We start from the raw sequence: 288,358 nt of genomic DNA, 5'->3' as shown, positions 1-288,358 counted from the left end.
GGCCAGCGGTCCCCCCGCGGGGGCTCGGTGGCAGCACCCCTGAAGCTAAAAACAGATGTAAAGTTGCTTTGTACAAGTATAGTAATTTCTAGTCAATCTGGGTCGTTAATTAGGCGAATGATCTGACAATAAAACTTATGTTTAGTTTAGAGTTTTTTTCCCTAGAAGGCAACCCCTCTCTTTGTATGAGGGCATTGTATTTGAGGTTGTGTAATAGATGTGTATTCTGTGAGTGAGAAACAAAGAGGTGAGACTGTGAGAGAAAACAGAGGATATTAGAGCGGATCTGTTGTAGGTTGTGTCTCTTCATTTTGCTGGATAATAGAAAGGAAGGACTAGCTGTTTGAGGTGGACGTAGCCCAAACTGGGTGAACCACGTATATCTGTGTCTCTCTTGTTTTATGTGTTTTCTGTGTTTATATTTCTGCAATATTTTATGTGTTCCATTGCTCCGTAATATATATTTTCTAACAGTTAAGCCTTTTACGAATGTTTCCATGTAGCCCAATTATGTCCTGTCACTGTGTTCCCTTTGATTGCTTATGAGTGCATCCAAATCTTTGGAACTATTTGCAAAGTTATGTTGAACATTTCTTCTGTGTGCTTCCTTTTGTAGAGAGACTATGTTTGCTTCTAGATCTTCCCTTGCTTTGTTGCTTTCCTCCAATTATTTCCTAAGTGATTCTCCAATTTTTCTAGCTTCTTCCAACTGTACTTTAAGGTTGATGATGGTTTCATTTGATTATTCATGCTTCATGTTGAGGCTTCTAGCATGCTCTTTTACTTCTTTTAATTCATCTTCCATAGATTTGATGTTTCCTCTTTCAACCTTGAGATCCTTTATAACTCTAACCATATCGTTTTGAAATTTGATCTCGTCCATTTTTTCTTCATCTCCTTATTATTCTTCAAGTACTTCCTTTCATGTTTTCCCTAGCCATAAATAACACTCTTCATGTGTCGTTTCCTTCATCACTGTCACTTTCTTCTTTAGATGAGGAGTTGTCTTCTTTAGAGAAAAATCTTTTCTTAAAGCCTTTCCTTTTACTTTGTTTATTGAATCTTCTTTGACCCCTCTTGCCTTTTGTGGGAGCTTCATCATCATCACCATAATTCTTATGAGGACATTTAGATTCAAAGTGACCAATCCCACCACAACTGAAACATATTAATGGAATTTTACCTTTGAACATACATATTCTTCTTTTTAAATTTCTCACAAAGTTAGCAATTTCTTCATCTAAGTATTCTTCTTCGCGGTAACTAGAGATCGATATTGGTTCATGTCAGTTCATCTCGGTCTTCTTGGATGTCATAAATGTTGCTTCTCAGTAAGGAATTTCTTATTATTTCCTCTTTTCCTATGTCATAAGTATTCCATGCAACTTGCCTATGCTGATATTTTCCAAATCATCTCTTTCTTCTAGCACAGAGACTTTAGCATTGAATCTCTTTGGAAGAGATCTTAGAACAATTGTCTTGCTTGATATTGATTCTCCCAATGCTTCTAGAGCATTCATTATTTCAACTACTCAAATTCACCTCGGTGGGTCTGAAGCTTGGCATCCTTTACCTTCTTGTCTCCTTAATATGTATTTTGAAGCTTGTCCTAGATTTCTTTTGTTGATTTGTAGTGCATTATTTTTTAAATTTATATAATCTCTCATGCCAGTCACGAAGGAATTTTTAGCTTTACCATGGCTTTCGTAAATCCTTTTGGGCATTTTCATCTTAAGGAGGAGTTGTATTTTCCTTGTATTTGGTCAACACAACATCCCAAACATCAAAGACTTATGCTTGAAGATATCCCTTCATCTTTCTAGTCCAAAAAGAATAGTTGTTCCCATTGAATACTAGATTCTCATCTTATTCCACTTCACGATCCCCTTCCAGTTGTTAAATTGCTAGTGAAGGAACTTACTCTAATACCAATTGTTCAAAATATTGGAGGGGGAGGGGTGAATCAGTATTTCTTAGCAATTACTAACTTATTAATCTTTTCAGAGCATTAATTAATCTTCAACATAAATTCAAAACATAGATGAGAAATAGACAGTAGACACAAGAAATTTTAGGTGGAAACCCCGTCTGGAACAAAAACTTCCAAACGCTTCATAATAATTTATGAGTACAATAATGCTTCAGCTCCAACTAAAATGGAAGACCCATATCCCTAGTACTCTAGAGAAGTGTTCAATGTTTTAGCTCCAACTGGAAGGACACTCCAATGTCCTAGTTTTATCAGCAATTGTTGAAAGGATGTTCCAACACCATAGGAAGCCCCAACTATCCCTAGAACCACCCTGATGTGTTTTCAGGCTCCAACTTGAAGGCGGATTCAACCAACAATGTAGCACCACCCAACCACCCTTAAAATGAAAATGAATTTTGATAAATGATTGATGACTCATCAAATTTTGCTACTTGAAAAATCAATTTGGAAGAGATCTTGGATGAGAATGATGTCTTGTAATATGTGGAAGGAAAAGTACCTGAACCTTTGGAGAATTACTTTGTTTCTATCAAGGCCAAGTACAAGAAAGGTGAGATCAAAGCAAAGAAAATAGTTATTAATTCTTTAAGAGATCATTTTTTTTACTTATATTTCTAAGTTGAAGAAGTCCAAGGATATCTATGATAAGTTGGTTGGGATGTATAAGGTCAATAATTTGAACCATATTCTATCCTTGAAAAATTAACTCAAGGACATCAAAATGAACAAGGGAGAGATTTTGCAGTCATACTTCATGAGGATATCCCAACTAAAGGATCAATTACTAATTGTTGGAGAACTTATGTCTGATAGAGAGTTGGTGCTCGTTGCATTTGGAGGCCTTCCTCCAATTTGGGAGAAATTCATGACAACTATTATCAACAATGACAAGTTTCCAACATTTAATGAACTAGTTGGCAAGTGCACTCAAGAAGAGACGAAGATGATTTCTAAAGGGAGGATTCAAAAGCATGAAGAAAGATAACTCTCTACATTTGTTGCTCAAGTTAAGAAGAAGGAAGAAGAGTACCATCTAGTCCTAGAAATCTTTCTCCAGAATTCCAGGAGTATAATAGAAGATTTAAAAGGGGACTAACAAAAATTGAACCTCTACCACAAGCATGGTCACTATACCCAAGATTGTCTAGCGAAGAGAAATTTTGTTAAGCCCTACAACAACAATCGTGCATCAACAACAACTGGTATGACTATACAAGAATAAGAGATGCTCCTAATGATTGTGGTGAAGACCATGATCCTCAAAATAGATTAAGAAACTCAAGGTGTGGAAATAATGCAATTGCTACTCAATCTGAATATTTTATTATTTATGCTCTTTCTAGTTCCTCTCCCGATTCATTTGATAGTTGATTAGTATATATTGAGGCCTCTAGACACTTCATTGGGTATCATGAAGTCCTCTCAACCCTGGTTGAGAGGGAGACAAAATTTAAAATCATTCTTGGGGACAATTCTAATTATCATGTGAAGGGTTTTAGTTTTGTTTCATTTTGTTTGGACTATGGTGAAATCATACACCTACATGATGTTATGTACATACCGAGATTGAATAAGAATCTTGTATCTATATCTTTCTTGGAAGACAAAGGGATGAGAGTTGCCTTCATAAGAGGAAAGGTCCTCACTCAGCCTATGGAATCTCGCATGAGGGATGCATTCAATTTGGGATCAAGAATTGAACGACTCTATAGAGTCAATGGAAAACCAATTCGAACATTGGTGTATGACAACAATCATCAAAGTGAGTTATGGCACCGAAGGTTTGCTCATATTCACTATGATGCTCTTCCTAAAGTGAGAAGTTTGGTTGTAGGAATGCCTGAGGTTCAAGCAAATCATAATCGGGTATATCCAAGATGTGCCAGTGGAAAGAAATTGAAGGAACCATTCCCTTCTAGCAGGAGCAGGACCAATGGTATTCTACAACTCATACATTTTGATTTATGTGGACCCATGCCAGTGAAATCTCTTGGTGGCTATCTATAGTATGTAATCTTTGCAGATGACTTATCCCATAAGACATGGATATTCTTCTTAAATCACAAATACGAGGCATTGGATATGATCAAGGACTTCAAGGCACTAATAGAGAATTAAACTGGGAAGAGAATAAAAATCTTCAGGTCTGATAATGGTGGATAATTCACTTCGAACTAGTTCATTAAATTTTGCGAGAAAGTTGGGATCAAGAAAGAGGCCATCGTACCTTACACCCCTCAACAAATTGGAGTGGTTGAGAGAAAGAATGGGATCATCATGGAAGCTACCTGAGCCATGTTGTATGATCAAAAGTTACTTAAGTTTTTGTGGAGTGAAGTTGCAAATGTTGCAGTCTATGTTCAAAACAGGACTCCTAATCAAGCCTTGGGTGATAAGACTCCTAAAGAAGCTTCACAGGTGTGAAGCCCAATGTTGGACACTTAAGGATTTTTTGTTGTCCCGTATACTTTCATGTGTCAAAGGACAAGAGGAAAAAGTTGGAAGCTTCAAGGAAGAAAGGCATATTTGTTGGATATTGTGAAAAATTTAAAGCTTTTATAATATATGTGACTAGTCAAAGGAATATCAAGTTTAGCAGGGATGTAACATTCAATGAATTTGTTTCCCTTGGAAAATAAAGGGACACTCCTCCTCCAACCAATGTTGAGAATAAGGATGATGATCTTTTGGAAGGTCCTCTTGGATCTGAGACAGATGTTGTTGATTATCTTTTGGAACCCATAGACCCCTTCGATCCTCCTCCATGTGATCCTCTTGCCAAGAAGAGACCACTTTGGCTTCATGACACCTTACAAGATGTTGAAAGACATGTCGCTACAAAAGAAACCTTTAGAGAAATTAAGGAGTCATGTCAATACCAAGGCTATGTTGTAGCTATGAACACCATCATATAGGTTGAACCTCCCACCTTTGAAGAAGAAATGAAAAAGTAGGTTTGGAAGGCTGTTATGGCTGAAGAATATGAATCTGTAATGAAGAATGATGTGTGGGAAGTAGTTCTGAGGTTTGAAGGAAAGTTTGTTGTGACTTCCAAATGGATGTACAAGATCAAGCATGGATCAGATGGAAGTATTGAGAAATATAAGGAAAGGTTCATGGATAGAGGTTTCTCCCAAAATAAAGGAGAAGATTATGATGATATTTTTGCACTGGTTTCCCGCTACACAACCATTAGATCTATTGTTTCTCAAGTTGCTAGTCAGGGATGGACTCATCACCATATGGATGTGAAGACCGCATTTCTTCATGGCATTCTACATGAAGAAGTATATGTTGAGCAACCAGATGGATTTGAAGTACAATACAAGAAAACTCATGTGTGTCAGTTGAAGAAGGCACTCTATGGATTGAAGCAAGCCCTAAAGGTTGGGTATGCTCACATTGATGGCTACCTGATGAAGCTTGGACTCATGAGAAGCAATGTCGACTTGAACCTCCACTTCAAAGTTGTATAAAGTATGCCCTTGATTTTGGTTTTTTAAATGTTTATGACTTATTCTTAACAGGTGGTCAGCCTCTGATTCTCGAGTGCAAGAAGGAGCTAGCCTTTGAATTTGAGATGAAAGACCTTGGATTGATGCACTACTTCATGGGCTTATAGGTGTGGCAAAGGCCTGGTGAGATTTTCCTTTCTCAAGGGAAATACGTTGTGAACTTGCTGGAAAGATTTGGAACAACAAAATGCAATTCCATGGCCACTTCGATGGAGATGAACTTCAGGAAGCTATGTGAAGAAGTTGTTGGACCTGATTTGAAAAATCCCTCTGATTATCGACAATTGATTGAGGCATTGATGTTCCTTGTGAAGACGCATCCAGGCAGTTAATACTCTGAGTCAATTTATAACTGAGCCTCTTCATGCACACTGGGTCGATGCTAAGCATGTGCTGAGATATTTACATGGGACAATTCATCTTAGACTCAGATATATTATTCGAGATATGAGGCTACATGGATACACTGATCTTGATTAAGCCATAAATATTGTCAACAGAAAGAGCACTTCAAGATGTTGTTTTAAATTATCTTCCGAATACATCACATAAGGATTCTTTTTCATCGACGTTTCGAACCAGCAACGGTGGTTCATCTTCAGGATGTGAGAGAATATTGAAAGATTGGTCTTATTTTTCCACTTATATATATGGAGATGCTTAGCCGACATATATAATTGATTTAATTATTCTTTTTCCTTTAGGTTTATGGTTAATTATATTTGTTTTAATTATCTAATTATATATTCCTTTTTAATTTAATTTTGATTAATTATTTTTATTTTAATTAATTATCTCTACTATTCTAATTATTATTATAATTATATTTAATAATTAATTATCTCTACTATTATAATTATATAATTATTCTAATTATAATTATATTAATTATTAAATATAATTATAATAATAATTAGAATAGTAGAGATAATTAATTAAAAGTAAATTAAATTAATTAAAATAAAAATAATTAACCAAAATTAAATTAAAAAAGAATTAGATAATTAAAACAAATATAATTAACCATAAACCTAAAGGAAAAAAATAATTAAATCAATTATATATGTCGGCTAAGCATCTCCATATATATAAGTGGAAAAATAAGACCAGTCTTTCAATATTCTCTCACATCCTGAAGATGAACCATCGTTGCTGGTTCGAAACGTCGATGAAAAAGAATCCTTATGCGATGTATCCAGAAGATAATCTGAACAATAATGAAACTCGCAGAAACATCAAAGACAAGATGTTGTTTTAGCCTGGGATCTACCATGATATATTGGATGAGAAGGAAGCAAAAGTTTGTTTCCCTTAGTATAGTTGAGGCTGAATATATTATCACTAGCATGGCTAACTGCAAGGAAATATGGTTGGGGAATCTCTTTGGAGAGTTGTTTGAGTAGGTTCTAGATACAATATTTATATATTGCGACAATAAGAGTGGGATCTGACTGGCAGAGAATCTTGTGTTCCATGACAAGTCCAAGCATATTGAGATCATGTATCAATATATTTGAGACATGGTGTAGAGAGGAGCTATAAGACTCCATCACATTTCAACTGATAAGAAAATAGCAAATATTCTTACCAAGGCTTTGTCGAAAGGGAAGTTCTTGTTCTTCAGATAGCAGCTTGGACTGATAGATGTGACCCTCCCTGGTAAGGGTCATGCTTGATCGAGGAGACTGAGTTATGCTCTTCCCCCCTGTTTGAGCTCCTAGGGACAAGAATTGAGTTGGAGAACTCCTGGGGTTAAAGTAACTCTAAAAAATAGGATAGTTGTTCTCCTTACCTCTCATGGTAAGTAGTATCCTACCTATTGTCTAACAATAGGATAGTTGTGGTCCATACCTCTCATGGTTGTTGAGAAATCTAGGGCATAGAGATTAAGTGATTTCTCTTCTATTAGAAACTTGTTGTGAGTGATTTTTACTTATTTATATTAGGATCTTCTTTTACTTAGGTTATTAGTGTTATTATTCATCAAACAACTACCAATTCATAAACCATAAATATACAAGAGACATATAATATAGGCTATAAACCAGGGAAAAAACCTCTCACTCTTTGAGAGGAAAACCCGACCAAATTCTTCTTATATAGATTCCAATTGATGAATACTAAGACCAAGACCCTTGACCTATTCGCCACTCCAATACCAAGACACAAGATCCTTAGTTAATGATAGTCAACCTTCTGCTCCTTCCTCCTTCTCGACTTCTTCTTCAACCGTGGCTTTGTTTTGCTTTAGACCTTCGACCTTATTTTACTTTGGCCCCTCGGAGAACTACACTTCTCCTTGGCTTCCACTGCCGCGATAGACTTCGGTCTTCACTGCTGCAATATACTTTTCCTCTTCTTGGCCTTTACTGCTTCAATAGACTTCACCTTTCCTCGACCTTCTTTTCTCCAATATACAGGTCTGCAATTTTGTGTGTATGGAGGTAAGTTGGCCCACAGAACAGTCCCAAATCAACACAAAACACCTCGCTACTCTTTCTTTCTTCCTCGTTGGTAATTTAGCTCCCTTGATGACCCTCACACTTTAAATCTTGACCGAACTGTATTGCTGAAATTTTTTACCTCTGAACTTAGCCTGAGCTACCTATTTATAGTGGTTTTCCTCTGTAATTAGCCAACATGAGTGTATGTGAGCTGACATGCCCTTTGGATGATTTATATTATTTCTTTTTGAACTCAACTTGAGGAGGAGACTTTGCTTGGATTTCGAGGGCTAATTATACTTATCTAATGACTCATAAAAAATTTAATATGCCCAAGAAGAGTCCTTCATACATGAAATCGACTCAAATTGACTTTATGACCAATCCTAAGGACTCACAATGGGAGTCATACTAAAAATAATATTCCTTGCTCTTGAAACCCATGATACAAGAATTACAATAATAATTTTATTTTTCTTCTTTTCATCAATTTCATAAAATCACAATTTCACATGTCATTATGAAGACCGAACCTAGTTACATTTTCAACACTCCCTCTTAACTAGGGAGGTATTCATAATGGTAATTGGTCATTATCAATCTGAAGAATTTCTCATAAGAAGAGTTGGATTGGTAACCCATCTGTATAACATCATACCAACGAACATTGTCACATAACAAGGCCTTGCCTAACAACTCTATCTCTCCATGAGATCTGGGCACAATGTTGGCGAGACCATTGATGTATAGACACACTCATCATTGTCTCTCTCATAACATACTCCACCTGGGTTCTCAGGGTGTGTTCCACTAGGACTATTCTTATCTTGGATTCCTAGTCCTCAAATAATATCGGTCTTCTACAACTACTCTTATCTTGGATGCCCTAATACATCCTCAAAGAGCATCGGATTTCAGATTCTTACTCAATCCTCCATTCTGTCTTCCCAACTAAAGACAAGAATGATGTGTCTATCTCTCCCTCTTAATTAGGGAGGTAGTATCTATTCCAATAAAGGAATGTACTCATTCCTACGGAAGTGTTGCACTATAAATTGTCACCTTGACATTCTGCTATCTGTGTGAGTTAATTACCACTCATACTTTCCTCCTCTGTAAGTATATAACATCAGTTCCTCATATCAAGCCTGAAAAATAAGAGGAAAGCTCTCAAAAGTCTTTAAAACTCTGGTTCCGCACTTTCGCTTTGTCTTACCTGCGGTCCCACACCTAATGGTCATGTCTCCTGCGCACCTGACCGCACTGTCTCTATGTTAAAGGTGTAGACCCCTGTAAAAGTTAAAAAGGTGCAAGTATACTCTGAAAAACTCACTTTCAGTCATTTCTAGAAGCTTCTGGAAGGAATCTTGAGGTGGCAAGTTCGCTCTCTTAAGGTTCATGCACTCCATAGCTTAAAGAGCTAACCCCTTGATGTGAGGAGCTTATCCCTTTGAAGGAGGATTCTATCCCTTCATAGGTGGACCTGTAACCTCCTTCTCTGCACTATAAAAAGAAGCATTGGGTTGGTTACTTAGGAGGCTAGAAGCTGAATATTTTTGAGGTGAAATGCTACTGGAACTTAGTCTTCTTTAGTTGAGTTTTTATGAGGAAAGATTACATACCTCTAAGATCTCATTTGGAAGAGTGCAAGGCTTGTCAAAGTAAAGAAAATTCATGTTTCGGACCCCAGGAAGAGCTTGTTCAACATCAAGGCTGAAAAGGTTGTAAGGTTCTTCTACTATTCAAAGTTAATACAAATAAATTTGTTTTTCTCAATAAGTTGTTGATTCATGGTTTATTTTATGGATTCCTTGATCACCATAATAGGCATGATTTATAATATTTACTATGCAGGTTCTATTTAATGTTTGCTTGTTTGTGATTGTAGGTCCTCAAAGGTAACTCTTTCGAATGACCAGGGGATGACTACTACGAACAAGCATTGGATCTAAGGTAGGATCTTAACACCTTTGTAGTATTTATTTATAAATCGCATATGTCTAGAGAAAGATAGGTTTGTTTGTCCATTTGTTGCTAGACTATCTTCTGATACTAGGGAGATCGGCCTTGTCCGCAAGATCGATTTATCCGGCCAACAAATTGGCGACTCCACTGGGAATGGTATTTGATTTTTGGTTTTCCTTTGTTTTGACTTGAGAAAATTGTTTTGTTTTCTGGTTTTCCTTTGTTTTGACTTGAGAAAATTGTTTTGTTTTCTGGTTTTTTATTGATGTATACTGGCTTTGGTAGCTTTCTGGAAGTATTTTTTGTTTTTCTCGAAGTTTTCTGGGGACCGCACTTTATCTTTATATACAGTGCGGGCATCTCCGCACTTTTCCTTTTGTAAATAGTGCGGGACTACACTTGTTGCTTCTGGAGCCTGCGGACCCTGTTAAAAAATTTTGAAAAACCTAAAATATCTTCTTCTAGTTAAGTTTAGATTTGATTTAGGATTTTTAGTGTCTACCCAGATCTGTATTTTTCCTGTCAAAAATATCTTGTGAGTGAGTTCCGATAGTATTTTCGTTTTGGATGATTTTCTAGAAGTTTTGCATGCTTGGAGTGGTTTTCACTTTGTCTCTGTAGTGACTCAAAGATCAGAAGCTTGAGAAACCTTAGATAACCCTGGTGTCTTTTAGTCTTCTTGATGAGTCTAAATTGGTTGTGAAATCTATCCTTTGTGAGAAATAAATTTAGTTTTCTTGTTGCAAATATTTGAACAAACTTTGTTATAAGTTCTGAATTTCATTTTTACAAAAGAAAACATATCTGGATGTTTTTGATTGATTTGCTATTCTGAGAAAATGAATCCTTATTTTACTGAACAACTAAGCAAAATGTCCTCAAAAAAAATTGAAGCTTTTATTCAATTAGATTTTTGAAGTTTTTAGATCTCAAAATTAGTTTTTGTAGTTTTGAGTGTTTTCCTAGAACTTGTAGATCTCTTTTGAATCAAATTGTTTTTTTTGTGGTTTCGAGTTTTGAAAAGGAAAAGGGATTTATTGTGAGCATTAGTTATTTTTCTCATTTTGAGTTCTTATTAAAAATACAAAAGTATTTTCTTTCCATTTCCATGTTGAAAGAAAGAATTGTTTCTTAAAGAATTGCATTCTCTAACTCTTTCTTTTAGCTAGAATTTCATTGAAAGAAAAACGAATTGTTTATCATTTTAGGTGCATTTTTTAGTGCTTTTGGAGTCGAGTCTTCACACCATCAAAGTTTCATTTCCATACCTATTGACTTAAAGAACAACCCATAAAAGCAACGCTTAATTAAAATTGATCTAGTAATCTTTTTTATTTCTAGGGCTCTTATCACCAATATAGCTTAGGCTAGTATCTTGGAGTAGGGAGTAATTAACTCCCCAAGATAGTTAAAACAAACAAGTAGCTACATCTTGCGGTAGGAAATAAATCCAATTGTAATTGATACATTTTGGAAAGCTTCTCTTAAAGGAGTCAATCACGAGATCATGTCCGAACCTTTGAGACAATCAATTCTGTTTCATTGGGAAAGATAGAAGCTTTGTGCGTATTATAAACGGTAAACCTCGGATTAACCATTGTCGAGGAGCCTGGGGTCACTTGTTGGTAAAACTCGAATTGACCATGTCGAGGAGCCTTCAAGGGGATTGAGCTTTGTTACTCGGCCCTTGTGCATAGATCGGATCGTAGACTGTTCCCCCAATTGTATTTGTTGTTGTTGATAACCTTAGTGTCCATAAAATTAAGATTATTTCCTAAGGTGATGGTGAAGGAAGGATCTCATTGTACTTGGAGTAGACGTCAACTAAACTCACTTGGACTCTCTGGGGGGTTCTCTTCACTCGAGATGGTTCTGTGAAGAAACTTGTGCCAGTCTATTTCATTAAGCAGGTTGTCAGGGTAACTATTCCAACCGCTCTTTCTGTATTAAACTTCTACTAAGTTGGATTTCATCACCAACTAGTGTTTTTAGTACGGGAAGTTACTGTTTGTGTGTGGTTTGAACTCTTAGATTTTTTAGGCTTGTGATTTAGCTATTTGTTTCTTTAGAGACTTTAGGTGTTTTTATTGAAATTTTCTTTGTTTGCATGTGATTAATTAATATTTAATCGTGGCTGAATTACTGAGACAATCTCATAGACTTCAGGGGAAACCTCCTGAGTATACACCAAGCCAGCTTGAAGGGCTACGAGCTCTCGTATCTCCTAGTGGTAGCAGAGTTGGATCATCAAAAGTCGGAGAGTCATCTTTAATTATTCATCATGATTATCAAATACAAACAATAGAGCATATTCAAGATCCAATTTCATATTCTGAAGTTACTAGTAGTATTTCTCCTTCCAGTGAATTAGCTAAAGAACCTGAAATTTCTGAGCCTGACACTGAACCTCCTATTACTCCAACTTCAGGATTTTCTACTCCAACTTCTAGTGATCCTAGTTCACCTAGGGTAAAACATATCATTATTCAAAATCTTCCTTTTGGCCTCATTTCTATTGAAGAACTTGTTAGTCCAGACGAAGACGTAACTATTCATGAAAACCAACAGATTTTAAATCTTAGGGAGTGTGAATCAATATTCTACAGTCCTTTTAGGAGTAACGCTTGGTATTTATCATTGACAATTTTTTTAGAAAACCCGGGTCTTAGTTTTTCACCACCTCGAATTCCTTTTCATCCTACACTAAGAGGTTAGTATCCTTCATCGATCATATCAAGACAATCATCTATGTTTTCCCAATTATCGGAAACATTTTTGTCCAGCAGCCCTTTTGTTCCTTCTGGGTACCAGTCACTTTCTGGTACTTTTTCAGGAGCAACTCCTCGACCGACTGAACATGAGTTATCATTTGGTAGTAATGGAACTCAAACGTTGAATGCAGAGCAAATAATTATGATGTCTGGTAATATTCCAAATCCTCAACCTCAAGGTAGTCAGTTACCGCCTGGGGGGAAACCTCAAGGTAGTCAGTTACCGCCTGGGAGGCAACCCCAAGGTAGTCAGTTACCACCTGGGGGCCAACCCCAAGGTAGTCAGTTACCACCTGGGGGGAAACCTCAAGGTAGTCAGTTACCACCTGGAGGTCTACCTCAAGGTTTTCAACCTTTAGGACAATACATACCCCAAGGTCAACCCCAGACTTAGCACATACCTCAAGGTCTACCCCAGACTCAATACATACCTCAAGGTCAACCCTAGACTCAGTACCTGCCTCAGGGTTATCAACCTCAAAGTCAGTACCCAACTCAAGGTTTCCAACCACCTTCTAGTCAATCATTTTTACAAGGAGTTGGAAATGTACCGCTTAATTATCAGCCCTATGTTCAACTAGGTTATGGTCCTCCATATGCACAACCTTTTATGGGTCCATACTCCGGAATGAACATGGTGTGGATCCGTCTCAAACTCAACAGACTTTGTAACCTAATGTGCAGTTACATAATCAATCTAGATAGCCTTTGGTTTCTGGTCCAACCCAGCAACCTGTCCAACCTACTGTTCAAATCCTTGCATCTGGTACAGTTCAGCAGCCTAGGCCTAGCTCACCTCGTACTCCGCCTCAAACTGCAACTACTGCAACTTCTATTCAACCTACAACACTTGTTTCTGGAGTATCTGCAGCTCCGGTTTCTAATACCCCTGCATTAGGGCAAAGTCCTCAAGTCTCTGTGCCACAGTCAGGACCTACGGTTCAAACTTCGATTCAGATGCCTGCAGGACAAGCTAGTATGATTGCTAAAATTGCCACAAGTCAACCACAGTTCACATATCAACTATACCAGGGACAGTATCAATTTGGTCCTACTATACAAAATCTAGTTTAACAGTATCAACCGTATCCTGGCTATACTTATCAACAGCCTCAACAACCCCAGTTTGGTTCGGTTAATCCTAGTTTTCCAAGACGTTATAACATTCCTAATGAAAATCCGATTCCAGGTTATCCTGGATATCCTCCTCCTGGAACTGGTCTCATTACTCAAGGTTTTCGTGACCCTAACTGTCAGTTACCATTTATTGCAACTTTGGATTTACCTAATTTGTCGTGACTTATGAACGATCCGATTTACTATCTTCCGTATTAGCTGACAATGCCCAGTAAGTTGCCTAGTGATATCCTGAAATTCGAGGGTAAGTCAGGAGAGGATCCGTCAAATCATGTTATGACTTATCACCTCTGGTGTGCATCTAATTCAATCATTGATGATTCAATTCGATTGCGTCTTTTTCAACGAACTCTTATTGGTCTTGCCGCCAAATGGTACATTGAGTTACCACAAGCCTCATTTAATAACTTTAATCAATTAGCCACTGCTTTATTAACTCATTTTCAGTTTCCTGTCAGATATGACAATGGCACGGAATTTTTAACTTCACTGAAACAATCCACGTCCACATATATTTCTGATCATATTCATGAATGGCGACGTAGAAGGCATTTAGTGAAAGTTTTCATTCCGGATCAAATTTTAGCGGAATGGTTCATTAAATCATTGCTACCCAAAATCACCGAAGATGTAGCTAAGGGAGGAGTTGTTACTGAAGAGCAAGTCATTGCTCAGGCTTAGTACCTTGACCTCGTCTATACGCCGTCAGGTACTTTACATGAAAAAATCCCTGATCTTCCAAAACATGGTCAAATGACTACAGCTCCTTCAGGGTCTCATGCCGCTGATGGTATGATTGGTTCAGTTAGTAATAAAAGTAAGAAGAAATCTTCAAAGAATTCTTCTCCTATAATAACTTTACCTGATTCTCCGACAGGAGATTCTTCCGCTGAAATTTTTGCCGACATCCATGTCGTAGAATCATCTACGACCAAATCAAAATCCGATAGTAAAAAGAAATGGAAGAAGAAAACAAACAAAATTCAAAAGATAAAATGGATAAAAATGAATCTACTGACGGAAAATGGAAACCTCGCTATCCTTGTTTCATTTGCGACAAGGATCATTTTACCAAAGACTACCCACATCGAGCAGAGGTTTCGAAATTCGTTAAAGGTTCTCAAATGCCTGTTGTCTTGAAGGATCCTTTTCCTACTCAAGATACTAAGATGATTGGTTCTTCCTCGAATGCCTTAGAAGAACCCATTATGATGATGTATCATGTCAGGATTGTGACGCGATCGTAAGATTATGGTAGTAAAAATCGTATTGGTGGTAGAGAAGCAGAATCTTCTAATTCAAACACATCAACTACACCTCCTCCTGGTTCCGGTCCACTACAGATCGAGAAACCCAACCCTGACTTAGTAATCGAACCGCCTGCTAAAGGTGTACTTCAGAAATTAGCTTTCAATCCACATGCGAGAGTTGCTCAGAATTACAACATTCTTGAAGACTTAGCTATTTCCCCTTCAGCAATGTCGGCTTTGGAAGTGCTGCAATCGTGCCCAGCACAACGTAAATTACTATTGTCTGCTATAGGGGCTGTCTATATTTAGGATTCGAATCTAATAATCTTCGATTTAGAGAATAGTACACCTCTCCTACCTCATCAAATGGCTTTGCAGATTCCAGTTTTAGTCAAAAATAGACCTTGCTTTTGGACTGTGATTGATTAAGGGGCTTCTACATGTATTATGTCGATCCAGTGTTGGAAATCGCTTGGTTCTTCCAAACTCAATCAGTCTCCGACAATTCTAAAGGCTTTTGATGGCGATGGTTCCATCGTTTTGGTATTTTGCAGGATTTACCTATAGGGGTCAAAGGCAAAACCGTAAATCTAGATGTGGAAGTGGTTGATGCCCCTCTAGATTACAACCTTCTCTTGGGTCGTAGTTGGTCTTATGCTATGACTGCTATTGTTTCATCGGTATTTCATCTTATCAAGTTTCCTTATAACGGAAAGATCGTTATGATAGACCAGCTGACTTATTTCTCATCCGACCCAACCTCTACAGATAGTATTCAGCACATCGATAAAATGACTATTCCTTACAAGGATGTTGGCGTAGGTTTGATTAAAGATTCTGGTTTACTAAGAACTTTTTCCTTCCCTCCTCCTAACGTATCGCCTTCTATTGCAACTATTCATATGATTTCATCGAATACTGTTAATTTTGATGATCCTTGGATCGTACCTTCCAATTCTGAGGTGGATTCATTTGGTGACGCGATGCCTCTAAGTCCCTTTGAAATTACATATCAAGCTTTATAGTCATTTTCTGATTCCTATTTAACTGCAACTAATCTTCACCCTATAATTAATGTCGTTCCTTTCGCAAAGTGGGGTATTGACTTTATTACATGTAACCCTCACTCAGCCGGGGGGCATGCATATATTATTCTAGCGGTAGATTATTTTACTAAGTGGGCCGAGGCGATGCCTACATTTTCGGCAGACGACAAGACTGCTGCAACTTTCGTATTCAATCATATAATTGCTAGATCCGGTGTTCCTCAAGCTATTATTACTGATCATGGAAGTCACTTTCGAAACATCATGATGACTGAACTAACAGATCAACTTGGCCTACACCACGATAGTTCTACTCCGTATTACCTACAGACTAATGGTCTGGTTGAAGCTATCAATAAATTTTTAGTCACTATGATCAAACGAATCATTAGTATTCATAAGTCGAATTGGAAAACAATGCTATTTTTAGCACTTTGGGCATATCAGACCTCAGTAAAAACATCGACTGGTTTCACTCCTTTTCAACTGGTCTATGGTTTGAAAGCAGTGTTATCTATTGAATGTAAAATTCCATCATTACAATTAGCCATAGAATTACTCCCAGCTACTTCTGAAGAAGAGAAACATTTTTTGTACTTAGCTCAACTAGATGAGAATTGACGCACTGCTGTAATAGAAAACTAAACTCATGTGAAATGAATGAAAGCCCAATACAACAGAAGTGTTACACCTTGTAATTTTTCAAAAGGAGACCTAGTTTTGCTACATGATCAAGTGAACGATAAGCTAGGGGCTGGAAAATTTTTACCTATGTGGCATGGTCCTTACATTATTAAGCGAAAGCTGGCAAAAGGGGCTTATGAATTGATATATTTTGATGGTGTCTCTTTGGGTAAACCCAAAAATGGACTTTATCTGAAGAGATATTATGCTTAAATTCTGTGTGGAGATTTTTTGTTAGATTAGTTTCTTTACAACTGGTGTGTTTTAGATTAGAAAAGTGTGCCTAGTTTAGAGAGTGCTCTTATCATTATTCCTGCGTATCTTGATTTTACTCTTGATATTGCAGATGTCGATGTCTTTTCAAACATACATTGGTTTTGCTGATGGTGCTTGTCGCAGTACACGGAACATTTCTTCCACGGCTTGGGTTATCTATTCACCCTCTGATGAGTTAGTTTCTATGCATGGGGTAAGCCTCGGTCAAACAACGAATAACATTGCAGAGTATAGTGCAGTGATTGAGTTATTATCTGAATCCATCTCATTTGGGATTCGGAGTTTGATTGTTAGGTTGGATTCTGAACTCGTTGTATTACAGCTTAATAGGGTTTATGCCATTAGAAATCTAGTGTTATTAAGGTTATTTTTGAGAGTTTGTCTCTTGGAACGTGAATTTGATTACATTGAATATCAGCATATTTCAAGACATATAAATACATTAGCAGATGCAGTTGCTTCTAGTATGATAAATAGACATTTGCAATAATCAAAACAGTAAATTTAATAACATTCAATAACATGTTGCACGAGATAGCCGGTAATAATGATATATCATAGCATAGAAGTGTGTTTCAAAATATACATCGTCTTCGATCATAGGTTGAAAAACACCTTATGATCAGCAAAAATGATAATACAAAAAGACAAAAATGTCATGAGTCTACAAAATCGATCATCCTATCCCTCACGATGATCATGATAAGAAACCACTGCTCGGGCCACGCTACATAGGAACCTCCTAAAAGGTCCTGGGACCCAATCATATATCTCTATAACCTAAGTGGAATATCATCTATATCAGTCTCTGGAATATCTAGTGTCAAGCGCTCTAGATGATGCTCCAAGTCGGTCAAGATCTCTACTGATTGGTCCTATGGGGCCGGTGTTGCTGCAGCTGGTTGTCTCCTCTCGTAAGGCTGGAGAGCAACCGGTTGACGTGGACCCACATTTGCATTTAAACTTTTGATTGCAATTTTAGAAAATTTAAAAATAAAAAATATTTAAACTTAGAAAGTGTTGAAAATGGTTTTTACTTGAATCATCCCATTGCTCTCCTGGTGGAAGAATCATGTCTGGGTTGCCGTGGTAATCCATCACAGCATATGGAAAGTCCTAAATCACAAAAAGTTGGTTGTTCAACCAACGAAAGTATTTAGGTGTAAATTGGACAACCTCTATGCCCTCCTCAGGGTGGCAGGCCATCAAAGAAACCCAACGAACCATCCTAGGTTCTCGAAGAAGACCAGAATCAACAAGAATATGCTGCAGGGCTAACATGGGGATCCTCTCTAGAGCACATTTGACTACGATAAATCCATATCCAAAGTTCTTCAGCTTTCCATTCTTTGCTCTGGTTAGTTGGCCTTTCACATTTGCCAACACAGCCTCGCACCAGTTGAATATGGTGCCTTAAAAACAGTCTACAACCATCTGCATCTGGGATCTAGTAGGCACGTGCAATGCTGCACTCCCTCATAGTCTAGTAACAGTGAATTCAATACCCTTAAGTTTAGGATGGCTGATAGTTTTAATATCAATCCTTTTATCCTTTGATTGATCATCACAAAACTCCAATCAGAGACTAGCGACAGACTGGCCACCTGCCCTAGTCCCGAAAAGAGATAATTGTTCACCCCTCTTGGACAAACCAGTCAAAAAGTATATGTCTGCCAGCTTGATTTCGAGCCGGTGGCCACCAATCACGAAGCACTAGTCCTGTGTGTTCCATCTGTCTACCAGCCATTGCAAGAGGTCTACTTGGCCCTCATGCCCTGTATGCCCCAGAACTTAAGCAATCCACATGCTCTCAATGCCTGCAATGTGGGCATATGATTTAGTGTGGCAAAATCTACATCCTCGTGCTCGCGTTGTGACCAAATAAGAATTTTGAATGTCCTACAATGCATAAAAAGACATATTAGAACAAGCTAGTTTGAAATTTTTTGGGAAAAAATGGAGAAATATAAGTTTTTAAAATTCATTTCGTGGGGTCCGCACCCGCTGCTTACAAACAGTGCGTAGGTCCACATGGGTTGTGAGAAATAGGTGCGGACCCACGACTTTTTCCTTTATAGTAAAAAGTCGGGGTCCGCAGGGGCCACATGTTGCACCTGCGGACCCCCTCGAGCGACTTTCTAAACCTATTTTTCCTTCAAAAATCAAATTTAAAGCCTAAAAATGAAATATAAACGGATGAAATGCAAGTTGAGGACGTGGATTACTTCAAGCTGACGGTTTTCGATTCCGATGGACGGATTTTCCAGAATCTTCACAGGAACTTTCTTACCCAAAAGCTCTCACTTCTCACTCTAAACTCAAATGGTAAAAATGAAGTTAGAAAAGCCCTTTTTATAATTTTTTTCAAATGAATGAATTTTTTATTTATTTATTTTTCACTTTAAAAAGGTAAATTTTTAAATCATTTTTATTTATCTTAAACAAGTATGTGTAATGTTTTGAGTTTTTGTGCAGAATATTGCATTTTTCAAGGAAATTGATCATTTTTCAACAAAAAGCATACTTTTATCACTTTTTCGGACTATCTCAAAAATTTATGAAAAAGCGAAACATTGGAGTCCTCTTTAAGCCCTTTTTAGACTCTTGAAAATTAAAAAGATTGTCGAGCACTTGATTGTTTGAACTCGTTAAAATAAATGAATAATCGTCCCTTCAGTATAAGTTTACCCCTTTTATGAACTGAAATGGGCTATTTACGAAAAAGGTATGCGTTGACTAATTATAGTCAATAGAGTCCTCCTTAAACCCTTTTCAGACTCGTTAAATATGAAAAGATTTTCGAGCACTTGTCTTTTCCAGCTCGTTAAAGTATTGGAAATGTCATCCCTCCTGTATTATTTTATCATTTTTCGGACCTGAGGGATTATTTTACGAAAAAGTATCCCCATGGAGTTTTATTAAGTTTTTATTTTGACTCCCTAAAATTGAGAGTTAAAATTTAACAGTAAAGGACCTGTTCAATTTTAAATAGGAACGAAACACTCCTTCTTAGGGTTCGAATTTTAAACTAAGTTGGACTCATCCGAAGGATGAGCTTATAAACAAGCAAATGTTATCCTCCTCAAGCTTGTAAAAAATAAAGAATTATTTGCCAGAAATGGTGGGGGAAAAGAGAGAAAAATGAACCTATTTGTTCCACTTTTTTTTGAAGAAGTTGTCAACTCTTAAACATGAACTTTTTTTTCACCTGGGTTGGGAAAATCCTTCGCCTAACAGTTAATCAAACCACATTGAAAGTCTTCAGCCGGTTTCTGGGTATTAGCTTTGGGTCAATTGTCACCAAGCCATCTACAGTGTTGTTATGTGTTCAAGAGAACAGTTCAAACAAACCAATCATCTGCGAGATATTTGTCATCCATTTTGACCATCCCTGAGTTAGTCCTTGCCAATATATTTCTTCAAAACTTGATCTATGATTTCGTGTTGTGGGAGTGCCTACGACGAATAGCTTTCTATCGACTTCAGCTCATTATCTAAGAAGTTGATCTAGAAATCGTCAGTACCTTGAAAACTACATGCCCTAATGGCAGTTTTCTCGCCTTCGATGATAGGTTGCATCATTTACCTTCAATCGAATGATTCTATGACATGTTCGACTTCAGCTCATTTATTCACATTTCATGGATTGTACTGAGTACTTTGAGATCCATTAACATTAATGGTGGTTTTTCTCACACTTGTTAACAATTCACATCATTGACTGGTAATCAAGTGGTTTCTACCATGTTCGACTTCAACACATTCATTCACATGGATAGAATCGTACTAGTTTGGGAAGCCAAAATCAAGACCCTGGATCTAGTTTCTACCATCCAGGCTGCGAGGAATTTTGTTATTCATTATACAGTGGACTATTCATAAACAAATGGTTGCGTCCATACTGTGTCTACACATGTCTATACTCTTGATGTATTACAAAATCATTCCTATATCAAAACAGTTTAGTTAGTTTCTAGTCAATTTTGATCTGAGTATGGGAATGCCTACCTCAGCGATGATATGTCTACATATATATATTTTGCATTGAATGTTTTTACAGGTTCTGACTGAGGTGTCCACAAGATGATCCTTGAAATGATAAAGTACTTCACTCTTCATAAATGACAGACTCTATCTTCATCTATTACAAACTTCGCACTTTAGGGGGCAATCTGTTGCACTAAAAATTGTCACCTTGACATTCTGCTATCTGTGTGAGTTCATTACCATTCATACTTCCCCCTCTGCAAGTCTAAAACATCAGTTCCTCATATCAAGCCTGAAAAATAAGAGGAAAGCTCTCAAAAGTCTTTAAAACGTTGGTTCCACACTTTCTCTTTGTCTTACCTGTGGTCCCGCACCTAATGGTCATATCTCCTGCGCACCTGACCGCACTGTCTCTGTGTTAAAGGTGCGGACCCCAATAAAAGTTAAAAAGGCGTGAGTATACTCTAAAAAAATCACTTTCAGTCATTTCTAGAAGCTTCTGGAAGGAATCTTGAGGTGGCAAGTTTGCTCTCTTAAGGTTCATGAACTCCATACCTTAAGGAGCTAACCCCTTGATGTGAGGAGCTTATCCCTTTGAAGGAGGATTCTATTCCTTCGTAGGTGGACCTGTAACCTCCTTCTCTGCACTATAAAAAGAAGCATTGGGCTAGTTACTTAGGAGGTTAGAAGCTAAATATTTTTGAGGTGAAATGCTGCTGGAACTTAGTCTTCTTTAGTTGAGTTTTTATGAGGAAAGATTACATACCTCTAAGATCTCATTTGGAAGAGTGCAAGGCTTGTCAAAGTAAAGGAAATTCCTGTTTCGGACCCCAGGAAGAGCTTATTCAACATCAAGGCTGAAAAGGTTGTAAGGTTCTTCTACTATTCAAAGTTAATACAAATAAATTTGTTTTTCTCAATAAGCTGTTGATTCATGGTTTATTTTATGGATTCCTTGATCACCATAATAGGCATGATTTATAATATTTACTATGCAGGTGCTATTTAATGTTTGCTTGTTTGTGATTGCAGGTCCTCAAAGATAACTCTTTCGAACGACCAGGGGACGACTTCTACGAACAAGCATTGAATCTAAGGTAGGATCTTAACACCTTTGTAGTATTTATTTATAAATCGCATATGTCTAGAGAAAGATAGGTTTGTTTGTCCGTTTGTTGCTAGACTATCTTCTGATACTAGGGAGATTAGCCTTGTCCGTAAGATCGATTTATCTAGCCAAAAGGAAGGAATGTACCTAAGGTCCCTCTTGGCTTAGGAATTTCCAAGTTTCTTCCAAGTAATAAACTTGTTTCCAAGCTTCCTCTTAATTAGGGACCTACAACAGCTTCTCAGGTGGAGATGATGGGACAACCAGCTTCTTGAAGAACTCCTCTTCACGATGTCATGAACTTATTTTCATCATCTACGAGTCTTCATGTTTGGAATTTCTACATAGGGCATTGATCATCCATCACTTCCATCCACGAGTCAGACATGTCATCATCAAATAGTGATCCATCAGTCCAAATCTGGCCTTCCTTCATGACACACTACTTTCTTCATGCCATGTTCACTTAAGGATCTTTCATCCTACTTCATGTGCATCAATGGTGGAAGATATCCATAGATCTTCCCTTGGAAGCCCTACATAAACCCATATAGATATTCAAAAATAAAGGAATGAACATTAAAATCAACATTACTTTTGTGATGGTCTTTCATCATGAAATATTTTAGTTTGCATCAACATCCAACATACATAGTGACACGTCTTCCAAAGATATATATTGTGAAGGGTCTCTTTCTTTTTCAGACTCCATTAGAGTCTTCATATGGAGATATCCTAGTCAAAACTTCTTGGTCTTTTAGATGTTGATTTCCTTTACCATGGTTGCATTTTCCACGATCTCTTCCTTCGTTTCTTCACACCTTGCATTCCCAGGAGATTCCAACTAGAGTTGCTCAATTGTTTTCAACCACCTCATACTTCATATGAGGACATATTATGTTGATTTCATCTAGTGAATGTATGACCCATGCATTCCTGCATTCCTTTAAGGGAGGAGATCCTTCCTTTTGATTATGCTTCTCAAGATAGAGCATTGGTCCTTGTTACCTACAACCATATGACATGACTTCCACAATATCAAATGTAAGCATACATACCTCATTTTTCATTTGGGTCATATAGACTTCCTGTAACAGCTTTCTTGATTGAAAGAGATTCAATCCCTTGATCCGATTTACTTTTATGTCATCATACCATCATTCGATGAATTCCGCAAGTTTGGAATTCTTGATGAAACACTTGTTTTTCCTTATGATCGGTGAACCTTTCAATGAAGATTCCATCAAATAATCTTGAGGATCTAAAGTATCCCCATCAGCATATGTTTCTTTTGACAGATGTATGATGAACCTTGTACTAGAAGACCTTGTCACTTATGTTCCAAATGAGATTCCTAAGGGCTAAATGCTTGAATTTCATAGATTCAAACCATCTTTCACGCTTCTCTATGATGATGTCTCGCTTCTATGATGCCTTGATGCATCCCATTTAGTGTATCATGATAGACATATCTTACAACATAAGACTTAGGAATTTGATAAGAACTTAGGTGAGGAAGATTATCTCAGTAATAGAGATCACCTTAAAGTCTTTATGACAACGCCTATAGCTTCCTTTGGATGAATAAACTTCAAAACATTTCAACTTGATTTGTAGATCCTTTCAACTTGAGTAGATTTAGGGTTTTGTCCTTTTCCTTCTTCATGATGATCCCAATACTTCTTTATAGACTTCTTTGATCTAGGGTTATGATTCTTCAAGATGATATTTGATTTGATGCCATCCTTAAGATTTGATCCTTGAGTATCCCCTCATAATATTCCCTTCCTTGACTTAGTCACCCTAGCTCTAATACCATGTTGAGAAATCTAGGGCATAGAGATTAGGTGATTTCTCTTCAATTAGTGACAGCTTGTGAGTGATTTTTACTTCTTTATATTAGGATCTTCTTTTACTTAGGTTATTAGTTTTTTCCTTCATTAAATAACTAACAATGCATAAACCATAAAGATTCAAGAGACACAAAATATAGGCTATCAATCAGGGCCAAAACCTCTCACTCTTTGAGAGGAAAACTCGAACAAATTCTTCTTATAGAGATTCCAATTGATGAATGCCAAGATCAAGACCCTTGACCTATCTTCCACTCCAAGACCAAGACACAAGATCCTTAGTCAATGATGGTCAACCTTCTTCTCCTTCCTCCTTCTCAACTTCTTCTTCAACTATGGCTTTCTTCTGCTTTAAACCTTTGACGTTATTCCACTTCGGCTCCCTCAGAGGACTGCACTTCTCCTCAGCTTCCACTGTTGCAACAGACTTCGCTTTTCACTGTTGAAATATACTTCTCCTCTTCTCGTCCTTTACTACTTCAATAGACTTCACCTTTCCTCGGTCTTCACTATTGCAATATACAAGTCTGCAATTTCGTGTGTGGAGGTAAGTTGACCCACAGAACAGTCCCAAATCAACACGAAATACCTCGCTTCTCTTTCTTTCTTCCTCGTTGGTAATTCAGCTCCCTTGATGACCCTCGCACTTCAGATCTTGACTGAACTATATCGCTGAAATTGTTTTCCTCTAAACTTAGGCCGAGTTGCCTATTTGTAGTAGTTTTCCTCTATAATTAGCCGACATGAGTGTATGTGAACCGACATGTCCTTTGGAGGGTTTATATTATTTATTTTTCAAGTTGACTTGAGGAGACTTTGATTGGTGTCGGAGGGATAATTATACTTATCTAATGACTCATACAAAATGCAATATGCCCAAGAAGGGTCCTTCATACATAACATCGACTCAATTTGACTTTATGACCAATCCTAAGGACTCACAATGGGAGTCATACTAAAACTAAAATTCCTTGCTCATGAAACCCATGAGACAAGCATTACAATAATAATTTTATTTTTCTTCTTTTCATCAATTACAAATAATGACACTTACACATGTCATTATGAAGACCGAACCTAGTTGCATTTTCAACACTCCCTCTTAACTAGGGAGGTATTCATAATGGTACTTGGTCATTATCAATCTGAATAATTTCTCATAAGAAGATTCAGATTGGTAACCCATATTTATAGCATCATATCAACCAATATTGTCACATAACAAGGCCTTGACTAACAACTCTATCTATCCATGATATTTGAGCACAATGTTGGCAAGACCATTGATGTATAGACACCCTCATCATTGTCTCTCTCAGAACATACTCCACCCAGGTTCTCAGGGTGTGTTCCACCAGGACTATTCTTATCTTGGATTCCCAATCCTCAAAGAATATCGGTCCTCTACGACTACTCTTATCTTGGATGCCCTAATACATTCTCAAAGAGCATCAAATGCCATACTCTTACCAAATCCTCCATTTCGTTTTCCCAAGTGAAGACAAGAATGATGTGTCTATCTCTCCCCCTTAATTAGGGAGGTCATATCTATTCCAATAAGGGAATGTACTCATTCCTACAAAAGGAATGTACCTAAGCTCCCTCTTGGCTTAGGCATTTCCAAGTTTCTTCCAAGTAAGAAATTTGTTTCCAGGCTCCCTCTTAATTAGGGACCTACAACAACTTCTCGGGTGGAGATGATGGGACAACCAACTTCTTGAATAACTCCTCTTCACGATGTCATGAACTTATTTTCGTCATCTAGGAGTCTTCATGTTTGGAATTTCTACATAGGGCATCGACCATCCATCACTTTCATCCATGATTCAGTCATGTCATCATCAAAAAGTGATCCATCAGTCCATATCTGGCCTTCCTTCATGTCATGTTTACTTAAGGATATTTCATCCTATTTCATGTGCATCAGTGGTGGAAGATATCCATAGATCTTCCCTTGGAAACCCTGCATAAACCCATCCAGATATTCAAAAATAAAGGAATGAACATTAAAATCATCATTACCTTTGTTATGGTTTTTCACCATGACATCTTTTAGTTTGCATCAGCATCATACATACATATCGACATGTATTCCAAAGATATATCTTTTCAAGGGTCTCTTTCTTTTTCATACTCCATTATATTCTTCATATCTTCCATGGAGATATCCTAGTCAAAACTTCTTGGTCTTTCAGATGTTGATTTTTATTAAAATTGGAAACTAGGGCCAAACTCCATGTGGGTCATCTTATTTATGGCAAATGATATTTTTCTTGGATTCCTCTCATCGAGAGGTGTAGGATTGATCTAACGATCATCCGATTCTGACATGTATTCATGGAATATGAATTTATTTGTATTTCTTGACAATTTGTCAAGGTCAGTGAGCAAGTTAAGTTTTGTTGCATACCCTCAACTAACCTCAACGTTTCATATAAAAGGAGGAGACATTGTGTCCCATTTCACTCAATCTCATCCTCACATCTCTTCTCTCTCTTTGTCTCTTGGGTATACGAAGGAGAAAGAAGACTCTCTCACACGTGGGAAAAGAGGACACAGTTAGGGAATCATTGTGAGGACTCAGCTAGGGCAGCGAGGAAACAGGAAAGTATATCAATATTGTTTGGGGTGATCTAAGCATACTTTCACCAGCGTCTTACCTTCTTTCACTGCACCTTTGCATGGGCAGTCTCTCATAGGCTAGACAAAGTGTTGCGTTGAATTTTGGAGAGCTGACTTGGGACAACGTTGGCTGGTTAGGGTTGGCTGCAATTTGCTATAGCATTCATTGCTGATTTGACCATCTTTCTTTGATTGTTTTGGGTTACACATACTTGTTGTTGGAGGTCAAGTTCTCCTATGATATCTTAAGGTAATTGGTGAGTTGTATGACTAGATTTGACCTTGTTGATTTGATTTATGTTGTTGGTGTTATAAATCACAGATTTGTGATATTGTTTTATCTCTCTCTTTCTGTTGAATTATTGAAGAATATAGAAGAATTGATCAAAGGATTTCCCCGCATTGGGGTTTTTCCCTGGCTAGCCGCCACATCTTGTGTCTCTTGTCTTGGCTTGTCTTCTGTCAATTTTATTTATGTTCTATCAACATTTTACTTATATGTTAATGTGATTTCTATACTCAAAATTGACATTGGGCTAATAAGAAGAATTGAGGTAAATTTCCCTAAGCATAGAACATACCATAATTTAACATGGTATCGGAGTTGAGGTGAAGACAAAGCCCAAGCAAGAGCAAGAGAAATCACCGAAGATAATTGGAAAAATTAAAAAGGCTTCATGGGTTCCTCATCACACTTCCCCACCGAAGACAAGCTCCATGAGAAGTTTGACTATCACGAATGGACGATTGCTCTTGATCTGACATTAAAAGAGCAGGAAGTATTGGATTATGTGAGAGGTAGAATTATGGAGCCTCCATCAAATGCATTGGTTGCTACAAGGAACAAGTACACTAAGGGTGAATTCAAAGCAAAGAAGATCATCTGAGACTCTATTGACAAGCATCTAGTGGCCTACGTTTATGATATGAACACCTCCAAGGAGATCTACGATAGAATGGTAAGCTTGTTTAAAGTTATTGATGCAAATCAAGTTTTGTTCCTAAAAAATAAGCTGAAGGATATTAAGAAGTGAAAAGATGAGGATATTCAATCCTACTTCTTAAGGATCACTAAGATCAAAAATGACTTCTTATTGATTGGAGAATTCATTGCTGACATGGAACTAACTATCACTACTCTTGGAGGACTCCCATCTTAATGGTATGTATTTAGAACCACTCTTCTCAACAACGATCGAATTCTGGGATTTGAGGAATTGATGGCAAGATGCATTCAAGAAGATACAAGGATGGTGGAGCAAGAAATGCCTTCAAGCAAAGGCAACCCTAGTGCTTTCTCCTTTCAAGCTAAAAGGAGAAATAATTATGGGTCTAAATTCAAAGGAAAGGTCAGATCGAAGGTTGGAAGGAAGGGAAGATGCTTCGCTTGCAATAAATTTGGCCACTATGTGAGGGAGTGTCCAAATAGGAAGGACACATCTCATGACGATGATAAAAATTACTCTCGGGGAAACTCCAACCAAAATCAAAGGAATGGCAGGTTCAATGGCAAAGGAAAGAGGAATGTCAGAAATCAAGGAAGTGTTCAACCCTCCAAGAAAGCAAGGAACTCTTGGTACGAATCAAATGTTGTTAACAATAAGAAATATGAATATCTGATATCGACCCTCTCCACTACCTCTCCTCCAGACTCATTGGGCAATTGACTTATTAATAGTGGTGCCTCAAGGCACTTCACTTCTTACAAGGAATCTCTCTCTAATCCGATAGAGAAGGAGAAAAACTTGGAGATTATTCTTGGAGAAAATTCCATCTATCCCATAAAGGGTGTAGTGAATGTTACTCTTCAATTAAATCAGGGTAAAACAATTCATTTGCAAGAAGTCCTATATGTACCTGATCTCAAGAAGAACATGTTGTCCATTTCGGAAATTGAAGACAAAGGCTACAAGGTGGCCTTCATCGATGGCAAGGTACATGTGCGGAAAAATAGTTTTAAATATGCTTTCACTCTTGGGTTTCAAGTTGACTATTTATATCAAGTTGGAGGAAGTCCATTGGGAGTCATGTCTTGTGACACATCTCTTCAGTCTAAACTATGGCACCGGAGGTTTGCCCACCTTCATTACAAAGCTCTACCTCATGTGAGACAAATGGTGACAGGGATGCCTGAGTTCAAAATAGAGCATGAAGGTGTATGTCCAGGATGTACCGAAGGAAAGCTCAAAAGGGGACCATACCCCTCAAGCCATAGCAAGACCTCTGATATTTCGCAGTTGGTTCACTTCGACATATTTGGTATGATGCCCATGAACTCGTTAAGAGGATAATTATATTATCTCACTTTTATAGGTGACTATTCTCACAAGACTTGGATATACTTCTTGAAAAAGAAGGATGAAGTGTTCTCCTGGTTCTGTCACTTCAAAGCCTTGATGGAGAATCAAACCAAGAAGAGGATCAAGTTCTTAAGGGCTAATAATGGGACCAAGTATGAATCCAATGAGTTCCATGACTTTTACAAAGAGGTTGACATTAAGGGGGATACCACAACACCATACACTCCTAAGCAGAATTCTGTGGCAGAAAGGATGAATTGTACGATTGTGGAAGTTGTTCATGCAATGCTTCATGTTCAAAGGCTTCCAAAGTTTCTATGGGTTGAATCTGTGAATACCACTGTATATGTTCAACACTGATATCCTCATCAAGCATTGGATTCCAAGATTCCCAAAGACATGTTCACTAGTAAAAAACCTGATTTCTCCCATTTTAGAATTTTTGGAAGTCCCGTATATTTTCATGTGTCGAAAGAGAAAAGGAGAAAATTGGGTGCATCTGGAAAGAAGGGAATCTTCGTGGGCTATAGCGAAAATTCTAAGGGTTATAGAATCTATGTGGTTGGTCAAAGGGAAGTGGAGATTAGTCATGATGTCACCTTTGATGAAGATATGGCTCTTAGCAAGGTTGACAATCTTCCTATTCTAAGGAAAACTAAAGAAGCTGACACCAGGAAATCGGATGAAAAGGAAGATGAGATGATGCCCGATGTAGAAGAACCTATGGATCCTATTGATCGCCCTCCGCAAGAGCCTTCCTCTTCTAGGAAGAGGCCCTTATGGCTTAGGGGGACACTTATGATGCCAAAGGACATATTGCACCCACAGGGACTTTCCATGAAAGTAAGAAGCCGAGCAGGTATCAGGGATACTTGACCATTATGAGCACCATCATTCAAAATGAGCCTTCATCATTCGAAGAATACGTGAAGCATCAAGTATGGAAGGATGCTATGAATGAGGAATACGAATCTATCATGAAGAACAATGTCTGGGATGTGGTTCCTAGACCCCATGACAAAATAGTTGTCACCTCGAAGTGGCTTTGTAAAAATAAAGCATGGAGCTGATGGGAGTGCTGAAAAATATAAGGCTCGCTTTGTTCCTCGATACTTCTCTCAAAAGGAAGGTGTAGATTATGACGAGATATTTGCACCTGTTTCTCAATACACCACCATCCGTTCGATCATAGCCCTTGCTGCTTTGCAAGGATGGAACCTACATCAGATGGATGTCAAGACCACGTTCTTTCATGGTTCGATTAAATAGGAAGTATATGTGGAACAACCCAAGGGGTTTGAGATTCATAATCAGGAATCTCACGTATGCAGGTTGAAGAAAGCACCCTATGGGCTGAAGCAAGCACCCCGAGCTTGGTATGAGGGATCGACAGCTACTTGATGAAGCTGGGATTCACTAGGAGTGAAGTCGATCCAAACCTTTACTTTAAGGTTGAGGATGATAAGCCTATCATACTAGTGTTGTATGTTGATGACCTCTTCCTCACAAGTGCAGACCCTCTCATTCACAAATGTAAGAGGGAGTTGGCTTCCGAATTTGAGATGAAGGACCTAGGACTCATGCACTATTTCCTAGGACTGGAGGTCTAGTAGAAGCCAGGAGAGATTTTCCTATCTCAAGGAAAATACATGGTGAAGATATTGGAGAGATTCAGTATGGTGCACTGCAAGCCCGTGACTACCTCGATGGAGCTTAACTTCAAGAAGTTATGTGGTAGTGCTACCAGACCTGCTTTGGGAAATGCTTCTGAGTATTTTCAACTCATAGGAGCATTGATTTTCTTGGTGAACTCCCGTCTGGATATATGTTTTGCAGTCAATACGTTGAGCCAATATATGGTTGAGCTTCATCACTCACATTGGATTGGTGCCAAGAATCTTCTGAGATATCTTTGGGGCACAATCACTCATGGGTTGAGATACACTGCCAGAAATGTGAGGCCACATGGATTTCCAATGTTGATTGGGCAGGAAGTGTGGTGGACCGAAAGAGCACTTCTGCGTGTTGTTTCTCTTTGGGTTCTGCCTCAATATCCTAGATGAGTAGGAAGTAGAAGTCAGTGGCTTTGATCACCGCTAAGGCAAAGTACATTACTGCGTGTATGGCCTCCTGTGAGACTGTCTGGTTGAGGAAGCTCTTCAGTGAGTTGTATGGACATACATTGGATACTATCGTGATCCTCTACGACAACCAGAGTGGGAGTCGTTTATCCGAGAATCCTGTATTTCATGATCGCTCCAAGCACATCAATATCAGGTACCACTTTATCCAAGATATGGTACAACGAGGAGAAATAAGGCTTCATCATATTGGGACAGATGAGCAGGTCCCTGACATTTTGATGAAGCCCCTGGGAAAGGTAAATTCTTGACTTTCCAAGAACGACTAGGAGTTTTTGAGATACCCTCTTATGAGGGTCCTGTATGATGCATACATTGAGCTCTGGGAGCTCCGAGGGTCTTGGGGTACTTCTTGGAGCGATGAGCAACCATGGGGTGACTCACTGTTACAGGTCTATTTGGGCACATCACTCCCGATGATCAGATCAATATAATTAGGGCTCATCAAACCCTAATTCAGTTGCTACATGCCTTAGACAAGTCATCAAATTGAATGCTTTAATCCATGAAAGTTTCCTAGCTTGAAAACCTGCTTAAATGCCTCCTTGGGACACCAGTGTAGCCTTGGTCAGTGGTAACTGCGTTGCAGGGCAGGTAGGCCTATTCAGACCTGCACTACAGTGCACTTAGGCCCACTTTGACCTGCGCTGAGCAAGAATGAGCGAAATTGGCATAGGATTATGGGAATATTCCTTGATTCTAGAGAATTCTAGAAGGATTCCCAGCTCTTATCTCATCCTATGAGCTCAAATTTGGATAGGCTATGGATCAATTATCCCTCTATCCTCTCATCCCTTTCTCCATGGAAACTAACTCCAATTTTGGAAAACCATTCAATGTCCAATTTATGACAAAACCACTTGCATTTCCCTATATATTGACCACTCATCATAGTGATCAGGGGTTGGAATTGGAAGATTGTAGAGAAATATTGTTGGTTTGAGACTTGAGTTCATTGTCAAGTAATGTTATGCTTCTGGATTGATGTGCTATTGGTGTGATGAGGGTTTGGACTAAGTTAGATGAGTGACACGGGATTGAACCGCATTGGGTGTAACTCCTCCTTCTATAATCAATAAAGTTGTTTGTTCCTTTTCCCATATTCTTATTCATATCTATGATGCATATATGTTTCAATGTTGTCGATTCCATTTGTTTGTAGTAGATAGATCATATGCTTTGATCATTTTCGTCTTCTGTTTCTGTTGACAAGTACCAATTGAGTGAATTCAGTTCGAGCGGGAGCGATAAGAGAAATTCAAAGGAGATCAAAGGAAGCGAAAGATCACAGGTAGGTTCCTTCATCTCATCTATCTATTGTAGGAAAATCATAAACCACTTTCCTTCTATTGTTCTAAGTGTAACTACCCACTTAGGGAAGATGTACTTATCTGTAGGTATAAATTCCATATAACAAATTGGCAACCATACTAGGGAATGGCCATCATTCCTGGTAGTTTACCCTTATCATATTACATCCTAGTAGACTTTACTTGACTTCATTGATCTCTTTTCAGTCATCTTGAACTGTTTTTTGGTAAAAAAGTGTGATTAAATGTCTCCTGATTGGACTCTCTGGCACCAGCACAGTGTTGGTCTTGAAACAGTGTGCTGCAGAGCAGCCTTATCTTAGAGATAGTGCACTACAATGTATTGTCTCCCACTCAGGGCTGTGCTGATACCTGTCAAGCCAAAAACTCATATTTTGCTTGTTTTATTCCAAATTTTCTTCTGATGTTGTTTGCTGAAATATTAATGTTTTCTATGGCTCTGAAATCAATTTGCATCTCTTCTCCTAGCGCTACTTTGGCCTTTATTGTTTAGTGTTTCTTAAGAGATTTATTTATCATTATCAATTCATTGTCAAAGTTAGCTTACATCGATTAGTCTTTTCTGAAAAATAATTGTCGTAAAGTCTTCATTTCTTTGAAAAAAGGAGCTGTTGTAAAGTCTTCGTTTCTTGTGAAAAGCATTGATTGATCATTTGTGCATTTAGTTTCCTTATGTTCATATAAACATTAAAGGAATGAAAAGAAAAACATGCATGATGCATTTAGAAGTTTGTGTGTTCTTGTAGGAATAATATAGGGAAAGTTGCATTAGATGTGCTATACGCTCTTTGTTTAAAGATTCTGATTACTTTATCCCTTTTAGTTACGGTTTTCATTGTTTAAATCAAATGAAAAGAATGTTTCTCATCATAGTTGCATTCTAGGAGTTTTAGAAACATCACGCGGTGAACCTGAAAGGAAAACTTTTAAACAAGATCAACTAAAATTTATCTCAATTAACCTAATGGAGCATTGTAACTTAACGCATAACATTTAGAGGTCTAGGCTAGAGATGTGTTCCAATGTCGTTAAACATAGCAGTTGTTTCTAATTGTCTGTGATACATTCCGAGTGTGACACCTCATTCCAGGTATGTAAGTATATCGTAGCTCATCCACATACTTTCGGGTATATAGGGCGTGTGTTATAGTATGAAAAGTATAAAGGAATGCTCTCACTGTGTGGTTTTGCATTAGACGGCACTAACACGGAATGGCCCTCCATGTACTTTCAGGTATATATGGGAGGAATAAATTAGGTTGTTATCCATCCATAGGTAACTGAGTCGGCTACATTGTATACTGTGATACACCGAAAACAACATTCGGGGAGATTTCTTGCACGTATGTTAAGTCCTTGGTTTACTGAGGCAGTATATTGCAGTTCACAGTTACTTGGTAATCCTTTTGCCTAGATTACCCTCTTTTTGTTTATTTATTTTTGTAATAAAATCAATTAGCAATCGTGGAGGAAAATCAACCTTTACCGCATCGTTCATGGAGGACAGCGAGTAAACCTCCTTTACCACTTGAAGCTACACCTAGTTGGCAAAAGTGGTCTCGCTTAACTGAGTCCATTACATCACAAACTTATGGTTCTTCATCTGATTTACCAGAGTCACCTATACCGGTAAGTACTGTAATCCCAGTTACTCCTACTATTACTGGTTTATCTACTACTGAAGTGGAACCTTTACAATTACCTGAGGACACTAAAAGTGAACTTAGTGAAACGGTAACTAAAGTTGTCCAACAAGAAGTTGATATTCAACCCAAAGTTGTTCAACAAGAAATTACTTCTGAACGTGAATCTGTTTAACCAGAAGTTGATCCCGAACCTATCACAGTTCAACTAGAAGTTACTTCTGAACCAGAAGTCGTTCAAGAAATTCATCATGAACCCATTATTCTTTTACCAAAACACTTGGATATCGAAGTTGAACAATCAGAAGTTGTTCCCGTACCGGAAGACAATTGACCGGTTTATCCTCAGACATTTGTAACTGTTGAGACTTCTCCTTTACCGCAGAGTCAAACACCAGAAATTTATTACAGACCTGACGGTGAAATCCTTCCACCTGGTTTGATTGCTATTGAAGAGGAATATGAAGAAGAAACTTCACCCAGAACTCCAACTTGTTTTGGACCAGGGCTTTATCTTTATTCGTCTTATCCTCAGTTAACTTCTCCTTTTGATCCTGTTTACTTTCAAACTCTCGTAGATTCATTAGGACATTTATTGGGTCATTTGACTATGGCTGAAAAGACATCCTAGATTGTATCCTTTGTTATAGCTGCGACCGCATCTACTGTCGTTATTTCTTCAATGTTTACCACAACACTTGAGTCACATCTGTATGGTGTTCCGTCCATCCCACCAGGTTATCAATGATTATCTAGAAATCACTCTGGTGTTGCTTCTAGTCCATAGTCTTCACCCATGTCATCCACAGGAATTTTACCTGGTTCTTCACTTACGGATACTGAACAGTTTGATCCATCAAGTCAATATCAAGTTGTTCCATCTAGTTACCGTCAAATGTATCCACTTTACACTGGATTACCTCCATATGGAGAACAATATGCCCAATTTTCTTATCCTCCATTTTCTAGGGGGAAATCATATGGTAGAATACCATCATATTTAGGTCCAACTTATTTTGGAATGATTATTTGTCAATGGAAGCCTACAATTCCTGTTCAACCAAGGCTTGTGTATCCATCACAACCAATGCAATCTGTTTCATCCATACCTACTACACCTGTCATTACGACTTTACCACAGTCGCAAGCTTAGTTAATTGTATCTCAACCTTTGCAAGTTGGTCCTTCAACCTTTGACCCTCAAGTTTCAGGTCTACAAACTCAGTCTTCTCAAGCCATTTTACAACAATCATTTGTGTCTGGAATCCAACAACCTCAGGCCAGTTTACCATTAACTGGGATGACTCAGACTTATACTGGTCTAATTTATTCACAACCTGGTCAAACTTACATTGGTGGGAAACAACTGTTACATCAACAACCGTGGCAGCCACAATATCAACAACAGCAATTCCAACAGTACCAAACTTATCCTAGACTTGGTCAACAAGCCTATGTTGGGTTTGGTCAACACCAAGTTTACCCAGGTCCTAGTCAACAATCCTATGTTTGGTTTGGAAAACAACAAATTTATCCTGGTTCCCAACAACTACCTTATATTGGATATGCTCAACAAACCTACCCCTATCAAGGTTACCAACAATATATTCCTTATGCTGGTATGCAAAGGCCTATTGCCCAAGAAATTCCATCTTACCCTGGTTACACTCAACCCGACCTAAATCGACAATTGCCTTTTGTTGCAACACTTGAATTACTGGATTTAAATCGGCTTACCAATGATCCCATTCTTTATGCACCTTGGTGGTCGGTGATTCCACACAAATTGCCTTCTGATATTCCTAAGTTCAATGGAAACCCTGGAGAAGATCCATCCAATCACATTATGACTTTTCATTTATGATGTTCATCCAACTCCCTAAATGATGATTCAGTAAGACTACGTCTTTTCTAGCGAATGCTTACTAGTCCGGCTACAAAGTGGTATATTTAATTACCATGAGCTTCCTTTGACAACTTCACAACCTTAGCCACTACCCTTTTAAACCACTTCCAGTTACCCATCAAATATGAAACTGGAACAGAACTGTTGACCAACTTTAAACAGACCACTACTGCTCACATTTCTGATCATATTCATGAGTGTCGTCGTCATTGTCGAATGGTCAAAACTTTTGTTCTTCATCAGCTTTTAGCTAAGAGGTTTATCAAATCCTTGTTTCCATCTATCACCAAGGATGTGGCTAAAGGAGGAGTTGTTACTGAAGAGCAAATAATTGCTCGTGCCAAATACTTAGACTTGATTTACACCCAATCTGGCACGCTCTATGATAAGATTCCAAATGCACCTAGACCAGCTTTTATTGTTCCACCACCTCCATCCAGTAAGGACTCTCATGCCGGTACGATGTGATAGGTTCTTCTAGCACTCAAACAGCAAGTAGACCATCTATTCAAACACTTTCTATTTCCAATCAAACTTCTAATGCACCTAATAATACACTTGCTTCCGAAATAAATGTTGTGTCATCTAACAAAGGTAAAAATGAAAATCAACCTGGAATCAAGAAAAATGGGAAAACCAAAAAGAAACAAAATCCCCCCCCCCCTCAAGATAAATCATCTGATTCCTCCTCTCCGGCTAGGAAACCTCATTACCCATGTTTAATTTGTAATGAGAAGCACTTTACGCGAGACTGTCCTCACTACTCGGAAGTCTCAAAACTTCTTAAGACTTCTAGTACATCCGTTGTGTTGATAGACCCTTTTCCAAACCCAAAGACTCATTTGGTTGCTACAAATCATGCTTCCACTTCACAAGTGCTTATGCTATTCGCCACTAAGCCTAAGACTAGTGTTTTGGTGACTACACGAAGTAAAGATTATGGTAATTTATCGTCATCGTCGAATAACTAGGCTACTGATCAACCCAATACTTTGACTTCGACTTCATCTTATTCCATTCCATCACCCATTGCACCAGAGTTAACAATAAAACCACCTAAGGGAGTTGTTCATAAATCTACATTCAACCCTCGAGCTCGAGCAACACAAAATTATAACATAGTAGAAGATTTGGCTCAGTTACCTTCTTTTAAGTTATGGTGTGTTCTATGCTTATAACAATTTACTTCTTTTCCTTATTATATTCCACTAATAGAAATCACATGTACATAAAGTAAAGTGCAGATAGAACATTAAACAATCGACAGAAAACAAGCCAAGACAAGAGACATAAGATGTGGCGGCTAGCCAGGGACAAACCCCACAATGTGTGCGGAAACCCTTTGATCAAATCTTCTTTTATCTTCAATAATTCAACAGAGAGAAATAGTACAATAAATCTTATTCATATCAGCAGTAGCAAACCCTAGATCAGCAGCATTAGCATTAGCGGCTTCATCATCAAACTAGGGCAGACGATATCTCACAAACTGACTGTCGAATTGGCTTGATTCCACCACCAAAAGTTGCGGCTTCGAGAGGAGGTTCAGATGAACCTATAGCACAGTTCAGATGAGGAGATATTCTAGTCCACACAGGTCAAACTTTACTTTTGCAGTTGCAGTTTTAGTTTCGGCACCTTCGGCTTCAAACTAGGGCAGTCGATATCTTGCAAACTGTCCGTCGGATTGACTTGATTCCACCACCAAAAGTTGCGGCTTTCAGAGGAGGTTTAGATGAACCTACAACATAGTTCAAATGACAAGATCTTCTAGTCCACACAGGTCAATATTTACTTCTGTAGTTGCAGCTTCAGTTTCAGCAGCTTCCAGCTTCAAACTAGGGTAGTTGATATCTTGCAAACCGTCCGTCGGATTGACTTGATTCCACCACCAAAAGTTGCGGCTTTCAGAGGAGGTTCATAGGAACCTACAACACAGTTCATATGAGGAGATCTTCTAGTCCATGCAGTTCAATCTTTACTTCTGCAGTTGCAGCTTCAGTTTCAGCAGCTTCCGGCTTCACATGTGTGAGGGAGAGATCATTTTCTGCACAGTAGAGAAGAGACTCTTTTCTGCGTAGTAGAGAGAGAGAAATGTGATGAGATGAGTGAGTCCAAATGAGGAAAAGTCCTCCTGTATTTACACACAATGTTGGTGTTTGAATAGATGCGACTGTTGGGCTTCTGAGCCTACATGAGTTGTAGGTCGGCTTGATAATAATTCCATAATCAAAATAAATTCATATCTCCATCAATACTTATCGGAATCAGATGATATTTATATCAATCCTACACCTCTCGACAAGAGGAATCTAATAAAAATATTATCAGCCATGAATAAGATGACCCACATGAAGTTTTTCCCTAGTTTCCAATTTTAACACCTTCTGTTATGTCGACGCTTGAGGTGCTTCAAAATTGTCCCTCCCAAAAGTAGGCTTTATTTTCAGTAATTGGTGGAATTGATCCAATGGATTCCAATCTCGTGGTTTTTAACCATGTGGGTTATATGCCACAATTACCAACACAATTAGCATTCTTGATCCAAGTAAATTCTTTGAATAAACTTGTTCATCGAACCACTATTGACAAGGGTGCATCTACTTGTATCATGTCAATGAATCACTGGAAAACACTTGGCTCACTGCCTTTGTCACGATCACCTACGATCTTAAAAGCTTTTGACAGTCGCACTTATACACCTTGTGGGATTTTAAGTAACCTGCAGATAGAACAAGGGGGAAAATTTGTAACTGTTGAAGTTGAGGTCATTGATGAACCCCTTAACTACAATATTTTACTAGGAAGACTGTGGGTTTACGCTATGGCTGTTGTGGTTTCGACGTACTTTCATATGATCGCTTTCCCTCATAAAGGCGGAATCACAGTAATTGATCAACTCGCCTTCTTTGCCTCTAGTTCACAGGCAACTGGAAGCATTCTGTTAGTTCACGGATCCCCGTTCTCTCTTCAGAATGTTGGAGTAGGTCTCTTCAAATATTCTTCCCTACTGGGCACTTTTTCGCTACCGTCACCATCACAAATGGTGGAAATTGCAAAAGTTGATACCAGTAACATGATATCTTCCACTTCATCTGACTCATGGAAGATTTCCAATAATTCCAAAGTTGATATGCGTAATGAAACCATTCCGATAAGCCCCATTGAGCTTGCATAGCAATCAATCTTTTTGGCTTGCGCGGCAATCCAAATCCATCATCACCAATTGTATGGGTTGATCGTTCATTAGAATATGGTACTTCCTCTGATCCTTTTTCACGTACATTTTCTACTGATGAAGGAATCATCCAATCAATGATGACAGAAGAAGAACCATGGGAAGATTATCATCATCGATCCCATCTTCCAGATCAAATAGAAGATATTCCAAATGAACTAAATCACCCTTCAATTGTTGATTTCCTTTCGAATTTTGTATTTATAGACACAATCGATTCCGAATGAAACTTATCAAATATCGAAGAAACCATTTCTATCGATATTTCGACCAAACCTGGAATTGTAGAAAACATCCATGTTGGAAAATCTTGTTCTCCATTGGAACTTGAAGCTTACATTGCTATTTTTCATGAATTCCATGATATATTTGCTTGGTCATATGAGGAAATGTCAGGTATTGATTCTAGTATAGTTGAAGACGAGATTAAAATGTATCATGATGTCAAGCCGGTACGACAGTGCCTCCGCCTTGTTCATCTGAAGAAGGCTATTACCATAAAAGCATAAATTGAAAAACTTTTGCATGTTGGTTTCATTTACCCCGTTCCTCTTACCGATTGGGTTTCCAATCTTGTTCCTGTCATGAAGAAACAAGGAACAATACGAGTGTGTGTTGATTATAGGGATGTTAATCATGCTTGTCCAAAAGACAACTATCCCACTCCCTTTATCGACCAGATAATTGATGATTGTGTCAGATTTGAAATATTTTCATTTATGGATGGCTTTTCTGACTATAATCAGATCAATACCCACCCAGAAGACCAATATAAAACTGCCTTTATTGCCCCTGGAGCACATTCACATATAGGAAACTCCCTTTTGGTTGAAGAATGCTAGGGCAAGTTTTCAAAGGGCAATGAATTATGCCTTCCACGACATCAAACACATTGTTCAACCCTAGCTAGATGATTTACCTGCTCATTCACGAAAATAAGTTGATCACCCGCAACATTTGAGAGCCATCTTTTTACGGTGCCGACACTACAAAATTCGACTCAATCCACATAAATGTGTTTTATGTTGGTTATGGTCATTTTCTTGGTTTCGTAGAGTCTAAAGAAAGAATTCGACTCGATCCCATGAAGATTAAGGCAATTCTTGATCTGCCTTCACCTTCCAACTTACTTCAGTCACAGAGACTCCAAGGGAAGGCTAACTTTCTAAGGAGATTCATTCCCAACTATGCCGAAATGGCTAAAGGATTTAATCGTCTTTTGAATAAGGGAATTCCCTTCCATTGGGGCCAAGTTGTGCAAGCTTCCTTTGATGCTCTCAAAGATACCTTGATTCGAGCATCATTAATGTATGCCCCTAATTATCAAAATGACTATTTCATGTATCTCGCCACTGCAGATACAACCATTGCTATGGTTTTAGTCCAAGAAGAAGATGGGATTGAACATCTGATATATTATTTGAGTCATAATCTCAATGACACAGAAGTTAAGTATTCTTACATTGAGAAGCTAGATTTTGCTACCATTCAAGATGTACAGAGATTTCACCATTATATCCTGCTCTGAAAGACCACTGTCATTTCAGATTGCAACCCTATGACATACATCTTGTCACATCAATTGCTGGGGGAAAATATTCAAAATGGATCATCATTTTGCAGGAATTTGATTTGGAATTCATCAAATCCAAGTCAAAGAAATCTCTAGTTTTTGTCGAGCTTCTTTGCGACCTTCCCTCTACCGCCATCGACTCAATAATGGAACCATCAATTCCAGATGAGTCTTTGTTTCTGATCTTGTCATCTGACCCTTGGTATGGAGATATACTGATCTATCTCCAAACCCAAATTTTTCGGCCCAATACCTCTCGCTCACAACAACGACATATTCGATATCAAGCCAAATATCATCTGATCTTTGGCGACATCCTTTACCATCACGGTATCGATATGATTTTACGGAGGTGCCTCACACATGAGGAAGTCAAGAAATTTCTAAATTATTTCCATTCTGGTGCTTGTGGTGGATATTTATCTGGTTATTCTACCACACAAAATATTCTCCGTGCTGGTTACTTTTGGCTTACCATATTCAACGATTGCATTATTGTTGTCAAAGTTGTCATGCATGTCAGATTTTTGACTGAAAAACTCGATTACCACCTGCACCACTACATCATGTCGTCGTTGTTGGATCATTTGCAAAATGAGGCATTGATTTCATGACATGTAACCCTCCCTCGGCCGAGGGACATGTGTATATTATTGTCGTCGTTGACTATTTCATGAAATGGGCCGAGGCTATGCCTACATTAAACAACAATGGTGAGACAGCTGCATTTTTTTCTTTAGCCATGTGGTTGCATGGTTTGGTGTACCACAAGCTATAGTTACAAATCATGGTTCGCATTTTCGCAATCACATGATGACTGAATTAACTGCCAAGTTAGGACTTTCACATGATAGTTCTACTCCTTATTATCCACAGGCTAATGGACAAGTTGAAGCCATCAACAAAATCCTTAAGTGAATGCTTCAATGTATGATAGGAGTTCACAAAAGAAACTAGCATTTGATCATATACTCAACTTTGTGGGCTTACCGAACCTCGGTAAGAAACGCAACTGGATTCACACCTTTCTAAATTGGTGTATGGTCTGGAAGCAATCTTGCCAATACAATGTGAAATTTTGTCACTAACACTTGCAATTGACTTGTTACCTGACACTTGTTATGAGAAAGCACGTTTCTTAGAACTCATCCATCTAGATGAAACACGTCATGAAGCCGCATTGGCCAATGAGGCACATAAGAAACGAATTAAGGCACAATATGACAGCAATGTCAAGCCTCACATATTCTCAGAAGGAGACCTAGTCTTGCTTTATGATCAGGAAGTTGATAAATTAGGAGCAGGAAAATTTGAACCACTATGGATGGGCCCCTATATTTTCAAGCGTGTTTTGGCAAAAGGCGCTTACAAGTCAATTGATTATGATGGAATTCCATTGTCGCAGCCCTGAAACGGGTTGTATCTTAAACGTTACTATGCTTGATTGTGCGTAGTAAAATAAAAACATTGTGTATATGCTTTGATTGTGTGTGTGTGTCACAGTGTGACTTTTAGAGTTTTTATGTGGTTAAGTAATCCACTTTGCATTTGTTGCAGATGTCAGAATATTTGGAACCATTTGTTGGTTATGCCGATGGTGCTAGTCATAGTACGCAGAACCTATCTTTTGTAGCATGGGCCATATTCGCTCCAAGTGGCGAGTTAGTGAGTTTTCAAGGGATTTGTATTGGTCGTTCTACGAACAATATCGTTGACATTTATCGAACTCCTCTCTGATGCCATTTCGCTTGGCATTTGCCGAATCATCATTAGGCTAGACTCACAACTTGTCGTACTACAACTTACAAATGTTTATACCGTCCGAAATCCAACTATTTATTGTATGTTCCTTAGAGTTCGTCTCTTGGAAATACATTTTGATTACATTCAATATCAACACATTTCCATGAACTTTAACACATTGATTGATTCTTTAGCAAACTATGGGTTAAACAAACATTTACAACATAAGTAAAAAGTAAATTTTCAATTCACATCAACAGTTGAATAGGATTACACATAACCATATAAAAACACTGAAAATAAAATAGATAAATGTTTAAAGTTTTTACAAAAATTTGTGTCCAAGACATTTTGGTCATCTGACCTCAAAACTCAAAATGCATACAGCAAATCAATCGAAGTAGATCTAATGATGCTCACGATAATAGGTCATTGCCTGAGCTATCATGAGCAATAGCCTCATCCAATGGCTAGGTACACCAATAGTATGGCGCTATAGTCTCATCGGTAATTCCTTGATTCAGACATCCGGTATACCAAGGGTTAACCCCTCTATATGATCTTGCAACTCCGCATGTGTGTCGGTCAGATCCAAATCTTAGAGAACTGCTCTTCTGACATTTCTCTGCGCTGGTTCACCCGCCTCTTGTTGATGACCCATTAATCGAACAATGCCAACATCTGTATGCATCAGAACATTTTTAGTTTAGTCTTGGAAACATCAAAAACACAAAAACATGTAAAAACTTAAAAAATCAAAACACATGGTCAAAACAATTTACCTATAACACCCCATTGAGCACCCACTGGTAATCTCAAATCTGGATCTCCACGAAAATCCATCCCTGCATATGGATGCTCCTCGATGAAAATGTGTTGTCGATAGAGCCAACTGAAGAATGCAGTAGGAAATGAGATTGATGACTGACCAGCATGTCTAGCCATCAACTTGACCCATCTCTACATCCGTGGATCTCTAGGACCAGTTAAACTCAGTGACACATGCTGAGGTTGCATCAATGGAATTCTCTCCAAAGTAAAATCAATCAAGATCGAACCATAGCCAAAAAATTGTGTCTTACCATTCTTTACTTTGGTCATTTGCTCTTTCATCGAAGAGAGTACTACCTCACACCAGTTGAATATAGTTGGCTCAAGACACTCGAGCGCATACTGCATGTATGATTTATTTTCCAGATGAAGTGTCGCACTACCTGCCAACTTTGCGATAGTAAAGAGGATTGTTCGCAAATTCAAATCATGAACATCCCTGATGTTTATATTCCCATCTTTGCTAGGCTGTGTACCGAGCCCACAGAATTTTCGAATGTAGTCCCTCACTGATTCACCCCCACGTGCAAAACCTGAAAGAGAAATGGGGGCACCACGTCTCGACAATCCTATGAGAAAGTAAATGTCATCGATCAATATAGGAAGCACTTTGTACCTATGTGAAAATCATGTTCCGCTGGATCCCATGAATGAACCAAGAACTGCAATAGTTCTAACTGTTGCCTCATCCCTAATAATCTTAAATATTTGAGTAATCCACAATCTCTGAGGGCCTCAACAGTACCAAGATCATTTAGGGCAACCATATCCTGTTCTTCATGTTCTCTTTCACGCCAAGTAATAGCCATTCTGATCTAATCAATTTTTGAAATCACACCATAGTCTTAGTTAGGATCCATTTCATGCAAAAAATTGGAGAGATTTTGGGTAAAATTGATGAAACAAATTTCTAAATTGCACCCAGCATAGCCCTGGTCTTGAGACAGTGCGTTGCAGAGCAGGTACCCTTCTGCTTGACTACACTGCAATGCAGTTTTCGATGCATTGGGTTGCACTGATCCCAGGGTGAGGTATATTTTCCCTAGGGATCCCAAAACCATAAAAAAAATTCCCTGAAACTGAAAATGAATGACCTTAAATGAAAGAGAAGAAGTCGATCTCCTACCTGGTCCTAACGGCACGAAGAATGATCCACATAATCTCCTGCAATCAGCTACTGAAGTTTGAGGTAAAACCTAGTTCAGAGCACAAAATTGAATGATAAATATCAAATGGTAAAAATGACTTGGTAAATTCTTGTTTTATGGTTATTTCATGTTCATTAAATGAATAAAATATAGTTTTTACCTATTTTTACCAATGAAACATGTATGTTTAATCCAATTGGTGGTTCTTTGAGTAGGTTCACAACTGACATAATGAATTTGACCACAGACTTTTATCTCTTTTTCGAGCTTTGTTAAACATCGAAAAAGGAACCCCCTGGAGTTCCCTTTAAGCTCTTTTTCAGACTCTCAAAATATGAAAATATTGCCGAGCGCTTGTCCTTTTCAGCTCATAAATGGATTGGAAAAGACATCTACTCAGTATGAGTTTAACCCTGTGTTGGATTGAGATAGATTACTTACGAAAAAGGAATACGTTGATCGAACATGGTCAATAGGTTCTCTCTTGTATTATTTTACGCTTTTTCGAACTCGAGAGACAAATTTACGAAAAAGAACTTGTGGAATTTTATTTTTGTCCCTTTTCAAACTCTCTAAACATGAAAATGGCTGAGTTCTCATTGTCGTTAAACTTGTTAAACCATCAAATAGCAACAAACTTGTCGATCATGACAAGTCCGAGTTTCACCTTCACTAGACTCGTTAAAACATCACATAGCGATGGATTCACTCGAAGGGTGGAAGTATACTACAAGCATATGTTATCCTCCTCAAACTTGTTAAAAAATAAAGAGGTACTGGTCAGCAATGACTTGGGAAAATGGAAAAAGGGATAAATCACATTATGGTAGCAAGTCACTCTTGAACATGACACTTTCGCTTCATCTCTGTGACTATTTGGGTTGGGTTATCTGCTTGATGGTTATCATACCTATGGTCTATCACACCATCCATCACTTTGGTTTTGGGTCAATGCTACCAATTCATTCAGTGTCGCCGACATGTTCAAGAGAAGTCACTCAGTAAACTTCATCCTTTGCAATACTCATAAACCTTCATTTTCATGACCTCCATTCCTGAACATTGTGTCGTTAGTCACATTTTGTCTTCAAAATCATTACACTCATTTCGTGTCATTGATGGGGGATACATCAAGGCCCTCCTGTGACAAGACGCTTCTTGTCGACATCAACATATTATCCAAGAAGTTGACTTAGAAACACCCTTCCAGTACTTTGAGGCTTGCATACATCAATGGCAAGTTTCTCGCTTATGGCAAAAAGTTGACATCACAGGCCTTCGACCGAAAGACTTTGTATGGTGTTTGACATCAAAACATCCATTCACACCATGTAGAATGTACCGTAGTACCTTGAGAGTCATTATCATTATCGGTGATTTCTCTCACATCTGTTAATAAATTACATCATTGGCAAGTAATCAGACGGTGTCTTCCCATGTTCAACTTCATATCACATTTTCATATGGTTAGACTCGTACTTGAGTGAATGATTGGACGAGTGAGAAGACCCTGGATCTAGTTTCATCCATCCGGGCTATGATTTTAGGAGAGTACAAAATCATCTGTACGATGGCTTTACACAGAAGGTCATCCTATCATGGGTCTATATCTGTAGACAACTATCTGATTTATGTACATGTAATGAAAAGTTTATATGTTGAGTATGGGTATGCCTTCCCTCAGCAATTCATGAAACATTCAAAGATATCATGATATCATGTATTGTAATCGATGCAGGTCTACGTCCACTTCATATCCTCCTCATCACATCATAAAGCATATCACTCAACATTATCATTTTCGACTTCATGCTTTAGGGGGAAACTATTACAGGTTTATTTGGACACATCACTCCCGATGATTAGATCAGTACAATTAGGGCTCATCAAACCCTAATTCAGTTGCTACATGCCTTAAACAAGTCATAAAATTGAATGATTTCATCCATGAAAGTTTCCTAGCTTGAAACCTTGCTGAAATGCCTCCTTGGGACACCAGCGCAGCCTTGGTCAGGGGTAACTGCGCTGCAGAGCAGGTAGGCCCATTCAGACTTGCACTGCAGTGCACTTAGGCCCACTTTGACCTGTGTTGGGTGAGAATGAGCGAAATTGGCATAAGATTCTATGAATATTCCTTTATTCTAGAGCATTCTAGAAGGATGCCCAGCTCTTATCTCATCCTATGAGCTCGACTTTGGATAGGCTACGGATATATTAGCCCTCTATCCTCTCATCCCTTTCTCCATGGAAACTAACTCCAATTTTTGAAAACCATTCAATGCCCAATTTATGACAAAACCACTTGCATTTCCCTATAAATTGACCACTCATCATAGTGATTAGGGGCTGGAATTATAAGATTGTAGAGAAATATTGTTGGTTTGAGACTTGAGTTCATTGTCAAGTAATGTTATGCTGTTGGATTGATGTGTTATTGGTGTGATGAGGGTTTGGACTAAGTTGGATGAGTGAAACGAGATCGAACCGCATTGGGTGTAACTCCTTCTACAATCAATAAAGTTGTTTGTTCCTTTTCGCATATTCTTGTTTATATATGTGATGCATATATGTTTCAATGTTGTTGATTCCATTTGTTTATAGTAGATAGATCATATGCTTTGATCGTTGTCGTCTTTTGTTTCTGTTGACAGGTACCAATTGAGTGAATTCAGTTTGAGCAGGAGCGACGGAAGCAATTCAAAGGAGATCAAAGGAAGCGAAAGATCACAAGTTAGGTTCCTTCATCTCATCTATCTATTGTAGGAAAAGGATAAACCACTTTCCTTCTATTTTTCTAAGTGTAACTACCCACTTAGGGAAGATGTACTTATCTGTAGGTATAAATTCCATATAACACTCACCCTCCCGTAGTGGTGTGTTGTGTACAGGGTGAATGGTTCAGCCTTTCCTTGTGATACCCCATGGCGACATGCAGGCAGGATTAGTCGTTCATCCTTCTCTTGTCAAGACATCCTACCCATGCACTCTGAGACTCATGGTAAGTACCTCTCATTGGCCAATGAATAGGGAAATGAGGATAGGGACCATAGTAGTACCGATGGACGCATTGTGTATCTACGGTACTCCGTATGCTAGGATGACATTGATCTGGGATCAATTGGAACTGACTTCGGGTCAGTAAGAATGATTTCACTCACTCTTTTTTGGAATTGATATGGGATTAGTAAGAGTGGTATGACACACTCTCTTCATTGGGACTGACTTCGAGTCAGTAAGAGCACTATTGGGCACTCTCTTTTATCTGGGATTGACTCCAGGTCAGTAGAGGATGGTATGATACATTCTCGATTATTTCTTCTTCTTCATAGTTCAGCAGAGCAGATCCGAGCAGTGCAGGGCAGTGCATTTGATGGCAGAGATAGCACTGACAGTCAGATGGATTAGCAGATGGAGTTCTTCCTAGTTGAGAGTGGGTGTTAAAATTGGAAACTAGGACCAAACTCCATGTGGGTCATCTTATTTATGGAAGCAAATATTTTTCTTGGATTCCTCTCGTCGAGAGGTGTAGGATTGATCTAACAATCATCCGTTTTCGAAATGTATTCATGGAGATATGAATTTATTTGTATTTCTTGACAATTTGTCAAGGTCGGCGATCACGTTAAGTTGTGTGGCACACCCCCAACTAACCTCAACATTGCATATAAAAGGAGGAGACATTGTGTCTCATTTCACTCACTCTCATCCTCACATCTCTTCTCCCTCCTTGTCTCTTAGGTATACGAAGGAGAAAGAAGACTCTCTCACACGTGGGAAAAGAGGACGCAATTAGGGCATCATTATGAGGACATAGCTAGGGCAGCGAGGATGCAGGAAAGTACATCCATCTTGTTTGGGTGATTTAGCCCTGCTTTGACCAATGTCTTACCTTCTTTGACTGCAGCTTTGCATGGGCAGCCTTTCCTAGGCTAGACAAAGTGTTGCATTGACTTTTAGAGAGCTGATTTGGGACAACATTGACTGGTTAGGGCTGGCTACAGTTTGTTGTAGCATTCATTGATGATTTGACCATCTTTCTTTGACTGTTTTGGGCTGCACATACTTGCTATTGGAGGCCGAGTTCTCCTAAGATATCTTAAGGTCATTGGTGAGTTGTTTGACCAGCTTTGACCTTGCTGACTTGATTTATGTTGTTGTTGTTATAAATCACATATTTGTGATATTGCACTATCTCTCTCTTTGTTGAATTATTTAAGAACATAGAAGAATTGATCAAAGGGTTTCCCCGCATTGGGTTTGTCCCTGGCTAGCCGCCACATCTTGTGTCTCTTGTCTTGGCTTGTCTTCTGTCAATTTCATTTATGTTCTATCAGCATTTTACTTATATGTTAATGTGATTGATATACGGAGAATTGACATTGGGCTAATAAGAAGAATTGAAGTAAATTTCTCTAAGCATAGAACATACCATAATTTGACAATTTCCTTTACCATGGTTGCATATTCCATGATCTCTTCCTTCCTTTCTTCACACATTGCATTCCCAGGAGCTTCCAATTAGAGTTCCTCAATTGTTGTCAACCACCTCATACTTCATATGAGGACATATTATGTTGATTTCATCTAGTGAATGTATGACCCATGCATTCTTGCATTCCTTCGAGGGAGGAGATCCTTCCTTTTGATTATGCTTCTCAACATAGAGCATTGGTCCTTGTTATCTGCAACCATATGACATGACTTCCACAATATCAAATGTAAGCATACATAACTCATTTTTCCTCTGGGTCATCTAGACTTCCTATAACAGCTTTCTTGATTGAAAGAGCTTCAATCCCTTGATCTGATTTACTTTTTATGTCATCATACCATCATCCCATGAATTCCACAAGTTTGGAATTCTTGATGAAATGCTTGTTTTTCCTCATGATCAGTGAACCTTTCAATGAAGACTCCATCAGAGAATCTTGAGGATCTAAAGTATCCCCATTAGCATATGTTTCCTTTTGACAGATGTATGATGAACCTTGTATTAGATGACCTTGCCACTTATGTTCCCAATGAGATTCCTAAGGGCTATATCCTTGACTTTCATAGATTCTAACCATCCTTCATGCTTCTCTATGATGATGTCCTGAGCTCTTGCTTTTAATGCTTCTATGACGCCTTGATGCATTCCATTTAGTGAATCATGATAGCAATATCTTACAACAGAAGACTTAGGAATTTGAAAAGAACTTAGGTGAGGAAGAATATCTCAGTAATAGAGATCGCCTTAGAGTCTTTATGACAAGGCCTCTAGCTTCCTTTGGATGAATAGACTTCAAAACATTTCAACCTGATTTGTAGATAATTTCAACTTGAGTGGATGTAGGGTTTTGGCCTTTTCCTTCGTGATGATGATCCCAATACTTCTTTGTAGAATTCTTTGATCTAGGGTTATGATGCTTCAAGATATTCATTTTGATTCCATCCTTAAGATTTGATCCTTGAGTGTCCCTTTATAAGATGCCCTTATTTGACTTAGTCGCCTTGGCTCTGATACCATGTTGAGAAATCTAGGGCATAGAGATTAAGTGATTTCTCTTCTATTAGTAACGTCTTGTGAGTGCTTTGTACTTATTTAGATTAGGATCTTCTTTTACTTAAGTTATTAGTGCTCTTCTTCATCAAACAACTACCAATACATAAACCATAAAGAGACAAAAGACACATAATATAGGCTATCAACCAAGGCCAAAACCTCTCTCTTTGAGAGAAAAACATGAACAAATTATTCTTATAGAGATTCCAATTGATGAATACCAAGACCAAGACCCTTGACCTATCTTCCACTGCAAGACCAAGATACAAGATCCTTAGTCGACGATAGTCAACCTTCTGCTCCTTCCTCCTTCTCGACTTCTTCTTTAACCATGGCTTTCTTCTGCTTTAGACCTTCGACCTTATTCCACTTCAGCTCCCTTGGAGGATTGCACTTCTCCTTAGCATCCACTGCCGCAACAAACTTTGGTCTTCACTGCTGCAATATACTTCATCCTTTCTATGCCTTTACTGCTTCAATAGACTTCACCTTTCCTCAGCCTTCATTGCTGCAATATACAAGTTTGCAATTTTGTGTGTGTGGAGATAAGTTGGCCCATAGAACAAACCAACGCAAAATACCTTGTTGCTCTTTCTTTCTTCCTCATTGGTAATTCAACTCTCTTGATGACCCTCGCACTTCAGATCTTGACCTAACTGTATCAGTGAAATTTTTGTCCTCTGAACTTAGGTCGAGTTGCCTATTTATAGTGGTTTGCCTTTGTAATTAACCGAAATGAGTGGATGTGAACTGGCATGTCCTTTGGAGGGTTTATGTTATTTCCTTTTGAAGTCGACTAGAGGAGGAGACTTTGTTTGGTCTTGGAGGGCTAATTATACTTATCTAATGACTCATACAAAATGTAATGTGCCCAAGAAGGATCTTTCATACATAACATCGACTCAATTTGACTTTATGACCAATCCTAAAGACTCACAATGGGAGTCATACTAAACTAAAATTCTTTGCTTATGAAACCCATGAGACAAGCATTACAATAATAATTTTATTTTTCCTTTTCATCAATTACATAAAATCACAATTACACATGTCATTATGAAGACTGAACCTAGTTACATTTTCAACAATGGTAAGTAGTATCATGCCTATTGTCACTTCTAGGACTTGATAGAGTATATGCTAGTTGGCATTCTATCTACAAGCTAGGCTTGTTGAGATTGTCCCTCCCCATCTGGCCAATGGGTGAGGACACTTGGGTGTATGTGATCCTTACCACTAGTATGTCAGGTATCTCCCCTAATTTAGAGAGGATGCAAGTGTTCTACACTTGACTCTTGAGGGTCAAGGTGGGAAGATCAATGGACAATAGGATAGTTGGTATCCTTACTTCAAGGTAAGTAGTATCTTGCCTATTGTCCTTGGATATAGGATGGTAGTCGAAGCTCCCCTATGATGATTCTTCTTCAGATTCGAGAGTGTTCAAAATATGAACATAGACAAGTAGAGACGAGACATGATACAGCAATGACGATGACAAAACATTTGTTATGCATGTATGATACATTTAGATATTGCTCCCTAACTGAGAGATAGTGTTGAAATTCGGCAGCTCAAGGAGAAATTCCGTCCATTGGGAAGGCTTCCTCATCTAGAGAAGCCTCTCCTAGCCCTTGGAAGAATTTAATTTGGTCAAGGAAAATTATTATTTTTAATATAAACCCCACATGTGCATAAAAGTAAAAGTCGACTTGGGCAAAGAAAAGCCACCTCATCAACCACATATAAATACACATCATGTCACATCACTTGTATGGCATCATCACACATCATAATCTTCTCTTTCTTGATTTGATTGGTTTGTATAGCTCTGAAAATTGCAAGTCCAAGGCCACATGTGCGAAGGAGAGAGAAGGGAATTTGTTGACCAGTGTTGACTTCTATTTGGGATCTATTTGACTAACCTTTTACTTGGATTTGACTTGGAGATTTTGACTTGGATTCACCAAATTTTTGGTCTATCTGAGAGGCCAAGTTGACTCTTGATTTGACTAAGTTTTCTAGGCATTTTGACCTATGTTGACTTCATATTTCAGGGCTAGGGTTTTCACAAGTCAAAGTTTGACTTTGACCAAATTTGCAGACACTATTTTGGTATTGTTTTTTGTTGACTTAGACCAGCTAAGGAGGCCACATTTTTTACTAATGACCGAGTTGTTTGGAGGTGTTTTGACCATTGACCGTTCACTGGTTAAGGCTTCTTTTGTTGTTGTTGACTTTGACTAGAATTGACAGATTTGACTTTGGATCATATTTGACTTTGGGCTCATCATTTGATTGGATATTGGATTGGAATTTGTATTAGTCAAAGCTTTGACTTTGACTCGTTATTGATGACCTTGGACATTGTATCTCTCTGTTGAACATTTGATGACAATCTAATAGAAGAGTTTTGAAAAGATTTTCCCCCTTGTGGGGTTTTTCCCTGGTCTTTGACCAAATCTCATGTCTCTATTGTTCTTAGTTGTCTTCTATTATGCATTGGTTTATTATTCTATTTACAATTGCTTATTGTTGCTAGAAGATTGAATTTATATTGCATAAATTGATTGCTAACTGAAGAAGAATTGTAATAAGTGAATGTGTTAAGCATATAACTCTGAAAAATTAACTCCCCCAAGTCATTTGGCTTGTTTGGATAGTGAAGACAAACTTGGATATCATGAGTTTGACTCATGAGTCTATAAATAAAGCTTTACAGATGAGATTTTTTTAAGCCAACAACTAATTTGGACTATACTAATTCAAGTATTTTGCCATCTTGCACTAGTACTACGTACCTACTCACTTTTCTTATATAGATTTTGGTTTTTTAAATTGTTGTGTGGAATAATTAATGGTATGTATGATGTATCAACTTCTTAAGATTCCCAGATGGTCTTTTTTGGGATTTTTTATTTGAAACATTACTTACATCATACAGAAAATTCATATATGTACAAAAGATAATAATGGCTACCTTATTGCAGTTAGAATATGCATAAACAGACAAATTTCCGCATCCCTAACTAATAAGCACCCCTAGGATGTAGTTTGGGCAGCGAATTCATTATTAGCTATGCTTGGAAGGCAGATTCAACAATAACTATTTGATTATAAAAAATGAGCTTACACGAAATCTTCCAGATTGTATACAATTCTGAAGCACAGAGGCTATGTTTAAAATCACAAGAATGGCTGAGCAATAGCGATTTGCAATCCCCTAGCAAAGCTGCACACTAGTGTATAGCTCTCTGTAAAGCAGAGGCATATCTGATATGTATTTTACTCCAGCAGTCTTGTAAGCATACACTCCCAAAAATTGTGCTCGATTGTTTTAGTTTCCCCATAATAGGGGCATTTCTGCTCAGCTGCACTGGATTGTTTTTATTAAAATAATAATAATCATAATAATAACTATTATAATTATAATTATCATTGCCATTCACTTTTTTGGTCGCCGCTAGAATTTCAGGGCCAACTTTCAACCACCACTGAAACTTGTTCCCTGTCCCCCATCCCCCTTGTTCTCTTGCCTGTCCCAGAAACTCGTGCAATATAGTTGTTTCCTGCATTGTAGACAACATAATATCTTCCATCAAATTTGTTAGAAACTATCTTCAATCCGCTTACCCAAAATTTCACAGATACAAAAAAAAAAAATCGATTAAAAAGTCATCGTTCATTATTTCGCACATCAGACTGTTTAAATGCAGTCTTTGTGATCAGGTGCACATCTGCCTATAAATCAATATGTTGCATTAGTGCTCCATTAGTTTCATCTATCCTACTCACAAAGACATTTGAATTTTTTACTCAGTTTGTGACGTGACAATAATTCCAAATTTGTGGGTTTAGTGTGTTGCATATTGCTAGCATGTATTAATTTTTTTCATGTATTAGATTTTATTAGAATAAAGGAACAGACTGCTCTCCTTACAGTGGCAATTACCCTTGGCTACTTTTGGAGGCAAACTTCTTACTATGACAATAGAAATACATGATATTTCTCTCCAACTCTGCAGATATTTAACTTTTCTAAATAAAAATTAGCAACGTCAATCTACATTTTCCAATAGATATATGATGATGAAAAGCTATCTTATCTCAGATGGAGGCATTATCAAAGCCCAGAAACTTAAGAAGGCACTAAATTAAGAATCAGTTTTAGGGAAGAAGATAAATGGAAGATGGCTCCAATATGGGCCAGTTGACTGTCAAAGTGGATTTTGGAGGATGGACTGGCAGAAGCAATCAGGTAAAGCAGATGCTCTTCCTGTTTTTAAATCGTTCTTGTGTGTTTTCCACATAAACTCTGTTAGCTTCTGTCCATGAAGATCATGATAAACAGCTTCTGCAAATACCCGCCTATTTAGAAGCAATGTTTTTGGTAGTCCCCTCAGAGCTCTCATTGCAAAGACCATTTTGTCCATGTTTCCAAAATATGTAGCGATGTAAGCATCACTGTTGATTGAAACATAATAATCTAATGCAGCTCTGCTATTGCCACGCATTCCCATCAAGCTGGTTTCATTCAAAAGTAACGATTTGGTGTAGCTGTTGATGTAAACACTAGTGAATCCCTCTCCTTCCAGCAGGCCATCACCAGAAGCCAAATATACATTTGTTTCAACAGGTATCTGAAGGGCCTGCAACATAAAAGCTGTCTCTTTTGGAGTAAGAGGACACTTGCCTCGTTTCCTCCATGATAATGCAGCATTCCCTGCCCAGGGTTTCCTCCCATCTCGAGCTGCTTCTATTGCATCTATGGAGTTCTGGGAAAGATTTGTATACTGGCATTGGCTGTATGCTATCATGTCAGGCTCAAACCTCAAATGTAATGATAAAAACGGTTGAGGAATCATTTTCAGAAGTTGTGAACCCTTTTGGTCAAGGTGCTTCACAAGGTGTAGAGCCTCAAAGCATGCATGACAGCGGGCTGCCTTGGCATAAATTGGGTACCTGCAATGTGCAACAGCATCAAGAAGCATTATCGATCCAATTAACAAGTTCCAAAAATTAGCTACAAAGAGTGCTAAAGATAGGATAAGATAATTTTATTAATGCCCAACAAATGACCACAAATATGTCAAATGGGACTGTTAAGTACATCAGTGTGAAGTAAATTTATCAAAAAAATTCAATCTATTACATGAATAGTCAAAACAGTCCTTTTGATCGATAAGATAAAACTAAATTGAGAAGCCTATTTTTCTCGCTACTTCAGGATTTCCATTACATGAAATACATCCGAAACTTACATCTAACTAAGAATCAAGATCAATATTCTTTGCATTAACCTGTTGAAGAATGTAACTAGGTTCGGTCTTCATAACTGTATTTGTCATAATGAAATGTATTTATCAAAAGAAAGAAAAAAGAATTATTATTAGTACTATTATGACTTATTAAAGCATGGGTTTCATGCTTGGGTCATCATGTTTTAGGTCAAAGTCCCCATTGAGGACTTCTAGGTTTTATACTAAGTCATTAGAGTCATTGTCCATTTAATGAGACCTAAATCGTGTAAAAAGAATTATTATTGAGTAAAATAAGTCATTTGTCACCTCCACACCAAGCCAGCCTACATGAGGGTAATTTGAACTTCAGAAAAGTGTATATATTCAGTGCAGTTCGATTCATTTGGAAGACACGTCGCAAAAGTTCGATATACAAGCAGAAGAAGCATAAAAAGTGTGAAATTCCTAGAGAAGAAGAATTGTTGGAGAAGGCCTAAAGTAGCTTTGGGATATCTCTCTCTCTCTCTCATTCGTACGAAGTTACTGGGTTGCTATTGGGGTCAAAGGTCTGTTGCTGGAGAGATTGAAATTCTGCTGGAAAGGGTTGAAGTTTCTACTTCTGTTGTTTGGCTTTTGTTGCTGCTTCTAGGTCGAAGTGTTGCTTCTAAGTCGAAGTGTTGCTTCTAGGTCGAAGTTCAGTTGCTACTGCCAGTTGTTGCTGCAAGGTCGAAGTTGTTACTGGAAGGTTATCATCTGCAAAAGAAGGGAAGGGTTGACTTGGTGATCGGAGAAAGTTTGTGTCTAGGTCAGGAGTCTTGGATCATCTCGTGAAACTATTAAAGGAAGATTTGTTCACTGGGTTTTCCCTTAGATAGGGTTTTTGCCTTGGTTGTCCGCCTACATTCGGTGTCTTTGATCTTCGTGTTATGGTTATTGGTAATTGCTTGATGAACTAAGATAAAAGAAGAACACAAGAAAGTTAATAAGAACATAAGAATATCACAAGTAATTATCAACATGAAGAAAATATTTTTGCCTTTATGATTTTCCAACATGGTATCAGAGGTAAGGTGAAGAAGAAGGAAAAAGGCAACCTAAAGATCTATTAAAAGGAGAATAAGGATTGTTTTGAAGAAAGGCCATCGAGGAAAAGGATCATCTAAAAATTCAAGCCTACCATCTTCAAGAACAATGTCTAACTCAATGAAGGGAGAAAACAAATTAAAAGGAGCATTCAATTACAGGGCATGGAAAAAGAGGATAGATCTCTTCCTTGAGAAGAATAGGATTTAGTCAAAGGAAAAGTAAAGAAGCCTACAAATCAATCAAGTGATGTAGAAAAAGAAAAGTTCAGAGAAACAAAAATATTGGCCATGACCCTAATGGTGGATGGAATAAAGATAACCTCATCCCATATATATCCAACATAGATTTCACTCAATAGATGTATGAGGCCTAGTTGATGGAATAAAGGATAACCTCATCCCATATATATCCAACATAGGTTTCGATCAAGATATGTATGAGGCCTTATCCAAATTATTCACAATCAAGAATCTTGGTCAAATTGCAAGTCTCAAGAATGAACTAAAAACTATAAAGATGACAAAGGATGACACTGTGGCATCCTTCTTTGTAAGGATAGCTAGAATCAGAGATGAACTCTAGGCAATAGATGAGATAGTACCTAAAAAGGAGCTTGTAATCACTGCACTTCTAGGATTACCAACACCTTGGAGTGCCTTTTCATTAGGTTTCAACAGTTGGAAGGAAACTCCTACATTCGAACAATTATGGAATGCATGTAGTCAAGAACAAGTCAGAATTTCATTAGTAAGCAAAAAAGAGAATGAAGAGGAGAAAGTTTCAAATGCCTATTCCGCTCATCACAAGAACAAATGAACCTTCAAGAAGTCTAAAGGGTCTAGAAGAAAGGTAGACCTATCCAAGATTGAATGCTACAATTATCACAAGATGGGTCACTATAGAAGCAATTGTCCTAAGAATCGAGAAATAAGAAGAGAGAAAGGGAACATCCAAATGTTGTTGATGAAGGATCACCAAAGAAGAACAAGAAGAAAGAATTTGAAGTCAAAGACTTATTTGCTAGGGACTCTATCCTTCTACTCTAAAGTTTTGAATTATTTACCTTTATGCTTTGATTTCTAATATTTGTAGGTTTAACATGATTTGGAAAAATATTTTTGAATTCTTAAAAGTTATAGGTATCCCTAGAGATTGGATTGAGAGGGAGCCCTCACCATTTTTCAAAGATAAGTATCTTATTCCTTGTATTATCCTTTTATATTTGGTTTCCTTCTTTTATCTAGATGTGTTGATATTAGATGCTAATAACATTTCTTTTAATATTTTCCTTGTTTAGGAACAACTTGTTGATATGCTCAAGGGCTATGGAGAAGATCTCACAAGACAAAGCATGATAGAATTTCTATTGATGTCCTATAAGGTTTGTCTAGAAAATAACTTAAAGGTATGTTTTAGACCATAAGCCTTGTTCTCTTCATGATAAAGGTATATTCATTCATTCAAATAAATTTGCTTTACATTACTAACGAGTGTTATGTCTACTTTTGAATCTTAAAGATTCTTATTTGGGAGATTAATCATTAGATTAAATCTACTCTCACTAAAATCATCATGTTTGTGGAACACGAAAAGTTTCTCTGTAAAACCCTAACCTAAGGGTATGCTAATGTGAAAAACCCTAGTCTACTTAGGATTACTGATGAAATCTAGAAAATACTATTCTTTTGATGTACGGGGTTTTGATGATAATGCCATGTTTGGAGTCTTAGTATTGTTATGGAAACCCTATTCCTTCAGGGTTGTGTATTCCTAGACCTTGAGGTTTTGGTAAATTAGGGTTTATGAACAAAACCCTTATATATTAAGAGTAAAAAGTGTGAAATTCCTAGAGAAAAAGAATTGTTGGAGAAGGCTAAAAGTCGAAGTTTTGGGCTATCTCTCCCTCTCTCTCATTCGTACGAAGTTACTGGGTTGCTACTAGGGTCAAAGGTCTGTTGCTGGAGAGATTGAAATTCTGTTGGAAAGGGTCGAAGTTCCTACTTCTGTTGTTGGGTTTTTGTTGTTGCTTCTAGGTCGAAGTGTTGCTTCTAGGTCGAAGTTCAGTTGCTACTACCAATTGTTGCTGCAAGGTCGAAGTTGTCACTAGAAGGTTATCATCTGCAAAAGAAGGGAAGGGTTGAGTTGGTGATTGAAGAAATTTTGTGTCTAGGTCAGGAGTCTTGGATCATCTCATGAAACTATTAAAGGAAGAGTTGTTCACTGGGTTTTCCCCGAGATAGGGGTTTTGCCTTGGTCGTCCACCTACATCTTGTGTCTTTGATCTTCGTGTTATGGTTATTGGTAATTGCTTGATGAATTAAGATAAAAGAAGAACACAAGAAAGTTAATAAGAACATAAGAATATCACAAGTTATTATCAACATAAAGAAAATATTTTTGCCTTTATGATTTTCCAACATGGTATCAGAGGTAAGGTGAAGAAGAAGGAAAAAGGCAGCGTGAAGATCTATTGAAAGGAGAATAAGGATATTTTTGAAGAAAGGTCATCGAGGAAAAGGATCATATAAAAATTCAAGCCTACCATCTTCAAGAACAATGTCTAACTCAATGAAGGGAGAAAACAAATTAAAAGGAGCATCCAATTACAGGGCATGGAAAAAGAGGATAGATCTCATCCTCGAGAAGAATAAAGTCTTGGATTTAGTCAAAGGAAAAGTAAAGAAGCCTACAAATGAATCAAGTGATGTAGAAAAAGAAAAGTTCTGAGAAACATAAATATTGGCCATGACCCTAATGGTGGATGGAATAAAGATAACCTCATCCCATATATATCCAACATGGATTTCACTCAACAGATGTATGAAGCCTAGTGGATGGAATAAAGGATAATCTCATCCCATATATATCCAACATAGGTTTCGCTCAAGATATGTATGAGGCCTTATCCAAATTATTCACAATCAAGAATCTTGGTCAAATTGCAAGTCTTAAGAATGAACTAAAAACTATAAAGATGACAAAGGACGACACTATGGCATCCTTCTTTGTAAGGATAGCTAGAATCAAAGATGAAGTCTAGGCAATAGATGAGATAGTACCTAAAAAGGAGCTTGTAATCACTGCACTTCTAGGATTACCAACATCTTGGAGTGCCTTTTCATCAGGTTTCAACAGTTGGAAGGAAACTCCTACATTCAAACAATTATGGAAAGCATGTAGTCAAGAACAAGTCAGAATTTCATTAGTAAGCAACAAAGAGAACGAAGAGGAGAAAGTTTCAAATGCCTATTCTGCTCATCACAAGAACAAACGAACCTTCAAGAAGTCTAAAGGGTCTAGAAGGAAGGTAGACCTATCCAAGATTGAATGCTACAATTATCACAAGATGGGTCACTATAGAAGCGATTGTCCTAAGAATCGAGAAATAAGAAGAGAGAAAGGGAACATGCAAATGTTGTTGATGAAGGATCACCAAAGCAGAACAAGAAGAAAGAATTTGAAGTCAAAGACTTATTTGCTAGGGACTCTATCCTTCAACTCTAAAGTTTTGAATTATTTACCTTTATGCTTTGATTTCTAATATTTGTAGGTTTAACATGCTTTGGAAAAATATTTTTGAATTCTTAAAAGTTATAGGTATCCCTAGAGATTGGATTGAGAGGGAGCCCTCACCATTTTTCAAAGATAAGTATCTTATTCCTTGTATTATTCCTTTATTTTTGGTTTCCTTCTCTTATCTAAATGTGTTGATATTAGATGCTAATAACATTTCTTTTAATATTTTCCTTGTTTAGGAAAAACTTGTTGATGTGCTTAAGGGCTATGGAGAAGATCTCACAAGACAAAGCATGATAGAATTTCTATTGATGTCCTATAAGGTTTGTCTAGAAAATAACTTAAAGGTATGTTTTAGACCATAAGCCTTGTTCTCTTCGTGATAAAGGTATATTCATTCATTCAAATAAATTTGCTTTACATTACTAACGAGTGTTATGTCTACTTTTGAATCTTAAAGATTCTTATTTGGGAGATTAATCATTAGATTAAATCTACTCTCACTAAAATCATCATGTTTGTGGAACCTTAAAAGTTTCTCTGTAAAACCCTAACCTAAGGGTATGCTAATGTGAAAAACCCTAGTCTACTTAGGATTACTGATGAAATCTAGAAAATACTATCGTTTTGATGTTCGGGGTTTTGATCATAATGCCATGTTTGGAGTCTTAGTATTATTATGGAAACCCTAGTCCTTTAGGGTTGTGTATTCCTAGACCTTGAGGTTTTGGTAAATAGGGTTTATGAACAAAATATCGAGAGTAAAAAGTGTGAAATTCCTAGAGAAGAAGAATTGTTGGAGAAGGCGAAAAGTCGAAGTTTTGGGCTATCTCTCTCTCTCCCATTCGTACGAAGTTACTGGGTTGCTACTGGGGTCAAAGGTCTGTTGCTGGAGAGATTGAAATTCTGTTGGAAAGGGTCGAAGTTCCTACTTCTGTTGTTGGGTTTTTGTTGTCGCTTCTAGGTCGAAGTGTTGCTTCTAAGTCGAAGTGTTGCTTCTAGGTCGAAGTTCAATGGCTACTGCCAGCTGTTGCTGCAAGGTCGAAGTTGTTACTGGAAGGTTATCATCTGCAAAAGAAGGGAAGGGTTGACTTGGTGATTGAAGAAAGTTTGTGTCTAGGTCAGGGGTCTTGGATCATCTCGTGAAACTATTAAAGGAAGAGTTGTTCACTGGGTTTTCCCCTAGATAGGGGTTTTGCCTTGGTTTTCCGCCTACATCTGGTGTCTTTGATCTTCATGTTATGGTTATTGGTAATTGCTTGATGAACTAAGATAAAAGAAGAACACAAGAAAGTTAATAAGAACATAAGAATATCACTAGTAATTATCAACATAAAGAAGATATTTTTGCCTTTATGATTTTCCAACATGGTATCAGAGTTAAGGTGAATAAGAAGGAAAAAAGGCAACTTGAAGATCTATTGAAAGGAGAATAAGGATTTTTTTGAATAAAAGTCATCGAGGAAAAGGATCATATAAAGATTCAAGCCTACCATCTTCAAGAACAATGTCTAACTCAATGAAGGGAGAAAACAAGAGCATCCAATTACAGAGCATGGAAAAAGAGAATAGATCTCTTCCTCGAGAAGAATAAAGTCTTGGATTTAGTCAAAGGAAAAGTAAAGAAGCCTACAAATGAATCAAGTGATGTAGAAAAAGAAAAGTTCAGAGAAAAAGAAATATTGGCCATGACCCTAATGGTGGATGGAATAAAGATAACCTCATCCCATATATATCCAACATAGATTTCACTCAACAGATGTATGAGGCCTAGTGGATGGAATAAAGGATAATCTCATCCCATATATATCCAACATAGGTTTCGCTCAAGATATGTATGAGGCCTTATCCAAATTATTCACAATCAAGAATCTTGGTCAAATTGCAAGTCTTAAGAATGAACTAAAAACTATAAAGATGACAAAGGATGACACTATGGCATCCTTCTTTGTAAGGATAGCTAGAATCAAAGATGAACTCTAGGCAATAGATGAGATAGTACCTAAAAAGGAGCTTGTAATCACTGCACTTCTAGGATTACCAACATCTTGGAGTGCCTTTTCATCAGGTCTCAACAGTTGGAAGGAAACTCCTACATTCGAACAATTATGGAATGCATGTAGTCAAGAAGAAGTTAGAATTTCATTAGTAAGCAACAAAGAGAATGAAGAGGAGAAAGTTTCAAATGCCTATTCCGCTCATCACAAGAACAAAGGAACCTTCAAGAAGTCTAAAGGGTCTAGAACGAAGGTAGACGTATCCAAGATTGAATGCTACAATTATCACAAGATGGGTCACTATAGAAGCGATTGTCCTAAGAATCGAGAAATAAGAAGAGAGAAATGGAACATGCAAATGTTGTTGACGAAGGATCACCAGAGAAGAATAAGAAGAAAGAATTTGAAGTCAAAGACTTATTTGCTAAGGACTCTTAGGGATTCTATCCTTCTACTCTAAAGTTTTGAATTATTTACCTTTATGCTTTGCTTTCTAATATTTGTAGGTTTAACATGCTTTGGAAAAATATTTTTGAATTCTTAAAAGTTATAGGTATCCCAAGAGATTGGATTGAGAGGGAGACCTCACCATTTTTCAAAGATAAGTATCTTATTCCTTGTATTATCCTTTTATATTTGGTTTCCTTCTCTTATCTAGATGTGTTGATATTAGATGCTAATAACATTTCTTTTTATATTTTCCTTGTTTAGGAAAAACTTGTTGATATGCTCAAGGGATATGGAGAAGATCTCACAAGACAAAGCATGATAGAATTTCTATTGATGTCCTATAAGGTTTGTCTAGAAAATAACTTAAAGGTATGTTTTAGACCATAAGCCTTGTTCTTTTCATGATAAAGGTATATTCATTCATTCAAATAAATTTGCTTTACATTACTAACGAGTGTTATGTCTACTTTTGAATCTTAAAGATTCTTATTTGGGAGATTAATCATTAGATTAAATCTACTCTCACTAAAATCATCATGTTTGTGGAACCCGAAAAGGTTCTCTATAAAACCCTAACCTAAGGGTATGCTAATGTGAAAAACCCTAGTCTACTTAGGATTACTGATGAAATCTAGAAAAAACTATTATTTTGATGTTTGGGGTTTTGATGATAATGCCATGTTTGGAGTCTTAGTATTGTTATGGAAACCCTAGTCCTTTAGGGTTGTGTATTCCTAGACCTTAAGGTTTTGGTAAATTAGGGTTTATGAACAAAACCCATGAACAAAACCCTTATATATCAGGAGTAAAAAGTGTGAAATTCTTAGAGAAGAAGAATTGTTGGAGAAGGCTAAAAGTCGAAGTTTTGGGCTATCTCTCTCTCTCTCATTTGTACGAAGTTACTGGGTTGCTACTAGGGTCAAAGGTTTGTTGCTGGAGAGATTGAAATTCTGCTGGAAAGGGTTGAAGTTTCTACTTCTGTTGTTGGGTTTTTGTTGCTACTTCTAGGTCGAAGTGTTGCTTCTAGGTCGAAGTTCAGTTGCTACTGCCAGTTGTTGCTGCAAGGTTGAAGTTGTTACTGGAAGTTTATCATCTGCAGAAGAAGGGAAGGATTGACTTGGTGATTGGAGAAAGTTTGTTTCTAGGTCAGGAGTCTTGGATCATCTCGTGAAACTATTAAAGGAAGAGTTGTTCACTGGGTTTTCCCCTAGATAAGGGTTTTGCCTTGGTTGTCCACCTGCATCTGGTGTCTTTGATCTTCGTATTATGGTTATTGGTAATTACTTGATGAACTAAGATAAAATAAGAACACAAGAAAGTTAATAAAAACATAAGAATATCACAAGTAATTATCAACATAAAGAAAATATTTTTGCCTTTATGATTTTCCAACATGGTATCAGAGGTAAGGTGAAGAAGAAGGAAAAACGCAGCCTGAAAATCTATTCAAAGGAGAATAAGGATTTTTTTGAAGAAAGGTCATCGAGGAAAAGGATCATACAAAAATTCAAGCCTACCATCTTCAAGAACAATGTCTAACTCAATGAAGGGAGAAAACAAATTAAAAGGATCATCCAATTACAGGGCATGGAAAAAGAGGATAGATCTCTTCCTCGAGAAGAATAAAGTCTTGGATTTAGTCAAAGGAAAAGTAAAGAAGCCTACAAATCAATCAAGTGATGTAGAAAAAGAAAAGTTCAGAGAAACAAAAATATTGGCCATGACCCTAATGGTGGATGGAATAAAGATAACCTCATCCCATATATATCCAACATAGATTTCACTCAACAGATGTATGAGGCCTAGTGGATGGAATAAAGGATAAACTCATCCCATATATATCCAACATTGGTTTCGCTCAAGATATGTATGAGGCCTTATCCATATTATTCACAATCAAGAATCTTGGTCAAATTGCAAGTCTTAAGAATGAACTAAAACTATAAAGATGACAAAGGATGACGCTATGGCATCCTTCTTTGTAAGGATAGCTAGAATCAGAGATGAACTCTAGGCAATAGATGAGATAGTACCTAAAAAGGAGCTTGTAATCACTGCACTTCTAGGATTACCAACATCTTGGAGTGCCTTTTCATCTAGTTTCAACAGTTGGAAGGAAACTCCTACATTCGAACAATTATGGAATGCATGTAGTCAAGAACAAGTCAGAGTTTCATTAGTAAGCAACAAAAAGAATGAAGAGGAGAAAGTTTCAAATGCCTATTCTGCTCGTCACAAGAACAAAGGAACCTTTAAGAAGTCTAAAGGGTCTAGAAGGAAGGTAGACCTATCCAAGATTGAATGCTACAATTATCACAAGATGGGTCACTATAGAAGCGATTGTCCTAGGAATCGAGAAGTAAGAAGAGAGAAAGGGAACATGCAAATGTTGTTGATGAAGGATCACCAAAGAAGAACAAGAACAAATAATTTGAAGTCAAAGACTTATTTGCTAGGGACTCTATCCTTCTACTCTAAAGTTTTGAATTATTTACCTTTATGCTTTGATTTCTAATATTTGTACGTTTAACATGCTTTGGAAAAATATTTTTGAATTCTTAAAAGTTATAGGTATCCCTAGAGATTGGATTGAGAGGGAGCCCTCACCATTTTTCAAAGATAAGTATCTTATTCCTTGTATTATCCTTTTATATTTGGTTTCCTTCTCTTATCTAGATGTGTTGATATTAGATGTTAATAACATTTCTTTTTATATTTTCCTTGTTTAGGAAAAACTTATTGATATGCTCAAGGGCTATGGAGAAGATCTCACAAGGCAAAGCATGATAGAATTTCTATTGATGTCCTATAAGGTTTGTCTAGAAAATAACTTAAAGGTATGTTTTAGACCATAAGCCTTGTTCTCTTCGTGATAAAGGTATATTCACTCATTCAAATAAATTTGCTTTACATTACTAACGAGTGCTATGTCTACTTTTGAATCTTAAAGATTCTTATTTGGGAGATTAATCATTAGATTAAATCTACTCTCACTAAAATCATCATGTTTGTGGAACCCGAAAAGGTTCTCTGTAAAACCCTAACCTAAGGGTATGCTAATGTGAAAAACCCTAGTCTACTTAGGATTACTGATGAAATCTAGAAAATACTATTCTTTTGATGTTTGGGGTTTTGATGATAATGCCATGTTTGGAGTCTTAGTATTGTTATGCAAACCCTAGTCCTTTAGGGTTGTGTATTCCTAGACCTTGAGGTTTTGGTAAATTAGGGTTTATGAACAAAACCCTTATATATCGAGAGTAAGCTCATAGGAATAAAACCCTAGGTGTATGTTTGTCCATCTAATCAAAACCCTAGCCTAATCAAGATCATTATATGTCTAACTTTAAATGTATTGATATTTGTGCCTTGGGTTTGTCCAATATATAATATGCTTGTGCATGATTATCCTAGATATGTATATGTGCTAACCTGTTTGTTGATAAGTTCTAGGGTTTACAACAAACCCTAATAGAAGTTGGTCATTTAGTTGAAACCTTATATTTTGTTGTGATTGGTTTTGATTGTTGACATCTAAGGCTTAGTAGATGGAATCTAGGGTTTGCATCAAAATCCTAGTAGAAGTCTAACATATGAATTATAAAGTTGGTGGATGCATTGTAAGTGTACTTGTTTGAATTGCTTTCAGGGTTTGCAATATAATATAATAGAGGATGTCATATCTCTGTAAGAAATATTGAGGCCCTAGATATAATGAGACTAATATCTTGATTGAGTTACTGATGTGATCTAGGGGTTATAACCTAAACCAAGCAAAAAGTTGAAGTTTAAAAGTATGTGTCTCTTGCCATGAACCTAACTAAGTCTAGGTATTTGATATCTAAAGTTTAATACTTCCATGATTATGATATAGTTAAGTTCATGCTTCTATATATGTATTTGGTTGTACTTGTTGTCTAAGTTGTGCTTCAAGATGCTGAAGATATTTGTAAGTAAAGTTGATTTGATTGATAAGCATGATGAAGGAAGTTATATGAATGATGATGATCAAGATGACTCTGATAAGAAGGATGGAAGCCATGAAAGATTCTCCGATGTCATAGAAAGAAGTTGATCTCCCTAAGTTAAGAGGGAGCTTGGATAAAAGAAAGGGAATATCTCCCAAGTTGAGAGGGATGGCATATTATAGTCATGATGGATACCTTGAAGAAGAAATTGGAGAATGTATATTGAGATACTGCTGAAAGAAGGAAAGCAAGATCTAGTTGTAGAATATGTTGATGCATGTGAAGTAGGAAAGGAAGTTGTATGATTGTGAAATCTTCTGTCAAGATCTATTTGGGAAGCCTCTAAATTGTGAAGCAACATCAAGATGACTGAAAACCCCGAAAATATGTGTTTACTTATGTATATTTGAAAGTTTGTTACTGATTGGGGTTGTGATTGTTCAGATAAATCTCTCAAAGTTTTGGGAGCATGCTCGATGTTACCAATCTATTTGATCGGGAGAGATTTGATGTGTTGAGGCATTGTGTATGCCTGGGAGGACATTTGGTCGGCCTGTGTGTTGATGTCTAGTTCTCGAAGTAAGGAGGGTGGCATTGGTCATAGAGCTCTGACCTTGCATTACGCACCTAGTTCCCTGGGTTGATGGTTAGCAAGACTAATGGTACCTAGAGAGGTTGAAAGCTTTAGTCCATCTTAATCCCACCCAGATAGATTGCCCTGATCAAGAATCTAGTTCGTGGCACCGCGAGTGCCTAAACTCTTCATGGTTCATGTGTTTTGAGATCTTCCATGTACTACGTATGTATGAAGACCTCCCTAGTTAAGAGGGAGTGTTAAAGAATGTAACTAGGTCCGCTCTTCGTAATTGTATTTGAGTCATAACGAAATGTATTTATAAAAAAAAAGGGAAAGGAATTTATTATTATTATTATTATTATTATTATTATTATTATTATGACTTATTAAAGCATAGGTTTCATGCTTGGGTCATCATGATTTATGTCAAAGTCCCCATTAAGGCCTTCTAGGTTTTATACTAAGTCATTACAGTCATTGTCCATTTAATGAGACCCTTCTTGGGCTTTTGAATCATGTAAAAAGAATTATTATTGAGTAAAATAAGCCATTTGTCACCTCCACACCAAGTCGGCTCGTACGTGGTCAAGTCGGCCTACATGAAGGTAATTCGAACTCCAGAAAAGGGTATATATTCAGTGCAGTTTGATTCATTTGGAATACACATCACACAAGTTTGATATACAAGCAGAAGAAGCAAAAAACGTGTGAAATTCCTAGAGAATAAGGAGAACGAAAAAAGTCGAAGTTTTGGGCTATCTCTCTCTCTGATTCGTATGAAGTTACTGGATTGCTACTGGGGTCAAAAATCTGTTGCTAGAGAGATCAAAATTCTGCTGGAAAGGATCGAAGTTTACACCGTTGTTGTTGGGTTTTTGTTGCTTCTTTTAGGTCGAAGTGTTTCTTCTAGGTCGAAGTGTTGCTTCAGAATCGAAGTGTTGCATCTAGGTCGAAGTTTTAGGTCAAAGTTGTTACTGGAAGGTTATCATTTGCAGAAGAAGGGAAGGGTTCACTTGGTGATTGGAGGAAGTCTGTGTCTAGGTCAGGAGTCTTGGATCATCTCGTGAAACTATTAAAGGAAGAGTTGTTGACTGGCTTTTCCCCTAGATAGGGGTTTTGCCTTGGATGTCCGCCTACATCTGGTGTCTTTGATCTTCGTGTTATGGTTATTGGTAATTGCTTGATGAACTAAGATAAAAGAAGAACACAAGAAAGTTAATAAGAACATAAGAATATCACAAGTATTAATCAACATAAAGAAAATATTTCTACCTTTCTGATTTTCCAACATAACCTTGACTCATCAGAGAGAATATCAAAAATCTGTTGCTAGAGAGATCAAAATTCTGCTGGAAAGGATCCAAGTTTCCATTGTTGTTGTTGGGTTTTTGTTGCTTCTTTGAGGTCGAAGTGTTTCTTCTAGGTCGAAGTGTTGCTTCAAAATCGAAGTGTTGCATCTAGGTCGAAGTTCAGTTGTCGCTGCAAAGTCGAAGTTTTAGGTCAAAGTTGTTACTGGAAGGTTATCATCTGCAGAAGAAGGGAAAGGTTGAATTGGTGATTGGAGGAAGTCTATGTCTAGGTCAGGAGTCTTGGATCATCTTGTGAAACTATTAAAGGAAGAGTTGTTGACTGGCTTTTCCCCTAGATAAGGGTTTTGCCTTGGCTGTCCGCCTACATCTGGTGTCTTTGATCTTCGTGTTAAGGTTATTGGTAATTGCTTGATGAACTAAGATCAAATAAGAACACAAGAAAGTTAATAAGAACATAAGAATATCACAAGTATTAATCAACATAAAGAAAATCTTTCTACCTTTATGATTTTCCAACATAACCTTGACTCATAAGAGAGAATATCAAAAAACATGCATGAAATAATTAGCCCAAACTCATACCCTAAAGTGACATATGAAGGAGATTTTAATGACCCAAACAAAGATTAATAATTGACCATTGAGGGTTGCGTACAATAGTATATGGCTTTAAAATTAACCATACAGATATATGAAAATGACATCTTATCATGAAATAGATTAAGTCTCCCAGTGAGATAGATTTGTTGAGGCTTAGATGACTTCTTGCAAACAAAATTTAGCAGGGATGTAGAATCAAGGTTTTAAAATTCGGTCAATTCAAAATAGGCTGAGTCTAACCTACAGTCCTATGACACGGATTTTGAGGGTAAACTAAAGTTGTAAAATAAAAATAAAAAATACACCCCTATTGTCACACAAAGTGTCTAGGCACTACGACAACGCTCAGAGTAAGGGTTGTCACTCTTATCCTTACTAACTCTGTTTAAACTCTCTCTTAGACAAGTCAAGGGGGGTAGTCCTTCAGGTGAATGAATGAGGACAGTCTGTGGAACACAGGCTCTAAGAGACTTAAAGATGGCAATTTGATGAATGTAAACGAGTCCTAGTTAACCAAAATGGATAGATCTAATTAAATAAGACACAACCACAAGATAAAAATGATTTTAGACCAGTGCCTTTATATTCAATTAACCATAAACTAAATAAAAACAAGTTATCCAAAGCAATTTATAAATGTGATGAAAGTGGCGATCATGAACGATTAAATGCAAATGCCCAAAACTTTATCATGCAATATATTCTACCAATTAAATATCGTGAAGAATTATGAAAATTAACTACTAAGCAATGGTTCTAGATTTAAAATGATTTTCTTCAATAACCCAAATCTAGAATTTAACTTTTTCCTATAGCCAATCTTTAGATGCACTTGACAATAGATAAATCACTACCACAAAATTTAAAATTTTACACCTAACACACAAAAAGACACTAAGGAACTTTAGATTAGAATTTAATTATCCCTTAGGTAAATTTTTAATGTGCTAAGCTTATGAAGCAAAGTTTAATGTGGCAAATGTTTAATAAAAAAAAAATTATGTGACCAAAAATAAAAATCAAAATAACATAATTAAATTTAAAAATTTTATGGATCGTAAACCACATAAAAATTTAATTTTTTAAATGTGAAAGCTTAAATTCTTCTTTTGATTTATTTCATCCGCAATTTCAAAGTCACCAAATGAAAAAAATAAATAAATAAATAATCTTTTTAAATCTTTTTTAAATGAAATCAAAAATAAAAATTAAAACGCAACTCTAAGTCATAAGTAAAACTAAAATTTTAACTTTTGGATTTTTTTTAAATCAAAAAAATCAAAAAATCAAAAAATTAAAACCAAAGTTAAAATGAAAAGTAAAACAAATTGAAAACGCATGCATAACAATATGTATAAACACATATGGAAGATCCTTTAATGGAGCCGAATGTGGATTACGGAAGAAGGTCGGGAGGAAAGGGTCAAAGAGCTAGGGTTTTCAGGGATCTGCAGGGGTTGAACTCCATGGAAGGGCGCAAAGGAGGGAGCTCCACTCCCTCCTACAGGCAGGCAATGGCTAGCTAAGGTAAGGAACCAATAGAGAGTGTCAGAGGTCCTTCAAGTGAAGGGATAAGGAACACGGAAGAGGAGCAAGAATTAAACAAGTCAAGGGAGAATAATAGCAATAAAGAAAATGAGGAAGAAGACAAGGAACAGGGAGCGGAAAACAAAGCACAAAAGGGGCCATGTAAACCCAAAGCTGAGGTCACACTCAGGGTAGTTTTAAATGATCCTGCTTTGCAGGCGCATATGGACCACATGTGGACATATGCTATCATTTGCAAATTCATGGGATTATGGCCCACTGAAAAGGCTTTACAGACATGGATTAAATACAACTGGAAACCAAAAGGAAGCATTGACCTACATCTGGGATCAAAGGGTTTCTTCACTGCGGTTTTTACAAATATTGAGGATAAAGACAGGGTGTTTGAAGGAGGGCCCTACTTTTATGCAGCAGCAGGCCTCTACATGCGACCATGGATGATGAATTTTGTCCCGGAGCGAGAAACTTTCACTTCGGTCCCGGTCTGGGTAAGACTCTACTCTCTACCTCTTGATTACTAGCAAACGGAATCGTTATCTGCCATAGGAAACAAATTAGGGCGTTTTGTCAAAGCTTTTGAGGCCACCAAAAGGGGAAAGTACACTTCCTTCGCACGAATATGTGTGGAGATGGATCTCTCTGGAGCTCTACCGGATGAGGTCATCTTGGAAGTATTTGATGAAGAATGGGTGCAAACAGTAGACTATGAACATATTCCTTTCAGATGTCGGAGGTGCCATGAGCATGGGCACCTATTTAGAGATTGCCCTCTCAATAAAATAGAGAACAGAAGTAAAGCGACCACAATGAAAGATACTGAAGGCTTTCACAAAGTGGTACATAGAGGAAAAGGGGGCAAGAGGGGGCCAAAGAAACATCAAACAGAAGGGCATCAGGCTAATCTGAATAGGTTCCAAGTACTCGAAGAAGAAGAAGAGATAACAAAAGTAGATCAGGTAATGGAAGGAAGCCCAGTGGAGAAGGAGAAAGAAGAAGACAGAGTACAAACACAGGATATTAACAAACAGAAAGAGACTATGCTAAGCGATGCAGAACTAGAGATGGACCAAGAAATGACCCAGAGTGAGATGGAAATGGAGGATCATGAACTGCAGGAGATTCTTGATAGGGAACACCTAGATCTGGAAGGGTTCTTGAAACAGGGGACCATGAGTGGGGTAGAGTCGTTACCACAAGAGGAGTTCAATAGAGTACAACAGCTGTTCCTATGGAAAACTCAGGCTAAAGGGCTGGAAAGGCAAAGAAAAAATGAAAGGCAGGGCAACGAAGGTGTGAAAACTATGAAAATCACACCTGGATTAGCACCCAGAAACCCAGGAAAGAAAAGAGGCAGGAAAAAGCAGAACGAGTTATTGATGGAATGTGGAAAGCTAATGATAGATTCAGGTAAGATGAAAGATCTAACTAGCTACTCCTTTACAAATCTTTAATAATGAAGTTCACATCTTGGAATATCAAAGGTCTAGGTAGTAAAAGAAAACAAAGAATACTTAGTAATAGAATGAAACAAGAAGCTCCGGATATGATCTTTATCCAGGAAACTAAATGTTCCATTCAAAAAATAAAAGAAATTCACAGCAAATGGCTCAACAAATTCGAGTTTCTAGAAGTCAAAGCAGATAACACAGCAGGGGGCATACTCACTCTTTGGAACCCCCAAAGATTCGCATAATAGATGTTGAGGCATCTAGAAATTATTTATCAGTGGTTATTCAACCAGTGGGAGATAGGGAGACCTATCTGGTCACGAATGTTTATGGCCCTCAAAGAATGGATGATAAACTCAAGTTTCTAGATTCTCTTATGGAGCTTAGAGACAAACATGTAGATGTACCATGGATCTTGTGTGGGGACTTCAACATGATCAAATCACTTTCAGAGAAAAAAGGGGGAACCAGAACTTTAAGCAGAGACTCTTCAGCATTTCAAACTTTTATAGATAATATGAAGCTTGTTGATACTGACATGAGTAATGGTCTCTTTACTTGGAACAATAAAAGAGGAGGAGAGTCTCAAGTAGCCTCAAAGTTAGACAGATTCATAATCTCAGAGGACCTTATGCTCACCAACAAGGAAATAATAGCGAGAATTCTCCCCTTTGGAGGCTCGGACCATTGGCCTATTCAACTTGAGGTTCAAGGCATTGGTACCCCCAAGAACAGACCTTTCAGATTTGAGAATATCTGGCTCACCCACCCAGACTTCATCAGCAACATTACAAAATGGTGGACAGAAGATCTGCCTATTCAGGGTACAAGAATGTTCCAGCTACACAAAAGACTAAAGCACATCAAGCTCAGACTTAAAGATTGGAACAAGAATGAATTTGGCAATATTTTTGCAGCGAAAAAAGCTGTTGAAGATAAAATGCGGGAACTCAATCAAACCCTTATCACGGATGGCTTTGATAAAGTTAGAAATGATCAAGTCACCAAACACCATCAAGACTAGGAGAATTTATGTAAACAAGAGGAAATATTTTGGAGACAAAAATCCAAAGTTCAATGGCTAAAAGAAGGGGAGCGTAACACTAGATTTTTCCACAAATCGACCATAGCTAACAGATCTCATAATAGGATCTCTTCGATTAAGGACAAGGGAGCTCATCTTCTTAATTCCCATGAAGATATAGAAGATGTGTTAGTTTCAGCACTTTCATGGGATAGCACAGGAAACCATTTCAGACAGAGAGTATTTTATTAGGAATTTAACAGGGCATATTCCTAGACTGGTTACTAGAGAGGATAATTTCAATCTCAATAGGCCAGTGATAGAAGAGGAGGTTAGTGAGGTCATCAAAGAAATGCAGAATGGTAAAGCGCCAGGCCTTGATGGTTTCAATGTGGATTTCTTTAAAGCTTGTTGGAATATTGTTAAACAAGATATTTTGAACATAGTGGAAGATTCCAGGTTGAATAAAACTATTTTGAAGGTGCTCAATACTTCCTTCATCTCCCTGATCCCCAAATAGGACAATGCTCAGACTCCAGACAGGTTTAGACCCATAGCCTTGTGCAATGTGATATATAAGATAATATCCAAGATTGTTGCTAACAGACTCAAACCACTTCTTCATACTCTAGTTTCTGTGGAGCAATCTGGTTATGTGGAGGGCAAACAAATTCTCAATAACATCATTCAAGCACATGAGGTGGTGCACTCATTGACAAGTAATCGGAAGGCAGGTATGATTATGCAATTGGACATAGCCAAAGCTTATGATAAGTTGAATTGGACCTATATAAGGAGGGTCCTTATTGCTTTTGAGTTTGATCATAACTGGGTAAGATGGGTCATGGTCTTGGTTACTTCTTCCAGCTTTTCAATTCTGGTTAATGGTTCTCCTTCCAAGATTTTTACTCCTTCCAGAGGCCTCAGGCAGGGTGATCCGCTCTCTCCCTTTCTCTTCATCCTCATGATGGAAGGACTTGGTCGGTCTATCAAGCATGTGAAAGAAGTTGGTAATATCAAAGGCCTCCAACTTTCAGAGACTGGTCAGGCTTTGACCCATCAACAATTTGTTGATGATACTATGTTGCAGGGAATCCCCACGGTCAAAGAAGCTCTAGCGTACAAACATATCCTGTCTGACTTTGCCATGGCTACAGGTTTGGAAGTTAATCTCTCCAAATCTAAGATTTTTTTCTTTAATACCAATATTGCTATTCAGAAAAATATCTCCAGAATTCTAGGCTTTCAAAGGGATGTCCTTCCCTCCAAATATTTGGGAGTTCCTCTTACTGATAAACCTTTGCACAAGAGCATTTGGGAGCTGGTGATTAATAAGATGCAGGATAAAATCAGGAAATGGACCTTTAGATATTTAAACTTGGCTGGTCGGTTAGTGCTAACAAAAGTTGTTCTCCAATCAATCCCCGTCTTCATGCTATCAGCCCTTCCAGCTCCAAAAGGAGTTTTGCAACTTTTTAGAACCATTCAGAGAGACTTTCTGTTGGGTAAGGGGGGGGGGGGGGGGGAGAAAGAAATGGGCCTTGGTAGCCTGGGAGAAGATTTGCAAACCTAAAAAACATGGGGGTCTTGGACTGGATGATCCAGAAGCACTAAGTAAAGTTTTAGGGGCGAAATTATGGTGGCGTTGGGTAAAAGACCGAAAGGAGCAATGGGCTAGTATCTGGAAAGAAAAATATGCCAGCACTTGGCAAGAAAATGATCACATAAGGATGTCTGGCATCATAAAGGGCTCACACATCTGGAATAAGGCCTAGGGGAATAGAGGATTAGTACAAAAAAACAGCTTCTGGGAGATCAGAGATGGTGATCTTGCATTGTTTTGGGAGGACAAATGGCAACAAGAACCTACACTGTTAAGAGAGGACCTTCTGGACCTCAAGAAAGAAACAAATACCAAAGGGTTATTTAAGGTAAAAGATTTTTGGGATCAAACCAATAGTGAAGGAAAATGGAGAACCTGGAAGAATATGGATCACAGGGAAGACAGCCCACTGAAAGCCAAAGCAGAGGCACTTCTGACAATGTTGGAACAAAGGAAAATATTAGTGACAGGGGGGCATGACCAACTTAGATGGGGCAACAATAATGCAAGCACCTTCAATCTTAAGGAGGCAAAATGCATACTCCTTGAGCTGGATTCCAATGTACCGAACAGGGTTTGGCAGAACATATGGAGACATCAAGGATGGATGAAGATTAAACTCTTCATGTGGTTGGTTCATCATAAGAAAATTCTGACTTGGGATAACATTCGGAAGAGGGGTGTTCTGGGCCCTTCTAGATGCCAACTCTGTGAAGCCCAAGAGGAAACAATGGAGCACCTTCTCAATAATTGCATGTTCACCTCTTGGTTGTGGGATACTTTTGCCACTATTTTCCAGCAGACAGACAGAGACAAAGGAAGCATTATCAATACCCTAAACAATTGGAGATGCAACTTCTCTGATTATGAACTTCTAGGCTCAGCCTGGGCTTTAACGCCAAGCTTCATAATATGGATTATCTGGAAAGAAAGGAACAACAGAATCTCTAAGAATGAAAAAGGTTCCTCCCAACGCCTTTTTGAGCAAATCTTAAGACAACTCAAGGGGACGGTAAGTACCATTGTGCGAACTTCCCCTAAGAATCCACCTTTAGAAGCTGAAACGCAGATTATTCTTAAGTTGGGTATGCAGGGGCTTATTCCATAGGGCCTGGACAGGAAGGTTTTGGAACTGGATACTAAGCAGGATTATTGGCATCCTCCCCCTCAGGGTTTTTTGGAATACAACATTGATGGGGCTTCCAAAGATAACCCGGGTATTGCTGGCTTTGGAGGGGTGTTGAGAGATGAAAACGGCAGTCTCCTTTTCATTTTCCATTGCCATTTGGGAACAGCCACTAACAATATGGCAGAATTAATGGCTCTCGAGCAATGTTTAGAATTCCTAAAGCAGGATAATCTCCAAAACGTTATTGTCGAAGCTGATTCGGAGTTAATCATAAACTCGGTCAAGAGAATCAACTATGGCACGGAGCCGGAAAAAGCCTCAAAGCAATGGAGGCTGCTCCAAGTCTTTCAAAAGATTCAGCTTCATCTCCGAGGCTTACGTATAGTGAGTTTTATTGTTTTAACCATGTGCGAAGGATAGCAAATAAATTGGCAGACATCTTGGCCAATCAAGGAGTGCTCTGCACCAAAAGCACGGTCGCGCTGAGTTGGTCTGAGGTGCCTCTAAATAGATTAAAGACGCAATGTCATGACCAGGAAGATGAGGACATAATGGTGTTTCGAAACAAAGACACAGAGGCGGGGTCTAGTTGATTTGGATTCTTTATGCAGTGTTTTTTCCAAAGAACATTCTGGGGATGCAGGTCATTGTCGGCCTCCCCAACCCTCGATAGTACAAACACAGAAGTTTCAAATGGAATTTGCTGAGCAGACACTGTTCTATGGATGGTCAACCGAACAAATGGATTTTCATATTACACTGGTTCATGCGCCCACGAACATAGGATGATGCGTGGGGCCGGAAGTCTGGCTTTCCCGGTAGCCTTAAAACCCCTGTTTTCCTTTCTGTGGTAGAAATACCGCTCACGGGGTGGTTTATTGTCCATCGCATGCCCTTCACGCAGGAAGCGGTTTTGCGGAATTGGGAGTGATTCCACTCACCAAACAACACGTGGCATAGGAAGGGAAAGGAATACCGCCCTCATCGCGCGGTAGTTATCGGTGCGTTAGGCTCGTGCGATATGCTCCTCAGCTGTCGGATCATGCAAGACAGATCTACGGTCAGGAACAAGCAAGCAGGTTGGTGGGTCCAGGATGGTTATTGCGTGGTTAATCACCGGGCTACTAGGTATTGCGATATTATCCTCCGTCGTTGGATCTGGCGAGGAGGATCGACGGTTAAGGAAAATGGGGCTGATCCAGGGAAGAATATCTTTCGGGCTTGTTTCGAGTCATGGTGGGAATCGGTGGCTTTCGTGCGCTCTACATGCTCGAGGGTTATCCCCCCATTCGGACCCAAAATCCTTTTAGTTGGGTCCCTAATTCCTCATCGAATCCAATTCTAAATTTTAATTGTGTGAATGTTTCTGGCCCAAATTGAGCCTCGTCTGTCCGATCTCTGAGGGGAGATCAAACGGTCTCGGCATTGTCTGTATTTTGTGGATATTGTAGTTTTTTCTTTTAGGGACCGTGGCTCAGTGTTTAAGCCTTTAGCTCGGTGCCCTCGGCAGTAAGCGGATGTTTTTCTTTGGCCCACAGTTCCTTTGGGACTGTTGTATTTTATGTAAGTTGTTTTTAGATTTAATGAAATAGAAGGTACGACTCTTGCTTCAGCAAAAAAAAAGTAAAACAAATTGAAAAAGAAACAAGTAAAACAAAAATCGAATTTGTTTGTAAAACACCCAACTCTTAACCAAAATTAAAAAAAAAACAAAATGAAATCAGATTCTATTAAAAAAGGAACTAACCCTAATGCATACCCAACAATAAAGGAATTTATAAAAAAAGGAAGTTGAATGTTTGTGTTTGGTTGTGTATGCAAGCTCTAGTAGCGGAGAGAGCTCGAGCGAGGGTCAAGAAGGAGATTGTGCAGGTTTCGACTAGCAATAGTGACGACAGAGGCAGTGTTTGGAGCCACAAATGTGCAACGAGCAGGGAGCAACGAGGGATGGAAGGTTGCAGATGGAGGGAGGGACTTGATTGCGAACAAGATGAGAGAGGAGGAGCGACGCGGGCAACGGCGGGTGATGAAGACAATGCTGGTTATGGCAGTCGCGAGCAGGAGGAGAGGACGCGATTCGAAGCGCAAATGAGAGGGATGCGTCTGCAGGTTTGAAGGGATACGCTGGTTTGGACGTAGGGCCTGGATGAGGATCAATGGCAGTGTTTTACAGGCAGCGTTTGGGGAAAAGGGAGGAGTTGCGAGCAGCAAAGAAAGACAGGGAGAACACAGACGGAAATGGCAGTGAATCAATGGAGGAGAGCAAGCAAAGGAGAATGGAGGAATAAGGGTTTTCTAAATAAATAAAAAATTGAAATTTGCAGCAGATGGAAAACACCAAGCAACAGAGAAAAGAGAGGTTTCCAAGCAGAAAATGGTAGCCTCAAAAACTCTAGAACAAATCCAAAAAAAATATAAATAAATAAATAAAAAATAAAATAAAATTTCAAACCAATATATATATTTTTTTGCTTCAGATTTGCTTCCATGAGAAACTTATAACAACCACAGATTTAAATTTTTCGAACCCTCGAACTATAAAAAGAATAGTGTCCCTGCAAGATGAAATTGAGGCCAGATCTTACCCTCTAGTGCCTAGATCTAGCTTCAAATAAAAATTTCTCCTTCAAATATGTACCTGCAATGACAAAAACAAAACACCCAAAAACAATATATACAATAATGAAATTAAAAACCTCAAAAACCCAGTTAAATAATTGCAATAATTACAAATTGAAGGCTCTAAGTAGCCAGATCTATCATTATGCCACACAGAAATTAAAGAAAAAAAGGTAGGTGCTAACTTGAAACCGTCATGCATCAATAAAACAAAAAATCTTATGATAAGCTCGGGATTAATTTAGTCGGGCTCTTCAGGAAACACAGATTGGGAGTTAGCTGGTCCAATTGAAAACTTCCCCTAACGCCCAAGGATCTAAATCAAAATTTCCCTACAAAACTCGATCCAGCCATTAAAAATAGAGCGAGAAAATAATAATAAAACTTACACAAATAGAGATATGTGCTATTACGTTCAAAATTTAAATTATTATTCAAACCCCAGCGAATTATCAAAATACCTGTACTCAAATCACTCTTCAGAAGCTATCATCAATGGCTTTGGAAAAAATTATGCATGAAAATGAAACATCTTACGGCATTCCCATGAAGAGTAAGAACAGCAAAAGTTTAACCCCAAAGTCTTTCTTTATTATCCAGAAAAAAGATTCCACCAAAGCTTCTTTTTAAGCACACGACTCAGAGATCGGATAAATCGACTGACAAATGACTTCTTATATAAATATAAATTCTCCAACGGCTAGTTCGAGTGATCCTCATCAAAGTAATCTCGACCGTTGATGAACATAAAAATTTCTTTTAATCTCATCCGTCGAAATATTTAATTTTTGAGGAAATTCGAAATTTTCATTTAAGCGCATTTCATTTAACTCAAAAATTAAATTTGAGTTAATTTCCCCAAAAAATTGACTTTGACTTAACTCTAGGGATCAAATGTTTAAAATTTATCAAAATAATTAATTTGCCTTAGTCCCTGGACCTTTTAAAATTTAGTTTTTTTAGGATCGACAACTTTTGCCTTTGGAGAATTTAAATTTACCTAAGACCTAGAATTAATTAAATTTATGGCTTAGGATTTTCATTAATTTTTTGCCACAAAATTTAATTAATTAACCTATGAAGGGATAAATTATTTTTCCAACCCTCAAGGCACTTCACATCATGATTTTCATACTTTTTTACATCATAAAGGGGAAAACCCATTTTTAATAGACCCTCACAGACTACCCATTTCCGCAACACAAATATAATCCAACAGAGCAAGCAATTTGTAATAAAATAACCTAACCAAATAGTTAGGATTATTCCCAAATCACTTTTACATAGACTTGATCTAGAACACTAGGACTCGCCTAAGATCCTGGCAACAAAATCCATTCCAGCTTTGGGGTAAGACTGGAGGGAAAAACTCTGTCGATTATTCGAAAATGACTCAGTGAGACAAAAAACCTCCTAGAATGGAGATAGTCACTAGAAAGGTAGGTTTACCCAGGTCATTACATACATGACACGGGTCTGCTGAGATTATTAACATTATAGACGTGCAGAATGGGTTTACATAACATTTTAAAAGCCAGGCTGATAATGATAGCTGGACGGCACAGACACATCAATCAGGGATTATCCCTTTTGCGAAAAAAACGGGGTGTACTGCTATGGGTCATTGACACGTAGTGGTCAACACACCCTAAACCCCCATTACAAATAGACCTGAGCCAAGCCATTCTCCCCCCGCCACGCCCCCACAAATACCTACAAAACCCCTATTTACCTCACACTTCACTCATTGAGCACTTGTGAACAGTTGGAGTGGCAAGCAATGGCACTAGCTGATGTAACCATGCAACTTGTGCTTCTACTAGTACTACTGTTACAGTCACAAATGTCCCTGAGTCCAAGCCAAATTCTGATGCCAAGGATCCCATTTCCAGCAGTGGTGATGAATTTGATTATTGATCATTGATCATGTAATCAGTGATATGCAGTAGGCCGCTAGCTTCTAGCTCCTTGTTTTTTGGACTCTAGAGGCCATTTAGAGCCTCATTGATTATGGATTTGTTTCAAATATGTATTGAACCGATGCCATTTTGACATATTCACCTTTACATGGTATATACATGAACAGACCTTGCAAATTTTGTCTCTAATGGTTTGGAATCATGGATTGGAATCTTTAGAATACTTGTTTCATTAATATTTTTTACTTGATGTATTTTTTAGTAAACCAAGTCATAAAATTTAAACCAGTCAGAGTCCAAGTTGACCTCAGCCAATTCCAAGTGGAGTCCAAGTTTTAAAACATTGGGTAGAATCCAGATCATCCATTGCTATTCAATAGTTTCAAAAGCAAACAGGTCTTCCTGTGGGATAACTGCACAGGATTTGTATGTAATCACAAGTGTTAGGCCGTTTGAGCAGGTAAAATATGAGAACCAATTGCAGATCATAAGAATTGAAATATGAAGCAAGGTTGCATTCAATTATTTTCTTGTCTAATTGACTTCGGGCTGATTTCATCTTTTCCTCAGGGATGCATTTAGTTGCTTTATAATTACTCTACAGCTCCTTTTACCCTAGTGTAGAACTGCTGCAGTTTGGCCCACTGAATTATTAAAACCTGATTGCCATTGCATTTACTCTCATTTTAGCTTTTTGAGCAGGTGTAGGGTCGGTGCTCTAATAATTCAATATCCCTATCAAAGGAAGTTCAACTATTTGATTTTGGTGTGTGATAGTTGAGGCTATGGATGTATGGAATAATATGTGAATATTTTAAATCTACTGATAATAAAACCACTGGCTGGATTGCCCTAGGACCATTGCATGTAAAAACTAGTGGTAACAGATACCGTGGTTACCATACCCATACTCACCAACTCAAGATAATTCACCATACTCATACTTCGGATACTTGGTAGTATTAAGAAAAAAGAAAATATTATCAGTTTTGATGCAGGAGAAAAAATTACACGTGCATGGTGAGTGTTGTCGCGCGGATTGACACGACAACGCTCAGACCGAGGGGTGTCACTCTGATCCCCGGTCTCTCCGTTTAAGCCTGTCTCCCGCGGCTAAGGGGGGTAGTCCCTGTGAGATGATGAGACCAATTGTCGACCAGTTGGTTGGGAGACACGAGACACGATATGAAAAGCACTAGATGGATTCGATTAACTTAGTAGACCAGTGCCTTAAAAGATGATTACTTGTTAAATGATATAAAAATATGGACCATGAACAGCAATCATTTATCATTAAAAGCAAGATATCTGTTAAAACCACAAAGCCTTGTAATGACAAAAACGATATCCAGCAATTGAAAATTTTAAAAAAGAATGAATACTTTAAACCACCACGAATCATTAACCAGATATCATATTCATATCTCGACTTGAAAAATTAGATCTCAGCATGAAAGATAATAACATGAAAACCACTGAGACTAGTAAAAATAATTTTCCACGAAAATTATATATATATATATATATATATATTTTTTTTAACTTTTTTCAATTTTTTATTTTTCAATATTTGAAAAATGAAAATTAAAAAATTAAAATCTAAAAAAATTAAAATATAAAATCTATTTTAAGACTAAACTATATTAAAACTAAACTATAAAAAAAAAAAAAACAAAACCTAAATTTTTAAATAAAAACTTTTTATATTTTTTATTTTAAAAACAAAAATAAAACAAAAATTAAAATCTAATTAAAGTCAAATCTAAAAAAACCTAATTATATAAAAATGAAACTAAATCTAAAATTTTTTTTATTTTTTTTATAAAACAAAATCAAATTTAAAATCTAACTACAAATAAAACTAACACTAACACATTAAAAATTAAAGAAATCTAAACTAAACAAAATAAAATCTAAAAAAAATCTAAAACATAACAAACTATATGAAACTTACATCTACGCTAACATATTACCCTAGACCTACGAATTTGGAATACGACCTGCAATAAAAATAAGTCACGGGCGGAGACTTTACAATGGACGGAATTATAGAACAGCACCTACTCTAGCAACGAAACTACTCTTATCAAAAAACTCAGAAACGAAACTACACTAACCCGCAGACTACGCAACCACACAAAAGTCATTCAAATATGTGCAGATTGAAACGATACCTCTGGCGATGACCGAATCTGGAAACGTCAATGACTAGCTGCATAAATATAAGGTGACAGCGTGAACCGGTTCGAAAATTACCCGATCTAATAGTACGCAGACGGCTGGACGCGTGGGTAATCAATCCTTCATTGCAGGAGCCGGTGACGGTGGTAGAAATTGAAATCGATTCGAAGCTTGCTGAAGGGGACCAAAATTTCAACTGAGCTTGGGTTTTGTTTTGTTACCTGGCGTTCGATGCAGAGAAAGTTGAACGCTCATTTCATGAATCAGCTTACCAAAACTTGTAAATCATTTGGCCTGTGTGACCCCCTTTTTTTTTAATTTTAGCGGAGGTGATCAGGATGGATTGACGAAGGCAGATAATCTTTTTAGAGCCTGCAGCTTCCAGACTCAAACAGCTAGCCACGAATCTTAGCGAATGATGATCGATAATGGTCCAAACTTAAAATCGTGAACCAGCTTCGAAGCTTACCTGACGCGTCCCGATTTATACCTTTTTCAATTTGCAGGTGCGTGGATCTGGAATAAAATGCAACGTTTCCTTTTGATCTGCTTTACTGCTTCGATGCACAAAGATTGACGGAAATAGCAGCGTATGGACTAGGCTGGTGATACTGAATTGCAAGTCTTTGATTGCAATCGATTTTTACCAGGGTTTTGCTTAAGTCCCAGCAACCAAAGAATGCATCACGTTGAAATCTGCTGGTTATGCACAGTGTGTCGGCGTGTCAACCTCGATGGCGATCCTGCAATTGTAAAAACAAAGACAAAACCCTAATGAAAACTGTACAAAGCAAACTCTTGAAACCCTAGATCAAAAATTTGAAACCCTGAAACAACTGATTAATGTACAGATTTGGCCCCTTAACAGCCAGATTCAGCAGTAAGCACGGAAAACATTTTAAAGAACAGAAATTTCAGATCGTCACTGTGAAGAACTTCAGAAAATCTCTCATGCAAACTTAGAAAAATAAACCGAATGATAAACCCAGGATCAAATCCAACTGGGCTCAGCAAAAAATGCTTGCGGGAGTTGGCTGGTTCAGCCGAGAACTTCCCCGAACGCCCACAAAATTTCCTTCAATGATGTTTTCTGCACAGCTCAAAACAACTGTCAATAAAGAGGGCAAAAATGTTGTTAGATCTCAGGAAGTAATGGAGATACCTGCCATTACTTCAGAAACCCTAACAGCACCCAAACCCCAGCAAGTGAACAAGATACCTGTGCTCACAATACTCTTCAAAAAGCTATTATTAACGGCTGAAAATAACATATGCAAAAAATGAAACAATCTCACAGCATTTTAAGAGAGTAACACCAGCAAGATATGGACCCCAAAGTCTTCTTTTATTAACCAGAAACAGATTTACAAGAGAGCTTCTTCAGTCTTAGACTCCACAGATCCAATGAATCTGAAATGACCACCTAAGACTCTATATAAAGGAAATGATCCCAACGGCTAGTTCGAATGATCCATGTAGAAATGATCTCGACCGTTGATGAGGATCAAGACATCTCTTGATCTCATCCGTCGATTTATTCAATTAATTTTTATTATTATTTTTTAAATTTTTTTTAAAAAAATTATTATTTATTATTTTATTATTATTTTTTAAATTTTTAAATTTTTTATTATTTATTATTTTATTATTATTATTATTATTTTTATTTTTTTTTAATTTTTTAAATTTCTTAGTTTTTATTTATTTTATTATTTTATTTCATTTTTTTAAATGGATCATCGAACTAAGCCTTTGGAAACATCACCTAGGACCTAGGACTTAGGACTCACGAGGGGATTTAAAACATTTTCAACCCTCAAGACACATTTCATGATGACTTTTTACAATTTACATCTCAAGGGGACAAACCCACTTAATACAGACCCTCACAAAACACCCAGTTCTGCGACACAACTATAATCTAGCAGATCAACACACTAGGATTCTCCTAAAGTTCTAATGACAAAATCCATCCCGGCTTTGGGGTCAGGTTTGAAGGAAAACTCTGCCGATCCATGGATCGGTGAGACGAAAAACCTTCCGGAACGTAGATTACCACTAGAAAGTTAGGTCCACCTAGGCAATACACATACACGACTCATGTCTGCTAAGATTATTTACAATTCATACATGCAGACTGGGTTTACAATCAAAATGATCAAGCTGCTGATGACTGCAGGCTGGCACGGACACGTAGATCAGGTGCTGCCCCTTCCTGCCAAGAAAAGGGGGTGTACTGCATGGGTAGTTGACCAGTAGAGGTCAACAGTGAGTATTAACTCAAGATACACGATGTGCTTGGCAAATACTCCCTAGTTGATCTAAATCAGCTCCAAACGAGAACAACTGGTTACGACACAAGATATACAATGATTGGGACTGGCAAGGTTTGAAGCTATGGATGATGAAAGAGACTGGTTTATTGGTGTGAAGGACTCCATGCCAAGACAATCGAAGTCAATGTAATGTCCTCGTCCACTTAGGAGACACAAGGGGATGATTCCATTAACCTAATTAAGTTCCCGTAGGCTAGGACAGGAAAATTAATCAAGGGAACACAATTTGCCTAGGAACAAATCTTATAAAAGCTAAAAGAGGAAAAAGCGTACATGGGTCCTAAGCTAAAAAAATCACTTTTAAATTATAAAGTGAGAAAGCCCACTAAAGTGACTTTATTAAAATAAAAGGGTGGCAAAAGAGTCAAGTGAGTTATAAAAAAGGGAAAATGAGGAGTCTCTCCTCATTTTTGCATTCACTCACTTGAGAAATAGAATTTTGGAGAATTCTTGAGGAAGAGACCAGGGTTTTTGGAAACCCTCATACTAGTTGCTATTTTTGGTGTTACTACCATACACCCTAGCTAGTATTGGAGTGGAATCACTCAGATTTCGACATTTGGCTTCAATGTAGACAAAGATAAATGTATTGGCAGAAATGGAGAAAATTTGAAGGTGTTATCAGTTGATTTTAAAATATGTGTTTGGGTATTCTCTATTAACTCTTCACAGGTCAGTTATCTCTGTGTTTGCTGGTGCACTGGGTCGAGTTCATCTCCTTTGTTGAGGGTCGAGATTACTTTCTTGTTGAGGGCTGACTTTGGCTTCCTTGTTGAGGGCTGCGTCCTATTATTCTTGCTGACTAAGTTTGAGTCATTTAAAGGAGCTGAGTACCATCATTTTATGGGCTCACTCATCAGGCCATGAGCCTCTTCTGCCCAGACCAAGAGCATCTTGAATGTGGGCTGAGGACCTCATCTATTACCAGGGTTGAGTTCTATCATATATCTGTGGGCCAAGTTCCCTCTATGAGGGCCGAATCTGTGTCTATTGGAGCTGAGAATGGATGCTGGGCATAAGGAATAAATTTTGGAGTTCTGTGTACCAGATTAAACGCTGAATGTGTGTTGGCTGTAAATTTTCTGGGTTATTTCCAGAGGGGAACGAAGGGTTATATTGCTGGCTGTAAGCATCTCACAGTGGTATGTACCTTTTCTGAATTTAATACCAATTATTGACTGCTGTTTGAAGTATATTTTGGCCTCTATTTTGGTACTGTGTGCCTTACTTTAAATAAATGTAAAAGAAATACACTTACAAGTTACAACCATGTACATACAAACTGTTTTACAAAACTCAATAGTGACAAACTCAACAAACTCAGAAAAATATGTGGGAAAATTTCAGATATTCCTAGAGGGGTATCTTACAGTGGTATCGTAGCACGGTTTTGGACAATTGTGTGGTTTGAAGGGCAGTCTATAACAGCAGTTTGATGAGCTCCAAAGCCCACCACTATATTACCTATAAGAGAAGCTATCCGGGCAGAGAACCCATTCCCTTTTGGGAGAAAGGAGAGATTTCTGAAGAGGAGAAAGTACAGTTTCAAAAGAGGGAGACAAACATGGGAGATAAGTAGAACCAAGAATTTAACAGCTTGATTAGCATACTAAATGGCTTGGCCAAGGGCCCAAAGGTGATGGTGGAGCGGATGGAAAAATTAGCCAACAATGAAGGTTCTACTAAGATCTCATTGGGGGAGCAGCAGAAGAAGAGTCCCATTAATGGCGAAGGATCTAATAGCAGAGAAGGCAGCCATGCACGTACAACCATGCAAAGCCACCCACACTTATATGGCAGGACACCTATACCCAATATGCCACAATTTTTAAATGAGAGAAAAGCAAGACAAATTGAGCAGGTTGATCAGGATGGGCCTTTTGGGGCATATTTCAAGGAGTATATGAGGTAGGGACAAGACTTTCAATCTGCCATGACTTTCACATAGTTTTGCAACCCTAAGATGAGGAACAAACCTAAAGGAGCTAAGAGGATTATGATGGAAAACTAGGAGCTTCAAAAGACACTGGGGAACGTGACCATCACATGTTTTAACTTTTGATAGATCATCAAAATGTTCAGCTAGATCATGGGTTTGGAAGTTGGACACATACTTCCAACTACATCAGATGACAAAGGCAAATGCCATTAAGTTGGCTATGTTACATTTGGATGGTGAGGCTTGTTACCGCTCAAACTAGCAAGGGTCCTAGGAGGGGATCCTATAGAGCAACTACTAGGTCAAGGCAACAATGGAACGATAGCCCACTGTCACCTCAGCTAAAGCACCCTGCTCCTTACGGACTTTCACTGATGGGAGGAGACTTAGTATAAAGGGGAATCACTAGATGAATGGAACAATGAGAGAGCAAGGAGTGATTCCTAAGACCTATTCACAAGAGAGATTCAATTATATGGCTTTCCTACTCGGGAAGCAAGGTGATATGCTCTCTAGGAAGGGTTAAGAGGATTCTCGAGGCTAGGGTTTGGGAATATATCTTGCAAAGATGATTCCTAGACCTGGAAATCCTTATGGAGAACTGATCTTTGTGTGATATTTGTGGAATTGGCATCAATAGGTTGTGGGACCACATGGGACCAAGCAAACCCAAAATTAGGTCAAGGGTATGGAGTTGATCACCCAATGAAGGGTTTGACCTAATTAGAGAGGAGAAGAGGATCAAAGGACAAATTTTCTGAGGTTTGAATTCAGTTATCATAATGAGGACACTAGCCAAGGGAAAACTAGGGCAAGAAATGGTTATTGAGCTAGGGCTTCCTATATCTCAAGATCCCACCATTGGATTTGCTTCAAATTTGGAGGGCCTCTAAAGCAAACCTCAGCGCAATTGTGTACCAAAAATCTAAGTGTTTGGAAGGCTAGATTGTGAGATAATGTAATGATCCTAAATAGGAAATACAAGTGATAACAACAAATATTCTACGTAGCAAAATACAAAAACGAAATGTTCAACAGACACCCATATAAAAACTGTAAATGGAGAACTTCTGAGCCATTTAATTAATTTTCTGCAAGCCAAATACAATAGAAGATGGAATAGTGCACCTGGACTTGTCTCAATGGACTAGCAGGACCAAACCCAGGAAGGAAAAGGGCTGAGTTGAAGGTTGCCCAGCTGCTACACCACTCTGCACTGCGCTTCCCAGAAAACTGTTGCTCTACTGAAGTTCGAATGGCTAGAATGGGTACTAAAACCACCCAAAAAATTATATCCTTTTAACCCCGCACTCCTTGACCAAAACATAGAAAAACCCATAAGGGATTTAGCTGGTTTTAAATTTGGTTTTTCAACCCCCTTGGAGCCTCACCCCAGCTATCACTGCCAAATTCGACCTGCTGGAAACTGGTTGCAAATCCACCTGCAAACTCCTCCAAAATGTTGGCTTTACCCTTGCTATCCAACTCCTAACTCCCCGAATGAACTCTTGGCCCGACCCAGCTGCTCTCCAAGCACCACGAAATTCTGTTGTGTGGCCTTCGCGCTGTCTCTCAGCCTAGAAATGCAAATTGCTAGAATGTTGGCTGAAATCTCTAGCAAAAATGCATGTCCAACGCTGCTACCCCAACTCCCTCACCTCTTGGCAAGTTGTGTGACCCCTATTGGTCTCAAACTCCCTTTGCGTGATTCCTCGCTGCCCAGAAATATGCACTCTCTTCCTCTACGTTGTTGTTGATGTGTGTCACTACCTTGGAACTCCTAAAAACTCCTGTAGAACAGCCTCCCTAGGGCGGGCACGGATGGTCTCTCGAAGTAGAGGTTGAATCTCCCGCGTGAGAGACTCGTGGCTAAACAGCCGGTAGACTCGCTAAACAACAGAGTGAACAAATGTGTGTTTGTTTGCAAATGTCAAAGATGAAAACAAAATGAGAGTTGATCTCTCTTTATAACTCCTTGGGCCCCTCCATCCACCCATTCAATTTTCCCTTCAAGCATATCGATTGGCTAATTCGAACTCCTATGTGGGTGGCCCCCATATTCTACTAGCAGTTAAATAAAGTCGATTTGGCCCCTAAGTCCCTATGTCGAAAGTGTGGGGCCCTCTTCCTTAGTCAAAAATGTGCAAAATTGTGTAGCAGCACCCTGTTACTAATGTGTTTGAGAAGGGACATGACAGTCCTATCCTCCCAAATGTCGCTTGCCCTCAAGCAACCTCAAAGCTGGGTACTCCAAATACGCTCACCCTCCCAGGTGGCATCCTCATCTAGCAAGTTCTTCGAATGCACCAAACATCGCTTTCCCTCAAGCAATGGCTGAACAAACACCCTCTCTGACTGTGGACCCCCACTATCACTGCAAACTTCACCAAGGTCCCAAATGTGCCATTGGATCATCCCTGATCGTTGTACTATCCTATAGTGAGGGAGTCCCTCGATACCAGGATCCCAAGCCAACCTAATTAACGTGAAGCCCCCTTACTCCACTCACTATCCTGCCAGATATGGGCATTAGAACCCCTGTGTCTATCACCAACAACTAGAGCATCCTGACGATGTAAAACTTTGCCCAAATCCTCATGAAGTTGCTCTACCGAATAGTCCACCCCATGCACTTTGATTGTGGGCCCTTGAAGATACAACTCAATCCCTATGCGAATGAAGCCTCTCCTGCATGAGCTCCTCCTGAAATCCTCTTGCTGGCCATCCTGCCATGTTGATGAAGTCTCCCACGCCCTTAGCGAATCACTAAAACCCGATGGAGAATCTTGATGACCCTCCCCTATAGAAACCAGCTCACCCCTATGGGTATCTAAACTGCTAAGTACTATGATGCTAGGGTCCCATGCCCAACGCAGCAAGAAACTGTCCTGCTGACCCCGCGACACCCTGGTCATCACTAACTGTCTAACATGCTCGTACTAGAGCCTCCTCTCGCATAGGTCTTGGCCACAATCTATGCGATGATCAAGGTTAGGCCCAACCTGCCAAAGCGACCCAATAGTGTCAGTGCCTATCCCTCCATGGTTGGCCCCAATCTTGAGCAACAATCTACCTCGCCCTATGGTGAGGGCTTCAGTGATTCTCCATGTGTCTGCCTGTGAATGAATGAATCCTGCCAATCCACTGGATCCCTGGATCCCATAACCATACTAGAGGTCCACAACCGCCAATCCTCTTTGCATGTCGCGGTGATATGCTACTAGTTGTTGGGACTCCTCCGTGCCCCGTCTTTGACTCCTATAGGTATCCAATAGGAAGGCACCGAGCATCAAGAACCTGTCTTGCGAATAACCAACTGCTCCGCACCTGCCAAATCACACAACAAGATCTATTATCCCAACTCCCAATGATGTGCCCTAGTCCTACTGGAAGCCTAGGCATCATCCTTCCAACAAGGGTTACCATCCCTCGCACCTCATGCTCACCTAATGTCTCAAGTTGTCGAGTTGGAAAAGCACCATACAACTCCCTCTCGGTCACCTCCCCAAGTGTGAGCCTAGGGGTGGAACATATGCTACCTCAACAATCAACCATGTTATCCCTAAGCCTGTATCTGTCAACTCGTGCACCTACCAAGTGTCTCAACTGGAGAGTCTCCTCCCAGCGCATGACAAGTGGTGTCTCATCCAACTGCCTAGGGTGAGCCTCCCATGCCCTGCTGCCTGAATGGAGAGTGTCAAGGGGAAACAACCAAACACTATGTGATTGTAAGCAACACCGGAGGAGGATGGGTGGGTATGTCCCGAAGGGTATGATCAAGAGTCTGCTAAAATGCTCAAGAGTAATCCTATGAATTTCCTTGTCTCTGCCTTGGATCTACTGACAACCCCCTCGAGGCCCTATCTCCGCTAAACATGGTGTCACCAGATGCTCAACCATGTCCTCATCGATCCTAGGTGAGATGCATCCAATGGTACACCTATTGCCCCTGTCCATAAGTCTCCTTGGAGGTAACGCTCCAAGCGCCCACTACACTGCATCATCTGCCACTGCATACCACCCAGTATCACCGCACTCATCGACATGCCACTGTATACCGCAACCTGTCTCTGTACACCATGGAATACCCCCGGCTACAGCCATACCAACCTGTATCATCCTGTGCCCTTCCTGTGTCACTGCACCTGTCACTCCTCACACATCCTCAATGCGATGCGAGTCACTCCTACCCCACAGTGTCAACTGGCATGTTGTGGTATACCACCATGTATCTCCATGCTCCTCTGCAGGCCACTACTCCTTGCTGCATAGCCCTGCACACCACTAGATGTTATGGCCTAGAATTGGGTCTGTATGCATTAGGCCACATCCTTCTATATAAAACTAGACACTACGACCTGATTTTGTGCAGTCTTGTGTACCACTGCCTACTATCATACCACCCTGTAACATATGGTATCCTGCATGTGCCAAAGTGCCTGCCACTCTGATAGTGACCACACCATGACACGCGTCATGTCCCCTCGTCCATCCTAGTAGACCTAAGCACCCTAACTCCACTCCTGCTAGGGGGGATATTGTTGTTGTGCCAATCCTCTGTGACCCTCAGTCCTAAACCTCAATGGGAGAACATTGTCTCCATATAATATCTAGTTTGGTGGCATACCCATGCCACCTCCTCCAACCAGCTCTTGCCAGAGAATGCTAATCATCCTGCACCCCCATGCGCAACCAACATGCCCAAAAAACCAATGGAGTCTGCTCACAAACCACCTGGCCACTAGCATCAACTGAAACTCCCCTAAGGAATGTGTGTGCTCAGGCACGAGGTTGACTACCTCATCAATGACATAGTCATCCTGCATGTTTGATATCGGATAGGAAGCCCCGCTTAGATCCCAATGCCAACCTAAGCCTCCAGCACCCTCAATGTCTGAGAGCTCCCACTGAGCTTTACTCAGAACTACGATCATCCCCATGAGTCTAGCCCACTCCACTGGGTACCAACTCAGAATCTCTCGCCATCCAACCCCAAGAAAAGGATCGAATGCATAAACTCTAGCACATAGAACAAGCCCTCCATCCTGCGAGTTTTGCACCCTGCGCAACTCATGTCGCCTCAACTCACCATCCTGGTCAACACATAAAATTTGTCGGGGAGTCTCTACATCTCTCTCTCCGTGGTGCAAAGGTAGTCTAGCAATGTTGCAAGCCCCATCTATATAAGCCCAAAGAGTGTTATTACCTGGAAGTACTACAACTCTGTTGACGGTCTGTGCATCTAACAACTCTAAGTCAGTGATTGGCCCCAAAGAAGATTGCTCGTCCTCCTCCACCATGGGCTCAACATGAGTCACGAACTGCCCCTCCATGACTAGCTCACGCCCCTCTATGTGCTCTCCATGTTGTTGTAGGTGGTTGTCATCCCACAACTCTATTGTAGATCTGGGTGCCTCTGTACCTATTGGCTCCTCATCAAGGGTGGTGATGTCTCTCGGCACCTCATCATCCTATCATGCACTGCTATCACCTGAAAAACTCAGTCACGACCCTGGATATCTCAACAACGGATGTCACCTTCTCAACGGTGGACATGTCTGTGTCTCCTGGCACCTCATCAATGGATGGTCCTATGGGTGTATGCTCTACTTTCTCCCCCAAGGTGTCAACTAGTGCTATCAAAGAGGCCTCCAACAATGGTGACTCTTGCGCCACATTGGGTATACAAATGTGATCCTCACACTCCCACGTGTCCTTTGTCTCATGTTCAATCTCCTCCTCAGGCCCCTGACATCTAAGACCAGGTCTCCACTAGCAAAATCGTCTCCTTAACTCATCCTCTAACTGTCCCTGGCCTGCCTGCTCCTTTTCAGGAGATTTGGTGCCCTGATTCTATCGGCTTTTCCCACATAGTGTAGATGGTTGTACTCCCACGGCTTGTGCACCTCTAGTGTCTATGTTGTAAGGACAAGGATGGATCTAGTTTGACACATTCCTCAACTGAGCCAACCTCTCATCGCTCCAGTGGATTCCACCCCAGAATTCCTGCATACTAAATCTCCCATCGAGCCATGGGTAGTGTACGGTGTAACTCGTCACTGTGCATACATGCCCAAATTTCCCATGATCTTACTGGCTACCCACAGCTGGGCCAAGATAATGCTCTAATACCATTGTAATGATCCTAAATAGGAAATACAAGTGATAACAACTAATATTCTACGTAGCAAAATACAAAAACGAAATGTTCAGCACACACCCATATAAAAAGTGTAAATGGAGAACTTTTGAGCCATTTTATTACTTTTCTACAAGCCAAATACAATAGATGATGGAATGGTGAACCTAGGCTTGTCTCAATGGACAAGCAAGACCAAACCCAGGTAGGAAGAGGGCTGAGTTGAAGGTTGCTTAGCTACTGCACCACTGTGCACTACGCTGCCCAGAAAACTGTTGCTCTATTAAAGTTCGAATGGCTGGAATAAGTACTAAAACCGCCCAGAAAATTATATCATTTTCACCCCAAAATCCTTGGCAAAAACCCAAAAAAACCCAAAAGGGATTTTAGTTGGTTTTGACTTTGGTTTTTCGACCCCCTTACAGCCTCACCCTAGCTATGGCTACCAAATTCGACCTGTTGGAAACTGGCCGCAAATCCACCTGCAAAGCCCTCCAAATTGTTGGGTTTACCCTTACTATCCAACTCCTAACTCCTCGAATGAACTCTTGGCCTGACCCAGCTGTTCTCCAAGCACCACGAAATTCTATTGTGAGGCCTTCGCGCTGTCTCTTAGCCTAGAAATGCGAATTTCTGGAATGCTGGCTCAGCTAGCTGAAAGCTCCAGTGAAAATGCCTGCCCAACGGTGCTACCCCAGCTCCCTCACCTCTTGGCAAGTTGTGTGATCCATGTTGGTCTCAAACTCCCTCTACGTGATTCCTGGCTGCTTAGAAATACGTACTCCCTTCCTCTGTGTTGTTGCTGATGTGTGTCACTGCCATGGAACTCCTAAAAACTCCTGTAGAACAGCCTCCCTAGAGCAGGCACGGATGGTCCCCCGAAGCAGAGATTGAATCTCCCGCTTGAGAGACCCATGGCTAAACAGTCGGTAGACTCACTAAACAACAGAGTGAACAAATGTGTGTTTGTTTGCAAATGTCAAAGATGAAAACAAAATGAGAGTTGATCTCTCTTTATAACTCCTTGGGCCCCCTTAGCCTCATGTGAGCCCCTCCATCCACCCATTCGATTTTCCCTCCAAGCATATCGATTGGCTAATTCGAACTCCTTTATGGGTGGCCCCCACATTCCACTGGCAGCGAAATAAAGTTGATTTGGCCACTAAGTCCTGTTGTGGCCACAACTACCACCCTATTAAAACATGCTTTGATAGCAAATTTTCAATGGGTCCCCTAGAATTTTGATCTTTCATCTTTCGGAATGATCAGTTTTATCAGTTTCATCTTTCGGACGGGCCTGTGGAGTCGCGATAGTGTAATTGCGCATCGGGGAAGTGGAAGGCATGGGTACTGCGACCTGCGGAGGGGCCGATACAGATTGCGATTAAAAGAAACCCTCGAAACCGTGCCAAGCCTATGGATTGAGCGATAAATTGTGTGTTGCCTGTGTTTTATGCATAAATCATTTTCACACTTGTTCCCGTAGTTATAAAAGTCAATGAAGGCAATGTTTATGTTCTATGTGAAATATTTCTGTTATATTGTCCACCATCATGAAGCTAATGATAGTTATCTTTGCAGGTGAGAAGTAAAGGACGCAGGAGTGGATTCGAAGAGCCATGTATGCAGAAGCATTGTATTTAAAGGTCTGGTCTCAGGCATTCCAGGTTGAAACCCCACGCATTGCCTGTACATTCTGAAAGCAAAGTTGTCCCACTTTTCATCATGGGAAGGCAACACACAGTCACCCTTTTTGCCAACATTTGTTCACTTCTTCAAGAAATGAATAGCTCCAGCAGAGATGCTTTCTACATGTCAGCGGTTATGCTGACGATTTTATCTCTGTATACTCGATTTGCATATCAACAACAGTGGGGAAGATGAAGAGGCGGGGTAGACCTAGAGTCAAGGGCTTTTGCATAAGTATTACCTCGGAAGAAGAGAAAGGGCTTTTGGCTGGAGGAGAACAGTTTGATGTATTGTGAATAAGGAGGATTGTTTGGTCAAAGGAGGAGCCTTTAGTTTCTGTTTTATTTTCCTTTGCTTTGAGATGTTTTGAAGCAGGGTGTTGCTGCTGGCATGAATGTAAATCTGATTTGTGTTTATGCATATTGATGGCATACTGTTCATGATTAGTCCTGTTATTTTGAATATGATTCAATTACATGGTCAAATTATGAGCTATCTCTGATTCAAAACCATATTAAACACCAGTTTCAAGTTACTTGTGTGGAAAGGAATGTGTATTCCTGTATGAGTAATCTGATAGCAATCAAGCTCTAATACAGCCTTGTTCATCTATGAACTCAGTAATTGATTCTTTTGGACTTGGAATTTATTTATGGTGTTTAATCTCTTTTACTTTGCTCCTGCAGGATAGATTAGAACAGTTAGAACTAGATTAGAGTAGTTAGAAGTAGTGTAGATAGGATTTAATATATAGTGGTTAGCAGTTTTATTTCATTGATTTAATTGAAGTCTTCTTCTCAAAAGCAATCCTTCAACACCTATTACAGTTCACGGGGTCCCTTAAAACCTGTTGGAACTAGCCATTCCAAACGAAAGTAGGCCTAATTGGGGCCTGTGATCGGGTTAGTTCCCCTTGTTGGTATAGCGAACATTCGCCATGTCAACAAATTGGTGCTAGAAGGAGGGCCTGAACCGTCGTCCATAGCTTTTCAAGATTTCATCTAGAAGTGCCACGCATGGATTCAAGAAGATTAATACATGGATTGTGAAGGTCGAAAAGACCCCTCTTCTCATTTGGAAAAACCTCATTTCGAAGAAGAGACGCTGTGAGAGTATCTTGTCACTCAGGAACAACCGATCAGGAGACTTACTCGGGCTTACGCTCATTCCCTATCACAACTCCCAATATTTCGGTCATTACCTCTGATAGCAAAAAGAAAGCCAAGGGTCTATCACATAAACGAAGAGACATCTGCAGCCCCTTCTTTTGAAAATATTGTGCTTGATTCTTTGCAGAGTATCGACTCCCCTTGGGAAGACATTCCTGAGGATTCCCCTTCTGAAAGCAATCCCTGGGTTGATTTGGAAAATCCTAACAGAGAAAACCTCCACCACGCATCCCTATCCTTGATATGGCTAATATTCCTCAAGGGGGTGGAAACCAACCCCCACCTCCTCCTGGAGCACTGTCTCCCTGGCTCGCTGAGGATGTCATGGCAATACCTGGGCAGCAGTATCCCTTACCCAAGAATGCAGAAAAAGTACTGCCTAAATTCGTCCCTGAGCGGGGAGACATCGCTGAAAACCATATCAATTCATTTTTCCTGGCCGTGAGCATGCTGGGGGTCGCTGATGAAGATATAGTTTGTTGCCTATTCCCTTTTACCCTAACTGGTGCAGCTTCCACTTGGTACTTTAGCTTGAGAATCGGATCAATTACCACGTGGGCTACCTTTCAACAGGCCTTTTTAGACAAGTATGGCGATGACAAAACACCTGCTGCCTTAGTCCTGACACTGTCCCGTTTGAAAATGGAAACCAGAGAAAAGGTTAAGGATTTTAATATCCAATTCAACACCTTATTCAACAGAATCCAGGCCACCGCCAAACCTACAGAAGAGGTGCTCATGGAATTCTACATCACTGCTCTCCCTGTCCCTACTGCGATGTGGGTCAAAAGGAGTAACGCGCAAACCTTACAAGGTGCCATCGATGAAGCAGTAAAAGTCGAGAATGAAATGCTCAGTCTCACAGCATGCCACCATACAACCGGAGAAAAGAAAGCCTCTCAAGCATCCAAGAAGGATAATGGGAGTGATAACAAAGGGGCTGAAACCAAAGGCAAGGACACCACGGATGTGGAAGGTTTGCATCGGATCATTAAGAAACTAACAAACACAGTTATCGATATGAAAAGGAATCATGGAGAGAGTACTAGTGGTAGTGGAGGAGACTATAACAACAGAAATCCCTTTAAGCCTTTCTATCGTAAGAAGACAGAAGGCAATCATGGTCCACTTGCACTGCCTGCTCCAGCCAATAAAGGGAATTTAAACACAGAAGAGTTGGCTCTTATCGGATCACTCTTCAACCAAGAAGAACCTATAGTGGAGCTAGAGCCAAAACAAGAAGATGAGGAAGAATACCAAGTAGAAGAGCCCTTGGAAGAAGAATCCCAAATCAACGTGCCGTGGGATTTCTATATAAATGAGAACGATGATGACCAAGGAGATAGTATGGCAGAAATCCACACTAATGAGATCCACACACGAAGCAAAGGGCCACTTGCAAGTGTGATGAAACCTGCAGATCAGACCAAGAAAGATATCCGCCCCATGAAGACACCTGCTCCCAAAGTTCTTGTTGAGAAGAGTAGACCCAGTGGTCAATCCAAGAATACCCCTGTTGCAAACCATCCAGAAAAGGAAAATGTATCTCCCACTGCAACGAAGGCTACTCAAGATGGTAAACTCCCACCTAAGAATTGCAAAACAGGTATGTTTACTCTACCCTATCCTGTTTATAACATTGATTACAATATTGTGGATGACCTTAAGAAATCTAGGGCTAATATCACATACTTTGATTTGTTGAAATTAATGCAGCAAAGAGATTTGCTCTTCAAAGCTATGAATGAGAGAAATTCCAAAACTCCCACCATCCCAAGCAGCCAAACCAAGAAGTCAGTGTCCAGACTTGCCAACACCTCCGTTGCAACCAAAATGCCATCAGCTATGGAAGCCACTCTATCCAAAATGAATAAAAAACCCCAAGATGTCAGTGCAGCCATGATAGGGAGAAAGTCAAAATCCATGACCCCACCTTTCCTTATCACATTTGAAATCCTCAACATGAATGTGCACAATTGCCTGGTAGATTCTGATGCCTCATCCACTGTGATGCCTTATGCTGTTGCTAAAAGACTACATGCAATACCTGAGAAAACTGGGACTCGAATTATGCAATTGGACAGGACAAATGTGAAAGTAATTGGAGAATTGAAAGATGTGTTGATTCGGATGGCTGCTAAACCACAGTACACACAAGTCATTGATATAGTGGTAGTCAATATACCTGAGGCCTATGGAATGTTGCTTAGTAGGGATTGGTTAGCAAAACTCAATGGATATTTCTCAACTAATTGGTCCCACCTCTTGCTGCCTCAGAAGGGAAAAGGTGATATGCTGAGAGTTGATCGTGAAAGATACATGAAGTATGTGGTAACGGAACTAAATGGTCCCAATGAACCTGTAATGTTTACCAACTCCATCCTTGGGAACTATAGTTTCAATGTTTATGCTACAAAAACCTGTTTTGGAGAATTTCATGCAGAAACAATTGAAGAAACTTTGACATACACACAGTTGGAAATTCCCTCCCATAATCCAACTGATGAACTATCATGTACTATAGTAGATGATAGGACTAATTTCTTAGATAGTAGTTCAATTGATGTAACATTAGATGCTATATTCTGGACACTCTATTTTGATGGCTCTAACTGCCTTGAAGATGCAGGTGTTGGAAGTGTCCTCACTGACCCGCAAGGGAACCAACATTTGATGGCCAACCGGTTGGAGTTTGCATGCACCAACAACACAGTAGAATATGAAGGCCTGCTGCAAGGCCTGAAGAAAGCCATTGATATGAATGTAAAAAATCTTAAAGTTTTTGGTGACTCACAGATAATTGTAGATCAGGTAAGGAAGAGGATACATTGCAATTCACCACACCTGGTAAGGTACCAACATGAGGTATGGGACTTAATTGACAGTTTTGATTCTTTTAATATCACATACATACCTCGTGGGCGAAACCAAGACGCTGATCTGATGGCTAACATGACTGCTAAACTTTTGCCTAATTTTAGATTGAAGAAAAATAAATGTTCTGTTGAATTGATTTTCAGATCATCCATGCCTGATAACATCTCGAATTGGCAGGTGTTCGAAGATGATGAGCAAATCCTTGAGTTCTTGCACTGCGAGAAGACATTCAAGAGCGCAGTCATTGATGAAAAGGAGCACGAAAAGCTTATGAATGAGAGAGAAGATAAGGAAAGGATCAGTGCAATGTGATTCCAAAATCAGTTGTTAAGATGGGGGACTTGTATGACTTGCATGATAAATTCAAAGAAACCGACTAACTGCAAAACGCATAGCTCGTCCATGAAGTATGAAACGGTCAACCTTGGGACCAAAGAAGACCCAAAAAATGTCAATCTGGGCCTTGGATGCTCTCCACAAGAAAAAGTTGCATTCGTCAAGCTATTTAAAAACTATAAGGACGTCTTTGCATGCACATATGAAGACCTAAAGACCTTTGATACCAGTGTTATGCAGCATGTGATCCCTTTGGAAAAGGAGGCCAATCCCTACCAACAAAAGCTGCGTAAGATGCATCCAAGCCTAGAACCATTAGTGAAGAAAGCACTAAACAAGGTGTTGGATGCTAAAATCATCTTCCTGGTCAGACACACCCGCTGGGTAGCCAATCTCATGCCAGTGAGAAAGAAAAATGGAGACATCAGGTTGTGTATTGATTTCAGGAACCTAAACAAAGCATCTCAAAAGGATAACTATCCTGTCCCTTCTATGGAACACATCCTTCAATGCATTTCTGGGTCTGAAATGTTGTCCCTATTAGATGGGTTTTCAGGATATAATCAAGTACTGGTATCTCATGGGGATCAACTTAAGACAACCTTCAACACCAAATGGGGCACCTACGCATATCGTAAAATGCCTTTTGGGCTCATTAACGTGGGTGCCACATTCCAGAGAGCTATGGACATAGCTTTCCGAGGGTTGATGAACAGATCAGTAGTGGTTTACATGGATGACATCACTGTGTATTCATATCATAGAAGGGATCATATTTATCACCTGAGACAGATTTTCGAAAGATGCCAAAGGTATGGAATTTCATTGAATCCCAAGAAGAGCATCTTTGCAGTCACAGAGGGGAAACTGTTGGGTCATATCCTCTCTAAAGAAGGGATTGTTATTGATCCTGAAAGAATAGAGACCATCATGAGAATACAACCCCCTACCAATAAAAAAGCCATGCAATCTTTCTTCGGGAGGATTAATTTCGTTAGAAAATTTGTCTCAGGCTTTGCAGAAATAATATGCCCCTTGCAGCTGATGATGAAGAAAGACGTTGTGTATAAATGGAGCGATGAAGCCAAGGAAGCGTTTCGGCGAATCAAGGAAGCCATTGTTGAAGCTCCTGCATTGGTCAGCCCCGATTTCAGCAAGGAGTTCTTCTTGTACACTTTTGCCTCTGATGTTTCATATGCCGCAATACTCACTCAGAGAAACAACAAAGGCAACGAAGTCCCCATTTCCTACATGAGTTCAAATCTCCAAGGAGCGGAACTGAACTACCCAGACGTGGAGAAACAGGGCTATGCAGTTTTCAAGGCCATAAAACATTTCCGCCCTTATTTACTAAAGGCCAAGACCAAAGTCATCATTCCCCATCCTGCTGTAAGAGCCTCTTCGTGCAGAAAGAAATGGGTGAACGAAGAGGGAACTGGATAACCGCCCTTCAAGAGTTCGACTTGGAGATAAAGCCGGCACAAATAGTTCAAGGGCAGGGACTTTACAAGCTAGCGGCAGAAGCCTTGGCAGACAGAAAAGGGGCATCCGAAGAATCAGGAACGCTGAGCACGCAATATGCACAAATGGAACTCAGAGAGGAGCGAGTAACGAAGTGTTGATGTATGAGCGAGAAGCATCGGAAACCTTTTTGGACCCTGAGTCGTGGTACCACGACATATGCTTCTATCTAGTGCAGGGATTGTGTCCTAAACACATGGATGCATCACAGAGGAGAGCACTCAGATGGAAATCCAATATGTATCATTTGGCTAACAGCGTCTTATACAGAAAAAATCATGATGGAATCTCGCTGAGGTGTTTGGAGAAGGATGATGCCAACCATGTATTGAAAGAAATGCATGACAACCCAACAAGTGGTCCCTATGGCAGAGAGACCACTACTCACAAAATATTAAGGGCTGGATATTATTGGCCCATAGTGTTCAGAGACTTGCATGCCTATGCTCGCAAGTGCAAGGTGTGCCAAACCGCCGCAGGACAAGAAAGAAAGCCTGTTATTCCCCTCAGGCCTGTTATGATTTATCGACCGTTCCAGCAATGGGGCCTAGATGTCATAGGCGAGATCACTCCAAACTCTTCACAGTAGCATAAATATATACTCACAACGACTAATTACTTCACCAGATGGACCGAAGCCATCCCGCTCCAGAAGGTGAACGAAGATGAGGTAATATCATTCATTGAGAAATTCATTATCAACAGGTATGGCATCCCTGACACTCTCATTTTTTATAACGCTTCTTACTTTTCATCTCTAAGACTGACTGAGTATGCTATTGATAAATCAATCCACATAAAATATGCAGCAAACTATTACCCCCAGGGAAACGGAGTTGCAGAGTCTTCAAATAAAAACCTTATCTGCATAATCCGCAAGTCAGTCACTAACAACCAGAGGAACTGGCACAATGCCCTAACAAATGCTCTTTGGGCCGATAGGGTCACCCCTAAAGTGGCCTTAGGAAACTCCCCATACTTCCTCGTCTATGGACAGGAAGCCATTTTGCCTCCAAACATTACACTCCCCTCCTTACAGCTCTCCCAAGCTTCAAGAGGAACCCCTTCACCCTTGCTTCAAGAAAGGATCAACCAACTGATGAGGTTGGAGGAATTAAGAGATAGAGCCAAAATTAAATTCAAAAATCACCAAATGATTTTAAAAAGATGGTTTGATCATCATCTGGCAGGAGATAAAGATTTCCAAGTAGGGGAGCTAGACCTGAAATGGGACAAGCTGAGTGAGCCAAAGAGTAAGCACACAAAATTCCAACACCTATGGTTGGGCCCATTCCAAGTTGTTGAAAAAATTGGTCAAGGGACTTACAGGTTGAAAACGTTACAGGGAGAGACTGAAAAGCTCCCTGTTAATGGCCAGCATCTGAAGAGATACTTCTAGTAGCCACCGCATGGTGGTTGCCTCTTGAGTAGGTTAGAGTTCATTTCATTTTGCTGTTAGTTTAGTTGTATTTCTGTCTTTTCTTTTTATTTTCTACAAAGTCTATTTTCCTGTTGTTTTGAATCACTGTCCCTTTCAGCAAGCTGATTTTGGTCCTCCAGTCTCGTTCTACCTTTCAGATTTACCCGCATTCACCACTTTTGGCCTCTCCCATCCTCATTAACCTGCTGATGATTTTGTTGTTCCTGAATCCATCATTTCCCTGCAAATCAAACAAACTTTCTATCAGCCCATGAGCACTTGAAAATCAGCAGTGGATTGCAAACTAAAACCCCTCATTGGCATCTGTTGGGAATTATGTGAGATCTGTTGATAACTTGGATATCTGGAGCATGTAGGTGCATCTTTATAAAACAAAAATGTGTAACTACAACTGGACTAACATGGAGGAACATTGCATCTTAAGTAAATCCCACTCAGACCTAGCCTATACTTGCTTATAAGGTTTACAGTCATTCTCCAGTGGTCGCATACACCACACTAAATTATCCAATACCTGTTATCTACAAGTAAACCTCCTTTCATGGGCTAAGCTCACTGTCATATACCCTGTGGCAAATCCAATTGTGCTCTAGTCCTTGTGCCTGAAACTAGAAGGACTTATTTAAAAGCAAATGAAATGTCAAGTCCTTGTGCCAATCTGAAAGGACAAGTTGTTTGGGAAGCCGGTTAGAGTAAGGACTGTTGTTGGGCTCAGAGTACTGGTTGATATAGCAAGCCCAACCTTGCTTAAGCAGTTTAAAAATATGGCATGATCCATGACTATGCCCCACTCAATCATATGAAAATATAGCACTGAAATTCTCATATAAAGTGCAGATAAACATATCTACATCAAGTTTGATGAACAATAAAGAGTTGAGGTACACACCTAAACAGGTATTGACAGACCAGTGATGGCCCCAAAAGGATTTTTGAAAGTAGGAAACAGGTAAATAAATCCCATAACACTGCCATTGGAGAATGCCTGTCAAAATCCTATCAGTAAGTAGAAGCTATTTGTCTCTATCCCACCTGAAGCAACTGATGTTGAAGTGGAACCCATGCTTGTCCATCTGTATAGTTTGCATTTCAAGTTTATCTTAACACCCTAATGTTTTATTGATCTGAGGATTATTTGGAAACAAAGATAACTGGTTCGCCCAGCAGTTCGCCATTTGTTGTGGCCACAACTACCACCCTATTAAAACATGCTCTGATAGCAAATTTTCAATGGGTCCCCTAGAAGTTTGATCTTTCATCTTTCGAAATGATCTGTTTTATCACATGGATGTTAACTCCTTGCCGAGTCAAATTTTCAATGCCTGATGGCTAAGCCATTGAATAAACCTCTGCTGCATGGGTCATTCATGACACAGCCTGGCCCTTTATTCACTCCCTTCATCGGGACCTTTTAATCTTCACAAACATGCATGGTACATTTGTGCCTGCATAAACCATCGCCCCCACCCTTATTATAATCGTTTGTTTGTTTAACTCACAAAACCCCCATCGCATCATTATTCCCGTTGTGGCCTTTCATAGCGGAAATGCTCAAAACATGCATATGTCCTCCCTTTTCGCTTATCGCATATAACCTTGGCACATAACGCATACCATAAGGCATTGGACCCGATGGTTCTATTAACCATACTTCATATATATGTTGGGTCCAAAGCCCCATCGCATATCGCAATCAGCGGAATCCCAGGCTTCTGCATATTGCGATATGCGATATGCTAGACCCGACGATATTTATAGGCCCCGATATATAAAATTTGAGGTCCGGCCTGAGTGATCGGGCTGGGATTTTCTTTGTTTTCCCGTGATTTTCAAATTTTCCGAATTAACAAAGGGATCGGGTTTTCAGTGTAAAAGGAGGGCTTGTGGAGTCCCGATAGTGTAATTGTGCATCGGGGAAGTGGAAGGCATGGGTACGACGACCCGCGAAGGGGCTGATACCGATTGCGATTAAACGAAACCCACGAAAATCGTGTCAAGCCTATCGATTGAGCGGGAAATTGTGTGTTGCCTGTGTTTTATGCGTAAATCCTTTTCACACTTGTTCCCATAGTTATAAAAGTCAATCAAGGCAGCGTTTATGTTCTATGTGAATATTTCTATTATATTGTCCACCATCATGAAGCTAATGATAGCTATCTTTGCAGGTGAGAAGTAAAGGACGCAGGAGTGGATTCAAAGAGCCATGTATGCAGAAGCGTTGTATTTAAAGGTCCGACCTCAAGCGTACCTCAAGCGTTCCAGGTCGGAACCCCATGCGTTGCCTGTACATTCCGAAAGCAAAGTTGTCCCAGTTTTCATCATGGGAAGGTGACACACAGTCACCCTTTTTGCCAACATCTGTTCACTTCTTCAGGAAATGAAACGCTCCAACAGAGATGCTTTCTATGTGTTAGCGGTTATGCTGACAATCTTATCTCTGTATACTCGATTTGCATATCGACAACAGTGAGGAAGATGAAGAGGCGGGGTAGACCTAGAGTCAAGGGCTTTTGCATAAGTATTACCTCGGAAGAGGAGAAAGGGCTTTTGGCTGGAGGAGAACAGTTTGATGTATTGTGAATAATGAGGACTGTTTGGTCGAAGGAGGAGCCTTTAGTTTTTGTTTTATTTTCCTTTGCTTTGAGATGTTTTGAAGCAAGATGTTGCTGTTGGCATGAATGTAAATGTGATTTGTGTTTATGCATATTGATGGCATACTATTCATGATTAGTCCTATTATTTTGAATATGATTCAATTACATGGTTAACTTATGAGCTATCTCTGATTCAAAACCATATTAAACACAAGTTGCAAGTTATTTGTGCGGAAAGGAATGTGTATTCCTGTATGGGTAATCTAATAGCAATCAAGCTCTAATACAACCTTGTTCATCTATGAACTCAGTAATTGATTCTTTTGGACTTGGAATTTATTTATGGTGTTTAATCTCTTTTACTTTGCTCCTGCAGGATAGATTAGAATAGCTAGAACTAGATTAGAGTAGTTAGTAGTGTAGATAGGATTTAATATATAGTGGTTAGCGGTTTTATTTCGTTGATTTAATTAAAGTCTTCTTCTCAGAAGCAATCCTTCAACACCTATTATAGTTCACGGGGTCCCTTAAAACCTGTTGTAACTAGCCATTCCAAACGAAAGCAAGCCTAGTTGGGGCCTGTGATCGGGTTAGTTCCCCTTGTTGGTATAGCGAACATTCGCCATGTCAACAAGTCCCTAATCGAAAGTGTGGGGCCCTCTTCCTTAGTAAAAAATGTGCAAAATTGTGTAGCAGCACCCTGTTACTAATGTGTTTGAGAAGGGACATGACAAATAATTGACGCCCTAGGTGACCTATGTAGGATAGGCCTAGAAAAAGAGGGAGGTGAAAATAATAAGCGTTGAAAATGATCACCAATGGAGGATTAATGCCTTGTCCTTTGGGAGAGATGGAGTCAAGGAGAATTTATGGTTTGGGAAGAATTCACCCAATCAAGGAGGCCTTCAACAACTTCGCATGGCATTTAGAGCATTAAAACAGCTGCTACAAAGTCTTTATACTTCGGTTTTCAATAAATGATGACTTATCGAGATATATTTAACATAAATTATCTCTAGGAACACTCACCCATTCATACATGGCCCATGACATGATGCAACGCTATAAAGAAAAAAAAAAACCCCACAATTTCATATAAAGCAGCAATAAATTTCAGACTTGTATAGCGAAAATCTTAGCAACATCATGTGACAAAAGTAAATGACAAGAATAAGCATTAAAAGAGTACATAAGTGTATAAAAGAGTATATCCAATCATCAAATTATGCCAATAATGAAGCTCCAAGGCAAGAGAGAGATATCCAAACATCAAAATTCATCCATAACATCCAAACTCGTCCTCCAAAAGGGATAGTGAAAATTTCACAAGAGCAAATAACACAAATCCAAGAGATGATGATGAAAATGAATCATCTCACTTCTATTTATACACTCTATAATGAATTCAATTTAGCTAAATTGGCCTAATTAAGCCCCTAAAATGAAATAATGTGCATAATAACAATACTTTTGGTGACAAGCCCACCAAATAGCTCAATAATACAAGAATAAGCCTCTCAAGAGGGCATAATGATGAACATCGTAAGTCGTTGAGCCTTTGAGGAGGCCTAATGAGGTCCAAATGGTGCCATGACACGAAACTCGACTCACAACATAGTGGACAAGGGGTTGGCCCCTTATTTTCCAAGCATGAACCTGTGGTGCTCCCAAGTGGATGTGGGGGCATAAGAACATCCTCATGGGTCTCCAAATGGATCTAAAATGCCTGTGAACCATCTGCAAGGGCTAGAATGATGACATAAGTCCTCCCTCTACAGCAGGAGAGATCCTCTGTGTTGATCAATGGTTGTCATTGATGTCAACCCAAGCAGCACCAAGGGCTACCCCGATCTTGCAAGGGAATTTTGACTTGACAACTTACTCTATTTTGAGTCAAGGATCTTCTAAATGGATTCTACTCGTCGAGATGTTTCCGTTGATATATGGCATACCAGGTAATTCTTCACGGTTTGAGAGATATTCATGTTTGAAGTTAGTAACCCCAGTTAGTGGGCTAAAACCCTATGGGGTTGTGGCATGGCACTCATAATTGGTTGTGGTCATTGAATAGTCAATAATTAATAAATCTATTTTGCCCATCAAATCCCTCCAACGTTCACTTGTTGAGGACCCTCTCAACTCAAGACATTCATATAAATAATGACCCTCATATCCTCCTCTTGTAGGGATTTTGTGGCTTCAAACAGGTCATCGTGGCATTTTTGCTATAAGTTTTTTCTGCGAAGCTTCAAAAGCTGAAATTAAAACCCATTTGAGCCGAAATCTTGATGAACCTCGTGACCGAATTTCAGATCTTGGTTCGCTATATTTTCGGAGATATGATCTGAGGAAGTTAGGGTTTTTGCAGGCTCCCGAATTCCATGTCAAACATGTGACGTTGGGAAAATCATCATAACTTTCTCTCTGAGCATTGGATTCAAATTTCGTAAATAGTCACAGAAAGAGGACGGACTGTAGTTTGTTGAGTAGCGTTTTCAGGGCTGAAGCTCGCAATAGTGACACGTGGCACTTCGTACAAGTTCGCTCTACTAAACTAGTCTATAATTAGGTCATCGTGGGAGATTGGGCATAACTTTTAATTGAAGAATCCAATCTTGATCAGACCTGTGGGGTTGGAAAGAGGACTCAAGGGCTACCACAGGACGAAATTTCAGACCCTGGAGATCTGAAATTACATAGATACAACAGATTCAATATCGAGCTCCTAGAAGGCAAGAAAAAACATGCATTCAAGGATCACTGCAGTAAGGACCGCACATCAACAGTCAAGGGTAAGTCTCCTACAGCAAGGTATGTATGATTAGTGTTTACATTTGAAATACGAGTATCATCTCTGACATATGTTTTTGCAGGACAACGTAAGTACATACAGGATCTCAGTTATATCTCTATGTCTCTATATGTCATAGTTAGTTTTGATACCACATTTTGGATGTCTTATTCTTGATACTACACATTTGATGCTACATATTTTTGATGCTACACCAAGTCTGCTAAATCTATATGATGTTGTAAGTTCATGTTATTTGTCTTGTCATAGTTGATAGAATGGTCTCTGCTGTTGTACTTAGAACTTGGTCCATCACAAGTCTAGGGTCTGTCATCAATTTTTATTGTATATATCTTTAGGTCAATTTTGGATTTAGTCTTGCATAGAGTCCAGACCTATATCAAGAGTGGGAGTCTTTGTCTATTGCTACAACAAGTCAACAACAAAAGTGACAAGCACACTTCAGGTATGCATTGTAATTTTAATTTGTATTTATTCATTATTATGCACTTACATGTTTTTGTAGGCAAAGGTAAGTTGAAGGGCATTTTGTTTTGTATTGGGATTGGTTTCGCTGAGCAAATTTGCATGCAGGTAGAAGAAGATTCAAGTACAACTTCAAGCAAGAATTCAAGAGCAGAAGTATCAAATCAAAGGAAGCATTGCAGCGGGACATCCTTTGAAGACATGACAGCCATTCGTATATTGTGAAGAAGTGTCAAGGCCAAGAGTCATCATTGTAAAGTTGTAAAAGAGTCATTTGTAAAAATGTCATCATTGGAAGAGTCATTATTGTAAAAGAGTCAATCTGGCTAGAGTCAAAAAGGCATTATTGGGAGATATAGGAGCCTCTGTTGGGATGACCGATGATGTCATGGTTGGGTTGCAGGTCATAGTGTGACTGGGTGTTGGGTCAAAATCATTGTAATTCATATTCTATTGTGGATTGTTGTCCCTAGTACGGGAATCCACACTCTTGTCTCATTCTAGTCATTATAGGTTGGCAGGGATGTGATAGGCTGGTGCATGAAGTCACCTACAGGTTAGAGCCTGTGAACACTTCAGTGTGGTAGGTTGGTCTAGGATGTTGGGGCATCCATTCAGTTGACTACTGAGGAAACCAGGGCGTTAAGGCGTCCTTCCAGTGAGAGTTGGAGAATAATGCTTTTCTAGAATTCTAGGAAGTTGTTGCTTTCATTTCAGTTGGGGCTGAAGATTAAAGAATTTATTAGAAAAACGTTCGGTGGTTTTTGACTCGGAAGGGGTTTTCCACCTAAAATTCTTGTATCTACTGTGTTCTTTTGTTTACTATTATTACTGCATAAACATTAATAATAAATGAAGATTAACTAATGTTCTGAAAAGATTTAAAAGTGTTAATTGCTAAGGAATACTGAGTCACCCCCCTCTCAGTATTTCCAACACTCTAGACCCTAGAACATCTGCCAAGTGTATGGTGCAAGTGTCGATTCGGCTAGGTATGGTGAACCAGGTGCATCATCCTCTTCCAAAAAGGTGGAACACGAGCAATCCATGAGCAATGTTGGGGATCCATGAAGTGATCTCTGCTATGTTGGAGGTCCATGGCTCCCAACGCTCACCCTAAAAGTGTCAATGTGGCCCTCTAGAGGACTAGGATCCCATATAGGGAGACCAAGCCCCCAATGGAGACCCACCTGCAATACTGCATAAGATCCAATGCGTCCCCCTTGCCCTCCAATACAACAAATCATTAGAATTATCAAGAAAAAGAGTTTACAAATCATGCAATCAATGGGGCACTTCATGGTGGCATGCCCTTCCATAGTGGGCTTTAGCGTGTACAAGTGTCTCCAAGCTCAATAAGGAGTTTAACCAAGGTCCCTATTAGGTGGTTTCATTCTTTAAAGGGGGTGGCATGTCCATGGTAGATCCATCAAGTGGAAGGTGGCAAGTGATATAATGATGGAACAGAGTGGGGGTCAAAGGAATGATCCAGGCCACATGTGATGGGACAAAGGGCAACTATAATGAAGGAAGCCCACACCTGGGTATGTGAGTGTAGAAGGGAGCAAATTGTGGTACATGAGTTACTCCGGCCTTTGTTTTTCCACCCTTCTTCATATACCTTTTGCCTTTTCTTGATTTTTCTTCATAATTGCTTGGGGCTCCAGGGGATGAGAGCATGATGTGTAATATATAGCAATGGATACCCCCTTAAGGTGAGGCAGTTCATCGCCCACTAGGGGTTGGGACAGTTACGAGTTCCTTAATGATGGAGGGGGCTCATCTAGGACCCATAGGAGCCAGGGTGATGGCCATTGAAAAGGAGTGGAGCTCATGTTTTGGTTTTTGCCCACGTGCTAAATTTGTATGTCCCAACCATCTTTTGCATTTTGTGGTACATTTCTTATTGAGAGTGGCCAAATTATGCTTTTTCTTTTCTTTTTTAACTGCATCAACCTTCGAAACATCATTCCAGGCCCGACCCAAGGCGTGGGCTGTGAAAATTCCAAAACTGAAACCTATTGCAACAACAGGTATTATTTCTCTTAATGGATAAATTAATTATTCAATTTATTGCTACGGCAACGTCGAAATAAACACAATGCAACCTTCACAAATAAAACTGTGGAAAATAAATAGCGTTGGAAACTGAGAAATGTTAGTACACACACATAAAATATGAGACATTTATTTTTGGACAAATGTCCCCGGAAAAACCCAACTTGGGAAAACCGGTGCAACAGTAAGGGTTTTTATTATTATGCAGCAGTGAAAATTTGAGTACAATCTAGATGCCTGAAACTGGCAATCCACAACAAGAAAATCTGGGCAAAATTATTGAAGGGAATTACCCTTCCTCCACAAGAAATCCCGGCACAACCTGCCTACAGAGAACTCGGCCTCTTGAAGCCTCTGCGCTGCAATGTGTAGTCACTATGACGTCAAGCCTCTAACTGGTCTTTGATGAAGTCATTTTTCCTTCTATTGCTAAGGAAATTATCTCTCTGGCCCTCTGGAACCTCTGCCTGACCATTGGAACTGAGGATGAATTTTCTCTTCAACAAATCGAACTGCCCTCTTTGAAGCAACTACGCGTCCTCTACGTTGCCTCACTAGGAGAACTCAGCCCTCTTGTTGTCGCCTCTCCGAATCTGTAAAAACTTCCTCCGGATCACTATCCCTACCCCTCACTCACTGCTTCGATCTCTGGCTCTTTCTCCGTCAACTAACTACTGCTACTCAGGAAATCGAATTGCTCAAGTGTGTTCTCCAAGCGCCCATCGAATTCCTCTTATAATCCACTGTTAGAGCACCAACGGCCAAGATTAAAACTTAATCAATGGCTAGGATCATCTTGGAATCGATCTGTGTGAGTTTCTAGATGATTCTCACCTTGACTTAATTAATATTGATTAATTAGCCATATTCCCTAAGTTTAGACTTAGGAAATATTTAAAAACATCTAATAATCTAATTAAGCCATCTCTAGGTGGAATTTCCAGAAACGATTTTTGGGTTTTGGAGATCTCACGCATTCTAGCCTCTCCACCAAATTTTGTGGCTAGAACACATGTGATGCTACAAAAACAAACATGGGCAAGGGTAAGGGGACATTAACCCTATGTGGACACATGTGGACCCAGATGGGAAGGATGATGAGTGGGATCATAATGAGTGGAAGGGGGGATGTATATGGTGTCAGCAAGTGGGACCACGCAACCAAAATCAGGATTTCCCACGTAGTGCCAACCCTAAAGCTTGTGGTCAGTAAAAGAGATCCCACGAGACTAGAATACAAGGCTAAACACCAAATCATGCAAAGGAGACAAGAGCACAGACCTAGCCCACTCTTTCTGCCGAATCCCCCCACCAATCCATGCCACAAAGTATCCATGAAAAGTCAACAAAATTACTCAGTTAAACCAATGAGAAACATACCTTTTGGGTCGGGAGGCTCATCTTCAAACATACATTCATAACAGATGGGCGAGGGACCACATGGCTGGCTCAGGTGGTAGAGAAAATGGCACATCAAGCTATCTGGTCGTTGCAAGGTGTTGTTGGTTGTCGGCTGAGGACCATCTAGGAGAAAAAATTTCTCCTATACACACTACCCACAGGTGGTGGTAACAAGGCTCATGGTGGTACCATGGGTTAGTGACTTCGGGTCATGTCAACGTAACTCCATACTTTGAGTTTACATAAAGACTCATGGAACGCTTTAACAAAAAGTATCCAGAGATTAATTTCAGAGAGTTGGCAGTGGCACAACTCAAGAAGATTGGTAGTCTAGAGATATATCTCAAAGTTTTAGAGGCTGGCAGTAAAGGTCACTGACATATCTGATGCACGGTTGGTGATGTTGTTTGTCGAGGGGCTATCTGAGCCTCTACATGGTTGGGTTAAGGCTTATAAGCCCACCACTCTATAGGATGCAGTCAGTAGAGCCAGAGACATGCACGGTGTTGTTCCTAGGAGCAGATTTCCTCCTAAACCATCCTTCTCCCAAAAGGACAAAGAGGTTAAGATCTTTCAAAGGGAGTACATCGAGACACCAAAGTTGAATGAGGAGACCCAGAAGCAGCTGAGGAAGAAAAAGCTATGTTTCAGTTGTCAAGAGCCTTGAGCACCAGGCACATGTGTACAGGGAAGGAAAAAGCAATTAAGGCTTATTACATTGAAGTTTATTCAAAAAGTGGCAGTGATAAGGAGGATGAGGAGCAAGTACAAGAACAAGGATGCCAGGCAAGAGGTGAGGAGACATCACAAGCTGGGGGTAAAGGCGTCGTTATTGCATCCAGGTCAAGACTTCCTAAATACCACACATTTAGAGTCCGAAGGGTTATGTTGGGACAGAAAGTGACAGTGTTGATTGATGGAGAGGCATCCCACAACTTTATAGATGTAGTTATGGTGGATCGGCAGGAGATTCCATCAGGGGAGTTTGATGGTTTCACAGTGGTCATTCCAGGTGGTTATCGGATGGAGTGCACCAGATGGATCCCCAAACTAAAAATAACCATGGAACTACACATTGATGGATGACTTCTTTGTGGTGGACAAACTGGATACCAATATTGTACTCGAAGTTCCGTGGTTTTATTCCATCGAGAGATACATTATTGATTAGAGGAAGATAGGGATGGAGTTCACAAACCATGACAACAAGAAGGTAGTCTTGCAGGCGATGCATCAATATCCAGCCAAGATAGTGTCATGTCAAAGCATGGAGGCAGTGTTGCGGCATAGAGACATATAGTGGGCAATTGAGTGTTATATTTCTGACACAAAGCCACCAAATTAGCCTCGACATCATCCAAAGAATATCCAGGTATTACTCCATAAATATCATAAAGTGTTTGGTGATATTCCTCTAGGTAGACCCCCATATAGAGGATTTGAGCATGTTATAGAGTTAGAGGAGGGGGTTCATGCCAGCCCTTATTGCCATCCCAAGGTAATCAAGGACGAGATTGAAAAATCCATCAAAGAGTTGTTGAGATTGGGCCACATTTGTCCTAGTTCTAGTCCCTTTGCTTCTTCGACGGTATCGGCCAAGAAGAAAGATGGCACCTTGAGGATGTGTATCGATTATCGAGCACTTAATAAAAAAACAATCAAGAACCAATATCTGATTTCAAGGATTGATAAGTTGATGGATGAATTGAAGGGAGCTAAATACTTCTCAAAGATAGATCTTCACTCTGGCTACCATCAGATTAGGGTTTAGGAACAGGATATCCTGAAGACTACTTTCTGGTGCCATTATGGGCACTATGAGCTTTTGGTTATGCCATTTGGGCTAACCAATTCCCTCACTACATTTCAGTCCTGCATGAACCACGTGTTCAATAAACAATTACAGAAGTACCTATTGGTTTTCTTTGATGACATACTCATTTACAGCAAGACTTGGGAGGATCGTCTCAGGCATCTGGACGAGGTGCTAGGAATTCTAGAAGAACAACAGCTCTATGCAAAAAAATCCAAATGTGAGTTTGGTATGACTGAGATGCTTTATTTGGGGTACATGATCAAGGGGAAGGAGGTCCAGGTACACCAGGAGAAAATCAAGGCAATCATCAAGTGGCCTACCCCAAAGAATGTGACAGAACTAAAGAGCTTCCTAGGTCTCTGCACCTATTACATGAAGTTTGTTAAGGGGTGCTCACAACTAACCACACCTCTTACAAACCGCACTAAGAAGGGGCCTTTTTGTTGGACAAAGGAGGCACAGGAAACCTTTGAGAAGATGAAACAAGTGATGAGTTCATGTCCTGTGCTAGCATTACAGACTTCACTCAGCCATTCATGCTTGAGTGTGAAGCATCAGGGGCAGGGATAAGAGTTGTGTTGATGCAAAACAATCATCCTATTGCTTTTGAGAGCAACAAACTCAGGGAATATGAGTGCATTATTTGATATATGATAAGGAGATGTTTCCCATCATGCATGCACTGGCCAAACTCACACAGATTTAAGGTGAAAACAGATCACAATAGCTTAAGGTTCCTCATGGAGCGGAAAGAGTTGAATGAGCATCAACGGCAATGGATCAGTAAGCTTCAAGTGTATGATTTCAAGATTGAGTACATTAAGGGCAAAAACAACGTGGTAGCGATGCCCTTTCCAGAATGCCACCCACTCTCTCTCTCATGGAGATTTCAGTTGACTGGAAATCTCTTCTGCTAGTTGAGTACTCCAAGAACAAATTTACTTGTGAGATCCTTGATGGGTTGATTCAGGATGACATGTATTGTGTCATAGATGACATTATTTATTACAAAGACAAGATCTACCTGGTACCAGAGTCTCAACTTAAAGAAAGGATCATGCAGACAGCACACAACTCACCACTAGCAGGGCACTCTGGGTACTTGAAAACTTGCAGGCAAATCAGAGAGAGATTCACATGGAAGGGCATTAAGGCAGATGTATTGAGATTTGCAATAGAGTGCAACATTTGCCAACAAAATAAAGTAGAGAACACTCATCCGACAGCATTACTCCAACCACTTCCCATAACAGAGCAAAAATGGGAAAGCATTTCTATGGATTTCATTATTAGGTTACCTCAGGTGCAAGGGAAGGACTGTGTTTATGTGGTGATTGATAGGCTCACGAAGTTTGTACACTTCTTCACATACATTCCTCATATTTGGCGTCATAGATGGCAGACCTATCTTTCAGAGATATTCCAATTGTACAGACTGCCAAAGACCATTGTCAGTGACAAGGACAACAGGTTCATGAGCAGGGGGGGTGTTAGCAGGAGTTGTTTAGGTTGGTTGGGGAAAAGTTAACGTCGAGTACTAGTTACCACCCGCAAACTGATGGGAAGACCAAGATAGTCAACAAATGGCTAGAGGACTATCTGAAAACTATGTGTTGGGCCAACAGAACGCTTGGATAAAGTGGTTGCACTTGGGAGAGCATTGTTATAACACCACTTATCACATGTCGATTAGCATGAAACCCTCCAGAGCCCTGTATGGGTATTGTTACCCACTACCTATGGGTAGTATGCATAGGAGAAAAATTTTCTCCTAGATGGTCCTCAACCAGCAACCAGCAGCCCCTTATAGCCACCAAATAGCTCGATGTGCCATTGTCTCCGCCGCCTAAACTAGCTATGTGGTCGCTCGCCCATCTGTTATGATCATATGTTTGAAGGTGGGCCTCCTAACCCTGAAGGTATGGCTTTACATTGGTATAGTTGAGTAATTTTCCTTACTTATCATGGACATTTTTGGGCATGGATTGGTGGGGGGATTCGACGGAAAGAGTGGGCTAGGTTTGTACCCTTGTTTCCTCCACCCGATTTGGTGGTTAACCTTGTATCCTAGTCTCGTGGGATCTCCTTTACTAGCCATTAGCTTTAGGGTTGGTACTACATTGGAAATCCCAATTTTGGTTGTGTGATCCCACTTCCCAAGACACCATATACATCACTCTTTTCCACTCATTCTAACCCCATTCATCATTTTTCCCATCTGGGCCCACCTGTATCCACTAGGTCCACATAAGGTTAGCCTCCCCCTCCCCTTGTCCACGCCTTTGATCGGGCCTGGAACAATGCCCCGGAGGTTGATACAGCTGAAAAGAAAATAAAAAGCACAATTTGGCAACTCTCAACAAGAAATGTACCAAAAAATGCAAAAGATGGTCGAGACATACAAATTTAGCACGTGGGCAAAAGCCAAACATGAGCTCTAACCCTTATTTATGGCCATCACCTTGGTTCCTATGAGCCCCCTCCACATTAAGGAACCCATGATTGTCCCAACCCCTGGTGGGCAATGAAATGCCCCACCTTAAAAGGGGTACCTACTGCTATATCCTACACATCATGCTCTCATCCCCTGGAGCCCCAAGCAATTATGAAGGAAAATCAATCCCAAAGGCAAGGCTCTGATCCAACCACTAGTGGTCACTTAAATGATTATTTTTCTTGCCTTCTCCTTCTCTTTCTAGGCCTAACCCTATTAGGCCACCTAGGGCATCAATCGAATTCCCTTCTAGCCATCCAATCACCTCGATTTTTGGTCCACTACTGCGTTGAGGCTTTGTCTAGAGGTCCTCCAAGTTTGAAGCAAATCCGACTATGGAATCCTGAGATATAGAAAGCCCTAGCCACAAGACCAATCCTTGCCCTAGATTGAATTAGGTTAGTGTCCTCATCAGGATCATTGCATTCAAATCTCAAAAGAAAATTAGTCCTTTGATCTGATTCCCTACCCTAATTAAGTCAAGCCCCTCACTGGTTGATCAACTCCATGCCCTTGACCTAGTTTTGGGTCCACTTGGCTCTGTGGTCCCACAACTTTGTAACTCCAATTCCACAAGGATCACCTAAAAGCCTTTCATCCATAAGGATCCTTAGGTCTAGGAAGCCCCTTGTTAAGGCATATCCTCCAAACCTAGACTCAAGAATCCTCTTAGCCCTTCCTAGAGAGCCTACCACCTTGCTTTTGAAGCAAGCAAGCTATCTAATTGAGCCTCTCTTGTGAATAGGCCTTGGGAATCACTCTCTATCCATTCATAGATCCATCCTTCCTAGTGATTCCCCCTATACTAGGTTTCCTCCCATCGGTGAAAGTCCGTAAAGAGCAAGGAGCCTTAGCTGAGGTGACAGTGGGCTATCACTCCATTGTTGCCCCTTGACCTAGTAGTTACTCTATAGGATCCCCTCCTAGGACCCCTACTAGTTTGAGCGTAACAGGTATGATGCACCAACATTTGTAGATTAGGTGTTTGAGGATAGCAGGGCTCCTATAACTAAGGACTGGATTCAAGAGAGCCTGGACATACTACAACTCAAAGATAATTTGCAAATGGATCAGAATCAATAGAAGATATATGTAGATAGGCATCAAGTGGAGCGTAGATTTGAGGTTGGGGCCCTGGTATATCTTCGTATGTAGCCCTGCCAACAATCAACTAAAAAAGAAGGGTACAGAGAAATTAAAACCTAGATTTTGTGGACCCTAAAGGATTGTGAAGCATATAGGAGAGGTGGCCTATGAGCTAGAGCTTCAGGAGGGATGTAAGATACACAATGTTTTCCATGTTTCATGCCTCAAGAAGGCCCTAGGGCAACACATTGTCACTTCTACTAAGCTTCTACCATTGAACGAAGAAGGGGAGTTGATTCCAACCCCAAAGAAAATTTTGAAGGGAGCGGAAGCTAAGAAATAGGACCATTAAAGAATATCCGGTCAATTTGAAAGATTTGCTTGTTGATGATGCCACTTGGGAAGGAGAATAGGTGCTCTAACATCTTGGACTGAATTTTCTTGACTAGCAATCTTGGTGGGGAGGACTGTAATGTCCCCATCCGTTTATGAGACATAAGGGGATGATTCTGCTAGCCTAATTGAATTCTAGTAGGCTAGGACAGGAAAATTAATCAAAGGAACACAATTCACATAAGAGAAAACCTTATAAAAGCTAAAGGGAGAAAGAGGGGACATGGGTCCTAGGTAACGAAAAGCCACTTCTAAATTATAAAGTGATAAAACCCACTCAAGTGACTATTAAAATAAAAAAAGGTAAAAAGGTGGCAAAGGAGTCAAGTGAGTTATGAAAAAGGGAAAATGAAGAGTCTCTCATTTTTTCATTCACTCACTTGAGAAATAGAATTTTGGAGAGCTCTTGAGGAAGAGAGTAGGGTTTTTGGAAACCATCATCCTAGTTGTTGGTTTCAGTGTTGAAACTATATACCATACCTAGTATCGGAGCAGAATCACTAAGATTTCGACATTGGTATCATCGTAGATGAAGATAAAGGTATTGGTAGAAATGGAGAAAATTTGAAGGTGTTACCAGTTGGATTTTAAAATGTGTTTGGGTATTCTCTATTCTCTCTTTACAGGCCAGTTATCTCTTTGTTTGCTAGTGCACTGGGTCGAAATCATCTCATTTGTTGAGGGTCGAGTCCTATTCTTCTTGCTGACTGAGTTTGAGTTATTTAAAGGGGTTCAGTAGCATCATTTTCTGGGCTCACTCATCAAGTTGTGAGCCTCTTATGTACAAGTCAAGATCATCTTGAATGTGGGCCTACGGCCTCATCTATTGCCAAGGCCGAGTTCTATCATAGTTCTGTGGGTCCAGTTCACTCTGTGAGGGCCGATCTTTGTCTAAGGGAACTACGCATGAATGTTGGGCATAAGGAATACATTTAGGAGCTTTGTGTACCAGATTAAAGGTTGAACATGTGTTGGGGTCACAGCCAAGGAGAACCCTTCGCTGTTGTAAGTTTTCGAGGTTATTTCCAGAGGGGAACTAAGGGTTATATTGCTAGTTGTAAGCATCTCACAATGGTATGTGTGAAAATTCCTAGATCTAACAATCTCAGGGATCCTACTGCAACTAGCTGAATCTACTTCACCTAGATTGTAAATTACATTACAAACTTATTTCAGATTTCTTCTTGAATTATTGAAGCAAATTACTGAAGCAGCCTACACCAAATTAATTATGATTCTGAAACATAGAAACTAAGCAAGGAAATAAAAACACATAGGACATCATTATTTTTGGACAAAAGTCCCCGGAAAAACCCAATGTGGGAAAACTAGTGCAACAGCTCTAAGCGTTTTATATTATTAATCAATAGTTCTGGATACAACTCTGGATGCCCTTCTGGCAACCCAGTTACAGAGAAAAATAAATTGGAAAAAATCTTAGTGAGATTACCTCACCTCAACCAGCAAATCTCACTGATCCAGCTTGCTGAAATGACTATCCCCCCAGCTACAACTACGCTGCCCCTTTGCAGTAACTGCGTGGACCTGCGTGGAGCTCTCTGAGATTCTGCTTCAGCTTTGAGGCTGGGTCTCCTTGCCTCCTAGAGCTCTGACGTCAACCCTCCCGGCTGATCCGGTAGCTCCCGGACAAGTTTCAAACTTCTACTGGAAGATAGCTCTGCCTTTGCGCTAGCCCTTCTAGCTCTACGTCAAGCACTGCGTGGGCCCTCCTGGCCCAGCGTCAGTCCTGCCTGGGTCTGCGCTACCTCCACTGGTGCTTCTCTGCCTCTCTACTAAGTATTCGGGGTCTCGGAGAAGATACTCCAACCCCAACTATCCCTACCCCTCAACTGTAAGAAATCTGCTCAATCGAATTTCCTCCTGAGAACTTCTCACTTCAGAAATTGGATCTCTTGATCTCTCGGTGTATTTTCCAAATGACCCTCAAGCCCCTTCTTATATCTTCATGTTGGACAACCAATGGCCTAGATTAACTCCTAATCAAAGGCTCAGATCATTTTGACTTGATCTCCATCTTTTTCTAGAAGTTACACCCACAATTAGATTAATACCCATTAATTTTTTTATTTTCCTAAGTTTAGACTTAGGAACTCCACTAAAAATATTAATTATTTTAATAAAATCGTCTCTGAGTGGAATTTCCCAAAACGGTTTATGGGTTCTTTGGAATGTATGTTCCCAAGCCTCCTTGCAAAATTTGAGGCCTAGAGCACATCTAATGCTACCCCAAATCAACACTCCCTCTTAGGAAGAAATGTGCTCTAGCAATATACTATTGTTGCATACTGCTCTAACTTTGAAGCATCGTCCTCTACGCTATTGGTGTCTGACATGTTGTCCACCAACTACTGCGTTGTTGCTGCAACTGTATTGTTGCCTTTGACACTGCCACTGCCAATGCTACATATGTACTACAGCTCCCTCCCAAAGGTTGCATATGTTATGCTGGTAGCACTGCCACTGCTAACACTGCATCCATACTGCAACTCAGTTGCTGAGAGAAGCAACTGAAAAACATCCAAAATTACTGAACTAACTGTGTTCAGTATGATACCACGTGAATGTTGGAACTAACTGTTGCTAGTCTCTGCGCTGACCCTCTGAATCTACTGTGTTGCTGCTGACCTCTGCTCTGTGCCATCTGCACTGCTGCCAACTCTGCTCTGCACTGCTCAGACTCTGGCGCTCCTAGCCACTACAAGTATCTCCCTGACACTCCTCGGCACCATCCGACACTAGTTCATCCTGCTACTACAAAACTGGGCTCCCGTAGCAAGGTATTGATCCAAGAGGCGGCATCCTCAAGGATCCTCCCCATCTTTAGCTCTTTCGAACTACAGCTCCAAATCAGCCCACCTCCCTCCTAGACATATCTCAGTTGTCATGGCCAACTCCTTTCGATCTTCACGACTGCAACCTTAGGATCATGCTTCTCATCCTTGTCCTTTTTCTTCAAAGGACACTGGGATGGCCCATCTCGCTACATCTGAAACACTTCGCCTTGGAGACGTCCTTCTTTCATCTTTGTAGCCCCTGCTCTCCCTTCAATGCAAGGGTTGCATTATCCTCCTCTTCCTTGGGCTTCAACCCACTGTTGCTGCTTCCGTCAAGTTTAACCTTGACTAAGTCTCTCCTCAGCTCCTCTTGTTTTAGAGCTACCCACATCTCATCCCAATTATGCAATGTTGCTCTGCCCAGGATACTCTGGACAAAGACTTGCCACTCATCTGAGACAGAATTGAGGGTCAGTCTAACTAACTCTGAATCCTAAGGTGTATGCCCCGCAACCAACAACTCATCATGGGTCTCCTTCACCTTCGTGAGGAATGGATCCACACGCTCTCCCTTCTGCATCTGAGAAAATCTTGGCTTCTGTTCTAAGTACATCTTTCATTGCTCGGACGATCCCTGATACAACGTGGCCAAGGCATCCCACATCTCCTTAGCAGTCGCTCTGCTAGCAACGTGGCACACTACGTGATCTTTGACTCCATCTAGGATCATCCTCTTGGCCCTTGCCATCTCAGCCTTGTATTTTTTCAACGGATCTGCATCTGCAAGTTCAGCCACAACGTTGTCGACATACGTCTTGAGGGCATGCTCATCTAGAAGGAAAGACATCATAGCCTTCCAGATGGCGTCGTTGGATGCTCCGTCCAACCTGTCCTGATCCCTCAAGCCATTGGTTGCCATCTCCTCTGAAAATTGTCGATCAAATCCCTCTTTCTCCCTATTGCGTAGCTTCTAGGCTGGCTTACGTATTCTTGATGGAGCTAATAAGTCTGTTGCTCCTTTGTTGCCCAACAAATGAGAAATATTGATTTCCTCGGCAAGAAACCACTAAGGAAGTATTCCCTCACTATGTGATCTGCTTCCTTCTTCCGACGGCTTTTCTACCAGCATTCAACTTGCAGAAAACTGCGTCCCTCTAGCTCCATGTTGAGGCTCTATGTGGTTCCCTCTGCCTTGGCAAAGTCTCGATCTGGCAGTCTTACCTCTCTGTCGACTCACTCAGAAAAAGACAACCTCGAAAATATAGCCCTCCTTGCTAGAACTGCACAATCCCTCAGGTAATTCGAACTGCTGCTTACTGTAGTAAGTTGGCCCTTGCTTCAGTTCTAGATTTGCTCTTCCTATTTCACATCAAATGCTCCGATACCATATGAAAATTCCTAGATCTAACAATCTCAGGAATCCTACTGCAACCAGCTGAATCTACTTCACCTAGATTGTAAATTACATTACAAACTAATTTCAGATTTCTTCTTGAAATATTGAAGCAAATGATTAAAGCAGCCTACACCAAATTAAATATGATTCTGAAACATATAAACTGAGTAAGGAAATACAAACACATAGGACACCGTTATTTTTGGTCAAATGTCACCAGAAAAACCCAATGCGGGAAAACCAGTGCAGCAGCTTTGAGGGTTTTATATTATTAAGCATTAGTTCCGAATACAACTCTGGATGCCCTTCTAGCAATCTAGTTACAGAGAAGAAGACACTGGCACAAAACTTAGTGAGATTACCTCCCTTCATCAGACAAATCTGGCTAATCCAGCTTGCTGAACTAACTATCCCTGGCTACAACTGCATTGCCCTTTCGCAGTAACTGCGTGGGCCTGCGTGGCACTCTCTGAGGCTCTGTGTCAGCGCTGAAGCTAGGTCTCCTTACCTCCTGGAGCTCTGACGTCAACCCTGTCAGTTGATCTGGCAGCTCCCCGACAAGTTTCAGACTTCTGCTGGAAGATAGATCTGCCTCTGTGCTGGCCCTTTTAGATCTACGTCAAGCACTGAGTGGGCCCTCCTGGCTCAACGTCAGTCCTTCCTAGGTCTGTGCTGCCTCCACTGGTGCTTCTCTGCCTCTCTACTAAGTAATTGGAGTCCTGTTGAAGATACTCCAACCCCAACTATCCCTGCCCCTCAACTGCAAGAAATCTCCTCAATCGTTTTTCCTCTTGAGAACTTCTCACTTCAGAAATTCGATCTCTTGATCTCTCGGTGTATTTTCCAAATGACCCTCAAGCCCCTTCTTAGATCTTCCTATTGGACAACCAACGGCCTAAATTAACTCCTAATCAAAGGCTCAGTTTGTTTTGACTTGATCATCATCTTTTTCTAGAAGTTACACCCACAATTAGATTAATACCCATTAATATTTTAATTTTCCTAAGTTTAGACGTAGGAACTCCATTAAAAATATTAATTATTTTAATAAAACAGTCTCTGGATGGAATTTCCCAAAACGGTTTCTGGGTTCTTTGGAATGCATGTGCCCAAGCCTCCCTGCAATATTTGACGCCTAGAGCACATCCAATGCTACCCCAAATCAACACTTCCTCTTAGCAAGGAATGTGCTTTAGCAATATATTGTTGTTGCATACTGCTCTGACTCTGAAGCATCGTCCTATCCGTTGTTGATGTCTGACATGCTGTCGACCAACTACGTGTTGTTGCAGCTATAATGTTGCCTTTGACACTGCCACTGCCAATGCTACATTTGTACTACTGCTCCCTCCCAAATGTTGCATCTATTATGCTGCTAGCACTGCCACTGCTAACACTGCATCCGTACTGCAACTCAGTCGCTGAGAGAAGCAACTGAAAAACATCCAAAATTACTGAACTAATTATGTTCAGTATGATACCACGTGAATGATGGAATTGACTGCTACTAGTCTCTGCACTGACCCTCTAAATCTACTGTGCTGCCACTGACCTTTGCTTTGTGCCATCTGCACTGCTGACCTCTGCTGCTGCTGACTTTGGCACTCCTAGCCACTGCAACTGTCTCCTTGACACTCCTTGGCACCATCCAACACTAGTCCATCCTACTACTGCAAAATTGGGCTCCCGTAGCAAGGTATTGATCCAAGAGGTGGACTCCTCAAGGATCCTACCCATATGTAGCTCTTTCGACCTAAAACTCCAAATCAGCCCACCTCCTTCCTGGAGGTATCTCGACTGTCATGGCAAACTCCTCCTGTTCGATCTTCACAGTTGCAACCTTAGAATCATGCTTCTCATCCTTGTCCTTTTTCTTCAAAGGACACTGGGATGGCCCATCTCGACACATCTGAAACACTTCACCTTCGAGACGTCCTTCTTTCATCTTTGTAGCCCCTGCTGTCCCTTCGATGCAAGGGCTACATTATCCTCCTCCTCCTTGGGCTTCAACCCACTGTTGTTGCTTCCGTCAAGTTTAACCTTGACTAAGTCTCTCCTAACGCCTTTTGTTTTAGAGTTTCCCACATATCATCCCAATTAGGCAATGTTGCTCTGCGCAGGATACTCTGAACAAAGATTTGTCACTCATCTGAGACAAAATTGAGGGCCAATCTAACTAACTTTGAATCCTGAGGTGTATGCCCCGTAGCAGACAACTCATCATGGGTCTCCTTCACCTTCGTGAGGAATGGATCCACACGCTCTCCCTTCTACATCTGAGTAGATCTCAACTTTTGTTCTAAGTACATCTTCTACTGCTCGGAAGATCCCTGATACAACATGGCCAAGGCATCCCACATCTCCTTAGCAGTAGCTCTGCTAGCAACGTGGCACATTACATGATCCTTGACTCCATCCAGGATCATCCTCTTGGCCTTTGCCATCTCAGCCTTGTACTTTTTCAGCGGATCTGCATCCGCAAGTTCAGCCACCACGCTGTTAACGTACGTCTTCAGGGCATGCTCATCTAGAAGGAAAGACATTTTAGCCTTCCAGATGACGTAGTTGGATGCTCCGTCCACCTATCTTGATCCCTCAAGCCACTAGTTGCCATCTCCTCCCAAAACTGTCGAACAACTCCCTCTTTCTCCCTACTGCGTAGCTTCTAGGCTACCTTATGTACTCCCTCGACGCTAGTAAGTCTGTTGCTCCTCTGCTACCCAGCAAATGAGAAATATTTATTTCCTCGCAAGAAACCACTGAGGAAGTATTCCCTCACTATGCGATATGCTTCCTTCTTCCAACGGCTTTTTTGCCCAGCACTCAGCTTGCAGAAAACTGTGTCCCTCTAGCTTCGCGCTGAGGCTCTGCATGGCTCGCTCTACCTTGGAAATTCTCGATCTGGCAATCTTACCTCTATCGCCTCACTCAGAGAGAGACAACCTCGCAAATATAGTCCTCATGCCTAGAACTGCGCAATCCCTCAGGGGATTCGAACTACTGCTTGCTACAGCAAGTTGGCCCTTGCTTCAGTCCTAGATCTACTCTTCCTGTTTCACATCAAATGCTCTGATACCATGTGAAAATTCCTAGATCTAACAATCTCAATAATCCTACTACAACCAACTGAATCTACTTCACCTAGAACATAAATTACACTACAAACTTATTTCAGATTTCATCTTGAAATATTGAAGCAAATTTCTGAAGCAGCCTACACCAAATTAAATATGATTCTGAAACATAGAAACTGAGCAAGGAAATGCAAACACATAAGACACTGCTATTTTTGGTCAAATGTCCCTGGAAAAACCAAATGCGGGAAAACCGGTGCAGCAGTTCTGAGGGTTTTATACTTTTAAGCAGTAGTTTTGAATACAATTTTGGATGCCCTTCTGGCAATCCAATTACAGAGAAAAAGACACCGACAGAAAACTTAGTGAGATTACCTCACTTCACCCGGCAAATCTGGCTGATCCGGCTTGTTGAACTCACTATCCCCGGCTACAACTGCGTTGCCCCTTCGCAGTAACTGCATGGGCCTATGTGGAGCTCTCTAAGGCTCTACATCAGCTCTACGTTGGGTCTCCTTGCCTCCTGGAGCTCTGACATCAACCCTCCCGGCTGATACAGCAGCTCCCCAGCAAGTTTCAGACTTCTGCTGGAAGACAGCTCTGCCTCTGCGCTGGCCCTTCTGGCTCTGCGTCAAGCACTACGTGGGCCCTCCTGGCCCAGCATCAATCCTGCCTGGGTTTGCGCTGCCTCCACTGGTGCTTCTCTACTGAGTATTCGGGGTCCCAGAGAAGATACTCCAACTCCAACTATCCATGCCCCTCAACTGCAAGAAATATCCTCAATCGCATTTCCTCCTGTGAACTTCTCACTTCAGAAATTCAATCTCTTGATCTATCGGTGTATTTTCCAAATGACCCTCAAGCCCCGTCTTATATCTTCATGTTGGACAACCAACGGCCTAGATTAACTCATAATCAAAGGCTCAAATCATTTTGACTTGATCTCCGTTTTTTTCTAGAGGTTACACCCACAATTTGATTAATACCCATTAATATTTTAATTTTCCTAAGTTTAGATTTAAGAACTCCATTAAAAATATTAATTATTTTAATAAAATCGTCTCTGGGTGGAATTTCCCAAAATGGTTTATGGGTTCTTTGGAACGCATGTCCCAAGCCTCCCCACAAAATTTTAGGCATAGAGCACATTCAATGCTACCCCAAATCAACAATATGTACCTTGTTTAAATTTAATACCAATTATTGATTGTTGCTTGAAGTATATTTTGGCCTCTATTTTGGTATTGTGCCTTATTTGAAATAAAATGTAAAAGAAATACACCTAAAACCATGTACATACAAATTATTTGACAAAAGTTTTCAGTGACAAACTCATAAAAATTTGTGGGAAAATTTGAAATAGTCCTAGGGGTATCTTATAGTCCACCTTGCATTTAATTAAAAACATAGGGTAAGCACACAAGAAGATGTGAGGTTACGACAAAGTATTATTGTAAAAGAAAAAACTGAATTATTAAATAAATAAACTCTCACGAGACAACTTTCCTTATGTACAAAATGGTAAGAACAGAAAAGGAAAAGTAGGAATGAGCTTGGGGGAAGTTGAGTGGTTGGGGATGCTTGACCTTCCAGCTCCCCAACTGAGCTTGCCTCCTATTTGTTGTATCTCAGGGAGTGTGTTAGGGTCCTATAATATAGGTAATCAAAGTCTCTTTGTCCAGTTATTTATTTTGGGAATCTGCTAGTAAAGTTTAGCCTATAAATTCACCAGGTATTATAGTCTAAATTATCTTTGAACTAAGGTCTCAAATGGCTTAGGTCATTAAAAATATGTGTCAAAAGAGGTCCATTAATCTTGATTTGAATTGTAAGGTCCCTGAGGGGTCATCAGTGAGTTGTCATGAGTGTCTTGTCATGAGTGAATGTTGATGTTGAACAATTGATGGTCCTTGTACTAGTATTGTGCATGAATGTTGGCAATAATGTCAACCAAAATGGCAAGAATGTGTGTCGCAGTGCATGGCTCAGAAGGATTCCTATGGTAGCGACAACCTTCATGTAGAGGATCATTATGGTAGGTGTGTTTTCAGTTGTCCAAACAGCAAATGAGAAGAGAAGTTTGCAGTCATTTTCCAAGCAACAAAAGGACTCAAAGCCTACATCAGACCCTCTCCATTGGAAAGTGCTTTGAACAAGCTTTCCAACAGTATGTGGAAGTCCAAAAATGGACTCCTGGATCAAAAGATATGGCATGTTGAAGTTTAAGGGTTTAAATCCTTTGAAAGGAAGAAATATTGGGGGTCCAGAGAAAACTGACAATCGCATGTCGAAAAGTTCTTCATATCGCAACATTAAGCATATCGTCGATCAGGCATATCGGAAGGTCCAAGGCATATCGGTGACAAGGCACATCGGTGATTGGCGAATCGAAGGAAAGGCACATCAGCAATTAGCGAATCGGAGGAAAGGCACATCGCATATCGACATATCGGAAGGTCCATGGCATATCAGCAATCAGCGATCGCATATCGGCACTTTCCAAGGTGACAACTTTAAGAATGTTGCGATATGCAAAGTGTCGATAGTGTTAAAACTCCCGGAAAGCATCGATAGTGTTAAACCATAGGGGAACGCTGAAACAGATTAACAAAGGATTTTCATTGCAAAACCAGAGGTGGATGGGCCTTTTCTCTCTCCTCTAGCGGGATGCGTGGCGAAATATGATTGGTTCCGATAAAGCTACGTGGCATCTGACATCAGCGTGACATGGAGATTTGGAAGGACACGTGGCATCTGACATCAGCGTGACATGGAGATTCGGAAGGACACGTGGCAGGTAGTTTTGGCGTTTTGAGGGATCCTAAGGGGGCAAATCAGGTGACACGTGTCACCACTCACGAGGTACCACATGGCAGTGATGACATCATAACGGAGGTTGAGGATATCGACGCTTTGTAACACTTGCCACCTGAAAAGTTCGAATGAGAGGGAGCTCTGATATCAGGGTTGGCACATGGTCGTTAAGATTTAAAGAACTCGGGCGCTAAAGCATTTGACAAAGGAAAACAACCCCCGACAGCAAACAAAACGCCTAGCGCCTCAAAGGTTAAGCCGGTCGTCATAGCCCTCGATCATATGGTAAAAAAATGCAGGAAGGGCTAAAGCAAAGGGGGGTGTAGGTATCGGAAATTCCTCTGCTTCTTGTGTTAAAAGGTTTCAATACAAAAGCTCTGATTTCATTAAACTCCGATGTATTGGCCTATGGTCTCACCCTTGGTCACAAAATTAAGAAAAAATCGAGGGCCTAATTTTAAATAAACGGCGCTTGTTTCTTGGTTAATTTGTAATATTTTAAAATGGTCCCAAAGCTAGTTTTTCTTGTAACTTTATGAAGATAGTTTTTGGACCCCCCGACACTTCGAGACTTAACAGAGGGGGGGAGTGGTTTTTTAAAAAACATTTGTATACTATGTTGCGTCTCGATAATGATTTCGGGGGGCCTCCTCCATTTACCATATACCACTCATATGCCCCCCCGAAAACCACCATTCAACGTTTGAATCCTTTGCTCAACGACAGCGATAAAGCCATGTCTTTTGTGATTGTGGACAACTATTTGAAAAGGGGGTATTTTGTGATGAATGTTCAGTATAAAGGACAGATGGCTCCCACTGCTAGTAAAAGGGAAAGAAGAAGATTCGAACAACATAGGTTCCAGGTGGAAATAAGGACACCAAATCACTTCCAGATTTCAGGAACACAATCAACAAAGGCTACAAAAATGCATAGGATCAGTGTAGATGAACCAATTTCCAATTTTGAAGGCTAAAGATTTTCCCAGTAGTTCCACATTTCTTGCACTTTTTCAGTGATTGTTTTGATTTTGTGTATTGTTCAGTTATTTTTTCCAGACAGTCAGCAACAGATTTCCTTCAAAGATTCAATAGAACAGTCAAATTCAACCAGAGTTCCTATTTTCTAGTTCTGTTTCAAGAAATATCTATCTTTGTTAGATATTATTTTGTAATGAGTTTTGATTTGAAGTCTAAATTTATTCGAGACAGTCTATAAATATTTTGTAATAAAACTTAGAAAGGGTTGGAATGTGTTGGATTATGTTTGATTATGTATGAAGAAAAGAGTTGTACATTGATGTAAGCCATGGATTGTACTCAAAGTGATCAATTTACAGAAATACAGAGAACGTTTGTTCCAGGATTCCCATGTCAAGCAATTGGTGATGTGTTCTTTCATGTAAAATTGTTTCTTTTCTCAGTTTCCATATGTTTTTTCACTCTTTATTGTTGAGGGGTGTACTCTGCTCTGGCTTGTTTACAATATCAATGTTTTCTTTTTGATATTAAGTATAGAATCCATCCGTGTATGCTCTATATTTAATTGAACTTAAATCATATTCGTCTATTCACACCACAAGCACTCTATAAGATCCAGGAGTTTGCCTACCCTGCCCTATTACAATTCCTCTGGCATTTTTGTAATTGATTACTCAAAATTTTATGACTCCATACCTAATGGACTCTTCCAGCATCTTTCAACCAAAATTTTGAAAAACCCAACTTGAACTTAAATAGCTAGCCTAAGATCTTAAAAACAGAAATCTAAATCAGACAGAGAGATCCCTCTCTGAAGCTAGAAGGGCTAGATCCCAGCTTTAAAAGTGGTTTTTTGGTTACCTCTAGGTTTCTCTCCTCAGCCTAGGGAAATTACAGAGTGATAACATTTTGGCGACCATACTAGGCATAGAAGGTTCCATATTCCCCGGAAAGATCAACAGAGTTTAGATCTGATTGCTTATGGTGGACAGTGATCAGACACAAGAAGGCTGAAACATTCACCTAGTGATTCCAATCATTGTTACATTCAGATTTAGAGACTCCATTGGAGAACGAAACTTGTTGACAGAGGAATGGAAGCACATCTCAAAAAAATCAGGTATCAAGTACCTTCTGTCCTTTCTTGAAAATGTCAAAAGGATTTTCCTTTATCTGTTGTATCCAAACAAAGATTACAAATCTACACATAATTCTCCTTTTAAAATTGTATATCATTCCTTTGAAGCTGCAAATGCATCTCCTTATTGTATTAGTGATCCTGAACAAGATCCAAATGATAATCATAGTCAAATCAGTACAATTCCATCTCAAAAAACCACAGTCATGGTTGCTTCCCGATATGCTCCATTAGATCTGCAAGCTCCTTTACATGATTTACCACAGAACTATGGTCAAAGGTTGCCTAAATTTGATGGCACTGGACCCACTACAACACAACAACACATAGGCAAAATGAATGCCTTTGTAGATGTTGAAGAATTTGATTTTGATGATTTTAAGATGAGGCTTTTTGCCAAAAGCCTGGCTAGAGAGGTCAAAAAATGCTACAAAGGACTAGCCGCAGGCAATGTTTTTAAAACCGTTTTTAAAAACCGGTTACCGGTCTAACCGGCCAAAAAACCCGGTTGGAAAGGCAGTTTCTCCAATTTTTGGCCCTAACCGGTGAAAACCGGCCGGTTTGTACGACCGGTTCCGTCCTAAACCGGCCGGTTTTAGGCATGCCCACCATAACTTGCAAAAGATTGGTTTTGCATCAGCTTAAACAGCTCATAGTACCTGTGATCTTCATCACTGTGCAAGGTATTTAAGTATATGAGAAATGGACGGAGCCCTAGCTACATGCCTACAACCAGTATGTCTGAATTGAAGAAGTTTGAAGCCCTTGAAACCTTCAAACTATAGCAATTACTGCAAATGTGCATGTCAACCTGGAAAGCATGAATTAAAGTTTCTCAACAGTGGAACTAGTGACCTTACAACTGTTGCATTTTGCCACTAAACTGAACTTGTTTTGCATACATGATAACGTGATACACAGAATGTGTTCTCATGGCCACACATATGAGTTCTTGTTTAAATTGGAAGGCAAGCATTCACTCATTTATTCTGATTGCATGGAAATATAACATTATCATGAATATTTGTGCTCTTATACAAAGTACACAATGAAATACAGAATGTTTTCCACTTTTCCCGTGGCTACACAGAGGGGTCCTTGTTTAAATTGTCAGGCAACCATTCACTCATTTATACTGATTGCATATAAATGTGACATTTTCATGATTATCTGTGCTCTTATACAAAGTACACAATGAAATACATAACGATGTTGTCTGTAGCTGTTGACAAACAGGGGTTTAAATGTGATCCAAAATTTTCTGGATCCTAGCACAGAAACTAGAGTGAACCACTCCTTGTTCTTCAACCCGAGTCACAAACTTTCTTGAATTTAAAATATGTTGCATCTGTTGGATGTGCTAGTAAAACAAACTGCTAGCTGTGCAACAAAGTTGTCAATAACTGGCATGGAAAATAGAACAGCTTAATCTACAGACTCATTGATGTTTTCTAGATTTACTGCTAAATTATTTATCTTTGGGGATGGGATCTTCTGTAGACTTCCATATTTGCATCATGTGTTGCTTGAATTTTCATCAATGACACAAGGACCGGCAAGAGATCTGAAGAACATTTTTCCCTATATCGGCTGCTGGGAGCATCAAATTACCTGTGGAAGATTTAAAGTTAAATTACAATAACTTTGGTATATTGATGGATGTGCCTCTGTTGACTAAGTAATGCATGATTAAATGCTCAGAGATTACCTGTAGTAGTAGTATGTGGAAAAACCTGTTTATTAGAACGATACATCTGCCCATAAGCACTGTACATGTAATTCATAGTACTGAAGGTTGTACCAGAGTTGAAATATGCACTAATCTTTATGCTTTGATGAATGTATAACAGTAATGACATGCCTTTGAATGACACTGAGACCATAAGGAAAAGGACTTTATAACAGTGAAACAAATGTGGCTACCAGTGTTTTGTGTGTTAAAAGTCTGACTGAAGATGACTGTTTTAGAAATTGTGCTTCAGGCATGTTGACCTCTTCTGGTCAACTACCCATGCAGTGCACCCCGTTTTTCTTGACAGAAAGAAGCAGCACCTGATCAGCATGTCCGTGCCATCCTGCCATCATCAGCAGCTTGATCTTTTTGTTGTAAACCCAGTCTGCATGTATAAGCTGTAAATAATCTTAGCAGACATGAAGTCATGTATGTAATTTGCCTAGGTGGACCTAACTTTCTGATGATAATCTACGTCCCGAAAGGTTTTTTGTCTCACCGATCCACGGATCGGCAGAGTTTTCCTTCAAACCTGACCCCAAAGCCGGGATTGATTTTGTCATTTGAACTTTAGGAGAATCCTAGTGTGTTGATCTGCTAGATTATCGTTGTGTCGCAGAGCTGGGTGTTTTGTGAGGGTCTGTATTAAATGGGTTTGTCCCTTAAGATGTAATTTTGTAAAAGTCATGATGTAATGTGTCCTGAGGGTTGAGAAATGTTTTAAATCCCCTCATGAGTCCTAAGTCCTAGGTCCTAGGTGATGTTTCCGAAGGTTTAGTTCAGTGATCCATTTTAAAATGAATTAAAAAATTAAAAATGGAATAAAAATAATAAAATAATGAAAAATAATAAAAAATTAAAAAATCAAGCAAAAACCCTAACTAATAAAATAATAATATTTTAATTGAATAAATCGACGGATGAGATCAAGAGATGTCTTGATCTTCATCAACGGTCGAGATCATTTCTACATGGATCATTCGAACTAGCCGTTGGGATCATTTCCTTTATATAGGGTCTTAGCTGGTCATTTCAGATTCATCTGATCTGTGAGTTTGTACTGAAAAAGCTCTCTTGTAATCTGATTTTCTGGTTAATAAAAAGACTTTGGGGTCCAAATCGTGCTGGTGTTACTCTCTGGGATTGTTGTGAGATCTGTAATTTTCTGCATATTTCAGTTTTTAGCCGTTAATCATAGCTTGCTTTTTAAGAGTAGTGTGAGCACAGGTATCTTGTTCACCTGCTAGGGTTTGAGGGCTGCTAGGGTTTCTGAAATAATGGCAGGTATCTCCATTATTTTCTGAGATCTAGCAGCACTCTTTCTCTCTGTGCTGATGTTTGCTTGAGGTGTGCAGGAAAACCTTTCTGAAGGAAATTGTGGGCGTTTGGGGAAGTTCTAGGCTGAACCAGCCGACTCCCACAGGCTTTTCTGTGCAGAGCCCAGCTGATTGCTCCCTAGGTTAATCATTAAGAGTTTCTTTTCTGTTTTACATTGAGAGATTTTCTTTCTGTTCACAGTGAAGTTCAAAAATTTCTGATATATTGAAAACATTTCTGTTATTATTGTCAAATCTGGCATTTCAGGGGCCACAATCTGTACATTAGTTAGCTCATTTAGGGTTTCAGGTTTTTTGCAGTTTTCATTAGGGTTTCTTCTGAATATCTGACTAGGGTTTTGCAGGCTCACGTACTTCTGATCTGAGGTTGTGAAAGCATGTGCTAAAACTGTGATGGACATTATTTCATGCATCAGCACACTAGCTGGATAAAAGAGAACGTATTCAATCCGTCTGATCAGCAAACTAAAGCTGCTCAGCCAGCGAATCAAAGCCAAGTCGAAACATTCAGTTCTGAGCCAGCTTGCAGTGAAGGTTGGATATGACTGTCACCACGACTAGCGTGAAATCCTCCAAACGAAACAGCGGCCATCATGCAGAAAATCGACCATATATTCACGCCGGCAGCAGGGGAAAACGCGTCCAGGGCCAGTATACACAGGTCCGTTGAAAATTTCACCACCATATTTACATCGGGCCAGGTAATATCTTAAATTGTATTCCGATTTCTCTTAAAAAATATTTGCGTGGGCTTCAGATCTCATTCACGTAATTTACGCACGGTGACAGCTAAATCGACTTTTACTGTTGTGATCACACTTTAGTTCTGCAATCTGGAAATTTGATTTAATGCGTATCCTTTGGGAAATATTCGAAAGGTCCTTTGTATGATCCTTTGCCTGCGTGAGATTTTCTTGCATGAACCAGGGTTACAGGTGTTCATCAACTCGTAAAAAGCCGTGGGCTGTAGCACGTTTAAACCTCGAGTTCTGTCACGCGTCTCAGGGTTCCCACGCAATATTCGTGCCCAGTTTTGGATGCGTTCTGTTGTGGTCACGTTCCTTCCTCCGGCGGCTGAGGCATCGCGTGTGTTTGTGTCTTCGATTTTAAAGGTAATCTGCGGTTCAAGTAAATTTTTACATGTCTGCACTGTGTATCAATCATCGATTCAGCTGTAAGGAGATATCAGTAAAGCCGTGACCCCTTTCTTGCCATCGAAGAACCCTCGAAATTCCACTTGTTCACCATCACTTGCAGAGAACCAAACAAATTTCAAGCCGCCGACAGGTAAATCGGATTTTCATTGTGCACATTTGAGTTTCTGCGTGGTTCATCGTAAGTCTGGGTTTCATTTTCGTTGCAGTCGGGTGAATTCATTCAGCGTAAGTCTCTGTTCTCATTTCCGATTTGATACGCTGTGTTTTCTGTCATGTTAACGAGCGTAGTTTCGTTTGAGCATTTTTTGGATAGGCGTAGTTTCATTACGGCTCAGCGTGATAGTTTTGTGGTTTAGTTAGGGTTTTTGTAATATAAAAAATGGTAAAGCGTAGATTTTTTTTTACATTTTAATTTGTTTTATTTTTATGTATTTTAATTCTTTTATAGTTTCGTTGTTTTTGTTTTTATATATATAGATCCATAAAAAATCAAAAAAAAAAATCAAAATGTTTTAGTTTAGATTTTAGTATTTAGTTTTTTTTAGATTTTAGTTAGATTTTATGTTTATATTGTGGTTTTGTTAGTTTCTAGCTTTTGATTTAATTTTTTAAATATTTTAATTTAGGACTTTACTTTGTCTAGAATTTAGATTTTTTTTTAATTTTATATAAAAAAAAAAAATTTAGGTTTTGTTTTATATTTTTTATATAGTTTAGTTTTAGAATTTTAATTATTTTAGATTTTTTTAATTTTTCATTTTTATAATATTGAAAAAATAAAAAAAAATTTGAAAGAGATTTAAAAAATTTTGAAAAAAATATAAAAATATTGTGGAAAATTTTAGATCAAGTTATTTTCGCGAATTGTCATATCTTTCTGAGATCTAAATTTTCAGGTCGAGATGCGAAATTGATATCTGGTTAACGGTTTATAATTCTCATGATATTTTAAGGCATTTATCTTTTAAAATTTTCTGTTGCTGGATATCGTTTTGGTCATTCTAAAGAGCATTGTGTTTTCGCTGATGATAGATGATTGTTGTTCATGGTCCATATCTTTTTTATATCATTTAACAAGTAATCGTTTTAACCACAATCTCTTAAGGCACTGGTCTGCTAAATTAATCAAATCAATTAAGTGCTTTTTCATATCGTATCTCGTGTCTCCCAACCAACTGGTCGACAGTTGGTCTCATCATCTCACAGGGTCTACCCCCCTTAGCCGCGGGAGACAGGCTCAAACGGAGAGACCGGGGATCAGAGTGACAGCCCCCGGTCTGAGTGTTGTCGTGCCAATCTGCGCGACAACAAGGCAGTAAATGGACTAATGCACAAACTTGTGCCATATTTGTGTATCTGTACTTGTGCCTCATTGCTTATGCATTTTGTCGATGATATGTATTGCACTCGGTGCCATTTTGATATATTCACCTTTACATGGTATATAAATGAGCAATCTTTGCATATTTTGTCTCTATTGGCTTGGAATCATGATTTTAAATCTTAAAAATAGTTTTTTTCATTAAAAAATAATTATTTAATGTATTTTTCTAAAACCGGTTCGTTTAGACCAAATCAGTCCCGGTTAGACTGGTTCCGGTCGGTAAACCGGTTCATTAGGTGGACTGGTCCGGTCACCGGTTCCGGTTTTAAAAACATTGGCCGCAGGTAGTATTGTTAATCTTCAACAGTTTGAGCACGCTTTCCTTGATAGATGGGACGTTAAAAATAACCCCTTCCAGATTATGGCTAAGTATAGGAATCTAGAGAGGCAATCGAGAGAATCGGTCCAAGATTTCTCAACTAGATTCAATAAGGTTTACAATTTCATCCCAACAGACATAAAGCCTCCCCTAGGATTGGATTTACTTCACTATCCGGATGGATTTGATGCAAAGATAGCCTATCAATTAAGGGAAAGAAACCTAGCAACTTTGGAAGAAATGCAAAAAAATGTTGTTGATATAGAAGCAAATTTGTTGATCAAAAGGGCCAAAATGGAAGCTGAAAGAAGGGGAGTGGTTAAGGAGGAGTTTCCTCCATCATCAGACAATAAGTTGGATGCATTAGTGAAAATCATGCAAAGGTTGATGGAAAAATTCACTTTGCAAAACAAACTTGCTGTTAGGGAGCAACAAAGAAGACCTCCTTTCCAAGCAGATTTTGCAGAAGAAGGAGAGGTTATTGATTCATGTCACCATGAGCTACATATTGATTGTTTTATATATTCACTTGAAGACAGCAATGAAGAACATGAAGAAGATACCAAATCAGGTGAAGAAACTTTGCCCTTGTGTTTTGCTTCATTTCAATTACTAAAGGAGAACTTTCATAGTGTTATAAGTCAGCAATCTCATAGTCTTGACATCAAACATGAGGAAAACAATGAGTTAGCTTATGGAAACCCTCTACCCTTATCTTTTGCTTCATTTGAATTGTTGAAAGAAAATTATAAGATTACTAATGAAGCAGGGAAGCAAGTTGACAATAGCATAGATTGGCAACAACCTTCTCATGTATTTGATGACCTTGTTATTTGTTATATGGAAGACTCTTTCAGTTCAAAATCACAGCAATTGAGTAACCATGAGATTGAAGATGCGGTTGGAGGGTTGAAACATGAAGAACATTGTGAATTAATTCAAGGTGGTTCTGTGCCATTAAGTTTTGGTTCATTTGAGTTCTTGAAGAAAAATGTTAAAACTATCACTAGAGCAAAGGATGGTGAGCTTAGAGAGGGGCCTATAGTCTCTTTGGAACCAATACACAATAAATTGCATCAGCCCTTTTCAGTTTTCAATGATCCAATAGCCGATCTTTTGGATGGTTTCTGCAGTCAAATTTCTCCTCATTTAGTCAGTTGTGAACTTGAAAACAGGGGTGATGAAGACTTAGTTTGGTAGCCAACATCATTGTTTTGTCCAGTAGTGGTTTCATTACAAAAGTCACATGAAAATTTGCAGCCCTATCATGACAGCTATAAGTTGAAATTGCATAAAAGCAAGAATGCATATAAAGGTTTGTATTCTGGTATGTAGACCACCTAGAGCAAAATTGTAATCTGTCAGATGAGCTGAATTTCAGTGATCATTCATTTGAAGATCCTTTTACAAGCCTATTGGAATCATCAGTCAAGGTAGATCTTGTTTTGTTCACCAGTGCAAAGATTGGATTTAGTTTGAGATTTGAGTTGCCATTCTCTTTCTTCTTCTGTCTGCTCAAGGTAACTGTGAGCAAAACTTAGTCAAGTAGCCATTTGCTTGATTGGCTACATTGGAGAGAAGAGATCACCTAGTGTATATACTTTCAGCAGGTGTGGACAACCATCATCAACGTTTGAAGCCCGAGGAGAAAGCCCTAAGACTTTGGTGATGTGTTGTCAAATTTCTTATTTTCTTTAAAGTTTTCAGCTTTGTAATCAGTTTTCAGTCAGTTGAGTTTTAGTCTTTTTGTTTTTTTATTCCATTGCCCAAGGGAGAAGGCTACTGATCTACGGTGTTCTTGACACCTCACAAGGAGGCTATGTCACACGGTTTGGGTTCAATTCGAGTTCAGCAATGATTAAGTTCAATTCAAATTCGAATTTTCCGATGAAGTTCGTATCAGGTTCGACATTAAGTTCGACTATACATCTTTTTCAAAATATATATATACGACATAAAATAATAAAAAATCAAAATCAATCAATAAATCTATATGAGTAGCGGTGAGCACCCACTAGCCACAAATCACGACCACTATTCACTTCACGCCCTAAGGGACAAGCAACATTTAGAAATTGAATTCAGGAAATTGTAAAGAATACAACATGCAGCGGCAACACTGAGCACAATAGAGCAAGTACACTCAGACTAAAGTTGGCTTGGGAAAATCTATCGACAGCCATGGTAAATAAAGCCAAACCAGTGGCCACCATGGGAAACTAACTAGCGAGAAGCGAAACAAGAGAAAACCATGTGTCGCCCATGGTTTTTCTCATAAACCTTAAAACAACTAACAAGAACAGCCCGAACTATAACCTCGAACGCTAAAAAAAATTAAAAAATTATAATATTCAACTTCAGGTTCGTCTTTAGGTTCGAATTTCAGGTTCGACTATTAGGTTCGCCGAACTTAAACGAATTTGAATTTTCTTTTGGGGTTCGCTGAATTTCGAACCTTAAGATTCAAATTTGATGAACCCTGTGACATAGCAAGGAGGATGCCATCCCCATTGGAGCCACTGTTAGGGTCCTATAATATAGGTAATCAAAGTTGATCTGTCTAATTATTTATTTTGGGAATCTGTTGGTAAAGTTTAGCCTATAAATTCACTAGGTATTATAGTCTAAATTATCTTTGTACTAAGGTCTCAAATGGCTCAGGGCATTGAAAATATGTGTGTCAAAAGAGGTCCATTAGTCTAGATTTGAATTGTAAGGTCCCTAAGGGGTCATTAGTGAGTTGTCATGAGTGAATGTTGAACAATTGATGGTGGTTGTGCTAGTATTTTGCATGAATGTTGGCACTAATGTCAACCAGGCTGGCAAGAATGTGTTGCAGTGCATGGCTCAAAATGATTCCTATGCTAGCTGTAGGCTTCATGAAGAGGACCATCATGGTAGGTGTGATTTTAGCTGTCCAAAGAGAAAATGAGCAAAGAAGTTTGCAGTCATTTTCCAAGCAGCAGAAGGACTCAAAACCTACATCGAACCCTCTCCATTGGAAAGTGCTATGTACAAGCTTTCCAATGATATGTGGAAGTCCAAAAATGGACTCCTAGATCAAAAGATATGGCATGTTGAAGTTTAAGGGTTTAAAGCCTTTGAAAAGAAGAAATATCAGGGGTCTAGAGCAAATCGGCGATCACATGTCGGAAAGTTCTGCATATCGCAACATTAAGCATATCGACAATCAGGCATATCGGAAGGTCCAAGGCATATCGGCGACAAAGCACATCGGTGATTAGCGAATCAGAGGAAAGGAAAATCGCATATCGGCATATCGAAAGGTCCATGGCATATCAACAATCAGTGATCGCATATCGGCGCTTTCCAAGGTAACAACCTTAAGAATGTTGCAATATGCAAAGTATCGATAGTGTTAAAACTCCCGAAAAGCGTTGATAGTGTTAAACCGTCGGAGAACGCCGAAACATATTAACAAAGGATTTTCATCACAAAACTAGAAGTGGACAGGCCTTTTCTCTCTCCTATAGAGAGACGCGTGGCATTTGACGTTAGCATGACGTGGCGGTACGAAATGATACGTGGCAGACAATTTTGGCATTTTGACGGGTTCTAAGGGGGCAAATCAGGGTGACACGTGTCACCACTCACGAGGTGCCACATGGCAGTGATGAGATCATATTGAAGGTTGAGGATATCGTCACTTTGTAACACTTTCCACTTTAAAAGTTTCGATGAGGGGGCTCCAATATCGGGGTTGGCACATGGTCGTTAAGATTTAAAGAACTCGGGCGCTAAAGCATTTAACAAAGGAAAACAGCCCCCGACAGCAAACAAAACGCATAGTGCCTCAAAGGGTAAGTCAGTGGTCACAGCCCTCAGTCCTATGGTAAAAAAATGTAGGAAGCACTAAAGCAAAGGGAGTTGAAGGTATCACAAATTCCTCCACTTACCGTGTTAAAAGGTTTCAATACAAAACCTTTGATTTCATTAAAACTCCGATGTATTGGCCTATGGTCTCACCCCTGGTCATAGAACTAAGAAAAAAGGGAGGGGCCTAATTTTAAAGAAACAGCGCTCGTTTCTTGGTTAATTTGTAATATTTTAAAATGGTCCCGACACTAGTTCTACTTGCAATTTTATGAAGATAGTTTTTGGACCCCCCCCCCCGACACTACGAGACTTAACAAAAGGGGCTCGAAAAGTGGTGTTTTAAAAAAACATTTGTATACTACATGGTAGTTGCATAATGATTTTGGGGCGCCTCCTCCATTTACCATATACCACTTATAACCTAAAACCCCCGGAAAACCACCATTCAACGTTCGAACCCTCTGTTCAACGACAGCTATAAAGCCATGTCTTTTGTGATTGTGGACAACTATTTGAAAAGGGGGTATTTTGTGATGAATGTTCAGTATAAAGGACAGATGGCTCCCACTGCTAGTAAAAGGGAAAGAAGAAGATTCGAACAACATAGGTTCTAGGTGGAAATAAGGACACCAAAACATTTCCATATTTCAGGGACACAATCAGCAAAGGCTACAAAAATGCAGAGGATCAGCATAAATGAACCAATTTCCAGTTTTGAAGGCTAAAGATTTTCCCAGCAGTTCCAGATTTCTTACACTTTTTCAGTGATTGTTTTTATTTTTAGTGTATTGTTCAGTTATTTTTTCCAGAAAATCAGTGACAAATTTCCTTCAAAGATTCAACGAAATAGCCAAATTCGACCAGAGCTCCTATTTTCTAGTTTTGTTTCAAGAAATATCTATCTTTGTTAGATATTATTTTGTAATGAGTTTTAATTTGAAGCAATGTTGCACGAAGCGGGGACGAAACAAGGACGTTTTTTGGAAGCAAGGACGCGGAAGCATTATTTTCCAAAAATCTAGGAAGCGAAGCATCTCAAAAGCGCCTACTATATATATATATATATATATTTGCATTTATATTAAAAACAACATCCAAAATACCAAATTAGTTGTAGAAGACATGAAAACATGCATATTTTTACATAAATCAAGATAGATATGGCATCCATTGTACATCAATTATTAATTATTCCAGCATCAACCATCTACAATCTGGATTCCTCTTCTCTTGTCTAACCTTTTCCTCTACTTCAATTCTATAGGGATTTTAGTCAACATTGCCTAATTTTGATCAAACAGCTTAATCCAAGCCTTATAATATGGTAGAGAAAGCTTAACATGCCTGATCAATGATTCTGACTTGACTGAAGAGTACATAATAGCGAAGGCCATGACAAAGGAGTACAACAATCAATAACACCAACAATGGGGTACATATAGGGCTTGTTGCTCTTGATTAAATGCCAATCCTGAATTTTGAATGGGATATGAAATTCTATTTTCTCCATATGAAGTTTGATGAGGTTGGAACCACTCTCAAACATCCTGAGTCATTTCATGGTAATGTTAAAAATTTAAGTAAAAGGACGGAAATGAAAGATAAAGGAGAATGTCACTTTTACTTTAAGAATTTAACATTACCATTAGGGAGCATCTAGGAAGCGTCAAGGAGCATCAAGGGGCACCTTGGGAGTATTCGGAAAGTGTAGTTCCTTCTGTAGCATATCTTCCGGATACATCGCATTAGGTTTGTTTATAATTGACGTTTCGAACCAGCAATGGTGGTTCATCACAAAACAGTTCGAAATTTCCAAAAACAAAAAAATCCCCGCGGAACTTTCCACCTTCTCTCGGATTCACTTGCAATCCGCGGTGGATACACGCCCAAACCTCCACAGATCCGCACCTGGTCCTTTCTGGATCCGCGGACCAGGAATTAGGAACTGCAGATCGGGCAGTAGGAGTCGCGAATCGGGCCCCCACGAATCCAATTTTGCAAGAATCACCAAAAAAAGGAGGAATCGTGGATCCGCTTTTCCAATCCGCGGTTCCGTCGAAGGATCAGTGGCAGATCCATACGGGACGCGGATCTACCTTTGGATCCTTGAGGGGGGGACAGTTCCTGCAACACTGATTTGAAGTCCGAATTTATTCGAGACAGTCTATAAATATTTTGTAATAAAACTTAAAAAGGGTTGGAATGTGTTGGATTATGTTGGATTATGTATGAAAAAAAGAGTTGTGCATTGATGTAAGCCGTGGATTGTACTCAAAGTGATCAATTTACAGAAATACAAAGATAGTTTGTTCCAGGATTCCCGTGTCAAGCAATTGGTGATGTGTTATTTCACGTAAAATTGTTTCTTTTCTCAGTTTCCATATGTTCTTTCCCTCTTTATTGTTGCAAGAAGATTAAGGGCCGAATTTGCTTAAGTGTACTTTGCTCTGGCTTGTTTACAATATCAATGTTTTATTCCTGATATTAAGTATAGAATTCATCTGTGTATGCACTATATTTAATTGAACTTACATCATATTCATCCTATTCACACCACAAGCACTCTATAAGATCCAGGAGTTTGTCTACCCTGCCCTGTTACAGTTCCTCTGTCATTTTTGTAATTTATTACTTAAATTTTATGACTCCGTGCCCAATGGACTCTTCTAACATCTTTCAACCAAACTTTTGAAAAACCCAACTCGAACTTAAATAGCTAGCCTAAGATCTTAAAAACAAAAATCTAAATCAAACAAAGAGATCCATCTGTGAAGCTGGAAGGGCTAGATCCCAGCTTTAAAAGTAGTTTTGTGGTTACCTCTGGGTTTCTCTCAGCCTAGGGAAATTACGAAGTGATAACAAAGTGCGAAGGTGGTCTTTCGCTGAAATAAAGAGGAAAGCTGCCTAAATTTTGTTGTGGAGCATAGAGATGAACTAGTGAGCCTGTAACTTGCCCATTGACACATAATGAAGAGCTTAGTTGAAGCCAACTGAATGTTGGTTTTACCATTTGGGTTTCTAGGGTAAATCATGTCTCAAAGTCATTATTTTTCCTCTGTCTAATGAGTATTTCCCTGTGTTAATTTCTTCTATGGTTTATTGAAGCTACTATAGGCACTTTTAATTGCTTCTTTATAGGTTGAATGGTTGTTACGTAGTTAATGAGCTGTAAATTATCTCTGTAGTGTTGTAGTCTTTCTACATATTAGAGTGGTTTAATGCCAAATGCAAGTCTCAACAACTCTCGGTTCTCCACCATTGAGTGATTTCAAAGATGGGAAATCAATGGTTCCCATTTTGGAGCTGTCAACATTGATTTTAATGAGTTGTTAGACATTTCTCTCCCATCCTAGGCCACCACTCTCTTGTTGTTTTCTCTTAACCCACAAGTTGTATTTCTCCCTAGGATACCATTATCTTGTTGGGTGGTGTTTTCTCAACCCACAGGTCATAACTCTCCCCAAGTTTCCATTCTCTTAATGGCTAACATTTTTTCATAACCTATAATTCATACCTCTCCCTATGTTGCCATTCTCTTGCAAGCTAATGCTTTCTTTTAACCCACAAGTCGTACCTCTCCTCAAAGCTACAATTTTATTGTTGGTTGTGTCACTGTTACCACTCTTGTAAGTAGGGTTGCCAAAGATCCTTACAACCTGCTAAAACCGGGACACACAAAACTAGAACCCACCACTATCACCTTAGCCCATACCCCCACTCTTTAATCCCAACTACCTCCAAAATGGTTGTGGGAAGCTTCCATTGGATAAACTCAATCAACCAACACAAAACCAATGCCTTATATGAGGTCTAATGGCTGAAGTGGGGGAGTTATGTATTGTTTTCTTATCGGCTTAATGTGTAAAATCTGCATAAAAATATACTAAACCAGCAAGAAAAGACACCCAAATATAACAAAATATATAGTGTGAGTAGTCAAAATGAGTGTACAAAGTATGTGCTAACCAAATCTCAAATTATTTCTACCATTAGTACCTTGGTTGGAGGGGTTTTTGTTTAGCTTGTTGTCCTGTCACTGCAATCTGCAAAATCTACATAAAACAACAAAGAAATTCACTTTGAAGACTACCCAAAAGTGCCCAAACACATCTAGATCCAAGATCTAGGGGTGGGGAGGCTACAAGATAGAAGGTAAGTCACTTTGGAGCACTTCTATGACTTAAAAAAAAACAACAAAATGGAATTTCCAACAAGTTGGAAATTCAATTGTTGAGGTTATGGAGTCACAACCCTTTTGCTGCAAACCCAAAAAATTATTCAAGTGAAATATGAATATTGAAATAGCACAAGTTTTCTATTAGATCCAAATCGAATGCAAGCCTTTTCAATGATACTTAGCTCAATAGATTTCAAAATATTTACCATTCACCAAACAAGAAAACCTTTGGGCAATTTAAAATATTAGACTTATCTGTTCCAAGTGTGTGAAATGAATTTCCTTTAGGCAATGAGCTTGTGTGTATGTGATTCAGAAACTCAGAAAATAGGAGTTTAAACTTGGATTTTATTGCCAATAATTGTACCAAAATTTTGTTGACCTGAACTTATGCAAATAGTCATCCAAAAGCACTTATTTTCAAAGATTAGATTTAGGACAACAGCAAATTCTCTAATGAGAGCAGTAAAATTAAAATGTCAAACTAAGCCAAACATGTCAAACAAATTCTCAATTGTGTTATGAACTCAAATCACTTGAAATTTCATAATTTAATCTATGGCAGCCAATATGTTTCAGTGATAAAAAAGAGCAGCGAAAAAGAATTTATGACAACAGGGAAATTCTTGCTGTAATCAACATCATCCTTCTAGATTCTTATGACAGTTACTTCCACAACGATATTAAAACTCCTAACTTTCAGAGAATTGTTTTTAGGACAACAGAGAATTGTTTAGGACAGCAGCAAACAAATGTTATGACAACAACAATATGACAATGAAAACAGTAAGCTATCAATGCTATCTTTATGCCAAAAATTTACCGAAAATTTTCCAAACTTGCCCACATGAATTATCAAAAAATTTCAGCCTGTTATGATGTGATTTCCATAATTATATCAGATCTGATATACTTATTACAGTTAGCAATTAAAATATGAAATAGGCTTAATGATGGATTCCCAACTCAAAAAATTAATTCCTTAATGTATTAGACAACTTAGGAACTGATTTTAGGCTAACCCACATGAAATTTTGCCACCATTAGAAAGGTATATGATTGTTGTAGCAAATAATGAGGAAAAAGAGGGTTTAGAGATCAAACCCTTAGGCCCTAGGCCTTGAAGATCACTTGCCCAAGTTGCCAAAAAAAATTCCAATACCTGAAACACAAATTTTTACCAATTTTTCTGCAAAAAATCACCAATGATCAGCTTCAGAAAATTAAATATTCAGATCAGAAATGGAGCAAGGGGAATCTAGGGCCAATGAGGGCTAGCACTAGGCCCAATAGGGCTAGAGTTGGGCTAGGAGAAGGCAGATCTGGGCTTAGGAGCCCCAAAACTTGAAACTCTTTTTCTGAAAAAAAATTATTTTGCTTCAGATCTTCAAATTTGTTGCAAAATCTTTAATGGTTGGCCCTACAAAAATATTTGGGACAAAATCTTTCCCTCCAGGACCTAGATTTGTCTCAAAACCCCCAAATCTCCTTGAAAAAATCTCAGATCTAAAAATTTCCTTGGATGATTTCTCAGATCTATTCATGCAAACAATCTTTGAGCCCAGATCTTGCCCCCCAAGGTCTAGATCTGACTCAGATCTGAAGATTTCCTTGGCTGATTTCTCAGATTCATTCTTGCATAAGTGAAAAGAGAAAAACCCAATAGCCAATATGTGCAAAAATAGAGAAAATTCCAAAAACCCAAGTGTTAAAATTCAAAATTATGTTATAAAATTTCAGATCTACACAAGTAAATAACAGATCCTTACAAATAATTTAGAGATCTATCAGATCTTAGGAGTATGAGTCCAACTCCACTCCCAGATCTGATAATCTAAAGCTCTTAATAGCCAGATCTATCAAATTTTCCACAAAAAATTAGATTTTTTAAATTTTAAAAGGAGGTGCTAACTCGAAACCCTCTATGTATCACCAACAAAATCTTATGATAAACCCAGAGCTAATTTAGTTGGGCTCTTCAGAAAACACAGATCGGGAGTTGGCTGGTCCAACTGAAAACTTCCCTTGACGTCTGAGGATCTATGAATCAATATTTCCCTGTAAAACTCAATCCAGCCATCAAAAATAGAGCGAGAAAATAATAATAAAATTCAGACAAATAGAGATACCTGCTATTACGTTCAAAATTTAAATTATTATTCAAACCCTAGCGACTGAGCAAGATACCTGTACTCAAATCATTCTTCAAAAGCTATCATCAATGGCTTTAGAAAAATTTATGCATTAAACAACACATCTTACAGTGTTCCCATGAAGAATAACACCTGCAAAATTTAACCCCAAAGTCTTTCTTTATTATCCAGAAAAAATATTACACCAGAGCTTCTTGCTAAGCACATGATCAAAAGATCGGATGGATCAACTGACAAATGACTTCCTATTTAAAGATAAATCCTCCAACGGCTAGTTCAAGTGATCCTCGTCAAAGCAATCTTGATCGTTGATGAAGATTAAAATTTCTTTTAATCTCATCCGTCGAAATATTTAAATATTTGGGGAAATTCGAAATTTTTAATTAAATGCATTTTAATTAACTCAAAAATATAATTTTTGAGTTATTTTCCCCAAAAATTTGACTTTGACTTAATCCCCAGGGATCAAAGGTTAATATTTTAGCAAAATAATTAATTTACCTTAGTCCCGGAACCTTTTAAAAATTAATTTTTTAGTACCGACGAAATTCGCCTTTGAAGAATTTAAATTTACCTAGGACCTAGAATTAATGAAATTTCTGGTTTAGGATTTTAATTAATTTTTTGCCAAAAAATTTAATTAATTAACCTATGAGGGGATAAATTATTTTTCCAACCCTCAAGACACTTTACATCATGATTTTTATATTTTTTACATTATAAGGGGGGAAATCCATTTGTAATAGACCCTCACAAACCACTTATTTCTGCAACACAAATATAATCCAACAGACCAAGCAATTTGTAATAACCTAACCAAATAGTTAGGATTATTCCCAAATCACTTTTACATAGACTCGATCTAGAACACTAGGACTTGCCTAAGATCCTAGCACGAAATCCATTCCAACTTTGTGGTAAGACTTGTGGGGAAAACTCTGTCGACCATCCGAGAATGGATCGGTGAGACAAAAAACCTCCCAGAATAGAGATCGTAACTAGAAAGGTAGGTTTACCTAGGGTGTTACATACATGACACGGTTCTGCTGAGATTATTTACATCATATACATGCAGAATGGATTTACATTAGAACATGATGATCAGGCGGATGATTATAGTTGGACGGCACAGACACATCGATCAAGCACTATTCCTTTTTGCGAAAAAGAGGGTGTACTGCTATGGGTTGTTGACACGTAGTGGTCAACACTGCTAGTTTGACATCTCTTTACAAAAATAATTTACTTTCATCCACATGCCAGAGACCAAGTAAAACCTTCGATAAGAATATTTTATTACATCGATTTTTCGCACTTAAGGGTTCAAATCTTACAAATCACTAAGATGTCCTACATTTCCTTTATGTCCTTGGATGCAATATTCCAAACAGAAAATACAGTAGATAACAGAAGCAAAGAACTAGATATAGCTATAGAAGTCAGAAATGCACAACCATACACATTAAACCTTGAAATATGAGCAAAAATTTTGAGCCATTACATTAATATGGTTAAATCTTTAGTACAACAAATGAGAGTAAAGGAACCTGAGCTTGCTACTGCAAGCTATGACAAGAACCCAAGGAAAGATCCCCTAGGAAGAACTGCGTATGCTCGGGAAGAATTGTTAGCTGCTGCTGGAATGAAACCTAAGAAAATGCTATGTAAAGCGCCCGAAATGAGATGAAATTGGGTTAGCAACCTCCTTGCAAGAACAACAGAAAAACCCAGAAATATCTCATGAACCCAAGTAGTGGAAATGGTCCCTGAGTGAATTTTTCCCTCCTCCAATAATTTATGTTGTTAGCTATTGGATGGAACTAGGAATTCTGCACTCAGAAGATCTCAGAAAATTATGCAAAATTAATCCTAGCCTCCATTCACCAAACCCACAAAAACCTAGAAGGGTTTGGGCTAAATCCACAAGTCACCGATGACCCAAAATTTGTGTGTTGCTCCCACCTGTCTGTCGATGAAGCTACAGAATTCGGATTGCTGCAAAATGGCCCCAAACTCCCTCAAGAAATCCTCCCCAAATCTTGTGAAATTTCTCTCCCAAACTCTAAGTGATTTCCAGCTCCCCAAGCCTCCAAAACACCTATTCTCAACAAGTACACAAAAGTTGCTAGTACACCTCAAGAAATCCTCCCCAACTCCTGTGAAATTTCTCTCCCAATCTCCAAGTGATTTCCAGCTCCCCAAGCCTCCAAAACACCTATTCTCAACAAGTACACAAAAGTTGCTAGTACACCTCTGCGCAGGCCCTCGATAAACAAATTTGACCCTCTAATTGACAGCACTTTCAGCCCTACAAATCTCCAAGGGAAAACTCGTCCTCCTTGTGGGAGATTCTTTGCAAAATCTCCAGCCCAAACTCCCTTGTTTGCTGGCTCTTCTCACCCACAGGAATTTTCCTTTGTGCACTAGGAGGAGCATGCACCAACTAAAGAATTACCTGCAAATTGGCACCTCAATTGTCCGACAAACTCCTAATTACTCTCCTAGGGTGACACTCAAAGTTCACTGAAGGCAAAGGTGGAATTCCTGCTTGGGAATTCCTTGTGCTAAACAACATTGGTTTACTTGGCTAAACAACTCAAGGAAACTTGTGTTCAAAAGTAAATTTGTCAAAAGATGCAAATGAAGGCCTCTTCTCCTTATTTGTAATTGTTGGTCTCCTTTTCTCCCTTGGTGGCCCCCACTCTTTCTCTCTGATAATTTGCACCCCCTTCACTTTTTTGTCTCCTCCAAGAGTGTGAGTTCCCTTCTTGGGCCAAATTTCTCTCTCTTGTGGGCCCCATGTTCCACTAGAGCTGCAATTCCCTTTTTCCTCCTAAGTCCCAATGTCAAAGTTGCCTCCTCTTCTAAAAATCATCTCTAATGCAGAAAACCAAAATTGGGGATATTACAGTCCTCCCCGCCAAAAATTGCTTTTCCTCAAGTAATGCCTAAACAAGCGCCCTCGCTGACTGTTGATCACCACCATCACCACTAGTAATACCAGGGTCCCAAATGTGCCACTGAGTCATCCCCAATCTCTGTATTGTCTAGTCATGAAGTAATCCCTCAATACCTGGATCCCAAGCCATCCTAATCACTATGAAGCACCCTTTGCTCTACTCACTATCTAGCCAAGTATAGGTACCAGAAGCCCTCTGCATACTATCCGTAAGTAGAGCATCATGATAATGTAGGACTCTGTTTAACTCCCCATGAAACTGCCCTGTCGAGTAGTCCACCTCCTGCACTCCAAGGGTAAACTCCTCAAGATACAACCCAATCCCCGTGGGGATGAAGTCTCTCCCGTGTGGGCTTCCCCTAATACCCTCCTGTTGACCAACCTGCCATGCTGATGAAGTCCCCATGCCATCAGCGAGTCACAAAAGCCCAATGGAAGACCTGAATGATCTTCCCCTGTAGAAATCAGCTCATCCCCAAGGGTGGTTGTACTGCCAAGTCTTGGGATGCCCAGATCCCATGCTAGTCTAAAAAGGGTGCCACCATGTTGTCATTGTGCAACTTTGACCATGACAGTTTTCTCTCAATAACCATAGTAGGCTAATCACCATGTGCCCCCACGCACGATCAATATGCCAAGATAACTCATGAAATCTGTTTGCTCCCCTGTCAAACCATCATGTCACCAGTGTTAATGGAGATCTGAAAGTGTGTGGGCGCTCAGTCACCGAATCCATCACACTGCTAATACCACCACTAACCAAACCCATGTTGTGGCGGGGAACCCCACCTGGATCCCAACAACAGTCTGGCCCTCAAGCTCCTCTAGTAACCCATGGCCCCTGTTGGACTATGCCCCTGACCATGAATAGATCCAGACACCCAGACCGCTCCACTTGGTACCAACTCAATACCTCTCGCCATCCTATCCCAATAGAGGGATCAAAGGCACAATCTCCTGTGGAAGGAATAAGCCCTCTAGGCTAATGCAGTGTCATACTCAGCTCATGTCGCTCAATCCTGGTGACCTAGTCATCCTCTATGGTCTCTCTAGACAGCTCTGCCTCTCTCGATCCAATGCATAGGGGTGGGCATATAATGTTGTAGGCCCCATCAGCTTGCCTCTGAAGCGAACTGTACTAAAATCCCAAGGTATGCTCTCTATGCTACCCCTCAGAGCCCATAGGATGGTTGTGTATCTTCCTCCATCATGGGCTCAACATCAACCTCCAATTGCTCCTCCATAGACATCCCAACATGCAAGGTATTCTCACCAGTCAGTTGTAGGTGGTTGTCATCCTAAGACTTGGTCATGGACCTGGATGCCTCATCAATGGATCCCTCAACAACAGATGGCACCTCATCAATGGTGGGCAACTTTGTGCCTCTTGGCACCTCATCGATTGGGGTTATGTCTCCTGGCACCTCATAGATCTGTTGTGCACTGCTATCACCTAAAAACTCAGACATTGACATGGACACCTCATCAATGGACACCTCAACAACAAATGGCACCTCTTCAACAGTGGACACCTTTGTGTCTCCTAGCACCTCGTCAATGGATGGCCCTATGGGTATATGCTCTACTCTTTCCCCTAAGGTGTCAGTCGAAGCTATCAAAGGAATATCCAACAAGGGTGACTTATGTGTCACATTGGGTATATCTACGTGCTCCTCACAACCTTGCGTGCCCTCAGCGTCATGCTCAACCTTCTCCTCAGGCCCCTAATATCTAAAGCTAGGTCTCCACCAGCAAAAGCACCCTCAGGTCTTACCCTCTAACTGTCCTTGTCCTTTCTACTCCTTTTGAGGAGATTTGGTGCCCTGATTCTGTCGACTTCCCCCACATGGTGTAGATGGTTGCACCATCCCACGGCCTGTGCACCTCTAATGTCTCTGTTGTAAGGATGATGGATTTGGTCTGTCACCCTCCTCAACGGGGCCAACCTCTCATCGTTCTAGCATATTCCACCCCAAAATTCCTGCATATTGGATCTCCCTTGAGCCATGGGTTATCTATGGTTTAAACTGTCATTGTGCATACATGCCCAAATCCTCCATGATCTTGTTGGCTACCCCACAGCTGGCCAAGAACATGCTTTGATACCACTATAATATTCCAAATGGAAAATACAATATATAACAGAAACAAAGAACTAGCTACAACTATAGAATTCAGAAATGCACAACCATACACATTAAACACTGAAATATGAGCAAAAATTTTGAGCCATTATATTAATATGGGTAAATCTGAGTACAACAAATGAGAGTAGAGGAACCTGGGCTTGCTACTGCAAGCTATGACAAGACCCGGGTGTGAATACAATGCTTAAATGTTGGAAAGATCCCACGGGCAGAACTACCCATGCCCAGGAAGAACTACTAACTACTGCTGGAAGGAAACTAGAGAAACTGCTCTGTAAAGTGCTCGGAATGAGATGAAACTAGGTGAGCGGCCTCCTCGCAAGAACCCCAGAAAAACCCAGAAATATCTCACGAACCCAAGTGGTGGAAATGGTCCCAGAGTGAATTGCACCCTCCAATAATTTTTGTTGATGGCTACTAGAAGGAACTAGGAATTCTTACCTCGTAAGTGCTCAGAAAATTCTACAAAAGTAATCCTAACCTCCATTCACCAAAACCACAAAAACCCAAAAAGGGGTTTGGGCTAAATCCACCAGTCTGCCAGTGAAGCTACAGAAATCAAATTGCTGCAGAATGGGCCCAAACTCCCTCAAGAAATCCTCCCCAACTCCTATGAAATTTCTCTCCCAATCTCCAAGTGATTTCCAACTACCCAAGCCTCCAAAACACCTGTTCTCAACAAGTACACAAAAGTTGCCCATACACCCCTACGCAGGCCCTAGATAGACAAACTTGACCCTCCAATTGATAGCACTTTCAGCCCTACAAATCTCCAAGGGAAAAATTGTCATCCTTATGGGAGATTCTTTGCAAAATCTCCAGCCCAAACTCCCTTGTTTGTTGGCTCTTGTCACCCACACGAATTTTCTTCTGCACCCTAGAAGAAGTACGCACCAACTGAAGAATTACCTGCGAATTGGCACCTCAATTACCCATAACAAACTCCCAATTACTCTCCTAGGGTGACACTCAAAGTTCACCAAAGGTAGAGGTGGAATTCCCACTTGGGAATTCCTTGTGCTAAACAACACTGGTTTACTTGGCTACACAGCTCAAGGAAACTTGTGTTCAAAAGTAAATTTGTTAAAAGATGCAAATGAAAGCCTCTTCTCCTTATTTATAGTTGTTGGCCTCTTTTTGTCCCTTGGTGGCTCCCACTCTTTCTCTCTCCTAATTCGCACCCCCTCCTCTTTTCTCTCTCCTCCAAGAATGTGAGTTCCCTTCTTGGGCCAAATTTATCTCTCTTGTGGGCCCCATGTTCCACTAGCGCTGCAATTTTTTCCTTCTAAGTCCCAATGTTGGAATTGCCTCTTCCAAAAATCGTCTCTAATGCAGAAATTCAAAATTTGGAATATTACACTAGAAGACCAAGAAATGAAGAATAGTAACCTTTGGAAGCCCAATGCTCAACCCCAATGACTAGCTTTAAGTTCATTTTGGTCCTTTTGGAATTTGACTTGGATGACGATGATCCCCCTTTGACTTCCAATGGCTACACATGCTAACTCCTTGGTCCATGATGCCCAACATTCCACATTTACTCTCCAATGGCTATCTTATCCACTCAAATGGCTAGTTGACTTGACCTTTCATCGATAGTAAAGTCAACTTCCTCGCCTTTTTATTCATCTCTAATGCTTTGATGAATTGGCCAAGCATTCCACCTATTTTAGCTATTATTTTCCTCGATCAAGCCTGTGATGAACTCTATTAGCTCCCAAAGTCCACTGTGTTGCCATATCACCCTAGTTAATGCCATATCCTCGTGCTCAAATGGTAGATCTCTAACACCCTAAAGAATTTGAAGAATCTGAGACATGGGTTTTGTTCTTCTCTTATAGTAGACTGCTTTTGACATAATGCATGTACAAAATTATCCAATGTTGCCCCTATCCTACCACCCAAAAACTTGTAGTTCTCGTTGACCAACTTTGACCAACTGTAACTTGACAATGCCTTCACTGTTTGGAAAAATTCAATGTGGCATGTCATCCTCTCATCAAATTGAACAAATTGGGACCAAGTTGACTGTTTGACTTCCAAGACCACTTGCATAGGGAAACATGAATTGGATAATTGCATAGGGAAACATGAATTCCCTACATAACATCTTCTTCTGTGGATAATATCTGCAACAACTTGTCTATTGGAAGCTTTAGATGGATCGGCAATGTGACATTCATCCCATATACTAGTTCAAATGGGATTTTACTTTTTGAATTTTTCTTTGCTATCCCTTCAACCCATAAAGCATGCTTTAGTTTACTATCCCAACTTCTTTTGTTGTCACCAACCACTTTCTTAATGATGCTCATCAAATTCTTATACTGAATTTGGCCAACCCATTACCTTGGAGATAATAATTTGAAGAAAGTGAAAGTATAATGTCATAGTTAAAGTAAAATTTTGAAAGATTTGTAGAACTAAATGCTTTCGCATTATCAATTGTTATTTTAGCAAGCACATTGAATCTTATGATTATCTTATCTTCTAAAAAATCCATAACCACTGTGTTGGTTGCCTTACTAGTGAGAATTGCCTCCACCCACCTAATGAATTAATAGGTCATTGTAAGTATCCACTTGTGACCATTGCTTGAGTTGTCTTTGAACTCCCCAATGAAGTCCAAGCCCCATTGTTGGAAGGGCGCTTCTACTACAACTGGCTGCAAAGGCAGTGCTACTATCTTCTATTTACATGTGAAATACTAACATGATTGGCATTCCCTAACAAACTTACTTCTATGAAAATAGTAGCTCAATAGTAGCCTCCTCTTAATATCTTATGGGTGGTTGTCTTTGTTGCAAGATGACCACCACATAGCCCTTGATGAAACTCTATTATATATGTCTTTTCATCCTATGGACTCACACACCTTAGTATCAAACCATCTGATGTTTCCATCCTAGACCATAAAATAATACTTCAAAGCTCTAATCCTCAAGGCTCTCCTTTTGTGCTATGGAAAATGTCTAGGGTTAGTTATGTATTTGAGATAGAAGATAATGTTTGAGTGACACTAACAAAAGTTCATTATCACACAAATATTCAAAATATCTAGAATACAAGAATATCCATCATAGGATAAATCATATTTATATATAAATGTTTGAGCACAAAAGTGATATGATTAAATATAATGAGGGCCCCATATATATGGTTAGGTAGGAGTGCCCTTTCGTAAGGAATCATGTCAGGACGAATTTTCCCATAAAAACCCTAAGACCCCTAGAGGAGCCCATCTCACCCCAAAAAAGGATTCAAATTGATAAAAGAAATACTATTTCTAATATGTACAAATTTGGCATGGTATTTCTTTCATTATTTAAATGTGACAAATCATCATTAGCAATCAACTATTAAGGCATGTTGAAATATATGTTTGAATATCATATTTAAGCTATGGTTTCCCTCCAAATATTTTTAGTCGACCCCCATAAAGGTCATAGCCATCTGGTCTAGGGAGAATCTATAAAAAGGAGGTTTGCATCATCTCAAGACACACACGATACTTTTGTAATTTGTTTAGTCTATCTCTATGGCACGCATGTTACATTTGGTTTGTTGACTATCTTAGTGGCACATATATTAGATTTTGTGGCTCAGGTCGCTTATAAGGCTCACACAATGACTCGTAACACTGCATTGTGGCTCGTGTCATCTCACAATGGCTCACTCTGTTCATTGTGACATTCCAATGGCTCGCTCTATGCACAAGGACATTGCTTGGCATCACTACTTTTATGCACATTGCATTATGAGACAAGGACTACATTTGTGGCATCGCTTGGCATCGTTGGTTTTCTGCACATTGCATTATGACACAGGGACTACATTTGTGGCATCGCTTCCCTCGACAACAATAGTATCACATTGCTTGGCATTGTTGGTTTTCTGTGCATCGCATTATGAGACAAGGATTATACTTGTGGCATCGCTTCACTCACCAACAATGGTATCACATCACCAGCATCGCAACGCTCTCCAATAGTATGACTCGGTTCTGTTTTGTATGGTGAGTCAATTTTTTTGTTCTCCTACAGTTTCCAGTATGGCTTGCACAACTCGTCATTCTCTAATGCATTCATTCACTGAGTGGATCGCTCTAAGACTGCTATATCTCACGTGTTTATCTCTGAGGTCTCATTGGGATCGTATTCTCTATCTTTGTGTAGCTCACATTCTATATCTTTTGATGTATGGACAGTGACTTTGATACGAAGTATTTTGATATCAAGGGTTAATACTTATTACATTGATCAATGTAAGACAATGGTATACACGACTATGAGACAGTGACATATATATGACAGTTATCTTTGGTTTGACAGTGTATTTATATGACAGATGATTTGAATATATATGACAATTGGTTTGACAGTACATGTATGACCTTAATATATGACAATGCCTATACAGAGATCACTCACTTGGTGACAGTAATGACATACCCTTAGATCAAGGCCTTATAGGCCTGCAACACACCAAAAGGAGGAAGGAAAGGGGTTGCCGAGAGGGATTAAGGCCTGTATAGGCCTATGACACAAGGGAACAAGGCTTAATAAGGCTGCCCCAAGGGGTAATGAGGGGTATAGGGTTGCTTTCAAGGGAAGAATAGCCCTCAGCTAGGCCTTAGAGGCCTCAAAAGAAGTTTCAGACACATGCAAACACGGATAGAGTTAGGAAAAAATAAAAATTTACCACAAAAACCTCAAATTTTACCTTGTAGGACCTGCGACCTTCCTTTCTTAGTTGTGTGTTGAGCTTGTAGGGCCTTAGGAGGTTAGATTTAGGCCTCTATGGCTTGATTCAGCCCTTTTCTTCTGAATAATCTTGACAAATGGGTTGGACGGCTCCTCTTGGGGGTGAGAAACCCCTCAAACCCCAGCCCTAGGGCTAGTTTCTTCAATCAAATTTGAATTTCCTTTGATAGCTTGAGAATTCACCAGTACAAATGAGAAGAAAATTTCCCAAAATCCTAATATATAAAAAAAATAAAAATGAAACCCCAAATCCCAAGTGCTACAGAAATAAAACAAGGTTTAGATTTATTTACAAATATTCACAAAATTTAAATATTTGCTCATATTAGCCAATTAAATCTTTATAGCATAAAATAAATAAAATTTTGAGATTTTGGAATAGATAATATGGATGAATAATTTCAAAAAATTACTGGCCAAAACCCTCTTGCAAAATAATTTGTCAAAATGAAAGCCCAAAGCTCAAACAAGGTCGATCCTTCCCCATAGTCTGTGAACTTGGAGTCCAAGGGCTAGTGTACCTGTAGATCTCTATTTAATCTTGAAAATAATTGTTAGATCATGGGGTGAATTAGATCACCTAAGGTAAAGATAATCGTACCAATAGAATGTTCTTATCGCCAACAACTGAAATAACAATTATGAATTTTAGCACAATATAGAGCATGAAAATAAAATACTAGCACATACCACAGATCAACAGATAGAAGAACACCATGAACTGAAACCCCAAAGTCTTTCTATTATGAGAAAAATAATTCCAGCAAAGCAAGGCTTAGCACATGCATTACAAAATTACATCATCTAAGATCATCATGATGGACCATAGGAGCTCAATGGCTTCCTTATATAGAGAATGAGAGAGAAATAAACCCCTCCAAGTGGAAATAACAGCTAGTTGGCTAGATCCTCAAAATAATCTCATCCGTCAAAAATAACTTGATCTTCTTTTAATCTCTACGGTTGATTTTTTATTTTTGAGGAAATTTTCAAATTTCTCTTAAAAACGTTTTTTATTAATCCAAAAATTAATATTTTGGAATAATTTCCTCAAAATTTTGACTTTGACTTAACCACCAAGGTTTAAGTGGTCCAATTTTCTTAAATATCCATTTTTCCCTTGGTGAACCTCCAAAAATTAATTTCTTTCTGAGCCACAAATTTTTATTATTTTCCACTCGGAGAGAATTTAATTCTCCTTTAATTATTTTTTGACTCAAAACTAATTAATTTTCTGGCTTAGGATTTTTATTTAATTTTGCCAGAAAAATTAATTAATTGACTCTAGAGGGAATTAATTATTTTTCCACCCTCAAATATTTTAGCCATGGTGTCTAATTATGAATAACTATGCACTAAAATATTTTTTACATCAAATTATTACAATATCAACCCTTAGAAGGGGAAAACACCTTTAGACATAGACCCTCAAGACATTACCCAATTTTGCAACACAATATGATCTAGTATGAAACCAAGTGTGTTTATAATAAAATAATTTAGCCATGGTGTCTAATTATGAGGGACCATGCACTAGAATTATTCCTAAACACACTTTTACATGGACTCGATAAACACTATGACTCACCTAGGACACTGCCAATGAATTCCACCCTAGCTTTGGCATTATAGCTGGAAGAAAACTTCGTCGAAAACTCGTGTTTACAAACACAGAATTCCGGTAGGTTAAAAAAACCTCCTAGGATGAAATCCTTTGACAAAAGTCATAGGCTTACATAGGTGCAATTACATGACTCAATGGTCATACTAGCATCATTTACAATAAAATTTGCAAAAATTGGGTTTACAGTGATATAACTAGAAGTTGAATGATGACATTGATTTGAAAAAATTTGATCTGTTGCTTTGTACTTTGCTTCTTGGATTGTTGACAAAGTGTGGTCAACAAGACCTCACTCCACACTTTTTGGGGTGTTATCAAGTCCAAATGTTGAAGGACTTCACTCCACCCTTCCTGGTGTGTGATCAAGTCCAGATGTTGAAGGACCTCACTCCACCCTTCCTAGTGTGTGATCAGGTCCAAATGTTGAAGGACCTCACTCCACCCTTCCCGGTGTGTGATCAGGTCGAGATGCTAAAGGACCTCATTCCACCCTTCCTGGTGTGTGATCAGGTCCAAATGCAAGGACCTCACTCAACCCTTGCCTGGTGAGTGATCGGGTCCAAGCCTTAATAAACCCTTTATGGGGAATAATCGAGTCTCCTCACTAAGAGGCACTCACTCAACCTTATCTGGTGAGCACTTAGGGCCTCTCAAACCATTCTTTTCCTATCAGGATAATGTCCATCCATGTTGCTATCAAATCATCACTCAGGTAATCTCCACAAGCCCCAGCTTGTCTTTGAAGTACACAAATTTCTCTCTAACTTCATCAAAATAGTAGTTGTTTGCTCATCAATGAAGATATACTTGAGCTTCATTGCTCTCTTCCTTTACCACATATAGGTACTAGATCTCAAGGTGCCTCAAGTTGACATCAAGCCTACAAGTTGAAGCTAATCTTTCCAACCAAGCTCCAATATACTCAAGCATTGAGTGCAACAGATTTCTGCTTCTTACTCATGATGGAGCCCAAACAAAAGCAATATACATACTCTCTTTGTCTTCAACACTCCTTTCCCAATGTGAATTCTTGCAATAGCACTTCTCTGTTTGAGACATTTTTCAAACCATAACTGACTATGCCATGACCAACTATACCATGTTGGTACTTCAACACATGTTGAGCTACATTCCTTGGCTCAACCTAAACAGATATACTTTGTTCACTTGATCCATCATCTTGGTTACATCGGTTACACTAACTGGGTGTTCTTTCTGGAACAGATCTTGCCATAGCAAACCTGGCTGCTCCCTCTGCCATTGATGCTATTAACTATCTAGTCAAGATATTTCATCTTGAATTCTGAGGTCAACTCCCTCTGAAGCTCAAACAATGGTGGGAGAAGCCTTGACTTCTCCCTCTAGAACAAATCTTTCAATCAATGCAACTATATCTAATACATGAACTCTTATGCTTTCAGCAGAAAACAAATATAGAATCAACCTTGATCTATCAATCCAAGAGGAATTTGTACGAAGTATTTCTTTTTCTTACAGGTATAAGACTTCTTCATGTACCTCACCATCTTGAGGTAGCTCTTGTGCATACTTCTTTAATCGAGAAAGATGATCTCTAGATATCATAAATAAATATCAACAGAAGTGTACTTGACAAAATATCCTTTCATAGTCTTCTTCTTTCTTACAGAGGTAATCCTTCGCTTTGACTTCTTTCTAGCCAATCATACTTTGTTTTGGAAGTCACCACTGACTTCTTTCTGGCATAGATCAAGGCATTCTTCCAACTTGTTGATTTGTTTGCTCCCTCTGAGTCCAGACCTCACCTCTCATCACAAATCCCTACTTTTGGAAGAGTCCTTATATCTTTGCTTTGTTCTTCCACCTACTACCAAGGCTTCAGGAGCCTTCATTATGTACCTACAATCCTAATTAACCTTGAGATGAATGTGAGTTCCCTCTTGATATATGGACTTCTTGCATCCATCTGCAACTTTATCAGCTTCATCCACATCAACATCATCATGTCATTCCTTTCTTGTAAGATCTAGGGTTTCTACTTTCAGCGGAAATGTCCAATCCTAGGGCTTGTCCATAAACCCTAGGGTTTTCTTCTTCAAGCCTTGTGCTTGCTAGGGTTTACAAACCCTAGCTATCTAGAACCCTAGACTTGATTTCACATGAGATGAAATTCATTAAACAATTAATAGTCGTCCTTGGTTTCACCAAACCAAGTGGCTCAGCTTCTTCAATATATATATATATATATATATATATATATATATATATATAAAATATGGCACTAATATCTTAGGCCTACTAGATCTGCGAGTGACTCGGACTTCAACCCTGAAGAGGGGCTCAACTTCTCTTCACTGAAGTGAACTTCTATGAAGTGACCCCATTTACTTTAAAAATTGAGCATATTTTCCTCAAAACATAATATAACATCATCATACTTTAATTCTTCAATTCATGAAGACACAAATTTTACTTAAATGTCAATTTCTCCTTGCCATATCAATTCATCAAAGGATGGACTTATTCATGTCTATCCTCAAGGGTTCCTTATTGGTATATTGAGTTCTTTCAATCTTCAAGAGATAGGAATCCTTGCAATGTATCATTGTGAACATGTTTTGATTAGCCACTTGAGGCATCAGTACTTCATTCACTAAGCTAGAAATCTGTCCATGACAGAGAGATAGACATTAGCTCTTCAAAGGGATTCTACATCTAGTCCTAGATTTTGATTTCCTTTCATGCCTTTACCTAAGACGAGTTGACATTAAAATAGATTTGCTTCTCAAGAACTTCGGCCCTTAGACTGAGATTGGGCTTGAGAGATGATAAGACTTCGGCCTCCATGTATCTTTTTGAGATTTTTGGACCCCCTATAACTACGCTCCTGAGATTTTCGAACCTCTTGTAGCATACTTCTGAGAAAATTATTTCTTCCAAACAAGAAATTACTAAGATTCAGTTTTGAGGTAAGACTTCACCAAGTAAATGAAATTTCGTTCTTCTTCTTTTGATGGCCTCAAAGAGATCTTAGGCTTAAGGTTCTTGGACTGTGTTGTCGCGCAGATTGACACGACAACGCTCAGACCGGGGGCTGTCACACTGATCCCCGATCCCTCCGTTTAAGCCTGTCTCCCGCGGCTAAGGGGGGTAGTCCCTGTGAGATGATGAGACCAACTGTCGACCAGTTGGTTGGGAGACACGAGACACGATATGAAAAACACCAGATAGATTTGATTAACTTAGCAGACCAGTGCCTTAAGAGATTGCGGTTAAAACGATTACTTGTATAAAAAATATGGACCATGAACAACAATCGTTTGTCATCAAAAGGTATCAGCGAAATCACATAACCAAAACGATATCCAGCGACTGAGATTTTTTTTTTTTAAGAAGATAAATGCTTAAAACCACCATGAGTCATGAATTATTAACCAGACATCGTATTCGTATCTCGACTCGAAAAATTTAGATCTCAGCATAAAAGATATAACGTGAAAACCACTGAAACTGGCAAAAATAATTTTCCACAAAAATTTTTATATTTTTCAAACTTTTTTTTTTTTACAAAAATAAAATGATCTAAACAAAATTTTAAAAAATCTAAAATCTAAAAATTATATTTTTTATTTTTTATGTCAATTTAAAATCCTAAAAAAGTCCTAAACTAAAACAAAAGATTTAAATTACAAATTAAACTAAAATTTAAAATCTATCTAAAATCGTAACTATGCAAAAGCTAAACTAAATTAAAAAGAAATTGAAACTCTATTTAAAAAACCTAAAATCTAAAACATAAGATATAAAAAGAACTAAATATTAAAACTTAAACTAAACATAAATGAAAACTACTCTAAACTAAAATCAAAATCTAACTAATTACAAACTAACTATAATTGAAAACCTAAAAAAAATAAAAATTAGAACATGATTTAATATATACAAAAATTAAAAATCTAAAAAATCTAAAATCTAAAATCTAACTCTAAACATAAACATTTCTTGTTATTTTTTATGAATTTAAATCTAAATGAAACGCTAACCTAAACGTGAAAAAAAAATCGAAACGCATCCAAAAAGAAAATAAAAATGCGAAGAACCTAGCCGACAAGCAGAAAATCTCAGGCAAACTGACCGAAGCAAATGTATGTCATTCCAGACAGATTACCGGGCACGCGATTCTCTTATCAGATTTTCGTTACCACGATGCAAAAGTTTGAAACTTACCTGAGCCGCGAATTTACCTGATCTGGGCGATTTTGATTAACAGTTCATGAATCGATTTTACCTGGTCCGTTGAATGCGATGATACTTCACGCAGCAGAGGAAATGTCGATACGTTTTGGATTTCCCTTGGTTTGTTGACTGGCAGGTTGCACACGGGTCTAAAACGGAATGAACAGCAGCAGATATCATGCGTGGATCGGAAAGCTGGCTTCGTCTCAATCTTTTCCGTCTGGCGTGAAAACCTGAATGATCGATGACGGATTCAACAAGTAGAACATACCGCGTAGCCAGAACTCTGACGGCGGCCCGAAGAAAAGATCCTTATGCAGGCCTGAGTGTTTGTGAATGAAATGAGTTTTTGAACGCGATGGTTTTCGGTCCATGGTATTGGATGCTTCGGCATGTATAAATATGTATTGTAACATTGAAAGGAACATAATGAAAAATCAAGCTAGTAGTCCCGGTTTTGGGATCCAGGGGAAAATCTGTGTGTGTTTGCGTTTTATGTGTTATGCTCTCGCATTATTTATTTTGTGTTTTAGAATTCATATGTAGGTAATTTCTGTACGGGGTTAGAACCTACATATCGAATGTGCTCTAGCGATGAAAATTGGTGGAGAGGCTAAAGCACATGAGATCTCCAATACCCAGAAATGGTTTGGGTAGAATCTAACCAGTTTGGGAGATATTAAAATAATTAATATTTTTAATGGAGTCCGTAATTCTAAACTTATGGAAAATAAAATATTAATGTGAATTAATATAAAACTGAGTTAGAGTGGTCCAAAAGTCATGGATCAAGCCAGATCTAATCTTAGCCGTTGATTAGGGACTTAATCTCGGCCGTTGAATTGTCAACGAGAAAAGTATAAGAGGAGGCTTGAGGGTCACTTGGAGAACACACCAAGAGATCAAAATTTCGACTTTCTAGGGTTGGGTTTGCTGAGAAAGTTGAGAGAGTGATCAGAGTTTCAGCTGAGGGGCAGTGAATACAGAAGCAGAGAGGCAGAGATAGCACCAGGAGGATCAGCACAGTAGCCGGAGAGAGGGACGCAAAACCAGCCAAGGGTTCATGTAGAGCCAACCAGGGCTCACGCAGAGGCAGCTAGGAGTTGCGCAGTGCCTCAAAGGGCCAACGTGAGTGATGCAAAGGGCCAGAGAACTGACGCAGTGCCTCCAGAGGCTAACGCAAGCCAAGCCAAAGTGACGTTGGGCTACCGCTGGCCAGAGAGAGCTGATGCAGTCCCTAGAGGCTGACGTTGGGGTTTTGTGGGGTGGATTGGAGTTGTGGAGCTGTCGGAGTGTTTATCCGGGTTTCAGCCAGAATATCTACTTCCGAGTAGAGAGGTACTACTGCCGAGATTTTCCCTGTTGGGTGAGCCGATTTGGCACCCAGATTGTATTTTGAAACTGCTTAATAAATCAAACCCTCAGATTGCTACACCAGTTTTCCCGCATTGGGTTTTTCCAGGGACATTAGTCCAAAAACAACGGTGTCACTTGTGTGCTTGTTTCTGTATCCTTCAATTGATGATTTATAATGTGTTGAGTATGTAATTGTATTTATTTCCAGTATTTACATGGTAAATAACTTGTTAATTTACAGAACAAGTAGGTAGGAATAAAATAGTAAAGTACATGAAGGGTTTCTAACAGTTAGACTTAGAAACTTCAACAAGGGTGGCACTACATGGGAAATCACAAATTTGGTTGCGTGGTCCCACTTCCCGAAACCATGTACATCACTCCCCTCCGCTCATTATAACCCCTTTCACCATATTTCCCATCCAGGTCCACATTTGTCCATTGTGTCCACAAGGAGTTAGCCTCCCCTTCCCCTTGTTCACAATCTAGGTCGGGCTTGGAACGATGCCCCTGAGGTTGATGCAGCTAAAAGAAAGTACAAAGCATAATTTGGCCACTATCGACAAGAAATGTATCACAAAATGCAAAAGATGTTCAGAACATACATATTTAGCACGTGGGCAAAAGCCAACATGAGCTCTACCCCTATCATTATGGCCATCTTCCTAGTTCCTAGGGCCCTTATATGAGCCCCCTACATTACTAAGGAACCCATGATTGTCCCAACCCCTGGTGGGCAATGAACTGCCCAACCCTAAAGGGATATTCACTGTTATATCATGCACTTAATGCTCTCATCCCCTGGAGCCTCAAGCAATTACAAAAGAAAATTCAATAAAAGGCAAAAGGCATATGAAGAAGGGTAGAAAAAGAAAGGACGGGGTAACTCATGTACCACGATTGCTCTCTCCTACATTCATTCACCCAAATGTGGGCTTCGCTCATTATAGCTACCCTTGTATTGTGGCATGTGTCTTGGAGCTTTCCCATGATGCACCACTCCATTCCATCATTATATCACATGCCACCTGCCATTTGATGGATGTACCATAGACATGTCACTCCCCTTAAAGGTTGAAACCACCTAATAGGGTCCTTGGTTAACCTTCTTCTTGAACTTGGAAACACTTGTATGTTCTAAAGCCCATTATGGAAGGGCATGCCACTATGAAGTGTCCACTTGGTTCCATGATTTGTAAGCTTATTTACTCGATTGCACTAATGATTTGTTGTACTGGAAGGTGAGGGGACACATTGGATCTTATACAGGATTGCAGGTGGGTCTTCATCGTGGGTTTGGTCTCCCTATATGGGGTCCAAGTCCTCCAAAGGGTCATATTGGCATTTCTAGGGTGAGCGTTGAGAGCGAACAGCCTCCGCCATAGCAAAGAGAAGATTGCCACATCATGGGATCCTTCAACTCCACTCATTGCTTGCTCGTGTTCCATTTATTTGATGATGATGATGCACCTGGACCACCTTGCCCAGTCGGCTACACTCTTGCACCACACACTTGGCAGTTGATCCAGGGCCTAGATGAGGATGTGTCTCACCATGGGAGACAAAGGGAGGGCTTGCATCATTCTTCTAGCCCTTACAAATGGGATACAGGCATGTTCGATCCATTTGGAGACCCATGAGGATGTTTTGTGCCCCTCATAGCCACTTGGGGGCACCACAGGTCATTTGCTTGGATATCAAGGGGCCACCCCCTTTATCACTATTTTTGGAGCCCATTCATTCGTTTTGGCACATATTAGACTCCACCAAGTCTCTTCAATGGCCCTTTGACCTATTGTATCTATCATTTTGCCCTCTTGAGAGGCTTATTTTTGTATTATGGAGCTATCTTGGTGGGCTTGTCACCAAGTAATGTTATTTTTGCACATTATTTTATTAGTTGGGGCATCATTAGGCCTAATTAGGCAAATCAAACCCCTTAGAGGAGGATATATATTGATGTGATGATCATTTCATTTGATCATCACTTGGATTTGGATTGGTATCTCTAAAAGATTTTCGCACTTGCTCTTCTTGGACGAAATTGGAGTATCTTGATGCACTATGATGTTTGGATTTTCGCTATTGTCTTTGGAGCTTCTATTTTTGCGAGCATGATGAATGGATATACTCTTGTCTCTCTTGTAAGTACACTTTAATGCTATTTTGTCTTGTTGCTTGTCTAACGCATGGAATATTTATCATTGTTCTTGTACATGCCCTAAATGATGCAAAATTTTTATGAGTCTTGAATAATCAATATATTGCATGTGTTACTCATTGGGAGGGAGAGCGAATGTCCTAGAGGCAGCCTAAGAGCTTAACAAGCCTTGAAACTTCATCCATCTTGCAAAACGAAGTGTAAATCCCTATGACCTAGTTGTTGCACTTGGAAAGGCTAGCAAAGGTCATCTAGGGCTCCTTAGCATATCAAAATTCGAGACCTTGGTGTATCTTGACTCCATGAAGCCCAAAAGACAAGGCACTAGTCCTCAAATCCCTTTGGTGGTCACCCTAATCTTGCCCTTTCATCTTTTCTTCAAAACAAAGCCCTAACCCTAGTAGGTTCCCTAGGGCATCATACGAATTTGATTGTAGCCATCCAAAATTGATGAAATTTGGTCTAGAGCTGCGTTGGTGTGTCCTTGAGAGGTCCTCCAATTTTGAAGCCATTCTGATGGTGGAATCTCAAGTTTTGCCAAGCCCTAGCTCAAAAACCATTCTCCCTAGGTTTCCTTTGGTTAGTGACTCTCTCAAGGATCATTTCAAGTCAAGTATAATTTCTTTGATCCTTTTCTTTTCCCTCACTTGGTCAAGGCCCTTTGTTCAAAGCTTCACCTTAATCCCTTGACCTTGTTTGGGCCTCCCTAGGGTTTCTTTGCAGTCCCACGACCTTGTCACTCCAATTTCACAAGGATTACTTAGGGAACCCTATTCTCCTAGGATTCTTAGGTCTAGGGCATTTCATATCAAGTAAATGCTACTCAACCCTGGGTCTAGGTCTCCTTCTAGCCCTCATTGGAGAACTACTCATCTTGCTTCTTGTTGACCACTATGTGTCAACGACCCATAGCAGTACACCCCCTTTTTCGCAAAAGGGATAGCGCATGATCGATGTGTTCGTGTCGTCCAGCTATCATCATCAGCCTGAGGATCATGTTATAATGTAAACCCATTTTGCATGTATATGATATAAATAATCTCAGCAAATCTGTGTCATGTATGTAATTATCTAGGTAAACCTATTTTTCTGGTGACGATCTACATTTCGGGAGTTTTTTGTCTCACTGATCCATTCTCGGATGGTCGGCAGAGTTTTCCCTCAATCTTACCCCAAAGCCGGAATAGATTTTGTCATTGGTATCTTAGGGGAGTCCTAGTGTTATAGATCGAGTCTATGTAAAAGTGATTTGGGAATAATCCTAACTATTTGGTTAGGTTATTTTATTACAAATTGCTTGGTCTGCTGGATTATATTTGTGTCACAAAAATGGGTAGTCTGTGAGGGTCTATCACAAATGGGTCTTCCCCCTTATGATGTAACAAAGATGAAAATCATGATTTAAAGTGTCTTGAGGGTTGGAAAAATAATTCATCCCCTCATAGGTTAATTAATTAAATTTTTTGGCCAAAAAATAATTAAAATCTTAGGCCAGAAATTAAATTAATTCTAGGTCCTAAGTAAATTTAAATTCTCCGAAGGCAAAATTCGTTGGTCCTTAAAAATCAAAATTTAAAAGGTCCCGAGACTAAGATAAATTAATTATTTTGCTAAATTTTAAGCCTTTGGTCCCTGGGGTTAATTCAAAGTCAAAATTTTGAGGAAATTAATTCAAAATTTTAATTTTTGAATTAATTAAAATGCATTTAGTTGAAAAATTCAAATTTCCTCAAGAATTTAAAATTTCGACATATGAGATTAAAAGAAATTTTGATCCTCATCAACGGTCGAGATTGCTTTGACGAGGATCACTCGAACTAGCCATTGGAAGATTTATCTTTAAATAGAAGGTCATTTGTCAGTTGATATATCCGACCTTTGAGTCATGTGCTAAATGAAAAGCTCTCGTGTAATCTTTGTTTTGATAATAAAGAAAGACTTTCGGGTTAATTTTTCATCGATGTTACTCTTCATGGAAATATTGTAAAATGTGTCATTTTCATGCATAGATTTCTTTTTAGCCATTGATGATAGCTTATGAAGAGTAATTTGAGTACAGGTATCTTGCTCAGTCGCTGGGGTTTAAGTGATAATCTAAATTTTGAATGTAATAGCAGATATCTCTATTTATTTGAATTTTATTATCATTTTCTCGCTCTTTAATGGTTGGATTGAGTCTTGCAGGAAAGTCTTGATTTTTAGATCATCGGGCGTTTGAGGAAGTTTTAAGTTGGACTAGCCAACTCCCGATCTGTGTTTTCTGAAGAGCCCAACTTAACTTGATCTCGGGCTTATCATAAGATTTTTTACTGGTGATGCATGAAGGGTTTTTAGCTCAGCACCTCCTTTAAACTTTAAAAAATTAAAAAAAAATTATATGTGAAATTGATAAATCTAGTTGTTGAGAGCCTTAGATTATCAGATCTGAGAACGAAGTTGAACTCACACTCCTCAAATCCGATAGATCTGTCATTCCTGTGCATAGATTTGTAAATTATTTTTGGTTTTCTGACTTGGGTTTTTCTGGGTCATTGTATATATCATTTGGGTGTTTTCTTGTTGTCTTGCAGCCACAAATCTGAGGAAAAAATCCGTGTAGAGTCCAGATCTAGGCCCTGGAGGGTAAGATCTGGATCTCTGGGGTTTTATTTGCATAATTTTGCAGGGAGATTATTCAAAAGATTTTGCAGTCCACGAATTTAATTTTTTTTTTATCTCCGAAATTTTTATAAGGGTTTCATTAAGAAATCTGAAGCAAAAGGATTTAACATTTTAATTAAGATTTCCGGAAAGTTTTCAAAGGGTTTCTGGGCTACCATTTTGTAGATTGGTTTGTTGCCTGGGTTTTTGGGTTCACTGTTCAAATTTCGAAGAAAAAAATTACAACCCTCGCTGCCATATCTCTCTGCCTGCATTTTCCTCACTAATCCCTCGCGCTATTCCCTTTCATTCAATCTGCGTCCTCCTCTTGCTACCCATCTGCTCCACAACTTCCATTCGCTGTTACGTTTCCCTTTATTGCTACCCGAACTAGCATCCTCACCTTGTCAGCCCACAGCCTCCATTCAAACCCTTGACTGCTCCTTTCTTTCACTCATTGATGCATTTGTTCCCTCATTAAGTCTGCAGCTCCAGCTTTCATCAGCTAGCTCCTCATTCCTTGTTGCGTCCATCCCACGTTTCAGAAACCCCACCTACCCATTGCTACAACTCCTCCATACTTCTGCTACCTCACTCTACGTCTATCCATCGTTGTCCGCGGCTTCTCCTCCTGCATGTTGCCTCCTCCATCTGTCGCGTCCATTCCTCTGCTCTGTCCAGTCCATCAAACCCGTCGAGCAGACCTTCTCACCCTCCTCTCTTTCTGTCGCCGTAGAGTTGCTCTCACCTCCGTCTCACCTGCAAAACATCAAACAAAGCGTTCGATTTTTATTTTACGTTTTGGTTTTCATTTGTTAGGGTTGGTTTAGATTTGGTCTATCAACTTTCTTATGTATGCATTAGTTTAGTTTAATATATTTTTTTTTATTTTGAAATTCGATTTGGTTTCTTTTTTTATTTTTTTATATTTATTTTTTATTTTCTCATTTGGATTTGTTTTAGTTGATTTTCAATTTAGTTTTGACCTTTATTTTTTTAATTTTCTTTTTTTATTTTGATTTTCTTTTTTCACTTGGATTTGTTTTAATTGATTTTCGAATTTGTTTTGACTTTTATTTTGATTCGTTTTCATCTCATTTTTATTTTTTTTTATTTATGATTTATTTTTTATTCAAAAAAAAATATAAAAATTAAAAAAAAAATCTGAACATTTAAAAAATCTAAAAAAAATTCTCTGGTAAGGAAGGAATTAAATTAAAGGGACTTGCGATTTTTCATTAAATATTTTAATGTGGCCTATGGCCCATTAAAAACTTAAAATTTTAACCCTTTGATTCAGTTCGACTTCTTTATTTATCGCATTGAAGTTATTGCCTAAGGAATAATTTAAATTTAAATTTGAAGTTTGTTAATTTTAGGTATGTTCTATGCTTAGAGCAATTTATTTCAATTTTCACAATTAGCTCAATATCTTTTCCAGATTAGCAATCACATCAACATTAAAGTAAATTGCAAGTAGAACATAAACATAGATCGCAGAAGACAAGCCAAGACAAGAACACACAAGATGTGGCGCTAGCCAGGGACAAACCCCAATGTGGGGAAACCCTTGATCAATTCTTCTTATATGTTCTTCAATAGTTCAACAAAGAGAGAGAAAGATAGTACATTTACAACAGAAGTCAACTCTTTGACTTATCTAAATAAGAGCATAGATCATCTCTAAGAAGATGATACATGAGATAGCTGAACTCAGTTGAAGACATGCTGCTTCAACTGATTCTCCAAGGTGACTCCTTCACCTATCATTGTGTTGCACCTTGTCATCATGTTGCACCATGCTGCACTGATCATCACTATGTTGCATCTTATCATGCTTCACCAATCATGACTGTACCCATCATTGTACTACATCATGTGCCATTGCTACACCATGTTGCCATACTGTCCTATGTGCTTGCTGCACCTTGCTTACCATGTTGTCCCAATGTGCTTGTAGCACCATGCTTGCCATCATGTGCTTGTTGCACCTTGCTTGCTTGTTGTACCTTGCATGCTTGTTGTCCCTTGCTTGCTTCTTGTCCCTTGCATGCTTGCTCTCCCTTGCATGCTTGTTGTACCTTGCTTTTGTGATGGTGATTGGTTAGGGCACCTCATACTATTGTAACAACCCTCAAACAGTCACCCAAACAACCCTTGATCTCAGCAACCTTCCCTAGTGTGAACCCTCTACCTTCACACTGAAGAGTAGGGCATAACATGACTCCAAAACTACCCACGTTGTCCCTTGTTGTGGTGGTATGGCCTACAACCTACCACACAGCCTTATTGTAGCTTTACGGCCCACATATCAAACCCAAACAGGCCTCCTCTACCTCGGGCCTCAAGGAAGGTACCTCGGCCCTTTCTAACAGCAATTCGGTCTTCATGAAATTACCCTAAAACAGCCCACATTGTTCTGTCCCTCTTATTGGTTAGGGCAACCTAGGGCTGCGGTTAGGGTCACTCTAAAACACCAGCTTGTGGCACTTGTTTGGACAGCGACTAGGACTTGTAGAGGCCTCCTCTAAACTTTGTTGTGGGAGCCTCCTTTACAGCATTGAGGCTTCTCCTTCAAGACAGCATTAGGCCTCTTCTAGGACAGCGTTAGGCCTCTTCAAAGCAGACCTCTATACCCACGTTGTTCAACTCTCCTTTGTTGCGACTAAGACTGAGTTCCCTTGCCTCTAGCTTAGGGCTATCTCCCTCACTACATGACTACATCTTCTTGGTTAGGGCAGACTGTGGCTAGGGCATCCTTTAGGACTGCGGCTAGGGCATCCTCCTCCTAGATTTCTCTTCTACTAAAACCCAAGACAAGTGGAGAGAAATCAAGATAGAAGTGTGTGTGAAATGACTCTCAAGTCATCTCCTTTTATGCTAAAACGTTGAGCACATGTGGGGTTTATTTGGTTGTTGGCCGACCTTGACGAATTGTCTTAGAACACAAATAAATTCATAACTCCGCGAATACTTATCAGAATTGGATGATCTTTAGATCAATCCTACACCTCTCGATCAGAGGGATCCAAGAAAAATATCAGCTCCCATAAATAAGATGACCCACATGGAGTTTGGCCCTAGTTGCCAATTTTAACACTCCCTCTCAACTAGCGAGAACTCCATCCGCTGATCCATCTGTCCGACTATACTATCTCTGCCATCACTGCCCTGCACTGCTTTGCTCTACTGAACCATGAAGAAGAAGAATTGATCGAGAATGTCTCATACCATTCTCTACTGACTCGAAGTCAGTTCCATATGAAGAGAGTGTGTCATACCACTCTTACTGATCCCATATCAGTTCCAAAAGAGAGTGAGTTATGTCACTCTTACTGACCCAAAGTCAGTTTCATTGATCCCAGATCAATATCACAAGAGAGTGTCTCAAACCGCTCATATTGATCCCAAATCAGTTTCATTGATCCCAGATCAATGGAGGTCATCCTAGCATAGGGAATACGGTAGGTACAACGATGCGTCCATCGATAGTACTACTATGGTCCCTAACCCCATTTCCCTACTCATTGGCCAGGTGAAAGGTACTTCCCATGAGTCCCAGACTGCATGGGTATGATGCCTCGACAGAAGAACCACTCATCCTGTCGCCACAGGGTATCACAGGGGAAGGTTGAACCATTCACCCTGTACACAGTGCACCATTAGGGGAGGGTGAGTCGCCCTATGGTCGCTTGTTGCTCCAAGAAGTACTCCAAGCCCCCCGAAGCACCCAGAGCTCAATGCATGCATCATGCAAGACCCTCATAAGAGGGTCTCTCAACGACTCCAAGTCGTTTGGGAAAGTCACAAATTTGACCTTTCCCGGGGCTTCAACAGAATGTTTGACCTGTACATCAGTCTCAATGCGATGGAGCCTCCTCGCTCATCGACGTACCATATCCTAGATAAGGTCATATCTAATGTCTATATACTGGAGCAATCATAGAATACGGGATTCCTCAACAATCGAATCCCCCCCTGGTTGACACAGAAAGTCACGATGGTATCCATCATGTGTACAAACAGCTCACTGAAGAGTTTCCACAACCAGGCAGCTTCACACGAGATCATACTCGTAGCTATGTATTCAGTCTCAGTGATGCTCAAAGCAACCGTCTTCTGCTTCCTGCACATCCAGGATATCGAGCAGAACCCAAAGAAAGTCAACACCCATAAGTGCTCTTGCAATCCTCCACACTGCCTGCCTAATCATCATCAGAATAATCATGCAACTTCACATTTCCGACAATGTATCTCAATTCATGAGAGATTGTGCCCTAAAGATATCTCAAATGATTCTTGGCATCAATCCCGTGAGGCTCAACCAAATATGATGTAATATCCCTTATCAGAAATATTCCTAAAACACAAGCAAACTCCAACCAGAGATGGACTAGGAGGGCATTTACCAGATATGTCGCCTCTGAAAAGAGGACGAGATCCGGAGGCTACCTGGCCCTTTCCAGACTCTGTCTAAGAGTATAGGAGAAACACATAAGTGGTGTAATAGCCGAGAATGCTCAAAGAGATACAAATAACAATGGTGCAACATATAACAATATAACCATAAGCAAATACTCAAGAAATGCAGAGAGAAATGCTAAGCCATTTTATTATACTGAGTAATAGAATGAGTACAGGAGGTGATCAGAAGATGGCACCTCGACTTGCACAAGGCAAGTGAAGAAATATACTCAAAATAGCAAAGGAATGGCCCCTCTCTGAACTGCGTCCGAGCTGCTGGAGAATTGTCGTTCTGCTGCTGCTGCTAGAAATCGAATGAGGATTTGGGGTTGCTCCCCTCCTCAGAAAAGGCTGAAACTCTGGAATCGGACTCTACTCAAGAAACCCAGAAAAGCCCAGAAAGCTTTTCTGAAATGGCCGACCCCCCAAAATCACCCCCTTAGGGTTCTGCGCAGTCTCTCAGTGCTCTGCGCTGCCACTGAATGAAACCCTCCAGAAATCTGCCTGAAACCCTTGCCAAAACTCTCCAATATGCAAGGGTTGATCCCCTGCTCTATCTCTCAGCACAAATCCTACTGCAAACCCTCAACACAGAACTCCTGCCAGAAAAAACTGCGTCACCCCTCTCAGTGCTGCGGAGTCCTCCAAAACGCTGATGAAACTACTGCTGAAATGTTGATGAAACTACTGTTGAAATGCCAATGGAAATACCTTGCCCGAGCAGGCACTCGAAGTCCCCCGGGGCTAAGGGTGAGATCTACGAACGGAGACACTCAATGCACTAAACAGTGCTACAAACTAGCTAAACAGTCAGTCTGCTCTAAGTCGAAATGACTATCACAAATGCTCATAACTGAATGATCAAAATGAGGGGGCTTCTCTCTCTTTTATAGCCTTTGCCTCTCTCAATCCCAAGGCTCACCTCCTCCAACATAATTCCCCTCTTGCCACATGTTTCTTTCCTTCTGTGCAGTCCCTCCAAGTGTCTGCATGGGCTCCATCTTTGCATCCCCGTTTGGCCCCCTTGGCTCCCCTTTAAGTCACAACGTTGTATTACTAGGAAGTGACTTTTTATTCTAAAAGTGAGTTATGTCCTCCTTCCTCACCTTTTATTTATAAATAACTATAGAAGGCAAAAATTGAGCAAAATCGAATATTCCAATTAGCCATGGCTAATTAGGAATATTACATATGAGCCCAACATGCTAACTGCAAAACATATATCCAAAGGGGAATTCACTAAGAACATCAATGCTAGTATGAGTTTGTGAGACTCAAAAGCATTTCCAAAAACAGGTCTGGTATCCTTACCACATAACTTCTGAAAGTTAAGATCCATCGAGGTAGTCGCAGGTTTGCAGTTCACCATTCCAAATCCGGAATCCAACTCCTTGTTACTTTTGCAAATGAGAGGGTCTGCACCTGTCAAAAAGAGCTCGTCCTCAAAAGGTGTCGTTATGAGAGGTTTATCATCCACAACCTTCAAGCAATGGTTTGGATCGGCTTCACTCCTAGTGAATCTCAGCTTCATTAGACAGCTATCAATCCTCTCACACTAAGCCCGGGGTGTTTTGCTTCAAGCCATAGAGGGCTTTCTTCCACCTGCACACATGAGATTCCCGATCATGAATCTCAAACCCCTCGAGTTGTTCCAAACATGTGGACCTGCTACATGAGGGGAATGGTCCCCTTGTAAGATTTTCCTTTGGTACATCTTAGACATGTACCTTCATGCTCTTCTTGAATTCAGGCATCCCTGTCACCATTTGACTCACATCGGGTAGGGTCCCATAATAAGTAGACCTCTGGTGCTATATATGAGAGATGTGACAACTGACATGGTCCCCAATGGACTTCCTGCAAATTGATACAACCCTAAACTCAAAAGCATCTTTGAAAAATTGCATTTTCAAATACGTACCTTTCCATCGATGAATGCTACCCTGAAACCTTTGACTTCCATTTCTGAAATGGTCACCAGGTTCTTCTTGCGATCAGGTACACAAAAGAGATTCTTGTAAATGAATCGAGTTACTCTCATTCAATTGAGGGGTAACATTCCCTACACCCTTTCCGGGATAAGTGGCATCAGCTCCAAGTATCATCCCACGATTGTTTCCATCTCTACTAAATTAGAGAGAGAACCCTTCTATCCGATGAAGTGCCTTGAAGCACTACAATCAATAAGCCAGATTCCCAAAGAATGTGAAGGAGAGGGCCAATACAAGATAACGCTTCTTTATCTTATTAGAAACAACACTTGATTCTTCATACCTGGGGTTCCTTGCTTTCTTTGAAGAGTCGGTCGTTCCCTTGATGACCTACATTACCAGTCATTCCTCTGATCATTGAAGATGTCCCTGGAATGATTGTTATCATCATCAAGTGATGTGTCCCTACCATTCGGACACTCCTTCGCATAATGGTCGGACTTATTATAACCAAGGCATCTGCCTTTCCTTCCACCCTTAGATCTAGACTTCCCATTGAAGTGATCTGAAGGCCATCAGAAACTTCCGCTGCGCCATTCTGATAATATTCTCTGCTTTGACTTCACCCTTGGTGAATTTGAAGAGGGATGAGGAATTCATTGATCCTTTTGTCCTTTCCCAACTGTCTTCGGTGATTGCTCTTTCACTCTTGCTCGGGCTTTGTCTTCACCTCAGCTCTGATACCATGTTAATTTTAGGTATGTTCTATGCTTAGAGCAATTTATTTCAATTTTCACAGTTAGCTCAATATCTTTTCGAGATTAGCAATCACATCAGCGTTAAAGTAAATTGCAAATAGAACATAAACATAGATCGCAGAAGACAAGCCAAGACAAGAGGACACAAGATGTGGCGCTAGCCAAGGACAAACCCCAATGTGGGGAAACCCTTGATCAATTCTTCTTATATGTTCTTCAATAGTTCAGCAGAGAGAGAGAGAGATAGTACATTTAGATAGTACATTTACAATAGAAATCAACTCTTTGACTTATCTAAATAAGAGCATAGATCATCTCTAAGAAGATGATACATGAGATAGTTGAACTCAATTGAAGACATGCTGCTTCAACTGATTCTCCAAGGTGACTCCTTCACCTATCATTGTGTTGCACCTCGTCATCATGTTGCACCCATCATCATTATGTTGCATCGCATCATGCTTCACCAATCATGATTGTACCCATCATTGTACTGCATCATGTGCCATTGTTGCACCATGTTGCCATACTGTCCTATGTGCTTGTTGCACCTTGCTTACCATACTGTCCCAATGTGCTTGCATCACTATGCTTGCCATGTCCCAATGTGCTTGCAGCACCATGCTTGCCATCATGTGTTTGCTACACCTTGCTTGCTTGTTGTACCTTGCTTGCTTGTTGTCCCTTGCATGCTTGTTGTACCTTGCTTTTGTGATGGTGACTGGTTAGGGCACCTCAAACTACTGTAACAGCCCTCAAACAGTCACCCAAACAACCCTTAACCTCAGCAGCCTTCCTTAGTGTGAATCCTCTGCCGTCACACTAAAGAGTAGGGCATAACATGACTCTAAAACTGCCCACGTTGTCCCTTGCTGTGGTGGTATGGCCTGCGGCCTACCACACAGCCTTGTTGTAGTTTTATGGCCCACATATCAAACCCAAAACAGGCCTCCTCTACCTTGGCCCTCAAGCAAGGTACCTAGGCCCTTTCTAACAGCAATTCGGTCTTAATAAAATGACCCTAAAACAGCCCACATTGTTTTGTCCCTCTCACTGGTTAGGGCAACCTAGGACTGTGGTTAGGGTCACTCTAAAACACCAGCTTTTGGCACTTGTTTGGACAGCGACTAGGGCTTGTAGAGGCCTCCTCTAAACTGCGTTGTGGGAGCCTCCTTTACAGCACTGAGGCTTCTCCTTCAAGACAGCATTAGGCCTCTTCAAAACAGGCCTCTAGACCCACATTGTTCATCTCTCCTTTGTTGTGGCTAAGACTGAGTTCCCTTGCCTCTAGCTTAGGGCTATCTCCTTTACTACATGACTACGTCTTCTTGGTTAGGGCAGATTGCGGCTAGACTTCCTTTAGGACTACAACTAAGGCATCCTCCTCCTAGATTTATCTTCCACTAAAACCCAAGACAAGTAGAGAGAAATCAAGATAGAAGTGTGTGTGAAATGACTCTCAAGTCATCTCTTTTTATACTAAAACGTAGAGCACATGTGGGGTTTATTTGGTTGTTGGCCGACCTTGGCGAATTGTCTTATAACACAAATAAATTCATAACTCCATGAATGCTTATCGGAGTCAGATGACCTTAGATCAATCCTACACCTCTCAATGAGAGGGATCTAAGAAAAATATTAGCTGCCATAAATAAGATGACCCACATGGAGTTTGGCCCTAGTTGCCAATTTTAACAAAGTTCTTTAGTGTTATTTGGTGATTAAATGCATTTTTCATATTTCTCTATTGTCAAGCGCGATAAACGTTTTAAATCATATTGACTGTTGGAGAAAGTTAATCAATTCTAGATTTGGGTCATTACTGAAAATTATCTTAAATCTAGAATCTCTTGCATATTTCAGTTTTGTGCATTTACATTGATCATTCATGATTGTCACTATTCGTCAAATATTGGAAAATTGTTCTGGATAACTCTTTTTCTTACTTAATCTACGGTTAATTGAACATAAAGGCACTAGTCTATAATTGTTTCTATCTTGTGGTCGTGTCTTCGTTACATTAGCGTTTATTCATCTAAGTTAATCAAGACTCATTTACAATTCATCAAGTTGTTCATCCTTAAAATCTCCTAGAGCCTGTGTTTCACAGGTTATCCTCATCCATTTATTTTAGGGATTACCCCCCTTGACTTGTCTAGGAGAGAGTCTAAATGGAGTGAGTAAGGATTAAGAGAGACAGCCCTTACTCTGAGCATTGTCCCGATGCCTAGACACTTTGTGCGGCAACACTTCTAAAGCAAGCAAGCCCTATCATTAGAGTCTCTCCTTTGACTAGGCTCTTGAAATCACTGCCTCCACACCATTGATACATTATTCTTAGTGATTTCCCTAATATCGAGACTCCTCCCATCAGTGAAATTCCGTAAACAGAAGGGAGCTTTAGCTGAGTTGGCAGTCGGCTATTGCTTCATTATTGCCATTTGACCTAATAGTTGCTCTATAGGAACCCCTCCTAAGACCCCTGCTAAATTGAGCGGTAACAAGCCCTAGAGAGCTTTCCAATCATTATCCTTCTCTAAGACTTAGTCTTTAGAGATTCCCCTCTTGTGCCAGAGGAGAGCCAACCTAAAGAGAAGGAAAGTACTACCAAGGTGACAATGAGTAGTCTTTCTAAGTTGCCCCTAGGGTTTCACTTTGTGGTTGGTACTTTTACACTATAAGTGACAACTTGGGATATAACACAAAGTAACCTCAAAAGTTAACTCTCATTCTTTACAATGGAAGTGTTTACACCAGCACCTATCAACTCGTTCTACAACTCCACCAAATCTATTACCTACAAATCTATACATGTTGTAGTCCCCAAAATCAACCACTACATATGTAAACAACCTATCATTGATGCTATAACAACGTCTCAATCCTCCAAATGAATAATTAAAACCTATGAATATGAAGCTATATCTCTTTCAAACAAAAGAAACATGCCCAATTCCATCATCCTCTAAGTCAGCATTACGAGCCAAAATCAATGGACACTACATCATGAGTTGTCTTGCACATCCTGTGGAGAAGATCACATCTCCATACAAGATGAAGACAATTGTATCACAACTATCAAAGTTACAAAGATAGAAATCCATACCAATCAACTCCTTGATTCTAGAAGATAATGCTCATAGTACAGGTAACAATACATGCAATACCATCATCATCCTATACACGAGTCCCTCTCATTCACCCCAAATATTTTGCCCGCTAGCAAAACTTGGAGTAGGTGAACTCCCTCATCTTGAGAGTCTCCTGGTGTAATAGTAACATCATGGTCAACTCCCTCTATCTGAGAGAATCCATGATCCCTAGCTTTATACTCTATAATACTTCCATCGTCCTCCATCAAAGTATGACACCTCTCCTCCCATGAAAAACTACAAGGTTCGTGGATGAAATTGATCTCATCATCACACCTCTCCTCCTTCGTACAACAACTAGAAGTCTCACACATGGAAGAAACCAATGCAACATGACTAGCATATCTCCTAGAAAGGTAAACTCACCTCACTAAATATTTGGGCACTCCTCCATGCTCTCGAACCTCCATATCTAGAATTGAAACCTCCACATTCTCCTCTATCACTACAAGAGAATCCTATGAATTGAAGGATCTCACATCCTCGTCAACACAAGATCCTATAAAAGCATCTACAATCCATGTTGAACTTGGATCTATGACCTCTCAACATGCATGTGATTCCTCAAAGCTAGAAGGCTCTTCTAGCCTCCCACTAGAATGTACATGTGCCACTAGATCAGCAAGTAAACTATAAACACCACCTTTCTCACCCCTCTTACCAAAGTCCTTAGACTAACTATATTACAACCATTAATGGTGTCTTGTCATCCCCCAAAGAAAAATCTCCAATGTATACATATCATACAAGAAACTAAAAGGAGGTTCCTCCTCAAACTAGGGACCAATAAAATGTGACCCATTTCAAGAACATCAGCGAAAGGAATCCAAGAGGAAATGGAACCAACTGCTTTAGCAAGGTAAGTGCATCATTTCTAAGCTCCACAAACATTCATTCCTCTTGCTCCTATATCCTACTTAATAGAGACCTATCATATGTCACATGTCTTGAAGCTCTACTATCCACATACCAACTAACACTAGACACGATGTTAGAAGATAAACAGAAGTCATGGAAAAGGTTGTCTCAAACTAAGAATTCATCTCGTGTACACATGTAGAATCCTAGCAGCAACGTGTCTTTCACCCTTTCCCTTCTTCTTCTATGGACACTAGCTTGCTTAAAGTCCCATCTCATGAAATCAAAAGTACATCACCTTACTCAAGTCTACCTTTCCTGTATCTATCCCATCCTTCATCTCGAAGCCTTTCTTGGTATTCTTCTTCATCTTTCCAACAAGACCAATGTCCAACTAAACAAGTTATTGACAGACATGTCAAACATCTTAAGCAACCACTAACACAGACAGATCAAGGATCAATACACCAATGTATTATGTGGTTAAAACCCTCAAACAGTCCACAACCCTAGCCAACATGGCCACTTGAAGCAATGTATTAATGCAAAAGAAAGAAAAACATTTACATTTGATTTTCTCATAATTGATCATAGACAAATGACCCTCCATGCTCCTTAAATAGAGATCATGGACCAATAGAGTGTGTTACCCCTCCTTTTAGAAAGGGTATCTATAGTAAAATTTTGCACTTTCACTTGCATCTTGACAAGCACGACAGACTAATGACATGGACTAGCTCTCATGGATGGGCTGGTTGACTTCTAGTTTTTGGGCACTTTCACGTTTCCCAAGGCAATTCACATTGTTCAAGACATTGGGCACACCTCCCAAGGCAGTTTCAGGGTTGTTATAAACACTTGGGAAACTCCTATGCATGCCATGTATAACACCAATGAGCGTTGTCCTTATTTGTTACCTTAGGAGCTATTATGGAGAGTCAATTTGCACACATGATAGCTGTGTTGTATTATTCTAACATTTGATGACTTGGAGTGGTGATTGGGATGAGATGGCACTCTCTTGATATGGCTTGGATGATGTGGACTTCCTTGAAGCCTTCACATAAAGAAGAAGTGAGCTAAGGTGAGGGTTGTTTTCCATTATATATTGACATTACTTGGTTGTCTAGGGGTTTTATGACCCAAAGTTTGACTTCTGGAAGCATCTCCCATGCTTCATGGAGTGCCTTGACCCAAGGCATGGCTATGGGCCCTCTTTGGGGACATGATTTAGATGTGTTGGGCCATTATTTCACATGATTTTGGAGTTGTTAGCATGATGTCACCTTTTTGAAGGTACATGCCCAACCTTTTTTAAGTCGTTGCACAAAAAGAGGATGAGCATTGGAAGTTGGTTGACTTAGAAGGATATTTCACCATGCTTTTGTTGATGTTTGTACTCAAGCAAGTACTTCTGCACAAATCTAAGTGTCTATACGTGTGGAAGTTGCCTAATTGTCTCTTAACCTTAGCAATTACTTTAATTATTAAAGAAATTGACTTTTATAAGAAAAAGTGAGTTAATCTAATGAAATGCAAAGGTTATTTGCATTAGTAAATTAGATGAATTTCAACTATTCATCTCAAGTGATGATGAGATCTAATCTCAATCGTTAATCACTTTGGATATTAGAATTATGGATTGGGTCAATAACTCAAACTTATAAAAGGAAGGCTAGACTAAGTGAGAAGACACATATTTAAGCACAAGACACAGTGAGATAGTGAGATCTCAATGATTGGGTGGAGGAGGACTTTCACCCATGTGTGCAAAGTTCAAGGAAGAGTGCAAGGGGCAACACGAAAAAGATCCAAATCAGCCAATAGATTGAAAGACAAGTCAAAGATTTTATTAATTGGATCATTTCCAAGTTTATTGTTGTATTTGTGTTTTTCCTCAAAGGGTCATTATCCTAAAAAAGAAGCCCTTATATGTTGTAGATTATTGTTAATGAAATAACAGATTTGAAGCACAATAATTCATGTGTGCATGTGTACGAGATTGGTTAATGTTTGCTCCATTGTTATCTACTTTTTACCTGTTAAAATCTCAGTGGTTCTTTTTTTTTAGTAGATTTGCGTAATAATCTGCCATGAAATAATTAACCAGGTTGTTGGGGTTAGAAAATTAAGATGGTATCAGAGCAGCTTTGTCTTTGAGGGACCAAACTTTAGTTGCACATATTCAAACAAGGAAGCACAAGGATTCTACATACAACCGCCAAAGGATAGTCAGTGATGCAGGAGAGTCATATGACATCCACAGAGTGAAAAAAGGGACTGTAGTCATACATTGTACACAATTGATAGTATGTTACAAATACCATACAACATAGAGTAGTCAACCTACTAGCAACCAAAAGAAACCACTGGGAAAATTGCACGCGGAGATCAAGTTGAAAGATAAATTAAAAAACAATATGTGCAAAAGTGTCAGGAGAATAAAGGTACAATAACCGCCAAATACTAGTTGTCGTACAAATTTGGCAAGTGGGAGATCCACGACTAGCTGCCAAGGATCAAGCCACTGAAAAAATAAAGTATCCACAGGCCACAAAGGAGTTGCACAGTGTCAGGATAAGTACACAAGAGAGCCCTAAGAGCAACACACGAAGGAACAGAAGTTCAAGGTCGTACAAGCCATACAGGAACACAAACACTATACATTTTCACCACAGTGAACGAAAAGGTGGTCGTTGTAGTAGCGTGGTAACAAGAATTACGAAAGAAAATAATAGCAGAGTTACTAAATTGTAGCGAGCAAAGATTGGTGAAGGTCACTCTTCAGAGGGAGAGAGGGAGACCGTGCCAGTCATGGGTTTGGCAGAAAAATAATTATGTGGGTGTTTTCAAGGAACAAGACACAGATCTATTCATTTTTGTAGCTATGGTCGGTCTTCAACATGAAAGAAAAATATAATTTTTTTTGAGTTCATGTCGGCTCCAGGAGATCAGGTCAGCCCCATCATTTGACTGGGCTTTACCCTTGGTCAAAACCCACATGGTTGGACCTCTATAAGAAAACCATTTAACCTCTCCATTTGGCATCCAATTCAATTCACATCATCAATCAAAAAGTCTTATATTCACACGTGCGAAGGAGGAAGAAGGATTTGACGTTGACCAGCATTGACCAAGTATTATCTGCTCTGTTTGACCAATTCCTTGATTGCTCTATTTGATCGAGGTTTTTGGAGGGTTGTGTTAGCGCTTGAAATTTCACCTCAGGCTGAGAAAGGTAAACTCCAAGGCAACATCAAACCACTTAGCCTCGTAGCTAGCCCTACGGGGCAGGAGAGGGCTCTCTCCGGTCTATCTCAGTAAAGATCTTCAATGGGCGAGATGACCAATAGGGAAACACTGATTTTAGGCTAGTAAACTGATCAAGAGGTTTAATTTGGGATTTTTAGGTTTTTGGTGGAAAATTGGGGAATGGCAATTTTGGGTGCGGGGATTGGACACAGTTTCTGCAGGGGGTTCTTTGGGGCGAGGTAGGAAACAGTATTGATGCCTTTGATAGAGGTGGATGGATGAGAATGACTGGTGAGGAGTTAAGGAGAGCAAGCAATAACCTTGAATTCCCCTTAAACAGTTGAAAACATTGATATTAAGCAAACTTAAAAGCAGAGCATGACAGTCATGAATTCTACTTTAACACTTCATTTGCCTAATTTGCAGAAGGAAAAGTAAGGAAATGATTCACATAACACACTTACAAGTATAAAGAGAAACACACCATCAATACATGTGACCACAAGAATCCCAAAAAGGACTGCAAAACCCTGGTCTTCCTTTGCCAAAAATTGCAGAGATACAGTGAATAATACAATAAGAGCTTCTCCCTCAAGAGTCCAACCATCCAACCTCTGAAAATGACTAAGAAAATACATAATATAGGCAAGCTAACACCTTTCCTTGCCTCTAGGGGTCGAGCTCATCCTTCTAGGAGCTGTTTCAACCAATTCTAAACTAAGCACTGAAAACTAGGCAGTCAAAACAACTTGCCTCTATAAGCTAGGAAACCAATTCATTCATTTAATTTTCACCTATGTCATGAATGAATCTTCTAGAAGAGATACATAAGTGTAAAAGTGTCATAAAATTACATCATTTACAACAAGGAGGATAAAAATCAACTCCAAAAAGTCAAACACAGTCAAAACTGCGTTTTGCTGAGCTGTAGGCTGAAATCCTGAGCAATTTGCCTGACGGGTCGCGCGCCAAATCCTGACGGGTCGCGCGCCTTTGAGAGCACTTTTGGGGCACTTTCAGGTGTCCAAATGAGGCAAGAGTAGGCTTGTTGGAAAGGTCTGTGAGTCTACTTTCCAACCCAACTGGAATTTCTGAATTTGGTTGTCATTTGCCCCTCCAAAATTGCAATCTCCCAAGACTGCTTTCTGTGTGTCAAAAATGTGGCAGAAAGTCATTTTTTGCTTGTTTTTTTACTTTCAGGAGGCCCAAAACTTCATAAAATCTCTTGGCAATGGGTGAGCATGTGTAACATTTCATGACAAATCCAGAAATGCTGAGTTTTCCCGGAACGGAGTAGCCAAATGAAAGGGTCGCGCGGGGGGTGAGACCCGTTGAGGGGACAAAACCTGTTTTTTGCACAAAAAATTCACAATTGACAAAATTTTCTCCAAATTTCTTGAAATTTGGGCTGGGAGTCCCCAATAAAATACCATGCTCAGTCAAAAAGGCTTTGGCCAAAATCTGGAGTGGATCGGGCCTTTTTCGTCGTTTTAGTGCCTTGGCCAACCTCCTTGGATCTAGCGATTGCAATTTTGACATTTCTCTAAAACCATGACACCTGTGCAAAAAGTGAAGGAGGTTTTTCTTCTTTGGCATGTTATGGACAAAAACCTCTCTCAGTTTACCAAAATTCATCTTTTATTGCTCTGGAACATCATTTGAGTGCGACTTGTCCCGATGTGTGAAACAAGGAATTTTGTCGAAATGGAGAGAAATGAAGGGGATAGGGGGCTTCTAAATTCTTGGGGAATTTTTTGGGAGTGGAGAGAGATGTTAGGAAGCAGGGGAAAGTGGAATCTCAGAGATTGAGTGAGGGAAAGGGGTTCAAAAGGGCAAAACACAGGCCAAACCTAGAAAATTGCCAAGTTGTAGCTAGAAACTAGGGTTTGTGCAAAAATAAGGAATTTGGGGGATCTTAGTGATGGAAAGTGTTTGATAAGGTACATGAAAGATAGGGGAAGGTGTATGAACATCTGAATACAAGTTTTGCCGATGATTTGACCGTCCAAGAGAAATTAGCTTTCAAAACCCTAGGAGAGGGAAATGACCTTACCTAGGCGCAACTGAAGCATGAACAAGGTGTACAATGACTCATTAGACACTAAGATGATAATGACAACCCTATGAATGATGATAGACTCAGCTGAATGATGACATGGACTGACATTTGGAGAACTTTAGAAGGAGTGAAAGCAAACCCTAGACCTAATGCCTAGTGACCAAATTTTGCTTGAAAACTCTTTGAAATGACAAAATTTGACCTAGACACTCTGAGACCACTTTGTAAGAGCATATTTGATCACTGGAGGAAGGCTGGAAAGACTGACACTAACATTGGCTCCAATGGGGTGGGTAGCTCCTTGGAGGTGCCAAGAACCTCAGACCTCTGGGAGAGCAGACCAGTGCATTCAACCATTGGGCGAAGGAGTCATTATTTCGGCAAACGACACAAGACTTTGACTCACTTATTGACTGAAACCTGACTCAAGCCGACACAATTATGAAACCAACATGACTGAAAACTGACTCATAAATGACTGATGACTGACTTAACGAAAACAAGAACTTACAAAGCTTATTGAAGGGCAACAGTCCATCAAGATTTGAAATCATGATGACAACCACCTTTGTTTCTTACAAGACAATATACCATCAAACTATATCAAAATGCCAATGCAACCAATCAAGCAGATGCCTTCTTGATTGATTCTCCTGATCAGATCTTCAGGTCAACAGTACAAACTGATCACTGGGCATCCAAAAACACAGCTGACCATGATCTCCTTCATCACTGAACACTGCAATAAACACTTTCACTGTTGGCTGCAACAAACTTGCTAAAGGATCCTGAAAAACATGATGATTTGCCATTGCCATCTCCTGCTGAAAGATCAAGGTGTCCTTTGTTTCAAATGTTGATCTGCCTTCATCATATGCTTCGGTAAAAGTATGCTCATGGGCTTCAAAAAACTCTGAACAGGTAGATGAGCATATCTCCTCTTGGAAAAACATTTCAGCACATGAAACATATGAAGAATCTGAAAGGTAATCCTGTATGCTCTGATCTTCTGTAGTCTGACAATATGGTAGGTCATCTTCATATGATATCACAACCAAATTATCATCTTTGTGAAGGAAAACATTATCTATTTGCTGACCTACAAGACAGTCATATTTTTCAACAGAGGAAGAAGTTTTCCCAACACTTTCCTGACTATGTGTGCATTGCAAATCTGCTGTAGCTTGGGCTGTAACAAAGACCTTTCAAGAGCTGATCTATCTCCTCTTCAGACAAAGGAGACAATGCCTTTTGTTTTCTTCTGCTTAAACAGTAATTATCTTCATATGATAGGGCACTCAAACTATCATTTATTACTGAATTATTGAAAGGAGAGTCATCACTTACTTGCACAAAGATCTCACCTTGCTGTTCATGAACATCTGAATCCAAAACTCTGTCTATGATCTCAACAGTAGAGCTCTCTTTGATGGGCTTCAGCACAAGATATTCCTGGTCATCATAATCTAAATGTTGTTCTGAAGTAGTTGTCCTAACATTATCACATTCTGCAATCTGGTCTTCTTCTGTGGGCAGATCTGAAACAAGCTCTTCTCTTTCATCATCTTCCACTATATGACCATCTTCAGCCTGCTGATCTTGACAAGTATCCTCTAAGATTTTTGTGTGCTGCTGAAATGGATTCTCATACAGAGCCTCCATGATCTCAACATCCATAAAATTATCTTCATAACATTTCTCAAGGCTTTCAATAAAACTATGTGCATGCTAGCAACAGTCTTGAACTAAATTTAATGATGGATAAGAGTCCTTATATCGTTCAATGAACATAGCATGAAAATCCTTTAAACAGTAAATACAAGCAGGCGGCAAACTTTCATACCATGATTGGGCTTTACCTTCCAAAGTGGCCAAGAATATCTTCATCAAACAATCTTCAGGAAATTCCACCTTCAACTTGCGAATATGCATATGAAATCTAACTAGATGTAAAGCAGCATCCTTCTTACCATCATCATTAAATATAGGCAGATTCCTTGACCAATCTACCTTTGGAATTTTATTTGGAAAACCAGGGATGTGATCTCAGCTCAAGGGAGCATATCTTCTTGTGATTCGGTCCATCTTGAAAATCTCACAGCTACTGATCTCTCTGCAGTGAAGTCACCATGAAGCATTGATCTCTGGAGTTTTCAGTGAAGGAGTCGCCAGTGAATGATTTCAGCCTTGTCAGTGTCTGATCGTTGTCCACTATCAACAATCAGATCTGAACTTGATACATGTACTGGGGTAAAATGCAAATGAAGTGTTGTATTCACAAGCTCACGGAGATTGACTGAAGCAGCATTTATCTACTTCCGCTAATGCAAAGCAAAAGCGTTTCGAAGGCTACCTGCCGTAACTTCAGACTCCGTCTAAGACTTATGAAACAAACACATCAATCAACAGACAAGTTTGTTCTCCCCAGTATGGTCGCCAATATGTTAGCGCTTGAAATTTCACCTCAAGCTGAGAAAGGTAAACTCCAAGGCAACATCAAACCACTTAGCCTCGTAGCTAGCCCTACGGGGCAGGAGAGGGCTCTCTCTGGTCTATCTCAGTAAAGATCTTCAATGGGCGAGATGACCAATAGGGAAACACTGATTTTAGGCTAGTAAACTGATCAAGAGGTTTAATTTGGGATTTTTAGGTCTTTGGTGGAAAATTGGGGAATGGCAATTTTGGGTGCGGGGATTGGACACAGTTTCTGCAGGGGGTTCTTTGGGGCGAGCTAGGAAACAGTATTGATGTCTTTGATAGAGGTGGATGGATGAGAATGACTGGTGAGGAGTTAAAGAGAGCAAGCAATAACCTTGAATTCCCCTTAAACAGTTGAAAACATTGATATTAAGCAAACTTAAAAGCAGAGCATGACAGTCATGAATTCTACTTTAACACTTCATTTGCCTAATTTGCAGAAGGAAAAGTAAGGAAATGATTCACATAACACACTTACAAGTATAAAGATAAAAACACCATCAATACATGTGACCACAAGAATCCCAAAAAGGACTGCAAAACCCTGGTCTTCCTTTGCCAAAAATTGCAGAGATACAGTGAATAATACAATAAGAGCTTCTCCCTCAAGAGTCCAACCCTCCAACCTCTGAAAATGACTAAGAAAATACATAATATAGGCAAGCTAACACCTTTCCTTGCCTCTAGGGGTCGAGCTCATCCTTCTAGGAGCTGTTTCAACCAATTCTAAACTAAGCACTGAAAACTAGGCAGTCAAAACAACTTGCCTCTATAAGCTAGGAAACCAATTCATTCATTTAATTTTCACCTATGTCATGAATGAATCTTTTAGAAGACATACATAAGTGTAAAAGTGTCATAAAATTACATCATTTACAACAAGGAGGATAAAAATCAACTCCAAAAAGTCAAACACATTCAAAATTGCGTTTTGCTGAGCTGTAGGCTGAAATCCTGAGCAATTTGCCTGACGGGTCGCGCGCCAAATCCTGACGGGTCGCGCGCCTTTGAGAGCACTTTTGGGGCACTTTCAGGTGTCCAAATGAGGCAAGAGTAGGCTTGTTGGAAAGGTCTATGAGTCTACTTTCCAACCCAACTGGAATTTCTGAATTTGGTTGTCATTTGCCCCTCCAAAATTGCAATCTCCCAAGACTGCTTTCTGTGTGTCAAAAATGTGGCAGAAAGTCATTTTTTGCTTGTTTTTTGACTTTCAGGAGGCCCAAAACTTCATAAAATCTCTTGGCAATGGGTGAGCATGTGTAACTTTTCATGACAAATCCAGAAATGCTGAGTTTTCCTGGAACGGAGTAGCCAAATGAAAGGGTCGCGCGGGGGGTGAGACCCGTTGAGGGGACAAAACCTGTTTTTTGCACAAAAAATTCACAATTGACAAAATTTTCTCCAAATTTCTTGAAATTTGGGCTGGGAGTCCCCAATAAAGTACCATGCTCAGTCAAAGAGGCTTTGGCCAAAATTTGGAGTGGATCGGGCCTTTTCCGTCGTTTTAGTGCCTTGGCCAACCTCCTTGGATCTAGCGATTGCAATTTTGACATTTCTCTAAAACCATGACACCTGTGCAAAAAGTGAAGGAGGTTTTTCTTCTTTGGCATGTTATGGACAAAAACCTCTCTCAGTTTACCAAAATTCATCTTTTATTGCTCTGGAACATCATTTGAATGCAACTTGTCCCGATGTGTGAAACAAGGAATTTTGTCGAAATGGAGCGAAATGAATGGGATAGGGGGCTTCTAAATTCTTGGGGAAATTTTTGGGAGTGGGGAGGGATGTTAGGAAGCAGGGGAAAGTGGAATCTCAGAGATTGAGCGAGGGAAATGGGTTCAAAAGGGCAAAACACAAGCCAAACCTAGAAAATTGCCAAGTTGTAGCTAGAAACTAGGGTTTGTGCAAAAATGAGGAATTTCGGGGATCTTAGTGATGGAAAGTGTTTGATAAGGTACATGAAGGATAGGGGAAGGTGTATGAACATCTGGATACAAGTTTTGCCGATGATTTGACCGTCCAAGAGAAATTAGCTTTCAAAACCCTAGGAGAGGGAAATGACCTTACCTAGGCGCAACTGAAGCATGAACAAGGTGTACAATGACTCATTAGACACTAAGATGATAATGACAACCCTATGAATGATGATAGACTCAGCTGAATGATGACATGGACTGACATTTGGACAACTTTAGAAGGAGTGAAAACAAACCCTAGACCTAATGCCTAGTGACCAAATTTTGCTTGAAAACTCTTTGAAATGACAAAATTTGACCTGGACACTCTGAGACCACTTTGTAAGAGCATATTTGATCACTGGAGGAAGGCTGGAAAGACTGACACTAACAGGTCGATCAAACTTCCTTCTTACTGAGTTGATCGCAGAAGTTGACCAAAATTTTGAGGCACCTTGCTGACCGAAATTATGAGCTGACTGTAGGTTGTCTGAGGCAATTTGACTGAACCTTCTAAGGCAGATTTAACCGCAGTTGACTAAGACTTTCTAAGATTGATTTGACCAATATTTTTGGGTAGTGTTTGACTAAGGTCTAGGCAGCGTTGACCGAGTTTCTTGAGCAAGTGTTTCACTGATATTTTTGGTAATTTGGACCAGGTATGACCAAGCTAGTTGACATGATCATATTGACCATGTTTGACTGAAAATTCAGATTGTATCTCTTGTTGAATTTAATAATTTCTCTAAGAAAAGGTTGTTGGGTTTTTCTCTAGAATAGGTTTTTCACAGGGTAAAAATTTGTTGTGTCTTTGTGCATCATTGTTCTGTTGTGATCTCTACTATCCTACTATGTTTTATGGTTGAATTTCTGATGTATAATTGCTTAAAGATAATCTAGAAGTGCTAAGATAGCATTCAATATCATTAAAAGTAATTATCAGTTTCAGAAATTGTGCGTGTACCTATTGCACTTAAAAATTCAACATGGTATCAGAGCTTTGGTGAAGGAAAAAGGCATTGAGATCACCTTTGAAGACACCTCTTCTACAATCTAATTTTTGTGATCAAATATTTGACCATCGGTTCATCTAGTAAGGCAGAGAATAAGTTGGAAGGTGCTTCAAATTTTAGGGCATGGAAGACAAGGATTGACATCATCCTTGAAGAAAATGATGTTATGGATTATGTGAAAGGCAAGGTTATTGAACCACAAGATAATGAAGGAAAAGTAAGGTACAAGAAGTCTGAAATCACAGCTAAGAGGATTCTTGTTGAATCCATCAGAGATCACTTGATTCCATATGTTTCAGGGTTGGACACTTCCAAGCAAGTGTATGATGCTTTGGTAGGAATGTATACCATCAACAACATTGGTTAGAAAATGAGCCCAAGCAACCAACTTCGTGATGTTAAAATAACTAGAGACGATACGGTGGCTTCCTACTTCATGAGGATCTCTCAATTGAGAGAACAACTCAAGGCTAATGGAGAAAACATTGAAGAAGCAAAACTTGTAACTACAACTCTTAATGGTCTACCTGATTCATGGGATTCATTTGCATCTAGCATTTGTGGTAGAACAGAGATTCCTAAGTTTGACCAGCTATGGACCTCATGTGCTCAAGAGGAATCTAGACTAATTTCAAAAGGGAAGATTCAAAGACCTCAAGATGGTGAATTTCAGGCATTTGCAGTTCACGCAAAGAATGGTAAAGGAAGAAGGAATTTTCGAAGTTTTCAGAAAAGGAATACAGGAAGAAGACCTACTCCCAATCATGATCAAAAGAAGAAAGATTTGTCAAATATTCAATGTTGTTGTCGCCACAAGTTCGGTCACTATAAAAGCTAATGTACTAAAAGGAAGGATGACGAAAAGAGGAAAGACAAGCAGCATGCTTCAATAGCAACCATAGATGATGATGAACATCCAAATCAAAAGAAATTCAAGAATGAAAGTGAAGAAGATTTCATTTTTGTTCTTTCAAGTTCTATTGTAGATAACAATGACATCTGATTAGTAGATAGTGGTGCCACCAGACATATAATAGGTGATTGTAGCAATCTCACAGAATTGGTGGAGAAATCAACACTAAAAGGGAGCTCAGTGACAATGGAAAATATGAAGCCAAAGGTCTTGCATCAGCATCTTTCCAGCTGGAGTCAAGAGGAAATGTTTATTTAAATGATGTGTTGTATGTTCCAGGTTTGAAAAAGAACCTAGTCTCTACTTCATCTTTGGAAGACAAAGGGTATAGGGTTGCATTTGTTGATGGACAAGTTCTTGTATGGAAAAAGGGCTCAAGCATAGACTCTGCAAAAGTGATTGGTGTTCGAGAGAGAAGCCTATACAGACTCCTAGGACGATCAGCACAAGCATTGGTTCATAATGACACCAATCTATGTGAGCTATGGCATCATAGATTTACTTACATTCACTATAAGGCTTTATTAGTATTAAGGAATGTTGTTACAGGTCTTCCAAAGCTTCAAGTACAACATGAAGGAATTGCAAAGGTTGTGCACTTGGCAAAAATGCCGAGGGATAATTTCCACACAATGGCAGCAAATCCAAAGGAATCTTGGATCTAATTCATTCAGATGTATGTGGGCCAATGCAGCTTCTTTGGGTGGTTTCTTATAGTATGAGACATTTATTGACGATTGCTCATGAAAAACATGGATCTACTTCACGAAGACAAAAGATGAGATCTTTAGCAGGTTTCAAGAATTCGAGGCTCAAGTAGAGAACTCGACAGGGAAGAAGATCAAGACTCTAAGATCAGATAATGGAGGAGAATACACTTCCAAGGAACTCATTTCTTTTTGCAAATAAGTTGGGATTAACAGGGAGTTGATAGTCCCTTACAACCCTCAATGGAAAGGGGTTGAAAGAAAGAATATGACTATTGTGGAAACTTCTAAGGTAATGATTCATGTTCAAGATTTGGCCATGTTTTTATGCGGAGAAGCATCCAAGACAGCATTTTATGTGCAAAACAGAAGTCTTCACCAAATTTTGGAATTCGAGACTCCTAAAGAAGTTTTCACAGGTGAGAAACCAAAGGTTGGACATTTGAGGATCTTTGTTTGTCCTGTTTACATTCATGTACCCAAGGAGAAGAGAACAAAGATGGATCCTTATGGAAAGAAGGGAACATTTGTTGGGTACAGCAAGACATCAAAGGCTTACAGAATTTATATTCCAGGGCAACGAGAGATTGAAATCAGTGGAGATGTTAAATTTGATGAGGATGCAACCTTCAGGAAATCCAAGGATGTTGATGATGAAGAATAACATGAAAGCTCCCAAGAATGTTGGTTCAGGGCCTTCTAAACCAATGGAACATCTTTCAAAACCCCAGGAAGAGCTAAAAGGGCCAAATGATCCAATGGACTCACCTAGGGTTGTTGTTCCTGAACCCAAGAAGAGACCAGCATGGCTTCAAAATACATGCAACTCCTCATGGCACTTTCAAAGAAAGAAAACGTCCCAAGGCCTACTCAAGAAATGCAGCATTGATGAGTTGCATCATTGATTATGATCCATCCAGCTATAAGGAGGCATCATGTCAGCAAGTCTGGAAGGATGTCATGACGAAAGAATATCAGTCCATTATGAAGAAATATTGTGTCGAGACCTTATGGGAAGTCAGTGGTGACTTCCAAGTGGATCTACAAGATCAAGCGTGTAGTGGATGGCAGCATATAGAAGTACAAAGAAAAATTTGTGGCAAGAGGGTTCTCCAAGAAAGAGTGAGAGGAATATGAGGAAACATATGCTTCGGTTAGCAAGTACACTTATATTAGAACTATTATTTAATATTTATATTGCTTATGTTATTGGTTGGAAATTGCATCAAATAGACATGAAGGCAGCTTTTCTCAATGGAGTGATTGAGAAAGAAGTGTACATAGAACAACCTCAATTTTTTGAGGTACATGAGAGAGAGACTCAAGTTTGTAGACTGAAGAAAGCTTTGTACGGACTCAAGCAAGCACCTCAAGCTTGGTATTCTTAGATTGATGGATATCTGATGAGTCTTGGTTTCACCAAGAGTGATGTTGATCCCAACCTTTACTACAAGGTTGCTAGAGGTGAGCCTGTGATTTTATTATTATATGTTAATGACTTGTTTCTGACAAGAGCAGAGAATCTCATTGATCAGTGTAAGAGGGAGTTGACTTCTAAGTTCGATATGAAGGATCTAGGCTTGATGCATTACTACTTGGGATTGGAAGTATGGCAGAAGCCAGGAGAGATCTTCCTTGGTCAAGGGAAGAGTATCATTACGATCATGGAAAATTTTAGGGGCTAATGTTCGCCCAGTGGGCTAATTTTCCATGATTTTTCCACAAAAAAGATTCGCCAATTTCCAATTTTATAAAAGACGATTCGCCCAAATTTTAGAATATAAAATTATTTTACCTTAAAAATCGCCAACATTATATAGAGACTATATATAAAATAATTATAAATTTGATTAATTTTACAAATATATCAATAAACATTTATAATTTGCATATTGGGGATTAGTGAGATTCGCCAATGTTTTAAACTTCAAGAAAATTTTCCATCCTTAAAATTTTCCTTGATTACGATCCTCTAGAGATTTGGGATGATGGAATGCAAGTCCATGTCTACTCCCATGGTGACGAACCTGAAGAAGCTGAGAGACTCTACGTCAAATTTGGTGGATCCCTCTATGTATCGACAATTGATTGGTTCATTGACGTATTTGATTAATACCAGATTGGATATTTGCTTTGCTGTAAACACTTTGAGTTAGTTCCAGGTGGAACCAAAGCATGTACATTGGATTGCGGCAAAGCATGTGTCGAGATATCTACGTGGCACAATCAATTATTGTTTGAGATATGTCTCAAACAGTGGAGTAAGTTTCAAGAATTCTTAGATTTCGATTAGGTAGGGAGTGCGGAAAAAAAGAAGAGCGCATCAAGACGTTGTTTCAGTTTGGGTTCTAATATCATATCTTGGAAGAGCATAAAGCAGGCATTTGTTGCACTCAGTAATACAAAGGCCAAGTACATTGCAGCTAATCTGGAAAGTTGTGAAGTAAAATGGCTTCAGAAGCTACTTGCAGGATTGTTTGATCAGGTGCAAGATCCGATCATGATACATTGTGACAATCAAAGTTGTGTAAAGCTTTCAAAAAATCCAGTTTTCCATGACAAGTCAACGCACATTGAGATCAAGTATCATTACATCCGGGAAATGGTACAAAAGGGAGCAGTGAAGCTCCAGTATATTTCTACAGATGAGCAGGTTCTTGAAATTCTCACCAAGCCTCTACCCAGGGCAAAGTTTACATACTTCAGTGACAAGCTTGGAGTGGTTGAAAATGCCTCCCTCATTGAGAGGGAGTATTGATGTTGTAGCATCAAGGGGCAGACATTCTCCCTAGGTCAGGATATTGACAGGTCAAAGTATTGACCAGGGGCCATGTAATGTGGCTAGGGAAAATGGCCCAAAGACCATCAAGGCCCAGAGTGCTCCCCAAGTGGGTGAGTGAGTGCCTTTAGCATCGGGCAGGTATGTTACCATTCAATTGGCATGCAGGAATGGTCATAGCCCAGGATTTCACCATAGTTCATAGGTGTTGACCAGGTTCCAAGTGACAACTTGTTGAGCATGATGTTGATGCAAGATGCTTTCCACGTGGTTCTATTATAGAACATGAGATGGATAGATTCATCAATATAGCTAGTTCACTCAACCTTTTCTCAAAGAAAATTTAAACAATGAGATCACACGAAGAAGTTATTATGAATACCTCACTAGCTAAAAGGGAGTGTTTATTTTTGTAGCTGCAGTCAATCTTCAACAAGAAAGAAAAATATTTATTTTTTTATTGAGTCCATGTCAACTCCGAGAGATTAGGTCGGCCCCCGACCATTTGACTGGGCTTGACCCTTGGTCAAAACCCACATGGTTTGACCTCTATAAAAAGACCATTTGACCTTTCCATTTGGCATCCAATTCAATTCCCATCATCAACCAAGAAGTCTTATGTTCACATGTGCAAAGGAGGAAGAAGGATCTGTTAGAATTTCCCGAACCCAACACCCGGTATTTGATTCCCAACAATTATTAACTAGAGGAATACACGGCTAAGTTCCTAACCAAAACATTAAGCAAAAGCAAAATTATTCAATCTGAATCACATTCACAAACATATTTATGCCCAATCAACAGTTCTTCATTAATAAATTAATCACAAAACTTACTTGGGCTCCCTTCCTGGTATAATGGCCCAACTAAGAAAATACAGATTACAAAATTGATCACCAACCTCATTGCACTCTCTCGAACCTAGCACACGCTCACCAAAAAGCCTCTCTCAATCTTGTGCTATTGTTGTGTGTGTCTTAGCCTCAACACTTAAACTCAATTTATAGCTTTCCAAAGCTAAGATTGACGGCCAAAATTAGCTCATTAAGTTAACTAAAGATAAGTAACTTTACTTTAGTTACCTATCATATCTTTAGCTTTCTTTACTTTAACTCAAATACAAGTCATAAATTTAGCTTGTTTTACATGCTCATCTCATGCATGTCACATGCAACACATTCACATGTGTGCAACTCACTTGCACAAATAGCATGTCGCATGCAAGCTCCTAAAGAGGCAAATCAAGGTCCTTTTAGTCAAAACACAAGGCTAGAAGTACCTTCCAAGCTACAAAACTCAACAGTTTCTAAAGTTGACTAGTATTGACCATGTATTATCTCCTTTGTTTGGCTGATTCCTTGAATGCTTTGTTTGACCAAGCTTTTGTAAGGTTGACCAGGCTTTCTTCTTGCCAAGTTGATCGAATTTTAAGGCATCTTATTGATCGAATTTCTGAGTTGACTGCAGTCTATCTAAGGCAGTGTGACCAAACATTCTGAGGTAGATTTAACGTAGTTAACTGAGACTTTCTAAGGTTGATTTGACAGAGATTTCTGGGTAATGTTTGATTGAGGTCTGGGAAAACTTGACCGAGTTTCTTGAGCAGGTGTTTGACTGATATACTAGGCAATTTGGACCAGGTTTGACCTAGCTAGTTGATATGGTCATATTGACCAACTTTGACTGAAAATTCAAATTGTTTCTCTTGTTGAATTGAATAATTTCTCTAAGAAAAGCTCGTTGGGTTTTTCCCTAAAAGAGGGTTTTCCCAAGGTAAAAATTTGTTGTGTCTTTGTGCATCATTGTTCTATTGTGATCTCTACTGTCCCACTACATTTTATGGTTGAATTTTTGAAGTGTACTTGCCAAATAATAATTTGGAAGTGCTAAGATAATATTCAATATCATTAGAAGTGATTATCAGTTTCATAATTGTGCTTGTACCTATTGCACTTAAAAATTCAACAAGATCCACGAGGAGGTCTTAGTAGATCTATAGACCAACAACGTTCATTTTGCTTGTGGGTGCTAGAAAAACTTAGCACAAGGCAGTAATTATCAAATCTACGAATGGCAGCTCCTAGTTTGAATTGAATAGTGGTTGGAAGGAGCATCTAGCTTCCTGCACTATAAAGCAAGGGTTACCTTGCTATTGAAGGAAAATAGCCTTTGCAAAATTGTGGATAATGTAATCCCTTCACTGATAGACTCAATGTAGTTAGTAGATCATGAAAAGAAGGACATCAAAGCTCAGCGAATTATTATGGATGCCATGATGGATCAACTCATCCCTCACTTGGAAAGAAAGAAGAACACTAGGGTGATGTTCAAACCTCTAGTAGATTTGTTCTAGAGTGACAACGTGAACAAGAAGATGATCTTGAGAAACAAGCTTAGATCCATCCAAATGTCAAGCTCCGATAACATTATGAGCTACTTCATGAGGATCGCCTTGTTGACCACTGGAGTGGCCCCTGTTTATATGAAGACTCCATGGCCAAGGATGATCCGAAGGACATTTGTACCATCAGATATCATCAATCAACAGAGTTTTTAAACTCTACTTCTATTTCTTATTATCTTTCTTGTACCCAGATTCCACACCTTGCAGGGAATTGTAATAAGTGATACTAGTAATGATGAGTTTTGAGTCCGTAACAGGCCTAGGATGTTGGGACTCAATCAGAAAACAAGTACACCTTGGAGTGTTTTTTTATCTAGTTAATTATCCCTTTTTTTTTAGAGGCAGATAATTTTTTAGGGTTTTTCTCACATTTAACACCAAAGTCAGGGTGACGGTTTGAAGGTTGAGCCCCTAACACATTTAATGTCTAGATTCGATGTATATTACCATACTAGATCACACAAAAAAATTTGTGGAATTTGGTTAGGTCTAGGTAGTCATTTCTTAATTTTTTAGATTTTCCGCACTACGGAAATTGCAAATAAAATTGTAAATAAATTGTAATAAGTGTAGTCTAGAGAAGTTGTATGGGGTATGAGTAATAAAAATTACACCTCTCACCCTCAACTTTCTACTATGACACACTTTGAGGGGTTAATAATGTGTTCTAGACCCTCAAAACCCACTTTTCCTATGTTTAGTGGAAAATGTGGCAATTAATTAGGCTAGAATTAAATAAAATAGAGAGAAATAAATTATTCCATGTGACAGAATGACATGGAAATGACTTGGAAATTATCCCAAGTCAAAAGATTGAGTCAAAGGACATGTGGATGATGACTGAGCACACTGCATCATAATTACAACATTATCTCCAAGAAATCGAATTTGCCAGAGTTAATGCAGCACTTCACATGTGGAAAAATCGAATTTCTTGGAGGAATAAATGCACAAGAGAATATTTGACTGGATTTGATGGAGGATTTCATGGGAGCTTGTCCCACTTAGCACTTCACTTCATCTACACTCAGCTGCAGTTAAGGGATTTGAATTGCTCCAAGGAGGGGACCACGCATTCCTTCATTGGGATCATCTACAGAGGTGTCATCATATGGATGAGGATTGGATTGGGACTTGAGTCAACTACTTGTCTCACTTCACACTTGGGTTTGCTACTTGTGCCACATAGAGAATTCGATTTCTCTTGAGGATTTGATGGTGACACACAAGGAATTCGATTTGCTTGAGTGGCTCTCTCATCTCCACTTAGAACTTGGCTCTCTCTACCTTGGGATTGGCTCCAATGCCATTTGTCATTATCATTCTTCATTGGAATTTGCTCCCAACTCTCTATATAATAAAGCCATGAGCTCTCATATTGTATCATTGTCTACTAGCTCTTGTGCTTGTGGAAGCGCTGCTACCTTGTACACTTTTCAAGAATATCAATAAAAAGACTTTGGGGGTTCATTCATGGGCGTTCTTCCTTTGAAGGATGGTGTATTGTGAGCTATTGGGATAATCTTTCTATGCTTTGAATTATTTCATTTTTCATATATTCTTGTAAGCTAGTGCAAAGCTATCTTGTATTAACATTGATTTGAAAGTAGGCTCTAGAATTTGAAAGCTCTGGTTTATTTTCAAAGGAATTTCTAGAAGTTTCAATTCATTGTTTGCTTGTCTAAATCTATATGGAATAATGTTTGATTTAAGTATTGTAAAGGATTTTTTATTGGATCAAGCATGAGGGGAAGTCTTTGAGAGACCAACCCACTCTTGGAGCACCATTCAAAGGAACTCTCATTTGGATTCACTTAGTTTATCTTACAAAAAGTGTCTTGCAGAGATTCGTTTGGGCATAACTTGTATACAAGCAATTATTTTAAAAAATTTAAATCTTTGACATAATGTTGCATTGATTCATAATAGCTATTTCAGAGCTTTCTAAACTAAACCAAGTGATGGGTGTATAAATTTCACCTGTAGAACAAACCGATATATGCAATGTCCTAAAGCATAATACTTGTTCTACTTCTACAAAACATTAAGCGGAAGCATAATCGAATTCATGAGCAACATCAAGTAGAAACATGCATAACTAATCAAGAGAAATAATCACACATAACACAAGATATATCCAGGGGAAAGCACCAGCATAAAACCCCAACCATGTATTATCAATCAAGTGGAGATCCTCAACAACATACAAAAAGAATCAGCTCAATAGCTATCTTGCTCTCTCTGTAATCAGAAGATGAAGAACATAGACTACCTAGGCCTCAATATATAGGCCACAAGTCCTCCAATCTCCTATAATAGATCTGTCTCCATGCAAGGAATACTTACTAGAAATATCCAAGCATCTGATAGTACATTGTCCCTCATCTGATCTCAACTGGGTCTCTGTCTGAATTGACATGCATTAGTTATCCATGAGGGAATTCTCAGTCATCTGAAATAATAATTGTCACATGCATGCAAGCATTAACAAACTATATTTCATTATTTTAACAACTTGTTAAAATAATCTAACTGGACTTGACTAAGTTAAACTAAGTCAACTGATTCTCTCATTATAGAACTCATACTTATTCCCTCAATTAGTGGAGGAAATTAAAGATAAATTCCTCAATCAGTGGGACAACCCATGTGCATGCTCACAAAGAATTCAAATTCGAATTTCCTTAACTAATTAACTCAACTGAATTAATTAATTAATATTTCCAACTGTTGTTAAGACCAAAATTAATTTTACTTCCTATAGATAGACTAAGGACTGCTATAAATAGGAAGGGACCCAGAAATGCTATTTTTAGAACTTTCTATTTTTAGTAGTTTCACCTCTCACCCAATGTGGCCAATGACCTCACTGGCCAAACTTCTATTTTTAGACATGCTATTTTTAGCAGGTCTATTTTTAGCACATTCTAAATTTAACATTTCTTGTTGCACATTTTTCAACACTCCCTCTCAACAAGAAAGGCTTCCTCTCGAACCCGATCCTGTAACTCTGGAATGTTCTGCATGCAACACATCTACCCGGTCCACTTGCTCCAACAACACTTGGAACAAAAACACTCCCAACTGACCACTCTATTGGGCTAGGAACATACTCTGATGTTGAAGCTCTACCTATTGCTGACAAGTGCTCCCTCTCTGACATCTGCGCTACTGCAACATCTCCATGCATCTCACACCATTGCACACCTCTTTGTGCCACCTAGCACTGTGCAAAACACTTGTGCCTCTCGCATTGCTGCAACCTGCTAGTTATGCGCTGTCCTGGGATTCCCTACACTGTTGCTCTCTCTACCGCTCCATCTGCATTTGTCTCTACCCAATCAGTCAGCTCCTGCTACTCCACATCAGGGCTCCTGTAGCAAGGTCTCATCCAAGAGGTTGGGTACCTCAAGGATCCTGCCCCTCCTCCTTGGGATGATCACTCCACATCGCCCCACCTCCTACCTGGAGGTATGGCTGCATGTGATCCCTCAGCCCACCTGGCTCAAAGTTCCCCCCTACTGGAGGTCTCTGCATGAGTAGATGTCTCTACTCGATCTCCACTCAGCTTCCCCTGTTGTGGCTGCTCCACAACCTCCTGAGCTGCTGCACCAATCATGGCTCCTCTACAATCGTCTGAGACTTCTTCTGGCTCTGCATGTTGAGAGGTAATATACCCTCCCTCTCAACCACCAAGTCTCCATCAGTTGTCTTGCTGCTCAAGGCTTTGCATGCATCTTGAACCTCAAGAGCATACAGGTTCTTGACCTGTAAACCAATCTGTTTCACCTGTCTAGTGATGAAGTGTCTAAGGAAAACCTTTCCCTTACTGAAGACTACATCATAGCCTCTGTCTTCCAGCATCGCGATCAACACCAAGTTTCTCTTCAGTCCTAGTACATACTTGACATCGGTCAAGGTAAGGAGAGATCCATGCTCCCTCTGAAAAATAACCGTGCCTACACCTGAGACACTATACTTCTCATCATTACCCATCGCTATGAGTATCTGGAGATCTTTCTCCTCCAAAGTACTGAACAAACTCTTGTCGCCAGTCATGTGGAAAGAAGCTCCACTGTCAAGAAACCAACCACTTCCCACCATGAATGAAACCATGCATGCGAAGAGTGTGAAATCCAACTCAAACTGTGAAGCAAGTGCCTCACCTTCAGATCCTTCCCCGGATCCCTTCTTGGATTTCCTCCGTGGACAATTTGCAGCATAATGGCCCACCTTATGACAACGAAAGCATCGCACTTTCAATTTGTCAACCTTCTTCCCATCATTGGAAGAACTGGATTCGGAAAGATAAACCTTCTCCTTCCCCTTCTTCGCCTTACTCACTAAGGCACAGTTCTCCTCATCATGCATGGATGAAGAACTGTCTCTGGTGCTCCGTCTGATCTCCTTTTGCATCAAATCCGAACTTAGTTGTTCCCAATCTGGCAGTTTCTCCCTTCCATTCACCGAGTCCTGTTAGCTATGCCAGCTTTTAGGAAGGCCAAGGAGTGTTAGACTCACCATATCCTCATCCGATGTCACGACCCCTACACTTGCAAGCTCATCCCTACATGTGATGAGCTGGGTCAGATACATAGAGATCATCTCATCCCTTTCACACTTGATCTTTCGAAGTTTGTCCTTTAGTGCCAGCTTCCTCTAATCACTGTTATTCTGATATAAATCTTTCAATGTTTTCCACATTGCATGCGGAGTCTCCTTCCCATGGAGGCTCGAGAATATGTAATCTCGCATTCCCTCCAAGAGAATTCTCCTAGCTCTAGCCACACACTTCTTCCATTCCACCTGTTGAGTAGCATCAGTAGGCTTAGGGACTTCTTGATCAATGAAGTCCTTAAGGCCATTATCTTCCAACACTGCCTCCATGCGATCCTTCCAAGCTATATAGTTTGAGCTGCCATCAAGGGCATACTCAAGCCTCAAACCATAGAACGTCATCGATGAAATAGATGTGATAAGAACTTGAGATCTATATCCCGAATAATAAACTTCAAATTTCTCCTGCTAGCATATTGTTCTTGCTTGATCACCTGTGCTCTGATACCATGTAGAAATTTCACCTGTAGAACAAACCGATATATGCAATGTCCTAAAGCATAATACTTGTTCTACTTCTATAAAACATTAAGTGGAAGCATAATCGAATTCATGAGCAACATCAAGTAGAAACATGCATAACTTATCAAGAGAAATAATCACACATAACACAAGATATATCCAGGAGAAAGCACCAGCATAAAACCCCAACCATGTATTATCAATCAAGTGGAGATCCTCAACAACATACAAAAAGAATCAGCTCAATAGCTATCCTGCTCTCTCTGTAATCAGAAGATGAAGATCATAGACTACCTAGGCCTCAATATATAGGCCACAAGTCCTCCAATCTCCTATAATAGATCCTCCTCCATGCAAGGAATACTTACTAGAAATATCCAAGCATCTGATAGTACATTGTCCCTCATCTGATCTCAACTGGGTCTCTGTCTGAACTGACATCCATCAGTTATCCATGAGGGAATTCTCAGTTATCTGAAATAATAGTTGTCACGTGCATGTAAGCATTAACAAACTATATTTCATTATTTTAACAACTTGTTAAAATAATCTAATTGGACTTGACTAAGTTAAACTAAGTCAACTGATTCTCTCATTATAGAACTCATACTTATTCCCTCAATCAGTGGAGGAAATTAAGGATAAATTCCTCAATCAGTGGGACAACTCATGTGCATGCTCACAAAGACTTCAAATTCGAATTTCCTTAACTAATTAACTCAACTGAATTAATTAATTAATATTTCCAACTGCTGTTAAGACCAAAATTAATTTTACTTCCTATAGATACACTAGGGACTGTTATAAATAGGAAGGGACCCAGAAATGCTATTTTTAGAACTTTCGATTTTTAGCAGTTTCACCTCTCACCCAATGTGACCAATGACCTCACTAGCCAGACTTCTATTTTTAGACATGCTATTTTTAACAGGTCTATTTTTAGCATATTCTAAATTTAACATTTCTTGTTGCACATTTTTCAACAATGGGGTTCACTCCCATCACTTGATTTGGTTTCTTCTATATTATTTGTATTTTTATTTAATTTGTTTTCATATTCTCTCTACAATAACTTGTTTCTTGATCTTGCAGCCCATAGGTAGAGTATTTGTGACAAGAGCATCAAGGAAGGATCACACAAACTCTAACACTTTTTCTTTTAGGACCTCTCTACCCTTTCAAAGTTCATATTTTTTAGGAGATCGTGAATAAAGAGGAGGGTTGCTACTTGGAAAAGCCGTGGGCTTTTGAGGAGGATTGACTTCTTGTTTTGTGCAACATTTCATTCACCTTTGGAGGCCAAGCCTTGAGGCACCAAGAGACACTTAACTTCTTCAATCTTGAGAGCTTTTTCATTATACTTACTTCATTTTCTGAATTTGAGTTTCAAGAAGGAGATCTAGAACTTGAGAAGCCCCATTAATTGTAAAGACTCCTCTTTAAGATTTACTTGAGACCTCTTCAAAATTTCTCATCTTGTAACATCTAATAAAAGCTTAGTTTTTCTTGTGGTAGCTTGGATTTTCACCCAAGCCATCATTTCGTTTTTTTTTTTGTAAAAGGATGAACGTGTGAGTGGTTTGATTTTGGGCTTGTTTTATAAGTTTTTCATCTCGCATGCCTTAAAATTAACACATCACCTTCACAAGCTAATTTTTTGAATTTGCTTTTTGTTACTTATTTTCATGCTTTGCCATTTCAAGTTTAACTTTCAAGTACAATTCTAAATCTTACTTTTGGAAGCAATTTATTTTATGCAAGGCATCTAATTTCAAGTAGCAAACTTTAACCATTTGCTTCATGTTGGCCTCACAATAGGCTCATTTGTTTACATGCTCATTTATTTAAGTTATTTGCTCATTTTGCAAGCACATAAACTTCAAGTTTCATTGCTTTAGTGGGTTATTGGTTTATCATTTGTCAAAGCAATTATTTTGAGTAACTTACAATCTTATATGTTCATGAAGCTTATGTATCTTGCACTACCTTGAGCAACTATCTAAGTTATCCTTTTGAGCACATTTCCATTTTCTTGAAGCAAAGCATTTAGTGATCTTATTTAATTCATGTGCAAGCTAATTTATTTTTCCAATTGAATTTACATTTTGCAATTTACTTTGAGCATTATTTCCATTATATTGAATGCATTGCAAATCTCTATTTGGAAAAGTTATTTGCATACCATATTAAGCATTTTAGTATAGTTGCATCATCACTAAAATTAACCTCCAAGCATAAGCTTGGTTGATAGAAAGTATAGGGAAAAAGGCTTTCTTGAAAAATTCTTCCATCTGGTACGAAGTAAGGTAAAAGTGTGTGACCCTGTAGTTATGAAAGTGGCTTGTCCCCTTGTAGGAACGAAGGCACACGCTGGCTCATAAGACTCAGGGACCGGGTATCGTCAATGACACTTCCGTGCCATCCCCCCCTTTCTTATAGTCATCCAAATTTTTACCCTTTGGTAAGAGTTCAAGAGGAGGACTTCTCACCTAGATTAGGCATTTTAGATTAAAAATAACCAAGACTAATTGCATCCAAATCTAGTATAGGTGCATCTCATGCTAATAAATCTTGTGATTTCACTTGCAATTGTCCATTTTACTTGTCATTATTGAATATTTTATGTTGGCAAACATTGCTTCATTTTCCTTTTGCAAGTAGAACACTAATTGCTTTTCCTTTTGCAAGATATTTCTATATGTTTTGATTTAGGCTTTGATTATATTTTGAAAGCATTTTATATCTTGTATCAGTTATCGTGCTAACATCTCTGTTTCCATTTCAGGATTGTTTTGCTTTCATTATTAGAATCATTCTACTTTTGTTTTGAGCAAAGGTATGTTTCATTTTTGTTGAGCAATTTATCTTAAGGCACTGGTTTTATGGTTTTATCATGTTAATGATTTTTATTGCTCATATCATATTTTGTTCATAATTCTTAAAAGTAATCCACTTTCACTCTAATGTCTCTCCTAGAACCTCACATTTCTTTAATTTAGTTTTCCATTTAGGGACCATCCCCCATAGCTAACCTCGGAGATAGCTTAAACGGAGAGAGAAGGAATTTAGTGTGACAACGCCTCTCTTAGTTCCCTGCAGTGAACCACACCTTGTGGGGTTGAAGGCTTTTCTCACTGACTTGTAGGTAGGTGTAGGTGGTAGGAGTAACACACCCAAACACAAGATCAACTTGCAACCATTGGGGAGAAAGGAGAGGACATAGAGCTTGTAAATGTAGCATTGAATGGGTTTCCCAAATCATGGGAACCATTTGTTAAGGGAATCTACGCTCAAGAGAAACTTTCTAATTGGAAAAGGTGATGATTGCATCCAAGAAGAGGCTCGGGAGGAGTCTATGACCGATAAGCAGGGAGATAGAGAGGAGAACTTCACGTTGGTTAGTACGGCCAAGAAGCGAAAAGGGAAGGGTTCCAAGGGTAACACTAAGGGGGCAACCTCTCAGTCAGGGAAGGAAAAAGACTTGTGCAAGCTGAAGTGCTTCATTTTCCACAAGAATGGGCACTATGCATCAAAGTGTCCAAAGAAGAAGTCGCAACAGATAACAACATCAATAGAGTTTCAACTTGATGAGTTTGCAGCAAAGTTCGAGGACATTTCATTGGTCTCTTGTCTATCTACCTGCACCAGCACTAAGATTGCTTAGTACTTAGATAGTGGTGCATCATGTTATATGACAGAGGCAAGGGAGTTATTTAGCAATTTGACGGAGAAAGACTCAAATTTATATGTGGAACTTGGTAATGATGATAGGTATGCAATGAAGGGTATTGGAACCATTAAGTTCCCACTCAAGTCAAGAAGGACATGGCAAGCCAAGGACATGTTCTTTGTACCGGGATTGAAGAAGAACTTACTCTCAGTCTCAGGGATTGAGGATAGAGGATATGAAGTTATGTTCAGTAATGGGAAAGTGCTCATTCATCGAAAGGAGTCTAGCCCAAACACAACAATGGCCATCGCGATTAGAGAGAGCAATTTATACAGGTTGATAACTTGATGGGCAATCCTGTTCAGGTATTGGTACATGGAAGTGACCAACTATGTGAGCTACGGCATAGAAGGATGGGACACTTGCACTACAGAGTGTTGTCGATCCTGAGGGAGATTGTCACTAGTCTCCTAGATTTCAGTGTTGAGCAACAAGGTGTGTGCAAAGGGTGTGCACTTAGCAAGAATGCCAAGGTTTCTTTTTCGAGTAGCGAGAGTAGGTCCAAGGGGTGTTTTGACTGCGGTTTTTGGGTCAAAATTTCGTTTTTGGTAGGCCGCATTTATTGCAACAAGAACCGAAGCATTTTGTTGACTTTGACCGCAGACCAATCATAGGGTTGACCGCAAGCCTCACTGCAGAGTTGACCACAGAAGTTGACCAAGTTTGACCATTGTTTTTCAGGACTGTTTTGGGTTGACTTTGACCACCTTAGAAGGTTGAGTTTGATTGGGTATGACAGAGCTGCATAGAGGATGATTTGTTGCTACATTGACTTTTTGGTTAGGGCAAAATTTGACTGTTGTTGACTGCAGATTTGACAAGGTTGTTTTGACTGTCATTTGGCAAGTCAATTTTGACATATGTACTTTCTCTCTGTTGAACATTTGATATAATAATAAGAAGAATTTATCAAAGGGTTTTCCCCGTCTTGGGGTTTTTCCCTGGTATACGCCAAATCTGGTGTCCTCTTGTCTTGGCTTGTTTTCTACATTTTATTATTCATGTTCTATCTACAGTTACTGTCAATGTGATTTAAGGTTAATGCGATTTCTATTGGAAATCTAAATTGGAAATTGTCATTAGGTTGCTTAAAGGACATTGAATTAATTGTGCTAAGCATAGAACATACCATTGTTAACTAAAATTAACATGGTATCAGAGCCTAGGTGAAGACAAAGCCCAAGCAAGAGAGAGAAAAGCAATCACTAAGAGAGATCTGTTGGACAAGACTATTGGACAAGTCTCCATGGCTTCTACATCCTACTTCAAGATCGAGGACAAGCTCAGTGACAAATCTGACTATCATGCATGGAAATGACTTTGGACTTGACTTTGGAAGAGCCTGATGCAATGGACTATGTGCAGGGAAAAGTGTTGGAGCCCCCTTCAAATGCATCGGTTGTTGCTAAGTCGAAGTATAAGAAAGGTGAGGTCAAAGCTAAGAAAATTATCATTGACTCTATTCAAAAGCATTTGGTTGCCTATATTTCTAATTTAGGAACATCTAAGGAGACATATGATACGCTGGTTGGGATGTTCAAAGTGAACAATTCAAATCAAATCCTCTTTCTCAAAAACAAGTTGAAGGACATCAAGATGGATAAAAGGGAGTTTATCCAATCTTACTTCATGAGAATAACTCGAATCAAGAATGACCTACTATCTACTGGAGAAGTTATTGTTGACAGGGAACTCAGTCTCATTGCACTTGGAGATCTTTCACGACCTTGGGATGTATTTGTCACCAATATTCTCAACAATGACAGGATACCTGGTTTTAATGAATTATTGGCTAGATAGACATAAGACAACATTCACCATTCACCATAGACATAAGACAACATTCACCATTCACCATAGACATAAGACAACATTCACCACATAAGACATCATTCACCACATAGACATATGTTGTCTTATGTCTATCCTATGTCTTGTGGTGAAGATAAGTGTTCAAATGGTTCCGATCTTTCAAAGCATTGGTGGGAAATCAAACAAGGAAGAAGATCATGATATTGAAGACCGGCAATGGAATCGAATATGAATCAAATGAATTCAATGACTTTTGCAAAGAGGTCGACATTAAGAGGGAGACAATTGTCCCATACACTGCTGAGCAGAATGGCGTTGTTGAAAGGAAGAATCAAACAATCATGGAAGCCACCCGTGACCCTGCTCCATGATCAAGGCCTACCAAAGTTCTTATGGGGAGAAGCTGCCAACACTGTCATATATGTTCAAAATATGAGCTAGTAAGAAACTTAATGTTTCTCATTTTAAAATATTTGGGTGTCCCATGTATCTTCACGTGCCTAAGGAGAAAAGGAATAAGTTGGAAGCTTCTGGGAAGAAAGGAATATTCATCAGCGATAATGAAAATTCAAAGGTATATAGAATCTATGTCCTTGGTCAAAGAGATGTGGAAGTAAGTCGTGATGTCACCTTTAATGAAAACACTGCGCTTGGGAGAGCCAGAGATCTCCCTATCCCAAGGAAGGACGATGATGATGTTGCCGAAAAACAGGATGAACCTCCGACAAATGAGCCTATGCCCGATGTTGAAGGCCCAATGGATCCTATCGATCCACCTCCTGGTGATACCTCTACCTCAAGGAAATGTCCACTATGGCTCAAAGATACTCTCAAAGATGCTGAAAGACATATTGCTCCAAGAGGGACATTTCGTGAAAGTAAGAAGTCGAACAGGTATCAAGGTTATTTGGTTGCTATGAGTACTATTGTTCAAGTTGAACCATGCACGTTCGAGGAAGCCATAAAACACCAAGTTTGGAAAGATGCAATGAATGAGGAGTATGAGTCAATCATAAAGAATGGCGTCTGGGATGTGGTGCCTAGACTCAAGGACAAGTTTGTGGTCACTTCTATTTTAAAAATATAAGGTTAGGTTCGTTGCTCGAGGCTTCTCTCAAAAGGAAGGAGTGGCCTATGGCAAGATATTTGCACCAGTTGCCCGATGTTGACCACTAGGATGACACTTGATGATTATATGAAAGACTCCATGCCCATGGATGCTCCAAAGGACACTTGTACCATCAAATATCATCAATCAACAGAGGTTTTTAACTCTACTTCTATCTTATCATTATCTTTCGTGTACCCAGATTCCACACCCAGCGGGGAATTGTAATAAGTGATACTAGTAATGATGAGTTTTGAGTCTGTAACAAGCCTAAGATGTTGGGACTCGATCAGCAAACGAGTACACCTTGGAGTGTTTTTTTATCTGATTAATTATCCCTTCTTTTTCAAAAGCGGATAATTTTCTGGGTTTTTTCACTCACTTTTTACCCCAAAGTCGGGGTGACGGTTTGAAGGTTGAGCCCCTAACACATCTTAGTTTCTAGAGTCTATTTATATTACCATACTAAATCACACAAAATTCGTGGAATTTGGTTAGGTCTAGGTAGTCATTTTTTAATTTTTTTGATTTCCCGCAGGTCAAAAATTGCAAATAAAATTGTATCTAAATTGTAATAAGTGTAGTCTAGAGAAGTTGTATGGAGTTTGAATAATCAAAATTACACCTCTCACCCTCAACTTTCTACTATGACACACTTTGAGGGGTTAATAATGTGTTTTGGATCCTCAAAACCCACATTTCCTAAGTTTAGTGGAAATTGTGGCATTTAGTTAGGCTAGAATTAAATAAAATAGAGAAATAAATTATTTCATGTGATAGAATGACATGGAAATGACTTGGAAATTATCCTAAGTCAGAGAGTTGAGTCAACGGACATGTGGAAGATGACTGAGCACATTACATCATAAATACACCATTATTTCATAAAATCGAATTTCCCAGAGAAAAAGCAACAGTTGCACATGTGGAAAATCAAATTTATTAGAAGAGCTCATGCACTGAAGGAATATTCTATGGTATATTTGGACTGAATATTCTCAGGTTCTTCTACTCTTAGCACTCCACTCCTGAGGATTACGAGTTTCACTTGGCCAGACTACAAGTAGTACACGGAGGAATCACGTAGTTCCTGGGGACCTACGCAGAGCTATTTGGGGATCATCTACATATGTGGCATCACTTAGTTCGAGTTTGCATTTGTTGACTGGAGTTATCACGGTACTTGGATTCACTCATGGATGAGTTTACTATGCCATATATGGAATTCGATTTCCCTTGATGTGCACATATGGAATTCGATTTTGCTTTAATGTCTCTATCTTCTCCACATCGAACTTGACTTATCTTTCCTTGGGATTTGCTCCAAGTTCAGTTCTCACATGCATTCTTCCTTGGGATTTGCTCCCAAATCTCTATATAATGAGGCTATATGCTCTCATATTGTATCATGTAATGAACTATTAGGCTCGAAGAAACTCTGTCATTTTTTACTTGCATACTTTCTTAATACAATCAAGACTTTGGGGCTATCTGATTGGTGTTCTCTTGGCGTTATGAGGTGATGTCCTTTCATGCTACTGCTATTGTATTTAATTTCTTTTGCATATTGAATTAATATTAATTTATACTTCCCATCTTGCTTGGATTAATGTGTGCAAGCTATCTTGCACATATCATTGATTTAGAGTAATATTCTAGGAATAAGCTTGCCAATTCATTTTAGGAGGAATGCTTGGTTTATCTTATTCATTATATTGCTCTAATCTTGAGCAAACTAATACGTGTTCAAGTGTGTAGGAAAGATCTTTTGTATTCTGTGCAGAAATCCATCTGGAAGTGGGAGAAATCTCAATTAGATAAACTCACTCCTAGAGTCACAGCGATCCAAGACTAAACCATTTTTTCGCTCCAAGTTTTCCATCCAACGAAGAACAAAAGGGACTTTTCTTACTCGATAGCTACTTGATCATCCATTCAAATTCAAAATACTTCTTTGATTCTAGTTCTTTCAAAGTTATATCTCCTATTCAAGAGTCATTTCCAAAGCTAAACAAGTATGGGGGTTCACTCCCATTACTTTAGATAATACTTTGTATATTAAATTCTAAGTTTAGTTTTGCTTTCCTTTTTTTTCAATTTCACACTGACAATTGGTTTTGTGTTTTGTAGCCCATAAGCTTGAGCATTGGGCAGCAAGGAGCTTGAAGAGAAGCTTTGGAAAACTACTCACTTGTGTGTATGCAAGACCCCCTCACGCTATCCAAAGATTGATTTCTAGGGAGGCCATAAGCACTTGGGAGAGAGTTGCAAACTCATCTAGGCCGTGGGCCTTTTGAGCCTTGTGAATCTCTTTTGGAGAGTTTTTTCCATCTTCAAGTTTGTTGTTGTTATATTTTTGGGGGAGAGAGCCTAGCTTTGTTAGAGTCCCATCTTTGTAAGAATCTCTCTCGTATTGTGAGTTGCCCTTTTAGAGGCATTTTTACCCTCTTTAAGCGATATTAAAGGATAAAAAAAATTGTTTGAATAAGCTATAGATTTTTCCCATGGCATCCCCGTTCCTCACTTAGAGGAAGGATTCTTGCGGGTGACCTAATCTTGCTTCTAGTTTTTCTTAGCTTTCTAGCTTTTAATTTCATATTGTGCATGCTTAAAATCAACACATTTCACTCCACATGCAAATTTTTACTAATCTTGTATTTAAATTCCCACATGCATACGCTTCCAAATTGTAAACTTGAGAAAATCTCATCTTATATGTAAACACTTCATACTTTGGCAAGTTTTAATTGTTTCATAATTTCTTCAATTATATGCTTCACTACTTGGTCAATTTATGTTATATGTCATGAAAACTATTAGAGCACTATCATTTATTTGAAACAATTGTAGCTTAAAGAAATCTATTCAATTTTACTTGTTTATTTTCCATTTAATGGTGCAAACACATATGAGTTTATTTACATTCTAGCCTCTCAAATTTTGCAAACTATTTCTCTTTGAAGCATTTGCATGTAGCATTAGTTTAATTTGGGGAATTAACACAGTTTGCACTTCATCTAGGAATTTTAGTATAGGAAGGCCGCAAGCCTCACTAAAACTTACCTCCAACTTAAGTTGGTTGAATAGACTTTTAAGGACCCTCTACCTCTATTGACTCTTCATTGTGAGGTCTAAATATTTGGGCGAGGATGAAGTTTGAGGACTACATTTCAATTGCAACTTTGCCTTAGCACTAACTTATAAAATAACTTAAGAACTCATTCCATCACATTTGCTTTGTTTGCAAAGTTCTTAAATTTCTTGCTATCTTGATTGTTTAAAGTCTCAAATTCAAATTTTATTTCAAGAGGCACTTTGGATGTAAGCATTGTAACCCCTTTTAATTTTGCAATAAGTTTTAATTTTCTTGTACTTGGAAATTGGCTTATCTTTTGGTTTAATTGCATATTGTCATGAATGGTTGATTTCACTTTCAAGTACTATTATTTTGGGTTTGCAAACTTAATTGCATATTGTCATCTTGGTCTACCATCTGAGTTCTTTTTATCATCTCATTCTCACAAGTAGATTTCTAATTGTATTTTTTTAGTAAGATAGTTTCCATGCTTTGATTTATAGACTTATTCATCTTAAAAGCATTTATAATATCTTGTGCTAACAATTTTTTATTTCACTTTTCAAGATTATTTTGGCTTTCCATTTGAAAGCATTTCACTTCATTTTAAGCAAATACAATTTCATTTCTTAAAGAGTAATACTTTGAAGGCATTGGTTGTTTATGTATTTCATGTTTATCTTATGTTTTGATGGTTATTGCCCATATCAGTTTTGCTTATAAATCTTAAAGAAATAATCTATTTAACTCTAACAATTCTCCTAGAAACTCGCATCTTTTTAACTTACCTTTTCATTAGGGACCACCCCCCTTAGCTAACCTAGGAGATAGCTCAAACGAAGAGAGTCAAGGTTAGTTTGACAGCCCCTTCTCTGAGTTCCCTGCCACCAACCATACCTTGTGGGGTTGAAGGCTTTTCTCGATGACTTGTAGGTAGGTGTAGGCGGCGGAGTCAACACACGATACACCACTATTTGATCTATTATTGCTCTCATTGCCAATCAAGGATGGAGCCTAAATCAAATGGACATCAAAACTACTTTCTTGCATGGCTCGCTTAAGGAGGAAGTCTACTTGGAACAACTTCAGGGGTTCGAAGTACAAGATCGAAGGACACATGTATGCAGGTTGAAGAAAGCTCTCTATGGGTTGAAGCAAGCCCCTAGGGCTTGGTATGAGAGGATTGACAGTTATCTCGTGAAGTTGGGATTTACAAGGAGCTATGATGATCCTAACCTATAATTCAAGGTTGAAAAGGACATGCCTCTCATTTTAGTCCTTTATATTGATGATCTCTTTTTGACTGGTGCGAACCCTCTCATTTATCAATGCAAGAGAGAGTTGACTTCTGAGTTTGAGATGAAGGACTTAGGACTGATGCACTACTTCCTAGGCCTGGAGGTCTAGCAAAAGTCAGGCGAGACTTTCCTTTCTCAAGGAAAATACATTGTGAAGCTCCTAAAGAGATGTGGGATGGGGGATTGCAAGTTTGTGTCTACTCCGATGGAACTCAACTTCAAGAAGTTATGTGGAAGTGTTGTTGGGCCTAAATTGGCAAACCCTTTTGAGTATCGACAACTTGGGGGGGCCTTGATGTTCTTGGTAAACTCCCATCCGGACATATGCTTTGTCGTGAATACTTTGAGTGAATATATGGTTGAGCCTTATCACATACATTGGATTGTTGCTAAGAATCTCTTGAGATATCTCCGTGGCACAATCAACTATGGATTGAGATACACTGCGGGGAATTTGAGGCTTCATGGATATTATGATGTTGACTGGGCAGGCAGTGTGGTGGATCGAAAGAGCGCGTCTGGATGTTGCTTCTTATTGGGGTCTGCTTCGATTTCTTGGATAAGCAAAATGAAGAAATCGGTTGCTCTAAGCACCGCCAAGGCCGAATACATTGCAACTAGTATAGCCTGTTGTGAAGCTATATGGTTGAGGAAGCTCTTCAGTGAGCTATTTGAGCACGTGCTAGATACCACCATGATCTATTGTGATAACCAGAGTGGGATTCGCCTTTCAGAGAATCCCATGTTCCACAACCACTCCAAGCACATTGATATCAGGGACCACTTTATCCGGGATATGGTACAACAGGGAGCAATAAGGCTCCAAGACATCAAGATTGATGAACCGATTGTTGACATTCTCACGAAGCCCTTGGGGAAGGCCAAATTCTTAGCCTTCTAAGAGAGACTTAGAGTCATGGAAGGACCCTCTCATGAGAGTTTTGCTTGAGTTGGACACTAAGCTCTGGGAGCTCCTGGGGGCTTGGGGTACTTCTTGGAGCTATGAGCGGCGATAGGGTGAGTGGTTCACCTTCCCCTATAGGTGCGCTATGTACAAGATGAGTGGTTCACCTTCCCCTGTGATACCCCATGATGGTTGACATGTGTGTAGGGTGAGTGGTTCACCTTCCACTACGATTGATGACACGTGTAGGGTGAGTGGTTCACCTTCCCCTACGATTGATGACACGTGTGTAGGGTGAGTGGTTCACCTTCTCCTATGGCATATGAGCAGGATGAGTGGTTCACCTTCTCCTGCAGATGCCCTAGCATACATCCTACCCATGTAATCTAGAACTCATGGGAAGTACCTCTCATTGGCCAATCAGTTGAGAAAAGTGGATAGGGACGATAGCACTACAGATCGACGCATCGTGTACTGTTGTACTCCCTATGTCTAAGATGCATGGTGTTCAACAACTTGATCTAGGATCAAGTCTAATTGGGGTTCCACCCTTGGACTAACTTCGATCATTGAAGAGTGGCAAGGTCTTATGACTCACTCTCGATTGATTCTTCTTCATTATTACATCCGTGTTCAACAGAGTTGGGATGAGATGTAGAGACAGTACATGATGACAAGATGGCATGATGATGGATGGATTGGCAGGTGGAATTCTCCCTAGTTGAGAGGAATTGTTAAAATTGGAAACTAGGGCCAAATTCCACTTTGGATGCTCATTTGATGGAAATGATTATTGCATTGAATTCCTCTTTTCGAGAGGACCAAAATCGACCTAAAGATCATTAAATTTGGATGCGCAGAAATGTGTTTTTGAATTTATGTCCACACGTGTAAATTGTCAAGGTTGACCACATCATCATGTAGCCTCATAAAACCCAAGAGGCATGTCTCTTCACCTTCAACGACTTGTATAAATATGAGAGACCTCAAACCTCATTTGGAATCATCTCATCACACGCACTCCTCTCTCCTCGTCTGATTGGTTTGTACAACTTATTGGGCATCTATTTACCTCACATGTGTGGCAGCAGAAGGACAAATTACAAGACAAATTACAGGGCCAAAATTTCAGAGTCTGTTGCAGATTTGACCATTGTTGACCAGGGGTGTTTTGACCACATTTGACTGCGATTTTTGGGTCAAATTTTCATTTTTGGGATGCCGCATTTATTGGCATGAGAACTGAGGTTGACTTTGACCACGAACCAATCTCAGGCCTGACTGTAGAGTTGACCACAAAAGTTGACCAAGTTTGACCATTGTTTTCAAGAATGTTTTGGGTTGACTTTGACCACCTTAGAAGGTTGAGTTTGACTGGGTATGACCAAGCTACATAGAGGATGATCTGTTGCTACGTTGACCTACGCTAACTTTTTGGTTAGGGCAAAATTTGACTGTTGTTCACTGCAGATTTGACAGGGTTGTTTTGATTGTGATTTGGCAAGTCAATTTTGACTTTTGTATTCTCTCTCTATGTTGAACATTTGATATAATAATAAGAAGAATTGATCAAAGGGTTTTCCCCATCTTGGGGTTTTTCCCTAGCATTCGCCAAATTTGGTGTCCTCTTGTCTTGGTTTGTCTTCTGCATTTTATTATTCATGTTCTATCTACAATTATTGTAAATGTGATTTATGGTTAATGTGATTGCTATTGGAAATATAAATTGGAAATTGTCATTGGGTTGCTTAAAGGACATTGAAGTAATTGTGCTAAGCATAGAACATACCATTGTTAACTAAAATTAACAGATTCTAATCTCGTTGATCCATCTATGTACTGACCACTGATTGGTTCGTTAATTTATTTGATTAATACTAGGCCAAATATTTGCTTTGCTGTGAACACGTTGAGCCAGTTTCAAATGGAACCTAGACATGATCATTGGATCGCAGCAAAGCATGTATTGAGATAACTTTGTGGAACTGTTGATTATTGCTTAAGATATGTTACAAGTAGTGAGATTCCGCTACAGGGATACTCCAATTTTGATTGGGTTGGAAGTGTTGAAGACAGAAAAAGTACATCTGGTGGTTGTTTCAGCTTGGGCTCTGTTGTGGTTTCTTGGATGAGCAGGACGTATACCTCTGTTGCACTCAACACTGCAGAAGCAGAATATATGGCAGCCTATGCAATTAGTTGTGAAGTAGTACGGCTACGTAAATTGCTTGCAGGTTTATTTGATGAGGTGTTGGAATCGGCCATGATACATTGTGACAGTCAAAGTTGTATAAAGCTTTCAGAGAACCCTATATTCCATGGGAGGTCAAAGCACATTGGAATCAAGTATCACTTCATTCGAGACATGGTGCAGAAGGGAGCAGTCAAGCTCTAATACATCTCCATTGATGAGTAGATTGTTGATATCCTTACGAAGCCTCTTTCTAGAAGGAAGTTTGTGTACTTCCGAGACAAGCTTGGGCTTGTGGAGAATGCCTCTCTCATTGAGAGAGTGTTGATGAGATTGCATCATGGATATACCTTCTCCCTATGTCAAGTACTTTGACCTAAATTAGGGAAATTATCCCTGTGTCAAGTACATTGACCTGAATTAGGGAGAATGGTTTGACAGATTAGATAACATCATGGACTGACATTCTTCCTGTGTCAAGTACTTTGACCTGAATTAGGGAAATTATCCTTGTGTCAAGTATATTGACTTGAATTAGGAAGAATGGTCTGGTGGACTAACATTTTCTCTCTGTCAAGTACTTTGACCGAAATTAGGGAAGTTATCACTATGTCAAGTATATTGACCTGAATTAGGGAGAATGGTTCGGCAAAGGACATACTCCCTATATCAGTTGACCTTGGATGGAGTATGGTCCTAGAGGCTACTCAGTTGACCTTGGATGGAGTATGGTCCTAGAGGCTACTCAGTTGAGTTGGAGCCTCCGAGCATCATGCTCTGATCTCTTTCTAGAGTAAGATTGTTTATCATTAATAAGGCCTGTGGTGTTTCACCTAAACTATGTCTATAGTTGTTTGATGGTGAACCGTGATTATGTATGGTTGATGTTGGTGATTATGATATTGATGATGATGCTTATCTTAATCTTGATCCTTCCTTATAGAATTGTCAACTTGAAAACATCTTGATAGTCATTATGAATACCTTCCTAGTTAAAAGGGAGTTTTTAATTTTGTAACTATGGTTGGTCTTCATAATGTATATTTTCATCATTTATGTATTTATTATAAGCATGTTCTTCATGCTAGTGTCAAAAAGAAATTATTAAAGCATGTTCTTCATGCTCAAAAGAAAATTATATTATTTGTATTTGTCAAAGAAAATTAGAAGGTTTGTCCTTCAAGACCTTCCAAAAGAGAAAATTTGAATTTGTATTGTGTCATGGCTCCACAAGATGACCAAGTCGGCCCCTCCTATTCAAGTTAGCTTGGCCCCTTGGAGGCACCCATTCGGACCTCCTAGATGACTATATATAAGCATTTGTTCCTCCTCCATGAGACACAATTCGTCTCACACATAAGAAAAATACATCTGTTGTTATATACCTAGGGGGGATAATATGGGGTACCAAGGGAGGTACCCAAGGTAATAATGTAATAATGGGATGGGCCATAGTAATAAATAAGGTGGTTAACCCATATCATGTAAGAGACCACAAGTAGTTGGTAATAATGTAATGGGCCCATGGTATTAGTTTGATGGTATGAGGGAACCATGGTAATCACCCATGGTATTGTATGTATGAGGCCTATATAGAGGCTAGAGACTCCACATCAAGATTGTAAAGGAATTGTCAAGGATTATTGTATGAACAGGCATATGGCTTGTGGAGTGTACTCCTTCCTTAAGGAGTGAATGTATGGTGTCGCCCTACCTTAAGGGTTTGATCAATAAAGAAGCATTTCTATCTATTTCTATCTTGTTATTCTTGGGTTATTTCTATTATCATAATATCTTTGGGTTAGATCTATAACAAGTGGTATCAGAGCTATAACAAATGGTAATAGATCTATAACAATTGGTATCAGAGCACTTTCTTGGGCACAAAAGTGGAGAATTTTTTTTTATTTTTGCAGGATTTCAGGGGTGGCGAGTTTGCAGATCAGATCTGTACGTGTTGGTGCAAGATCTGCTAAATCTAATTGCAGATCTGGATTATTTGTGAAAAAATAGCCGATTTCAAAATAAAAAATCGATTGAATCGGAGTCCGGATGAAGGAGATATCGCTGATCTAAAAATAAGTGGGGTTGCAGACAATTTTTCAGGGCAGCGAGTTTGTGGCGCAGATCTGAACGTCATGGTGCAAAACCTGAAAAATCTAATTGTAGATCTGGATTCTTTGTGAAAAAATACCCAAATTCAAAAAAAAAATCAGCCGAATCGGAGTCCGGATGAGGGAGATATCGCTGATTTAAAATCAGCTCTTTTTTGCAGTAATTTTGGGGACGGCGGGAGAGTTGCAGCGCAGATCTGAAATTCTAGTGTCTGGATCAGGATTTCTATCACATGGACAGATGCAGAATGGTTGTTCCATTTCCAAAAATAGGTCATAATAGGGATTCTGAGCAATATTAACAGAACTGTGACAATTTCAAATTTTCTCCAAGTAAGTGAATTTTTTCAAAACCCTCTTCATAGCGACTCTATGTTTTACAGGAAAAGATAATGGTCCTACTATTGAAGAATTCATACAAAGAATAAAGTCCAAATATGGGATATTTTGGAAAGCTATAGTACGGCTTAATTTGACATAAGAGGCTGACAGATGGTGGAACTCTGCTAGAAAAAAGAATAAGACACGTCAGGGGTTATGTTCTACTGGTATATCCTTATTGCAGGTTCATGGATTAATTCAGAAAGAGAAGATCATTGTTTCTATCAATCCTAGTTGCAAGCATAATTTTATCAATGTTAATTTGGCAAAAAAATTGCAAGCTCCAACAAAACACATTGAAAATACACAGGTTGATGATAAGGATGTTCAAATTTATAAAGATTTGAAGCTTTCTATGGATAAGCATGTGCTTCATGGTGATTTTTATGCTTCAAATATGGATAACATGGATGTTGTTTTGGGATACCCTTGGATGGAATCAGTGGATACTATCAATATTAATGTACAAAAGAAATTCCTGAAGCTCTGGTATAAAAAGAAGAAAATTACATTACAGGATATTTCCATCAATAAACAAGTAAAGTACATGGAGGCTGAAGCAGAAAATGTTCCAGGAACTGACATATCAGATGAAGAGCCTTTGATGATCGACAATCAAACACAAACAAAGGCTGAAGCAGAAAAAGTTACAGGTACATCAGATGAGGGCTCAGTGGTTGAAGTCATATTGGAAAAGAAAACACCACAACGGGCACCACAGCAGGGTGAATTAAAGAAAAAGACACCATGGGTTAAAACTTCAACATATCATCACCCACATCACCCCGCAAGAAAACAACCAACAAGATGGCAACCAATTAGCCACAAGGACAACAACCCCCGTATGACGGATAACAAGGCGCCAAGATCCACCTACTACACATCAACACAGAAGAGCTGCCACGGTCAACTTCCATCTCAAGTGAGCGAGGCACCAACGAGATCGAGGGTTCACCTTTCTCTTGGATGGCTAGATGCACGTGCATGGTAACAGTGGACTACTCTTTTGAGTAGATCTTATTATTTGTGTTCTTCCCATGTTTCGGGGACGAAACATGCTAAGGGGGGGTGGAATGTTATATACCTAGGGAGGATAATATGGGGTACCAAGGGAGGTACCCAAGGTAATAATGTAATAATGGGATGGGCCATAGTAATAAATAAGGTGGTTAACCCATATCATGTAAGGGACCACAAGTAGTTGGTAATAATGTAATGGGCCCATGGTATTAGTTTGATGGTATGAGGGAACCATGGTAATGAGCCATGGTATCGTATGTATGAGGCCTATATAGAGGCTAGAGACTCCACATCAAGATTGTAAAGGAATTGTCAAGGATTATTGTATGAACAGGCATATGGCTTGTGGAGTGTTCTCCTTCCTTAAGGAGTGAATGTATGGTGTCGCCCTACCTTAAGGGTTTGATCAATAAAGAAGCATTTCTATCTATTTCTATCTTGTTATTCTTGGGTTATTTCTATTATCATAATATCTTTGGGTTAGATCTATAATATCTGCTCCCAAGCGAACGAAAGAGGTTGAAGATAAAGAGAAGTTGACCGAGTCAAAGGAGGAAAGAAATAAGCTCACACATGTGGAAGAATTCTTTGTTGCAACTCACACATGTGGAAGGAAGAGGCCAAATTTTTTGTGGTAACTTTTATGTGATTTGGCCAAACTTCTATTGAGAGAGAAGTCTGAATTTTGGCCTCCTATTGCAGGCCTAGACCTTGAATAAGTTTGACTTGGAGACGTCTTGGAGGAGGGTTGACTTGGCGCCTTGGTGGTTTGTTGGTCTTGTCATATTGTTGGTCAATTTTTCTATCATCTTGATTTGGATGTATTTTTTCTTGACTTAATTCTATAAGGAAAGGATTGTTGGGTTTTTCCCTGAGTAGGTTTTCCCAGGGTAAACTTTGTGTTGACTCTCGTGCTTGTGTTCTCTACTTTCCCTATTCTTGTATCGTTGAAGTTTTGAAGTATAGTTGCTTGATGAAGAAGTTGTAAATGCTAAAAGAAGATATATAATCATCACAAGTAATTATCAATTTCAGAAATAATTGCTAGTCTACAATGCACTTGGATTTCCAACAAAGATAAGCCTACGTTTCTTTAGGTAGAGGCACGTAACGCTGCAGCTTATGTGCAAGACAGGAGTCCTCACAGTATATTCCGAGACAAGACTCCTAAGGAGGCATTCACAAGGGTGAAGCAAGCAATAGAGCACTTGAGGATCTTTGGTTGTCTAGCATGCATCCATGTTCTTGTGGAGAAGAGGACAAACATGGAGCCTTTAGGATAGAAGGGGATATTTTTTGGGTACAACAAGGCCTCAAAAGTTTAAAATATCTTCATACCAATGTAGAGGAAGACAGTTGTAAGTAAGGATGTTAGGTTCAAGGAGAACAAGGGATCCAATAAGTCTCATTACTCAAGACTACCACAACGCTACTAAGGTCAATCCATTTGAAGGGCAACTTTGTCACTTGGAAGGAGGATGTCCAAAGGCTCTTCTCACACACTTTCCTTTGTTGGTTTGGGGTAAGTTTTAATCCTCCTTGCTAGGTCATACTCCAAAGTTCCTTAGTAATGGTTCTAATTGTATTTCATGCCATAGTCAATCTTGTGGTTTAAGGTTTTCCCCTTGCAGGGATCCCTTCTAATGTAGCCATGATTTATGATTTCCTTGGTCACTCCAAGAGTTGATTTAGCTATCAAGTTCTAACCTCTTGCCCTAATCCACAAAACATTGGATAATTGGCCCAAGAAAATTTTATTCTTGATCGCATCTTGCCACTTGATTCCTTTAACTCAATATTCCTAAAAGGATATTAGCACTAATCTTCATATCTCTTCATCACCTTTTTAGTAATCTTCATCACATTAACAATCTTACTCACACTACAGAAAGTGTTCTACATGCCTAGACACAAGCCTTGTGCAGAAGTACCTGCCCAAGCTACAAACGTCAACACTCCCTCTTAGCGAGGGAGGTACTTCTACCACTTAGAACTAGTTTCGATCCTAGACCTACATCAGCTACTATGGTTGCTCCCTCTGACCTAGAAGACTTCCCTGCCATCATGCTTTAAGACCTGCTCCTTGTGAACTTGTTCCTAGAAGCCTCCTGCTCCGAAACATCATGTAAGGTCATCTCGTACCAAGAGATCTTCTTGACAAATTGGGAGGAATTTTCTCATTGCTCCTTTCCTCCTAAACCTAAAAATTAACTCCCTTTGAACTGCTCAAACTTCGAAACTACCAGCTCCCTATTTTTTGTCACGACTCTGCTTCCTGTCGTTGCTCGAATAGTGTCACGTCTTATGACATGAGAAACACTTAGCCTTTGTAAAGTCCTTCTTTCGTTGTGAAGTTGACTCCTCACTCCTCCTCGAGCTCTTTCCTTTGCCTTTTGCAATCAAAACCACGTTCTTGTCATCTACCTACTTGTTAATCTTGCCCTTTAACTGTAACCTGATTTCCTCTTGTATGCAGTCATCCCTAAGCCTATAAAATGTGGGTAGTTTATCACTAGCATAGACTCCTTTGATGAACAGCTCCCATGCCTTTGAGAACCCGTTCAACACCACATTTACTAGTTTTGAGTCTTTTACCTTTTCTCCCACTGTCGCAAGCTTATCATGAATCTACGTGATCCTCATCAGATAACACATCACTGAGTCAGATCTGGTCATTTGCATAGTCCAAAGCATATCATTGAATATCATTTTCTTGTTTATTGTCTTGCTCTGGTATAATCCTACCAGTGCTTCGAACATCTCCTTAGTTGTCTTCTCAATTGAGGGATCAAATAATCCTTTACAACATAAAGTACCCTTTGTCTTTATCTCCTTCTTTGCTAGAAGGACCTTCTCCTAAGGCTTTGACAGCTTTGGGATCTTGGTCTCAACAATCTCCCAGAGATAGTTTTCCTTGAGTACCAAGGTGACCCTAGCCTTCCAAGGTAGGAAGTTTGACTTTGTCTAATTTGTCTTTGTACCGAAGACCCACTGCGGCCATTTTTAAGAAAATCTTGCCAAATAATTGCACCCAAACATGAAATCAATCTCGTCAACAATTGTTGTTTGCCTCTGCGATCAAGGATTTTTTATTATTGACCTGAGTTCCAACTTTTTGTGTTCTCTCTCGTTCATGAGTTGTGGTTATGTTTCATCCATGCTCCTTGGTCCTAGCAATTCTGACTATCGATATAATTGATGCTCGACACATGCAACAACTGCCCTGACCTTTTGCAGACTATCTATCAAGTCCTTGCCCGATCTATTGGTCATCTAGCGCCAACTTGACTAGTCCTCTTCCTATGTGGTTGGCTAGTGTTTTTTATTCAATATCGTTGGCCACAAATGGCTTATGCGCAACTCGACTAGCTTTCCTTTGTGTAGTTGCTCTTACAACCTAACCGATCCTATCAGCCCACAATTATCATGTCTTGGTGGGCGACACTCATCTCTATCGCAAAGTTACTTTGTCGTCGTTCCCACAGTGCCCCTGCGTACCGACAATTCCTCTATTTCAACCATTCTGCTACCTCCACTGTCGGTCTACTCGTGTGTGGCTCTATCCTATTGATTACTTGATCCCCAACAACACCCTGTCTATGTGCATGTTGTTGTTCGCACCCGCATAATCCTCACCATGGATTCCTCTCGCATTGTGACCCATGCATCCATGTTGCAGTCTCCCTTCCGCAACAATGTTTGTCAGCCACTCCCTTCTGGCACCCAACATCTAGCACTATGTCACCTCTTGGCTAGAAACTAGTCCCTACAGTCACCCTAAATCTTCAGTATCACCACCTCTGAGCATGCTCACCATCGCACGACCCCCCTCGTCGACTTGTCTCGATCGCCCTACACGTCATCGACTACTCCCTGAGTCTTGTGCCTATTGGCTCTGGCCACTGGCATCTTGTTGTCCCTGTGGCCCACTCTAACACCTCAACCTGACTATCTCCTATAGTGACTCATGACCACTACGGCCCTTCTCTAGCGTTTGGGTCAATGCCAACCAAATCTGCTAGTAGTTGTCGGCCACTAGGCCCCAGCCGTCAAGCAAGGCCTTTTTACTTTTATCATTCTAATATCCAAAAAAAATTGACCCAGATCCAATTTTTTTCTTAAAAAAAATTAACTCTGTCGTTGTACCATTTACAACTCGATTTCTACCCAACGCTACTTTGTACAGCCTTCCTAGACCTAGAAAAGTTTCTCCTTTATACAATCGCAGCAAAACCTGGCCCTAACAATCTAGCACGAACCCGACACCTATGATTGCGAGAATAGTTCAGAGATTTTGCTCTGATACCTTGTTAATTTTCCTCTAAACCTAGCACCCGACACTTTATTGACCTAGCAGATTAGAGATCTACTGAATAAAGGCACAACTAAGTTCTTAACATTCAGTGAAAGCAAAAAATAAAATAACCGATCTCATAAAACGACACAGATTCTAACCAACAAAGTTTTTCATTAATAATCCAAACTTACATGAGCTCTTGTCCTGAAATAATGGCCCAACTAAGAAAAATACAAAATACAAATAAACTTGGATATGATCCAGTAGATTTCCCTAGAATGGTGTTCGATCTTCTTTATAGATCTAGGTCTCCAACCTCTTTGCACTCCCTCGAACCCAACACACTGCTCACTAAGATGTCTCTCTCAATCTTGTGTTGTGTTAGTGTGTCTTTCTCATCTCCTTAGCTTTGTTTTTATAACTTTACATTAGTTAAATCCCTAACCCTCACCTTAATCTCCAAAGTGATTAACAATTGAGATTAGATCTCGCCTCACTTGAGATCAACAGTTAAGATTAAAACATAATCAATAAAGTAAATTATTTACCTTTCCTACGTTTCTTTTAGCTCAATAAGCTAACATAATAATATGTGTTTTTTCCTACGTTAGACTAAGGCTAAGTTACATTAGCAATCTTGCTCAAACTAGAGCAAGTGTTCTAAGGAGACTATGGGAGACTTTTGCACACCTAGACACACGGCTTGTGCAAAAGTACCTACCTAAGCCACAAACATCAACTACTCTTTAAATAGAGATCATGGACCAATAAGATTTAAGCCACAAATCAATATAGCCATTAGAATCAAGGATAAGATGAATTGTTGGATCACTTTATGTCTAGAACATATCATGATTGTTGGATTACATAACTATAAACGAGAACTAATCCATACTAAAGAAACACACTTTACCTAAAGACGCATTAGACCAAGTTGATCTCAACTAACTCCTAAGTGTTTAAATATTTTAATAACCAATACATCTACTTCCCTTTGTTATTCCAAGCAAAGCTACTATCTAATTTCTTCTTACACAAGATCCACCCAAAGGTTGGGAAATTTTGGTATATTTTCTTGGACACAAACACACTAAACAAAAGGCGTCCAAGTCCTTTTAGGGCAACGAATACCATCTCCTCCACCTTAGTTCCAATGTCTACCAACTAATTCTTCAGTTCGTTGATCCTGACCAAGTAGCACACCATAGTATCTATCTTGCTCATTAAAATAGTTGAGAGTTGGTTTGGAAAAAGCATCTATCAAGAAGCATAATATTTCTTAAATAACTCAACCAAAGTATAAAACATGTACTTACCTATCATTTTCTTTGTAATCTAAAAAATGAAATAATCCTTCACAAAATCAACAATGATTCTCTTCACCTAAGCTGCCTTCTTTCAATGAGAAGGCAATTGTCCTGGATCAGTATAATTTGGAATAAGAATATGGGCAAGTGTCCTCCATAAGAATATGAAGCCTAAGCTTCCATAGAACAAAATTAGAAGCTCCACTCAATCCATCACTCTCAGAGATTAAGAGAATCCTTACACATCCTAACAAGTCTCAAGTTCACAAAATTAGTGGTATATGAAGTATGACAAACCCTTTTTAAGGTACAAATGCTTCTCCCAAGCAACCTAGGGTTTCTCACCTGATGACCTCAACTAGGTCAAGTCCCTGTCCAAGGTAAACTCCAATTCAAACTCCCTCTTACACCTAGAGTGCTCTTAGCAACAAAAGCTCCAAAATCATGTGTAAATTTCTCAAAGTTCAAATTTTAATGCAAAACAGAAATTGCATCTTCATTCTAGAAGGTTTCTCAAATCTTCATCCTGCAAATTTTCAGCCTTAACGTTGTTCGAAAACAAGGTAGAAAACAGCAATGGAAAGAGTACAATGTCTCACTTCCAAACAGCCCAAATTTCCCAATAATTCAACAAGAAAAAATATCAAACCAAAAGGATAAGATTTAGCCCTTTTAGGGCAACTTAACAGCCAATAACCAAATTTGAAAATGCTTTTATATAGCAGTAATGACAGCAGCATGACAAAACAACAAAAGGCATCTTTACATTTGCCAGAATATGTGTAGAGATAGACCTTAGCTAAGGTCAACTTGATTGTATTCATTTAAAACATGAAAACTTTCAGTAGACTCCAGATTTAGATTATGAGAATATGGCATTTAGATGTTGAACTTGTTATCAAATAGGACACCTATAGAACACTTGCCCATAGGCAAAAAAGATCCCAAAATAGAAAAAGAGGCAGGCATGCCTCTAGGCCAAGGGGTTGGTAGTTTCCTGACACTTATGAAAACAAAGAAGAAGAGCCTATGGAAAATGCTCCAAATATAGATGCTCAGACACAACCTAGTACCCAAGCAAAAGGAGCTGGGGATCAGTCAGGAATCGTGACTCACAGCCAAAAGGGCAATGAATCAACAGAGATCATAGCATCAGAAAGTGGAAACACCCATCGAAAAGGAATTTGGGGGTACAAAGAGATCCCATGTATCTGAGAGCTTGAACTCAGACAAAGAAGGCCCCTTGCAAGCAAATGGAAATCAATTGGCAATAGTAACAATTGCTCCCAACGAAGGAGTTTGGAAAAAAGAAACGAAAAAAGGGGAAGCTAAGTGACTTTTATCACGCTTAGCCTTGGCAAAATTTTGTAAATTGTTTTCAGTTTTTTTTCCTTTTATTTTGCACTAGCCTAAAGACTCACATGACTGAATGCTTACCTGTCATGTCCCTTCCAAATACATTTGTAACAGGCTTATCTCAACACATGTTTGCCAAGGAAAAGGACCCAACAGTTTCGACTTAGAGACTTAGGAGAAATTTCGGCCATAAATTAGTTTGCTAGTGGAAGGAGAAGGAGCTTCTCACTTGATAATTCATTCACTCTTGCATATCGAATTTTACTTGATTGTTTGCTTCACCTGCTTAGCCGAGTCAACTGGCTATTCAACCACGAATCTCTCAAGCGAGAGACTCAACCTTACCTTCGGGGGACTTCGAGTGCCACCCTAGGAAGGCAGTTCCACAGCATTTTCAGGAGTTTCGGGGAGTATCTACAGTACAATCATTCAGCTATCTTCAGGGAGTGCGTATTTCTGGGCGAGCAATGAGAACACGCAAAGAGAGAGAGCTACCTTGGATCAACCATTAGCCGAAGGAGCCAAGGAATCTGAGGGACATTATTGGGCCAGCATTCAAGAGGGGTTTTGGGGTTAGAGAAGGTAGCAAACCAGCAATTCGAATTCCAGGCTTGGAGGACAGCGTAGAGGGCCAGTTCAGCCAATTCGTGGGTCTTGAGAGGAAGAGCTACAGCCCAGAATCTCAGCTGGGAACAAAGGAGATTCATACGAGGGATCATCTCAGCGTTTTGAGGCATTTTCCAGGAGGTTTTGCAGCTTCATTCCAACAAGCCGATTTTTGCAATTGCAACTGAGGTTGGGCTCCTTGGGGGTCAAATTTAAAAAATCTGAACCAGATCAAACCCTTTTTGGGTTTTTCTGGGTTTAGGCCAAAGAGCAAGGGGCTGAAATCTCATAATTTTTTGAGCACAGGAAGCAGTGTTTTCAGCCCTTTGAAGTCAGCAGGCAATGCAAGAGCACAATTCAATTTTGGTGCAGCAGTTGGGATAGCCTTCAGTTCAGCATTTTCTCAACTGGGTTTTGTCACGCTTGTCCATTTAGACAAGCCCAGGTGCACCATTCTGTTTTGTCATTGTATTTACCCTTGAAGAATTAATAAAATGGCTCAGCCGTTCTCTATTTCCAACGTTTTCATGGGTGCTTGATGTATATTTCGTTTTTTCTTATTGTTGGATTGTTTGCATGCTTTGTATATCACTTAAATTCTTGTTTAGGAACATTACAGTGGTATCAGAGCCTAGGTCTTGGCTCAGTTGTGGGGATTTTCTCCTATGAGAGAAGGGGACCAACAGAACATCACATACAGGAGGCAGAGGTACCGAAGCAAAGAAAGAGAGTTGGAAATCACTCCAGACATGGAGGATAGGGGGAAAGCAGTGGTAGCAGAGGAAGATATGGTAGAGCCCAAGAGCAGGGAGGAGATGGCTTTTGATAACCTCTTGAAGGCTTTGAATGATTTAGCGAAGGGCCAGAAAGAGATGTTGGAGGAGATAAAAATGCAGAACCGAGAGAGAACCACCCCTAGAGGATTCTTATTTGGGGAAACCTCAGGAACCTCCCAACAATTCAACCACCCTTCACCGATAGCACAACCCCCATCAGCTAGTGGGCCAACTTGAGCCACACTGCCCTCTTTTGTACCTGTGGCACAAGTCGAACCAGCAGGGGGTGAAGACCCAACACAAATGGGAGAACACTTTAGAGAGTGGCAATCTATGGGTGCAGACTTCAAGGAAGCACTCTCTTTTAGAGATTTCTGCAAGCTCAAGTAGAATGAGAAGAGCAAAGGCTATGGAGGACAGGGCACGCAAAGCTACAAGCTGCAGAGGACCATAGGGAGGATGTACTTCCCTACATTCGATGGCACTGCCAAGTGCACTGCTAGGGCTTGGGTTGAAAAGATGGATACCTATTTCCAGCTCAACCGGATGACAGAACTGGAAGCCATCAAGATGGCCACACTGCACATGGAGGGGGAAGCCCATGAATGGTGGTTTCATGGTTTGGCCACCCTGGGGCATGCCAATGTGGCTTCATATGAGGATTTCACTAAGAGGGTGGTGGAACGCTTTGACCAAAGGGATCCGGAGGCCCATTTCAAGGAGAGGACCCAACTGCGCCAGGCAGGCAACCCAGAGCAGTACATTTCGGAGTTTCTGCGAGTTTCAGTGATGGTCCCGAACCTATCGGAGGCTCAAAGGGTATATACTTTCACAGAGGGCTTACTCGAGCCCCTACATGGACTGGTGAAGTCACGCAGACCCTCCACGCTGCAGGAGGCAGGTATGTGCACCAAAGATCTAAAGGGGGCCATCCCCAAGACCAAAACACCTTTTCCTGCACGGACCCCTTTTCCACAGAAGGGGCATGACACTAGACCCCCACCTCAGAGAACCACCCAAGGACGGGGGCAACTAGATGAGGAGACACGGAAGGACCTCAGGAGGGGGAAGTTGTGCTTCACTTGCCGGGAGCCCTAGGCACCATGCCATTAGTGCACTGCTAGCAAAGCACATTATATTGAGGTATTTTCAGATAGTGACCAGGAGGATGCGGTGGAGCAGGAGTGTGGTATGAGAGACGGTGAGAGTCTGGCAGATAGGGGACCACCACCACCTCCATAGGGAGGGGCATCCTTTGCCCCATTCGGGGGAGTCCTTGCTTCTTTATGCAGGGTCCCCAAATTCTTGACATTGAGGATCAGAGGCACTATACAAGGACAGCGGGTGTCGGTCTTAGTTGATAGTGGGGCTACCCACAACTTCATAGATGCCCAGTTGGTTCAAAGGAGGGGCCTCACCATGACTGAGTTTGAGGGCTATTCAATCCTGGTACTAGGTGACTGCACCATGCAGTGCACTCAGTATTGGCCTGCTTTGACAGTAGTTATGGGAAACTACTTTATAACGGACCATTTATTTGTGGTCGATGTGCCAGACACCAACGTGGTGATGCATGTCCAATGATTGTATTCCCTTGGGCGAGTCACTACTGATTGGAAGAAACTGGAGATGGAGTTCACCGGGTCAGATGGCAAGTCAGTGGTCCTTAGAGGCATGCATTCATATCCACCCCAGACAGTCTCAGTGCATAGGATGGAGGCAGATCTGCGACATGGGGACATAGCATGGGCAGTGGAGCTGAGGGTTTCAGAGGTTGGGGGACAGGTCCAGCCACCACCTCCAGACATATAGGCCTTGTTGGACAAGTACGTAGTGGTGTTTGGGGATATTCCACTAGGGCAGCCGCTAGACAGGGGATTCGAGCACACCATTGAGCTGGAGCCGGGTGTGCAGGCAATGATCACTACCCCTTATAGGCATCCTAAGGCCTATAAGGATGAGATTGAGAGGGCCATCAAAGAGTTGTTGGCATTGGGCCATATCAGGCCAAGTTCCAGTCCCTTCGCTTCTTCAGTAGTGTTGGTGAAGAAGAAGGATGGAACCTTGCGCATGTGCATTGACTACCAGGGCCTCAATCGGAAGACACTGAAGAACCGATACCCCATCCCCCACATAGATGAGTTGATGGATGACCTTAGAGGAGCCAAGTATTTCTCTAAGATAGATCTACGTCCGGGGTACCACCAGATCAAGGTGAGGGATCAGGACATCCCCAAGACAACTTTTTTGTGCCATTATGGGCACTTCGAGTTCCCAGTCATGCCATTTGGGCTAACCAACGCTCCGGCTACATTTTAGTCGTGTATGAACCATGTCTTCCGAAGGCAGTTGAGGAGATTTGTGTTGGTTTTCTTCGATGATATCTTGATTTACAACAGGACTTGGGAGGAGCATCTCCAGCACTTGGAGGAGGTGCTGCGTATTTTGGAGGAGCAGCAGTTTTATGCCAAACTGTCCAAGTGCGAGTTTGGCCTGACAGAGATGCTCTACTTAGGGCATAGCATTGGTGCAGATGGGGTGAAGGTCCATGAGGAGAAGATACGAGCTATCTGTGACTAGCCAGTACCCAGAGATGTGACACCGTTGAGGGGCTTCTTGGGTATCTACACTTATTACTAGAAGTTCATCAAGGGGTTTTCGCAGTTGCAACACCCTTGACAGATTTGACCAAGAGAGGGGCTTTCGCATGCACTGATGGGGCACATGCAGCTTTTAATCACCTCAAGAAAGAGATGAGCAGTTTTCCAGTTTTAGCACTTCCGGACTTTTCCCAGCCCTTCACCGTGGTGTGATGCATCCAGGGAGAAAGTTGGAGCAGTATTATCACAGGATGGGCACCCCATTACTTTCGAGAGTCAGAAGCTCTTACCACATGAGCGGTCATATTCTATATATGACAAAGAGATACTGGCCATCATGCATGCATTGGCCAAGTTCCGACAGTACTTGGTGGGTAACAGGTTTCGGGTGAAGACTGATCACAACAATCTTCGTCACTTCATGGGGCAGCAGGGCCTCAACGACAAACAGCAGAGATGGGTCAGCAAGGTGCAGGCCTATGACTTCGACATAGAGTATGTGCGGGGAAAGCACAATGTGGTGGTTGATGCTCTATCACAGAGACCCGCAGGCCTGTCACTCATGAGCATCTGCCATGATTGGAAGGCCCAACTATTGGTGGAGTATTCCAAGGACAGGAGGGCATGCGAGATTCTGGAGGGTACCCACGCAAATGAGCGCTACCGGGTGATGGACGAGGTTATCTACTACAAGGGGCGCATATTTCTGGTGCCCAACTCGCAGTTGAGGGAGAGAGTGCTCCAGGCAGCACATGACTCACCATTGTCAAGGCATCAGGGTTCCGGAAAACATACATGGCAGTCAGGGAGAGATTCACATGGAAGGGCCTCAAGGGGGACATGCTGAAGCATGTACAGGAGTGTGAGGCATGTTAGAGGAACAAGGGGAGTTGATTCACCCTGCAGGATTGTTACAACCACTTCCCATCCCCGAGGGGAAATGGGAAAGTATCTCCATGGATTTCATCACGGGGCTCCCCATAGTGCAGGGCAAGGACTACATTTATGTAGTGGTCAACTGGTTGACCAAGTATGCCCACTTTTTCGCCATCCCTACTAGATACTTGGTTGCACAAGTTGCAGAGCTGTTCTTCAGGGAGATCTTTTGGTTACACGGGCTTCCCAAGAACATTGTGAGTGACAGGGACAACAGGTTCATGGGAAGCTTTTGGCGGGAGCTCTTCAGGTTGGTCAGTACCGAGCTCACTCCTAGCATGAGCTACCAACCCCAGACAGATGGCCAGACAAAGCGAGTTAATCAGTGGCTGGAGGGGTATCTAAGGAACTACATGACTGGGCAGCAGAGGGCTTGGATTCGGTGGCTACATTTGGGCTAGTATTGCTACAAAACCACCCACCACATGTCCATCGGTATGACTTCTTTTCATGCCTTGTGTGGTTATGATGCATTATCTTTTGCTGATGTTGTTTTTGGAGACAGTCAGGCCCCAAAGGTCAAAGATTGGATCCAAGAGAGCCAAGCCATCCTCAAAGCTCTCAAGGATAACTTAGTGACGACACAAAACCAGCAGAAGGTGTACGCAGATCGGCACCGGACTAAGAGACATTTCGAAGAGGGGGATTTGGTGTACCTCCGATTACAGCCATACAGGCAGTCCACATTGAAGCAGAAGAGGGCCGAGAAGCTACAACCCCGCTTTTATGGGCCATACAGGGTGAACAGGCGAGTTGGGGGGGTGGCCTACGAGTTGGAGCTGCCTCCAGGGAGCAGGATCACAATATATTCATGTCTTGTGCCTTAAAAAGGTGTTGGGGCAACAGGTGACAACAACAATAGAGTTACCCCCATTGGATGATGAGAGCCACTTGGTTTTGGAGCCTGAGACCATTTTGGAGAGGAGGGAGAGGAAGCTAAGGAGCAGGACCATCAAGGAGTTCTTGGTACACTGGAAGAACTTGCCGGATGAGGATGCCACCTAGGAGGGTGAGCACATTCTGGAGCACCCAGCTCTGAAGTTGCTTGAGGGCAAGCAACATTTGGGAGGGGAGGATTGTCATGTCCCTTCCCAAATACATTTGTAACAGGCTTATCTCTACACAATTTTGCCAAGGAAAAGGACCCAGTAGTTTCGACTTAGGGACTTAGGAGAAATTTCGGCCATATTAGTTTGCTCGTGGAAGGTGGGGACCACACACGTGGGAATTCGAACTAGGCAATTCGAATGGCTTGGAGGGAATTCGAATAGTTGTTGGTGGGGCCCACATGAGGCAAAGAAAGGCCCGCGAAGTCATAAGGAGAAGGAGCCTCTCACTTGGTGATTCATTCACTCTTGCATATCGAATTTTACTTGACTGTTTGCTCAAGCTGCTTAGCCGAGTCAATTGGTTGTTCAGCCACGAATCTATCAAGCGGGAGATTCAACCTTACCTTCGGGGGACTTCGATTTCCACCCTAAAAGGGCAGTTCCACAGCATTTTCAGAAGTTCGGAGGAGTATCTACAGCACAGTCATTCAGCTATCTTCAGGGAGTGCGTATTTCTGGGCCAACAATGAGAACACACAGAGGGAGAGAGAGCTACCTTGGATCAACTATTAGCCGAAGGAGCCAAGGAATATGAGGGACATTATTGGGCCAGCATTCAGGAGGGGTTTTGGGGTCAGAGAAGGCAGCAAACCAGCAATTCGAATTTCAAGCTTGGAGGACAGCGCAGAGGGCCAGTTCATCCAATTCGTGGGTCTTGAGGGGAAGAGCTACAGCCCGGAATCTCAGCTAGTAAGGAAGGAGATTCATAGGAGGGATCAGCTCAGCATTTTGGGCCATTTTCTAGGAGGTTTTGCAGCTTCATTTCAGCAGGCCGAGTTTTGCAGTTGCAGCTGAGGTTGGGCTCCTTGGGGGTCGAATTTCAAAAGTCTAAACCAGATCAAACCCTTCCCGGATTTTTCTGGGCTTAGGCCAAGGAGAAAGGGGCTGAAATCTCATAATTTTTTGAGCACGAGGAGCAGTGTTTCCATCCCTTTGAAGTCAACAAACAGTGCAGTTGTTGGGCAGCACAGTTCAGTTTTGGTGCAGCAGTTGGGGCAGCCTTCAGTTCAACACAGTGTTGAAAATATCAGTATCGGGAAAATATCGGCGAGGGTCCAGAAAATATCTTATCGGCAATATCGGCGAAAATATCAGCAAAATATCAGCAAATATCAGCAAGCATAAAAAATGCATAATATATTCATTTTTTTCAGATTTCTAAACATATAAAGCAATAACAAAATGAACTAAACACATTGGCACTGATATATATGATGTCAAATAGAAATGATACATCAAACTTCAAAGGCGATACCAAATCTTGTTGATCCCTGATAATTGTCCAATCAAGGACTCAAACAAAATAACATCACATATCCTGTTGATCCCTGATAGTGATAATTGTCCAATCAAGGACTCAAACAAAATAACATCACATATATAAAACTTTAAAAGTATTTCATCATCATGAGTTATAAACTTATATGTAGCAAAAGTTGCAAAACAAATAAAACTAGCAGCTATCTATCTGAGACCATTAGCCTCTCCCTAGCAGCTTTCTTTCTGTCTTGTTCATCGATTGCTTCACAAGCTTTTTGTATAACCTCTGCACTAGAAACCATACAAGGCATTACATCTGCATCATATGCAGAGAGTCTAGCCAGATGGTATTTCAATCGTGTAACCCCTCCTAACATCTTGGTCCCACACAAGTTGCATGATATATATGCCTGATTTTCCCCACCAACAGCTTCCCCATACTCCCAAAATGGGTCCAAGGCTTTTGGCATATTTGACATTTGTAGTGAACTAATTCAAACCTAGGGCACAAAAAAAACAAAAAATTGGCATTAAACCCCCCAACACAAAATGAAAAAATAATAAGTAATAACCACCTCATTCAAAAAAAATTACTACATTATTTGCATTTTGCAATGTGAATGAAAAATGGCAATAAGAGGGTGCATAGGAAAGTTGAAAAAAAAATGAAGCTTGCTGTCCAAATATGGAGAAAACCCTTGCATTGTTTCATGGGCATGAAAATCATAGCAAATGGAAAAAAACAAAGAAACAAAATGTTGGTAGGCAAAGAGGCAAGCAAGCATAACCCTAAATCTATGAAAAAATCATTAACATAGGGGTTTTAACTTTTTAAGAACATACCTGTTAATGGAAGAAATGAAGTTTGTCTCACTATTCTTCAATCTTTGATCCACAAAAAAATCTTAGTTGGTGGTGATAATCGTTGTTTGATCCTCAAACCCTCCTTGACAAGCACCACAAAACTCTTTCCCTTCCTTCTCCAACACTCAGAAACAGAAATGAAGAAAAAAAACCAATTTTTCCTTTTTGTAGCCGCGGCAAAACACGCCCGGCGATATTTTATATCGTCGCGCGATATTTTGCCGAAATATCGCCGATATTTTGGAAATATCGCGATATTTTCTCGGCGATATTTCGGCTCGCCGAAAATATCGCGATATTTACGCTATTTGGCGATATTTCGCCAATATTATCTACCCTAGTTCAACATTTTCTCACCTGGGGTTTGTCACGCTTATTCATTGAGACAAGCCTAGGTGCACCATTCTATTTCGTCATTGTATTTTCCCTTGAAGAATTAATAAAATGGGTCAGCAGTTCTCTATTTCTTTTCATGGGTGCTTGATGTAATTTCGTTTTTCTAATTACTGGATTGTTTGCATGCTTTGTATATCACTTAAATTCTTGTTTAGGAACATTACATTACCAGCATCTGCATAAAGTAATTTTGTTCCTTGTTTTCAGGTTGAATAAAATTACGATTTTTCCTTTGGAAAAAAATCATATTTCGCTTGCTTGAGTGATGGTGCCATCCCCTCCTTTCTAGAGTTGGCGGAGTATTATTATGACTATGCATGTGAATTGAGGCCATTATTTAGTGATTCGACTCCTTATTCCTTGGAGTTAGCCATTTTCACACTTTTGGAGGGTCGTTACACCTTGGTCCTTGAAACACCCTTGCCTTAGGGGACTACTTTTAGCACGTGATTACATGTATGACCTTCCATTCAACTTTCTTGAGGCTTAATCTACCACAGGAGGCTTATTGCCACATATTTTCACGATTATGAAGGAGACGTGTCACCTAGAGGAGCCACACATGCCATATGTGGTTATCTTTACACATGATTTGAGGTTTACTAGGGGATCAATTCTCTTGGAGAGGTTTGAGGAGGGACATTGGAGCCCCTTGACATAGTCTTCAGACTACTTTAAGTAGGCATCCTAGCCTCATTGGCTCATTTGTTGGAGATTTGTCCATGTGGTATAGCCACTACTCATCCTTGGATATTTTATGTATTGTTGGATTTGTCCACTAAGGTTGGTGGATATAGTTGCTTATGCAATCCCAGGTTAGACCTAGGGTTTTAGCCTTGATATTATTATTGTATTATTGAGGAGGTTTGAGCTTAAAACTCTATATAACAGAGACTCCTCCCACTTGTAATGGTTCTTGAAAGTGCATGTAACCTTGGAGATCTATTGTTAAAATTTCATTGAAGGTTTTAGGAAATATGTGGATGCTTTCTTATTCATTTGAGGCTAATGTTTTGGATCATTATTGTTGGATATTGTTGCTGATTTTCTAGATGTAAAGAGCTTGTGCACGAGGCCACAACCGAAGGATACATATAACACATTGCAATAAAACTAGGTGTGATTATTTCCTATCTAATTTCTTTGTTGTTTTCTTAATGGAAATAATCTCATTGCATCTAGCATCTTAGGAGGAGTTATATGGATTGTTTTCTTGAAATACATTTAACTAGAAGGTGCATCTCTTGTACAGCCCACGCTTATTAATTTTCCACATTAATTTCCGTCCATGTTATGTTTGCTATAGCATGCATTTTGCAATTTGGTTTGTCCTAATAAGTTATAACATTGTCAAAACTGCCCTCTAAGTTTTCTCTATTGACCCTGTTACCCACCTTATTGCATGAGGATTGCATATGTGGTTTCAGAATTTTGCAGGTCAGTATCATGAACCTAGCCTTCCAAAGGTCGGAACAATGGGACATTGGTAGAGAAGTGGTTTATGTGGTGGATTGTCACAGCTTGATTCTTTTTCATGGTGGCATATCTTGGTTTATGGAGCTTCAAGGTTAGAGTTTGCAATTTTATTTGATACATTGGTTGATAGTTGTGAGGTGATCCTTGATGTTATTGGTAGATGATTATATTCTTCATGGTTCGCCTTAGTATCCTTTCATTGTGACTTTGGCTTATGTTGAGTTGTTACAAGAAGATACCACCTTTATCACCATGGTACAAATAGCTCATGTGGACTCCCTTTTATAAGCCCCTCACTTTATACCATGCCAATTAAAGAATTGCTTATCTTAAGTGATCCCCTCTTACACCCATACTTAATATTCTTCATGTGCAAAATAGGGGGCACAAATTGTTGAAGAATGTAACTTGTGTCGGTCTTCATAATTGTACTTGAGTCATAATATAATGTATTTGTCAAGAAAAAGAAAATTGTTATAAAAGAAAATTTATTTTATGGGCATTGGTTTCATGTTCTAGGTCAAGCCTCCATTGTGTGCTTTTAGGTTTGTTAAAAGTCAAAATCATAGACCCTTCTTGGGCGTTGTATGTTAAGAAAGATTTATTATTAATCATGTAAAACCTCCTCCATCAAGCCAGCCTCAAGATCATCATGTCACACTCAAAAGTACAGACTCCAACCACTATATATAGCAAATGAACTCGACCTCTTTGGCATAGATTGGATCTGCAACCCAAGTAGAAGAGATGAAGTGCGAATATCAAAAGGAGCATATCCCATAACATGTAAGAGGAGGAAAGACCCAGCAAAGAAGGGAGAAGCTAGATATTTATCTGTTCTGTAACACGTGTGAAGGAGTTGAAGGTCTGTAGGAAGAAGGTACAAGATTATGATTACAGGATGAATTATAGAAGGATGGAAGCCCTAATTGACTAACTGTATGGATGGTTTGATGGTATTGAGGTATGGCTTGATGGATGGAAGTAAGGTCTTTGTCTTAGGTCAAGATTGTCTCAATTTTATTTGAATTTTCTAATGAAAGAGTTTGACTGGATTTTCCCCTTCATAGGGGTTTTGCCCTGGCTGAGTGTCTACATTTTGTGTTCTCTTGGGTGTTTTTAATTTACATTGTTTGCCATTTGTCTTGATGATAAGAATTTAATAATTAGAAAGAAGAACAAAAAAATAACTTCACAATAAAATGTCAAAAATAAGAGAAATCATCATAATAAATACCTAACCATGTTGCCCCAAAGGATTTATCAACATGGTATCAGAACCAAGGACAGGAGCATAAAAATGGCAGCTAGAGGATCATAATAAGACTACAAGCATTAGTCCTTAAGGCCGAATTTCTAGAAGGGAAAACCGAATTGAAAAGGAGCACTTTGCTGAGTATGATCACAAGACTAGTCTTCTGCAATTAGAACTGGGTAATCATGATTACAGACCTGAACCTAATAACTTCAACAATGAAAGAAGTTGAATAATATTTCTTGAAAGACCAAATAATGAGGCTTTAAGTCTTGTCAAAGCTGAGATCATTGGAAGAAAGAGCAAAGGTCTGTACATGAAATATAAGATCTGAAATTCTGAATTGACCATTTCAGAAATTGTAAGGTTCTATGGGTAACCAAATCACATGTTCAAGACATCTACAAGAGTTAAGTAGCATTGTTTGTAGGATCCGAAGAACTAGAGAAAGCAAAGGTCTGTGCTCACCATCAGAACTTTAGTATTACCTCAAAAGGTCTGAAATTCAAGTTCTATGCATCATTACAGAAATGACTGAATCACAGTTTTAAGATGTCTTTTGTGCACTAATATCACTCCCATCTCCAGCATAGACCCTTCTCAAGAAAGAAACCAAAGTTGAATTGTTTAGAAGCCTTATAGAAGGTCTATTATAAAACTTTTGTCACCATATTTGAAGAAGCCGAAATTCCTGTGGAAAAGAGCAAAAGTCCTGAGCATATATATAAGGAGGGTGAACCATACAGTGATATAAAAGTCGAGTTATTTTAATTGATTTGTCACCGTAGTTAATGTAATTTGAGCAGTCCTGAGACGTATACATATTCAGACATGATCAGTGGAATAGGAAGCTGACTTCTAAAGCCTCCTCAATGATTAAGTGATACCATAAGCCTACTTAAAGAGAATGATATCAGTATTTGAAAAGAGCCCTGGCCAAAGGGTTATTTCAAGACTTCATAACAGTACTCTAAGTCCATCAATCTTGTCTAGTATACATCCCTTGAAATGCAGTTAATCCTACTTCTGAAGTCCTAAACTTGAGAATTAGACTACAAGAGACAAGCTATCCAGCAGTGAAAGAAGATCCTATCATTGAGCAAGCATGTCTCAAAAAGGAAAAAGTCTATTTAAAGACATGTAGCAAGCTCATTCTTACTACAGTCAAAAGAAAGCATCAAGCCTGGAATCCTCATCTAACTCGAGTATTGGTATTTCTCCTTTTTGTTTTAAGTCATCTAACAATATGTATTCAGATTGCAAGAAAAAGCTACAAGTTCAAAGGAATGTCAATCCTTCAATCATGAAAGACAAGGTATGTAATCTTAAGGTATGTATAGAATATTCATTTGTTAAAAGTATGAAATATGGTAACATTATTCGCTTGTTTCCTAATGTCTAGGGTTTGTAAGATATATAGAGCATTCCTTGGAAAGAATGAGATGGTAAGTTGTCTAGATGTCGACATACTGTTAGAATCCCTAAGATTTCATCTTCTAAAAGTTTACTGAAAACCCTAGATTATATTCTTGTACTTGCATACTTCTGGAGGTACCTGTCAAGAAAAATGTTGCATGTATATTCTAGAAGGACTAAAAGATTCAAAGGGAATCTTCAAAGGAAGTCCTTAGCAAATCCTACAAGGTTTGTAAAAGAACCAACTCAAGGTATGTCTAAGACCACTTGATTTATAGCTAGTCTTCTTTGTATTAAAAGGGTACGAACCTTATTTTTTAATTTTGCTTTATATTACTAACTCTCTCTTGACTAGGTTTTTGAATCATCAAGATTCTTGTTTAAGGTGATTAATCTTTAGATTAAATCAACCTTGTTATATTCTCTATCTTTTGTTTACTTTAGTAAAGTCTTAACCCTTAGGGTTCACTACAAGACCCTAGCCTTTTGGTGCTTAGGGTATGTTAATTATGAAACCCTAGTCTTCTTAGGGTTTAAAACTCATAATGAAATCCTACTATCTTGATTTAAATAATGCTATTAAGAAACCCTAGCCTTTTAGGGTTTGTTCTTGATGTTTAGGTTACATAATGAAACCCTAGATTTTTAGGGTTTGGTGAATTAGGGTTTATGACAAAACCCTTGCTATAGTCAATGTAAAATCCTAGGAATGAAACCCCTAAGGTGTATGAGCTTCCGCATAATTGAAACACTTGTCTGGTCAAAATTATTGCATATCTAATTTTTGGAGTTTGATATTTGTTTCTAGGGTTGACAATAAAAACCATAGTAAAAGATTGATACAAGGAAACAATAATGAAACCCTAGATACGAAATGATAGTATGCTAACTTGATTGTTGACATTCATGATTTAGTTTAATCTAGGGTTTGTGACAAAACCCTAGTAGAGTTTGACATGAATTTCTAAGTCATAATATTGAAGCCCTAAATATAAAGCATTATGACTAATTTGCTAAATTGATTTAGTTGTTGATATCTAAGACTTTAAGTCTTGATAATGGAATCTAGGGTTTGCAATAAAAACCCTAGCAAGTTGTTCAAGACCAAAATATAAAAGGTATAACCCTTGTTGAATCTAACTAGGTTTAGATATTTGATGTCCAATACTTGATTATTTTGATGTTTCCATTGTAATGACGTGATTTTGATATAATTGACTTCATGATTCTATATATTTGTACTTGGTTGTACTTGTTAAAATTTGCAGGCACATTGTCTTCAAGATGTTGAAGATGTTCATAATTGAAGATGACTTGATAATAATGATAAGCATGATGGATAAAGGGAGTTGTAAGAATGATAGATGACCTTGTTGCCATAAGAAAGAATGAAGCTTTGTAAGGTCAAAGTTTCTCCGATGATATGATAAAGAACCTGTAAGAATGAAGTTGTTGATCTCCCTAAGCTGAGAGGGAGCTTGGATGAAAGAAAGTGTATATCTCCCCAGTTAAGAGGAAGGGCATGTTATGACAGCTATAGTAAAGAATGAGATCAAAGAATAAATGAAAGTACTATAAATAGATGAAGTTGCAAACAAGGACTTGGTTGTGTTGAGAAGTGTTAAGGTTGAATTTGGTGTTGCTATAGAAATTAAAGAAGAAAGCTTCTGACAATATGTGTTTGGATAATTTGATGATAATTTAAGTGGCATTAGAATGATTAAGGACCTCGAAGTTTTGTGCTCAACGTGTATATATTGAAAGTTTATTACTAATTGGGGTTATGTTTGTGCAGATCTCTCCATAAAAAGGTTGAACATTTTGGAAGCATGCTTGGACTGGTGGATATATCTGATTTAGTTGATAGGGAGAGATGAAGCATCTTGGGGCGACAAGATGTATGGGAGGACATCTGGTAGGCCTATGTGTTGATGTCCTGATCCTGAAGTAGGGAGGGTGGTGTTGGTCATGGAGCTCCAACCTTGGATACGCACCTAGATCCCTAGCTTGGTATTAGAGTTGAAGCTTGATGGTACCTCGAGTGGCTAAAGCTTGGAACACACCTTAGTCCCACCCGGTTAGATACCTTGGTCAAGTATCTAATCTGTAGCATTGCGTGTGTTGTAACTCTTCGTAGAATATATCATTTTGAGATCATCCTTGTACCTATGTATGTATGAATACCTCCCTAGTTAAGAGGGAGTGTTGAAGAATGTAACTAGTGTCGGTCTTCGTAATTGTATTTGAGTCATAATATAATGTATTTGTCAAGAAAAAGAAAGTTTATTTTATGAGCATGGGTTTTATGCTTCTAGGTCAAGCCTCCATTGTAGGTTTTTAGGTTTGTCAAAAGTCAAAATCATATACCCTTCTTGGGCCTTGTATGTCAAGAAAGATTTATTATTAATCATGTAAAACCCCCTTCATCAAGTCGGCCTCAAGATCATCATGTCAGCCTCAAAAGTATAGACTCCAACCACTATATATAGCAAATGAAATCGACCTCTTTGGCATAGATTGGATCTACAACTCAAGTAGAAGAGATGAAGTGCGAATATCAAAAGGAGCCTATCCCATAACATGTAAGAGAAGGAAAGACCCATCAAAGAAGGAAGAATCTAGATAATTATTTGTTCTATCACACATGTGAAGGAGTTGAAGGTCTGCAGGATGAAGGAACAATATTATGATTGCAGGATAAATTGCAAAATGACCGAAGCCCTAATTGACTAATTGGATGGATGGTTTGATGGTCTTGAGGTATGGCTTGATGGATGGAAGTAAGGTCTTTGTCTTAGGTCAAGATTGTCTCAATTAGATTTGAATTTTCTAATGAAAGAGTTTAACTGGGCTTTCCCCTTCATAGGGGTTTTGCCCTAGCTAAGTGCTTACATTTTGTGTTCTCTTGTGTGTTTCTAATTTACATTGTTTGCCATTTGTCTTGATGATAAGAATTTAATAATTAGAAAGAAGAACAAATAAATAACTTCACAAGAAAATGTCAAAAATAAGAGAAATCATTATAATAAAAACCTAACCATGTTGCCCCAAACGATTTCTCAACACAAATGTTCATACAAAGTATATTATTATATTAGGAGCCTTATCATATTATGTGAGGATCCTTTTCCCACATTTAAGTGTTGGATGCATCACCTTGTTGAACCCCTTCCCCACCTTTTTGTTTTCCACATGATAATTATGCCCTTTTTCACCCACATGATTTATAAAGGGAGCCACTAGGGTCACATGAGGAATGCCGCCTACATTCAACGAATTGAGAGGAGCGGTCGTTACACATTATGGTGGGGAAATTACTAAAGGAAATATTTTTAATTGTTATGAATTGTCATATGAGCAGCAGTGGGTCCTTTTCAGGGAACAAACCCATGGATTATCCACTCAAGATATACATCAAGCATGGGCAGATGGTGCATAGAGGAGGTAGCTTTCACATTCCATGCCAATTGTATATACATTTTACATCGAGTTGCCTTCACTTGTGATGAGTTGGACAACGGATAGGGTTGTCACATGTGAATGTGTTCAGGGAAGCCACTACATAATTGATAAACGTTGGGCATAGGTCAAAATGGCACACATAAGATTGTGTATCAGTTTGTGCATACTTAGAGGGGGCTGTATTCACATAACATTGGCAGTATATTATATGCAACCATTTTCCACAATATGTGCACAGCCAGCTTGGAGCCACGCCATCTAGCCGCTTTGAAATTATTGCATTAGCCATTTTAACAATGGATCTGCACTAGGGTCCACGATTTGATCACTTGAAAAATAGCTTACTGTGGATGCAGCTGCATTCACATTACTAGGGCCACTCTCCTCATTTGTTCAATAGTTATTTCACACATAAGGATGTGAGCGTCTTCACCTCACAAGCTTAACTCATGTTGCCAAACCACATCATAAACCGTGTCATATACCACCGTGCATATGAAGTCATGTGGCTGACTTATGTTTTATATTCCTCCAGGGTACAGATTGGAGCTTTGACTTTTCCTATGGGACACATAGATCCACACTTAATAACTGGTTGTACATGTTTGAAGAAGGTCAATGGATCAATGGACTAAATTGAGTACTTACAAAACTTCTAGCACTTTCTAGAATAGAAAAAATATCATTTTTTATTTGTAAGAGGTTGAGTTAGAGACTCTATACAAAGAGCAGCTCCCTCACTTTGGCATGGGTGGATTTGGAAGAACTCCCTCTCTTGGAGCTTAATGGCAAATATCTTGGATGTGCTTGGAGAACCAGCAATTTCTCGTGGGTTATTATGTTTGCATATCTCTTATCATTGTTCCAGTTGCTGAAATCACTAGACTTATATTTTAGGGGTTTGAAGTTGGAGTACTGCTCCCATCTTCCATGTCGCATTATCATTCGAAATTTGCTTATGAATGCATTTTCTTCTTTGTTCATGGAAGCCTCTCATACATGGTTCTTGATAGCTGTAATATCCTTAAATATTGGTGTTTTCTACATATGCAACACTCGTGGCTATATTTCTGCAATACAGGGCAGCCAGTAAAGGGGACTTTTAGCTTGTACTTTTCAGTCATACTGTCCCTTTACCATCTTTAGAACAGCCTCCCATTCTAGCATTGTTATTACTCCAATCAACCAATGATTATGCACTAATTTCCAATCGTTCCATCCACTTTTTTCTGCAACTTTTTCAAACCTGTTTTGCTGAATATTACACTTCGCATCACCTTGTACATCATAGCTGTAATTTCCAGCAACCCTGATTAGGGAAGGCTCCCTTGAACCGGAGAAGAGCCGGACTGAAGAGCAGAGAAGGGTTGACAAGGTGACAGTGGCCAACCTCCTAGTTGCCTAAATCTATAATCTTGGTGCTTGGGGCTTTTACACTCTGATGATGACAGATTGAGCAGTAATAGACCCTGTATGTCCAATCTGGAATCTAGGCACCGGTCTTCCCTTTCAACCACCTCTAAACATTAAAAATCAATTTATTTCTGTTTTATAAATCTGGAATTTACTGCTGTCATTTTACTGGAAACCAAATTTATCCTAATTCCTAGACACCTTTCGAATCATCATCCTTTTGCTAGACTTAGTTTGTTTAGGAAGCTCCCATTGTGTTCGGGGAGAGCCGGACTAAGGAGAAGGGAAGTGCTACCAAAGTGACAATGGATAGTCTTCCTAAGTTGCCCTTAGAGTTTTAATTTGTGGTTGAGACTTTTACATCTTAATGAGAACTTGGGAGGTAACACTCCTCCATGAGAAAAAATGCATAAAGGATAAGATATGGGAAGATCACAGATTTTCCAGTAATATCATAATCACCAACAATTAATAGGAAAACTTAAATAAATGAAATAGAAAATATGATGTAAGAGAAACATTTATTTCAAGTTCTCCAAGATCCCAACTTCTCCTAAGAATCATAATGAAAAAGCTTCTTGAAATACCTAGAAACAGCTTAGACAGTCTTTCTTACCGATCTGATCTTTGGCTCATTGCTGGGGTAATAGCAATGAATGTATGATCAAGCAAAGCAGGAAGAACGGATTCAACATAGTCAAAATGTCCTTTCCGTTTATGGCAATCAACCCTCACTGGTTTCCTTCCTGCCAAGTCCCCTGGCAACTCTTTCACAACATGTACAAAGCCTTCCATTTGCTGAATAAAATAGTCTACATCAAATATATCTGCAAAACCACTGCATAAGCAAGAATCTAGTAAGTCTCATTTAACATGTTATCTCCAGAAAATGTGAAAGAGTTTCAAATAGCTAGGCACTGGCTACTGAGTATGACAGCAGAACCACAAGTCAAGTATGTCTGAAAGTAGGGAGCAAAACTGAATTTTGGGGGCTCAAATTAAAAGACCAATGGAGCTTCTCGAGACATAAAAAGAGACTGCAGTTACTAAAGCCACAAGCAACAATAGAGATAAGCCCACTCTGTGGAAGAATGTAACTAGTGTCGGTCTTCATAATTGTACATGTCAAAAGAAATTTTATTATTAAAGAAAATGACTTATTAAAGCATGGGTTTCATGCTTGGGTCAACGGTTTTTAGGTCAAAGCCCCCATTGAAGGCTTCTAGGTTTTATCTTGAGTCAATAGAGTCATTGTCATTTTTATTAGACCCTTATTGCGCTTTTGTATCATGTAAAAAGAATTATTTTTGAGTCAAAAAGGTCATTTGTCACCTCCATACCAAGTCGGCCCTGTCCTCATGAAGTCGGCCTGGATTAGGGCTATTCGACCCAGTAGAAAGGCTATATAGAGAGAGGCAGCTCGACCTATTTGGAGCACTCACTCTTCAAGTTCGATCTACAAGAGATAGAAGCAGAAAGAAGAGCAAATTAGTTGGGGAAGGAAGGAAGAAGCTGGGAAGACCTACATCAAAGTTCTTAGGCAATCTATCTCTCACACGTGTGAAGTTTCTGGGCTGTAGCTGGGGCCAAAATTCTGAATCTACTACAGGTCTGAAATTCTATTGCTGGGGGCCGAAAATCTGTAGCTGGGGGTCGAAATTCCGAATTGTAGCTGCCACTGGGAAGCTGTCACTTGGAGAATTGGACAGGGATCATCTATTGGAAGGAAGGGCTTACTTGGTGGTTGGAAGAGTTCTTTGTCTAGGTCTAAAGGGTCTTGGATTGTCTCATCTTGATTTGAATCTACAAGTGGAAGAGTTGGACTAGGTTTTCCCCTTGGAGGAGTTTTCCCCTAGCTGAGTGCCTACATCTTGTGTCTCTCACACATTTAATTTGGTAATTGCTTGATGAAAGATAAACTAATAAAGAAGTAAAAGAAGCCAACATAACTCACAAGTAATTATCAAGAAAGAGGAATCAAACCCTAATTCCTATAAGCATTGATTTCTCAACATGGTATTAGAGCTAAGGTGGAAGAAGGTTGAAGATCACTTTGTTGGCTATCATTTGAAGAAGGGAAAAGCAATCTTGGAAGGAAAGGTTACTCCCTCAATGGAAAGTTATTTGAAGATGGGTCTCAATATCATGAAAATTGTAGGAAGCTAGATTGGAAGGATCATCTACAATCTATCTAGGAGAGTCAAGAGTGAAGGATTCTTGGTTGCACTTACAGGTACACTTGATGATGACAATGCATGGATCATTGATAGTGGAGCCTCAAGACATATGATGGGAGAAAGTGGACAACTTCATACTCTATCAAGGGAACCATCATCACATGCAATGGAGCTAGGAGACAAAAACAACTATGTTGTCAAGGACCTTGGATCTACATCATTGAAGCTGGAAAATGGAGCAAAGCTACATCTCAACAACATCCTCTATGTCCCAAGCTTGAAAAAGAATTTACTTTCCATTTCTTGTTTAGAAGATAATGGAGATAGGGTTGCTTTTGTATATGGTAAACTTTTGGGAAAAGATTCAAGTATTGAAAAGGCAAAGGTTACTCGAACAAGCGGCAAAGGACAGAGAAATTTTTGGACATTTGGCCAGAGGGAAAGGCACGGAATGAAGCTTTCTAGGCTCAAACTCAGTTCTTTAGTTGGTACCTTGAAGAAGGGTAAACTCAGAGCGGTTTCAAAAGCCTTTGGTGTAAGTTTTTCAGTCTCCTTCTTACTTCGATTTGCAATACAAGGTTTCATTTACAGCTAGCGGATGTTCCCGAGGCAAGTTTCGTAGCAAGCTTTCGCGGGAAGGGCGGCTGGAACTTTCCAGCGGCGGATATTCTCCTGCTTTCCTCCTACGGAACGGAAAACCAGGCTTTAAGTGGTTTCCAGGCGATCGCGGGGCTTTTGAATGGTAAGTGGTTTGGGAATTTTGAGAGCGATTCCACTAGGCTCTCAACACGTGGCAAGGGTACGGTAAGGAATACCACCCTCCATCGCGCCTTAATGTTCGAGCATCTTGGCTTTGCGATATTTCTCCAAACCGTTCATTTTTGTAAAGAGAATCGATAGTCAGATTTGGTCGTGCTTTTTGGTGGGGCCGCTTGTCTTTTCAGGTTTTTTGTAACAGTGATGTGAGGGTTAGCAAAGTTTGACCTTGGGTTAAAAACCATAATGGTTAACCGAAGTTTGACAAGTCCGCTTTACTTCTTGTAGAATGGAGGGTCATATCTATGGCAGGATGCCCTTGATTTTTCCGGAGTCCAGGGTGAAGTCAGGTTTTTTTGTTGTATATGCTGTAACATTACTTTTTGTTTATTGAAATAGAAGGATCGTCTCTTGCTTCAGCAAAAAAGCAAAAAAAAAGAAAAGGCAAAGGTTACTAGAGTTCATGAAGGAAGACTATATAGAGTTATAACACCATCTCAAGTCCTAGTTCACATGGAGATCAACCCTATCAAATTTTAGCATAGAAGATATGGGCATATTCATTACAATATAATACCCTCTCTTAGTCAAATGGTAAAGGGCATCCCCCACATAAAGGAAGATCATGAAGGAATATGCAAGGGATGTGCTTTGGGAAAGAATACTAGGAAACCTTTTACAAGCAGCGATCCAAGGTCTAAGGAGATATTAAACCTCATTCATTATGATGTGTGTGGGCCAATGTCTAATAAATCTCTTGGAGGCCATCTTTACTATGTGACCTTCATTGATGATCACTCTAAAAATACATGGCTCTATCTTCTCAACACAAAGGACAAAGTATTTGAAAAGTTCAAGGTATTTAGGTCTGAAGTTGAGACCTTAACTGAAAGAAAGATAAAGACTTTGAGATCCGACAATGGAGAGGAATACACTTCCAAAGAATTGAATGCATATTGTAAAGAAGCAAGTATTAAGAGAGAGCTCATTGTTCCCTACAACCCTGAGCAAAATGGAGTAGGGGAAAGGAAGAATAGAACCATTGAAGAATGCATAAGGACTATGATATTTGATCAAAATCTACCAAAATTTCTATAGGGAGGAGCAGCCATGACAGCAGTATATATACAAAATAGAAGTCCTCATAGAATCCTTAATAATATGACACTGGAAGAAGCATTCACAGGGAAGAAGCCATGTGTAGACCATCTCTGAATCTTTGGGTGTCCCGCATACATCCATGTTCAAAAGACAAGAGAAAGAAGTTGGACTCTACAAGCATAAAAGGTATCTTCATTGGCCATAGCCTTTCATCAAAGGCTTATAGAATCGACATCAAGGAAGGAAGACAAATCGAAGTTAGCAGGGATGTTATATTTGATGAAAACCATGCCTACAAAAGATCCAATGATATACCAATCGAATCCGATGAAGAAGATGTACCGCCATTTGAAGAAGAAGAGCATCATGACAAGGAACCTACAAACCAAGAAGAGGAAGAAGAAGGACCAAGTGAGCCTATTCAACCTATAATCATTCCCGAAACAAAGAAGAGGCCAAATTGGTTAAAATCTACACTTGAAGATGCCGAAGGACATGGAGCAACTAAAGGAACTTTCAGAGAAAGCAAAAGACCGAAGAGATACTCAGGATATGCAGCATACATGACAAAGTTAATCGAAGCAGAACCAACTACCTTTAAAGAATCTGCTCATCAAGAACAATGGAAAAAGGCAAAGCAAGAAGAATATCAATCCATCGTGAATAATGGGGTTTGGGAAATCGTTCCTAGACCAAGTGACAAATCTATTGTCACTTCCAAATGGATTTACAAAATCAAACATGTTGTAGATGGAAGCATAGACAAATACAAAGCCAAATTTGTTGCAAGGGGTTTCTCACAAAAGGAAGGAATAGATTATGAAGAAACCTTTGCTCCTACTGCCAGGTATACTACTATTAGATCTTTGGTTTCGCTAGCTGCTACTATGGGATGGAATATCCATCAAATGGATGTCAAAACAGCATTTCTAAATGGAACCATTGATGAAGAAGTATATATTGAACAATCGGAAGGCTTTGAGATAAATAGCAGGGATACATGTTTGCAGACTCAAGAAAGCTCTATATGGCTTGAAGCAAGCTCCTAGGGCTTGGTATGCAAGGATGGATGCATATCTCTTAAGGATTGGGTTCGTCAAAAGTTTTGTCGATGCAAACCTCTACATCAAGATAGTGAAGAATGAACCAGTCATTATACTACTATATGTGGATGATTTGTTTATTACAGGTGTGGAGCGCAAAATTCTAGAATGCAAGAAAATGTTGGCAACAGAATTTGAAATGAAATATTTGGGACTCATGCACTATTACTTGGGCTTGGAAGTTTGGCAAAACCCGGTGAGATATATCTTGGTCAAGGTAAGTACATAATCAAGATGTTACAAAAGTTTAGTATGATGGATTCCAAGCCTATGACCACTCCCATGATCACTAATCTCAAGAAGTTGAGAAGCTCCAACTCTAGTCTCGTTGATCCTACAAGCTATCGTAAGTTGGTGGGCTCTTTGATGTACTTGGTAAATACTAGACCTGATATATGATTTGCTATAAATGTTCTTATTCAATTTCAGTTGGAGCCTCGTCATGACCATTAGATAGCTGCCAAGCATATCTTGAGATACCTACGTGGAACAATTCATCACTACCTAAAGTATGATGGAAAGGAAGTTAAGTTAACAGGTTTTACCAATTCCGATTGGGGTGGTAGTGAGACTGATGGAAGAAGCACTACCAGTGATTGTTTCAGTTTGGGATCTACAATGATTTCATGGATGAGTAGAAAACAAGATCCTGTTGCGTTAAGTAGTGTTGAAGCAGAATATGTTGTTGCATGTGAAGTAGGAAAAGAAGTTGTTTGGTTAAGAAAACTCTTGTCAGATTTGTTTGGAAAGCCTCTAGATCCTACAGTGATAAATTGTGATAATCAAAGCAGCATCAAGATGTCTGAAGACCCCGTATTCCATGCCAGGACGAAGCATATCAATAACAAGTACCATTACATTAGGATTTTGGTACAAGATGGGGTCATGAAGCTACAAATATTATGACGGATAAATAGGTAGTTAATGTATTGACGAAATCTCTTCCGAATAAGAAGTTTGAATATTTCAGAAGCATGCTTGGATTGGTTGATGTTACAGATTTAGTTGATATGGAGAGATGAAGCATCTTGTGGCAACAAGATGCTTGGGAGGACATCTGGTCGACCTATGTGTTGATGTCTAGATCCCGAAGTAGGGAGGGTGGCGTTGGTCATGGAGCTCCAACCTTGGATACGCACCCAAATCCCTAGGTTGGTGTTAGAGCTTAAAATCTTAATGGTACCTAGAGTGGCTAAAGCTTGAGTACACCTTAGTCCCACTCGATTAGAGTACCCTGGTCAGGTATCTAATCTGTAGCACTGTGTGTGCTAGAACTCTTCGTAGTTCATATCATTTTGAGATCTTCCATGTACCTATATATGTATGTAATTATGAATACCTCCCTAGTTAAGAGGGAGTGTTGAAGAATGTAACTAGTGTCGGTCTTCATAATTTTACTTGTCAAAAGAAATTTTATTATTAAAGAAAATGACTTATTAAAGCATGGGTTTCATGCTTGGGTCAATGTTTTCTAGGTCAAAGCCTCCATTGAAGGCTTCTAGGTTTTGTCTTGAGTCAATAGAGTCATTGTCATTTTTATTAGACCCTTCTTGGGCTTTTGTATCATGTAAAAAAAAATTGAGTCAAAAAGGTTGTTTGTCACCTCCACACCAAGTCGGCCCTATCCTCGTGAAGTTGGCATGGATTAGGGCTATTCGACCCAACAGAAAGGCTATATATAGAGAGAGGCAGCTCGACCTATTTGGAGCACTCACTCATCAAGTTCGATCTACAAGAGATAGAAGCAGAAAGAAGAGCGAAGTAGCTGGAGAAGGAAGGAAGAAGTTACGAAGACCCAAATCAAAGTTCTTGGGCAATCTATCTCTCACATGTGCGAAGATTCTAGGTTGTAGTTGGGGCCGAAATTCTGAATCTACTGCAGGTCCAAAATTCTATTTCTGGGGGGAAATTTGTAGCTGGGGGTCAAAATTCTAGATTGTAATTGCTACTTGGAGACTTTGACAGGGATCATCTATTGGAAGGAAGGGTTGAGTTGGTGGTTGGAGGAGATCTTTGTCTAGGTCTAAAGGATCTTGGATTGTCTCATCTTGATTTGAACCTACTAGTGGAAGAGTTGGACTAGGTTTTCCCCTTGGAGGGTTTTGCCCTGGATGAGTGCCTACATCTTGTGTCTCTTATACATTTAATTTGGTAATGCTTGATGAAAGATAAACTAATAAAAAGTAAAAGAAGTCAACATAACTCACAAGTAATTATCAAGAAAGAGGAATCAATACCTCATTCCTATAAGCATTATTCTCAACACACTCCACACAAAAACAGGTACAGAACCAGTTGTGCATGGCAAAAAAGACAGGGAATCTAAATTCAACCTACTTTAGTGTACATAAATTGATGGTAAGTGGGAAATTATGTACCTTGTATATTTAGAATGTAAATACCGAAAATAACATATTTTTAACAGAAGTAGTGTATTAGAATGGTAACTTCTAAGCAAGAGTGTGGCAAAAGGAAGCAAGTATCAAGCCATTTTATCAATTTATCATTATCATAAACCATCTATAACATGGAAAAAAATGTGATTTACACATTGTAATGACCCTAAGTCTTAAAGCACAATATTTATGTCCTTCATATCCATATCATTGCTACTACCATGAGGATACAGCCCAATTCCTACAAAACCTATAGTTAGAATATCTTTGTTAATCTTATTTTGGCCAGTTATCAATCTTAAATATTCCCAAACCCGATCTCTATGATTTGTTCCAACTCCTACCTAACCTCAAAACAAAAGCTCTACCATGTTAAGGATTCTAATTCTATAGAAGCATTCTGAAATTTTAGTGGGTACTCTTTCTCTCATGGCTTTTCTCAAAAGCACTTATGTTCCATCAAGAAGGAAGAAAGTTTGCTGGCAAAACAGAAGGTTGAAGAGATGCAAAATCAGCAGAAGAAATCTCAAGAAGAAGGCCTTTGGAGAATAGCATCACGAAGAAGATCTCCTCTCAGGTATCAAACACTCTTTCTTGGTGTTTGCTATTCTTGCAATAATTTTGGACATAAAGTTGTAAACTGTAAAGCTTATGCCACAAGCATAAACAACTTTCGAAGTTACTCTAGGAATGATTATCCCAAAAACTCTCAGGAAGATTACAACCATAATTATAACAGATTTGGATACTTGAGTAATGAGGTAGAATGCTACAGATGTAGCAACTTTGGACATTTGGCTAAAGACTACGCGTTAATCACTTCTCCAAGGGAACCACAGCATGTTGTCAAGGCTCCTTCAAAGGTTTGGAAAAGGAAAAACGAAAGTTGTGCCATGGCCTTAAAGGCTCAAAGAAATAGAAATGTATGGTATGTAGACAGTGGCTACTCAACACATATGATAGGGGATAAGAAAATATTTGTATCTATGCAGGAAGATAGTGATGGAACAGTCTCTTTCAGAAATGATGGCTATGCAAAGGTAATAGGAAATGGTACAGTCAAACTCAAAAGCAAGAAAGCCACAGCAAAAGATGTGCTACTCATTGAAAACTTGAATTACAATCTCATGAGTGTGAGTTAAATGTGTGATCAAGGGCAGCTAGTCACAATCCCAGTCAGTTGATCAACCTGCCATTTCAGCGCTCAGTCTATTGTAACATGCTTTATTTTTGATAAGTTAGTTTTTATTTATAAAAGAGGGTATGAAAAAAAAAATGAAATAAAACCCCATCAAAAAAAAATCAAAATTTGTATAAGTGTGTCTGTTTAAATGCCACTTCATAGAAATAAATTGCATTGTAATAAATCAAGGTTTTGTGTGCAGCTTGTTTACATGCCACAACCATTTCTTCTGATTTGGGTCATATAGTTTAATCTTGATCAAATCAATTAAATTTATGTTTTAGATTAGAGAATAAGTTCACCAAATTGTTTAATCTTGGTCGAACACTAGAAGATAGGACAGAATATAATAAATTAATGGCCTAATATGCTCAAATTTTGGCCAAAATTGTATTAGATTAGGATTACAAGTGAATTAGGCAAATAATAGCTGCTAGTCTAAATGCGCCAAAGTTAGATTAAGTTTTAATTAGGACTTAATTACCTTTAAAAACGGTGATTAATTTTTGTGTAAATAAACATTGAAATGCTTTTAGTCAAAGTCATAAACGATAAAAGCGATTTTGTCATGAAGCGCTAAAGATCAAACTCAAAAGGACGGTGATCCGCTTCCCCGCCCAGATCAACGGCAAGGAAGCCATTTTGCACCCCCTCGCTATGATATGTGATAAGAGAAAGGGGGGCGGTGCGAAAAGCAGTTTTATTCGCATGGGCCCCCCACTACGTGCCACCTCCTCCACGCTTCATACCCCCCCACTCATTACCACTTACCACCACCCCCCCTAAAATCCGCCTATATGTTTTCTCGCGCTTCTTGATACCGTGTCAACGGTAATATCTTTCTGCCCCTTCCACTTCCAACCATTGCATTCCTCATGTCCCTATCCATTGTCGTCGATCCGTTATCCACTATCTGTTTCCTCTCGTTACTGTTCTTCTCCTTCTGCATTAAATGCCCATTGTCCCGATCAGTGACGGCTTTCCCATAATGGTAAACTTATCCCGATTATAAATAATCCCCTCGCCCCATTATGCCATTTTTCTTAAATTGCTCTTTCACTATTTGATTGAGTTCATTGTTCCTGTTTTACCTTCTACGCCACTGCCGAGCTTACAACCAGTACATGTCACCTTAAGGTATTTGTGCTCCTATTTTCTGTTATCCTTCATTACAATTCTGTAATCATGGCTCCTAAGAGAAAAGATCAACCATCTTCCAATTCTTCTTCATTACAAGAAAACCCAAAAGCCTCTGATGCCTTAGACCTGGATCACATTCCATTGGCTGACCAGTTTTTCAAAATCACAAACAAAGAGTGTGAATTCGACATGTCCGAATTATACAATTAGCTTAAACAGACCTATATTTATTCTGAAGACGAAATAAATCTATGGGAATCCCATTTGCCCCTATACATGTTTCCTTAAACCCATTCTTTTCCTCATCTAGTCATGTGGTGCCAAGCTAAGTATAACCCTTTGCAGAGAACTGTGGTAGCTCAGAATGGAGACATTCTGATATCTATCACCCCAGAAATTATCAACAAGATGCTTCTGATCCCTGAAAATGATTCCCTTAGCTTTTTCTCCACTGCAGTATTAATGGACCTATATCATAAGCTCACCTTCCCTCAAAGAGCTCAGATTTTTAAGATCTTTCTCCCAGAACATGCTGAACTCCCTAAAAAGAATCCATGTTCCCTGAGAGAGCTAAACACATCATTTCCCTAGTTTCTTGCTTGTTAGGCTACCAAATAAATCAATGGGTAGATGAATCTATTCTAGGTTATCTATCCATTTTCTCTAAAGAAAACAAACTTGCCTTCATGTATAATTACAGTCAATTCTTGGCTAAAACTATGCATGAGCAATTGATGAATATTACTACTGAAGGAGTGTTTAAATACTCCTTTGTGCTAGTACATATGATTATTTTTCAGCAGGGAGACAGGTTACCTATTGTTCTACACAAGCAGGATGATCAACAAGTGAATCAAGCAGTCACATAGTGGACCTCATTGATTAGGAAGAACTCAACTGAGTTCAAATTTTTAGACTTCATTGATTGTTTCATTCACCCAATTGCACAACTTCTCAGCAGCCAGAGTGAACCCAGGATCAGTACAGAAATCAAAAGGATCCTACATCTCAGTGATCAAGCTAGAACATGAGACTAGTATCTTTACCAGAACTATACAGAGATTAGAGTATATGGCTGCGAATTGGCTCCATATAAATTGCCCAAATATGTTCCAATGAGAATTTTCTCTCTGGAATATATTAGGCAAATGATTAATATGGATGAACTTCATTTTATTTCAGGGAAGAGGAAATCTCAGTTTAAGATAAAGTCACAGGTAGGATCATTCATTTGTAATACTAGATCAGCAGGTTTAGAAGCAGATGCAATACTCAAACAGATGGGTTTCCAACCAAGCTTCACCTGGTCTTATGACACATTTAGTATTATCTCCAACTTAAGGGTGGAATTCAAAACCACACCTTATCATACACCAAGACCAGAGATTGAGAAGTTCAGGAATCAAGAACAGTGGGAGGAGAATACACTTCAAGAAGCAAAAGAACAGAGTTTACCTCCTTCTACTCTTCAGACTCCTACTTCTCACACCAAGCAGGACAAGAGGCCCAAAGAAGGATCTTCATCATCAGCCATTGGAGAAAAGGAATTCATTCATTATCAGAAGAAATCAAGGATTGACTCCAAAGGCACTACTACTACTCAAGGTCAGAAGGACCCTATAATCATGAAAAGGAATTCATTCATTATCAGAAGAAATCAAGGATTGACTCCAAAGGCACTACTACTACTCAAGGTCAGAAGGACCCTATAATCATCAATTTGGATGATTCACAGGTTTCTATAGGGACAGAAGAACCTGTAATCACTACTCCATCTTCTTCTTCAACTTCACAGAATTTGTTAGAAATCACCCAATCTGCAGGAGCAAGTGAAACAGAGGAGCCAAACATCTTCACTAATTTCCTTGAAATTAAGCAGAAGAATGAAGCTTTAAAGGCAAATGTTTATGCACAATTTTGGAAGCAAACTTCTACTTCACAGCACAGGTTGTTGACAGCTTTTGACAGCGAAAAGGGTAGAATGCAAATGGAATTTCTACAGGCTCAAGTGTTTTTTCTCTAGGCTTCTTCTAATTACAAGAAGACTATATTTTCTTTTGATGTTAATCATATACACCCAATTGATCAAATGGACATGCATAGGCAGTCTAGTGAGATGCTTTTCTCTACCATGACCAATATTGCTATGGCATTGTCAAAACTCAGAACTGCTCTGTCAAATGTGCAGTCACAATTGAAGATTGAAAAGATATCATCTTTAGCAAAGGATAATAGGGTCAAGTCATTAGAAGACTTAGTGATTAAAATTGGATATGACCCTACTGATGTTAAAGTTGCAGAAGATATTATCAAAAAGAAAAATGCAGATATTACAGCATTGAGGAAGCAGCTCAAATTGCCTTCTACAGAGGACCCTCAGACCAAGGAGATAGCAGAAAGTGAACAGCACAAGGAAGAAATGCTCAAGCTGATCATTGAGCAGAATGTACAGATAAAGACCATGGAAGAGCAAATTGAGAAATTGCTTAAGGAAAAAGAGCAATCTACTCAGTTAGTTATAGCTCCTATTATAGCTATTCCTATTACAGTGTCCAAAACAGCAGGGGAATCGACATCAACCACAGCAGAATCTACATCAATAGCAGGAGATTTGAACAAAGTCTTACAGGAGCTGACTCACCAGAAACAAGAAAATGAAAGGCTTCACAAGAAATTTAAGAATCTGGAGGTTCAGAAGATAAAAAATGACACTCTGTATGTTGAAGAAATGTAGAAGACCCACAGGTTGACCAGAAGGATAGAAGAGTTGCAAAGTGAGTCATTAATGGCTCAAACCTTGGCCCAAGCCAAGGAAAACATTTGGGCAGATATTAGTCAGGCCATAACTGAAGTATGGCCCTCCATACAAATCATTTTTTAGCAAGAGGAACTTATAAACAAATGTTAGATAGCTATTGAAGAAGTTAAAGAACTTCTTAAGGACAAACCAATTGAACTACAGACATGATGAGAGTTCTTAATTCAAAAACCAGAGCCGAGTTGGAGCAGATTCAGATTCTAGACATAACAGAAACCATTTTGGAGATCAAGAAGGTTTTGCAGAAAAAGAACTTTATGACTCAATTAGAGACTAAGTACCAAACTTTGAAGACTTTTGTTCCAAGGTTTCATTTTAAGTTTAATTTACTCAATCAGAGAGGACTACCAGGATTAGTGGCCCAAAATGACAGATTGATCAATCTGGAAGAAACCTACCAAAAGATTTATATGATAGCAACTGATAAAGCATGTTTTGAAGGTATAAAGGGTCACAATACATGAAAACAAATGTTAGAGGCTTTAGATTTTGACTTAACAATTAAGCATGAGATTAAACACATTTTTGTAAATAAGCCCACTTTTGAAAAGTACACCGAGGTTGATGAAGTTTACAGGAAATTGGTAAATCTTTCTATACCAAGTGAAGACAGATGGGATCACTTGTGTGAAGTTATCAAGTAACTTTCATCAACAACTGACAGACAATTGGGCAACACTTTTTGGGGACCACATCATCAACAGATTCCTAAAGGATAGTGCCAGCACTTAGCAGTTTTAAAATTCCTATAGTTTTGTACTATTTTTGTATTTTTGTTTGAAAAATATCTAGAAGAACTTTTATTTTGTATAAATAACTCCTCCTTCGAGTTATTAAGGGTTGAACCCTTGGATGAGCTTTGAGAACAGAATTGTAACCGAGCTGGAGATTTGCTTCAAGTTAATGAAAGGATTCTGAATTTGCCTACTATAGTTTGTCTCCTAGTAAGTTTTTCTTATGTGCTTATTTCATTATGTCTTTCTTCATGTATTTAAGCCTTTATGCAGAGATCTGGGTAAGATCATACTGAGTATCAGTCAGTCTTAAATCCCCTGTGAAGTTATAAACAATAATTAGGGACTAGTTTATAAGACTATTTGTTATTATAAACTCCTCTATATCCCATCTGCATTAGATTAAATATATTTTGTTTTACAAGAAACGTTGTTTGCCTGTATTCTTTTCTTATAACCAATCAAATATTCTATCTGAATATTTAGGAAGTTATATTTCATCAAGCCTCTGTTATTCACTCATTTTAAATCAATTAACTATTTTAGACAAATAGCAGACCTTTCATCCAACTTAGAAATTGTTAAGGCTTAAGCACCTGTTTTCAAATTGTTCATAACATTGGTCATCCAAAAACTCTAAAAACAAATAAAACATTTTAGATTCTCTGGCATGATTAATTGACTTAGAGTCATCGCAGAGGACAACATCAGACTGACACTGTTGCAGGGGGGCAAAAATTGAAGTATTTTCCCAGGGACAACGATTAAGAATTTTTCTTTAAGGTGAATAAAGAAATTGTAGGTTAAAATCTAGCTAGCTCCTTCAAAACATACCAAATCTCACTCTGATTCTCAAATTGTTTCTCCTTTATCTCATCCAGAGAGACTGGTGAGAGAAGCCTCGTTTAGAAGGAGACTTGAAGCTTCTGCTTCTTCTTCTGTACCACTACAGCCTGAAGATATTTCAGCTTCTGATCCCTTTAGCTTTGTTCCATCCCAATTAGATTTGGCTGATCTAACACCTAGGGTTTTAGAACTATTATCTAAAGGAGTTGATCTGCAGTCAGCTCTCTTAGTCCAATCTTTGGAATCATATAAACTCCCTAAAATATTTTCAGATTCACCCAAGTCAGAAGAAGAACTAGATGTACATTTACTGGAGCTAAAACCTACTGATTTTATCTCCCCCACTCATTATACATTTCCATCTACTTCTGCCCAACCTAAAGAAACTTTCTCTGTATATTCAAACCCTTTGTTTGAAAATAAAGAACAAGTTGAAACAGAGGTTCAGAAGTTAGTTATTAAAACACCTTTTAAAACTTTTAGGGATCCTCCACTTTCCCATCCTCCTCCTCCTACTATTACACCTCCATCTTCACCCACAACTTCACCATCTTCCTCTTCATCCTCCACTACATCATCTCCTACCTCTTCTACTGAATCATCTTCATCTTCATCTTCAAATATGGCCTTTCAACCTATTATTCAAGCTAGGTATGCTGCCCTGCATCTTCCCAACCAGCTCAATAATTTTCCTGATGGGTATTTGAAACACCTACCAAGGTTTAATGGGGAAACTGGTTTGTCTGCAAAAGATCATCTAACTGCCTTTTTAGATTTTGTTGATAATATGAACATAGAACATGAGGATGTATATATGCAATTATTTGTTCAATATTTAGAGGCAAACATTAGGATTTGGTTTAGACAAATGAGAGTTGATTCAATTCATTCTTGGAATGAATTAATTACCATATTGAGGTGTTAAAAACGATCCAGTTTACTATCTTATAGAATTTGAAGAGCTTATAAGAAACCCTGGTGAACCAATGGCAGATTTCATTAAACGATTCAATAAACTTTACCACAAGATGCCTCCTGATTGTAAACCTCCAGTTACAGCAGCAAAAGTTAGGTTTTCCAAAGCCTTTGATGATGACTTTGCAATCATGCTTAGGGAAAGGACATCCCCTACCTTACAGGACATGCAAACTAACGCTATAGAAGTTGAGGCTAATAGGTCAGCATCATCTAAACTCAAAGCCAAGGCTGAAAAGGCTGAAAGAAAAATGAAAGCTAAGGAAGAAGGGTCTTCCTCAAAAACCAAAAACGATGATCAAAAGATAGATGAGATAACATCATTACTTAGAAACCTTTCTAATAGGATTTCTAAGATAGAAACTCAACCTAGAACGATACAACAAACTGTTGCTAGACCTCAAACTCAATTTAGAAGAGTCCCTCAAACTCAAATTTTGCAGAGACCGAATACTGATCAACAGATCCAACCCCCATTGATGATTGATGACCAACAACCAGATGACATTAGTCTAAAGATATAAATAATCTAGATCATTCATCTGTACATAATGCTACTGTTTCTCACCCTTTAAACCAGTGTTCTTAAGATCAAGAAGAGATCAAATTTCTAAATATCGGGCCTTTTCTGAATTTTTTATTGCAAAATTGAACAGGAGATACGATCTAAGACCTAGGTCAGGGCCAGGTAGACCTCCAAAAAGCCCATTGTAAATGAACCTCAAATCAAATCTGCCAAAACCCAGACAACAATCATTCAACCATTGAATCAAACAGCTAAAAGAAGCCTAATTGATAAAATTGTTTTGACAACTTTCAATTTTGAAAGAGCACTGGAAAGAGTTAAAATACCAATTCCCTTATCTGAACTGTCAAAGAATCCAGGGTATAAAAACCAAGTTTCTAAATGGATTCAGTCATCCAGTGTTGATGCTGAAGGGGATGTGATAAGCCTGCAAGATTAAAAACCCTCAGTGGTATTTGGTCCTAGCTCGAACATGATTAATGAGAATGTACCACCTTTTTATGTGACTGAAAATTCATGATTTCTTGTTATATAATTGTATGTTAGATTCTGGGGCTTCCCATAATCTGATGCCAAAGGTAATCATGGACCAGCTGCAATTAGAAATCACTAGAACTTATCATGATCTTTACACTTTTGACTCCAAAAAAGTACCTTCTCTTGGACTTATTAAAGATTTGGTGGTTACTTTAGCTCAGATCCCTATCAAAAGTGTAGTTTCAGATATTGTAGTCACTGACATCCCTCCCAAATTTGGCACATTGTTATCAAGATCTTATTGTGCCAAATTAGGAGGAAGCCTACAAATGGACATGTCTTATGCCACTATTTCGATATATGGGGGTGAGCATCTTAGATTATACAGAGAAGTTAGATTTATGAATATTGTTTGTAAATCTGATCAAGCTAGGAATCATCCTATTTATGTGGTTGACCAAGACTTTGGGTGTTTTGAATTATCAGTTAATAATTCACAAAATACTCAGCTTACTATTGAAAACATTGTTGACAAGCCTAAAACCATCAAAACTGATATTTGGAAATTGTACTTTGATGGTTTTTGCTCAAAGGAAGGAGCAGGAGCTGGAATTGTATTAATTTCACCAGATAAAGAAAATATTACCCAATCATATAAACTTGAATTCGATGTAACTAATAATGTAGCAGAGTATGAAGCCTTTCTGCTAGGATTAGAATTAGCAAGAAGTCTTAAGGTGCAGAATTTAAGTGTATACAGTGATTCTGTTAGAGTCGGTCTTAAGCCCTCCATCAGCAATCAAAACTCTTTGCATTTGCATATCTAGGTGTCTCATCAGTGTCAATTTTTGCATCCCGTTAGGCATGCCATAACCCTGATGGAGGAGCTGGTGTGTTGTACCCCTCTTGGCATTGCTGGTTCAGGTCATTTCAGTCATTAAGCTCTTTCAAGCTTGTCTTATCTTGTCTTGAGGTCAATTTCCTAGGTCTAGGGTTTTGGTCAAATATGTTTACAAGGTCATGTGTCTGAAAAGTCAATGAGTATTCAGCAAGCCAGAGGGATGATTGTAAAAGTGTTTCTTCAAGATTTCTTATCTGGTACAGCTAATCTTCACCTTGGATTTAAAAACTCTGTTTTTAAAGCCAAGGTCATTTTCCAAGTTTTTGTAAATAAGTGATGAAATTTCAAAAGTCTTCAGCGAACAAAATGCAACCCTGGTCCCCTTGCCAAGATCCCTTAGATGATCTACCTGCAAAAAGAATTAATTCAAAGCACTCAATGAGTCAAATTCAGGACAAAAGAAACCAAAAAGTCAGTGTTATAAAGTGTCAAAGAGAAAACATTAGAAAGTGGGTTTGTGAATGAAATTTTTTCAAATGAAACTTATAAAAACCCCAAATTCCCTCCTATCACTCTCATTGTGCATCCTAGACGCTTGCAAGAGAGGTTTGAGAGAGTGATTGAGAGAAAGGAGCGAATACAGAGCGAGTTCGGGCATTGGACTGGTGCGCGACCCGTCAGGCCAGGTGCGCGACCCGTCAGGTGCGCGCGACCCGTCAGAGGGTCTTCCACAGTGTAAAAATACAACGGGCGCGACCCGTCAGAGGTGCGCGACCCGTTGGGCGTGGTGCGCGACCCGTCGAGCTGTCTCCCTGCAAATTGATTTTAAACTTGCTCAAACGCTCTCCAAGCCATAAATTCGTTTGAGGTAGGTGTTCTAAACTTGAAATGGTTGCTGGTTATGATTGGTGGATATCATGAAACATGTTTTAATGATCGAAATTGTGCAAGTGAAACCTCTTCATATGACTGCAATGTTAATGGGTAAAATGTGCTAGGGTTTGTGTTGTTTCAAGGTGTTTTCCCTTTGTAATTGTTTCCCTCCTTCCCCTTTCCACTCACACTTGTATGTATGCCTATTTTTCTCCCATGCTATTTTATAAATCAAATGCAAATCCTCCCTTCTCCCTAATAACTAAAAGTGTAAACCCTACCCCTCTCCCAAAGCATTCAAAACCCTAATCTCCCTCTACCATATGCAACAATATAAAATGTTGGTGAATATGTCAGCCGTTTTGTGCATATGTTTCCCTATCTTCCCCTATTAATGCTGCATGTTTTCATATCCCCATATGTTCACTTTCATACATGTTTTTCCCATATGCAGTGATTTTTGCAAATGATTTCCCAATATCCCTGATTTTAAATATGTACTCCTATATGCATAATGGTTTGCAACATTTTCCTTAAAAATTCCCTGTTATATTTATATATTCCCAATTCCTTGTAAAAAGGTCCCTCCCCTAACATTTCCCTCATGTCTTTTTCCCCTTGAAACAGCATAGAATTCAGCACTTTTTACAGGCAGAGACAGCAGTACAGTTTGTCCACTTTGCTCCTAAACTATGTCAGAAACCGAAACTTACGAGCAAAGTGATGACCATTCATCATCTGCAGATGTTGAGGTACAGAGGAGGCCTCGTAAGGGTGGTAAGGGTGGACATCATAAGCGAGAGGAGCCCACTTCTTTAGCAGAGTTACAGCCCTGTCCTATGGCAGTCACTTGTTTTCAGTACATGTCTTGTTATGAGTTCTGTGAGAGGATTTCTCGGATTCAGAACCACAGAGAGTTGGCCCGCCTTTTTGTTTTACACCTCCATGATGGACATGTCAATCTTGCAGGGGTGAACTTTACATTAACACCCGAGGTGATCTCACATGCTACAGGGATACCTAATGTTGGTGAGGTGTGGAATAAGCGCAAGATGCTAGATACTGTTCACTTTGAGCCTTATGTCCGGCCACCATTCATGAGACATTTGGCGGGTGTTTTTTCATTCAGGTTTCTCCGGAGCGAGTATGCTCCCATCATGAGGCTTATTATGCACTATTTTACCTGTGAGGGCAGATTTTCACAGGTGTACTCCTATCACATTCGCCTTTTGATGCACTTCACCCGAGTGAGGATGATGAACATCCCGGTTTTCTTCTTTCAGAACATTCAGAGGATGGTGCCCATGTTGCAGAGGAAGACCCCGGCACAGCAGTACAGGAGCCTTCACCATTATGGTTTGATTCAGCTAGTAGTATTGCATCAGTTGACTCAGCAGGGCATCTCATGGGAGGAGTTCATCTCTCGTGAGTTTTTCACAGCGCCATCACAGCCACATCCTGAGGTTGTTCACGAGGAGAGAGGACCGTCACACCGGCATCACATCCCTGTCACTAGACATGTCAGCTCCTCACCTTTGGTCACCTATCAGAAAGGCCCAAGGGCCTTATTTGCAGTAGCCAGGCGAGTACTATCTCCACAGCAGGTGGAAGGGGTCTCGCCTTCATCTTCAGCTCAGCGAGTGTTATCTCCACATCAGGTGGAAGGGGCCTCACTTCCTTCACCAGCACAGGCAGCACAGAGGGGCAAACAGCCCATGATTCATGAGGGTCCATCAGGAGTTCCAGACACTGAGGTGATCGATCTTGAGGCCAGTTCTCCTAGCCGAGAGGCAAACGAGATCATTCAGCATCTCAGAGCTGAAAATGATGCTTTGCAGAGGAGATTTGAGGGTGCCCAATGGACCATCACCTACCTGGAGCAGCGCAACAAACAGTTGGAGGAGGAGAAAGCACTTGATGAGCTATGGAGGATTCGTAGTGACCGAACCTTGAACCGTAGAAGACCCGGTGACCCATTGCCTGCTGACCGAGAGTCTATGCTCATCCAGGAGAACACACACTTGGAGAGGCTATTGGCTAAGGCCAACCAAGAGAAGATATTGCTGAGGAACATGAAAAACCATTACTGGGCAAGAATGCATGTGTGCAAGGCCAAAATGAAGATGTTTCAAAGGCGGTTGACCGAGGCTCTAAAACGGAGAAAGAGGCCAAATCCCCTCCGTATCTTGGTTGAGGCTTCACTCAAAGATCATGGCACTCAATAGCCTAGCCACAGCTCAAATCCCAAAAAAATTTGAGAATTTTGGGTAATTTTGGCATTTTTTGGTAATTTACAGGTTTTGGCTCTTTAACGGGTCTCACCCCCCGCGCGACCCTTCATCAGGGCAACTCCTTTTCACAAAAACTTAGCATTTCCTGATTTGTCATGCGAAGTTACATATGCCCATGGATGGACTTGAGTTTTTATGGATTTTTGGGCCTCCAGAAGGTCAAAATACATGCAAAATTTGACTTTCTGCCACTTTTTTGAACTGCAGAAAGCTGTCTTGGGAGAATTGGTTTTTGACAGGGCAAATGAACTCCAAATTCAAAAATTCCAGTTGGGTTGGAAAGTAGACTCACAGACCTTTCCAACAAGCCCACTTTTGCTCAATTTGGCCACCTGCAAGTACCCCAAACAGAGCTCCAAAGGGGCGCGACCCGTCAGGCAGGGGGGCGCGACCCGTCAGGCAGATTTGTCCAAAAATGCACTATACAGCCCAGAAAACGCAGATTTGACTCAGTTTGACTTTTTGAGGTTAATGATGATCCTCTTTGATGTAATTGTGACACCTTTTAGACACTTTTACCCTTTTGTAACTCTTCTAGAAGATTCATTTATGAAAAAGGTAAAAAATTAAATGTATGAATTGGTTTTCAAGTTTATAGAGGCAAGTTGTTTTGACTGCCTAGTTTGTAGTGCTTAGTTTAGAAGTGGTTGAAACAGCTCCTAGGATAGTGAGCTCGACCCATGGAGGCAGGGAAAGAGGTTAGATCATCTATATTATGTACTTTCTTGCTCATTTTCATGGTTGGACTCTTGAGGGAGAAGCTATCATTGTATTATTTCACTGTATCTCTGCAATTTTTGGCTAAGGAAGACCAGGGTTTTGCAGTCCTCTTTGGGATTCTTGTGGACTCATGTGTTGATGGTGTGTTTCTCAATGTTCTTGTAAGCTTTGTTATGTGATTCATTTCCTTTCTTTACTTCTGCACATTAAACAAATTAAGTGTTAAAGTAAGAATTCATGCTTGCCATGCTCTGTTTTTAAGTTTGTTTAATTTCAATGTTTTCTACTGTCTAAAGAGAATTCAAAGTTATTGTTTGCTCTCTTTAGCTCTTCATCTTTCTTTCCTGACCATCCACCTCAGTTAAAGGCATTAATACTGTCTCCTACCTTGCCCCAAGGAACCCCCTGCAGAAACTGTGTCCAATCCCCGCACCCAAAATTGCCCTCTCCTCAATTTGCCACCAAAAACCCAAAAACCCCAAAATCAATTTTTCTGATCAGTTTACTAGCCTAATATCAGTGATACCTTATTGGTCATCTCATTTATTGGAGATTTTGCGAGATAGACCGGAGAGAGCCTTCTCCTGCCCCGTAGGGCTAGCTACGAGGCTAAATGGTTTGATGTTGCCTTGAGGTTTACCTTTCTCAGCCTGAGGTGAAATTTCAAGCGCTAACAGATTCTAAACTTATTGTCAAACAAGTTAGGAATCAGTGTCAAACTAAGCACCCCAGACTAAGATCTTATAGGAATGAGATTTGGGATTCAATTGAAAATTTCTTTTCAGCATTCAATATCACTGTTATTCCTAGAGATCAAAACATGCATGCAAATTCCTTGGTTGTTTTTGCTAGTTCTTTTAAATTTCCTAATCAAATGCTTGTCCAGTATCAAATTCAAGTCAAGTATAGACCATCTATTCCCGACAATCTTAAGCACTAGCAAATCTTTGATGATGACGAGCAGCTAAAATCCTTTTTGCAAGTCATTGATGAATTCTCAAACCTGCAAGTTGAGGAAGAACAACTTGATAATCTTGAAGTTTACAACGAAAATCAAACACCACAATTTGACTCTAAAATTGTTGATCATAGCATTATTCAATTATCTAACAATTTTATTCCAAAAGGGTTAATCCCTCTTGAGAAGCTCTTTGATCATAATGATGTCCCCAAAAATCCACTATCAAATTCACATGAGGAAAATATTGAAATTTATAACATTGGAAGTTCTAAAGAAATCAGAAATGTTAAAATTTTTGCATCCCTGTCAATGGAAGCCAAAGACAAATATTTAGCCCTCCTTAAAGCCTACAAAGATGTTTTTGTTTGGTCTTATAATGAATTAAAAACATATGATACATCTCTTATTGAACATAAAATTCCATTAAAACCAGAGGCAAAACCTTTCAAACAAAAATTGAGGAGAATTAATCTTGTCCTTCTTCCTGTTATTGAAAAAGAACTTAAGAAGCTACTTGATGCTAAAATAATACTTCCATTGAGATATTTTGATTGGGTAGCCAATCTAGTTCCAGTGAGAAAAAAAAATGGTGAAATTCCTTCAATGGGGATTGGATTTCATTGGTGAAATTCATCTTCCATCAAGCAGTCAGCACAAATGGATATTGACTGCTACAAATTACTTTACCAAATGGGTAGAGGCCATTCCAGTCAGAAATGCAACTGATATTGTTGTTATCAAATTTATTGAAGAATACATATTGTCTAGATTTGGATGCCCCAGGCAAATAGTGACAGACAATGCAGCAACATTCAACAGTACTAAGATGATTGAGTTCTGTTAGAAATATCAAATCTTGTTGCATCATTCTACTCCATACTATCCACAGGGAAATGGACTGGCAGAGTCCTCGAATAAAAGTTTGGTTAAAGTTATAAAGAAAACATTGGAGGATCATAAAAGGAGTTGGGACAGTCATCTCATTTATGCACTTTGGGCCAACAGGATTTCACCAAAAAGATCGACAGGTAAATCCCCTTTTCAGCTCATTTATGGTAAAGAAGCTATATTTCCCACACATTTAGCTTTTCCTGTCATGAAGTTTTTACAAGAGTCAAATGAAGAGCCTGATGATTTCTCTCGAAGAATAAATCAGATCATATAGAACTAAATGAGGATAGAGATGAAGTTCATTACAAGCTTAAGAAATATCAGAGTAAAATGAAAAGCTTGTTTGATAAGAAATCTAGGGAAAGAAATTTTAGGGAAGGTGATTCGGTACTAAGATGGGATGCTAGAAGAGAAGACAAAGGAAAACATGGCAAGTTTGACAACCTCTGGTTGGGACCTTTTAGCATTGTTGAGGTTAAGGGTAATAACACTTTCATCCTGCAGAATTTGGAGAGAGAGTATTCCTCATTGCGTGTCAATGGGAAATACTTGAAGCACTTCAGTATTGAGAGGTTTTCATTCATTCATCATTGTATAAATACCGGAGAGTTTATTTTACATGGAGTGTGTATTTGTTTCAACAGAGACCCCATTAGCCTGAGGAGAAGGCACATGGATCTGCAAGTTCTCTGCAACCTGCAAGAGGAAGCAGTCCCCAGTTGAGGCCGATGTTGTAACATGATTTATTTTTGATAAGTTAGTTTTTTTATTTATAAAAGAGGGTATGAAAAAATAAAGAATAAAAATGGAAATATGAAAAAATAGAAAATAAATAAATAAAAATAAAAATAGAGATGAAATAAAACCCCATCAAAAGAAAATCAAAATTTGTATAGTTGTGCATGTTTAAATGCCACTTCATAGAAATAAATTGCATTGTAATAAATCAAGGTTTTGTGTGCAGCTTGTTTACATGCCACAACATTTTCTTCTGATTTGGATCATACAGTTTAATCTTGATCAAATCATTTAAATTTAAGTTTTAGATTAGAGAATAAGTTCACCAAACTGTTTAATCTTGGTCGAACACTAGAAGATAGGATAGAATAGATAAATTAATGGCCTAATATGCTCAAAGTTTGGCCAAAGTTGTATTAGATTAGGATTACAAGTGAATTAGGCAAATAATGGCTACTAGTCTAAATGCGCCAAAGTTAGATTAAGTTTTAATTAGGACTTAATTACCTTTAAAAACGGTGATTAATTTTTGTGTAAATAAACATTGAAATGCTTTTAGTCAAAGTCATAAACAACAAAAGTGATTTTGTCGTGAAGCGCTAAAGATCAAACTCAAATGGACAGTGATCCACTTCCCTCCCAAATAAACGGCGGGGAAGCCATTTCACACCCCCTCGCTATGATATGTGTTAACGGCAAGCGGGGGTGCAAAAAGCAGTTTTATCCACACGGGCCCCCTGCTATGTGTCACCTCCCCCACGCTTCGCACCGCCCTCACTCATTACCACTTACCACCACCCCCACTTTGAAATCCGCATATCTGTTTTCCCACGCCTCCCGATACCGCGTCAACAGTAATATCTTCCCACGCCTTCCGCTTCCAATTGTTGCATGTCGCGTGTCCCTATCTGTTGTCGCCGATCCGTTACCCGCTATCCATTTCCTCCCGTTAATGTTCTTCTCTGTAATATCCCATTTCAGAGATTTTCCCCAAAACCCCAGTAAACTCCAACCAAATACGCACAAATAATATAATAACTGGGAAACTCGAAATGATAAAAATAATAGTGGTGTAACATATAATTATATAAGCAAGAAATATAGGCAGATACTCGAGAAATGCAGAGAGAAATGCTAAGCCATTTTATTATACTGAGTAATGGAATGAGTACATGAGGTGATCAGAAGGATGGCACCTCGACTTGCACCAGGCAAGTGAAGAAATACACTCAGAATAACAAAGGAATGGCCTCTGCGTGGATGCTACTAGAAAATTGTCGTGTCGCTGCTACTACTGGAAATCAAATGAGGATTTGGGGTTTTTCCCCTCCTCAGAAAACTTTGAAACTCTGGAATCCGCCCCTACTCAGAAAACCCAGAAAAACCCAAAAAGCTTTCTGAAATGGACGACCCCCAAAAATGGCCCCCTTGGGGAATCACGCAATCCCTCAAGGCCCTGCGCTACCACTGATTAGAATCCTCCAAAATACTGCCTAAAACTCTGCCAAACCACTCCAATATGCAAGAGCTGATCCCTTGCTCAATATCCCAGCTCAACTCCTCCACAAATCCTCAATCCGGAACTGCTCCCAGAAGAACTGCATCCCTCTCTCTCAAGATTGTGCAGTCTTCCAATGCTCAGCTCCACCTCAATGCCAAAGATCAAAACTACTGCAAAAAGACTGTTGAAAATACCTTGCCCGAGTAGGCACTCGAAGTCCCCCAGGGCTAAGGGTGAGATCTCCAAACGGAGACACTCAGTGCACTAAATAGTGCTGCAAACAGGCTAAACAGCGAGCGTGCTCCAAGTCGAAGTGACTAGCTCAAATGCTCATAATCGAATGACAAAATGAGGGGGCTCCTCTCTCCTTTATAGCATTGGCCTCTCCCAATCCCAAGGCTCACCTCCTCCAGCGTAATCCCCTCTTGCCACGTGTTCCCTTTCCATCTGCGCAGTCCCTCCAAGTGTCTGTGTGGGCCCCATCTCTGCGTGGTCCTTTGGCCCCCTTGGCTCCCCTTTAAGTCACAACGTTGTGCTACTAGGAAGTGACTTTTATTCTAAAAGTGAGTTATGTCCCCTTTTCGTCACCTTTTTATTTACAAATAACTATAGAAGGCAAAACTGAGCAAAATCGAATATTCTAATTAGCCATGGCTAATTAGGAATATCACAGTCTCCCCCGGCAAAATGTTGCTTGTCCTCAAGCAACTGAAGTGATGGATGCCGCAAAATTTTCTCACTCTCCCAAGTGGCATCCTCATCCGGTAAATTCTTCCACCTCACCAAGAATTCCCAGACCATCCTGCTCCGTAGTTGCCTCTCCCTAATATCAATAATAGCCTCTCGCTGCAACACCAAATGCCCCTCATCATCTGTGGGTGGTAGCTCATCTGTCACTATCAGATGTTGTCCCAATGCCTTCTTCAAGCATGATACGTGAAAAACGTTATGAATCTTGTGTTGAACTAGGTTGTCATTGATGTCAATATGGCAATATTCTGGATACTAGAGGATGACATGAAGCCAAGGGGATGCAGAGCAGATTCATGAAGAGACAGGAGCAAAGGCCATCAGGATAGCCGAGCCATATATATATATATATATATATATATATATGCGGAAACAGACATATATGCAAGGAGGTGGTCTTTGAAAGACACTGCCAAGCCAAGAGGAGTAGATGGAGACGAGAGGAGCAGACAAAGCCACCAAGCCATCGGAGAGCCATGTCAAAGCAAGAGGAACGTTGCCTATAAAACAGGTATATCGAAGAAAATGGAGCAAATGGACCGAGAGGAGCAAATGGAGCAAGAGGAGCCAAGAGGAGCAATATATATAGAGCCATCGGTATATGCCAAAGAGGAGGTGCACACAGAGCCATCGGAGGAGCTACAGGAGCAAGAGGAGCCATCGGAGGAGCTATCGGAGCCATACTTATAGACCATACATATATGCCAAAGAAGAGGAGCAATGGAGCAGACAGAGTTAGCAGAGCTACAGGAGCAAACAGAACAAATGGAACAGAGCATATATATATGCCATACCGAAAGAGTGTCAGAGCAGAGGAGCCATATCGAAGACAATACTTCATATATATATAGTTGTGTTTAAAGCCAAACTTTCATCAAAGCGGGAGAACATAGGAGTCGTTTGATCTGTCAGATCAACGGTCCAAAAGAAATCGCAGAGGAGCAGAGAATCCTTATCGCATCGGCGAAAGTCCCTTGGAGTCGTCGAAAATGTTCAAGGTGCAAGCTCCGAAATCCGAAGCCGAAACTCTTATCAAGCAAAATAGAAAGCATATCGGGTCCGCGGAGCAGAGAATCCTTATCGCATCAGCGAAATCCGGAGCCAAAACTCTTATCAAGCAAAATAGAAAGCATATCGGTTCCGCGAAGGACTTGTATCATTTCGGAGGTAGCGATCAGCGAAATCGCCGAAGGACCCGGAGCCGAAACTCTTATCAAGCAAAATAGAAAGCATATCGGGTCCGCGGAGGACTTGTATCATTTCGGAGGTAGCGATCAGCGAAATCGCCGAAGGACCCGGAGCCGAAATATTATAAAACAGAACCTAAAGGAGCGTCGGGTCCGCAGACCCTTTGTATTACAAAACTGCCGATGCGAACCTGCCGAAAAGCCGGACCCGAAATCATTAAGAAGCAGAGTATAGAGGGCCGTCGGGTCCACAGAACTATCGCATCGCAAGAGGCCGCGATAACCCCGACATCCCGGACCCGAAGTCATTTTAGGAAGGGATGTAATTGGCATATCGGGTCCGCAAGGGCGTCGGAGGTCGGAGTTAAGGGATTAATTGGGATTGTCGAAATCCGGACCCGCCAATAATTATAAAGGCAGGCGGATAAGATTTGAAATCCGCGAATGTTCATATTGAGCAGAATTACATGGGTTCCCGTGTATTAAAATATATGTGACCGCGGGGTTTTATAGTGTTGGCCATATATTTGTATATGTGCATTTTCGTGGGGCTTTAAAGCTTAGCCCGATAGTTAACACGTGGTTGGGCGGTGGCTTCCGATGGGTGATTAAAAGCGCCGATAAAAAGGTGGCTCTGATTCTAAGTAAGTCCAAGGTTTATAGAAGGCACATAGCCTAAGGAAAGCTTTCGATAGACATAAAAGCGGTGATAAAAGGGTGGCTCCGATTCTTAAGTGTGGAGGCGAAAATACTGTGAGGAACAGTCCCGATAGTGCGGGAGACCAAATCATGGCGATTATGATTATGATAAGGACGTGGCTGTCCGTTAAAAAATGCCATCCCTGTGTATGCCCACAATCATTGGCAAAGCAGCGCTGTTACAAGTTTTTTAACTTGTGTTCTCTACGGATGACTCGATCCTTGCTCATTGATTCAACGTGTCCTGTGAAAACGAATGGACAGAGGAAGCTACAGCGACAAACAAGCCAACAAGTGAGGAAGCTGAAGCAGGCGAGAAGGAAGCCGAAGAGCCAGCGAGAAAGAGGAAACAAATGGACAAAGATAGGTATGCATAAAACAGTAAATAGAGGACTGCATGTGTGTGATGGTTGTTGAAAAAAAACCAGAATATGAGGTAGCAGAAGCAGCAGAGGTGGTGGAGCATTGTTTGAATTGCTAGTGAACACTGTTGCGACTGTTGAACACTGTTGGAGCTGTTGTCGGGGTGAAGAACCAGAGTGTGAGGTAGTAAAAGCAGCGGAGGCTGTAGAGGCTGCAGAAGCAGCGGAAGTTACAGAGGCAGCAGCAGCAGAAAAGGCTATTGGAGACTACGCGTGGGCAGTGTGCAGAGCTGTGAAGACTCATCCATAAGAAGACATGGTTGTCATTGATACTGTAGTTTGGAGACTACAGTGAAGCTGTAAATAGACAGAACTCAGCAAAGAAGAGTTCTGAGAGCAGAAGGATTGGAGTCCTTGGAGTTGGAGCCTTAAAAGTGAGAAGGATGGGAGTCTTTGAGGCTGGTGCCTCAGAAGTGAGATTGGATTGGAGTCCTTGGGGTTAGTGCCTCAAAAGCAAGAAGGATTGAAGTCCTTGGGAGTTGGTGCTCTTAAGTCCAAGATTGGTGTCTTGGGAAAATAGAGTTGGTGCTCTTAAGTCCAAGATTGGTGTCTTGGGAAAATAGAGTTGGTGCTCTGGAGGTTGGAGCCTCACCAAAGTCCAAGTTGGAGCTTGGCAACCGATTGTGACCATCTATATATTGTATTTATTTTACTGCACAGTTATATTAATAAAAGCATTTATTCTTGTTGTTCATATTGTGTTCTGAATATATATGTTTTAACTGGTAAAACAATAGTGGGAAAAAGAAATATTGATTCACCCCCCCCTCAGTATTTCCAACATCTTGCTGCCTTGGGGCAGCTCCAACTCGTATGCTACCTGCCCAATCCTACGTATCACCCTGTATGGCCCATAAAAGCGGGGCTTGAGCTTTTCAGCCCCCTTCTGCTTCAGTGACGACTATCGGTATGGCTGTAATCGTAGGTAGACCAAGTCTCCTACCTCAAACTGTCTCTCCACCCGACCCCTGTCAGCATACAGCTTCTGCTGGTTCTGCGCTATAGCCATGTTATCCTTGAGAGCTCGGAGAATATCCTGACTCTCTCGGATACAAATCTTGGCTCTCGGAGCCTTGCTAGCACCAAACATCACGTCAGCAAAAGACAAAGGATGATATCCATACAAAGCATAGAATGGCCGATGGACATGTGATGTGTAGTGTTGTAGCAGTACTCCCCCAGATGCAACCACTTCAGCCATGCTCGCTGCTATCCACTGACATAGTTACGCAAGTAGCCCTCCAGCCACTTGTTAACTATCTCTGTCTGCTCATCCGTCTGTAGATGATAACTAGTACTCGGTGTCAACTCCGTCCTCACCAATCGGAAAAGCTCCTACCAAAATCTGCCCATGAAACGGTTGTCCCTATCACTAGTGATGGTCTTGTGAAGACCACGTAACCTGAAAATCTCTCTGAAGAACAGCTCGGCCACCTGCGCTACTGCGTGGTGTGCGGATATGGCGAAAAAGTGTGAGTACTTTGTCAGCCGACCAACAACGACAAAGATGCAATCCTTGCCCTGTACCATGAGCAACCCAGTGATGAAGTCCATCGAAATACACTCCCATTTCCCCTCCGGAATGGGAAGAGGCTGCAATAGTCCTGCTGGATGGTTCATCTCCCCCTTGTTCCTCTGGCAAACATCGCACTCCCGAACATGCTGGAGTACGTCCTCTTTGAGGCCCTTCCATGAGAACCTCTCTCTAATGGCCCTGTAGGTTTTGGTAAACCTCTGATGACCTGCCAATGGTGAATCATGTGACGCCTGAAGTATCTTCTTCTTGAGCTGAGACCCCTCAGTCAAGAAGATCCGGTCCCTGTAGTAGATGATCTTATCGACCACCATGTACCTGTCATCCACCACATGCCCATCCAGAACCTCACATGCAAATCTGTCCTTGGAGTACTCTACTAAGAGTCGAGCCCTCCAGTCTGCGTCCAAGCTCATAAGAGACAACGCGGCTGGCCTACACGAAAGGGCATCTGCTACCATGTTGTTCTTACCCTTGACATACTCAATGTCAAAGTCATATGCTTGGATCTTGCTGATCCACTTATGCTGCCTCTCCTGTAGTTGCTTCTGCTCCAAAAAGAACTTGAGGTTGTTGTGATCAGTCCTCACCCTGAACCTGTTACCCACCAAATACTGCCAGTACTTAGCCAATGCATGCATGATGGACAACATCTCCTTATCGTATATAGAATACAACCTCTCGTGCGAAAGGAGCTTCCGGCTCTCAAAGGCTATAGGGTGACCTCCCTGCATCAACACTACGCCGATCCCCTCTCCCGACACATCACACTCCAAAACAAATGGCTGCGTAAAATCTGGCAATGCAAGCACTGGGCAGCTGCTCATAACCTCCCTGAGCCTGTCAAAGGCTCGCTGCGCTATATCCGACCAACTGAATGCACCCTTCCTCGTCAAATCTGTTAGGGGTGTAGCAAGTTGTGAGAAACCCTTGACGAACTTCCGGTAGTAAGTACAAATGCCAATGAATCCTCGAAGTTCGTTCACGTTTCTCGGCTCCAGCCAATCTCTAATGGCCCTGATCTTCTCCTCATGGACCCTCACTCCGTCCACTCCTATGATGTGTCCTAAGTATAACCTCTCCGTCAACCCGAACTCACATTTGGAGAGCTTGGCATAGAACTGTTGCTCCTCCAAGATGCGCAATAATGTCTCAATGTGCTGGAGATGCTCCTCCCAAGTCCTGCTGTAAATGAGGATATCATCAAAGAACACCAACACAAACTTCCTTAAGTGACTGCAGAAGATGTGATTCATGCAAGACTGAAATGTAGCTAGGGCGTTGGTTAGCCCGAAGGACATCACCAAAAACTCAAATTGCCCATAGTGACACCTGAAGGCAGTCTTGGGAATGTCCTGCTCCCTCACGCGAATCCGATGGTACCCAAATCTCAAATCAATCTTTGAGAAGAACCGTGCTCCTCTCAACTCATCCATCAACTCATCGATCCTGGGTATGGGGTATCTGTTCTTCGGGGTCTTCTTATTCAGGGCCCTGTAGTCAATGCACATCCTCAATGTGTCGTCCTTCTTCTTCACCAACACCACGGAAGAAGCAAAAGGACTCGTGCTCGGCCGAATGTGCCCAAGAGCCAGCGACTCTTGAATGGTCGACTCAATCTCATCCCGATAGGCCTTGGGATGCCTATAGGGGGTAGTAATCACTGCCTGTATGCCCTGCTCAAGCTCAATGGTGTGCTCAAACCCCCGGTCTGGTGGTTGTCCCAGAGGAATCTCCCCAAACACTATGGCATACTGGTCAAGGATGGCCTGTATCTCTAGGTGCACCGTCTGCCCTGTAGTCCCTGCGTCTGATGCACGCAGCTCCATTGCCCACTCGATGTCTCCCTTCCGGAAGACTGCCTCCATCCGATGAGCTGAAACAGTCTGAGGTGGGTATGTGTGCTGTCCCCGTATCTTCTCATGCCTCCCTGTCTTCTCATCATCCCACTCCATCTCTAGGGCCTTCCAATCTGTAGTGACCTTCCCCAGAGTGATGAGCCACTAAACACCCAGTACTATGTTGGTGTCTGGAATATTGACCACAAAGAAGTGGTCAATCTGTGTGTAGGTGCCCATCGTCATTGATAACTCTGGAACATAACGAGCACACACCATGGTCTGATCTCCTGGGACCAAAACTAAAAATCCATCGAAGCTCTCTGTCGGTATACCTCTCCGCTCAACCATCTGTGCATCGATGAAGTTGTGGGTGGCCCCACTGTCAACCAAAACTAATACTCACTAGCCACGTACTGTCCCCCGTACGCGCAGCGTCAAATACTTGGGAACTCCTCGCAATGCTGCAAGGGCTCCTCCGGTAGGTGCAAGGGCTCCTCCGGTAGGTGCAAAAGCTGCACCACCTGCTGCTAGTGGTGGAGGCAGCAAGGGACCCTGCATGGCATGACTATCTCCTACCTCCACATCATGCTCCTCATCCTCTTCCCCGCTTCTCTCGGAGAAGAACTCAATAAAATGTGCTTTGCCAGTAGCACATCTATGTCCTGGTGCCCAAGGCTCCTGACAGGTGAAGCACAACTGCTTCTTCTTCAACTCCCTCCTGGCATCATCATCAAGTTGTACTCGTCCTGGATTTCCCTTCGGAGGCGAAATCCTCACATCCTTCCCCTTAGGCTGAAAAGCTTTTCGCTGGGGGTAAGGTGTCCAGGTCCCGAGTAAGACATCTTGTAAGTCCCAGGTCTTGCTAATAGCATCCTGAAGGGCTGTTGGTCTAGCAGATCTGACTAGACCCCGAAGTGGCTCTGCTAACCCCTCAACATACATGTAGATCCTCCGTTCGTGGATAGATCTGGCACCATCACTGAAACCATCAAAAAGTCCGCAATGTAGGTCTCTGGGCTCCCTGTCTGTTTGAGCCTCGTCAGCTCAACAAAGTGTTGTTCAAGTGTTGTTCCGGATCCCTCCGGTCAAACCTCTCCATCAATCTCCTGGTGAACTCGGCATGCGTCGTCACTGTGGAATGCCCGAGTGTAACCATCCCATGGAACCACCAATCCTGGGCCTCACCATCCAAATGTAATTTCGCCACCTTGATGGCCTCTGTCTCCGACATCTGGTTAAGCTGGAAATAGATGTCCAGCTTCTCCACCCAAGACCTTGTCGAACTGTTTGATGAGCCATCAAACGTAGGCAAGTGAAAACTACTAGTAGTGTGATGGGTGTCTCCATCATGATAATGTCAATATCCTCTGTGACGGTCACGGGGTCTACTATCCCGCTGGAGCTGAACAAAGTCTCTGAATGAGAGAGCATCCCTGAACTCCTGCCCATAGGCCTGGTACTCCCCAAAATAATAGCCCATATGACCGGATTCTGCCTCCCGCTGTGCTCCGACCCCCGTATCTACTCCTAGGAAAGTGGGCATGGTAGAGCATATAGGGGCATGTGAGGCCACTTGCTGAGTAGTATCACGCTGAGTGGCACCCTGCTTTGGCAAATGGTGAGATGCACCCGATCCCTCTCCAACCTGGAAAACTCGTGGGCTCTCACGCTGTCTAGACTCCACTGCCGTGAATCTCTGCCCCATCACCTCGATCTGCCTCGACAGATCCTGCACTGATTTGAGAAGCATGTCCGCAAATTTCTTCCCGTCATCATCTGCCATCGGATTCTCCTGCTCTGCATCCACCACAGGCTCCTCCTGTCCTGCATCCACCACAGGCTCCTCCTGTTCTGCGTCCACCACCGGAACACAGTCTCCCTCTCCATAGGTGTTCTCCAACCTACGCCCAGCGTCTCTGTATCTCCTACCTCTGTAACAGATTTAGGGCTTTTCCCCCGGTGTCATAGATTGCTAGCTCCACAGGTTGAGCCAGATCTATGCTCTGATACCACTGTAATATCCCATTTCAGAGATTTTCCCCAAAACCCCAGTAAACTCCAACAAAATACGCACAAATAATATAATAACCGGGAAACTCAAAATGATAAAAATAACATTGGTGTAACATATAATTATATAAGCAAGAAATATAGGGAGATACTCGAGAAATGTAGAGAGAAATGCTAAGCCATTTTATTATACTGAGTAATGGAATGAGTACAAGAAGTGATCAGAAGGATGGCACCTCAACTTGCACCAGGCAAGTGAAGAAATACACTCAGAATAACAAAGGAATGGCCTCTGCGTGGATGCTACTGGAAAACTGTCGTGTTGCTGTTACTACTGGAAATCAAATGAGGATTTGGGGTTGTTCCCCTCCTCAGAAAACGCTGAAACTCTGGAATCCACCCCTACTCAGAAAACCCAGAAAGCTTTTCTGAAATGGCCGACCCTCGAAAATTGCCCCCTTGGGGAATCACACAATCCCTCAAGGCTATGCGCTGCCATTGAGTAGAATCCTCCAAAATAGTGCCTGAAACTCTGCCAAACCACTCCAATATGCAAGAGCTGATCCCTTGCTCAATATCCCAGCTCAACTCCTCCACAAATCCTCAATCCGGAACTGCTCCCAGAAGAACTACGTCCCTCTCTCTCAAGACTGTGCAGTCTTCCAATGCTCAGCTCCACCTCAATGCCAAAGATCAAAACTACTGCAAAAAGACTGTTGAAAATACCTTGCCCGAGTAGGCACTCGAAGTCCCCTGGGGCTAAGGGTGAGATCTCCGAACGGAGAAACTCAGTGCACTAAACAGTGTTGCATACAGGCTAAACAGTGACGTGCTCCAAGTCGAAGTGACTAGCTGAAATGCTCATAATCGAATGACAAAACGAGGGGGCTCCTCTCTCCTTTATAGCATTGGCCTCTCCCAATCCCAAGGCTCACCTCCTCCAGCGTAATCCCCTCTTGCCACGTGTTCCCTTTCCATCTGCGCAGTCCCTCCAAGTGTCTGCGTGGGCCCCATCTCTGTGTGGTCCTTTGGCCCCCTTGGCTCCCCTTTAAGTCACAACATTGTGCTACTAGGAAGTGACTTTTATTCTAAAAATGAGTTATGTCCCCTTTTCCTCACCTTTTTATTTACAAATAACTATAGAAGGCAAAATTGAGCAAAATCGAATATTCTAATTAACCATGGCTAATTAGGAATATTACATTCTCCCTCTGCATTAAATGCCCATTTCCCCAATCAGTAACAACTTTACCGTAACGGTAAACTTATCCCTATTATAAATAATCCCCTCGCCCCGTTACACCATTTTTCCTAAATTTCTCTTTTCACTGTTTGATTGAGTTCACTGTTCCTGTTTTACATTCTACAACATTGTCGAGCTTACAACCAGTACGCATCACCTTAAGGTATTCGTGCTCCTATTTTCTGTTATCCTTCATTACAATTGCGTAACCATGGCTCCTAAGAGAAAAGATCAACCATCTTCCAATTCTTCTTCATCACAGGAAAACCCAAAAGCCTCTGATGCCTTAGACTTGGATCACATTCCATTAGCTGACCAGTTTTTCAAAATCACAGACACAGTGTGAATTCGACATGTTCGAATTACACAATTGGCTTAAACAAACCTATATTGATTCTAAAGACGAAATAAATCTATGGGAATCCCTTTTGCCCCTATACATGTTTCCTCAAACCCATTCTTTTCTTGGTCTAGTCATGTGGTGCTAAGCTAAGCATAACCCTTTGCAGAGAACCGCGGTAGCTCAGAATGGGGGCATTCTGATATCTATAGCCCCAAAAATTATCAACAAGATGCTTCTGATCCCTGAAAATGATTCCTTTAGCTTTTTCTCCACTGCAGTATTAATGGACCTATATCATAAGCTCACCTTCCCTCAAAGAACTCGGATTTTTGAGATCTTTCTCCTAGAAGATGCTGAACTCCCTAAAAGGAATCCTCCTTATCTAGCATCCATGTTCCCTGAGAGAGCTAAACACATCATTTCCCTAGTTTCTTGCTTGTTAGGCTACCAAACAGATCAATGGGTAGATGAATCTATTCTAGGTTATCTATCCATTTTCTCTAAAGAAAACAAACCTGCCTTCATGTATAATTACAGTCAATTCTTGGCTGAAACTATGCATGAGCAATTGATGAATATTACTATTGAAGGAGTGTTTAAATACTCCTTTGTGCTAGTACATATGATTATTTTTCAGCAGGGAGACAGGTTACCTATTGTTCTACACAAGCAGGATGATCAGCAAGTGAATCAAGCAGTCACATAGTGGACCTCATTGATTAGGAAGTACTCAACTAAGTTCAAATTTTCAAACTTCATTGGTTGTTTCATTCACCTAGTTGCACAGCGTCTCAGCAACCAGAGTGGACCCAGGATCAGTCTAGAAATCAAAAGGATCCTGCATCTCTATGATCAAGCTAAAACAAGGGACTGGTATCTTTACCAGAACTATACAGAGACTAGAGTATATGGCTGCGAATTGATTCCATATAAATTGCCCAAATATGTTCCAATGAGAATTTTCTCTCTGGAATATATTACGCAAATGATTAATATAGATGAACTTCATTTTATTTCAGGGAAGAGGAAATCTCAGTTTAAGATAAAGTCACAGGTGGAATCATTCATTTGTAATACTAGATCAGCAGGTTTAGAAGCAGATGCAATACTCAAACAAATGGGTTTCCAACCAAGTTTCACCTGGTCTTACGACCCATTCAATATTATCTCCAACTTAAGGGTGGAACTCAAAACCACGCCTTATAATCATACACCAAGACCAGAGATTGAGAAGTTCAAGAATCGAGAACAATGGGAGGAGAATACACTTCAAGAAAAAGAAGAACAAATTTTACCTCCTTCTACTCTTCACGCTGCTACTTCTCACAGCAAGCAGGACAAGAGGCCCAAAGAAAGATCTTCATCATCAGTCATTGGAGAAAAGGAATTCTTTCATTATCAGAAGAAATCAAGGATTGACTCCAAAGGCACTACTACTACTCAAGGTTAGAAGGACCCTATAATCATCAATTTGGATGATTCATAGGTTTCTACAGGGATAGAAGAACCTGTAATCATTACTCCATCTTCTTCTTCATCTTCACAGAATTTGTTAGAAATCACCCAATCTACAGGAGCAAGTGAAACAGAGGAGCCAAACATCTTCACTAATTTCCTTGAAATTAAGCAGAAGAATGAAGCTTTAAAGGAAAATGTTTATGCACAGTTTTGGAAGCAGACTTCTACTTCACAGCACAGGTTGTTGACAACTTTTGACAACGAAAAGGGTAGAATGCAAATGGCATTTCTACAAGCTCAAGTGTCTTTTCCCAAGGCTTCTTCTGATTACAAGAAGACTGTATTTTCTTTTGATGCTAATCAAATACACCCAATTGATCAAATGGACATGCATAGGCAATCTAGTGAGATGCTTTTCTCTAACATGACCAATATTGCTATGACATTGTCAAAACTCATAACTGCTCTGTCAAATGTGCAGTCACAATTGAAGATTGAAAAGATATCATCTTTAGCAAAGGATAACAGGGTCAAGTCATTAGAAGACTTAGTGATTAAAATTGGATATGACCCTACTGATGTTAAAGTTGCAAAAGATATTATCAAAAAGAAAAATGCAGATATTATAGCATTGAGGAAGCAGCTCAAATTGCCTTCTACAGAGGACCCTCAGACCAAGGAGATAGCAAAAAGTGAACAACACAAGGAAGAAATGTTCAAGCTGATCATTGAGCAAAATGTACAGATAAAGACCATGGAAGAGCAAATTGAGAAATTGCTTAAGGAAAAAGAGCAATCTACTCAGTTAGCTATAGCTCCCATTACAACTATTCCTATTACAGTGTCCAGAACAACAGGGGAATCGACATCAGCCACAGCAGAATCTACATCAACAGCAAGAGATTTGAACAAAGTCTTACAGGAGCTGACTCACCAGAAACAAGAAAATGAAAGGCTTCACAAGAAATTTAAGAATCTGGAGGTTCAGAAGATAAAAAATGACACTTTGTATGTTGAAGAAATGCAGAAGACCCACAGGTTGACCAAAAGGATAGAAGAGTTGCAAAGTGAGTCATTAATGGCTCAAACCTTGGCCCAAGCCAAGGAAAACATTTGGGCAGATATTAGTCAAGCCATAACTAAAGTATGGCCCTCCATACAGATCATTTTTGAGCAAGAGGAACTTATAAACAGATGTCAGATAGTTATTGAAGAAGTTAAAGAACTTCTTAAGGACAAACCGAGTGAAGCTACAAACATGATCAGAGTTCTTAATTCAAAAACCAGGGCCGAGTTGGAGCAGATTCAGATTCTGGACATAACAGAAACCATTTTGGAGATCAAGAAGGTTTTGCAGAAAAATAACTTTATGACTCAGTTAGAGACTAAGTGCCAAACCTTGAAGACTTATGTTCAAAGGTTTCATTTTAAGTTTAATTTACTCAATCAGAGAGGACTACCAAGATTAGTGGCCCCAAATGACAGGTTGATCAGTTTGGAAGAATACTGCCAAAAGCTTTATATGATAGCAACTGATAAAGCAAATTTTACAGGCATAAAGGGTCATATTACAAGAAAACAAATGTTAGAGGCTTTAGATTTTGACTTAACAATTAAGCATGAGATTAAACACATTTTTGTAAATAAGCTCAATTTTGAAAAGTACACCGAGGTTTATGAAGTTTATAGGAAATTGGTAAATCTTTCTATACCAAGTAAAGACAGATGGGATCTATTGTCTGAAGTTATCGAGTAACTTTCATCAACCACTGACAGAGAGCTGGGCAGCTCTTTTTGGGGACCACATCATCAACAAATTCCTAAAGGATAGTGCCAGCGCTTAGCAGTTTTAAAATTCCTATAGTTTTGTACTAATTTTGTTTGAAAAATATCTAGAAGAACTTTTATTTTGTATAAATAACTCCTCCTTCAAGTTATTAAGGGTTGAACCCTTGGATGAGCACTGAGAACAGAATTGTAACAGAGCTAGAGATTTACTTCAAGTTAATGAAAGGATTCTGAATTTGCCTACTATAGTTTGTCTGCTAGTAAGTTTTTCTTATGTGCTTATTTCATTATGTCTTTCTTCATGTATTTAAGACTTTTATGCAGAGATTTGGGTAAGATCATACTGAGCATCAATCAGTCTTAAATCCCCTGTGAAGTTATAAACAATAATTGGGGACTAGTTTATAAGACTATATGTTATTAGAAACTCCTCTATATCAATTAATTGTCACACCCATCTACATTAGATTAAATATATTTTGTTCTACAGGAAACGTTCTTTGTCTGTATTCTTTTCTTATAACCAAACAAATATTCTATCTGAATATTTAGCAAGTTATATTTCATCAAGACTCTATTATTCACTCATTTTAAATCAACTAACTATTTTAGGCAAATAGCAGCCCTTTCATCAAACTTAGCAACTATTAAGGCTTAATCACCTATTTTCAAATTGTTCATAACATTGGTCATCCAAAAACTTTAAAAACAAACAAAACATTTTAGATGCTATGGAATGATTAACTGACCTAGAGTCATCTCAAAGGAGAACACAGTCAACGGTCCAATCAACTGCCCAGTCAATGCCATACTACCACGTGTTGTGCCCAAGCTCTACCAACTCTGCATCACGTCATCAGTCCAGCATGTATGGTCTTGCCACATGTCAAGTTGCCATGTTGCCACGTGTCATCAAGGGTTGACTTTTATGTTGTTGGTCAATACCTTCAAGATGTAATAACTTCATCATACAAACTCCATTTGATGTGATTCAAGCACCATTGGAATCATATTGATGAGATCTTCAAAATGGCGTTGTTACCATCATGTTTGACAACTTCAAATTTTGAGCATCTTTTATATCCTTCTAGATCACTATGTTTTCAGTGGACAAAGCAATTGTATTTGGAGTTGGTCTCATTTCAAATTGAGGAGATGGAGATGAGTTGTCCATCTGGAACATAATATGTTGGGGAATTCCATATTTCAATTTTGAACCATAATTTTTTTTTAAATAAATTTTTAAAAAAACTATAAAAAAAATTGTAATGAATCTCTTGATTGTTGAGAGAAGCCCTCAAACTGCACCAAAAACCTAGACCTTGCAATAGCCTTAAGGCTAAGTCGGAGCCCTCAACTTGGGCCTACAACCTCCAATCAAACTGAGAAAAAACCTTGGTCGCTTACCTTCGACCTTCAACTGACACAGAGATCGAATGATGAGACCAATCCGTGAGTTGTGATTGTCTGGAAAGCTATAGCACATGCTAAGTTGTGACTGTAAGCAGTAACCACACACTGTAACAATGGAATCTGGGAGGGTAAAGTCACAAGCAAAGCAAACTATAGGAGAAGTTAGAACAATGGAAGCCAGAAGGGTAAAGTGGAGAAGCAAAAACTCGAGCGCAGTGAGAAAAATGGCAAAAAGGTAAAGTGACCTAGTATTTTTCTATTTGTTATGCTCAAATTAGCTTATGGGTGGCTCGAGGACCGACTAGACATGCCCTAGCAGCCATTCCAAAGTTTGAGAGGGACGATTTGGGAACGTTGTAAATGTCACTACGTCCCTTAGTGATTAGGAACGTTCCAAAGGCGTTCCAAAGTCCCCGAAACGCCTAAACTTGGGGGACGACTGATTTTTTGCGGGGACACGTCCCCGTGTAATTATGCTTTCAGAGATATCCACTATGGAAGTTATGGTTTGTGAATGGTCTTGAAATTAGTTTCAAATGAGTGAACTTGGCATTTTCGCTATAATTTTTTCTGTGACACTCTAGACTGTGAAATTTTTAAGAGACTAAGGAGAGATCTCGAGGTACAACCAGTAAAAGTTTTAGATTTGTATCGCTACAGTTTTGGAGATATGTCCTGTGGAACTTAGGATCTGTGAATAGTCATGAAATCAGTTTCAAACGAATCCACCCCAAGAATCTCTTCATATTTACTCCATAGGTTGCATAAGTCCCTACTTGTTGTATACTTGTACCAAGAAAGTGAATGCATGGTAGCCTTTTGAATCCCGTAGCCAATATAATATCAAGTTATAAACTGACTATGATAGCGTAAATGGCAACCGAGACCAAAGTAGGTACCATTGTAAATTTAAATGTGTCTAGAGGTAGTTCTGGGTATGCGCCAAGCAGCCATATGAACAAGCTCTAGGCTGTTGTGAGTAGAAATGGACCAAATTTAGTTAGCTTCAGCATACTTGATCCCCCAAACGCAAAGGGTATTAGTGATTTCAGATATCAACCTGAAGCCCATTCCAAAATGTTTCCAAAAGTTATTACTGCAGCTCAGATCAAGCTTATATCATGACTCTACTAGTACTTCTTAGCACGTTGTTACTAGGTATTTACAAACAATCCTACTGAAAAACATGATCATTCAGTCATTTTCTGCAATTGATGGAGAATAACTAACTATAATGCATAAAGACCAAAAAGAAAAGTATTATGTGGAGATCAAGAAAACCTTGTATCATTCCAATATGCAGCTACTTCAAAGTTTGGCAGAACTAATGTTGCATTTAATAGACGAGCAATGCCAACGCCATCACATAACTGCAAGCAACAATAAGATGTAAGCGTCTTTACACACCCACACATAATTTGCAATGTCGATTATGAAGCCTGTCTGTCTTCCCAATGATAATTATTATTAGCCAGACTAATCCAGTGAACCAAATAGACCTCCCTTCCCTATGCCAGTCCTATCCTAGTACTATTCATATTACATTATTTAACAATTGCAGCTCATTCTTAATACATACATCTCTTCGCATCTGATTGAGACCACCATAGCATTCCACTTTGATGTATCCATTGCTCTTCTCTGGCAGAGCTGTTGTATTTCAATAGTTCAATTCCAAACCAATGCATGAAGCCATACTTAAAGTATCCAAGGTCAAAATACATAATACACACTAATTCAGATGAAAGCGAATACATAGTGTCACTTTATTAAGTAAAATGGTCTTACATGAACAACTAGGTTTATAGTGTGTGAGATCGTGACCTACGTGTTAAAGGCTTGGCTTTCCACCATTGGCAGGGCTTCCAGTCCACAATACGCTGCTCCACATTCCAGATATCTACATATTTTCTCCTATTGATGATCAACCTGAGGAAAGATTTAGATTATGCTCCAGATCCGCATCATCAAGTAAGATCAACCAAACCTCAAAATTAAATCAAATCAAATCAAATGAATGCCCGTCAATGATGGATATCGTACATACATGGGAGCAAATGGGATGAAATGCTGTCCAGAATATGGCATTGTTGACAAAAGATTAACAACAAGGATGGAGATAACGATTGCTGCCAAGAATACACCTGACACTGCTTGCTTGGAGGCAGCCATGGGCATAAGCATATGATAACTTGTAGAACTGAATCTAGCAGCGTGTGATTTGGAGTGTGCGCGAGGCGTTGCCGTTCCCGTTTCCATTGCTACAGATCGTGTTGACCTCCTATGAGCATGAATCCTACTCGGAAAACAGAAAAATTGCTCATAATTTTACACTTCCACCGAACCCAAATAATAACTGTAAAATACCATATCGAAAACATAATCCCGGCTCAATACGAAATTTTGAAAGTCAAAACACCGTACCGTTGAATTTAGGAGGGATGTGACGAAATGCGCCTAATGCTCAACAGAGTAATGGTACAGTACAACAAAAAACTCTCCACAGTGCAGTACAAAAAAAAACTCCACACTGATTTTGTCATTCTTAGGTTGATTGACTGACTTAGATATCAAGGCTTCATAGCATTGAAAAAAAAAAAACCTACTTAGTTATTTCGCAAATTTAATTTAATTATTTTTATTATCAGTAATAGATTTGGTCTCCCTAAATAATAAGCTAGCCATGGTCTTAAATTGAAATTGAAAAAGTTATATTTTGGTTTTCATAATCCAGTAAATAATAATTGATGTTTGAGAGTGGAGATTTCTATGGTTAATTATATTATCAGTAAATTTTCAGAAAAATTGTATAGTTGTTTATATGTACGTTTCTTCCACCTATTATTTAGGACTTGAAAGCAAATACATCATTATGATATGTTCGCTTTCTAGTCCCTCAATTAAGCCCTGAAAGCAAACATATCATCATCATAAGTTTGATTTCTAGTTCCTCACGATGGGTGAAGTGTCCACCCAAAATATCAGACAAAGTAAACAACTTAACTGTTTCTAAATGTTTATTGACAATAATTGATATATTAAATTCAAGTTTTTTAGTATATATATATTAAAAAAAGATCATATATGGACAAGTACTAATGTGCATTGTAAAAAATTTGTTGTACATTTATTGATATCTTTACAAAAAATGATTGAACACAAATGAGAACTCGTGCAGGAAGATGGAATAAAATTACTTTTGTTCATCATAGAGAACTTATTATTTATTTTCTTATAAAAATAATTTGTGTACCTAAATTAACACAATTATTTCTTATCAATCCGGATTGTTTATGCTTTGAGGCAAGTTCACTATATGTGAAGATCAGATGTAATCAAACCTTGAAAGATAAGTTATTCAAAAGCTTAAAGTAATACATCCTACAACTCTAATTCAATTAGTTTAAAAGAGGAAAAACATTGAAATGGTTCTTGACTCAAGAAGTCCACTTTTGCCTCAATTAACACTTAATAAATCAGAGATTAAAACCAAGAACTTAAGATGGATAAATTATTAATGAAATAAGCTCTTAACTTAAGAGACACATAAGGTATTCCATTATAATTCATTCATCTCAATATCAAAATCTCAATAAGAAACTACTTGCATGCAAACAAAGGAAACTAGTTTTAATTCATCATTTTAGTAGAAGGGATGCTCAACTTGAACACTTGTTTTTCCAACTTGATAAAGTGATGAATAAGCTAAGAACTAATGAAATCAATCACTATGCATGAACCATGAAGCAATCTAAAATAAAGCTTTGAAAAACCAGTTCTACAATAACCAGATTACAAGAAAATAAAACTAGTTAACAAGGAAGTGTACTTAGCTTGGAATGGGGGCCCTCCACCCTTGCCTTGCACACTTGAGAGGTGATATCAGAAGCTTAAATTCAGTCACACATCCATAGCATTGAACAGCAAAATAATAATAACACAAGTCTTCAAATTAACTCCTCAATCCAAAGGTGTCACAGCATAAAAGTATAATAAGTCAATACATAAGCCATCAAAGTTTTGGCTTTTAAATAAGAAGTCTCATGAAACAAACTGATCTATATTCACTCAAACAAACCCATCTACTCTCATCCACCTATCTAAGTCGAATTCATTACCCCATCCCAAGAAAGATGACCAATCCTATAGAATCTCAAAACTGCCCTATTTCTATGGGATTTCTGAATGACTAGTCATGATTGACTAGCACCAAATGGGCCTAATAAATCTTGTTCTGTTCGAACTAAGCATAGTTGGCTTAGTCCTAGTTCCCAAGCTGTCCATTCATGCATTCAATTCGTGCCCAAGTGTCCTGCAACCATATCATCCATAGAGTTATTACAGGAATTTCTGAATCTGCCAATTTTGCACTAAAAACCAAACTTTCATAAAAACTTTAGAAATTGAGAAATTAAAATTAAATACCTGAATGGATATCAAATATACATCAAAATGGGATAAATGAAGGGAAAATGGATGGGAGATAGATGGATTAGTAAGTTTCTTAGAGCAAAAATAAGACCAAAACTAAAGCCCAACATCTCTCCCTTGCTTATCATCAAGCATGTCCCCATGTTTGCTTACTCCTCTTTGACCTTCTTCTCTCTGTAGTAGATGTTGTACCTGTAGATGCTTCCTGTTGTGCTGCCCTGACCAAACAATCCAAACCTGTATCATGTCTTTCCCTGAACAAAGTTGCTTTGACCTTCTGTTTTTCATACTTTTCCTGCCACATATTCTTTTCCTTTAGCCATTTAAATGCTTGCTTAGAAAGTAGATCATTTTTCCGTTTCAGTCTCCCCAATTCTTCATTTAACTTTTCATTTGCCTTAACCAATTTAGCATTATCTTTCTTATTTGCCTTGTTTTCCTCTTTTAATTGTTTTTCCAAGATTTTGCTAATTTCCAATTGGTCAGTTAAGTCCCTGATTCTTCCCAAATTGATTTCTTTTTCAAAATCTTGTGTTGTTTTCATTAGTGATGCTGCTGCTGCATCATCATATGAAGAATCCCTCTCAAATACTTCTTGTGCAATGTCATTTTCTTCTTGTTGTCTTGGGAAATATGTTTCTACTTCCTTGTCTAAGTCAATGGGACTTTTATTCCTAAATCTTCTAGAAATAGACATAACAGATGTTTCATTTTCCTGCATGGTTATGTTATTCTGCTGTTTAGCTCTTGTTCTGGGATACAAGGGTGAATTCATCAATCCTCTGTTTTCCTACTCTATTTTATCATGTACTTCATTAATCTGTTCAATGAACTGATTTCTAGCAATGAACTATCTCCATACTATGCCTTGTGACCTCATCTGATACTCAACTAGGATTTTGATCAATCCTTGGTGGTAAATCTGTCCTGCTTTAGGCCTGTGTTCATGTTTTACTGTTTCAATCATTCTCAAGAGGCTCCTATATAGGAAATAAGGCAAGTTAATCATATCATCTCCCTTAATATGTTGTAGAAGCCTGACATGATACAAGTGGGCAATGCTATATCCTCTATCACAAGTCAAAAACTTCTGGATGAACAAAACCAATTCACCCCATGGTTCATTGAACCATTCCCTGGGTATCCCTTTTATTCTATCAAAAGTCCATTTCCGGTTCTTCTCAAGAAAGAAAGTCCAAGCTTTCTCCTTGAAGTGCAGGCCTTTGTAATACTTCTCACC

The 288,358-nt window shown here is 39.6% G+C and overlaps 1 protein-coding gene across 5 annotated transcripts; it reads right to left on the bottom strand.

The window, feature by feature from the left end:
* Positions 1-53,142: 53,142 nt before the first annotated feature.
* On the bottom strand, positions 53,143-285,248 carry LOC149238759 (O-fucosyltransferase 13-like). Of its 5 annotated transcripts, none has more exons than XM_089373185.1 (8): positions 285,112-285,248; positions 284,735-284,983; positions 284,516-284,616; positions 284,267-284,337; positions 283,969-284,057; positions 243,568-243,789; positions 54,416-55,009; positions 53,143-53,616 (listed from the first exon to the last, which is right to left on the bottom strand). In XM_089373185.1, the coding sequence occupies exons 2-8, from the start codon at positions 284,944-284,946 to the stop codon at positions 53,532-53,534; spliced, it is 1,374 nt and encodes a 457-aa protein (XP_089229311.1). In that variant the 5' UTR covers positions 284,947-284,983; positions 285,112-285,248; the 3' UTR covers positions 53,143-53,531. The 5 variants fall into 5 exon arrangements, with proteins under 5 accessions (XP_089229311.1, XP_089229313.1, XP_089229309.1 ...); XM_089373187.1 differs by having other exon boundaries at positions 54,741-55,009; XM_089373183.1 differs by lacking the exon at positions 53,143-53,616 and having other exon boundaries at positions 54,097-55,009.
* Positions 285,249-288,358: the final 3,110 nt, after the last annotated feature.

Source organism: Pinus tabuliformis, chromosome 8, assembly GCF_031772625.1.
Source record: "Pinus tabuliformis cultivar Carrire ecotype Pingquan chromosome 8, CPIR1, whole genome shotgun sequence".
Taxonomy (NCBI): domain Eukaryota; kingdom Viridiplantae; phylum Streptophyta; class Pinopsida; order Pinales; family Pinaceae; genus Pinus; species Pinus tabuliformis.
This window is presented reverse-complemented; position numbering and strand designations above follow the sequence as displayed.

Coding starts and splice junctions, on each gene's coding strand:
- LOC149238759 (XM_089373183.1), bottom strand. CDS start 284,946: ATGGAAACGGGAACGGCAACGCCTCGCGCACACTCCAAATCACACGCT. Junction 284,338..284,515: donor GAAAGCCAAGCCTTTAACAC/GTAGGTCACGAT, acceptor GAAATACAACAG/CTCTGCCAGAGAAGAGCAAT. Junction 284,058..284,266: donor TCAATCAGATGCGAAGAGAT/GTATGTATTAAG, acceptor TGTTGCTTGCAG/TTATGTGATGGCGTTGGCAT.